Raw genomic sequence first — 264,941 nt, forward strand, 5'->3', positions numbered from 1 at the left:
CTAATTGTTCTGTCTGTATTATCTCATTGCATTCTAGTGCACTCTGCAAAAGCATAGAAAGAGAGCTACTATCATGGGGAAGCTAACTTCTATCCTTCCGGTGTGGATCTAATGGATTCAGATAAGCTTGTGGCTACCAGGAACTGAACTGGATGAGCCATATATATACTGTAGTTATCAGAGCAGGTCAAAGGCTAGGAATCCTGTGCCAAGTAACTCACCTCCTGACTCCCCAAAGCCTATCCACCATTTACAAGGCACAAGTCAGGAGTGAAATGGAGTACTCTCCACTTGCCTGGTTGAGTGCATCTCTAAAAAAACTCAAGAAGCTTGACACCATGGATGAGAAAGCAGACTGCTTGATTGCTCAACCTTCCACAAACATTCAATCCCTCCACCACCGAAGAACAGTGGCAGCTGTGTGTACCATCTACAAGATGCAGTGCAGGAAGTCACCAAGGTTCATTAGGCAGCACCTTCCGAACCCATGACCACTACCATCTAGAAGCACAAGAGCAGCACATACCTGGAAACACCACCACCAGGAAGTTCCCCTCCAAGTCACTCACCATCCTGACACTCACCAGATCGCCGTTCCTTCACTGTCACTGGGTCAAAATCTTGGAATTCTCTCCCTAACAGCACTGTGGGTGCACGTACACCTCAAGGACTGCAACGGTTCAAGAACGAAGCTCACCATCACCTTCTGAAGGGAAACTAGGGATGGGAAATAAATGCTGGCCGAGCCAATGATGCCCACATTCAATAAGTGAATGTAAAAAATGATGGTGACCCACAGAATATGGATAGGTGTTAATCTTTTATCAATGGCAGCACTCTCACTTTTGACTGAGAACATCGTAAGTTTAAACCCTGGTCCAGAACCTAGGCTAGTACTTCAGTGAGGTACATAAGAAAGACTGCACAGTTGGATGTTCTGCCTTTCAACTGGATTGAAGTCATCATTAATCATTGCCACCAGGCATTCTTTGATTTTATCACCCATTGAAGACAAAGTTCCTGTAAACTAGGTCTGGAAAGGTCAGCAGCTGATTGGAGGTGGCCATAGGGTAATTTGAATGAACCTGACTACATCATGTCCAGTGAACGTTTGTTGCCTCGAATGAAGCAGTGCATTGTTGGTCAATACCATAGACATTTGCTGTCTAATTCTAATTGATTGCATACCTGGGAAATATCTCACATTATTTAATGCTAGTGTTGTAGTTGCACTGAAATAGCACTACTATATCCTTCCCGAGTACACATTTCTTTATTAATTCATGGGCAGTGAGCATTGCTACTGCAAATCCCGAGTTGCCCTTGAAAAGGTAGTGGTGAGCTGTCTTCTGGAACTGCTGCAGTCATGTGGTATAGATACGCCCACAGTGCTGTTAGGGAGTTTCAGAATTCTGACCCAGTGACAGTGATTTAAAGTCAGGGTGTGACTGGGAGGAGACCTTGAAGATGGTGGTGTTACCATGCATCTGCCGCCTTTGTCCTTTTAGGTGGTAGAGCTTGCTGATTTGGAAGGTGCTGTTGAAGGAGCCGTGGGAAGTTGCTGCAAGTGCATCTTGTAAATGCTGCCACTGCACGTTGATGGAGGGATTGAACATTTAAGATGGTGCATGGGGTGCTGATCCAGCAGGCTGCATTTTCCTGGATGGTGAGATTCTTGTATGTTGTTGGAGCTGCACGCATGCAGGTAAATGTGGATAATACTATCGCACTCCTGTTTGTGTCTTGTGGATGGTGGACAGCTTTGGGGAATTGGGAGGCTCGTTACTCGCCACAGAATACCCAGCCTCTGACCTGCTCTTGCAGCCACAATATTTCTATTCTAACCAGAGCTGTATACAACATGTAGTCCTTTTAATTCCAGACCTCCTGAAATAAAGGCCCACATTCCATTAGCATTATGTATTTTATGAACTTGTTCATTGGCTTTTAGTGACTTCTGCACTGGCACCTACATAAAACTAGGTGCAGGAGTAGTCTTGAACCTGCTGTGCCATTCAGTAAGATGATGGCTGATCTTCTACCTTAACTCCACTTTCCTATCCTATCTTCATGTCATTTACTGTGGAGTGCATGAAATCTCATGACTTCAGAACAAGCAAGGCCAAAGAAACTTGATCACTATCTGGCAGAATCTCAGGAAGGGACTGAATGGAAGTATCCACTTGACATGTTGATTGTAGATGTTGTAAATACTTCAGCCTTACCCCTTGAATTCACATGCTAGAGTCTGTTCTAGCGGAGAATAAGAATGATCATGAAGCCCCTCTCATCAGTTTCCTGATTATCCATAACCAAAGCAATAGAGCTTTGTTTTCACCCCTTAGTTAAGGAACTGCTTATCTCTATTGATGGTATGCCACTTTTGATGTATATGGGTTGCCTTATATAGTAACTTGGTTAGATTAGCACTTTACTCTAAGATATGCCTGGTGATAATATATACATGCCCATTTATATTCCCTATTGGACTTGCAGGTTGATGTAAAGGAGGGGCGATAGATAATAATCTTTATTGTCACAAGTAGGCTTACATTGCAATGAATTTACTGTGAAAAGCCCCTAGTCGCCACATTCCAGCACCTGTTCAGGTACACAGAGGGAGAATTCAGAATATCCAAATTAACAAACAGCACATCTTACAGGACTAGTGGGAGGAAACTGGAGCAGCCAGAGGAAACCCACGTAGACACGGGGAAAACATGCAGACTGTGTAGAGTCATGAAGTTATAGATAGTGACGGTATACAATTTTGCTAACATGATGACTGCCGGGCTTCGTAGATAGATGCTCAGTTTTGGTTGCTTTTATGCTCAGTTTGTCTCATTTAGCATGCCCATCATTTCACACCACACAATTGAAGACATCCTCACATCAAAGTCAAGACCACTATGATGGTTACTCTTGTCAATGATACTGTGGATAGACATTTCTTGACAAGTAGATTAGTGAGTAATGATTTGTCAGCTGGGAGCAGCCTCGTTTGAACTGAAGTCGTGTGATTTTATGGCCTCTGCAGCTAGACTCCCGGGGCTAAATCTGTGGCACAACCTCCTAAACGGTCACCAAATTTGTTCAAGTCTGAGTTATAGGTTTTGATAGACAAGCAATGAAGGGTTATGGGGAACAGACAGGATAATGAAATTGAGACCACAGTAATGGAACGCTATTTATTGGCCACGTCCCACCGAAATGACCCCGCTAAACCCCACACCCCCCAAAAAAAACAGGACTCTTCTTTTCGTTAAATCATGCCTCAGAGCAGCCATGATTTTATTGAATGGTGGAGCAGGCTTGAAATGCTGAAAGGCCTATCCCTGCTCCTACACCGTATATTCCAGTGCTGAAATAATCTGGGATGCTCTGAAAGTAATTTACATATGACATTGTCAGTGTTTTTGTATATTTATGAAAGAGAATTGTGCAGAGACCATGCATTCCGCATGTTGACATCTTTAAGTGGTCACTTAAGTCGAAGTTAACATAATTTTCTTTGGTTCATTGTTTAATTCATTTCGAGATTTATATTTCTGGTGACTCTTTGTGCTGGGGATCTTTCCACATTTAGCTGTCTGATCTGGAAATGAAGCCCTCCCAAATCTGCGGGGGTGGGGGGAAGCTTCTTCGTTTGGCTCCAACCTGCTACTTTCTGGATACATTCACTGCGTTCACATGCGTTCCTTATAGGCGGCAAAGAGGAGACCTTGTGTCAGGCTCGATTGAAATCTGAATTCCACTCTCGAGCTTAATATTTTCACAACTTAGTCACTTCACTACATGCCGGTCATGGTTACAATCCATACACGGATTCCCACTGAGCACAGAGAAGACAGGAGGATGAAGTCCTTGAAGGAAATGTGAGCTGGCAAGTACAGTCCATTGTGGAAATTGTTTTGTGCTTAGAACAGTCAGTAAAATTGAAAGCCTTCACTGGGAGATAAAAGAGACAGTAGAAGCAAGGTACAAGATGACAGACAGACAGACAGAAATATTTGAAGTTCAGCAATTTGGTAACAATAACAATTAATACCTGGATTCCAGAGTGACAAAGGATAACTTACCAAATCTTACTTACCAGGAGCAATAAATTAAAGTTTTAAATTACTACTTTTCCTAAGTATTGATAGCGTGGTATAAAAAAAATTAAGAATATGTTTTCCAACATTTCCCCAAATCTAATTTGAATACTGTAAATGCTTTCAGTGAATTTTGCACTGCCTGAAAGAGTGGGGAAACATATTTAATAGTAACTGAATATATTTATAAAAAGGAGAATATTGGAGGGCTATGGTGAAAAGTCCAGGATAGCGGACAATTAGCACAGGAACAATGTGTCAAATGGCCTCTTGCCATGTTGTATGATTCCACAGTCTTTTAAAAACATATTAGATGCTAAAAATTTTAATACATGCCAAGGAAAAAGGATAATTGGGAAACAACGCATTCAATGATATTCATGTGATAAATGTTACTGGAATTTTGCAGTGAACCAATTGTCGTATTGTAAGGCATAATTTGACAGATGGAAGAAGAGGAAAAACAGTTTGGAATCATAATTTTGCTGCACAGAGAGAGGCCTGTTACATTATCTATTACACTTGTGGCAGCATTCTGAAGGAACTTTCCACGTAGTCCCATGTTCCCTACTGTTTCTCAATAACCTTCAAAATATTTCACATTTTCACTAACTTCTTTGTTAAAGGTTTCATGGAATCTTCATCCATTATTATCCTAACAACCCTTTGTGTAAAAAAAATCAATCTCTCAACCTCCCCTTTTGTTACAAATTCCAAATTTAAAGCCTCCTTACTGATTTACCAACCAGTGAAATTAAGTTATGCCTGCACCTTACCAAAGTGTTCAGAATTTTGAGCATCTCTATCAGATTTCTCGATCTTACCTATTCTGATGCAAACAAGGTGAGTAACATCTCATCCTCGATATTGTATCAATAAATCTCTTTTGATTGAGTTGACATCCTTTCCATAGCACAATGCCCAAAATGTAGCAATATTCTGACTGCAGCCTAACCAAGGATTTGAGTAGATTTAGCATTCACTCTTTGCCTTGAACTCTATGAAGTAGATTTTCCAAGTCCATGTCCCTGCCTAAACATGTCAGATAATTTCTATCAGGCAATATGTGCTGGTCGTGATGGAGGTACTTCACCATGCACACTCAAAACAATTACCCTCACACTCTTGTGCATAAAACCTAGATTCCAAGTGATAATTTAAAAATGCAAGTTTATTAACTTGTCCTCAGACTTTTTAATGTGGGCAAAATGTTAACTATAGGATAAAAGCAAAGTACTGTGGATGCTGTAAATCTGAAATGAAACCATAAAATGCTGGAAATACTTAGCAGGTCTGGCAGCATCAGTGAAGAGAAAAACAGAGTTCCATTTTGAGTCCATATAACCCTTCTTCAGTCTGATGCTGCCAGAGTTATCCCAGCTTTTTCTGTTTTTATTGCTAACATATAGATTTTACATTTATTTAGATTAGATGCGGGTTGGAGCTTTAAATTTTATTTCATGCTTCAAATTGATTTTTTTTTTTCAAATTGTGTGCAGTTGTACAGTAAATGATTGGCAGTCAGAGAGGATGTGGTGTTTCTAATTCAACTTGAACCAAATACCTTGACAAATAATATCAAAAACTGACTATATTTAATCATTGTAACAGACCTCACCAGATTACGGTTAGTTTAAGACATCAATTCCTTTCTCGGGCATCTTTAGTTAGGCATGGTAAGTGATGATTGCTGTTTCTCCTTTACAAAGTTTGCAATTCCTCAAAAATAAACCTATTGATTCATGCCACATAGTCAAACTACAGCACAGTTTGTACTGCACCAACATGAGCTGTCTGAACTAATACCAAGTATCAGGTTATAGAAAGTACATTTACACAAGTTACTGTAGGATTGTAATATCAATAAGTAGATTGGACCTCCACATTGTAGTAGTGATGTCCAGCTGATTAACTGCAATATTGTTTGAATGTGCAATTTCCTATGCTAAAATGGTTTTACAAATACAAGATGCTGCATAGCTGGACCATAAAAATGTTTCAAAAAGTACAAGGCAGTTCATGTCACCATTATGTAACCTCTTACAGGGCACTTTAATAACACAATGCTATTCATGCTGTTCCTCATGTGTAAAAGAACCAAACAACGTAACTCTGACATTAATAGCAGAATGTTGATACAATTAGCAACCTTTCACAAAATTCTGACAATGTTATCATCAGTGTTGCAATGACTAAAAACCTACAAATTCTTTAATTAGTAAAAAATTACATAATGTCTATTTTGCATCAATAGCCTAGTGTAGCCAAAAAAACAGGCATGGCACAATGGGGTAGATTATGACTATGGGCAGGTTTGGCCCATTGGCTGTCCAGTGGTCCTCACAAGAGGCTCAGTCCATTTTGAGGGTTGGGGTATCCCACTTGCTTTGAGCCACTGCGATGTTGGGGAGTCTGACTGGCCTTCTTCAATGCTGCAGGTACATCTCGGAAAGGAGCAGGGAGACATGTAAAGGAACCACGTGTGGCAGCAACCCAAGTCATTTTTGCTGAGCATAGATTCTCCAAGCTTCAAAAAGACAAATTTAAACTTATCTGCTGGATTCATCTTAAAATACTGGATGGAATTGATAAACCACACACTCCACCCAGTACTGTCCTAAAAAGACAATCTGGGTACAGAATGGGATTCTTGCATAGGAAAAAGATCTACTGCCAGATTCAGATGATCCATCTATTGGAAACCAGATTAGAAATAGTAATTGTAAGTGTTCCACTGCCATTTTAGGGTGTTACTGCGCTGTCTTCTGCTGGCAGAACCAGTGAAAAACTACCCCAGCATCTCTACAATCAAATTAATGTTACCTGTATGGTTATATTTCTGTAGAAGTAGATATAGGTTACTAAAAATGCCGATTTCTGCTCAATTCAGGTGTATCACACTAGGCATTAATTGCTCAATGGTTCTGTTATGCTAAAAACATTTGTCACAGGATTAAATGTAACCAACCTAGTCATAAAAAAAGCTTTAAAAATCTTAAGCATTATAACTTTGTACCAAACCAAAAGGTGTCTTTCTTTTGTAAACGTTACCTGCCCTGAAAAAGGTTGCAATTTGAATCTCCATCATCCCATAACTAAGCAATAAACCCAATGAAATATTTTCTTCTCCAAGAACAACAGTCAATAGTCCGACGCGCACACCGCTAAGCTGTTTTTGTCAAAATCAGACAGTTGTCTAGTACCAAGCTTTGCTCCTGCAGCATCCAGTCATTTCAGTCTTCATCTGACCGAGGAAGGAAGGGGGAGTTTTCAGTCGCCAGATTCAGCAATGCAATCCTAGTCAGGTGCTAACTGACGACACAGTTACCACTGCAGTTCTACTTCCAATTCAATCAACTATACCATTGTAAGATTTGTTATGCATTGTTGAAAGAAGTTCCACAGTATGAGTGGTTATGGGTTGCCTGTACAGTGGATTGGTTGCCTGAAAGGAAAAACAAAGTGAGGGTTAGCGCCGAGAGCTTCGTAAAGTTGAAATCTGTTCCACTTTTTTCACACCAAAGCCACTGCACACGTAAATAAGATGGCACCTGTGTGACTGTATTTAGTGTGGTTGACTTTCAGCTGCTAGGCATCCGATTATCAACCGACCAATCATTAATTCCAAGGCCAAGGAAGTGTTTTATTTTATGGGCCCAGTGGAGCTCCTCCCATGTTCACAAAAACACTCCGGCTTGTGACCAGCCCACTTGAGCTCCCCTCACCCTCTCTTGGCACTTCTAGATTACTGAAGTGCTTGCTGAATATGGCATGCTGCCTAATGGCGGATTTGTGCAGAAATCGACGATCAGGCCCATTTCTCTCTCATAAAACTCAACATTTGATTCAGTGGCAGATGAAATGTAATGCAGGTTGCATGGTATATTATACACAAGTATACTATGATTGATGTAGAAATAGCTAAATGTGATACAGAAAATAATTTGAGCATATTAGACTTGGCACTTAACTTATTAACTTGAGCCTCCTCCCATTCTCCTTCATCTAACCCTATCAATATACTCTTCTACACCCTTCTCCCACATGTGCTTATCTAGCTTCCCTTAAGCGCATCATTTGCCTCAACTACTTCTCGCGGTGGCACATTCCGTTTCCTTACCACTCTTTGGGAAAATAAGTTTCTTCTGAATTCCATATTGGATTTATTAGTGACTATCATATTTTTGGCTGTTAGTTTGGTGTCCCCCCCCTCACACGAATAAAAATATTGTTCAAATCTCTCTATTCATTTAAAGATCGCGATCAGATTACCCCTTTCCCAGAGAAAAAAAGCCCCACGTCTGTATTTTTATTGATCAGTCTGGTCACACCATTGTGAATCGATTTTGTACTGACTCTAATGACTCCATAACTTTTTTATATCTGTACTACATGTGTGATCAAACCAAGGTCCTATACACATTATCACAAAGCTATGCCCACTTATTTTTGAAAATATTGGGTGGGTTTCTCCGTATTTTTGGTGCGGCACGCCATCGGGGTTCTCCGTTTCGCCGGTTGGTCAATGGGGTTTCCCATTGTGGGGCAGTCCCTGGGCTGCTGGCAAAATAGAGAATCCCGACGGCAGAGAATTCAGCCCATGATTTTTCAACTTTCAATTGCTTGGAAATGTGAATTTGAACTGAGACAGAGCAAACTGCCTAAAAATGCAAAGCGACATTCCAAGGTGAAGATGAGAAACAAATAAATCACCCTCATGGGAGTGTGATGAGAGAGACATTTCCTATAATCCAGACTCCCATTGAAACTCATATTGGAGTGGGCTAAGTATATTTTTCTTTCAAAAGCAATTTAAAAACTGCAAAAGGTTTTCTTGGTCTGTAATTAAGAAGTGCTAAAAGGTCCACATTCAATGTTGATGCTTTCATAGAACAGCATGAGTTAACTGGCAAAAAAGTTAAGAATTGAAAGGTGCAGCTAGTCACTTCGGGTGGATTTCCACCCAAATCAAGAAAAACAGAAATTTTGAAATGGATGGTGAAACATCTAGAGGTGAAAATTGAGGACACTGAAATGGATAAGCTAGTGGTAGAAAAATCAAGACTAAAGAAGCAGATATTGGAACTGGAATTTAATGAAAAAGAGAGGGACAGGAATGGAAGGATGAGAGAAAATTCCAGGACAGAGAAAAGGAAAGAATTTAAAATTAAAACAGCTCAAGCTGAGAAGGAAGGAACCCATTGTGCCCATTGAAGACGTCCCTGGTGAGGGAAGCACCTCTAATTCAGATTTAGGGGCTGAGGTATTGAAGTTTGCCCATTTAATCCTGAAGTTTGATGAAAAAAGGGTGGATGCCTTCTCTAACTCCTTCAAAAGGATAGTACAGTATTTTAAGTGGCCAGCCCAATATTGGTCTCTGCCGTTGCAGAGCAATCTGACAGGAAATGCTCACAAGGTTTACTCCTGAGGAAAGTGTAGCAAGCTATGAGGCAGAAAAAAAGAGCTATTTTAAGTGTATAACAATTAGTGCCAGAGGCGCACCATCAGAAATTCCATACCTCCAACAAACAGTCGAACCAGACATGCCTGGAATTTGAACGGGTTCAGCAGCTTGCTTATGACAGGTGGACATGGTCATTTAAAATTGAGAGCAGCTACGAAAACCTTGTGAAATAATTCTCCTTGAGGAGTTCAAAACTTCCATACTGTCCCTGATAAGATGTCACATAGAGGCACAGAGTTACAGGGACCATACAGGCAGCAACCCTGGCAGGTGGTTATGAGCATGTCAACTAACACTCATTCCAAAGGAAACTTTTCCCTAGTCACTCCCAACCAACCGAGAAGGATAGAAGGTGGGAGACAGATAGGAAACACAGCACCCCAGGGAGAGAAGGGACAGCTGGAAACACAGTCCTTATTAACCTGGGATCTTACTTTATGTGATTTATATCTTGTATCCCGAGATTTTGCTCCTGTTACGATGCCGGACCAGACCCCTGTCATAACCTGCAATGGGGTGGGAATGATTGTCTTCCCGTATCCCTTGTGGAGTACAAACTCCCCTGTTAAGGGGGCAGGGGAAACTCAATCTTTGTTGTATATATAAGGTCGGCCAGTTCAGCACCGACCTGTTTAGACCCGGCTGGGAACTACCAGGATCTGTGTATTATAGCCTTGTAAATAAGCCTAAGTTTCTTTGATACAACTCGTGTGGACTCTCCATAACTTCATAAAACTAGAGACCCGGCAGCATGGTAGAGCAGTGGGTTAGCCCTACTGCCTCACGGCGCCGAGGTCCCAGGTTCGATCCCGGCTCTGGGTCACTGTCTGTGTGGAGTTTGCACATTCTTCCCATGTTTGCGTGGGTTTCGCCCCCACAACCCAAAAGATGTGCAGGCTAAGTGGATTGGCCATGCTAAATTACCCCTTAATTGGAAAAAATGAATTGGGTACTCTAAATTTATTTTAAAAAATAAAACGAGAGACGAGGTGTAAATGCTGCAACCCTGTCAGTTGAGCCACCTCCACCATTTGGTGGATCCAGGCTGGAACCTTTTTCTTTTGCCATGCATCAGTTCGGGCGGTTGGATGCATTTGACGTCGGAGTTGAGGACTGGAATTAATACGTGGAGTGGATGCGCTATTTTTTTCATGTAACTGACATCAAGGAGAATGATCACAAGATGGTGATTTTGCTTATTGCTTATGGCACCCATTCTTCGTGGTAATTTGGAGGCCTACGTACCCAGGAGCACCTGACACCCACATCTTCGAGCAGCTCGTGATGCTTGTGGGACAGCATTTCAACCCAACACCGTCCATTAACATTTAGTGGTGTCACTTTAATACGCCGGAAAGATCTCCGTGTGAGTTTGTCATCGGGTTTATGTCCCGACTGAGGAAAATTGTGAGTTCTGTGATTATGGGACTGCTTTGTCTGAGATGCTGCACAATCGTCTTGTTTGCGGCAGCAACAACATAGAGACACAGAAAAAGCTCTTGGCCAAGCCTTCCCTGAATCTGTAGCAGGTGCTACAGCTCTCCTTATCCCGTGAGAGTGCTGAGTGAGGGTACAGGAGATACAGGGAATAGAGGTGACCACCCTGGGGCGTGCTCCCTCCCACCGTGTACCCCCCCCACCCCCCACACAGTCCGGCTGCTGAAGAGATTCTGGCCTATGGTCGCAGGCCCGCCCGTCACGGTGGGAGATGCCGTGCCAAGGGTGGCATGGACACCGATCGCGGGCAGCGGGTCCGAACCCCGCGCACTCTTTGTTCCTCCGCCGCCCCGCTGGATCAGTCCACGGGGCAGCTGAGGGGCATAACGGCCCGCGCATGCGCTGGTTTCACGCATATGCGTGATGACGTCATCCGCGCAAATCCGCACATGCGCGGCTGACGTCATCGTTTGCGTCAGCCGCCGTTAACCTTGGCGCGCGGGCTTAGCGATAGTCGCTAAGCCTGCGATGCCGTGCTTCGCGGGGCACGCTGCTAGCCCCGACTGGGGAGCAGACTCGGGTCCCGGGAGGGGGCGCGGAGGCTGCCGTGAAACACGGCCAGTTTCACCACTCTCCGCATTTGCGGAGAATCGCGCCCTTGAACTTACTATCTACACCTGTCACTAATTCCAATTAAGCAATCCAACACAGCTCAAATCATAGAATCATAGCATCCCTACAGTGCAGGAGACCATTCAGCCCATCAGGACTGCACCGGCTCTCTAGAATAGCACCCTGCCTATGCCCAATCCCCCACCCTAACCGTTGGACACTTCGGGTCAATTTTAGCATGGCCAATCTACTCAATGCCTCTTATAAGTAAAGTTAACAGGGGTTTACTTGCGGTCTTCTATGTAGATTTTAGAGAGAGACCCTTTCAAGAGCAGATCCAGTACACTTCTGTCTTGTCAGACTCAAATCCTATGGCAAGCTGTTCAACTTAAAACAGTCCAACAAGCTGCAAAACTACAGATAGACCTGGCTCCTCCCATTAATCACCTCATCCCACTAAGTGCCATGATTTGCTCAGCTAGGACTAAACACCACTCCCCATTACACTCCAGGAAATCTCCAGCAATTAGAACATATTCCATTAGCCCTTTATCTGTAACCGCATAACTGTTAGAATCAATCATTACCTCACCTTTTAAGACTCTTTAATTACAGCTTCAGTAGACACACTGCATGCAAGTATTTTAAACCGGGGGTTTTAATAACATTACTGCAACAAAATATAAAATAGTATATAAACATTTCTACATTCATCACACTTCTCTACCTCAACCAAGCAGTACTTGGCTTTTTATTCTCGCTACCAAAATGCACCACCTCAACATCAATATGGAAACTCATTGGCCAAGATTAATAACATTGGGTAGAATTTTTTGTAGGAGGGATTTTCCACTCCCGCTGAAGTAAATGGACTTTAGAATGGCTCCTGCATTTTTCAGCCTCACCCTCTCCATGAGGCTGGAAGTTTCACCCCCAAGGTGTTTTTTCCTACAAATCTTGAAATTGTACTTTTGACTCCAGAGTTTACATGGTTCATGCAAATTGTGAACAACAGTGATCCCAGCACCAAACCCAGTGAAAAATGACTTCCCAACTTTTGTCTTTCCGAATAGCTGCCTTTACCCCCGTTTCCGTTTGAGAGCCAGAAGAACGATTGGAACCATGCAGGAGGCAAAGGGGAGAATTACAACATATCCCTAGTATCAAAAGATTGAAATGTAACAGATCCTGCAATAATGGGAGCAGCCAAGAGGGGATGTCGTAGAAGCACAGAGATTATTAAATGTCACAGATAAACTTAATCCACAGCATAATTTCCAGGTGGAACAAATAAATGTGATTCAGGGACAATGCCAATAAGAACTTTTTCATGGAAGAACACTTGAAAATCTTTTGGATTGAGGTTAGGAGAAAGACAACAGCGGATTGAGGTTAGGACCAGCGACAACAATCTATCCCTCAATGCCAGCAAAATTAAAGAGCTGGTTATTGATTTCAGGAAGCAAGGAACTGACAGCTTCAACGGGGCAGAGGTGGAGATGGTTAGCAGCTTCAAATTCCTAGGGGTACACATCTTCAAAAATCTGTCCTGGTCCACCCACGTTGACGCTACCACCAAGAAAGTACAACAGCGCCTATACTTCCTCAGGAAACTAAGAAAATTCGGCATGTCCACACTGACTCTTACCAACTTTTACAGATGCACTATAGAAAGCATCCTATCTGGCTGCATCACAGCCTGGTATGGCAACTGCTCAGCCCAAGACCACAAGAAACTTCAGAGAGTCATGAACACAGCCCAGTCCATCACACAAATCTACCTCCCATCCACTGACTCATCTACATCTCCCGCTGCCTGGGGAAAGCGGGCTGCATGATCAAAGACCCCTCCCACCCAGCTTATTCACTCTTCCAACTTCTTCCATTGGGCAGGAGATACAAAAGTCTGAGAACACGCACAAACAGACTCAAAAACAGCTTCTTCCCCGCTGCTACCAGACTCCTAAACGACCCTCTTTTGAACGGACCTCATTAACACTACACCCCTAGCTGCTCCATCGCTGCTTCAGAGAGCTGAAGGCTGAGATCCTGGAACCGTTTAAGGCCTCGCTGGACAAGCTCATGGCGACTCAGACGGCTCAGGGTGAGGAGATCCAAGAGCTACAGCAAAAGGCCTCAGAGAGCGAGGACAAACTCCTGGGCCTGGCAGTGAAGGTGGAGTCACACGAGGCGCTTCACAAGAAATGGTTGGCAAGGATGGAGGAGATGGAGAACCGCTCCCGTTGGAAGAGCCTGCAGATTCTGGGCTTCCAGGAGGGGCTGGAAGGTTCAGATTTGGGGGCCTACGTGGTTGTGATGCTGAACTCGTTAATGGGCGTGGGGTCGTTCCAAGGACCCTTGGAGCTGGAGGGGGCCCATCGAGTGCTGTTGAGGAAGCCCAGGCCAAACGAGCCGCCTAGGGCGGTGTTGGTCCGCTTTCACCGCTTCGTTGACCGTGAGTGTGTGCTGAGATGGGCGAAGAAGGAAAGGAGCAGCAGGTGGGAGAACGCAGAGATCAGGATCTATCAGGACTGGAGCGCGGAGGTGGTGAAGAGAAGGGCTGGTTTCAATCGGGTGAAGGGAGTGCTTCACAGGAAGGGGGTGAAGTTTGGCCGGCTCGCCTCTGGGTCATTTACAAGGACCGGCAGCTCTACTTTGATTCTCATGAGGAGGCCTGGGCCTTTGTCCAGGCAGAGAAGTTGGACTCGAACTGAGGACTGGGGGCTGGGGAATGATGTACATAGTCCAGAGGCTCTGTCCTCCTTGGTATCCTTTCGTTTTTATTGGCTGTGTTTGATGTTGCCTTTTTGCTGTTCTGCTTTTTCGCTTTTTGGGGCTGTTATTTATTTATTTGGATGCTTTTTCGTTTTTTCACTGGTGGAGGGTTGGGGAGCTGTTCGCGGTCCCGCTGGGTCATGTGCCCGTCTTTTTCCTGCGTGTTGGGTCGGGGGGGGGGGGGGGGGGGTTTGGGATAGAAGCGCGGGGTTGGCACTGGGAGGGGGGAATGGTGGTTGTGTTGCATCGGTGGGGGGGGGGTCGTCGGGATGGCGGGAGCAGCCGGGGTCAGCAGGAATCGGCTGACCTACGGAAGTACAATAGTAGGGGTTACGCAGTTAGGGGGGGCCCTGGCTTGGGGGGGGGGGGGGGGGTACCGGGTTGCTGCTGCAGGGGCCGTAGGGGAATGGCTGGTGAAGGGGGAGGTGGGGGGGGGAGGTCTGCCACCGTGCGGAACGGGCCTGGGGTGTTCTCCGGGCACGTGGTGAGCCGAGGGAGAGCTATGGCTGACTGGCGCAGAGGGAGGGGGAGGACCCCCCAGATCCGGCTGGTCACATGGAACGTGAGGGGGCTGAATGGGCCGGTGAAGCGGTCCCGGGTCTTGGCGCACCTGAAGGGGCTGGGAGCGGACGTGGCTATGCTCCAGGAGACGCACCTTAAGGTGGCGGATCAGGTGAGGCTGAGAAGAGGCTGGGTGGGGCAGGTGTTTCACTCGGGGCTTGATGCAAAGAATCGAGGGGTGGCGATCTTAGTTAGCAAGAGCTTGTCGTTTGTTGCGTCGAGTGTGGTGGCGGACAGTGCAGGTAGATCCGTAATGATAAGTGGTAGACTTCAGGGGGAGCGGGTGGTTCTGGTCAATGTGTACGGCCCCAACTGGGACGATGCGGGTTTCATGCGGCGAATGTTGAGCCGGATCCCGGACCTGGAGATGGGGGGTTTGATCTTGGGAGGGGACGTTAATACTTTGTTGGATCCGGCTCTGGATCGTTCGAAGTCCAGGACGGGTAAGAGGCCGGCGGCGGCCTCAATGCTGAGGGGGTTCATGGATCAGATGGGAGGGGTAGACCCTTGCAGGATTTTGAAGCCGGGGGGTAGGGAGTTCTCCTTTTTCTCCCGTGTCCACAAGGCTTATTCCTGGATTGACTTTTTTGTTATCTGCAGGGCGCTAATCCCGAGAGTGGTGGGGGCGGAGTATTCGGCGATAGCCATATCTGACCATGCTCCGCATTCGGTGGACCTGGAGCTGCGGGAGGGGAATGATCAGCGCCTGCTGTGGAGGTTAGATGTGGGGCTTTTGGCAGAGGAGGAAGTATGTGGGCGGGTCCGTCGGGGTATAGAGGGGTATTTGGAAGCCAACGATAACGGGGAGGTGCAAGTTGGGGTGGTTTGGGAAGCGCTGAAGGCAGTAGTTAGAGGGGAGCTGATATCCATTTGGGCGCACAGGGAGAGGGGGGAGAGGGAGAGGCTGGTGGAAGAAATGGTAAGGGTGGACAGGAGGTATGCGGATGTCCCGGAGGAGGGGCTTTTGAGGAACCGTCGCAGTCTTGAAGTGGAGTTTGATATACTGACCACCCGGAAGGCGGAGGCGCAGTGGAGGAGGGCGCAGGGGGCAGTATATGGGTATGGGGAGAAGGCAAGTCGGATGCTGGCCCACCAGCTCCGGAAGCGGGAGGCAGCGAGAGAGAGGGGCTGTTTAGCACAGAGCTAAATCGCTGGCTTTGAAAGCAGACCAAGCAAGCCAGCAGCACGGTTCGATTCCTGTAACAGCCTCCCCGAACAGGCACCGGAATGTGGCGACTAGGGGCTTTTCACAGTAACTTCATTGAAGCCTACTCGTGACAATAAACGATTTTCATTTTCATTTCAGATAGGGGGAGTCACAGATGCAGGAGGGAACTTGGTGCGGGGTGGCAAGGACATCAATTGGGTGTTCAGATCATTTTAAGAGGGGCTGTACCGGGCGGTGCCCCCTAGGGAGGTGGGAGGGATGGACCGCTTTCCGGATAGGCTGGAGTTCCCAAGAGTAGAGGATGAGCGGATGGAGGGTCTGGGGGCCCCAATCGAGTTGGAGGAGCTGATGGAGGCGCTGGGGAGCATGCAGACAGGGAAAGCACCGGGACCTGACGGGTTCCCGGTGGAGTTTTATAAGAAGTTTTCAGATCTGCTGAGCCCGCTGCTTGTGAGGACCCTGAATGAGGCGAGGGAAGGGGGGGCTCTGTCTCCGACGATGTCTAGAGCAATAATCTCACTGATCCTAAAGCGGGATAAGGACCCCCTCCAGTGTGGGTCTTACAGGCCAATTTTGCTCCTCAACGTGGATGCAAAGTTGTTGGCTAAGGTACTGTCCAGGAGGGTGCAAGATGTGGTCCCGATGGTTATCCATGAGGACCAAACGGGGTTTGTGAAGGGGAGGCAGCTGAATGTCAATATACGGCGGCTTGTCAATGTTATGATGATGGCGTCGGCGGCTGGGGAGGCGGAAATAGTAGCATCGATGGATGCGGAGAAAGCTTTTGACAGGGTGGAGTGGAGCTACCTGTGGGAAGTGCTGAGGAGGTTTGGGTTTGGTGAGGAATTCATCAGCTGGGTGAGGTTGCTGCACAGCTCCCCGGTAGCGGGTGTGTTGACGAATGGGAGGAGGTCAGAGGACTTTCGGCTTTCGCGGGGGACGAGGCAGGGGTGCCCCTTGTCTCCCCTGCTCTTCGCGTTAGCGATTGAGCCCTTGGCCATGGCGCTGAGGGATTCGAAGAACTGGAGGGGGATTGTGCGGGGGGAGGGGTGAGGAGGAGCAGCACCGGTTGTCGCTGTACGCAGATGATTTACTGTTGTACATCGCGGATCCGGCGGGGGGGATGCCAGAAGTGTTGAAGATACTTGGGGAGTTTGGGGATTTTTCGGGCTACAAGCTCAACGTGGGGAAGAGTGAGCTGTTTGTGCTGCGCCTGGGGGACCAGGAGAGGGAGATAGGAGAGCTCCCGTTGAAGAGGGCAGAGAGGAGCTTTAGATATCTTGGGGTCCAGAGAGCTAGGAGCTGGGCAGCCCTGCACAGGCTAAACTTTTCGAGGCTGGTGAATCAGATGGAGGAGGAGTTCAGGAGGTGGGACGTGCTGCCACTCTCTTTGGCAGGTAGGGTCCAGTCAGTTAAGGTAATGGTGCTCCCGAGGTTTTTGTTTCTTTTCCAGTGCCTCCCCATATTGATTCCGATGGCTTTTTAAAAGAGTGTTAATAAGAGTATCCTGGGGTTTGTGTGGGCGCCGAAGACCCCGAGAGTGAGGAGGGTATTCCTGGAGCGAGGAAGGGTGGTAGGCGGCTTGGCGTTGCCCAACTTGTGTCGGTATTACTGGGCTGCGAACGTGGCAATGATCCGCAGGTGGGTGCCGCATGGAAGGGGTTGGAGGTGGCGTCCAAGTCAGCATGGATTTAGTAAGGGGAGGTCGTGCCTGACAAACCTGTTAGAGTTCTTTGAAGAGATAACAAATAGGTTAGACCAAGGAGAGCCAATGGATGTTATCTATCTTGACTTCCAAAAGGCCTTTGACAAGGTGCCTCACGGGAGACTCCTGAGTACAATAAGGGCCCATGGTATTCGAGGCAAGGTACTAACATGGATTGACGATTGGCTGTCAGACAGAAGGCAGAGAGTTGGGATAAAAGGTTCTTTTTCGGAATGGCAACCGGTGACAAGTGGTGTCCCGCAGGGTTCAGTGTTGGGGCCACAGCTGTTCTCTTTATATATTAACGATCTAGATGACGGGACTGGGGGCATTCTGGCCAAGTTTGCCGATGATACAAAGATAGGTGGAGGGGCAGGTAGTATTGAGGAGGTGGGGAGGCTGCAGAAAGATTTAGACAGTTTAGGAGAATGGTCCAAGAAGTGGCTGATGAAATTCAACGTGGGCAAGTGCGAGGTCTTGCACTTTGGAAAAAAGAATAGAGGCATGGACTATTTTCTAAACGGTGACAAAATTCATAATGCTAAAGTGCAAAGGGACTTGGGAGTCCTAGTCCAGGATTCTCTAAAGGTAAACTTGCAGGTTGAGTCCGTAATTAAGAAAGCAAATGTAATGTTGTCATTTATCTCAAGAGGCTTGGAATATAAAAGCAGGGATGTACTTCTGAGGCTTTATAAAGCACTAGTTAGGCCCCATTTAGAATACTGTGAGCAATTTTGGGCCCCATACCTCAGGAAGGACATACTGGCACTGGAACGGGTCCAGCGGAGATTCACACGGATGATCCCAGGAATGGTAGGCCTAACATACGATGAACGTCTGAGGATCGTGGGATTATATTCATTGGAGTTTAGGAGGTTGAGGGGAGATCTAATAGAAACGTACAAGATAATGAATGGCTTGGATAGGATGGACGTAGGGAAGTTGTTTCCATTAGCAGGGGAGACTAGGACGCGGGGGCACAGCCTTAGAATAAAAGGGAGTCACTTTAGAACAGATATGAGGAGAAATTTCTTCAGCCAGAGAGTGGTAGGTCTGTGGAATTCATTGCCACAGAGGGCGGTGGAGGCCGGGACATTGAGTGTCTTTAAGACAGAAATTGATAAATTCTTTATTTCTCGAGGAATTAAGGGCTATGGTGAGAGAGCGGGTAAATGGAGTTGAAATCAACCATGATTGAATGGTGGAGTGGACTCGATGGGCCGAATGGCCTTACTTCCACTCCTATGTCTTATGGTCTTATGGTATGAGTTTGGAGGTATTGGTGACGGCTCCGCTCCCACTCCCCCCGGCAAGATACTCTACGAATCCGGTAGTGGTGGCGTCCCTCAAAATTTGGGGGCAGTGGAGGCGGCATAGGGGGGAAGTGAAGGCCCCGATACGGGGCAATCACCAGTTTGCACCAGGGAGAATAGATGGTGGATTTTTGAGTTGGCATAGGGCAGGCATCAGGCGGATGGGGGACCTTTTCCTCGATGGGAAATTTGCGACTTTGGAGGAGTTGGAGGGGAAGTGGGGCCTCCCTCCTGGGAATGCTTTCAGATTAGGGCATTTGTTAAGCGGCAGGTGGCGGAGTTCCTGCTGCTGTCGCCTAGGGGGGTGCAGGATAGGGTGCTCTCGGGGACGTGGGTCGGTGAGGGTAGGATCTCGGCAATTTATCAGATGATGCAGGAAGAGGAGAAGGTGTCGGTGGAAGAGCTGAAAGCGAAGTGGGAGGAGGAGTTCGGTGAAGAGATCGATGATGGGACGTGGGTGGATGCCCTGGGGAGGGTGAACTCGTGCTCTTCTTGCGCACGGCTCAGCTTAATTCAGCTGAAGGTGCTGCATAGGGCGCACATGACAGGGGCCAGGATGAGCCAGTTCTTTGGGGGAGAGGACAGGTGTGGGAGGTGTTCGGGAGGACTGGCGAACCACACCCACATGTTCTGGGCCTGTCCGGCGTTGGAGGGGTTTTGGAAGGGGGTGGCGGGGACTTTGTCCAAGTTGGTAGGGTCCAGGGTGGAGACGGGAGCGCAGGAGGCGAGAGAGGCCGGTACCCTGGCCTTTGCGTCTCTAATAGCCCGGCGTAGGATTCTCTTACAGTGGGGGGAAGCGAAGCCCCCGAGCCCGGAGGCCTGGATCAATGACATGGCCGGGTTCATCAGGCTTGGAGAAGGTTCAGTTTGCCCTGAGGGGGTCGGTACAAGGGTTCTTCCGGCGGTGGCAGCCCTTTCTCGATTTTCTGGCGGAGGGTTAGAGGGTGGTCAATCTCAGCTGCAAACCGGGGGGAGGGGGGGTGGGTTCGGGGTTTGTTTTTGCGCCGGTGTGTTTGCTATTTTCTTCTTTTTTGTATTAAGTTGTTAATTTATTGCCTTGTACTGGGGGGGAGAGATTTCTCTTTCTGTTTATTTCTACACCTTGTTTACTTTATTGTTGGGAGAAAAGTTGTTGAAAAATTTGAATAAAAATTATTTTTTAAAAAACACTACACCCCTGTATGCTTCACCCGATGCCGGTGTTTATGTAGTTACATTGTGTACCTTGTGTTGCCCTATTATGTATTTTCTTTTCTTTGCATGTACTTAATGATTTGTTGAGCTGCTCGCAGAAAAACACTTTTCACTGTACGTCGGTACACGTGACAATAAACAAAATCCAATCCAATATGTTGATAAGTATGTAAATGTTCTATCTAGATAAATTAGTTAAGATGGGACACTTGGTCACCTTCATCAGCATGTGTCTTGCGCCCAGCATCTTGTTTTACTGCAATTATCTTGGGGGCGATTCTCCGGTCCACCAGCCATGTGTTCCTCGGCAGCATGCCCTTGTTGGCAGCAGGATTCCGTTCTCACCACCTGCCAATGAGATTTCCCATTGTGGCCACCCTACGCCACCGGGAAACCTATGGCCGTGGGTGCACTCCCGGCACATCGGAGAATCCTGTTGGCGTAGAATCCAGCCACTGATATTTTAATCAGACATTATCGGCTGGATTCTCCATTGCTGAGATTAAGTTTGGTACTGGACAAGATTTGCGGACTTCCACGACAGCACCATTTAAGCGGCTAGCACCGGCGCCACGTGGAACACAATCGATTCCAATAGGAAATTGTGCGCCATTCTCCGGGTCCATGCTTGACACTCAGGATGTTGACAAGCTGCAGCTGCCAATGCACACTTCACTCCCCATACACACACCATCACAGCCAACAATTTGGCACTGATTACGCTAGAGTGCGCCCAATCCGCTGATGGGTCGGCTGGGGCCAGAGAGCACCTAGCAGGGTGGCCTGGGGGGACATCCATATGACCTGTGGCCCTATGTTCACAGTGGACAGTCAGGGGCTTACGCAACTGCATGGCTGCCTTGCAGGCTGCGGCAAAGGTGTTCAGTGACAGTTCACCAGGACCTCACAGCCCACTTCCTGGCCACCCCCTGCCACTCCCCCCGGCCCTGGCAGAGGACCTCCCCAGCCAGCGGCACCACTGTCAGCAAATTATGGCGATGTTGGACACATTCCATACCCCCTCTCTCTCCCTCAGCAGCCATGGTGCCTGTTTCACAATTTTTAAAAGCAGAAGTGAACCTCACCGTAGGGAATTCGCCCCAGTGGAGGCGGAGAAAACCGGGTCAAGCCCGCTAATGATATGCCAACGTCGTTTGCTGTACATGCGGAGTGCAGGACATTCACGTCGCTGTCGAGGCACTGGAGAATTGTGATTTGGCATGAACCCGGTTCCGGCCATGATTTTGGCATCAAAACCAATTCTCCGCCCAATCGCATTTCGCAATTCTGGCGTCGGTCGACGGAGAATCCCGCCCTATATATTTGTGGAAAACTTCCAATGTCTAATTTTCAATTAAGTGAAATCTCAGCTGAGAAAACTGAAACTGAACCTGATGCGATGGAACAGGAAAATGACAACAATGAATTTTATGATTACAAGTACGACAGAAGTATTGTAATGTTCAAACCTCTCTGTTTGAGTGTTTTTGGGTGCTTGCCAATTATTGGCTCAATTGTTTCTGGAGCAGTTCTACAGTAATTAAACATACTGAACAAAAATCTTACCATCTCATATCGGGCTCTGGACCTTTCATTCTGAAATCTGGCGAATTCCCGCCTGTCATGAATAGTGACAATCAGTTTCCAAATGGCAAGTAAGGCAATGCCCACTGCCAGAATACTACCAACCACTGCTATCAATACAGTTACTGGATCGGTTTCACTCGCACATTCTGTAAAATGAGAACAATTCAGTTAATAAAAGGATGAATCAATAGATCTAGCTCATTCTGCAAATGCAGAATTCAAACTAGTAGCATGCAATAACCACTCAATTTTATTTTTGGAACAATTACCTGCAAAGCATTATTGCTACTAACAAATATTTAGAAAAACTACAATTTGATCCTACTCAGCACCTTTAACATAGCTAAACCTCAAAAAGTGCTTCACAGAGTATAAGAGGTGTGGGTACTGATTCTTTGTGAAGTAGTTAAGAAAGGTGAGCTAGGGATTTCTTGAAGAAATGGGCTTCAAAAGTGGAAGTATTGGTGGAAGAAGTGGAAGATAATGGACAGTTATCGGCGCAGGCTGGGAGGGCCGAAGGGCCTGTTCCTGTGCTGTAATTTTCTTTGTTCTTTGTTATGGGGTTTGAACCTCTGTCCTGGATCAAATATCATGATGTACTGTCTCATTAGGCCTCAGCAGGAATCAAGGGAGAAGGATGCAGTCAGTGTCATAGAAAAGGGGCTGAATTCTCCGACTCTGAGGCTCTGTCCTCACGCCGGCGTGGGAACAGTGGCATTTTATGCACGACAATTCGGCGCAAAACAGCCACCGATCCTCTGTTTGGCTGGGGGCTAGCATGCTGGCAGCATAAAGCACCCGGCTCTAGCTGCCGGTACAGCCCAGAGAATTGCTGGGACTGCGGCTGCGCATGCGCACGGTGGCGGCCTGCAGCGGCCGCGCTGTGCAACATGGAGCCGGATGCGTGCGGACCCGGCCTGCAAAAATAGTGTCCCCACTTTGGCTGGCTCGTGAGCACCGGACCATCCTCCAGCAGTGCCCCCAGCCACATGACAAAGACCGCCTGCCCACGAATCGGCCCTCCCCCGACTGTGGACTGAGTCCGCAGCCGCCATGCTGAGTTCCCAACGATGATAGCACACGCAACTGATGCCGACGGGAACTTGGCCGGTCGGGGGCGGAGCATCGGTGGGTGGGCCTCAGGCCGTCCTGAGGCCGTCGGTAAACGGTGCTGCCCCCGATTTGGTCGGAACCAGGTAATCTCAGGCCAATCGCCGAACACATCGACAACCGGAGAATCCCACCCAAGATTTTGGCATGGACCTAAAGCCATGACTTCAGTCTTTCCATTATGCAATTGCATAAAATTCTGGCTCATCCACATCTTAATATCAGAGAGGATGTCTGACAGAACAGAGGTTGTTATGAGATCTGGGAAAGTAGTGAGAGTGTTTGAATTGGGTACTGTCAGCATTAATATGGAAGGGAGTCCATATGCCTAAAGGTGATGTAATTGCAGGGACAATATAAACAATGAAAGGGAGGAAGCCAAACAGGTTAGTGGCAGAATGCTCTGCCCAGCCCGCCAACGGGATGCTCCTTAACGCCGGGCGGCCAATGGGTTTTCCCATTGTGGGACAGCCCCACGCCGACGGGAAACCCTCAGGCTGCTGGCAAAATGGAACATCCCACCGGCAGAGAATCCCTCCCTAGATCTCCAAACTGATTTTGTGGAAATACAGCAGCAAGCCATTGTTGAACATACTCCTGCTGAATTTGCAAAATATGAGTGGGAATCTCATAACGGCAGTCCAATGGAAGGGAGACAGTGGAGGACAATAGTGTGAGACACCATGGAAATATCGAGGAAGATAAGGGAGGATAAGTAATCACAGAAAATGTCAATGATGAATTTGATCAGGGTGATCAACATGCTTTGAAAACTGGACTGGAAGAATTCAAACAACACTGAATGGGAGGCAAATACAGAATTAACATTGATGACAAAAGTACGAAAAGTCAGTCAACGAGATAGGGTAGCAACCTGAGAGGGTGGGCATTGGTGGAGGGTGATAACTGCAATTTCTAAAGACGACAGGCATATTGCCATTGCAAAGGGAGGATGGCCGAAGCCCCACCCTGCCGCACATGCTGCTACCCATACCGGCCCCCATGGTCTGGTGCCCTGACCACTGAGGCCACCAGCTACCCACCCCCGAGGCTACATGCGTTGGACTGTCTATCACTGTCGTTTTCTGTCCCTCCCCCCACCAGGAGAAGGCAGCTCATAACTGCCGGGAGCGGAAGAAGACAGGAGGGGCACCGCCAGACCTGCGGGCCCTCACCCTGGCTGAGCAGAGGACCCAGGGTGGGGTCGGCAGCCTGTAGGAACAGGAGGTCGCCGAGGTGGAGCTCGGCCGTGGGCGAGGAAGTGAGATCCCACTTAGTTGCGGTTCCCCCTGTCACATGTGCCAACCCCCCAACCACCCTCACCCCCATACCATCCTCACGCCAACTCCCTCACCCACATACCCACCCCCACCACCCCCGGCCCGCAGTCTAATCAAGCATCTTGCCTTGTGTCTTGCAGGACCTGCTGGAGGGGGGGGGGGGGGGGGGGGGCAACTGCCATCTTCCACCCCATTCCTCCCCCAACCAATGCTACAGCTGGACCCCCATGAGCACTGACGAGTAGAGCAGCTTGGACACCAGCCCTCCGCCTGAGACTCAGGACACCCTGGTGCAGCAGCTGGAGGTAGAAGCACCGAGGGGGCGGACTGTCGAAGGACAGGCTGATCCCAGGGACTAGCTGCCGTACAGACAGTTCTCGAGCTTCTGGAATAAGCAGTCCCATCCGTAGTGGAAATGCAGTCACAGAGCCAGGGACTACATGAGGGGTTGTCGGTGAGCATCCAGCACCTGCAGGTGCAGTTGGAGGTGTCCAACCGCTTGCAGAAGCAAGAGGTGGTGCCAAAGATGCATGACACCCTGACCAACACTGCACAGATGGCGGCCATGGTGGAAGCATTGGGGGCGATGGTTTTGGCTATGGATCAGCATATCCATGTCCTGGGCCATTCTGTGCAGGTGCTGGCCGAGGCCCAGGACAGGATTGCCGCCTACAGGCAACCATGTCCCAAAGCCACCTGAAAATTGTAGTGGCGCTCCTGAGCGTGGCCCAGTCACAGCGGGCCATGTCTGGGACCGGCGGTAGCATTGCCCAGGTGCTAGCCAATGTGGCGTAGACACAGAGGGAGATGGCGTAGCCATTGGCTGATGTGACACAAACCCAGAAGACACAGTCGCAGCATGATATGACGCAGTTCCAGACATAGATGGTCAGTGTGCTCAAGACCACGAGCATGCAGACTCAGGTCGAGAGCAGAGCGGGCCTCCAGGACTGGCAGTGTCAGGTGGCGGGGGAGCCTCAGGGATAGCTTCCCTCGGCTCTCTGTCCCATGGAGTAGCGCGGGCATTAGCTGCCTTGCAGACCGTGGCAATGACGGTCCGTGGGGGATCGGAATGGGAGGACATTTGGGAAGGGAATGGATGGCCCGAGCTCCCCATCCCCCTGACTGTCCCCACCTCCACCACCCCAGGGATTCAATGGGACCGTGTGATGGAATGGACAGCTCGCATGCAGGCATCACCTAGGTGGACGGTGGGAAGTGCTACCGTGGGCTGGAGTCAGATGTTCTCAAATGATGCAGAGCACCAGAATTCATTGGCAAGCAGGTGATCATCATCTTCTATGGACTAGACCCACTACCCGCTGATACTGCCAACCCAGGGCCCGTACTATGACAGGTATGGGAGGGAGGGAGGGAGTGTGGGGTTGGGGTGCGGTGTCTGGGCCCCTGACCAGACGCCCACTCCAGAGGGCCCCTCTGGAGTGGTCCAGGCACCTAAACCGCATATTCAGGAGGCCACAGCACCGCTCGATCACGCTCCTGGTAGCTGTATGGGCTTTGTTGTAGTGGGTCTCCGCGTGGGTCTGTGCCCTCCGGATGCGCTTCATCAGCCATGACCGCAGTGGATAACCCCTGTCACCGAGACCAACACCCCCAGCCAGAGGGGGGGGGGGGGGGGGGGCATCTCGGGCATGTCAGGAATTATTGATTGTGCCAGGATGAAGGTGTCGTGCACACTGCCCTGGTACCGGGCACAGACGTGCATGATGCGCACCTCATGGTTACTTATCAGCTGAACGTTCATCATGTGAAACCACTTTCTGTTTGCGTAGAGTAGCCTGTTATCCGCAGGTGCACGTAGGGGGACATGCATTCCGTCGATCACCCCCTGGACCTGGGGCATCCCATCGATGGCGGTGAACTGCGCTGCCCGTGCATACTGGTGACCTGGTCCACATTGAAATGGATATTGAGCCACCTGGGCATATAGAACATCCGTGACGGTGCTGATGCACCTACGCATTGAGGTCTGTGAGTTCATGGACAGGTCCCCACACAGCGCCGAGAAGGACCCCGTCACGTAAACGGTCAGGGCGACCGTCTCCTTGATGGCCACTGGGAGCGGGTGTCCTCCCCCAAACCCCCGCGGTGCTAGGTGATCCAATATCTGGCAGATATGTTGCACTGTCTCTCTGCTCAGCCGGAGTCTTCGATGGCATGCCTAGTCCTCGAATTACAGGCTCTGGCGGTACACGAGGACTCATGTGGCGCCTACTTGGCACCTCCTGCTCCTCGGCCGAATTGCCAGTCGACTCTCCCACTTGGGCGGCTGCCACCTGCCGCTCACTGCAGTTTTCTCCTCCTCGAGCAGCTCCACTTCGTTCAGCTATATGGCATCCCCCAGGGCTGCAGCGCCCAGCAGGAAGGCAACCATTGCTGTTGAATTCCAATACCCATTGTCTGCAGGGGGTGAAAGGCCGACATGTTAGCATGGCGTGTAACCCCGTGACCAACCAGGTCCACTGGGATACTTGGTGTCCCGGTTGGCACTGCGGGCTGCACCGCTTAATGTCCATTTCCACTCCCCCCATCCCCGCACCCCGTCGGTGGTCGGCACTGTGGGGGCCTCTGGCCCTGGCACCCATCTCTGGTGCCAGGGGTACTGTTGGCTGGCACTGCCCCCCCCCTAGGGATAGGCACTGCGGCCCCCTTAGGGGCTACTGTGGGTGTTGTCCTGGCTGGGTTGTCAGTGGGTGGCGGCCGGGTGTGGCACCCATATGGTCGGTGTTACTGCCAGGGTGTGTGGTTAGTGGGGTGCGCAGCAAGATGGCTGCCTTGCAGACCATGACAATGACTGTCCGTGTCTAGACGCCACCCCAGTCCTGTAGGGGGGTCACTGTGTTGCCCCCCCTTCCCCCGGCCTTGGCAGGGCCCCCCCGCAACCCAGTCAGTGTTTGGCCTAGCAGCCCACAGTTGCTCCTCTCTGTGTCCTACCTCCTCTCTCTCTCCTTCAGCAGCTGCGATGCCAGTTTCACGATTTTTAAAAGCACAAGTGAACTGCACTAGAACATAGAACAGTACAGCACAGAACAGGCCCTTCGGCCCTCAATGTTGTGCCGAGCCATGATCACCCCACTCAAACCCACGTATCCACCCTATACCCGTAACCCAACAACCCCCCCCTTAAGCTTACTTTTTTATTAGGACACTACGGGCAATTTAGCATGGCCAATCCACCTAACCCGCACATCTTTGGACTGTGGGAAAAACCGGAGCACCCGGAGGAAACCCACGCACACAGGGGGAGGACGTGCAGACTCCACACAGACAGTGACCCAGCCGGGAATCGAACCTGGGACCCTGGAGCTGTGAAGCATTGATGCTAACCACCATGCTACCCTGCTGCCCCCAATGCACTGTCGGGAGGAACTTGGCCCATCGGAGGCGCATAATCGCAGAGGCCCCAGTGGATACCGGGTCGAGCCCCCTCATGTTCTGCAAAAGGTATTTACTGTATGTGCATTCTGGCATGCATTGACGCCACTGTCGAGGTGATTGAGAATTGCGATTTGGCATCAAATAGGCTACCGCCACAATTTTGACGTCGGAACTGATTCTCCGCCCAATCGAGTTTCCCGATTTCCACATCAGCCAACGGTGAATCCCAGCCTTCATATTTGGTGTTTTAGGTGAAGATAGAGAAGGCAGGTAAAGGTTTTTCTGCCAGTGACTTATGCTGTGGAAAATGAACCAGCGATTTTTCTTACCTTCCAGAATGAACCTAGAGTGGTATGAATATTTGTACTATGAAGGCAGAGGTGCAATAATGGTTGATTTGATTGAGGTAGACAATGAGGTCAGTCATGCACTAAATGTGGTTAATTCTGCAATGCTGGAGCCCACCCACCAGAAAGTCAACTACCCCGTAACCACTTTATGCCGGGTGCAGTGTTAATTGGGTCAGGATGAGACTTCCATCTCCATCTCGGGAGGAAATCCCACCTTAGGGAGCTGCAGGCCAATTTAATTGGTGAGCAGCTCCCTGGTCCCAGCAGCGCCATGTTTGTGCAGTCACCACTACAGGAAATCCCCAGGCAAGAGAAGATTATGGAGCCAAACATCATTTATGGCCAGGGTATTGGTAAGGCCTAGCTGGCAAGCTCCAGCAGGGAGATAAGGGAGGGGAAAGCGTGGGTTTTAGAGGCCAGGGTGCAGGAGGATTAAAGTAGTGGTATGACCCTGAGGGCAGGGTGCACCTGATGAGCAGAAGGGACCCCCAGAGGAAATTCCACCCACCCCCATCGTCCAACAGCAGCCCACATAGAGACCCACCTACTGTGGGTCTCCTCCTGCCATGGATAAAATAGTGGCGGAGGTGTGTAAGCAGCCATTCATTGGCCACCTGAGGGCCTCGATAGGCCCGAGGGCAGGCAAGTCGGTTGATGTCGTCCCTGTTTCCCATAAAATGGAAGACAGTTCAGGGACAGTGGGAAGGCCATGTGCTGAATTTTATAAACCTCTCCACCCTCAAACATGACAGCGAGGGACATGAAATCCAGCCCAATGAGTAATTTGATACAGGTTAAAGCATTGAGGACAAAATGAGGAGTTGTTGAGGAGGTAAAAAAAAGCAGTGCTAGACTGTCAGGAAAGAGGGAGTTAGGAATATGGAAGTGAATTGTGAAGGAAATGGGGTGAAAGCATTTCCTCCAGCATTGGAGATTGAAGGATGAAGGTGGGCAGGGAGATATGCATGGTTAGTGACATCCTTATTGGTGATCAATGCTACATGAAATGGCAGGACCAAGCATTTGAACAGGAATGTGAAGGGAATATCTGATATAAATTCTAGTGAGGATAGAAGGGTAGAAAGGCTAGAAGATGAGAATTGGCAGTGAGAGCCACACCATCCCATCGCGGTTTTGGTGAGGCATGTGACGATGTGTGCAGCCAAGCTTGAAAAGTGCACTGAATAATTTTCATATTATATAACTTGTTCCTTCTTTCAGCAGTCATGAACACTGATGCCTGGCACAGCACCAAGCTATTTTCTGTCCTTAACTGACATCCACACACAGGCACTTTCCTGTTAGAGTCACTGTAGAGTGGAAGCCCTGGCTGTCTTTTCAACACAAAAATTTGTTCTTGTCATTTTTCAAGTACTTTTTTAATACACTGCATGATCTCATGTCCAGCATTTGAGACGAATAATCAAATGATGTACTTTTCTGTGGGTTCGACTGTGTCATGGGATTTTTAACATCCTCCCAAGAACAGCACTTCAATTTTGATCATCTGCTCGAGGCCTGATCCGTGACATTAAACAAACTGAGAGCTAATAATTATATATTTATTTATTTTTAATTTTGAAAGGTTTACAAATTAACCAATATGGAGTATCAAATAATTATCCTGTGAGCTGTAAAAAAATACATTTAAATCAATGCCACCTCTGGAAAAACTCAATCAATTTAATAAAGAGAATCTTGAAATGTCACTTTATAGTACTGATGTACTATGAATTTACACCTACCTTTACTTTTCACTTTTAAAAATTTGTTTACATACAATATATATTACATACAACAGACTTTTCTGCCCGTCTTGTTTCTGTATTTAGCAGTAAGCTCAATATAACAAAACAGCATGAGAGACACTGAGGCAGAAAGGATTGACCATGGCATGTGGGCTGTGTGTTGTGCAATGGAGTGAGGACATAAGTATGCATGAATGAGTGAGAGGAAATGAGATCGAGTCTGCATGAGAGAGAGAATTAACAAAAAAATAGAAAACACACTAACCTGGTTCCTTCAGCGCAGTAAGGACAGATTTCCCACTGACATGTTCTGAATATGTAAATCTCATGACACAGTCATTTTCAGTTTTGTATAAGCATAAAACTGCATCTTGATCATCTGTTTCTAGAGAAAGATGGGAACAATCTTTAAGCCAGTGGTCTGAGCCAGCTCCACTTCTACAACTCCAACAAAATGGGACAGGCTAAAAGCCCCATTATTTTCGGTGAAGCACAGAGCCAAAGGGCATCAACTATCAAATTATGAATAAGAATGTTTTTTTTACAAGTTTCTACATATTGGTGGTGCTATTTTAGTTTTTGTGCAAATTTGCAGTTTTGTCAAGTTTGCATGAAGCAGACTTTCTACGCAAACATCTGCAATTCATTAGGCTCTCAAGGTGCACTTTTAAATTTGTACGGAGTAGCAGGCATAAACAAAATCTGCCATCGAAGAAATACCATAATTCAGGAGATTTTTCCAAACAAATCACTCTAAATCTCAATCAAAAAAAAAGTGTTTTATTTAGAATACAGATTTGGTCCACTAAAGGCATTTGCAACTTCTAAATGCAAAACCTTGTGCTCTAATCATTTCTTATTGATTGTATGCACTTTAAAAAGTTCCTTTGAATTGTATTGGTATAGTCTAATTATTGATGCCTGAGACTTTGTGCAAAAAAGATTGGTTGATCATTATTGATTGATTTATTTATTGTCACATGTACCAAGGTACAGTGAAAAGTATTGTTCACTTACAGACCTAGCAGATCACTCTATACATAAATACATGGAACATAACTACAATAATTATTATAGACCATACTATCATAACATTTACAAATGATGTAGGAAGAGGATCTGCAGGGGAGAGCTTGCAGAGAGTCGCCACGCTCATCTTGAAAAAAAAATTTTAATTTTAAAATCCAGCTGCAGCCCTGTTTTTTTGAGCCCGATGTCAGCCAGGAAGAGGAAGAGCTGGTTTTGTGGAGTCTCAAATAATCCTTAGATGGAATTTGGAATAAATGACCAGGGAGATCAATTCTTGGTACTTGAACCAAGAAGTCTAATGGCCTAACAGGGTAGTCAAGTTCAGTGAATGCACATTCACATGACATCTCATATCCATAATTCCATCAGCCTCTCATTTTAAATTTTTTTTTAAGAGTACCCAATTATTTTTTTCCAATTAAGGGGCAATTTAGCGTGGCCAATCCACCTACCCTGCACATCTTTGGGTTGTGGGGGTGAAACCCACACAGACACGGGGAGACTGTGCAAACTCCACACACTGACCTGGGGCCGGTATCGAACCCGGGTCCTCAGCGCCGTAGGCAGCAGTGCTAACCACTGCCCCACTGTGCCGCCCCATTCAGCCTTCCATCTTGTTCAATACGTCACACTCCTATCAAGCACCCAGTATCACGTTCTGACATTCAGGGCTCATGCATAACATCCAGTTACTTCAATGGAGCAGCTCATGAGTTCCCTTCTCAGTACAGTCTGCCACACGGACCACTGAAAGTTGGCAGCACAATGCACTGACCCAGGAGGCCAGTCATTTTCCACAGCAAAGCTTCCAGCAGTGCCACACATCGAAATTCTGTCAGGCAAAGCTTCCGGCAGTGCCACACATCCAAATTCTGTCAGGCAGTATGACCACAGAAAGAACAATTTATCCTGGTCTACATCAGTCACAAAACAATTCAGTGCAAACCCGAAAATACAGGATCCTCAATTTTCTGATGTTGGCAAAATCTACAATTCATCCACCCATAGTTCAAATCTAATACGATAATAACTCTCTGTTGTCCAAGTGCAGGAGGACTGGCCAGCAGAATAGGCTTCAGGATAGAAAGTCAGTTGGGGTAACAGCTTGAAAGAACCTTTTGCTCCAGAAGCGAATCACTTTTCTGATAAGGAGAATGGAAAGGAAAATACACTCATTTAATTTTAGGACTGCTCCGTGGGATGTTCTGCTGCAATAAATGCAGCAAAGTGCAAACCTGCTTTGAGGATGGTGACAGACTGAATGTTTAACCTTTTATTACAATCATTCCAATATTGTAATTATTTTGATATATATTTTTATGATTTCTTTACAATGCTAAACCTGTCAGTAATTCTGAGTGACTTACTAGCATACAATGGCCATAAACCAAACTGTACTTCGCCCATCCGGGCCGGAGAATAGCGGGAGGCCGGTTTTGGCCGTTTCGGGCAATTTGACAGGGTTATTCGCAGGAAAGGCGGTCGGAAAAATTTGCGCGTTGGGGAGGACAGCGGGAGCGTGTCAGACTGGCGTCGCGGGAAAAACAGCGCGTCCCGCTATTCTCCGCACCGGCGTGGGGTCGGAGAATTCCGCCCCACGTCTTTCGGGATTTGTGGGAGGAAACCGGAGCACCCGGAGGAAACCCACGCAGACACGGGGAGAATGTGCAGACTCTGCACAGACAGTGACCCAGCCGAGAATCGAACCTGGGGCCCAGGAGCTGTGAAGCCACAGTGCTAACCACTGTGTTACTGTACTGTCAACACCTTAAACAATTAGAGTGCACTTCCCAACAAATCAGAACCGTTTTCCATGCAATAATGACATTTACCATTCTTGCATCTGTTCTGATGAGTGCAAGGTGAAAAGATCCAACAGCATGTCTTTTTTTTCAGCAATACTCTTCATAAGTAATTACAGTAATTACGTATTGCTTCTTTTAAAAAAGTTAGTTAAGTAAAAGATTCACTTACTGAGCACATCCACTGTCAGGATCTCATCCTTGCAGAGCTTTTGACACGTCTGATTGTCAGCCAGTCTTCCTGAGTTAAACAGTCTGCACTCTATACACTCCCTGTAACAAACAGTGACATACAATTAATCTTTCTGATTTTCACAACATAAAATATAAAGCAGGGCACAGTGTAGCCAGCTACAGCTTTATGAAGTACTGTATTCAATGCAAACATTCAACATGAAGAGAAGAACTTTGGTACATGTTAGAACGTAAGCCTAGACATCTTCTAATGGGCGAGAGTACAGATATCAAACAGATTAAAGATAACCAATATGTGGACATTAATAGAGTGGGTCACTGAGACCAGATTTCTGTACTTTGCAGCATACATATTTTCTCCTTGACAGCTTCCCTGCACAGAAGTCAGCCTGATTGGCAAGTACGGATTCCAATTGTGCAGGGAGAACTCTGGAGCAGAACGCAGGCTGCAGGCGGAGACTGCATGCTGGGCGGTTCAATCCTCAACCTGGAGGGTTCTGATCCTCAGCTGTGAGACTCTTGGAGCAGTAGGGCGGAGAGGCAGAAGGGGAATGGAGGTTTGAAGATTAAAGGGAAGTACTCCAGCTTCTTGTGGCCTGCAGTCCTGTAAAGGCACATACCTTTTCCTTGAAGTGAAGTGGCTTTACTTCCCCCAACACGGCTGTCCATACTAAAGGCTGCAGTAATCTGCTGCTCTGCGCTTTTATCAACAGGCCTGAGTCAAAAGGTCAGGAGAGAAATGTGTAGCTTCCGACCAAGATAAGTAAAAAGGAGTGGAATGGTAATCCAACTGTGATTCCACTCCTTGGAGGTTCTGGCCCATCACCGTTCTAAAGACCGTGGTGATGTGATTTGCTTTATGCACTGGCACACAATGATAACAGCGATCCAGCTTTCCATTCTTTTCCAATTTTCCTTTCTGTTAGAAAGCATTTCATATTTTTACAATTCTCTGCTAAGAAATATCCTTTTACTCCTCTTCCTTCTTGGCGACAATCTTTATCAACATCACTTTATCCCCATCAAACCCTTTAATCATGTCAGAAACCTTTGTATGAAATTGTGTCTCAAGTTTCTCTGCTGCAGCGAAAACCATCCGAAATCTAAAGTTTCTGCCCCTAAATGATAGTTTTCCATCTGCGGTATTATCAGGAATGAATGCACAGTCTTTGTGACTTTCTGTAATGGGACACTAATGGGACCCCTTTTGATTGAGCATACACCTGCATTCTTTTCTTCTTTCTCCGAAATTTACTCCCCCATGCTTGGACTCTAATGCTACCTGTAGCAGCAGGAAATTATATCTGCACCTGCTTAAGGTGCAGAAGGCTACAGGAAGAATGTTAAAACTGAAGACAAAATCTTCCAGCAACTGAGGCACTGTCACAGGTAAAACTGGCAAGATGGACATTTTCTGCCTTTCCTAGTTGACCTGAAAAGTTGTGTTGGTGTAAATGGGGTTCTGCTGAAGTTGTGAGGGACGATCAGGAGAACCTCAAAGGTCATTCACCCCATGCGGTAGAAGAGCACCTTTAAATAAGTGTTAAATTATAATGAGCAAAAACAGATGACCATGCTTCACTGGACGTGACTCGTACTGAAAATCAATTGGCATGGTATAACAATCTGGCTAATGCACAGTCAAAGTTGAAACATATGTTCATTTATTCTGAACTCTCTACACGAAAATTAAATCTGGCAAAGCACTGCCCACAACTCTTCCAATCACAGCTGTGAAATTAAGAAGCCATCGAAAAGGCTTTAACGGCAATCAATGCCAGCCTTGAGGCACCTTTCCCAAATCTATATTTCTAAATTTATCCTGCCAAAAGCAGTATAGAGATCATGTACAATGGTAGGATCAGATTGTAAATGCATAAGACGCAATAGTGCTGCTCTCTCTGCTAATTAAGACTTATTCAACGTCAACGTGAAGCAAGCCGGTGGAACAATCTGGTACCCAGGCCAAAGGGTGTTTTCAGGAGGTGAGTTCATCTATTTATTATTTTGCATGCAGCTCTTGATGAATGTTGTTGAATTTCCAGGTTGCTCCTTATTTTGAGGCAATTTCAGAAAGTTTATGATGAGTGGACTGTTTCACATTCCTCAGCATTGCTCCAGCAAAGATCTGTAGATTTGGAGTTTTGTGCCAGGAGGGATTACTTAACCCTTCCTTGGGGGAAGGTGGTGGCAACGTGGTTTGTCACTGGACTAGTAATCCAAAGACCCAGAATAATTCTCCAGAGACCTGAGTTCGAATCCCACCACAGCAGATAGTGAAATATGAATTGAATCAGTAAATATTTGGAATTAAAAGTCTAATGATGACATTGCCGATTGTTGTAAAAACCCATCCTTTAGAGAAGGAAATTTGCCATCTTTACCTGCCTTACAAGTGACTTCAGATCTACAGCAATATGGCTGACTCTTAAATGTCCTCTGCAATGGCTTAATAATCGGCAGGGGTTATGGGGAGAAGGCAGGAGAATGAGGATGAGAAAATATCAGCCATGATTGAATGGCGGAGCAGACTCGATGTGCAGAGGACACTGAAAGTCTGCAGAGGGATATAGATAGTTTAAGTAGAGTTCAATGTTGATCAATGCGAGGTCATCCGTTTTGGTAGGAATAACAGCAAAATGGACTATTATTTAAATTGTTAAAAATTGCAGCATGCTGCAATGCAGAGGGATCTGGGTGTCCTTGTGCATGAATATCAAAAAGTTGGTTTGCAGATGCAGCAAGTAATTAAGAAGGTAAATGGAATTTTTTCCTTCATTGATGGAGGAATGGAGTTTAAAAGCAGTGAGGCTGTGTTGCAGCTACAGAGGGTGCTGGTGAGGTCACACCTGGAGTACTGAGTACAGTTTTAGTCTCCTTACTTGAGAAAGGATGTACTGGCACTGGACGGTGTGCAGAGGAGATTCACTAGCTTGATTCCGGAGTTAAGAGGATTAGCTTATAAGGAGAGACTAAGTAGCCTGTGGCAATACTCATTGGAATTTAGATGGATGAAGAGGGATCTTACAGAAACATATAAAGTTATGAAGGGAATAGATAAGATAGAAGCAGGGAGGTTGTTTCCACTGGCGTGTGAAACTAGAAATAGGGGGCAAAGCTTCAATATAAGGGGGAGCAGATTTAGGACTGAGTTGAGAAGGAACTTCTTCAATGAAAGGATCGTGAATCTATGAAATTCCCTGCCCAGTGAAGCAGTTGAGGCTATCTCGTTAAATGTTTTTAAGACAAAGGGAGATAGATTTTTGAACAGTAAAGAAATAAAAGGTTACGGTGGGCAGGCGGGTAAGTGGAGCAGAGTCCACAAAAAGATCAACCATCATCTTATTGAATGGCGGAGTAGGCTCAAGGGGCCAGGTGGCCTACCCCTGCTCCTACTTCTTATTTTAGCTAGCTCACAAAGGTGTTTTAGCATATTTAGCGGCTCATCGAGGACAGCAAGTTAAACACAAACTTGACGAAAGTCAAATCTGCTGATCTGTATAGCTCAGTATTACATAATACCATGGGCAGGTTTTTCGGGTCCCACCAGGAAATTCCCACCCAAAGTCAACAGACTTTGGCCTCTCTCCAGATTTTCTGGTCCCACCTGTACCGATTCTGGCTGTATCTCATGTATCTTCCTACTATGTGATTCAAGGCTCAACAGCACAGTTTATTATTACTATTTAGATTTTCTTTTCATTGAGTTAAGCTGAAAAAAACTCTTTACATTAGCAAAATGTAACAGAAATTATGAAGCAAAAGCACAAGTAACATCTGCCCAACTTGGATCTGTCAGTATATAGTTGGGCATTTCGATTTGATTAAAGTGTTCAAATACAACATTGCTTCATAGCAAGCACAAAGAACTTGCACATACTAAACAGACTCAACAGGTTTGATGTGTACCTTTTCATGCCACAGGCATCAGGGCAGGTTGGACACTTCTCGCAGGTATCCCCAAATGCTCCAGGTTCAGTGCATGAGCATGAGCCACAGGCACAGCTTCCTCTACCACTGCAAATTTGACCATCATCTGAGAGACATGAGTCCATTTCTGTTGAACAGTTGCAGTTGTCCCCAATCCAGTTGGCATGACACTTGCATTCACCACAGAGGCACTCTCCATGCCCTGAGAAGAGAAGGCAGAATTAAATATTCTATGTAATAATAGCAGTAATACAAATCTAACAAAACATATTAGGATTAAATCTGCCCAGCCACAGGTAGAAATCTGCCTAGCGACAGCAGTAGCCAGTCTTCAAAAGGCTGGGTGAGATGGAACTTTCCCAGTTACGAGATTAGCAGGCATTGAAATTGAATCAGGTGTGAATTGCCAAATTAATAGACAGCAGTTGACCGAGACGATTGGGAAATCAGTGAGGCAAACATATGTTAATTTCTAGAGTCAAGGAATGTGAGAGAGGCAGAAAACCAAATACACAGAATGCAGAATCAAAGGGGAACAATGGTATAATTGCTAGCACCCTCAGAGAAGTAGGTAGGTCAGTTTACATCTAGCAGCCTGAAGGCTAGTTTTACATAATTATAAGCATTATTAGTGTCACAAGTAGGCTTACATTAACACTGCAATGAAGTTACTGTGAAAATCCCCGAGTCACCATACTCCGGCGCCTGCTCGGGTACACTGAGGGAGAATGCAGAATGTTAAATTCACCTAACAAGTACGTCTTTCAGGACTTGTGGGAGGAAACCAGAGCGCCAGGAAGAAACCCATGCAGACATGGGGAGAATGTGCAGACTCTGCAGACAGTGACCCAAGCTGGGACACTATTTTTGTGATCAAGTGCTTGAACCCAGAATCTTTTATTCAAAGTGCGCTTCCAACTGAGCCACTTCTGACAAGACTACCCCTTACTAAGCCTCATTTGAGTTCCTAATGTCGACATTGATTTGGAATATGTTTCTCTGTACTCAACATCTGCTAAATTGTACATACTAGAAATACAGGTGTGCCCCTCCAGAAAACAGTACCATGCCAAAGAGAGTGTAATTGATCTTGGGGTGATCAATCACACTCACACAATCTGAAATTTAAAACAATTTAGCTGAAACGTGATTTGGTTTGCATCTGCTCAGGGTTTTCATCCTCGAGCCAGGTAGCGGGAGTACAAAAAATTCCCAGATCAGCCCACCCACCACGGGAGAAAATGGCAAGAAAGACAGAATTTTCACTGTGGGAGGGTGAATGGGTGCAGTGAATGGGCCAGCTGACCAGGAAAGAGTTCTGGGTGAGTGTGTGTTCGAGGGATGAGAGGGAGGGGATAGGGAGAGTCTGGCTCACTCCTGGTCTCAGGGTTCTCATTCACCATCACACACTCTCATAGTGAGTGAGCACCCAATGCTGGAAGTGAGCTGGACACTCACACACTCTCACCCTTTCCCACTTTATTTTTATTACTCTTTTTTTTTATTGTTTTGACATTTCTTTGCTCAGCAAGTTGTTTCTTTTCATACATCAGTTTAAAAAAATGTGCTTAATGTTGGATATCCTTAAGTATCCAAAATTTGTTCATCAGCCCCTTGAGAAAGAAATTGAAATGAGGTGACCTACCCGCCATGCGAAGAGGTTGGACAAGCCTGAGCTACAATGTCAATGGAGTAAATTTATTCCTGTTTCTAAACTTTAATTATCATGTGACAGATGGTGATGTGTGTTCAACAGAAAGAAGGCGAATATGTATTGTTTAAAGTAAAACAACAGCATTTTGCTATTTGGAATTTAGTTGACCTGAATCGGCCTAAAAGGAAAGGTCGAAAGTACAGACTATTCTACTGAGCCTAATTTATGATTGGCAATTCATTTAAAAAACTGTACTGCTCTATCTCAAAAGCCTGAAACAAAAATCTTGTCAACCAAGTTAATGTACCTTTTCCTTTCTTGCTCAATGTTTCCTCACATCTTATCTGCAGTGTTTTAAACTATTCTTTATGTTGATGATGGTATTTCCTTTCGCCCAGTGCTCATGCTTCTTGTTCTTGCCACCAGTTCCATCCATTCCCTGGGTGGAATCGCAACTGAAATCTACTTGACCATAAACCAGGGCTGGTTTAGCTCAGGGGCTAGACGGCTGGTTTGTGATGCAGAACAAGGCCAGCAGCGCGGGTTCAATTCCCGTACTAGCTGAGAATTCTGATTTCTCCCTCTGTGTACCCAAACACGCACCGGAAAGAGGCGGCTAGGGACTCCTCACAGTAACTTCATTGCAGTGTTGATATAAGCCTACTTATGGCAGCACAGTGGCGCAGTGGATTAGCCCTGCAGCCTCACGGCGCCGAGGTCCCAGGTTCGATCCCAGCTCTGGGTCACTGTCCGTGTGGAGTTTGCACATTCTCCCCGTGTTTGCGTGGGTTTCGCCTCCACAACCCAGAGATCTCTAAAAAAATATAAAAATATAAGCCTACTTGTGACAATAAAGATTATGTATTTATTTCATTTTACAGAGGGCCGGCTTTTGCTAGCGAGGTAGAAAGCTGGAATCAGGACATTTCTTGACTTGGCAGTCCCGTCTTAAAGCACACAATTTTCGCTCTGGGGAAGAGAGGGCAGTATCGAGCTGGTCCTGGGAGCGGCGGCCACAGGCTAGAGAGTATCATGGTGGTTTGGTTGGAAAAACGTCCTTTGAGACTTTTCCCACAATTGTTTTAGAAACGGTTAAGGTCTCCAGCCCTCACTCCCCAACCCTCCATTATCCTCCACACAATGAACATGCCCCTACATGCCACTTCCATAACCACTCACTCAGCATCTACAATGGACAGATCTCAGCAGTCATGCGGAAAGAAATAAAACCTATGGCAATCTAATAGAGTTCACACTCATATACACTTGGTAGGGAAAACAAAACTTCCATTCGTGAAACCCAAAGATTTTAAATCCCTTAAGTGCCTGGGTATAAAAACGTTCTATTCAGTAATCACTTCAAAGACAGCCAAATCCTTTAATAGCATCCATAAACTGTCAATCAAACTGTGAACTCATTTTGAAACTCAGCCAAGCAGTCACAACGGCTGTCACTATAATAACAGCCTTTGGGAAATGTCAACAAAGAACTCTACTAAAACTGCAGAAACAGATGGTAACAAATGTTTTTAACCAATAATAGATGACCTGTCTGTCAAAGCAGTCCAGCAGAGGTTTTATATTTTTTAAATCTAACTGGCAGGTTCATCTTGTTTTTCCCCCCATTTTTAAAGGGTTGGGAGTTAAAAAAAACGTAAACAGAACTTATCAACCCATCACAAGTCTACTCCATGAATTTCTGACACCCAGGCTGTGGGTTAAGGTCCTTATGACAGCAAAAGTGGGGTCTGTTTGAACTCAGTACTCATGTCAAATGGCTCCTAAATTCTGAAACGGTTATGGGACTTCTGCATTCAGGTCCCACCAACCATTATTAAAGATCTCTGGAGTTGGCCTGGTTTTGCAAAATTCCAGCCCACGTTTCCAACCTTCTTCTTCATAAGGTCTTAGATCTCCATTACATCGCTCCAACCTCAGTCTATCTGCTACTGGGGCTCTTCATATTTTTGTCACCTCCGAACTCAATTATTTTAATACTCTCTTGGCTAGAAATCCTGCATCCTCCGTGAACTTTAGCAGGCCAAGGGGTTTCCTCATGCTATGAAGGCCCTTATAGCAAGGAGTGCAAAAACTCCAAATAGTGCAAGACGCCCTAGCTTTCCTCCGAGATATGAAGTAAATCACATGTATGCCTTAGGCTCCTTTCGTCAAAGTGGCAGGATAGCACTTTAATTGCTTTCTGCTGCCTCAAAAAAATGCTTGCCCATTGTGCCACTACAAGTGTGGGCACCAACTCCAATATCTAATGACTCTGTTCACAGAAATTAGGGTATGATTTGCCTCATATTACAGTGACCAGTGGACGTTATGCTCCCCTCTACTTGACCAGCACAAATTTAGAATTTCCAGTGCAATTCTTTTTGTTTATGTTCTTGGATAGGGAAGTCGTGTTTCCAGCTGGGTCCTTTTTTCTTTCATAAGCATTATTTTTGGCTTTGTACTTGTATTTCAAGATAGTTAAAATCTAAGAAAATCTACAAAAATTCACAACATCAACATAAAAACAGTGGACGCCAAAGGCCGTTCACGCTAGCCAGCGGAGTGGAAACCACTCCGGCGCGGGCCTAGCCCCTAAAGGTGCGGAGAATTCACGCCACTCAGGGACCCCCCGCCCCGCCGGGTAGGGGAGAATCCCAGCCAGCATCTTACATTTACATATAGTAAAACCGTTATTATCCAGCATTTGAGGTGACACTGTTTAATTCAAATGCTGATTAATGGAATATAGTACAATACTTCCAGCATGAACTAAAATGCAAGGACTCAGGAAGTAAAGAACAGTTTTCTTCTTACTTCTAATTTTCAACAGTATACTGAAACATAAATTATAATATAAAATCATTCAGTATACATGTACAAGCTCTGGATAACTTCATAATTGCTTCCGGTTGGTAAAGTGATGATTCATGCCGAGGGAACATCATAAATTCCAGTGAGTACAGAATTCTGGTTGGTAGAGTGCCAGAGAATACAAAGTTTACTGTAGTGCCTTTAATGTAATGAAATATGCCACACCGGTACACAGAAGCATTATAAAACAAAGTATGACACCAAATCACACTCAGAGTCAAAGTGGGGAAGTCTGCAGAAAGGCATGTGAGGAGCCTCCAATAAAATGCCCTGGAGCAAGGGTGTAAGGACAATTTTAGCACTCCTACCAGCGCCAGCTGAGATCAAACAGCTCAAAACAGGGATTGCGTTACAATCCTGTAGAGACAGAACTTTTGAAAAGAGATATGGATTGCCCAGGGACACTCATTTCATGTTTTAAAAATTTTACATAAACAAACTAAAATCAACATTGAAATGTGAAATCTAATTTTATATTATTTCACAGATTTGAGGACAAATTAATTATTACTTACATTCCCCTGTTTCACCTCCCCGAAGTTGCCTTTGCAGGTAGCAATGAGGTTGCTGCTGACAGCTGGAGCTCCCTCTCTCCCAGGTGGTCCTCCTCTTGAAAGGACCTAATTCTTGAGTGGACACTCCTGGTCTCAAGGGTCACTCTCCCGCTTGCTTCCTCCAACCAACTCACCACCTCTCAGTCTTCTTTTACTCCACCCAAGTGCTACCAGCCAATGACACTTTGAGGCATCACCCCAAAAGCCCTGGCACCTAAACTTTCAATTCTCATAACAATACGGTACGGTCATTCTTTTATAGCCTTCCCATGAAGGCACAACGCCCCATCAATTGTCTGCTAAATTCAGCACTGACCTGCTCTTTGCATCCAAATATACTCATCAGGCACTGATGACCCTGCATGGACCTCGTGCAGAACTGAAACAGACCAGTAAAATTCTGGCCAATTGGCACTTGAAATGCCTTAATCAATTTGCTTTTTGATCTGTGTGCCATTTTGAATCCACATGCCATCCGCTCCTCAAAATCCACAGTATTCCCAAGAGATTTTACATTTTCCCCCCACTACCCGAGGGCAAAGGGCCTGAAAATCCTGGCCCTTTTTTTCACATTCCATCAGCCCTAAATCTCTTTAGGATTATGTCAATCAGAGAACTTTTGTTTACAATATCAATACTCAAAGTTTTTAGTGCCTACAATTAAAATAGCAACTACTTTCCCCTTATTTAGTTGAACAAAAAACATAAAATCCCTACAAATGTCGTAAATGATAAGATAGCCAGCTGACCAAAGTTTGCATTCAAACGGATCATCTTGATAGTGTCATGGAAACCCATAATTCCTGCTTCTTCCGCAGATGTCTCAGTAATCTTGTGAACTCCAGAGCAATAGTACCACAATAGTTTAACAACAGCTGCCAAATCCCTAAATGGCAGCAACAGCTACTTTTCACTTTTCAAAGAAGAGGTTTTTGAACTTGGTCGAATCTTAAATAAATCAATATCTTCAGTACTGGATTGAGCATGTTATTGCAACACACCCTACCACTTCTCTTACATTTCCCACTGGGAGAGCTAAAGGGATCTAAAGAAAGTCGCAAGAAGATATGGTATTAAAAAATCTTGGAAGGGTTATCAAGGCTAACAGCAAGTACTTTTATAAATATATTAAGGGAAAGGAAGTGGGATTGTGAGTCCATTAAAAGTAGACACAAGCTGGGTAAATAATGGTTCAGAAAAGAACAACAGTCTCAGAAAACCTTGTATCAATGTTTACAGTCAGAAAATAGGAATGAATACCAATGGTCCAATGGACCCAAACTAAGTTAAAGAGAAGCATTTTAATGGGTTTAATGTAAGGAAACAAACGGTAATGGAGAAAATAGTGATACTTAGGATAGGCAAATCTATAGGACCAGATAATTCCCAGACGAGCATATTGAGAAAAATGGATGAAGACCGTACAGATGTATTAGTCATCATTTCCCCAAGCTTTCTAGGTTCAAGAATTGTGTCTTTGTTAGAAAATTGTAAATATTACTCCAGGAAGAGACCAGGTAATTAAGTCTTCTCAGCTTTACATTAATCATGGGGAAGTTACTGGAATCTATCGTCAGAGATAGAGAGAAAGAGCACTTGAACACATTTCAGCGAATCAAACAGAGCCAGCATGTATTTCTGAAGTGTGAGTCATGTCTAAATAATGTCGATGAAGTTTCTAAGAAGGTCACTAGAATGGTGGGTGGAGAAGTGCTGATGGAAGATGTCTGTATGGTTTTCCAAAAGTCATGTGATGAGGTTCACACAAGAGATTATTAGCAAAAATAACAGAAGACCTGTAAAGACTCAATTACCTGGAAAGACACGCATGCAAAGTATCATCTTGCATCATTGACTTTGTCTATATATATGGTTGTGGAGCCCACCTCTTCACTCACCTGATGAAGGAGCAGCGCTCCGAAAGATAGCGATTCGAAACAAACCTGTTGGACTTTAACCTGGTTTTGTAAGACTTACAAGAATTGGAGGTTAGCTTGTAATGAAGGGTTTGTAATTGGTTGGGGGTGTAAGAGACAAGGAATAGGGATAACATTTATATTTTCTAGTTTTCTTTTTTTAAATTTAGAGTTCCCAACTCATTTTTTCCAATTAAGGGGCTATTTAGTGTGGCCAATCCACCTAGCCTGCACATCTTTTGGGTTGTGGGGGCGAAACCCACGCAAACACGGGGAGAATGTGCAAACTCCACATGGACAGTGACCCAGAGCTGGGATCGAACCTGGGACCTCGGCGCCGTGAGGCTGCAGGGCTAACCCACTGCGCCACCGTGCTGCCCTTATATTTCCTAGTTGATGGTATTTGACAAGTGGTGTTCGCCAGGTAAGTCATACAGTACAACTTTATCAAAATGACACCAGAATTTGAAGGGCTAAATTACCAGAACATATTGCACAAATCTGGGTTGTATTCCTTTGTGTTTAGTAGTTTGAGGAGTGATCTAATCATGATAAAGAGATTTAATGCTTTTGATACCGAGGGCAGACTCTTCTAATATTTTGTCAGCATCATGTTGGGATTGCTGCATGTTGATAAAACTAACAACTCCAGGGCAGTGTAACTGGGGGTGCCAGAATGTTGCTCCCCCTCAAAGGTTTCCAGCTAAGGGTTGCACAGCAATTGTTGGGGGGATAGTCTATCAGGGGAAAACAACAACAGCAGTCAAAGCTCTGTTGTTCAGTAGGGAGGGCCAAAGCGCAGAAGAACAATAGTTATATGGGCTCTCTAGCCAGGGACACAAATAGGCGCTTTTGTTCACGCGAAAGAGACTCCAGGATGGTATGTGGCCTCCCTGGTGCCACGGTCAAGGATGTCTCTGAATGGGCACAGGGCATTCTTATGGGCGGCACGGTGGCACAGTGGTTAGCACTGCTGCGTCACAGCTCCAGGGTCCCAGGTTCAATACCGGCCTCAGGTGACTGTCTGTGGTGTTGCACTTCCTCCCCATGTCTGTGTGGGCTTCCTCAGGGTGCTCAGGTTTCCTCCCACAGTCCAAAGATGTGCAGGTTAGGTCGACTGGCTTCGGTAAATTGCCCCTTAGTGTCCAAAAGGTTTGGTGGGGTTACTGGGATAGGGTGGAGGCGTGGGCTTCAGTAGGGTGTTCTTTCCAAGGGCCGGTACAGACTCGTTGGACCAAATGGCTTCCTTCTTCACCATAAATTCTATGATTCTATGAAATTATAATAGTGCAGATGAATGCGTGGCTTAAGAGTTGGTGCAGGAGGGAGGGCTTTAGATTCCTGGACCACTGGGAAGTTTCTGGGGAAGGTGGGACCTGAACAAGCGGTCTACATCTGAACTAGAGCAGGACTAACATCCTTGCTGGCGGGTTTGCTAGCGCTGTTGGGAGGAGTATAAACTAATTTGGCAGCGGGAGGGAATGCAGATTATGAGCAGAAAAGGGAATCAGCATAACACAGAAAAGCAATCAAGACAGAGGGAATACAGCGGAGTAAGTTTCAAGGGAGTAAGGCGAGGCTGGATGGCCTCTACTTTAATGCTAGGATTATTACAGGTAAAATGGATGAGGATTGACACATGGTATTGTGATATAGCAGCCATCATGAGATATGGTTGAGGGAAGGGCAGGATTGGCAACTCAACATCCCGGGATTTAGAATCTTCAGGCTAGACAGAGGAGGGGTAAAAGAGGAGGAGGCATTGCATTATTAGTTCAAAAGTCAGTTATTTGCGATAAGGAGAGATGATATCTTGGAGGGGACATCAAATGAAGGTTTGTGGGTCAAGCTTAGAAAGAAAAATGGGACAGCCACATTGCAAGGTGTTAGGAAATTGAAGAACAAATATGTGCAAAATTCACAAAGGTGTGTAAATAACAAAATCTCTCCCTCACCCCCCAACCCTTCTGTCCATGGGAAGTCCCTCCCACAAGACCCAACTGCCAACATCTCCTCCTTTCCTGGATAAGCCCCACTGCACCCCCAGCCAGACCTGAAACCCTTCCCTCCCCCAGTCAGGCCAACAATCACATCCCGAACCGCCATCCAGGCCCCAACTTCCCTACCCATCCAGCCCCCAGACCCTGACTCTTCGCCCTCTCAGGCCTGATTCCCCTCTCCCCGATTCCCCCACACCAGCCAGGCCCGACTGCCCTCTCGCCGGCAGCCAGACCAGACACCGATCTGACGCTCTGTCAGAAGTAATGACCTTTCAATTTCATCAACTTAGATGAATTCAAACCTGGCACCTAGGGATGAAAGTACAATGGGTGGGATTCTGTGATCCTGAGGTTGAGTGTTGACGCCGTCGGAAACGCCGTCGGGTTAAGACGGCGTCAACGCGGCCTCAGGATCAGCAATTCTGGACCCTACAGGATTCACACCGCTCCAGCTGCTGATCCTGTCGTGGGCGCTGCGGGATCCGCACATGCGCAGTTGCACCGGCACCAATGCGCACATGTACAGTGGCGCTCTTCAACGCGCTTGCCCCGACGCAACATGACGTAGGGCTACAGGGGCCGGTACGGAAGAAAGGAGGCCCCCAGCAGAGAGGCCGGCCCGCCGATTGGTGGACCCCTATCAGGCCACATCAGAGGCACCCCGGGGTCAGACCAACCTCCCCCCCCCCCACACTGGTCACCCCCGGACCCTTCAACGCCACGGTCCCGCTGGCTGAGAGCAGGAGTGAACGGCGCCGGCAGGACTCGGGTTTTTTACGATGGCCACTCGGCCTATCCTGGGCTGAGAATCGGTGGGCGGTCCCCGTAGAGTGGCCCCCAACCGGTGCCGCACCAACCACGCCGGCGCCAATGGCGGTAAATCGTGTCCCGGCATCGTGGTGCGATCTGCGCCGGTTGCGGGAATTCTCCGCCCCGACCCCGGGCTAAGAGAATCCCGCCCAATGTGCTAATCCACTTACCACAGTTCCTCCTTTATTCTCCATTCTAAACTACTTACTTTCCATCTTCTTGCTTCCTCTGCAAAGGCCCACATAAATTACTGTGTGATAAATACATTTTAATGTTGTTGGAAATTAGGCTGCTTGCACTCACAACAGTAGGTATCAGCCCAACTCTTCACATTTTAGCCAGAGTGAGGTGGTGTCATGGTAATTTGACCATATTAGTAGTCTAGAGTCACAGGCCACACACACCCAGGACCAGGTTTGAGTTCCACCATGGTAGCTGGTGAAATTTAAATCCTATCAATAAAAATCTGGAATTATAAGATAGAATGAGTAATCGTGACCACTAAGGCATTGCCAATTGTCGTAAAAACTCATCTTTTAAAAATTAATTTACAGTATGTGGGCATCGCTGCTTAGGCCAGCATTTATTGCCCATCCCTAGTTGCGTTTCAGACCGTGGTGGTGAGTTGCCTTCTAGAACCGCTGCAGTCCTTGAGCTGTAGGAACACTCACTGTGCTGTTAGGGAGAATGTTCCAGGATGTTGCCCCAGCGACAGTGAAGGAGCGGCGATATATTTCCAAGTCAGGATGGTGAGTGATTTATAATAATAATAATCTTTATTATTGTCACAGGTAAGCTTGCATTAACAAAGCAATAAAGATATTGCGAAAATCCCCTGGTCGCCACATTCCGGCGTCCTTCAGGTACACGGAGGGAGAATTCAGAATGTCCAAATTACCTAACAGCACGTCTTTCGGGACTTGTGGGAGGAAACCGGAGCACCCGGAGGAAACCCACGCAGACATGGGGAGAACATGCAGACTCCGCACAGACAGTGACCCAAACCGGGAATCGAACCTGGGACCCTGGCGCTGTGAAGCAACAGTGAAAACCACTGCGGGGAACATCCAGTGAGTTACTGCAGTGCCAAACAACACAAGCAGCGAGTGATAGACAGAGCCAAGCGATTACACAACTAACTGATGAGATCTAAGTTCTGCAACCCTGCCGCATCCAGTCGTGAATGGTGGTGGATAATTAGGTAACAGGGGAAGGAGGCTCCACAGTGATCAGTGAAAAAGATAAGGCTGAAGCATCTGGAACAATCTTCAACCGGAAGTAAGAAGTGGTAGATTCATCTAGGCCTCCTTCAAAGGACCCCAGCATCATAGCTGTCAGTCTTCAACAATTTCACTTCACCTCACATGATATCAAGAAACAGCTAATAGCACTGGATACCACAAAGGTGACAGGCATGGCAACATTCCAGCAACAGTGCTCCAGAACTACCTGCACCCCTAACCAAGATAATAAGAATCACTTATTGTCACAAGTAGGCTTCAGTGAAGTTACTGTGAAAAACTCCTAGTCACACATACCGGAGTCTGTTCGGGAAGGCTGGTATGGGAATTGAACCCGCGCTGCTGGCGTTGTTCTGCATTACAAGCTAGCTATTTATCCCACTGTGCTAAACCAGCCCCAGATGTTTCAGTACCACTACAACACTGGCATCTACCTGACAATGTGGAAAATTTCTCAGGTACGTTCTATCCAAATCCAACCCAGCCAATTACTGCTCCATCAGTCTGCTCTTGATCATCAGCAAAGTAATGGAAGGGATCATTGACAGTACTATCAATGTGGCAGTTAGATCAACAACCTATTCATTGATACTCAGCTTGCATTCCACCAAGGTCAATCCGCATCTAACCTTTGTCCAAAAACTGGCAAAAGAGCTGACCTCCAGAAGTGAGGTGAGAATCACTGTCCTTGATATCAATGAAGCATCTGACCAAGTATGGCATCAAGGATCTCAACACAACTGGAGTCAATTGGAATTAGGGAGAAAAATATACACTGGTTGGACTCGTGCCTGGCACAAAGGAAGATGGATGTGCTTGTTGGAGGTCAATCATCTCAGTTCCACGACATCATTACAGGAGTTCTAGGCCCAACCATCTTCAGATGCTTCATCAATGACTTTCCCTTCATCATAATGCCAAAAATGGGGTGGGAGAATAGCGGGAGGGCCTTCCCGACATTTTTGCCGCCCTCCCGCTATTCTCCCCCCTCCCCGCCGAAGTCCCGACCCGAATCGCTGCCGCCGTTTTTTTACGGCCGGCAGCGATTCTCAGCTGTTAGATGGGCCGAAGTCCCAGCCCTTTCCGCCGTTTTTACGAACGGCAAACACACCTGGTCTTGCCGTTCGTAAAAACGGCGTCACAAACTCGCTATTAATAACCATGGCACCGATTGGCACGGCCGTACCTCCGTCTTGCCGGAGCCTACGGCGTCGGGCTGCTAGCCCCGACCGGGGACCAGAATCGGTCCCCGGTCGGGAAGGGGCGCGCTGCCGTAAAACCCGCCCGGGTTTTACGCCAGCTTTACGATTTCTCCCGTTTTGGGAGAATCTCGCCCGGGATGTTTGCTAATGATTTCACAATTTTCAGCAATATTCGTAACTCCTCAGATACTGAAGCAGTTCAAGCCTCTGAGCAGCAAGACTACACAACATTCAGGGTTGAGCTGATAACTGCCAAGTAACATTTACACCACAGAAATGCCAGCCAATAATTCTCCAGCAGGAAAGGGTCCAAGCATTACCCTTGACAGTCAATGGTATTAGTCTCTGAATTCACCACTCACAACATCCTGGCTGAAACTGACCAGAAACTGAGCAGGTCCAGCCATATAAATCTTGTGGCTACAAGAGCAGGTCAGAGGTTGGGAATTCTCCATTGAGGAACTCACCTCCTGACTCACCAAAGCCTGTCACAAGTCAGGAGTGTGACAGAATACTCTTCATTTGCCTGCTTGAGTGCAGCTTAAACTACACTCAAGAAGAGACGGTAGCACAGGGGCGGCACGGTAGCACACTAATTAGCACTGTTGCTTCACAGCTCCAGGGTCCCAGGTTCGATTCCCGGCTTGGGCCACTGTCTGTGCATGTTCTACCTCTGTCTGTGTGGGTTTCCTCCGGGTTTCCTGTCGCAGTCCAAAGATGTGCAGGTTAGGTGGATTGGCCATGCTAAATTGCCCTTAGTGTCCAATAGGGTTAGGTGGGTTTGCTGGGTTGCAGTGGAGGTGTGGGCTTGAGTGGGTGCTCTTTGCTAGGGTTAATGCAGACCCAATGGGCCGAATGGCCTCTTCTGCACTGTAAATTCTAGGAAGAAGCTTGATGCTACATAGACTGGGCAGCGTACCAACACTTTCTCAAGAGAAATTAGGATGGGTAATAAATGCTGGCCTAGCCAGTAATGTTCACATCCCATGAATGATCAAAAAAAAGACCCATTCAGGACAAAGCATCCCCCGCTTGATTGGCACCCCATTCATCACCTTCAACATTAATTTCCTCCACCACTAACTTAGAGAGGCAGGAGTGCATACCATCTAGAGGTGCACTGCAGCAACTAGCCAAAGCTCCTTCAATGGCACTTTCCAAACCTATGACCATTGCCATTCTGAAAGACAAAGGCAGCAGATCCACGGGAGCACCACCACCTGCAAACTCCCCTCCAAGCCACTAAGCCACTTGACTTGGAACTATATTGCTCTTGCTTCACTCTGGTTGGTCCAAATCCTGAAACTCTCTACCTACTACAGCACTATGGATGTACCTACAGCATAGGGACAGTAGTGGTTCAAGAATGCAGCTCACCACCCCTTCTCAAGAGCAATTAGGAATGGATCATAAATGGTGGCCTAACCAGCGACACAAAATCCTGTGAAAGAATAAAAGAAAACAAATACAGCCTTTAGTAGCTAAATTATAAAATGGCCGGACTGTCAAAAAATCCAAAGTTGATGCTCAGTAACGGATATTAGTGGAATAAAAATAGTTAACACGCTGCCAGAGGATGTGGTGGAAGCAGGCCCATTAGCAACATTTAAGAAGCATCTGGGTGGATACATGAATTAGGAGGAAATAGAGGGATATGGACCGAGTAAGGACAGAAGGTTTTTTTAAGTTAGGGCATCATGATCGGCACAGGCTTGGAGGGCTGAAGGGCCTGTTCCTGGGCTGTACATTTCTTTGTTCTTTGACATCGGAAGATCACATACTAGAAAATATATATTGGATATTGAGAACTGAACAGTTTTCTCAATTTCTGTTGATAAAGTTTCCTCCATCCAAAGAGAGCAGTGGATGGGAGGTGGGGTAGGGTCGATATGAGGATTTGCAAATTCACAGCTTCCGACTTGTGACGCTTATGCTCCACTGTGGTTTGGCTAAGACATAGCCTGCTTTCATGTCATTAAACTCTTTTTTTTCCCCCTATGGTGATATGCAGGATCCAATCGGAAAGCTAAGGGACAGGAATTCACTGCACACAGATGGTAAGCAGATTGGATTGGCAAAGTGGAAACTTGGCACTGAGAGTCTTATTGCTATTGGTATGAAAAATGAATATTCAGAACATGAATGGCTGATTTGGCCATTTTTACTATGTGACGTGCGAGCAATTTTTCACATTTTCAGTACAATGCCAGGAATTTATATACTTTTTTACTTCTTTACAGAATTCACTTTCCATCCTTGCAATTTGTATTATTAGTTGGTTTTGGAAGTTTACTTGTTCAAGTATCTATTTAGGTTTCTTAATATGGATTGCCAAACCGGCAATATAACTGGCAACAAAGCATTAGTTACAGCAAAATCACAGCAATAAAAACTTGTATTACTCCACCTATACTTAAAACAATCTAATCTTTACAGTGCTGGTCTGTTAGTGTGTTTCTCTTTCAATTGTGTCAAAGTTACCTTAACAATTGCTCAATGTTTATACTTTTCAGCTCCTACAATATTTCAGAAAAGCATGGTGCAAAACACAAAGGCCCACATTTTGTCCTATGAAATTAACAATGAGACACCACCGCATTATTGATATTAATGGGGGCCGTTTAGCTCAGTTGCCTGGACAGCTGGCTCATGATGCAGAGTGAGGCCAACAGCGCGTGTTCAATTCCCGTACCAGCTAAGGTTATTCATGAAGGCTCAACCTTGTCCCTCGCCTGGATATGGTGACCTTCAGGTTAAATTACTACCATTCAGCTCTCCCCCCTGAAAGGGGAAAGCAGCCTGTAGTCATCTGGGACTATGGTTACTTTACTGATATTAAACAGTAAATTGGGCAGCAACTTCCAATGGCCGCACATGTGCAGTCAAACATGAAAATAAAGAAAGTACTGTCTAGGTTGCCCTGCTCCTGCAGACTCTTTGTGAGGGATCTACCATTGGTGCATAGTTGCAATACTTACATGATAGATACACACTAAACAAAGCAGAAAAAGTTAGGGCCTGTTCATTTAGGTGTAAGCGAATGTTTAGCAGTATGTTAAATCGTACTTACTGCTAAACAGCATCTCTGGCATTGGAAATTGGTATTTACAAATAAATCTAATTTCTTCAGAGTTTAATTATTGTTGGAGACCTAAGAACACTAAAATGTATTTTATTAGCTCTTTCTTTCTGTCTCTTATTTCTCTATTAGTCTATATTTTCTTCCCTCACTTTATTTTGCTTCTTGTACATGATTTGACAATAAACTCCCATTTCCTAGGGTAGATTCTGCAGGTGGAATCTAATACACTTAGGATCATTGGAGCATTAGGGTCATATACAGGGTGAGCAATGCGAGCCTGTGAGAAGTGGCCTTTCCGTAGGCATTTTCCAGGGACCAGCCAATTAAAGCACACAACTGAGTCAAGCATCCAATTAGTAGAAGCAGGCCGAAGGATCCGGCAGAAGCCTGATTGAGGGGACAGTAATTACAAGAACACCAGCAGCACACACAGATAGACAATAAGAACATAAGAACTTGGAGCAGGAGTAGGTCATCTGGCCCCTCAAGCCTGCTCCGCCATTCAATGAGATCATGGCTGATCTTTTGTGGACTCAGCTCCACTTTCCGGCCCAAACACCATAACCCCTAATCCCTTTATTCTTCAAAAACTATCTTTATCTTAAAAACATTTAATGAAGGAGCCTGTACTGCTTCACCGGGCAAGGAATTCCATAGATTCACAACTCTTTGGGTGACGAAGTTCCTCCTAAATTCAGTCCTAAATCTACTTCCCCTTATTTTGAGGCTATGCCCCCTAGTTCTGCTTTCACCCACCAGTGGAAACAACCTGCCCGCATCTATCCTATCTATTCCCTTCATAATTTTATATGTTTCTATACGATCCCCCCTCATCCTTCTAAATTCCAACGAGTGCAGTCTCAGTCTACTCAACCTCTCCTTGTAATCCAACCCCTTCAGCTCTGGGATTAACCTAGTGAATCTCCTCTGCACACCCTCTAGTGCCAGTACGTCCTTTCTCAGGTAAGGAGACCAAAACTGAACACAATACTCCAGTTGTGGCCTCACTAACACCTTATACAATTGCAGCATAACCTCCCTAGTCTTAAACTCCATCCCTCTAGCAATGGAGGACAAAATTCCATTTGCCTTCTTAATCACCTGTTGTATCTGTAAACCAACATTTTGCGACTCATGCACTAGCACACCCAGGTCTCTCTGCACAGCAGCATGTTTTAATATTTTATCATTTAAATAATAATCCCGTTTGCTGTTATTCCGACCAAAATGGATAACCTCACATTTGTCAACATTGTATTCCATCTGCCAGACCCTAGCCCATTCACTTAAACTATCCAAATCCCTCTGCAGAAGTGTGTGTCTGGAAAGAAAAGTTGCAGAACCTGATATCAGAAGGGCAAGGACAAACCCAGGATTGACAGATATGGGGCGGGGTTCTCTCAGGCCGGGGCCAGGCCGGAGAATACCCGCGATTTGCGCGAATCACACCACGCCACACCGATGCCAGCGCACGATTCTCGCCATTGGCGTCGGCGTGGTTGGCACGCTCTACGCGGCCCCTCCCTGCCGTTTCTCGGCCTGGGATGGGCCGAGCAGCCATCGTGAAAAACCCGAGTGCCGACGCCACCGTCCAAACCTGCTCTCACCGGCAGGAACTAGGCGTGGAAGGGACGGGCAGCAGCCTCTTTGGGAGGGGGGAGGGCAGCGGATGTGGCCTGACTCGCGATCAGGGCCCACGGATTGGCGGGCCAGCTTCTCTGGCTGGGGGCCTCCTTTCTTCCACGCCAGCCTCTGTAGCCCTGCACCATGTTGCGTCGGGACTGGTGCTTGAAGGAAGCCACTGCGCATGCGCACGTTGGCAGCAGTGCCACTGTGCATGCGCAGATCCCGCGGCGCCCAATTGACGCCAGGATCAGCAGCTGGAGCGGCGTGAACTACTCCAGTGTCGTGCTGGCCCCCCTGTAGGGGCCAAAAGTGCTGGTCCTGAGGCCGTGTTGACGCTATCGAGAAATGCGACGGCGTTTCCAACAGCGTCAACACTTAGCCTCAGGATCACAGAATCCCGCCCATGGTACTCGAGATGGAAGCTGTAAGGACACAAAGGTACATTCTTTCCAGAGGATGCCAGCCAGCTCACCAAGCAAGCAGGAGAGGAACATTGAAAGTCAATAGCTTTCCAATTTTTCCTGCCCCTCCTACGGTAATGCCCACCAACTTTGGTGTCAGAAAGTACTGCCCTAAATCTCCATAAAGAGCTATGATAGTCTCCATCAGTTTGTTTACTTAGCACTCCTCATCACTAGGTGAGACCCAAAATGCTGTGCTTATGGTCTAAGCAAAGATTGACCTATTAACAGTCCTCTATTTCTTGTCTCACTGTAGAAGAAGAGGACATATAAACCTAGCGAAGAAGGAGAATATGGGTGGAGTGGAGATGCCAAAGGAGGAAGATCCAAAGGAAGTTTGCAGGGTGCAATTGTGCATGCTGTCACCAACTGAGATTTGGGGTGCTGCAGCGAGTGGGTGAAAGCATTACATATGACACTTGCAAATAGCTTGACGCATCACTCATATAAAGTACTGTTCACCACTGTGGCAAATATAATCATCAGCAAAATGCAAGGTCTTCATCTCTCGATGAGCTGCGTATCGCAATAGTTGGCATTTTAAAAGTCTCTCACAGGGACATTGCCAGAGGTGCAGGGAGAAATGTGGGATGAGGCAGTACTGTCCTCGGAGGAGGAACATTATGAAAATGCACAGTCACATGACTCATTCGCACCCTCCACCCACTGAGATACACTCACCTCAGAGAGTCCAATGTCAGAGGTAGAAAGTGGTTATGGAGAAAGCCTCTGACTATGGTGAGCCAGACACAGGTCCTCAGCCTCAAAGCCTATGGTATGCAAATCCTTATTGAGCAGCAAAGGGGATTATGTAATCACCTTTCTGAATTTCCAAAGTAGTGCACTTCCTGTGCTCAAGGTGGACAGGTCCATCTCTGTCATCAGTGCCATTTTGTCTCTGCCATATGAGCAAATGACGACCACCATTCCAAAGAGTGGAGAGTCAGATGTGGCAGACCAACAAGTGCATGGAGGTACACAACAATGGCCTTCACATGATGGGGGATACCATGAAAACCTATCCTGAAGATGGCGCCGCAACGAGGCTACTCTCTGCGAGCTCTCCTCAACAGATCCACTTTTTACTTAACTTATACTTGTTCTCCCTATTATGCATTTTCTTTTATTCCCTTTTCTTCCCGTGTACTTAATGATCTGTTGAGCTGCTCGCAGAAAAATATTTTTCACTGTACCTCGGTACATGTGACAATCATCCAATCCAAAACTTTTGAGTGAATATTTGCCATGATGGTTGAACACTACATCCAAATGTATCCAAACGTATATCCACACTTGGTTAGCAGGGAAGTAAAGTTCAGGGAGGAGTCAGCAACAATTCCATTAGTGGTTCTCCTCAAGGTGCCCCCTGCAGCCTAGAGGTCCTTCCCAGCAGCCCCTATAACAGATGGGTTAACTGCCCTCTGTTGAAGCTTTCTGGATAAAGGTGCCATAGGCTTTCCGGTCATTCAGGTCAAAGCCAGGACGCGTCATAGGTGCTTCCGAATGTTCATTCCCCACTGGCGTATCCTTTTCATTCTCCTCCTTCTTCAAGGAAGCCTTTCAATCTCCAACATCCTCTGGTGCAAGCTCCACTCCTCTTCAAGCAGTCAGTCTGTGTAGGATGGAGCACACCACCATGCTGAAATCCTTGTCAGCCCATATTAAAGGATGCCCTCAGAGCAAACCAATGGCCTTAGTTGACGGAAGGCACCTACTGAACCTCTCATGTGCCTCTATTGATGACATACAGCATTGCTGGAAACAGCCAGATTTTCAGGTGTTACCCCTTATCACTCTGGAGCCATCCGCTGAAGATATATGAGGATCTGAAAAACTGAAGCAGCTGAGAGTGCTGGAGGATAACGATGTTATGACAGCTCCCCATCAACAGGATCCTCCTGCGATGGTTACATATCAGCTGCACCCTGAATGAATGGAGACCTTTATGATTAACAAACACACTAGCTTATCCTTAGGTGTCTTGATCGCCACATGGATGCAGTCAGTCAATGAAGCCTTGGGCCTGAGAAAAGTTGCCATCAAGGCAAAGCCTAGCCCTCTGGGCTTCACTGGCTTCATTCCTTTCAAACTTAAAGTACTGGGCTACTCGCCAAAGCAAGGCACCTGTCACCTGGCTAATACTTTGTGGGCTGCTGATTGTGAAACTCAATAGATGTCTGCACTGAGCTGTGAAATGAGCCAGATGGACAGAAATCCACATATAAGGACACAGCTTTAAACAGTGATGCTGCCCTCTATCTCTCCAACTGACCTCAGTGCAATGACACCAAGTCCCTCTTACTGCTAACTATCCAAAGTATTTGCTTCAGGCAGTTGCTCATGTGAGCATTGCATGATAGTTGACCCATTTACTGCCAATTTCCTCCTTTGTACTGCTGCAATAATGGTGGCTAGAAGTGTCAATACCTTCCCACAGTGTGCTCTCCTTCCTCCTCTTCGATGGCTTGTTGACTGGGCAAGCAATCCGTATGCAATAGGGAAAGACACAATGCACGATAAAATGATTCTATATTGGATCCTCAAATGGTATAATTGAATGCGTTTTGGGGGTTCCTGACCGCACTGCCAACCAGCTCCTGGGAAAACCAGAAGGAGGTGGAGTTAAATCAGTTCCTGGCCTGATACCTGTTCCTGCTATTTTCCCAACCTGGCTGACAATGATCCAGCCTCCAACAGCCCAGTAAAATTCTACCCTGTTTCCGAATAATTAATCAGTCAGAAAAGTTAACACAGGTCCCAAATTCTCTGTAGAGAAATGCTGAAAAAGTTTTCTGATGACCACACTTCCACAGTAAAATTCCACAGAAAGTCTATGGGAAAGTGCAGAACAAATGAATGGGGAGCACCATTCATTGTCTCTAAATTTCAAGCTATATATACTGCACATTCTTTAAGAGCCTATTGTCAAAATTATTGTTGAATTGTAGGGCTTTTTTCAGTTTGCTCAGTTAATATCAGTATTGAAAGATGAGGCTGGTCAAGGTTCTTTATTCAAATTGGCTGGAGGGCATTTAGAAAGAATCTCAACCATTGAAGCACAGCAATTTAGAGAGTGAAACCGTTCTTTTGTCAAGCAGCTTTTCCAAGGCTGAAGTAAAACCTCAGACTTTACTACTTATCTGTTGTCTGCGTGACAGCTTGCATTAATATCACGCAATGGAAATATTTTCCAGTTGTGGCTGAACAAAAGTGGAAATCCTGATCATGAAACGAAAGGGACAATGCTGGAAAATCTCAGCAAGTCTGGCAGCATCTGTAGGGAGAGAAAAGAGCTAACGTTTCGAGTCCGATGACTCTTTGTCAAAGCTAACAGAAAGAGAGAGTGGGAAATATTTATACTGTGGAGTGAGAATGAAGATGAGTCATAGCCACAGAGACCCAGGGAAACTGGGTGCTAATGACCACAGAAACCAAGGGGAAAGAGTGCTAATGGCAGTCCCCAGAGAAGACAAAAGATGTGAAAGGTCAAACAGCAGGGAAACTAACATCAGAGGATGAACTGTAGATGTAGGGGGAGGGGCATTGTCCCTTTCCAGCATTGTCCCTTTCGTTTCAGATTCCAGCATCCGCAGTAATTTGCTTTTAATCCTGATCATGAATCGTTTTTCAACGGTCTCCAAGAACACTTGCTTTCAAAAATATGGGCGCGATCTACCGGCTGTTCACGTCGACGGGATAGTCTGGTCCCATGCAGGTGCACGGGCTTCCCAGGAAATCCCATTGACAACGGTGGGGTTGGTAAATCCCGCTGGGCGGGCCGCCTTTGCTGCTGAAAAACACGCGGCGGGTTGGTTGGTAAATCCCGCCCCTCTTTTGCAAACATTCAAGATTTGGCTCCATAAACAAAAATTAAACAGTTCTAAAATTCCTCATAGTGGCCTTCACTTTGTGTTAGCAAATTCATTTCAAAGACTAATGCTATGTGTGAACAGCTGAAGTTGATCTCAGACTGGTAACCGCAGGGTTGGTTGCAGCCAACAAGAACCCTGCTTACATTGCCTGACTGGAATTGTGATTCTGTTCACAACATATTGGTATGCAGAATTCCTCACCCAGCTGTGAAATTATAAATGTTTGCAATTGTTGGCATTGCAATCGTCTTAACAATTCAATTAATTGCAAAGTAGCTTTAAATTGTGCCTAGTTGGCTAAGTTTTCAATTTTGACACCCCATAGAAGCTAAACAACTTGCGGTGTCACATTCTGGCAGTGTGAGTTCACCTCATACATCGCTGCTCTCCGTTCATGTAAGGAACCCATTCTCTAATCCAGGGACGACCCTGCATCTGCTTTAATGCTGCCACCGTCCATACCAGAGTTTACTTGTTGGGCGATTGATTAGGGAAAATTGAAGAAACTGATTAGTTTCCCACAAGGATGTGTGCGGGGAGTTGAACTATTCATTATATTAAATATTGACTTAGATCAGAGCTTCCCAAACTTTGCCAGCTGCAGAACCCCTCGTAACCTCCCAAGAGCATCAAGGAACCCCAAACGTTCTTATCATGTCAACATGTTTTGGCCCCCTCCCATGAACCCTCTCCCTCAGCTCCCCTCACATCAGCATCTCCAATGGCACCCCCAAACACCCCCCCATATGAATTCCTCTCCCAAAGAACTCCTCACATGAATCTCCTGCATCCCAGGATTCCCCTATCAAAGCTGCCAAAGCCCCCTCCCCCTTGAATCTCCCCCAAAATCCACCCTATGAATCACCCCAAAAATCCCCCACATTTATACCTTGCTAAAATCCCAATGAATCCCTTATAAGCCCCTCCCCCACGAATCTCTCCTGAATGTCCCCCACATGAACCCCCTGCTAAAGTCTCCCATGAGTTCCCTGCCCCCCACCCATGAACCTTCTCCCAAACCTCCACTCCAGGAATCTCTTCTGAAAGCACCTCCCAAGAATCTCTTCCCAAAGCACCCCTCCCATGATCCCCCTCACATAGCATTTAGTTTACTTGCCAGGACCTTTTTTAAAAATAAGTTCTGAGGATGTGATTGACACTGCCAAGGAAACAATTACTGTTACTTAGTAAGAGTACTTACCGATGCCGCAGCCACCATTCCTTCACCACAGAAGCCACTACTCTGCTCGCTCATCCGCTTTTATGGCCAGTGCTTCTTCTTAAATTTGAAAAAAAAAACCTGCCCCTTCACGCACTTTCATTGGTGTGAAACACGATATGGGAGTTCCCATGACATTTTTACTCTTGTCGCTGAACCCGCCTGACGAAAACGGGAGTGGAAAATCCTAGCCACAGTGTTTGGACGTGGATTGTTTCTATTGTTTTATAAATGTTTAATTTAATAAAATTTCTTAATCTAGTCCCTGTGGAATGAATTAGATAGAAAAGAAGTAACTTTGCAAGATTACATGGCAGCTATTGGGGGCAGTGGGATCCACAACTTCCTCATCATTTTATTATTTCTTTGATGTGGTTGATGTTTGTAAACATTGTGATTACAGCATTAGAATTACTTATCCATGAAGGGAGATGATGAAGCAAAGCCAACATCTGTGATTGTGGAGGCTGTCAATCACAGCCCACTAAGAGGAATGAATGAATGGCTTGCAGCTAAAGGATGTGAGGGGTTTAAACACAGGTCAATGCTTTCTCTTTCCAGGAAATGACGTGGTGCTTCCTCTCTCTCAGCCAGCAGATGTATGCTAAGGTGAGTTTACAACAGTGACTTTTATCACTGCCCCTGACTGAACAGGTGTTTCTTCTGGGGTGTTCCGTTAGATAGAGGGTGTCTGTGGAGGTGGGGGGGCCTTTGGTCAGGGAGTCTCTTGGAAAGTTCCTTTAGTTAGGCAGTCTCTGTAGGGGTCTCCGTATCTAAGGCTTCCCGGGGGGGTCACCCTATCTAAGAGGTCTCTAGGACTGTCTCCCGTATTGGGGGTGTTGTGGGATCTAGTAGTGGAGGGGTAGGAAGGTTGTGCATTGTGGGGGGCCCTCAGGTGGACTTTGGGGGCATCTCCCATAAGGTACCCCCTTGGCACGTGGCGAGGTCCACCACGTGAGGGCCATGCTGGTAAAATACCAGTCGTGATTCACTTCCATGTGATTCCCGACCCAGAGGACCAAAGAACGGTGAGGGCCGGGAGGCTCTGGTGTCCGGCCTGCTAATTGGATGCAAATGGGTGATTAAGACCAATTAGCACTCTCCTCCTGCTGGTGCGAACTTCAATCCCACGGCCAGCGGGAGAGGCTGCAGCATAGCAGTTGGTTTGGTGCCCCATGCAAGCCTCAATTTTGGCCGGACGCCCAATTCTCCCAATCGTAGCCTGTGTTGCCAGTGTCGCAGGGCAAAGAATCTAGCCCTCTATCGCTGCAAAAGGGAGTAAGGGAGAAGCTGCGAGGACATATATGTGTTACATTGTGGAGCCAGTGAGAGAGACACACACACACTTCACATCTCACCATGTCAGAGAGTCAGGGTGGAGTCTGAAAACCGAGTCTTCAGTAAGGAGAACAGGCCACATAAAAAATGACTTCAGCGAGTGGACCCAGGCTGTAAATGGCAAGGCTTCATCAAGGAGTGGTGGATATAGAAAGTAACACACCGTAGGGAGGTCATGATGGTGCTGTATAGAACTTTGGTGAGGTCACAGCTGGAGTACTGTGTGTAATTCTGGTGGCCACATTATGGAAGGTTGTGATTGCACTGGAGGGGGTGCAGAGGCGATTTATCAGGATGTTGAAGTATATTTCACATTCAGTAAATCAGACTATAAACACGAACACCAGGAAATTTCCGCATTTAATTGGCCCCAGTGACATCAGAACATTGCTGCCTTTGTGACCAAATATTTCCACAATGAGTAATTTTGTAATAAAGGTAATGCTGCGAATCCAAAGATGAATATTAATCCCCACATGCGTGAAATTGAATCCAGCATTCAAACAACAACAAAAAATCTTGCAAGCTTCTATTCAACTATATCCAAACATAGCTTTCTTCCCAATCTGTGCTACACCAATTCAACTAAAATGACAAGTTTTAAATATCAAAATGATGCTCCAGGTTAAGAAAAAGTCAAATAATATCTTAGTTGTATCCGCAATGGGGTCTGTTCACAAGACAAAATGCGGCAGGCATGTGGGATTAATTCAGAGAATAGGATGGTTGCTGCTTCAATGTAACTAGTCACCGTGGGGAGTAGTAATATTTAACTGGTCGCCGAGGGGCAACGATACCGGACAGTTGAATACAGCAGGACAGAAACCAGAGCAACTTCCTTTTTGGAAGAGCGGAGAATCAATCAACTCAGAAGCTGGTCTAGTAGATGATTAGCTCGGAACTTCCTTTCAGCAATCGTAGAGTGGCTACAATATACCAGCACTCCACAAAACATTTAATGATAAAAAACATTCCATGTGTTTCTCCCAGGTTGAGAAGAACAAAATTAACATTTCCTTATGCCCTGCCCTGGGGAAACGTCAAAAATTGTATTATTACTTGAGCATTACTTGTTCCAACACTCATGATCAAACCGGCAGGCATGGTAGGACAGTGGTTAGCACTGCTATTCACAGCTCCAGGATCCCAGGTTTGATTCCCGGCTTGGGTCACTGTCTGCGGAGTCTACACGTTCTCCCTGTGTCTGCATGGGTTTCCTCCGGATGCTCCAGTTTCCTCCCACTATCCAAAGATGTGCAGGTTAGGAGGATTGGCCATATTAAATTGCTCATAGTGTCCAAAATGGTTACGTGGGGATTACTGGGTTACGGGGATAGGGTGGAGCTATGGCCTTAACTAGGGTGCACTTTCCAAGGGCCGGTGCAGACTCGATGGGCCAAATGGCCTCCTTCTGCACTGTAAATTCTATGATTCTATGATCCACCTTTACACACTGCTTCCAGATTATGCATAGACACCAGCGAGGGGCGTAGAGAATCAAAGAGTGAAACCTAATGAGAGGAGCGGGCGAATGAATGGAGAAGTAAACTGGAAGAGCGGGATATGAAGAGTGGGAGGTCAGTGAGGAGAGAGCGGCAGTAAAGAGAGAGACTACTGGAATGAGAGTGGGAAATCAGAGAGCAAAGTGGGTCTGTATAGCAGATTTCAGCAAGGAGAGCGAGTCTGTGCAGCAGATTTCAGAAAGAAAAGTAGATCTGAACAGCAGATTTCAGAGAGGAGAGTGAGACTGTGCAGCAGATTTCAGAGAGGAGAGGGAGACTGTGCAGCAGATTTCAGAGAGGAGAGGGAGACTGTGCAGCAGATTTCAGAGAGGAGAGGGAGACTGTGCAGCAGATTTCAGAGAGGAGAGTGAGACTGTGCAGCAGATTTCAGAGAGGAGAGGGAGACTGTGCAGCAGATTTCAGAGAGGAGAGTGAGACTGTGCAGCAGATTTCAGAGAGGAGAGGGAGACTGTGCAGCAGATTTCAGAGAGGAGAGGGAGACTGTGCAGCAGATTTCAGAGAGGAGAGTGAGACTGTGCAGCAGATTTCAGAGAGGAGAGTGAGACTGTGCAGCAGATTTCAGAGAGGAGAGGGAGACTGTGCAGCAGATTTCAGAGAGGAGAGTGAGACTGTGCAGCAGATTTCAGAGAGGAGAGGGAGACTGTGCAGCAGATTTCAGAGAGGAGAGGGAGACTGTGCAGCAGATTTCAGAGAGGAGAGGGAGACTGTGCAGCAGATTTCAGAGAGGAGAGTGAGACTGTGCAGCAGATTTCAGAGAGGAGAGCGAGACTGTGCAGCAGATTTCAGAAAGGAGAGTAGATCCGAACAGCAGATTTCAGAGAGGAGAGTGAGACTGTGCAGCAGATTTCAGAGAGGAGAGGGAGACTGCAGCAGATTTCAGAGAGGAGAGCGGGTCTGTGCAGCAGATTTGAGAGAGGAGAGGGAGACTGCAGCAGATTTCAGAGAGGAGAGGGAGACTGTGCAGCAGATTTCAGAGAGGAGAGTGAGACTGTGCAGCAGATTTCAGAGAGGAGAGTGAGACTGTGCAGCAGATTTCAGAGAGGAGAGGGAGACTGTGCAGCAGATTTCAGCAGGGAGAGTGGGTCTGTATAGCAGATCTCTGAGAGGAGAGTGAGCTTGTTCAGTAGATTTCAGAGAGGAGAGCGGGTCTGTACAGCAGATTTCGGACAGGAGGACGAGTGCAGTATATTTCACTGGGGAGACTGGGTCTGGGCAGCAGATTTCAGACAGGAGAGTGGGTCTGTAAAGCGGATTTCAGACAGGAGAGTGGGTCTGTACAGCAGATTTCAGAGAGGAGAGGGAGACTGTGCAGCAGATTTCAGAGAGGAGAGCGGGTCTGTGTAGCAGATTTCAGCAGGGAGAGTGGGTCTGTAGAACATATTTCAGCAAGGCAGTTGAGGTTAAGTGCGACACTTCAGCGAGAAGAACCGGCTGTAAATAGCAGGACTTTAGCAAGGGGAGTGGGGCTTTAAAGAGAGCATGTCCATTAGAGTCTCAGTGGGTGCGCCGTGGAATTGTTTATCTCACTTAAGTGTGTTGGACAACGTGATCAACTTTAAATGATACACAATTGAATAAATCAAGCGTAGGGCCACATAAGACCGTTTTCACATGCTGACCCATCAGCTTTCAGGTAAATCGGTTTTCTTCTGCATTCAACAAATCTGAAATGCAATTTGTGCAAGGGTGAAATTATTTGCAAAATCATTTAAAGCCTGATTCTATTTTCTGCATGATGCCTGAAGTACATGTTGTGTATAGGGACACATTAGTGCAAAACAAATACAGCAGCTGTCTCCATCCCCAGATCATGAAAATCAATTATTTCAAAAAAGATTTTTTTCTCCTGTGAAATTTGTCGGTTGGAATATTTTTGCTGATATTTTGGTACACCTCCCTAGTTGTGTACATATGTTGTTGCATTATAAAAATAATCTTTTACAATGATTTTACAAAACTTCCTTGAATGATCTCCCCACTGCGACTAAAATTCAAAAGTATAGGAAACTATACAAGAAATAATAGAAAACATTAAGTCAAATATTTTACCATTAAAATAGATAATAGGATGAGCAATTAATTCAAAAATTCCCAGACTGCAAGGACTTATATTTAGTTAGCACCTTTCACGACCTCAAGAGCGTCACAATCTATGAAGTACTACTATGAAGTGTAATTATGTTTGTAGCATACACACTGACAGTTTTTTAAATGACTTTTGAGTCATAAAGTCATGGAAATATTTGCAAATAGTACATAACACACAGTAAACACAAAGTAAAATAAGTGAGTCTGGATATTATTTTTAATGCTTCTCAGGATTTAGCTCATGTATTAGACATGAGACAGTTGTCATGACAATACTATAAATCATGAATATGGGCTGTAAGCGAAAATGGACTCTGGTTGAAATCTAAACAGAAGTCGTTGTCTGTAAATTATCAAACACTTCGACCAGTTTATTAGTAAAACGTTTTACACAGGTGCCCTTATTTGCGAGTTGAACAAAGGACAAACACAGGTTCACGATTCAACTCAAATTAATTCCCATACATAATAAAACAGTTATCCTCCCCAAATTATACCAACTAGAATGTGACGAAGATTCTAATATTACACGTGCTGATGAACTGGATCGATCTGCAGGTCCAATCCTCTGAGCCTCAGTTGTCTCAGGGTCCTAGTCTGCGAAGGTGAGTCTTGCACACTGCTTCCTTCCATCCTCTGGTCTGCTGTTGAGTCTTCTCGGTTGCATCTGCAACAAATCTTCACTGGGGAGGGTCGCTGGGTGTCTCTTCTTATCCACCTCTTTGCACCCTTCCAGAAGTTTCTGAGGCCCTCAGCCAATGAGGTCGCTGGGCAGAGATTGCAACACCCAATTGAGTCACCTATTGCAACTCAGCAGGACACCAGGAACTCCCCCCCCCCCTCCCCCCCACCGCCCACACCCCCCAGTCTATCTTTAGCTGCATTGTCTGCACGTAACCTTATCCCATGTAAGGTAAATACGAGAAATCTAGGTACCAGAAAGTCTGGTTTCATCTGGGCAATTCACAACAATCGATCCATTTGAATGGGGCCGATTATCTTCCGATGTCCTGTTTACAGGACAGGCCCAGACTTGCACCGGCTCTTTGTCACTGTCCTGTGTACTCGAGTTTGGCTGTTTGACTTTTCATCAGGCCTGTCTATTGTGCCTAAGATTCCTGCCGATGGCCATTTTAACACAGAGTCATATGTTCACATTCTCGTTCATCTCAGAAGGAGACAAAAGAATGTATTCTCAAAAATGAAAGACATTTAGAATTCAGTGAGTGCTCAGTAAATATAAATAGACACCATTGACTTGCTTTTCCCGTCACATTGGCCTAAATTGTTGGGATGGATGGCTGTGATTTCCCGCTGTCTTCTCCACTGACTCGAAGTGCCTCGCAGCCATTTCATGCTCGAATGAGCATTAAGCAACTGTAGATGGAACTTCAGTCTCTCACCGGGAGGAAGCCCTAGTCCAGAGAGATGCTGGCCAATCTGATTGGCCGGACGCTCAACAGTCCCTTCAGCAACAGTGCTGCAATGGACAGAAGAAATGCAGGAGGACGCTTAAGACAAAATCGAGGCACCAGAGGCCCAGGTAAGTTCAAGGAGTATCAAGGTAGGGAAGATCTAAGGGGGTGGGGGTTCTGGAGGACCTTAAAGGGCCTGTGTCCAACTTCCTACAGAATCATCACAACTGATGAGACATCTCTGCAGTGTCAGTCAATGAAACAACGTGACTATGAAACAACAGGTCTGCATTGACAGAGATGAGTTTCATTCCATTTTTATAAATGTTATTTGTATCTTTATCTGCACCTAGTTTTGGTGTGTGCAGGAGACTGTGAGTGAGACAGTGAGTGAGATGTAGTTTCTTTAGTAACCTCCAGATATGGAAAGAAGCTGTGGAAACAAACATATCTTTTACTTTTTAAATATTGAAGGGTCGCTGCTGGGTTATCTCAAATTGACTCACTCACTTCAAGGGTAACACCGTCAAAAACAAATTTAAATGATCACAGGCAATAAAAGGTTAACAACTTAAAATTGTACATGACACAGTCCATTCAAAAATTTATAGTCTTCTGGACAGTTTTGGTACAGTGTAATCTGTAGCCACTGGCTGTGAGTCAGAGATGTCTACTTCTCATGAAAGGTCATTGAGTGCATTAACTGTTATTCCATGCACACAGGACACACTAAATTATAAACAACTCAACATAAATAGACCAATCTCAAGTTTAGATTTTTAAGACCACTGAACTCAAATATATATTTTAAACACAAACATCCCTTTAGAAGTCAATGGTTCAAGCAAAAATATGAATCACCCCCCAACATTTTTAATTGCTTCTTGTTCAGTTTCTTTGCCATGTGTCAATACAGTACAAGGACAATAATAATATGTTAGTATACTGAACCAGGTCCTAACATTTGGTAGGGTATCCCAAACAATTGTTTTAAATCGGTAAACTGTGAGGAAAGGATATTTCACCCCAGGAGTGATGACTGACTATTAGGTCTCTTTTATGTTGAAACAGTTAAACAGTTCTTAAACACAAAGAAAAACTTGAGCTTACTATCTATACCTGCTACTAACTCCAAATAAGAAACCAAACACAATTCAAATGCCACTTACAAATAAAGTTAACAAACAGATTACTTGCTTAGCTGTGTTGAGACCTTTGGAGAGAGAGACCCTTTCAAGAGCAGAACCAGTGCACTTCTGCTCAAGCTGGCAGCATTTGGAAAAAATGTTGTTCAACTTGAAATCCTATTTCCAACTACAAAACTATCAACAGCCCTGGCTCCTCTCATCAATTACAAAATCTGTATCCCACTAGGTTCCATGACCTGCTTAGCCAAAACTAAACACCAATCCCCCATAAATTATCTATACTCCAGGGCATCTCCAGCAATCATGACCATATTCCATCAGACATTTATCTGTAATCAGATAAGTGGCTGGAATGAATCATGACCTCACCTTTTACAACTCTTTAATTACATATTTAATTGTATCTTAATACATGTATCTTTATACATGTAATACATGTATATATAATACATGTAAATACAGGTAATAAATGTATCTTTAATACATCTTGAACAGACACACATTCTGGATACCTTAACCTAGGTTTTTAAAATAATATTACTGCAACAAATATCTACCTTAACCCAGGCTTTTAAAAAGCTTACTGTAACAGATGTAAATTTAATATATCTCAATTTCAACATTCATCATAAATCTGAATGATTATTTCCTCAAGGGGCACAAATATCAATTTTCTGAAAAATAAGTACCAGCTATAATTCAAACAGTTGGTATCATAGATTATCATAGAATTTACAGTGCAGAAGGAGGCCACTCGGCCCATTGAGTCTGCACCAGCTCTTGGAAAGAGCACCCTACTCGAGGTCAACACCTCCACCCTATCCCCATAACCCAGTAGCCCCACACAACACTAAGGGCAATTTATCATGGCCAATCCACCTAACCTGCACATCTTTGGACTGTGGGAGGAAACTGGAGCACCCGGAGGAAACCCATGCAGACACGGGGAGGATGTGCAGACTCCGCACAGTGACCCAAGCCGGAATCTAACCTGGGATCCTGGAGCTGTGAAGCAATTGTGCTATCCACAATGCTACCGTGATGCCCAAATCAATTAGTTTGAAGCCTGAGATGAACTAAAAGATCTTTAAACAAATAATGTTTTGGGCTAATGATACTTATACCAGGCGGCTGACATTGATTCATAGAATTTACAAAACAGAAGGAGGCCATTCAACCCATCGAGTGTGTACAAGCTCTTGGAAAGAGCTCCCTAATTAAGCCCACATCTCCACCCGATCCCCGTAACCCAACCAACCTTTTGGACACTAAGGGGCAATTTAGCATGGCCAATCCACCTGACTTGCACACCTTTGGACTGAGGGAGGAAACCGGAGCGCCCAGAGGAAACCCACGCAGACATGGTGAGAAAGTGCAAACTCCACACAGACAATCACCTGAGGCCGGAATTGAACACAGGACCCTTGAGCTGTGAAGCAGCAGTACTAACCACAGTGCCCCCCACAGATTAGTAAGGTACTGACATCATTATTAGGGATCAATGCACCATGGGAGATATCAGTGGATGAAAAAATGCTAATATAGTCACCACATTCAGAAATTGTGGCTAAACAGAAACAGGCAACAACAAACCCATTAGAGAAAACGCTGGAAATTCTTTGACAAAGAGTCATCGGACTCGAAACGTTAGCTCTTTTCTCTCCCTACAGATGCTACCAGACCTGCTGAGATTTTCCAGCATTTTCTCTTTCGTTTCCGATTACAGCATCCGCAGTAATTTGCTTTTAACAAACCCATTAGATTTATTTCCATTCCACAAAAGAATAATGGAGTCAATTACCAGGAGTGATTAATTGAGGATTATCTGCATGGCAACCATCATCTAGTAAGGAGCAGTTACCATGGTTTTAGAAGGAAAAAATCCTGGGTGGGATTCTCCGTTGGCTGAAAGCAAAACTGGGAAACGCAATGGGCGGAGAATCGTTTCTGGCACCAAAATTGCAGCGGGCACCGATTTGATGCCAAATCACAATTCTCTGTCACTTCGACAGCGACATCAATGCGGTCCAGATCGCACATATAATAAACACCATTTGCATATCATTGGCAGGCCTGATCCAGAATTCTCCAGGGCCTCTATGATTCTCCGCCTCCGATGGGCCAAGTTCCGAACGGCGTAGCTCACTTGTGCTTTTGAAAATCGTGAAACTGCCGTTGTGGCTGCTGAAGGAGAGAGAGGGGGTGCGGAAAGTGTTCAGCATCGCCATAGTTTGTTGACAGTTGTGCTGCAGGCCGGGGGCTTCTGCTATGGCGGGGGCGGGAGGAGTGTGTGGCCAGTAGGTGGGCTGTGGGGTGGGGATGGACAGGCACAGAACACCAATGCAACAGCCGGAAAGGCAGACATGCAGCTGCGCACACCGCTGACAGCCCACTGTGAACTTAGAGCCATGGGTTGCATAGTTGCCCACCCAGGCCATTCCCCTTAGGTGCCCTCTAGCCTCAGCTGACCCATCAGCTCTATGGTCGTGCTCCAGCACAACCAGTGCCACCTTGTTGGCCAGGGTGAGAGTGTGTGGGTATTGTAAGGTGTATATACGGCTGCAACATGTCAGCCTCCCGAGTGTCAATCACAGACCATTTTTCATTTGAAGCGACTGTGTTCCACCTGGGGCCGGTTGGCAAGGCTCTCCACAGTCGCTGAATCGGTCTAGGTTCTGCACCAGTTTTGCTGTCGTGAAAGTGCGTGAATCCTGCCCCAGCATCAATCCTTATTCTCAGGAATGGTGAATCCAGCCCCTTGCCTACCAAAACTTTGATTTATTTGTGGAATTGACAATCAAGTCAACTGTGGTAAAGCCTATGACAGTGTATGCTGAAGATTTTGCAAAAGGAAGCTCACAAAGGTTCACATGCAAAATGACTAATTAAGTTAAATGCTCTGGAGATTAGTAACGAAACCTACATGTGGATATGATATTTGCTGATGGGCAGAAAGCAATGGGAAGTGGCCAGAGCGGTAAAGTGTTACTGGGGGGGGGGGGGGGGGGGGGGGGGGGGGGGGGAAGTGGCCAGAGCGGTAAAGTGTTACTGGGGGGGGGGGCAGTTGAAGTATTGAGTAGGTTGCCCATGAATTCCGTATTGAGGCCACTAATTATTTGCATTCTTAAACTCAATGAAAACTCTTAACATTTTCAGAGCATACCCAACTAGGAGAGATAGAAGAATCGATAGAAGCACTCTGGAAACTACAGGATTTGCCAAAATAAATATGTGACTATGTTGAATGCACACAGGGTGAAAACATAGGCAACACATCTACTTCATTATTTCAGATTTCCAGCATCCACAATATTTTGCGATTCGTGAATGATGCTGAAATCAACGGTTGAAACTGAAAAAGACGAAGCAGCTTAATGAATGCAAGGTTTAGTATGTCCAGGCAAGGCAGAGCTGCAATCTGCAAAATCACCAAGAATGTTTTCATGCAGACACCAAAACCTGGAATGAACTTCCAGAGGTAAGAAACAACTAGAGGTACCAATGGAAGAGCAGTTTGTTCTCGATCAAAGAATTAAGATGGTCTAAAGTATTTACTGATCTTCGGGTAAATAACGATGGAAAGTGATAGAAATAATTGTTTCCCAATATATAAGGTTCCATGCCAGACACCTCATTCACAATACAATAGGTTTACTTGGTGATACATGACTCAATTTCACAAGACCCTTTAAGAGTAAGAAAAATGTAAGTATGTACTGACATTGCATTTATTTTAAATTTTGCATCAAGAGTGAAAATTAATGGAAATAATTTAGCTGATCCCTTTGGGAATGCACCAAGTGAAGAAAATGTATTTACAAGGGCCTCCTAGTAACTGGTTCAAGGCTACTGATATATGTCTGGGAACAGTTATGGGACATAGCAACAATAAAAGTAAGAAAACTATGGCACTTACCGACCCCATGGAAATTGGAGGTGGGTTGGGGGCATGGTGGTGGGCTGTAGAATCAGGAAAGAAGGCGAGGGCGGAGTGTCCATTACCTTCCTGATTTCTTCCAAATTAAGTCAGAAATGGGGCAGGCCAAGGACAGCCTTCTCACTTGGAGACCAATTGAGGTACCGAAGTGGACAATTAATGGCCACCGCACCTGGTGGCACTGCTGGGATCGAAGAGCTGCCAGCCGTCCAAATGCATCAGATGGACTACAGCGGCTCAAGTAGGCAGCTCACCACCACCTTCTCAAGGGTAATTGGGGATGGGCACCAAAGGTTGGCCTTGCCAGTGATGAAAGAATAAATAAATGGACCCCAGAGGATTGCCCACGGCTTTCTGGCTGTTGGACAGGGCCATTGCTGTGGCCATTTAAATTCAGACCCAAATGTAAAATTCAAACTTGTAATGTCTGCTCTCACTCTTCTGGAAAACTGAGAGACTTGTGCTGGATTCTTTGGTCAGACGGCCACATGTTTTTCGGTGGCGAGGCATTCGCTGGCGGTGGGATTCGATCTTCCTGCCGTTTGTCAATGTGTTTTACCATTGAAACCCACCCACACCGCTGGGAAACCAGTGGGCAGGGTGTGCTGCCGGTGAGTAAAAGTGAAACACAACAATCGGAGAATCCCGCCCTGTCTGTGTCTAGCCAACAGAAACATTTTTGTATCATTCCATTAACCAGCAGCTGTTGGGCAAAGTGACAGAAAGGATAATATCTTTATGGGGAAAAAAAGGTCATAATTTCAGGAATCTGGGCAGACACATTTACTGGTTGTGTTATCAACCCTCCCCAAGTTGAAAGGTAATGAACCTGGTGAAGTAACTACATAACCTTTCTTCTTTCGCCGCTTCTGTGGTCAATGAAAATAACTATATTTAGCTGTACTGTGCACAGATTTGTAGGAATGCCAAAACCATGCCCTGGGGTTATAGCAAACAGACACAGACTAGACAGAAAACAACACTGGCCCAATCTCAGCAAGGCAGTAACCTATCTGACTACTAGTAAATGAACCTAATTGTACTGGGACAGTTACTCCCATTTACAACAGAAATATATATGTCAGTTAGCAAAGCAAGGCTACAGAAAAACCATATTAAAATTAAAACAGCATAGAGCACGAGGCTTTTTGGTACATAACCTTTTTGTGTGTTTGTCAAGGCAAGGAACGGGTGTACTAAGGAACAAAAGATGCTGCTGGTGAACTGGATAGCAACCCCATATCACCTTTGGAATGGGAGAGAAAATACCAACTCAAATTTTAATGAATGACTCCTGTCATGTAATTTTTGGGCAGCATCAACGGCTTTGAAGAGTTTAACACCTACAACAAAAATTGGGCATAACTTGGGACAAGCTGACAATCTCACTGAAAATTTGATACGAACACTAAACAGAAATAGATAAATTCTTGCTAACACATATACTCTTCTGTCATGCGTGTTAAAATATGTTTGTGGTGGTATACCTGTCAATAATATTGTACAGTTAGCAATACGACCTCCAACCAGCTGGTGGCGAGACATTGGTCACGTGACGTGAGACACCGCCAGTTGGTAGTAAGGCGTACAACAGGACAGTCACACATAGGGTAGTTCCAGGAGAGTTCATGGAACTCACATAATAACCTAGTCTGTTTAGTGTTATGGGGCGGGATTCTCCGACCCCCCTGCCGGCTGTACCGGTCCGTCATGGCCGGTGCGGAGACAAAGCCCTCTGCACATACTCTGGGATGACGCCAGCACTCGCTGGCACTCCCGCACATGTGCCAACTCACGCCGGCCTGCAGAGGCCCTTCGGCGCCGGTTGGTGTGGTACCAAGCCCCTTCCCCGCCGTCCAGCGCAAACCACTCCAGCACCAGCCTAGCCCCTGAGGGTGCGGAGGATTCCGCACCTTTGAGGCGGCCTGATGCCGGAGTGGTTCACGACACTTCTCGGTGCCAGGGCCCCTGCGCCCCGCCGGGTAGGGGAGAATCCCGCCCATGTTTATTATCTTTCCACGTGTCCATTAATAAATTCAAAATTCGATTCGACTTCTGGTCGGCGAGCAGAGCGGTCGCACGGAGAGGGGCTCCCGCAGGGTAACGAAGTCGGGGCCTTTCTCTCCGCAGCGGCAAGAGCAGGGAAGGGGACCCCCTCCCCCCAACAAATCTGTCGGCGGAGGATCCTCGGCGGCGGAGCGGTTCGGCGGCGGCAGCAGCGGTGGCAGGTCCACCTCCCCCCCCCCGCCCCCCCCAACGCAGGCCAGGAGCGGTGCGGCAGCGGTCAGGACCGAAACGGGGCCCAGCCGGCGGCAGTGACCAGCGACCTAACCACCCCCACCAGGAGGGCGCGGGGTGCGAAGTCCCCGGAGCAGCGGGGACTGACCCAACCCCCCCCACCGGCAGAGACCACCACGAGGCAAGGACAAAGAGACTCTGGACAAAAGCCTCTCTCTCTATCCTGGGTGAGTGAGGGGAAAGAAAGAAAAATAGGAATTTTATAAAAACAAACCCAAAAGAAAACTGTTAAAGAGAGGGGGCAGGGGTAAATATATTATTTTCTCTCTTTTTACACTCTCTCCCATCCAAAATAAGCCCACCTGAGAGGAGTTGCATAAAAGAGGGGGGGGGGGGGGTAAATTAAGTGGTAAAGGAAAGAAGGGAAGAGTGAAGAAAAAGGGAAGAGACAAAAAATAAAAATAGGGTGCGGAAAAGGGGGGTAAAGAAAAACAAGGGGAAAATAAAAGATGAAAGGGAAGGGGGAGGAAAAAATGCCAGAAGGGAGCCAAGGCAGAGGGAGAGGGGGCACCAGAAGCAGACGGGACAAGGGGCAAGCCAGCTCAGGCGAGCGAATCAGCGCACGAAGCGGCGGAACGCATGTATCGCCGGATCAAAAAGAGCTGGACAGACAGGTGCCCTCTCCCCTGAGGCCAGAGGGGGGCTGGAATTGGAAGGCAGCCTTTATGAGGTGCTGAGGGAGCAGCGGCAGGTAATCAAGGCAGAGGTGAAAGCAGAAATAGAGGCCGCAGTACAGACAGCAGTAGCCAGTTCCATTTAGAGGTGCAGCAGGCTCTGACCAGACTGGAGGAGAAATTGGATGCCCAAGGGGAGAAACTGGAAGCCCAGGAGGCAAACATTAAGGAGCTGGAGAAAGCAGCGACCGACATGAGCGACCGGGTCACGGCCCTGGAGAGGGAAGTGGCGAGACTGGGCGCAATACAGGGGAGCCTGAAGGGCAGGGTAGATGACCAGGAAAACCGCTCGAGAAGGCAAAATGTAAGGATAGTGGGCCTGCCAGAGGGGGCCGAGGGTAGAAACCCCACAGCATACGTAGCTGAGATGCTGGGCAACTTAGTGGGGAGGAAAACTTTCCCCAACCCACCGGAAATGGACAGAGCACATCGGTCGCTGCGCCCGAAGCCCAAGGCAGGGGAACAACCGAGAGCAGTCATAGCTAAACTGCACCGGTACCGGGATAGGGAGACAATCTTGCGCTGGGCCAAGGAAAATAGAGCTTGCAAATGGGAACGGCACGGCATCCGAATGGTTGAGGATCTTGGGGCAGATATAACTAGGAGACGGGCTGAGTTCAACAGAGTGAAAACAGCTCTCCACAGGAGCAGAGTGCGTTTTGGTATGCTGTACCCAGCGAAACTCTGGGTCACATACCAAAACAGGGAATATTTCTATACAGCCCCCGCTGAGGCGAATAGGTTCGTCGAGGAGCACGGGCTGGAAAACAACTGGGGGGGGGGGGGTAGGGACGAGGGGCCCCTGGCAAGGGGAAACGACACGCCGACGGGGGAGTGGAGAGGCAATGCCAGCACCCCCCCCCCCCCCCCCCCCCCCCCCCCCCCCCCGGGCAGGAACACCCAGAACAAAGAACAAACCACTGCCCGAGGGACCGCTCCAGGTGGGAGGCCAGGCCCCAGCACGAGTATTGGAGAAGGGAGAGTAGGCGAGAGGGGTGCAGGGTCGGGTGGGGGAAGAGCGGGCAGAAAACCGTAGAGGCCAGGCAGAGGAGAAGCGAGACAATAACCCCCGAGAGGGGAGCCACTGTACTAGCAGGAAAGCTAGCGCCGGGGGCACGCAACAAAGCAGGGCCGCAGCGCACCCCCAACAGGGAGGAAGGCGCCAGGCAGGGGAGGGAGGGGAACACCCGTCAAAGTCGGGAGAGCAAACGGGGACAGGAATAGGGGATAGAGGGGCACAGGAGGGGTATACGGGGGAGGGAAAAGGGAGAGACCGGGGGGGGGGGGGGGGGGGGGGCGCTACAAAATGCCACAACCAAGGGCTCGAAACAAGGAACCGCTGCAAGCACCCACCCAGTACGGTCTGTGGGCGAAGGGGGCCCCCAGAGTGCAGGGGACAACCCGCGTGGCGGACACACAGTGGACGAGCGCAGAGACCCGACCGCTTGGGGAGAGCAGTAACAGCGGCCATCCTGGACGGCCCCCTAACAAAGGGAAACCCCAGAGGGCAGGGGCGCGTCCACCAGATAAGTATGGTTAATACCACAGGAACGAGGGGGCAGAAGCCCCACACCAGGATAATCACCTGGAACGTAAGGGGACTTAACGGCCCAGTGAAGAGATCCAGAGTCCTCACCCACCTCAGAAATATGAGGGTCAACATAGTCTTCCTCCAAGAGACGCACCTGAAGGAGCAGGACCAACTGCGGGTAAGAAAGGGTTGGGTGGTACAAACCTACCACTCCTGCTATGGGACAAGGGCCAGGGGGGAGGCGATCCTGATCGGCAAGAGGACAATGCTAAGGGCGACAAAGATGGTTACAGACCCAGGGGGGCGGTATGTCATGGTCAGCGGGGCCCTGGATGGGGCACCGGTAGTTCTAGTCAACGTGTACGCGCCCAACTGGGACGACACGAGTTTCATCAAAAAGACCATGGCAGAAATCCCGGACATAGCGACGCATCGACTAATCATGGGGGGGGGGGACTTCAACTGTGTACAGGATCCAAAGACGGACAGATCAAACCTCAAAACTGCGAAAACCTCAAGCATGGCAAGGGAACTCAGTCACTTTATGGAGCAGATGGCAGCAGTGGACCCCTGGAGGTTCGCCCACCCGGGGGAGAAAGAATTCTCCTTCTTCTCCCCAGTACACAACGTGTACACCAGAATTGACTTCTTTGTGGTGGGGAAAACGGTGCTTCCAGGGATAGACAAAGTGGAATACTCCGCAATTGTGATACCAGACCACGCTCCACACTACATGGACGTGCGGCTAGAGATGGGAAGTACACAGCGCCCCACATGGAGGTTGGACGGTGCCTTACTAGCTGACAAGGCCTTCAGCGAAAGGATAGCGCGGGCCATAGCAGAGTACACGGAGAACAACCAAAACGGGGAGGTCTCACCCTCTACGTTCTGGGAAGCGCTTAAGGCCGTACTAAGAGGGGAAATCATTGCCTTCAAAGCGCAAAGAGATAGGGAGGAAAGGGTGGCTAGGCAGAAGCTGGTCGACTCCATACTGGAGGTAGACCATAAATACTCCGAGGCCCCGACCGTAGAGCTCCTGGCGGAGAGGAAAGAACTACAACCTGCTCTCCACCAAGAAAGCAGCGCACCAACTCCGCCAGGCGTGCGGGACCCTGTACGAACATGGAGACAAAGCCAGCCGCCTGTTGGCACACCAGCTGAGAAAGCAGGCAGCCACCAGAGAAATTGCACAAATCAGGGGTACCGGAGGCACGTTGGAAACAGAACCAGAGAGGATTAACAAAACCTTCAAGGCCTTCTACCAAGAGCTGTAACACCTCAGAGCCCCCAATGGAGAAGGCTGGGATGAACCGGTTCCTTGATGGACTGGACATACCAGTCGTAGGAGAGGGCAGAAAACGAGACCTGGAAGCACCACTGGGAGAGATCATGGACAGCATTAGCTCCATGCAGATGGGGAAGGCGCCGGGACCGGACGGATTCCCGGCGGACTTCTACAAAAAATTTGCGACAGCACTGGCACCGCACCTATGGGAGATGTTCACAGACTCGCGAGCTAGGGGCACACTGCCACCCACGTTAGCACAGGCCTCAATCTCGCTGATACCTAAGAAAGACAAAGACCCAACGGAATGTGGGTCATACAGACCCATCTCTCTGCTGAACGCAGACGCCAAAATACTGGCCAAAATCCTAGCCAAAAGGCTAGAAGACTGTGTACCTGAGGTGGTCACAGAGGACCAGACGGGCTTCGTCAAAGGTAGACAGCTTACCTCGAACATCAGGCGCCTGCTGAACGTGATAATGACCCCCTCCGGGGAGAGAACACAAGAGGTGATCGTCTCCCTGAAAGCAGAAAAGGCCTTCGACAGAGTCGAATGGAAATACCTCATAGAGGTACTGGAGCGGTTCGGGCTTGGAACAGGTTCACCGCTTGGGTAAAGCTCCTATACAACGCTCCCATGGCGAGCGTACGGACCAACAATACCAACTCCCAATACTTCCAGCTGCACAGGGGCACCAGACAAGGATGCCCACTGTCCCCGCTGCTGCTCGCACTAGCAATCGAACCGCTAGCAAACGCGCTCAGGGCAGCAAAAAATTGGAGGGGGATCCGAAGGGGAGGCAGAGAGCACAGAGTCTCACTCTATGCAGATGACCTGCTCCTCTACATCTCGGACCCACAGAGCAGCATGGGCGGAATCATTGCACTCCTGAAAGAGTTTGGAGCCTTCTCGGGCTACAAACTCAACATGAGCAAATTCCGCTACCTGGGGATCGAAATAGCCCATGACTGGAAAGGGATCCACAAATGGAGCCTCACCAGTCTGACGGAAGAAGTAAAAAAGGGCCTGCAAAGATGGAACACACTCCCACTCTCCCTCGCGGGGAGAGTCCAGACGCTCAAAATGAACGTACTGCCCAGGTTCCTCTTCCTGTTTAGATCCATTCCGATCTACATCCCCAAGGCCTTTTTCAAAGCGCTGGACAAACTAATCATGGCGTTCGTATGGGGGCGTAAAAATGCTAGGATCCCAAAGAACATAGAACATAGAACAGTAGAACATAGAACAGTACAGCACAGAACAGGCCCTTCGGCCCTCGATGTTGTGCCGAGCAACTATCATCCTACTCAAACCCACGTATCCACCCTATACCCGTAACCCAACAACCCCCCCCCCCTTAACCTTACTTATTAGGACACTACGGGCAATTTAGCATGGCCAATCCACCTAACCCACACATCTTTGGACTGTGGGAGGAAACCGGAGCACCCGGAGGAAACCCACGCACACACGGGGAGGACGTGCAGACTCCGCACAGACAGTGACCCAGCCGGGAATCGAACCTGGGACCCTGGAGCTGTGAAGCATTTATGCTAACCACCATGCTAGAAGGTCCTACAAAAAACAAAATCGGGGGGGAGGGGGGGCTAACCCTCCCAAACCTACAATTCTACCACTGGGCGGCAACAGCCGAGCGAGTAAGGGGATGGATCCAGGAGCCAGAGGCCGAATGGGTGCGTGCGGAGGAGGCCTCCTGCATGGGGATCTCCCTCCGGGCCCTCGCCACGGCAGCACTCCCATCCCCACCCAAAAAAATATTCCAGCAACCCAGTGGTGACAGCCACCCTCCAATCCCGGAACCAACTGCGGCAGCAATTTGGCCTGACCAAAATGTCAGACAAGGCTCCCATCTGCAACAACCATAGGTTCACACCAGCACTGACTGACGCCACCTTCAAAAGGTGGAGGCAGGACGGAGGGACACTGACAGTCAGGGACCTATACACGGACGGCAGGATCGCAACACTGGACGAACTGACAGAGAAATTTCGGCTAGCCAGGGGGAACGAGCAACGGTATCTGCAGCTCAAAAACATCTTACGAAAGGAGACAAGGACGTACCCACAACCACCACGGCAGACACTACTGGAAGACCTACTGGACGCAAGTATCCTAGATAAAGGGAACTGTAGCGACATGTATGACCAACTGGTAGAAAGGGCCGACACCGTACTGGACGCAACAAGAAAGAAATGGGAGGATGACCTGGGGATTGAGATAGGGTGGGGACTCTGGAGCGGAGCACTGCATAGGGTCAACTCCACCTCCACGTGCACAAGGCTCAGCCTGACGCAACTAAAAGTGGTACATAGAGCCCACTTAACAAGAAACCGTATGAGTAGGTTCTTCCCGGAGGTGGAGGACAGATGTGAATGGTGCCAAAGAGGCCCGGCCAACCACGCCCACATGTTCTGGTCTTGCCCCAGACTTGTGGAGTACTGGACAGCCTTCTTCGAGGCTATGTCCAAAGTGGTGGGGGTGAGGGTGGAGCCATGCCCGATAGTGGCGGTCTTCGGGGTTTCAGACCAGCCAGATCCATTCCTGGGGAGGAGGGCGGACACCCTTGCCTTTGCTTCCCTGATCGCCCACCGTAGAATCTTGTTTGGCTGGCGGTCAGCAGCACCGCCCAGAGCTGCAGACTGGCTGTCCGACCTCTCGGAATCTCTCCAAATGGAGAAAATCAAATTCGCCATCTGAGGGTCAGACGACGGCTTCCACAGAACGTGGGAGCCATTCATGCAATTGTTCCGGGACCTGTTTGTGGCCAACGAACAATAGGAAGAATAGCCGGGTGGCCAAGAATCAGGGGAAAATGGACGGGAATCGGGGGGGAGCCTACGGGTTCGTTATGGGGGTTTGTTCTCATGGTTTTATGCTTATTTCCTTTTACTGTAAACTTATTGTTTTTGTATTGGAGGGGAGGGGTTACTGTTTTTCTCTGTTGTGATAAAATTTGTTGTTGAAAACTTGAATAAAAGTTATTCCAAAAAAAAGGGGAAGGATAAAGCCGCAAGCGACAGTCTGATGGCAAGCTAAGGCCCAAAACCAAATTGTAAATAAATGCCTTTAAACATGTCTCTCGGCCATATTGGGGAATGTAAAATATGTATGCCGGTTAAAGGGGGTGGCCACAGTTGTTATTATGAAGATGCTTGCCTGTAAATATACATGTTAATTTTTGCGTGTTTTTTTCTAATAATTTGCAATTTGTTGGATATAAAATATGAAAACTCAATAAAAAACATTTCCAAAAAAAAAAAAATTCTAAATTCATTTCCTTTTCCTTTAATGGGGATATTTGTCAAATCTTTGGGGCATTAGGGCAATATCTCAGAGAATTTGAATACTTGCTCCAAATAAACTTGCATAATGTTCCAACAGCATGTGTATTCTGTAACTTTTACATTGTTATATAGTGCAAACTCTTGAAGCTCCTTCTGAAAAGAGAGACATGTTGCCAAAGCTTTTCATCTAACACTCATTAGATCAACTGCATGAATGCTAAATTTCAAACAATGACAACAATATATATCGTAGGAGCAAAGGGTGCTACTTGATTGGGATGTCAACTGATTGACCGGGATATTGCTATGGAGGCAGCTTGCCAACCAATCAGCACCCTTTTCTCCAGTAGTAAAAACTGTGAACATTTGAAATTTGATGTTCTTGCAGTTATCTGGATGAATGCAAAATGAAAAGCTTTGAAAACAGATCTCTCTTTTCAGTTTTGACCCCTGTTTGTAATGAGCATAAATGTCGTCAGCATAAATTCATAACAACTTATTTTGGAGGCTGGAAGTTAAAAAGTGGTTATTGGCGACTCATTCCAATGACTTATCAGGTGTTTCTGAATATCGAGAACAGTATATTATACTGGTTGTATAATATGGTTGATAGTAATATTTTAGAGCTAATTTTTAGTTCTGGGAAGTTTAATGTTTAACTGTAGGAAATGGGATAAATGCAACTCAAGTAGCTTGAAGTCTATTACATTTAAAAGGTTGGGGCCATATTAACCTGAGGGGCCAAGATCTAGAAAGGTAAAATCATTAAACAACAGGTTTACTTAGCTGGGGAATTGGAGATGAGTTGTCTGCACTGCTTGCAATGCAGCCAGAGAGGCATTCTTTTGGGAGTTAGGGCTACAATTAATTTAAAGCCATTCAGGTAGGCGGTGAAGGCTACCTCATCATGGAAATAGGTAGAGCTTAAGGAGGTTCTAGGCTTTCAATTTATATGTGTGCTTCCAGGGGGCATGAATGTTCTGCAACAGGGGAAAAGGCCAAGTCCAAAAGATGCTGCCGTTAGCAGGCTCCATGCAGCAAAAGTTGGCTGTTAGCTGGCTCTGTGCAGTAAGGGCTCAGGAGAAGTCCTGGAGAGCTGAGAAGGTGGCAGAAGGTCAATGGCTCCCTACCGGAAAGGGTTAAGGGTCAGACAAAGTCCTGGGAGCCATTTATACCTTGACAAGCTGAGGAGATTGGAGCTTCGTCAAATCCAGGGGCAATGCCAGCCAAGTGAAGCTAGCTGAGTATTAAAGAGCTGACATTGCACCAGTAGGTAGAGGATAGAGTGCATGCTCAGCAATCCCAGGGAACGGTGTCTTCAGAAACGTTACTGAAACCCTGGGAGAGGTGCAGTCGCTTAGGTAGACCAAGCTGAAGCTGCTGTGAGAGAATTCCGAGGCTTGATCTTCTAAAGTGTAAATTTTGGAATCCCTCCTAAGCAAGTTTCAATGAGATTGGTTGATTCACAGTGTTTACTGAATAGCGGGCGGGTTGCTGAAAAATCCATGGCATCAGTCCTGCTCATATTTGTTTATTATACAGTGTGCTTGATGACAGTTTTCCTATTAATTCACATGTACCTCATATTAATATATTTTTTAATTTTTAAAAATAAATTTAGAGTACCCAATTCATTTTTTCCAATTAAGGGGCAATTTAGCGTGGCCAATCCACCTAGCCTGCACGTCTTTGGGTTGTGGGGGCGAAACCTATGCAAACACGGGGAGAATGTGCAAACTCCACACAGACAGTGACCCAGAGACGGGATCGAACCTGAGACCTCAGTGTCGTGAGGCTGCAGTGCTAGCCCACTGTGCCACCGTGCTGCCCTATCTCATATTAATCTGAATGTTAGAGTATAAGATTGGGCGCAATTTAGCGGACCAAAGTTAACGTCCGGTTTTGGGCATGTTTGGCAAGGATTTTCGCAATGGCTTCGCTGGCAAGATTTCAGCCTTAATTCAGTGGCACTTAGTAGCAGCAATGAGCCCCCCGCCCCCCGGGAATCTTTACATTACTGGCTCCCTCGCCATCGATGATTTGCCCGACTCGAGCCTCAGCTGCTCGCTGCTTACAACGATCAGTGGATAGACTTCTGGGGCACAATCTGGTGAGCATCCCACAGCAGCTGATGCACATCAGGTGGAGGCAGGACCATCCAAGGGAGACAGCAGCCGGAGGTCTGCTGGATCCCGGGACACAAATGGGGCCCAGCCAGATGTCGGGTCTCTGGACACGTTTTCAGTGACTGTAAGGCCGACTGGAGTCCAAAGGCTTAATACGCAGGAGATGGTGTTTCCCTGCATGAAATATCATAAACTAAATTATCGATTCACTCTCGAGACTTCTTGTGTTGTTCTCTGCACAGTCCAAAGCTCTATTTTTGTAAAGTTCTGTTCACACCACATTGCTCTCCTGCACCATTCCACATTGGTTTGGAACTATAGGAACAATGGAACATTTTCCCTGGCTGTAGCTTAAAGGAAAAGATATTAGGATATTTGAAATGGTGTCTGGGAATACTGGCAGCATCTTAGTATTTGTATTTAAGAATGGAATTATGTGAGCATTAGAGATCAATAATGCTAACTTGCTTCATCAAATTAGTTTCTGCATTCAATGAACGAATAACAGATTTATAAAGATTAGTGATAATGCTGTAAGTTAGTCCTTAGCAAAGCTCGTGTAACCAGAAGAAAATTGTTCTGAAGTCAAACAGATACTTTTGCATGTCCCACATTATATATAATGCATCAAAAACCACACAGGAATGATCATCAACATGACACACTTGCACAACTAGAAAGAAAGGGTTCATTAAACTGATTTGATGAAACATTGGGGCTCCATGCTGATACAATAATTTTATTGCACCATGGGTGATTTAAGTATGTCAGTGAAGTGTCCCACATCTCTAACAAGAAACAATTGCATGACGCATTATCCTTCAATGGTAAAATGCAGCAGGCATGCATGTATGCATCAGGTTGGGATCACATTTTTTGGCTTTAAAGCATCTTGGCCTCCTCTCACCCATCATGGGGGAGGTTAACATTAAAACCAATGTTGTCAGTCTTCCTTGTGCAATTGTTCAACTGTACTAAGTAAAGATTGAGCTTATTCACCCAGAAGGTAAATCTGACGACCACAAGCTCAGAGCTGATCATAAGTGGGAGGTTTTTAGATGCATGGCAGTTGCACATCCAAAGTGCTGTCCAAACCAAAACTATAACAGTGATTAAATATAGCAGGCTGTGCCTGTCCTGTGAGTTGCAGAGGAAAGTCAATCTGCGATTTATTACAGCGTACCATCCTACTACTGCTTAATTAACTGCTCTGGGTCATGGATATTATTCAGTTATCATTAGGGTAACTAAGCAATCTCCTGAAGAAGCATATTCTCACAGTCATCCACTGGGTATCATCTGGAAAAAAGATATTCTTACATTGGGAATGATGAACATTGACAGCAGTATAAAAGGGCTGATGCAATGTCCTGACAGAAAAGTTTAAATTTAAAATTGAAACAGGGGTTAGTAGTCCTTTGTATCATGGTTCACATTTTAATAATTGAAAAGAACGGCATATTTTGTCAGCTGTTTTCAATCATTAAACCTTACATTGACGGTTGGAGGTCAGTGATCAACCTTCGAGTACAATGCATGAACTCCTGCCTTAATTTCATCGGAATTCAAACCAGAGGTTACAATAAAGCTCCAGCTTATAATCATTTTGAATACAATGATAATGCTGCATGGTGCGAGCAATGCAAATGTGGTATTAATATATTTTATCTATACTCCTGTCTATTTTCTTTTTCAGTCTTATATTTCTCTACTTCTGTTTTGTTCTTTCGTTCTCTTCAGATGTGACAGTTGCTATTGTTTTTGTTGAACTTTCCGTCTCTCTTCACTGAGGGGAAGGAGAAAAGCATTATGAAGGCAATGTCATCCACTATTCTTAGCGTTATTCAAAGGTCCTGATTAAATGTATAGTCCAAAAATATTGAAATATCTGATAAATCCTGGTATTTGTAGACAGATTACCAAACAGCAATATATATATAATCAAAACACACCATATCAAGTAACATACTGGCCGGGATTCTCCAGAACCCCGGCTAAGTGTTGACGCTGGCGTAAACACCGGAATGGTATGTGCCGGCCTCAACGTGCCTTCAGGCCCAGCAATTCTGCTTCTTTCAGCAGCCCTCGACTGGCGCCGCGGCGACTGCGCGGGTGTGATTGATGTCGATTCTCCAGTCGCCGAAGAATCGCGGCCCGGCGTCGGAGCGTCATGGCGGAAATTTTCCAGGCCCCCGGAGATTCTCCAACCTGGCGTGGGCTCGAAGAATCCTGCCCACTGGTTATGTTTTATGCTGCTCTTTCTTGCATTGTGCAATTTTTCTAGGCGAAGTTTCAAATATTGTTGCAACAGCTGGTTTTTAATTGCTTTTTTCATTCATTCAAGGGATGAGGGCTTCACTGGCTAGGCCAGCATCCACTGTCCAAAACCCACCACAAATGACACTTAGGGCGCGATCTACTGGCCACGTTGCTCTTGAGCGCAACACGGGCGGTTGATCCCGGGAGAGGCTTCCCCAGCCAACCCGGCAGCCTTTACGCCTCGTGAAAAAACCCAAGTCCCGCGAGTCATCAAAATGAGAATCCCACCCAAAGGGGGCGTGACCAAATGGCACAAGCTTAAGTTGGTTTTAAATCTACTTAGGCAAGTTTACCCGGGATCTACCTGCTTCACCAGCGAGGCCGCAGCCAAGCGCCATTCAGTACATAAACGTGGGCCAGCTGGAACGCTACCCAAAGGGGTTTACCGGGCCATTGGAGGCCCCTGGGTGGCCAGGGGCAGGGAAGCTTGGGTCCCTGGCCCTTCCCCTGAAACACGGGCATCTTGGCACTGCACAGTTGGCACTTTGCCACTGCCACCCTGGTACTGCCAGTGTCGAAATTCAACTGTGAAGCTGTCTGGTGCACTGCCAGGGTAGCAGGGCAAGGGTGCCCAAGTGCCAGGGTGGCACTACCAAGGGTCAGGGCCTGAGGGCAACCATGCTGGGAAGGAAGATTAGGAGGGTATGACCATTGGGGGGTTGTGCAGGGCAGGTAAGTAGGGGCCACTGGGAGGTTGGGGGGGTGCTGTAAGGGGGCGTGGAGAGGGGGCCTGAAGAGGGGGGGGCTCCCATGGACACCATAGCGGGGTGTCCTCACTTGAGGGGGTGTGGGGTAGAGCCCATGTGTGTGGTGGGTGACAATGCCCATGGGTGGGGGGTATGGGTGTCCACAAGCTCACTTATGAATCGGAGCACCCTTTCAAAATGGTGGCCTGATCTCCGAGTTCAGCTGCCAAGTGCTGAAAAAAATTCTAAATGTGGGATAAACGGGAGATAAACTCCCCAGGGCCCTAAAAGTGACTAAGTGGACCCCCATACCGGATTCTCCGGAAAGATTTCCAAGTGCGGTAGCGAGCAGGTCTGCCGCGAACTTCCCGGCACTCGGCCGGCAACATTATTCAATGTTAATTGGTGCACATATCGAGGTCCCACGGGCTATCGGCACAAATGAAGGCTCGCCTGGTGATTTGCTGGCACCGTTCTCACCAACCCGCAAACAAGGTAGAGCAACACTTGCTCAGCCAACCCCAGCCAGTTCACAACAATGGCGCCGAGGACACCAGCCCCAGGATTTGGGGATGCAGACCTTGGGAGGCTACTAGACATAGTGGAGGTCAGGACAGATATTCCAGAAAGTGAGCCACAGGGTAGCCTGTGCTGTGTGGGACGAGGTGGAGGTGGCTATAAGCTCAGGGAGTGTGACTAGAAGGACTGGCCTTCAGTGCAGAAAAAAGATCAACAATGTACACCGCCAATGTACACGAGTGAGTAGACACCAACCCCACCTGCTCCAAGATCTTTCCAACCCCACGCGAGCATCCACCCAAACTCTCCATGCGAGCCCCAACTCTCCCTTCAACTCCCTCCAATGATGCCCTCTCTGTATCTCCTCAGGAAAAGTTCTCCCCTAATCGCCGGGAGTGGGCCCAGAAAGGCGGCGGCGTGCCAGACTTAAGAATCCTCACCTCCTTCGAGAGGCAGGCCCTTGGAGGGGACTAAAGTGGCTAAGGACAGGGCGGTCACCCATATGGAGGTTTGCAGACGCCGCAGAGGTGAGGAACCACAGGCCCTACCCAGAGGACCTGTTATTGCCTTATTGACTGACTCATCCCTCTCACTGACTACATGTCAATTCTCCTGCAGGTTGATGGGAGCTGGTCCATCCCGGGTGGCCCCCTCTCCAGCCTCCCAGGAGAACACCTCGGAAATGAGCTCCGAGGAAGACATGATCAAGTCATCATCCCCACCCTCCACCAGCACAGATACACGTACCTCAGAGGTAAATGTTAGTGATCAGTCTTCTGGAGCACAATCTGGTGAGTACGACATTGCTGCTGATGTACATCAGTTGGAGCCAGAAATCCCCAGGCGAGAGAGCAGTCGGTGGGCTGCTGGATCCCAGGACCCAGTTGGGTTCCAACCTGATGCTGAGCCTCTGGAAGAGGTATTCCCGGAGCTGATGGAGATGATAGGGAGCGGTCAAGACATTCAGACGGAGATGTCAGCGACATTCCTGCAGATCCATAGCCGACTGAAGAAGTGTGCTCATTAGTGAATGGGTCCAAGGCATTGTACAATCAGTGACGACCATGGCTGAGGGTCTCACAGAATGTCCGCCTCTCGGAGGGATGCCACCCAGTACCAGGCATATCAAGATGAGGTTCTGTGGGGCATGTTCAGCTCTCAGATGGGAATGGCCGAGGCACTGCGCAGCTTGCTGCGGCCGCAGGTGGGCATTGCCGAGGCACTGCAGTGCGTGCCCCAGTACCCGAGGACCATCGTCGAGGACATTGACACAATGGTGCAGACCATGGTGAGCCGCCAGGGCTCGCAGCGCCTGATAATGCCGGGGCTCGACTCAGCTGCCCCTCCATTCCAAGGTAAACCCTGGGGTCCCATGGGCATTGACTGGGAGGAGCGGGCGTTGGGTGGCAACATGGACCAGTCCCATGGAGTGGCGACGGTGCCCACCAGCTTCCCTGAGTTTCTCCCCCACCCCCCGATGAGGACGAACCTTGCAGCCAGCACCTGGGAAAGGGCGACACGGCTCTGCATGTGCCGCTGACAAGTGCGCCAGGGTCCTCCAGCCCGAGAGGACGCACGCCGGGTGCATTGAAGGCCACGGGGCAAGGTAAGCATCTGGTTGCCTCCACCGGAGATGTGTATCCTGAGCACACACGTAGACGTAGCAGTAGAGCTAGGAAGGCAAAGCACATGGAGGATCACTGAGGGCACCGGGGGAGAGTGCGGGGGGAGGGGGGAAGGGGGGGGGGGGGGTTAGGTAGGGGTGAGGGGGAGAGGGTGCCACTATTGGAAGAGTGGGGAATTGTAAAACACAATAAACACCCTTGACCACAAACAGTATGAAGCCTTTGTCACTTTCTTCCTCAATGCAACCCAACCTCCGAACACTTGGCCCATCTCTCCAGGCGTCTCTCCCTCTCTATAGCATCATCCACCTTCTGACCATGGACATGTCCCCGGAACTGGGTCCCATTTCCTAGTTTGGACGTTGGCTGCTGCGTGTATGGCGCTGCCTCCTGCCGAGTTCAAGCGCAGTGTCCATTTATCAAGGTGTGATTGGGACGCTAGGCAATGATCCCCATATGCTACATGCCACGCCCAGCCAAGGAAATACACTTGGATTGTGTGAAGTGCTCACTTAACCACGATTGCCAATTCCCTATGAGCAATAGCCCTTAGCCGCACAGTCAGAGGCCTCGGCAGTTGGTGGTGGTTATGGTTGGTGAGTGGGGCAGACGGGCAGGGGCTAGGGTACACACAATCCAGGAGTTGGCATGCTGGTGCCATGAGCGGTTGCTCCCCAGCGCCCTCCCTTCCCATGGCGGCCGACCTCTCCGGATGGTGCCCCCACACCCAGTCGAGGGTCACCCACCCCAGCCGAGCACTATGGTGGCAAGGCCAGTTCTTCCGGGCTCTTTGTTTGTGAGCAAAGATGGGCCATGGGCTGAAGGGCCTGTACTGTCCTGTATGTTCTACTCACCTCCTCAACTCCCCACAGAAGCCCTTCCACCAGGTTCACGTTTTTCAAAAGGTGTACTAATCAGTGCCAGCGTAATCACTTGCTGGGGAGGTCGATGACTGACTGGAGGCCGTTGGATATGGGGTGGTTCCCATTAATTGTATGGAAACAGGTGATAAGTGGTGATAAATGGTTTCTCGCCATGCTACGGTGAGATCCTGATTTCACCTACGAGAGCAAACCGGTTGCATCGCAAACTGTTTGGCACCTGGTACGGTTCTCGTTTTTGGCCTCTCCCACGATTCCTCGGCCTGGTTTCGCTCGAGCGAGAGCTCAACGGGACCGGAGAATCACGCCCAGTGTCGTTTGATAGCGCTGGGGAATTCACCGGCAGAGTCATCGGGAAACTCCCTGCAAATTCGCCACAAATTAACTTAGAAAGTTTCCGGTTAAATTCCGCTCTAAGAAACCTTTGCGTTCGATTGCGCCCAAAGTAATCATGAATTAATAGTGAGTATTTTAGAGCAGGTTAAGTACAATAAATACTATTTTCTTTTTAATAACTTACAAGGAAATCTATCTGGGTCTTTTGCAGTCACAGCACATGAACAGTTAAATACTCACTGAATTTACAACCATATCCTTGTAAAAGAGGTCAAACGAGGAGTGGGATCCAGTAATTCTATCCCATCTCACCTGATTGTAATGATGCACAAGACTATTAATAGCTAGCGTGCATTTCTTGAATTACGATTTCAAACAGTTACATTGATAAATATGCAAAAGCCAACGTCCAAACATATTTGAAAGAAGTGCATTGTATATATGGAATGTTTAATGTCTTTCTCTCCTCAGAGAATTAATTATCCTGATAACAAAAGACCGCTATAAAAGGGATCAACAAGCACAGCTCTGAAGTGAAGCATGAACAATACAGCAGTATTTACAAGTAGTTGTATTCTGATAGTTTGAACGAATTAGATTTTTGCTGGTGGCAATGTAGGAGACAGAACACAAAACCACTTCTTTCATCCGCTCAGACTCCGTGTAACCCTGCTTCCTGTTAAGACCAGTTGAGTCTAGGGGTTAACTTGTGGATGCTTAGGGTCTTACCATATGAATCAAAAAGGAAAGAGATAAAACTTCAGACATGATTTGGGTGAACAATACCACAGATAAAACAACAACTGATCTGACACTTACATATCCACCATCAATATCCAATAAAAGCGAGTTCCGGTCAAAGTGCACCCAATTATTATTAACTTCGCTACATGCCATCTTGTTAATTGGAAGTCATTATCAGATTGAAATGTAGCAGTGCCCAATGTTTGTGTAACTGAATTATTATGTATTTTATAATATATGGAACAAAATATCTATTTATACAAGTAAACATAAACTACCTCCAGAAAAAAATCCGTCCTGCTATTACCCGAGTGATGGCTGTTCTATTTTGGTTACAGAGGTGAATCAGAGAGCACAGCAGAGTACTGGCTTTCAATCACTTGCTTACAGTTTTCTAATTTAATTAAAACAGAGAAGAATCCAGTCATGTGTTCCAAATGGATTCTTAGCATGAAAATGCAACTCATTCAATAGTGGGCAGTCAGTTTAGCTCAGCTGGCTGGTTTGTGATGCAGTGTGACACCAACAGTGTAGGTTCAATTCCTGTACCCGCTGAGGTTATTGATGAAAGCCCCACCTTCTCAACCTTGCCCGTCACCTGAGGTGTGGTGGTCCTCAGGTTAAATCACCACCAGTCGGTTGTCAAAGAGGAGAGGAACCTATGGTCGTTTGGGACTGTGGATACATTTGCGATTGAAGTAGATTTTACCTTTCACTGTTCACTGGGCAGCACGGTAGCATGGTGGTTAGCATTTAATGCTTCACAGCTCCAGGGTCCCAGGTTCAGTTCCCGGCTGGGTCACTGCCTGTGCGGAGTCTGCACGTCCTCCCCGTGTGTGTGTGGGTTTCCTCCGGGTGCTCCGGTTTCCTCCCACAGTCCAAAGATGTGCGGGGTAGGTGGATTGGCCATGCTAAATTGCCCGTAGTGTCCTAAAAAGTAAGGTTAAGGGGGGGGGTTGTTGGGTTACGGGTATAGGGTGGATACGTGGGTTTGAGTAGGGTGATCATTGCTCGGCACAACATCGAGGGCTGAAGGACCTGTTCTGTGCTGTACTGTTCTATCTATCTATGAATGGCAGACCAACAGAAAAGTATAACGCTTTCATGAATTCTGTCATGTTGAGCTTTTGTGCAGCTGAACATTTTAAATCGATAAAACAAATGCACAGGTCATTTTATTCCATGTTATTTTTGATAATTCTGAAGTAAATTGCATACTACTGTTCAATATATGTATCTTTTCTTTGTCAAGATCTACCTAGAGTCTGAGTTAGTATCAGAGCTGGACAAAGTTCAGCTGGTTCCAACTGGCAAACTGCATGGCTAACATTGTCAGATCTGAATGATACCAAACCTCAGTTGGGCCTCAGGCAAGCAAGACTATGCACAAAGTAATTACTCTGATTTAGAACATAGAAAATACATCACAGAACAGGCCCTTCAGCCCACGATGTTATGCCAAACTTTTGCCCTCGATTAAGAACAAATTAATCTACACCCCTTCATTCTACCGTAATCCATGTACCTATCCAATAGCCGCTTGAAGGTCCCTAATGTTTCCGACTCAACTACTTCCACAGGCAGTGCATTCCATGCCCCCACTACTCTCTGAGTAAAGAACCTACCTCTGACATCCCCCCTATATCTTCTACCATTCACCTTAAATTTATGTTCCCTTGTAATGGTTTGTTCTACCCAGGGAAAAAGTCTCTGACTGTCTACTCTATCTATTTCCCTGGTCATCTTATAAACCTCTATCAAGTCGTCCCTCATCCTTCTCTGTTCTAATGAGAATTGGCCTCGCACCCTCAACCTTTCCTCGTAAGACCGACTCTCCATTCCAGGCAACAGCCTGGTAAATCTCCTTTGCACCTTTTCCAAAGCGTCCACATCCTTCATAAAATGACACAGTGGCACCTACCCCGACGCAACGTGGCGCACGACTGCAGGGGCAGCGTGGAAAAAAGGAGGCCGCCAGCCAGAGAGGCCAGCCCGCCGAATAGTGGGCCCCGATCACGGGCCAGGCCACATTGCAGGCACCCCCCCCCCCCACCCCCCCCGGGTCGGACACCCCCCGCTCAGTCACAATATCTACACCAGCGCATTGTTCACAAGTGCAAAAGTAAAGCAAAGGGCCTCGGAAATATAGCAGGTGTTAAGAGCACTAAATTACAGAGGTATATGGAATCCCTCACTGGTTTATGTGAACCTGTAGCTGGACTCATCAACACAGGCTGCTAAAGAAACTGCAGAGTAGAAGACTGATTCATAATTCATCCCAACTGCAAACAAATGGAATATGTATATGAGTCTTGCACCTTTTTAGAATCACCCGGGAGCTTGGGGAGCCTATACTTCCCCATTGCTTTCTCCATGGTAATGCCTTGGCCAGAGTCAACTTGCCAACCAATCAGCATGCTTTTATCTAGTAGAAATTTAGCATTCTTGTATTTGTCCTGACAAGGGCAAGATGGAAAACTTCAGCAATATGTTTCTCTCCTTCCAGCAATATTCAAGTTCTGGACTGCCAAATGAAAAAATAATGGAGTATCATCTTACGGTAGCCAGAAACAACTGAAATCAGAAAACCATAAGAAAAGTCAAGGTCAAGAAATATCCTTTCAGTCCAACGATTTATCTTCAAGCTGCCTCGTCATCAAAATTATTTAAGTGTGCAGAACAGAATATATATTCAACCGGGGTTCAGCAGTGTGTGTGGCTACACACAGTGAGGCTGGGCACCTTAAAGATTGTCTCTCTCCCTTAAAGGGGAGCTGCATTCATACAACAGAAGCTGCTGCTGACTACAGAAGATCTGCCTGGAAGGTAAAGCACATCAACTTATGTTACTTTCATGGGAGAGGGCTTTCAGGTTCACTGATTTGATGCTGGAGGCATTAGTGATAGAGGCAGAAAGGAAGAAAGATGCCATGTTGCCCAATAGGGGCAGAACACATACTGAGAAAGGAATCGGAGCAGATGCCATGGAGATCAATTCAAAGAGTCTGGTCCTGAGGATCTGGCTACAGGGGCGGAAAATATTCAACAACTTCACACGGGTGGTCAGGATCAGTGAATATATCTGCAAAGGACATCTCCAAGAGCATTCAGAAGGACAGTATGTTCTTGTCTATGCCTCATCTCAAATCTCACAATGCAGTCATTCTGCTATCTGGTATGAGCTGCAAATTGCTTTCATATCCCCAAGAACTGTGGCCTGGCCAGCCAGCCAATGCAGCCTCAGCATGAAGCTACAGCAGATCTCTAATGAAGCACCACCATTTGATCTTATACGCACAGCCACCTGTTTAGATACGGAAACTGTGAAAACTTTAGGCGGGTGTATATAAGTCAAGATTGCATGTTGCTAGTTACGGGTTTAGGTTAGGTGCAGCCAGGGGCGGCACGGTGGCATAGTGGTAGCACTGCTGCTTCACGCGCCGAGACCTGTGAAAGATCCCGGGTGACTGTCCATATGGAGTTTGCACATTCTCCCAGTGTCTGCGTGGGTCTCACTCCCACAACCTAAAACGATGTACAGACTAGGGGAATTGGCCACGCTAAATTGCCCCTTAATTGGAAAAAAAAGAATTGGGTACTCTAAATCTTGAATTCTTTTTTCCCCAGAGAGTCGGAAGGAAAGGATCATTTGTGTTCCTGCTTGATGGAGCACAAATTTGGATGAGTGAGTTCTACTGCAGAGGGATCAGAGTGCTGAAGAATGTTTACAGGTTTACACAACCAGATGCAAAATGAATTGGTAAACCAGCCACACAGTCTTTTCACAGTCAATAAACATGGAAGAGTCCGGTTTCAATTTGGCATCGGATTTGTCACAGAGTTTAGAGTCCATCCTTTCCAATGTAGAAGTGAGGCCAACTCCAGAACAAAAATTGCCGTCCCACCCATGATGGAGTATATAGGTGGCATGGTAGCTCTGTTGCTTCACAGTTCCAGGGTCCCAGGTTCGATTCCCGGCTTGGATCACTATCTGAGCGAAGCCTGCACGTTCTCCCTGTGTCTGCATAGGTTTTCTCGGGGTGCTCCGGTTTCCTCTCTCAAGTCTGAAAGACGTACTGTTGGTTGAATTGGACATTCTGAAATCTCCATCTGTGTACCCAAACAGGCGCTGGAATGTGGCGACTAGGGACTTTTCCCAGTAACTTCCTTGCAGTGTTAATGTAAGCCTACTTGTGACAATAAAGATTATCATTATAATGTACGCCTACTTGTGACAATAATGAAGATTATTATGTCTAATGTCTCAGTTTCCAGTGCAGCACAGATAGAAGCCACACAATGTATCAGTGCGATAATTTAAGCTCAGACTGAAGTCACAAGAGCCATGCTTGATGACATGCAAGCTCAGATTGCTTCTATCATGGACACCGGTACTAGTGTTCAAAGGGTTCTGCAGATTTTAACAGCTGTCCAGCACCATATTTCAACATATTACTGGGACTGCTGAAGCACTACACCAGGTTACATGGAGCACAAATCTATGCTCTCAGGGTGACGGTATTCATTCTTCCACCATTACCACTCCGCCAATGACCACGCTGTTACAGTTTAAGGTGATCCTACATTTACAATCTTCTCTACTGTAAGTCAGTAGCTTTACACCAGCTCTGCTGCAGCCACTAGGGTAGCACCGCATAGGAGCATGAGGCCAGGCAATTAGTTTTAGACAGGTTTTGATTGTCACCCAGCAGCCAGAATCTGGTTCTTCATTGTGGGCCATATGTGTTATGCCAGATTGATGCTGGATGAAGTGCTCCCAAAGAAAAAAGGTAATTACAGTCTTCCATTAAGAACCCTCCTCCCTCCTGCACACACCATCCCATCTCTGCTGCTTCTGCTCCATTTCTAAATCATGCTGTAACCAAAAAGTCCTCAACTGTAGCCCTGCTAATGAATCGGAAATTTTCCCAATATGCTACCAACTCCTCTGACCTCTTTATCACGATTTAGCCTCTTTCTCTTGAAAGTCTAAAACACAACCTAAAACCCTTCCAACAACACAAATACAGCAATTTCAGTAATTCAGCACCAGTAAAAGTAACTTAAAAGCACTTCTCTTGTTGGATGGTTAATCTTTTAAGCAACACTACTGTGGGGGAGTCCCTCATGCAGTAAAATGAGTGTGTTTAAGAGACAGCATTAACTGGACTAGCAGTGTCCAAACTGGTAATTATTCATCAAATCAGCATTAGAGGCTTTGGCATTATAATCTGCCTATGCTGCAAGCTTTTGGTGGTACACACAGCAAGTCCATGCCAGCGTCCTGCAAGCCAGGACCTGTCGCGTAGACTGTGCCAGATTGGCCCAAAGTATTCTGGACATCTTTTTTTGAATTTGGGCTTTCCATAGCGCCAGCAGTAGTGGCATTATGGAGCTCAATTTCACAAACCTAGTACTTATTTAGTATCTTGTCACATTTCTAAAAAAGGCTTCAGTGCCTCATTCGTAGTTAAATGATGGCAGTCATTCTGTCAGAAGCAAGATCTCACAGTTAAACAGTGATCAGTTAATCCACTGCTCTATTTTCCAACTTAATTGCACTGATGCAGCATCCCTCTATATTTTGAACATTTCTAATAATTTTGCCCTTTTTACACTAGCTAGCAGATTGTTCCAAACATTTATGACTCTTCCTAATGCTGTGTATTTTTCAAGCTTAATTCCCACTCACATTTAAATTCTCTAATTCAACTTGTATTGAAGAATAGAAATTGATGTCAGTCTGATCCCAGTTTCCTGTTGGCTCCTTTAAGCCTTTAATATATATTTGTGTGCAACTACCTAATTCCCTGTTAAAAGGTATTAACTCTGCATTAAATACACTCAATTGCATGCACTGAATGGTACATCGGAATGCTGAACATGCAGTTCTGAAGCCTGAGCCACTCTGGTGGGGCCCTGCAATACACCCCCCAGAGCGCTTTGTGGTGGTCTGCTGTACCCTCCACAATCTGGCACAGCAATGGGACAACATGAGGAGGAGGAGGAGGAGGAGGGACATGCAGCCACGTCTGAGGAGGTGGACTAAGAGGGGCTGGAGAATGAGCCTGAGGAGAAGCCAGTGGATAGAGAGGGGCAGCAAGGGGCTGACATTGCCCGCTTCCCCCAATCCATCCCTCTGCCCCATTTCCCTCCTTACCCCCTAATCCCCCGCATTTCCCACCTTCCCCTCCCCCCTCCATTCCCCCAATTCCATACCCCCAGCACACCGCCCCAACCCTCAAAGGGTCTGTGTAACATCACTCCAGGGTGATGGTCTGTGTTGGCACTGTCAGGGAGTCAATATACAAGACAGGCAAAGACAGGAGAGTGAGGACAACTCACTGAGGAAAGCTCTGGTGCTCCTTTCTGCAAAAGTATTTTGCAGACTTCCTGCAAAAGTCTGACTATTGTCTTTCTGCTGACAGCGCACTCACAGCCATCCTCTGAACAGGGTATGCATTGGCGGCTTTTGATCATAGACTACTGTGTCCAGGAGGTGGGGGTAGCAGAGGCCAACAGGGGTGGGAGTGCAGGCAGGCCCACCGTGAAGATTAAAGTAACAGTAGATTCATATGTAACAGGTGTTACATGTTTTAATAGTGAACATTTTACATTTCTATTCCCCCTCACTATGGTTGGTGAACCCCACAGTGCCCACTCAGTGCTCTTGACTCTTCGTGATCTCGCGTGGTCTAGTGCTATGTGTAGATGTGTCCCCAGGATGCAGAAGTGAAGGCAGCCTTCTGCTTTCCACACCCTGTGGCCTCTGATATCCTTGGCAGACGTCCTCTGGAGGGTCTGGAGCTGAAGGGCCCTGGATGACTTACCGGTGTCAGATGTTGTCGTGCCACCCTGTTCTGCCCACTGCCCTTGAAATGCGCCGATGTCAAGAGGGGAGGGTTCGGAAGAACTGGAGACCACTGTCGTCTCCTTGATGGCAGATCCCAGGTTGACTTCCAGCGCTTCCTCCTCCCTGACAGTGCCCAGGTCCCTGGAGGATTCCATGGGACAAATTAGAGTAAGTTCCTGAGGTCTCTTTGTTATCTCGTGCAGCCAGTCCTGGAAGCTCCCAATTGTCTGCACCATGATGACGACACCCTCCGTGATGCCCCTCAGTGAGTGGGTCATGCTCTGCAGTAATGTCCACTTGCGTCTGAAACACGTACCTCGTTGACTCGAACATGATGTCGAGGCCATCAGCCATGGTTGTCACAGACTGAGCCACACCTTGTGCATCACCACTCAAGATGCAGATGTCATGCTCCAGGTTTTCAACTGCGGTCGCCACCCTAGCAGTGTTGGCCTGGGTGCCACTCATTGCCAGACCATCTCCTGTGCCTGAAGCCTTTGGGACTCCTCCAATCAGCTCTCCAGTTGCTGGAATGCCACTGACACCCCCTTCTGAATGACACAACTCTGGCCTATCACCTGCATCGGTTCTGAGGGGGGTGGGGGCAGTGGAGCCTCACCTTTATGGTGCAGGCCAACCTCGCTGTCAGTGATTGCTCTCTCCTCGGACAACCCCGTGATTTCCAGGGCCTGATTCTCACACGGGGTGATTTATGTGGATGTGGATTGACAGCATGGTCCTGAAAGAGTAGACTTTGTGATGGGCCAAAGGGGAAGTACTTAAGGTAGTTGTCCCCAAAGTCCATCGAAGGGCCCACTCTCCCCTCAATGCAAATCCTCCTCACCCCCCTGCCTCTCCCATCAGAAACCTCAGAAAGGGAACCCCCCCCCACATGAGAGATTTCCCCCTCCACCCCAATTCAATCACCCCTGCCTGGAAGCTAAAGAGGTCCAGGCAGAAAGAGCAAGAAAATCACAGCTTTTTCACTCCCCTGTGCCTTACACCTGCTGCTTCGGGCAGGTGTCTGGAGAGCAGCAGCTGTAACTTATTAGAAAGCAAAAATGACAGCACAAGGCTTTAAACCCCCTCAGATCCTTTGATCTGCAAGGCTTCTATTGACTTAAAAGAGAAATAGCTTTTAGTAGCCCGTAATTGACAGCATCCAGATGTCTGGGTAGTTTAATTTTGTTTCCCTTTACACTTGAATGGATCTCAAGTAGCCTGCTGTGAAACTAGCCACAATGTTTCTAAACATCTAGGAGTTAAGTGCTTTCACATCCTTTTTTCTCAGCAGAAAGCACAAAACTGCTTTTGATGTGGTCATGAGCTGTCAATCATAGCGAGATGTTTCTTTAAATTAGTCACCAATTAATTTTATTTTCCAATTAAGGGACAATTTAGCGTGGCCAATCCACCTAACCAGCACATCTTTGCGTTGTGGGGGTGAAACCCACGCAGACATGAGGAGAATGTGCAAACTCCACATGGACAGTGACCCAGGGCTGGGATTCAAACCCAGATCCTGAGCACCGCAGTCCCAGTGCTAACCACTGCGCCACATGCCGCCCATAGCTAGATGTTTCTAAGCATTGCAGTTAGTTTCACAGTGCGGCATTGGGCAATGGAGAATCCACCATAACGTCTACTAACCCTTTTTTTAAGTACATCTCTCATTGATCAGTTGTAAACGTTATCATAGAATCATAGAATTTTTACAGTGCAGGAGGCCATTTAGCCCATTGAATCTGCACTGGCCCTTGGAAAGAGCACCCTACTAAAGCCCACACCTCCACCCTCTCCCATAACCCAGTCACCCCACCTAACCATTTTTTTGGTCACTTTAGCATGGCCAATCCACCTAACCTACACATCTTTGGACTGTGGGAGAAACCAGAGCACATGGAGGAAACCCCTGCAGTTACGTGGAGAACATGCAGACAGTGACCCAGGCTGGGAATCGAACCTCAAATCCTGGAGCTGTGAAGCAACTGCGCTAACCACTGTGCTACCATGCTGCCATTTATTTGTCATAACTTTCAATAAGTTTGAGGAGTATAGCTTCTTTGTCACAAGCTCAAAGATGTCAGATGGTGAGTGGCTAGAAAGGAAATCTTGATGGCCAGTAGGGTAGCCCAGGCAGCTCAAGCAGTTGAATATTTCACTCCCATTTGAATGGCCGGAGCTTAAGTCATGGCAATACAGCCATTTTATTTTCACTGGATTTTTTTCATCAGCTGTCATAATCCTGTTTGATACGGGAACCCTCTCTCTCCCTTCAGGTACCATGCCCCAAGAAGATGTTTATGAGTATGGACTTTCAAGTGTTAGTCTATGCTTATGCTTAGCACGGTACTGCTGTGGTTTACCAATGCTTTCTAAAGGTTCTGGTTGACCAGATGACCTGTGCTTAGCACCTACCACAGGTGTTTTGGAAGGATTTGCAGATTGATAATTAACCTGTTTGTCAAAATTTTGAAATTATGCACCTCTTATGGCCATCAGGGGGAATCAAAACCGGCATTTCTGAATTCAGAGGTAGGAATGCTACCACTGTAAACAAAAACTCTGGAACCGTTGCAAGAGGTGGGATCCCAGAATCTGACATTGCAAAGCTTTGGGGATTTATGTCTGAGGCTGTGGAAAGCATGGAGGCTGACAGCTGTAGAAGAAATCCTGTACTGTTGAAACCATGCTAATAGTACATATCATTCAAATTGGTTGGTACCATATGCAACCCAAGACTAATTAGTATTGTCTGCTGATAGAAAAATAATATGATTTAGGAAAGACAAGTAAAGCTTGCATTATCCATCTTGGCTGAGATTTTATGGGGTGGCGATCTACCGATTGGAAAGTCAAGGGCAACCTGACCTCCGTTGGTCTTGTAAGTCGCAACTTGATTTTACAGTCCCCAGATAATTTACTGCCTATAATCGAGGCCTTTTCTCCTTTAAAGGTTACCACTACGCTCTCCCCCAACTCCCACAGCTGCCAGCCAAACGAATGGCCGGCAGATCTTCAGTTCCAGCAGCACCACCGTGAATGGTATCAACAGTGTATTCTGATGGGCTCCTTATGTAGCGAAGTGCCCTTCTGCTGCTTGAAAATACTTGTGGTGGCAGGAAGTAGTCCTTACGCAGCCCTTAAATGCCTTCCTTTGGCCTAAAGGTGGGAAGGCCATATCCCACCTTTCCATTGCTGGTAAAATGCCAGCGTAAGCTTCCCCCACCCCAGCAGTTTTTATGCCCACCCCTCCTCCTTCCAGCACACTCCCTCAGGTCCTGTAAAACCCTAGCCCTTGTTAATGTTAGTTTGGAATGTCTCATGTTACTTTGTAATTCCTGATGGGACCTCAGCGGGCCTCATGTTCCCACATATTGCAGAGAAAATCCTATTTACATATATAAACAGAAACACATTTGTCAATCCCACTAAAACATGATTTTTCACTTTTACACACAGCTTCAAGGTGGTCACCCAGAAAATATGCAATTCAGGCATTCGAAAAACTCAAATGTGGCCACTCTTAATACAAGGAATTCATGAAGAAGTTAGAGAAGTTCCTATTGTGTGCCTCCAATACATTAGTGGAGATGAACCTTGTCAGTCGCAGACAGAGGCACACAGTTCAAAGAAAGAACAGGAGCTGGATTCTCCAAGCATCCGCGTCGATATCGCATTCGTCGCAGGGGCGGAGAATGGTCGTCAACCTGGAAATCGGGACCGGCGTCACGCCCGCGATTCTCCGGTCCCTGGAGAATCACTCGGGAGTCTCTTGCGCACGAACTACGCGGCCCGGGTAGGGGGTCATTGACAGAGCCCCCCCCCCCCCCCACTCGCCCCGCGATTCTCCATGCAAGACTTGCTGAGTTCCCAATGGTTTGGTTCTAACCACCTATCAGCCGACAGGAACGTCAGGTGGAGGGCAGCACGGTGGCACAGTTAGCATTGCTGCCTCACGGCGCCAAGCTCCCTGGTTCGATCCCGGCTCTGGGTCACTGTGTGTTGAGTTTGTACATCCTCCCTGTGTTTGTGTGGGTTTTGCACCCACAACCCAAAGGTGTGCAGGGTAGGTCAATTGGCCACGCTAAATTGCTCCTTATTTGGAGAAAATTAATTGGGTACTCTAAATTTTTTTAAAAAGGAACACGGGTCCGCAGCCACTTTGGTGGGGGGGGCTGGGAGATCCAACACTGGGGTGGGGTGGAAAGCTCATGGAGGACCAGGGAAGCGATCAGGCGTCACAGACCCGTGGGCGCGCGCAATCACGGCAGGGCCAACATTTACTCTGCGCTCCAAGTCCGCCATATCCCATGGGCGGCCATTGCAGGCTGCCGCCGTGTGCATGCACGGACTCCTGATCAGAAGTGCGGGGCCCCGCATCCGTGGCCAGAGCTGCGAGAAACAGTCCAGGGCCCTGCCAGTCCCCTGCAGGTAGAAGAATCGCTGAGGACGTTCTTAAGGAAAGTCCCGACTGAAACGCCAGAGTTTTTACGCTGGAGTGGGAACATAGCCCCATTATTGGATAATCCAGCCCAAGGTATCTGGCAAACTATATTCTATCAGCCTTTTTATATGTTTTAATTTCAGATTTCAAACTCCCAAGTTCACACAAGTGTACATTTCTGTCTTTGCACTCCCAGTGAAAACTTACAGCAATATGTACCACATTAGGTGTGCGTTGCACATTATCTTTCGACCATTTAATTTTTATATCCTGCACACTGCACATCTAAACGTGTAGTATGTGCTTTGGGAAGGAAAGGTTTCCTGCTAGAAGCACAAACCATTCTTGGAGAGGTTTTGAAATTAGGTTTGGAAAGTCTGCCATTCAATTTGCTGAATATTATCTGACCAAGTTTATCTCTAAAGCGATCCTAACATTAATGTGAAGTTTAGCTGAGTTCATCTTCCATTACCTGTCCTGCCAAGGTCAATAAAGTGCTTTCTGGACTGTCAGATTGCAAAGCGATAAGTTGGTACTGAGTGTGCAGCCCGACATATTCCTTGCCCTATCCTGTGGAAATCTGTTGTTGCAGCCTCGAGTGCCTCATGTCAAAACAGGTTGATCTCTGTCTCACTGCTTACAACAACTGATAACAATGTAAGAACATTCTGTGCTGCTGCAAACCTGAAATATTTTTATTTTTGTTTCAGCAAAACAATTACAATAGCTTTCCCCTTCAATTTACAAGCCATTATACATTATTCAACTATAAGTTGGGATAAACAACACCTTCTCCATGATAGTCCTCAATACCGGGACCCCGCAAGGCTGCATACTTAGTCCCCTACTATACTCCCTATACACACACGACTGTGTGGCAAAATTTGGCTCCAATTCCATCTGCAGGTATGCTGAAGACACAACTGTAGTAGGTCGGATTTCAAACAAGGATGAGTCAGAGTACAGGAGGGAGATAGAGAACCTAGTGGCATGGTGCAATGACAACAATCTCCCCCTCAATATCAGCAAAACTAAGGAGCTGGCTATCAACTTCAGGAAGGGAAGTGTCGTACACACTTCATCTGCATCAATGGTGCTGAGGTGAAGATGGTCGACAGTTTCAAATTCCTAGATGAGCACATCACCAACAATCTGTCCTGGTCCACCCACATCGATGGTACGACCCAGAAAGCACAACAGCGCCTATACTTCACCAGGAAACTAAGGAAATTCAGCAAAGCCCACATTGACTCTTACCAATTTTTACAGATGCACCACAGAAAGCATCCCAGCCTGGCATAGCAACTGCTCAGCCCAAGATTGTGAGAAACTACAGAGCCCAGTCCATCACGCAAACCTGCTTCCCATCCATTGACTCTTGTCTATATCTTCCGCTGCCTTGGGAAAGCGGGCAGCATAATCAAAGACCCTTCCTATCCGGGTCATTCTCTGTTCCAACCTCTGCCGTCGGGCAGGAGATCCAAAGGTCTGAGAACATGCACTAACAGGTTCAAAAACAGCTCTTTACCCACTGCTACCAGATTCTGGAATGACCCTCTTAAGGACTGAACTGATCTCTCCACGCAACTTCTCTACTGAGTAGTACTACACTCCGTATGCTTCACCCGATATCTGTGTCTATGTATTTATGTATTTACATTCTGTATCTATCGTATGTCCTTTGTTTTTCATGTATGGAACGATCTGTCTGGACTGTGCGCAGAACAATATTTGTCCCTGTACCTCGGTAGACATGACATAAACTCAAATCAATCCTGAATTACATTCCACTTTACTTCCTGGCAGATTTACACCCAATTGGAAGACATTAGTTTTTGACTCTGCAGTCACAATGAAAAAAGATGCAAGGCATTTCACTATAAATATTTCATGCTAAGGATAAGCTTTGGCAATGCCAGCCTTCCAGGATCAAAAGCCCCGAGGGTGGAAGTCCCACCTGTCAACAGTTGCCGGGTCAGTAGGGGGGGGGGATTACTTTTCTCAATGGATCATTCTTTGCCACAGGATCACCTTCTTGATCCCAGGTCCCTCAATCAGGTTGGGTTGACAGGCTCCCTGCACAATGAACCCCCTGCCCCGTCCCACCTGCCATTGGAATAATATCAGCAGCGGTGGGATGAGGCTCCTAAATGGGCATTAATTTCCCATTTGAGGGCCTCAATTGGCAGCAGGACGCAGGAGGCCATCCACAGATCTTCCTGCCGCGAGGCAACTGCCACCAGTCTTGCCACAGAGTCAACCATTAAATTCTGTCCTAAAAAAGAAAACTTGATGCTGAGGCACAGAAAGAAATATTAAGGCAGGTGTGAAAAAGTCAAGGATTAGTTTTTACAGAGCGTCTTCAAAGAGGAAAGGGAAGAAAAGAGGTGGAGACATGTAGGGGAGGAATTTCAGAGCATCGGAACGTGGCAAATTGTGAAGTGATGAAATGTGAAATGTTCAAGAGGTTTGAAGGTGTGCACGCACCTCAGACAGTTGTAGGGCTGGAGGGGATCACAGATGTAGAGAGGGGTGAGGCCACAGAGAGAGAATTTAAAGCTGAGGCATTGCATGACTGGGAGCCATTTAGATCAGCGTTATGGCCTGGGTAGCAGAGTTTTGGATGAATCCTAGTTTACCGAGGTTAGAGTGTGGGAAGCCATCTACAAGTGTACTGTGGCAGTCAAGTCTACAGATAAAAAAAATACAAATGCAGAATTCAGCAGCAGATGAGTCAAGGCAGCTGCCGTGTTGACAGATATAACAGATGTCAAATTAGCTTGCCTTTGCGACCATCCACAAGATACACCCGACAAGGCCGTTTGCACTGAATTTCCACAGGGATCCATTTCCCTACCCTTACAAAGAAAACACTATCAGACCTGGGAACAGTCCAGCAGATTTCTAAAGAGTGTACTCTTACAGAGTGGGTAGGGGGGAGTGGATAGCTATTGTGAAGGCTTTTTTTTAAAAAATAATTTTTATTAAGATTTTCACAAAATATAAACAACAAAACAATATTAACAAAACAACCATGGTAAAAACCCAAGAACAACACCCACCCAACTACAAAAGCAACTGCAAACAAAGAAAAAAAAAAGCAAACAACAAAAGGGAAAGAGATAACACCCGCCACATCCCACAAACCCATGTACACAGTTCTCCCTCCCACCGAACCAAACCCCCCCCCCCACCCCACGGTTGCTGCTGCTGCCGGCCTATTTCCCTACCGTTCCGCCAGGAAGTCCAGGAAAGGCTGCCACCGCCTAAAGGACCCTTGTACTGATCCCCTCAGGGCAAATTTCACCTTCTCCAATTTGATGAACCCCACCATATCATTGATCCAGGCCTCCACGCTTGGGGGCCTCGCATCCTTCCACTGAAGAAGAATTCTCCGCCGGGCTACTAGGGACGCAAAGGCCAGGACACCGGCCTCTTTCGCCTCCTGCACTCCCGGCTGCACTGCAACCCCAAAAATTGCGAGTCCCTAGCCTGGCTTGACCCTGGATCCCACCACCCTCGACACCATCCTTGCTACCCCCTTCCAAAACTCCCCCAGCGCTGGGCATGTCCAAAACATATGGGCGTGGTTCGCTGGGCTCCCCGAGCACCTAGCACACCTGTCTTCTCCCCCGAAAAACCTACTCATCCTCGTCCCAGTCATGTGGGCCCTATGCAGCACCTTGAACTGTATGAGGCTAAGCCTCGCACAGGAAGAGGAGGAATTCACTCTCTCCAGGGCATCTGCCCACGTCCCCTCCTCAATTTCCTCACCCCGCTCCTCTTCCCATTTCCCCTTCAGTTCCTCCACCGAGGCCTCGTCTACCTCCTGCGTTACCTGGTATATGTCTGAAATCCTCCCTCCTCCAACCCACACCCCCAAGAGCACCCTGTCCCGCACCCCACGTGGGGGCAACAAGGGGAACCTCTCCACCTACCGCCTGGCAAACGCCCTAACCTGCATATACCGAAACATGTTCCCCCACACTCGCGAACTGCCCCTCCACAAACAGGTCCCTCAACCTCCTAATCCCTATCCTGTGCCAGCCCAGAAATCCGCCATCAATGCTCCCTGGAACAAACCGATGATTGCCCCGTATCGGGGCCTCCATCGAGCCCCCCACTTCTCCCCTATGCCGTCTCCACTGCCCCCAAATTTTGAGGGTAGCCACCACCACCTGGCTCGTGGTATACCTCATTGTGGGGAGCGGCAACGGCACCATTACCAGTGCCTCCAGGCTCGTGCCTACAGAGGACGCTACCTCCATCCTCTTCCATGCTGCCCCTTCCCCGTCCATTACCCACTTACGCACTATCGCTGCATAGCAGCCCAATAGTACCCACGTAGGTTGGGCAGCGCCAGCCCCCCCCCCCCTATCCCTGTCCTGTTCCAAGAACACTCTTCTCACCCTCGGAGTCCCATGCGCTCACACAAATCCCGTAATACTCCTGTTGACCCTCCTAAAAATGGCCTTCGGGATAAGGATGGGGAGGCACTGTAACAGTAACAAAAACCTCGGGAGCACCGTCATCTTAACGGACTGCACCCTCCCCGCCAGTGACAGTGGTAACATATCCCACCTTTTGAACTCCTCCTCCATCTGCTCCACCAACCTTGTGAGGTTGAGCTAATGCAGGGCCCCCCAACTCCCAGCCACCTGGACTGCTAGGTACCTGAAGCTCTTCCCTGCCTGCTTCAGTGGGAGCCTACCAATCCCCTCCTCCTGATCCCCGGGTGCACCATGAACAACTCACTCTTGCCCAGGTTCAGTTTATACCCAGAGAAGCCCACAAATTCACTAAGAAGCCTCATCACCTCCGGCATCCCCCCCCCACCGGGTCCGCCACATACAGCAACAGGTCGTCCGCATAAAGCGACACTCGATGCTCCTCCCCACCCCGCACCAGGCCCCTCCAGTTCCCTGACTCCCTCAACGCCATGGCCAGGGGCTCAATTGCCAATGCAAAGAGCAAGGGCGATAGGGGACACCCCTGTCTCGTCCCCCGGTACAGCCGAAAGTACTCCAACCTCCTCCTATTCGTGGCTACACTCGCCATTGGGGCCTCATACAGCAACCTCACCCAACGGACAAACCCCTCCCCAAACCCAAACCTCTCCAACACCTCCCACAGATACTTCCACTCAACCCTATCAAAGGCCTTCTCCGCATCTAATGCCACCACTATCTCCGCCTCCCCTTCCACAGCCGGCATCATGATAAAGTTGAGGAGCCTTCGTACGTTTGTATTCAACTGCCTCTCCTTCACAAACCCCGTCTCATGAATGCCCCCGGCACACAATCCTCTATTCTAGTGGCCAGGATCTTTGCCAGCAGCTTGGTGTCTACATTTAGCAGCGAGATCGGCCTAAATGACCCACATTGCAGAGGGTCCTTGTCCCGCTTCAGGATCAAGGAAAACAGCGCCCGTGACATAGTTGGGGGCGAAGCCCCCCCCCCCTTCCCTTGCCTCGTTAAAGGTCCGGACCAACAGGGGACCCAACAGGTCCGCATACCTTTTATAAAATTCGTCCGGAAACCCATCCGGCCCCGGCGCCTTCCCCGACTGCATGCTCCCTATCCCATTAACCAGCTCCTCCGGCTCAATCGGCGCCCCCAGTCCCTCCACCTGCCCCTCCTCCACCCTCGGAAATCGCAGCTTGTCCAAGAAGCGCCCCATTCCACCCCCCTCCACCGGGGGTTCAGACCGGTACAGTTCCCTATAAAAGTCCCTGAAGACCCCATTAACATCTATCCCCCTCCGCACCACCTTCCCAGCTCTATCCGTCACTCCCCCAATCTCCCTGGCCGCGTCCCGCTTTCAGAGCTGGTATGCCAGCATCCTGCTCGCCTTCTCCCCATATTCATACACCGCCCCCTGTGCTTTCCTCCACTGAGCTTCCGCCTTTCTGGTAGTCAATAGGTCGAACCTGGCCTGAAGGCTACGCCTCTGCCCCGGCAATCCCTCCTCCGGAGCCTCCGCATATCTATCCACCCTCACCATCTCCCCTATCAGTTTCTCCCTCTCCCTCTGCTCCCCCCTCTCCCTATGGGTTCGGATGGAAATCAACTCCCCTCTAATCACCGCCTTCAATGCCTCCCAGACCATCCCCACTCGGACCTCCCCGTTATCGTTGGCCTCAAGGTACCTCTCAATACACCCCCGAACCCTCCCGGCCACCTCCTCATCTGCCAGCAGCCCCACCTCCAAGCGCCAGAGCAGACGTTGGTCCCTCTCCTCCCCCAGCCCGAGGTCCACCCAGTGCGGGGCATGATCCAAAATGGCAATGGCAGAGTATTCAATATCCTCCACCCTCGACACCAACCCCCTGCTCAGGACAAAAAAAAGCAATCCTCGAATAGGCCTTATGCACGTGGGAGAAAAACGAGTACTCCCTGGCCCTTTGCCTCGCAAACCTCCAGGGATCCACCCCTCCCATCTGATCCATAAATCCCCTCAACACGCTGGCCTCCTACCCTTCCGGGACTTGGATCGATCCAATGGGGGATCCAGCACCGGGTTGAAGTCCCCCCCATGATCAGGCTCCCCCCACCTCCAGGTCCGGAATACGGCCCAACACACGCCGCATAAACCCCGCATCGTCCCAATTTGGGGCGTAAACATTCACCAACAACACCCGCTCCCCTGCAGCTTACCACTCACCATCACATACCTCCTGCCACTGTCAGCCACCACATTTAACGCCTCAAACAACACCCTCTTTCCCACCAGGATCGCCACACCCCGATTCTTCTCATCCAGCCCTGAATGAAATACTTGGCCCACCCATCCCTTCCTCAGCCGAACCTGGTCCGCCACTTTCAGGTGCGTCTCTTGGAGCATGGCCACATCCGCCTTCAGCCCCTTCAAGTGCGCAAACACCCGGGCCCGTTTGACCGGCCCATTCAGCCCCCTCACATTCCAGGTTATCAGCCGGATCAGAGGGCTCCCTGCCCCCCTCCCATGCCGATTAGCCATAACCCATCCACTGCCCACCACTGGCCAGCGTCCCCCGCTCGGCCAGTTCCCCACGGCGGCAGCTCCCCCCCCCCAGCACCCCTTGCATCCTCCAGCTCCTTCCTAACCATTTCAGTAGCAACCCGGTAACCCCCCCCCAGGCTAGGACCCCTCCTAGCTGCGCCCCTCCCTTCATAGCTCTCCCGTGAGCCAGCTAACTTCTGCTGACCCCGGCGACTCCCGCACTACCTCCGACTCCTCCCCACGTGGGACTACTCCTCCTCCTTCGTGCCCATCAGCAGGCCCTCCTCATCCCCCCCCCCCCACACCCCCGCCGCTCTTGCGCGGGAAAATAACAGCCAGCAACGGCCCGCGCTTCTCCGCCCCCATCATCCCACAACGCGGGAAACCAGAGAAAAGCCCGCGCTTTCGCCCTGACCAACCCCGCCTCCTCTAGGGCAACTCCCATTGTCAGCAGAAGTTAGCTGGCTCACGGGAGTGCTATGAAGGGAGGGGCGCAGCTAGGAGGGGTCCTAGCCTGGGGGGGGGTTACCGGGTTGCTGCTGAAATGGTTAGGCAGGAGCTGGAGTATGCAAGGGGTGCTGGGGGGGGGGGGGGAGCTGCCGCCGTGGGGAACTGGCCAAGCGGGGGACGCTGGCCAGTGGTGGGCAGGGGATGGGTTATGGCTAATCGGCAGGGGAGGGGGGCAGGGAGCCCTCTGATCCGGCTGATAACCTGGAATGTGAGGGGGCTGAATGGGCCGGTCAAACTGGCCCGGGTGTTTGTGCACCTGAAGGGGCTGAAGGCGGATGTGGCCATGCTCCAAGAGGCACACCTGAAAGTGGCGGACCAGGTTCGGCTGAGGAAGGGATGGGTGGGCCAAGTATTTCATTGCCAGCCCCCCCCCACCAGCTCCCCGCACTCCCAGTTTACCTCCCTGCCCGAACCCGTCCACCAGACCCATACAAAAAGATATAACGACATCGCCCCACCCACCCTAAAGCCAACCCACATCTTGCATTAAACAGAGCAAACACAATTACATTATCATACAAAATCCCCCATCTTAGATCCTCAGTTTGAGTCCAGTTTCGCGGCCTGCACAAAGGCCCACGCCTCCTCCGGGGACTCAAAATAATGGTGCCGGTCCTTGTAGGTGACCCACAGACGCGCCGGCTGCAACATGCCAAACTTCACGCTCCGCCTGTGGAGCACCGCCTTCGTCCGGTTGAACCCGCCCCTCCGCTTAGCCACCTCCGCACTCCAGTCCTGGAAGATCCGCACTTCCGTGTTCTCCCACTTGCTGCTCCGCTCCTTCTTGGCCCACCGGAGCACGCAGTCACAATCCACGATCCGGTGAAACCGCACCAACACCGCCCGCGGCGGCTCGTTCTGCTTGGGCCTCCTAGCCAGAATTCTGTGGGCCCCCTCCAACTCCAGGGGCTCCTGGAAGGACCCAGCTCCCATCAGCGAATTCAGCACAACAACCACATAGGCTGCCAGGTCCGACCCCTCCAGCCCCTCCGTGAGGCCCAGGACCCGCAAATCCTTCCGCCTCGACAGGTTGTCCAGCTCCTCGAACCGCTCCTGCCACCTTTTATGGAGCGCCTCGTGCATCTCCACCTTCCCCCCGACAGCCACGGCCTCATCCTCCCTTACGGAGGCCTGCTGCTGCAGCTCCCGGATCGCGGCCCCCTGGGCTGTCTGAGTCTCCATCAGCTCTCTGGTGGTAGCCTTCAGCGACTCCAGCAGCTCCACCTTAAGCTCCTGGAAGCAGCGCAGCAGAGTCTCCTGCTGCTCCTGCCCCCACTGCCTCAGCTCCTCGAGGGCTCCGCCGGCCGCCATTCTGTTTCTCTTCCCCCGCCTTTCCAGGGGTGCTTCCACCGTTTTTCTTCTTACCCCACTCCTAGTACGGACCATAGGATCTTAGGGATCTACTCCAGACCCCTTCCCACGTCGGGATTCGTCGACGAAGTTCCGTTGGGGGCCCTGAAAAGAGCCCCAAAGTCCGTTATTAGCGGGAGCTGCCGATCGTGGAACTTAGCTCTGCATTGCCACGACCGGAAGTCGACCCACAGATTTTCAAGGATCAGCAAAGAGAAATACAGAATGGGCTTCCAATCAGTACATATCCTTGTTCACATGCCATGCAAGTTACCACAGAAAATTAGAAACAAGGTGACAATGCTCCCTTTCAAAAAAGTATCTCAAAACTTAATCTTCTCTCCTCATGCAGTTTGAATCTTCACAGGAAGAAAAAACTCTCAGCCAGTCGGGCCTTGGTATTGGAGCTCATAGTAAATACAACGGCAAGGAATCAATGAATCAGAAACACTAGGCATGTGGCCAATGGAAACTAAAAGTGCCATGTTGGGAACAGTTGAAACTTTCATGTGTGGCTGTAATTTGCTTGTCACACTTAACTTTCCACCAAATAAATAGTGATGATTTGCAGCCATGGAATGAATGTGGTCTGAAACTAGAGCTGTCTAAAAACTAGAGCTGGTTTAGCTCAGTGGGCTAGATAACTGGTTTGTGATGCAGAACAAGGCCAGCAGCGCAAGTTCAATTCCCGTACCAGCTTACCCAAACAGGCGGCGGAATGTGGCGACTAGGAGCTTTTCACAGTAACTTCATTGAAGGCTACTTGTGACAATAAGTGATTATTATTATCAGGAATCAAGCCCACTGAGGTTTCATGGTAATATTTCCTAGTTTTGGAAAATATACGGTCTATAAGGGTGTAAATTATGAAATTTACTCTCCTGCAAAATGGTGTCAGATTAATCCTTTATTTGTCACTCAGAAAACCCCCACAGATATTGACAGCTATGTTTGCTCCCATAACAAAACATTTCTCGTTAAGGGCAAAGGGTTAAAGCAAATACACACCAGTTTATGCTATAATTAAACATGTTAAATTTGAACTTACCTGAACAGAGTTTGCCCTTGTGCCGAGCACACGAGAAGTCATCACATTCACAGAATGTCCCATAAATCCTTCCAAACTCGCTCTCATAGCAGGCACACTGATTGCAGCTGCACTCCCCTCTACCGCTACAGATCGGCTTTCCCTGTGCTTCACGGCAGAATGTTTGGAATACATTACTTTGTTCTCCATCCTGGCATTCACAATTGGCTCCCAGAAAGCCCGGATCACACTTACAGATCCCGCACTCGTAGGTTCCATTACCACTGCACTTGGAGCTGTTGGCTTTCATCTCTGATGTACAGTCACATTTGCAAACATAACCAACGGTTATACTCAATGAATCTTTGAAGCCAACTGGCTTAATGGTGAAGCTATTTATGATCTGGTCCTCTGGGCAGCTCCTGGCTTCCACAGTGACATCAAAAGACACCTGAATAGAAAGAACATTATTAATGACAGCAATACTATACGGAGGTCAAAGACACAACAATTCAACATGTTTGCATTATACTGATCTCCCTTATTTTTAAAGTAATGTTTTTGGACAGTGCATCTTGAGGACTAGACAGCATCAGCGAACAACAATGATGCTTGGTCCTAAATTAATTGTGGCAGATTATTTACAGAAAACCGTGTAACTCAAAAATATATCTTCTCAAAACCAAATTGTTTTGCTTAAAAACCAATAGAAGATTTTAACTGTATCTGTCTGTATTTTGTTTAACTTAAAAAAAATAGTAATTTCCACTAGACAGACAAGCAGTCAAAATGTTCACCTTTCAGCCAACTAGATCCTGTTGAATACAAGTTTTGTTGAGGCCTCTGGATGGGGAGCTAAGCCATCCAAAAAGTTGTGGCACTGTCCTTAAACATGTAGGTCAGGATCTGATGTTTTTGGACCCTGGCTACAACTTTAACTTCAGCCTGAATAGGCAAGTATCCAAAGAGTTAAACTTACTGTGGTGGCTGGAGCTAACTAAAACAGCAGCTGCCATCAGCATTGAAACAGCTGGACTTCCAACGTTATCTTTTTACATTTCAGTGTACATTGTGCCAGCCAGCAATTCTACCCTTGTATTATATTGGCAATTCTGTCTAATCCCTAATCCTTATTGGTAAAACACATTTATTCAGGCATCATGATTTCTTTCTAACTGATAAGACTCTGGACTTTCACAACTTTTTTTCAATGTGTATTTTAACATCATCACTGCTGTCTTTACCTAATATGATTCACTCTAAAATTGGGGAATTGAATACTAGCATTATTTTAATCTGAATCGTGTTCATTTGGATTGTAACAAATCAAAATAATATTCCACAGGAAACGGCCTTTAGCATCATTACACTAAATCTGTTCTGACATTAATGCAGAATTTGCAGCCAACCATGAAAGAATTTTGATGTGCAGTAACACAACAAGCCACGGCTGCATGCTTGTTATTCAATGCCTTTTTTATTTTACTGAATAGCTGTAGGAGGAATTGAGAAAGGTCAGAAGTACTAATGTTTACCAACTATATTTTAGGGATGATCAGGCTTGGAATTTATATTTCTGACACTGTAGGCAACCTCTGAGCAATCCCTCTGCATGTGCAAGCTACCTCTCCGTTTCCAATATTGCATTCGCTCTCAACCCCCTTGAGCATGTTGTCTCTCAAATCCATATTCAATCTGGTTTCTTTCCCTGCCGCAACACCAAAATAGTCAGAATAATCGTCAGATTCAAAGTTACAAATGAATCCTTTGTGACTATGACAATGAAGCACTATCTTTCCTCTGCCTTCCAAATCCTCTGCAGTCTTTGACATGGTTGAATCACACCATCCTCCACCAATGACCTTTCTCCATTGCTGCATTCCTCTACCAAACACAAAAAGAATTGTTCCCTTTAAGATTCACTCATGCACAACCATGTAGCAATCTTAATGGGACCGTGCAGTGCATAGTGGAAATTATAGAGACTTTGCTCCATTGTCCAGCTCAGTAGAATTGCTCTCATTTGGTTTAGCTCTTACTTATCCAAATTGTAGCCAGAACCAACCCAAGCAATGGCCTCTCTTTCAACCCCTGCTTATGCTGCCTCTTCTTTGTTGTTAACATGTGGCTCCCTGTCAGGCCAAATGATCGGATCCTCCCACCCCATTCACACATAGTCTAATGGCTTCCATGGCTCCCTGCAATCTTCCCTCACCACCCCAGATTTCTCCAGCCCCCTGTATCCTGTGCCCTTCATTCTACAATCCCGCAGGCCCATTACACTAGCTGCCCTCTTCCCCCAATCACTTCAGCCCTCATAATCTACTTTCCACCCTCTTTATCCAATGTCTGCTATCCCTCCACCCCCTACCCCCAAACTTCTCCCCCACTTGTCCAGTGACTCTAGTGTGGTCATTTTAAAATCATACTGCAATCAAACCTCAGGAAGTCTGTTGTTCCTAGCCCAGATCGAGCCAGACTTTCCATCACCGAGAGTATCTACCTTGGATGGGATTCTCCTGCAATTGGCGGGATGGCCCGACGGCGGCACAAAGAACGGCACGAACCACTCTGGCGTCGGGACAACTGGAAGTTGCGGAATCCTCTGCACATCCGGGGGCTACGCCGACGCTATTGGCGCATGCAGAGAGCCACTGGCGTGGTCTGCGCATGCGCTGACTGGCCAGTGTGTTTCCTGCGCATGCGCAGGGTTTTTTTTCTCTGCGCCGGACATGGCATAGCCCTATAGGAGCCAGTGCGGAAGGAATGAGTGTCCCCACGGCACAGGCCCACCCACAGATCGGCGGGCCCCGATCACGGGCCAGGCCAACGTGCCCCCCCCCCCCCACCCCGCCCCCCCCCCCCCCACCCCCCCCCCCCCCCCCCCCCCCCCCCCCCCCCCCCCCCCCCCCCCCCCCCCCCCCCCCCCGAGGACTCACCAAGCCAGCCTACAAGCCAGGTCCCGCCGTGATGGACCATGTCCATTTCACGCAGGCAGGACTGGCCAGAAACTGATGGCCGCTTGGCCTATCGGGGCACAGAGAATTGCCGGGGGGGCTTCCAACGGCCCCTGACCGGCGCGGCATAAACCTCGCCCCCCCCCCCCCCCCAAAAACCGGCAGCGGAGAATACGGCAGCCAGCGCCGGGGGATCGGAGAATCCCGCCCCTAATATGGGAACAGTAAGAAGCCTTACAACACCAGGTTAAAGTCCAACATGTTTGTTTCAAATCACTAGCTTTCGGAGCACAGATTCTTCCTCAGGTGAATGAAGAGGTGGGTTCCAGGAACATATATATAGACAAAGTCATGATGCAAGACGATAATTTGAATGCGAGTATTTGCAAGTAATTAAGTCTTTACAGGTCCAGAAGGAGCGACTGGAGAGAGGCACAATCACAGGTTAAAGAGGTGTGAATTGTCTCAAGTCAGGACAGTTGGTAGGATTTTACACGCCCAGGCCAGATGATAGGGGGTGAATACAATGTGACATGAATCCAAGGTCCCGGTCGAGGCCGTACTCATGCGTGCGAAACTTGGCTATCGGTTTCTGCATGCCGATTCTGCATTGTCCCGTGTCCTGACGGCTGCCTTGGAGAACGTTTACCCGAAGATCAGAGGCTGAATGCCCTTGACTGCTGCCTGGACGGGAACATTCCTGCTTGATGATTGTCACGTTATGGCTGTTCAGCCGTTGTCACAGCGTCTGCATGGTCTCACCAATCTACCGCGCTTCGGGACACCCTTTCCTGCAGCATATTAGGTAGACAACGTTGGCCGAGTCACACGAGAATGCATCATGCACTTGGTGGGTGGTGTTCTCACATGTAATGGTGACCCATGTCGATGATTATGGGAACAGGTAATGTGCAGCCCACACCACCAGAGATGGGACATCTGGGGCGGGCTCAGATGGCCTGTCAAATGGTCATCAACCGGACATTGGCTGCTGGGATCCCCTCCCATGACCGCATTTGCCGGAAGCCAGAGAAGTTTCTGGAAAGGCAGGGAAGGGATAAAAGTAGGCATCTCAGAGACACCAGAAGCAGAAGACTAGCAGAAAAGACTTGAAGCAAAGACTAGCAGAAAAGACTAGAAGCAAAGACTTAAAGCAAAGACTTCATGCAAAGACTTCATGCAAAGACTTGAAGCAAAGACTTGAAGCAAAGACCTGAAGCAAAGACTTAAAGCAAAGACCTGAAGCAAAGACCTGAAGCAAAGACTTGAAGCAAAGACTTGAAGCAAAGACTTGAAGCAAAGACTCAGTGTGTGAGGTGACCTTGCGCAGACCAGAAGGAAGCAAGCAAGAAACAGCCAGAAACAGCCAGCATGAATCACTTGTACAAAGAGGAATAAGACAGTCTCAGGGATCAGATCTACAACTTACCAAAACACCTTTGCGGGTAGTATAGTGGAATCCTGGGTGTTTCTTGTATGAATAGTGGGTAATTTACAGTTTAACTATATTTAATAAACTGTATTGCATTATATCCGTGTCCGTACTTTGTTCTACTTATAAATACAGACATCTGGGTAAAAATTAATTAAGGAGCTGGTTGAAGTATCTGAATTGGACAGATACAACACTAGTCATAATGCTGAGTTTATTATATTGTTAAACTAAGTACTATGAACACCTATAAATCGTGGAGAATATTTTAACTATTAAGTTTCCTATTGCTGTTAGGAGACAACTGGAACACTGGTGTGTGGGAGGAGAGCTGTGAAACTGTACAAAGGCAATAAACCCCCTCTATCAAATAAAGTTTGTTTCTTGATTTCTGCTTCATCTTGCAGCTTGGATCCTATTAACATTTAGCTCTGCCTGCGAACTTCTCCCCTCCCCCGTACCCATAAAACCAAAAGACATAAGAGCAGAATTAGGCCACTCTGCCCATCGAGTCTGCTCCGCCATTCACTCATGGCTGATATTTTCTCATCCCCATTCTCCTGCCTTCTCCCCATAAACCCTGATCCCCTTATTAATCAAGAACCTATCTATCTCTGTCTTAAAGACACTCGGTGAATTGGCCTCCACAGCCTTCTGCGGCAAAGAGTTCCACAGATTCACTACCCTCTGGCTGAAGAAATTCCTCCTCATCTCTGTTTTAAAGGATTGTCCCTATAGTCTGACATGGTGTCCTCTGGTTCTAGTTTTTCTTACAAGTGGAAACATCCTCTCCACGTCCACTCTATCCAGGCCTCGCAGTATCTTGTAAGTTTCAATAAGACCTCAAGTCTCCCTGAGTCTCCACAGCAATGTATAAATCATCAACCCCCATCAACCTATCCTATCCCCAGCCGATGTCCTCACCCTGGGTTTCCTCACAGCAAAATTGACTGTTATTGTTGATAAAACAAATTACTGCGGATGTTGGAATCCAAACCAAAAATAGAAAGTACCGGACAATCTCAGCAAGGCTACAATTGACCAACTAAGAGTGTCATCTGGGTATCAAATGTGTGACCCTTCTATTTCATCTACAGATCAGTGCCATTATTTTTACACTGAATTTAAATCATAACAAAGATTTCTAAACTCAACTGGATCCTTGCTTTTTCTTGCCTTAAGCTCTACTGCTTGGGGTTAATTAGAGAAACACACCATTTGGCCTAAATTAATTCACATCTTCAACAAGTGAGTTTAAAAAAAACATTGTGTAACGTTCTGTATGTTGACTTACAGAGCACACCCAGCATTTCTCAAGCTCTCATCTTCTGAATCAACAAGAGGAAGAAATACCTGCTCATGCAATAAAATGGAAACAAGAGTTGAAAGTGCCACCTATTGTTTTAGATTTATGAGGTGGTTTTTAAGATCAATGAGCTTCACAGGCTTACTGGAAGTTGTTTCTAGTACTTTGCAGTACCTCGAGATGTATTTACCCAGTCTGCTAAAGCAAACAAAGGATTAGTTCTTTTAAATCTGAGATAGATAGATTTTTGTTAAGCAAAGTTATTAAGGGATATGGGCTATCAGCAGGTATTTAGAGTTTGGTCACAGATCAGCATTGACCTCACTGAACGTCGGCACAGGCTTGAGGGGCTGAATGGTTTGCTCCTGTTCCTAGTCACATCATTAACAGTGAGGACCTAACATGAACAGCACTTAAATTTTTAATTCCATTTGAAACTACTCTTCATTTTGTTGTTTAATTTGAATGATCTGTTCATTTGAATTGAAGTTATGAAAAAGCACTTCCCATGTTTTTTTAAAAATTAAAATTGTTCAATATGATCAGCTAAATAATGTACTTTTTGAGGAAAATGTTCTGTACATTGAGGTTGCAATGGTTCTCTAGACCAGAATTCTTCAAAGTGTGGGTTGCGACATATAGATGGGCCATGGGCAGGTGTCAGTCGGGAGGTTGCAAAGCAATCGGTCGCAGCGTTCCCACGGTGGACCCGATCACAGGAGAAGTGCCCATAGGACACTACTTACCTTTTTGTTGAGAATGGTAGCAACTGACACCTTTTAAATAAGAAAGAAATTATACCATGCGCAGTATTCCGACCACAAGTGGCAGCAATGTGCAGGTCACTTGCCCTGTATGTGCACTTGATGGAGTATGTGCAACTCCATCTACAGGTTTGCTGACGATACGACCATAGTGGGCCGGATCTCGAATAACGACGAGTCCGAATACAGGAGGGAGATAGAGAACCTAGTGGAGTGGTGCAGCGACAACAATCTCTCCCTTAATGCCAGCAAAACTAAAGAGCTGGTCATCGACTTCAGGAAGCAAAGTACTGTGCACACCCCTGTCAGCATCAACGGAGCCGAGGTAGAGATGGTGAGCAGTTTCAAATTCCTAGGGGTGCACATCACCAAAATCTATCCTGGTCCACTCATGTCGACGCTATCACCAAGAAAGCACAACAGCGCCTTTACTTCCTCAGGAAACTAAGGAAATTCGGCATGTCCACATTAACCCTTACCAACTTTTACAGATGCACTATAGAGAGCATCCTATCGGGCTGCATCACAGCATGGTATGGCAACTGCTCGGCCCAGGACCGCAAGGAACTTCAGAGAGTCGTGAATACCGCCCAGTCCATCACACGAACCTGCCTCCCATCCATTGATTCCATCTACACCTCCCGCTGCCGGGGGAAAGCAGGCAGCATAATCAAGGATCCCTCCCACTCGGCTTACTCACTTTTCCAACTTCTTCCATCGGGCAGGAGATTCAGAAGTCTGAGAACACGGACGAACAGACTCAAAAACAGCTTCTTCCCCACTGTCACCAGACTCCTAAATGACCCTCTTATGGACTGACCTCATTAACACTACACCCGTGTCTGCTTCATCCGATGCCAATGCTTATGTAGTACATTGTATATATTGTGGTGCCCTATTATGTATTCTCATGTATTTTCTTGAATTCTGTTTAATTCCCTTTTCTTCCCATGTACTGAATGATCTGTTGAGCTGCTTGCAGAAAAATACTTTTCACTGTACCTCGGTACACGTGACAATAAACAAATCCAATCCAATCCAATCCAAGTGCCAAAGCATGCAGGAGAGCTTCTTCCATTTTCTAACTGTTGGCAAGTAAGGCAAGAGGGAAAGGGCAGGACGGTGGCGCAGTAGTTAGCTCTGCTGCCTCATGGCGCCGAGGCCCCATGGTTCAATCCCGGCTCTGGGTTATTGGCATTGTGGAGTTTGCACATTCTCCCCGTGTTTGCGTGGGTTTTGCCCCGCAACCCAAAGATGTGCAGGTTGGTGGATTGGTCACACTAAATTGCCCCTTAATTGGAAAAAATTAATTGGGTACTCTAAATTTATTTTTAAAAAGGCAAGAGGATTGTGAAGATGGATCATTTCTTCCAAGCAAGAGACTATCAGAGACACAAGTAGGCAGTGTACCTATTGGTGAGGATCTCACAGCTGAATCTGCTGGAGAGAGCTGATCAGGAGAATCCACAGCAGGTCAGAGCAGTGTTTGTGTTATCTCTGTATAGAGTTCAGGGCCTCTGGTTAACAGTGTACAAGGCTGTCAGCATTCTGGTGCAGCATCTCCCAGGAGTATCCAATGCTGATTAAAACACGCATTTTGTTGCTATTGTCCTTCACAACGACCTACATGGACGAGGTTGGATTTTCTGTTGTCACAAAGATGAAGATGTGCACAAAAGAACAAAAGTTGAAGTCTGCAGCTGTTGTGCGTATTTCCTTCTCCTCCTGGGAATGTGATTGGAGTGAGAGCGTGAGAACGAAGCAGGCTCCCCTTCCGTATTGGAAGGTAAGTGAACATGGCTTGCACCACGAAGTTTGGTCGGCGTGGGTGGCTAAGATCAACTGGCGTGGGTCTGGGAGGTCAGCTGGTTGGCAAAAGTGAGTCCCGGGAAAAATAGTTTGAATAACACTACTCGAGACTACACCCACTCCACTTTACAACACTAACACATAGAGGTGGTTGAAGGAACCACCCTTTATATGCAAAAAAGTATTTTTTTCGAGGCAGACAATGTTGACATCACATTTTTAAATCAGTCCTTAATTAAAAAAAGTTAGAGGCTGTGTAAAATTACTATGTACTTTTAAATGACTTAAAAACAGAACAAAATATATCACTCTTATCTATCATACTGCGAGTAATAATTGACTACTTACAGTGTCTCCAATTTTAAGGTCACCGCATTTCCTAACTTCAGGGCGTGAAACACCATCTTGACATGTGGCTGTCAAGGAAAGATTGATGTCTTCCGGCTGGTTCCCTACTGTCAGTTCGACCTTAGACCGAATGCTCTAGATTCAGACAAATACATATTCTTTAAAACAATTAAACAAAAATTATTCTTTGTTATGAATACACTAATCCAAGTTTATTCAGCATGATGGCAACTAATTAACATGTAATAAAACTTCCTTATCTCAATCAAGCATCTAAAATTAGGGGCAATGTTTGGGTTGTTCTCATTTGCTGTGCAGGTGCAACTATGCTGGACGCAGAGGAAGCGACAGCCTTGATGAAAATTGTGGAACTAGCTCCAGCACCCACCATCCACTGTAATCTGGAAATAAGAAGTAAACCCAGAAATTGATAATACTTTCAGAAAATTAAAGAAACTGAGGAAATATGGAAAGGTAACAGCTTCTCAATATTCTTTCACAATCTAACAAAAAGCTGGACTGATTACCAGTTGATGGCGCATGTGGAACTTGTGCAAACAACATAGCCCTCAGCACTGAACCGTATTAATGGAACTCTTCCTTCTTAAAGAAACTGATGTTGGCTGGTAACAGAATCCAAGATGGCGCCGGAGCAAGGCGACTTCTTGCAAGCTGTGTCCAGCATAACCTCTAGTTCTATGCTTCTCAAACTTCATTCTAACTCTTTTAAACTCTCTAACAATGCTAAGTTGATCTTTCCTCTATACCTTGCCATAACTGTAACATTAATTCTGCAGTCTCTCCTTCCTTCCCTATGTACGGTATGCATTGTTTGTACAGTATGCAAGAAACAATACTTTTCACTGTATACTAATACATGTGCCCATCATAAATCAAATCAAAAAATCAAAAAACAGCTGTCCTTTGACCCATGTTAGCCCCTGCAATGAACAGGATGCATCTGGTACCTATATCCTGACACATTCTCAATCATAAACCCCACACCCTGTAGCCAATCCCACTGGCCAGCAGCTCTGTAGTCCCACAAGCACCAGCAGGAAGAGCTGGCACCTGTTGAGACTACAGGCAGACCCACGATGCCAAAGAGTCCATATAAGTCCAGGGTTAGGAGTGTCAACAAAAGCGGCAGCACGGTGGAGCAGTGGGTTAGCCCTGTTGCCTTACGGCGCCGAGACCCCAGGTTCGATCCCGGCTTTGGGTCACTGTCCGTGTGGAGTTTGCACATTCTCCCCGTGTTTGCATGGGTTTCGCCCCCACAACCAAAGATGTGCAGGCTCGGTGGATTGGCCACGCTAAAGTGCCCCTTAATTGGAAAAAATGAATTGCGCACTCAAAAGTTTTTTTTAAAACGAAGTGTCAGCAAATGAGGGAGGTTAGAGTACTATGTTCAAGAAGCCAGGAGAGTTAAAATGAAGTAATTGATTACCTTTCGGGGGAGGCATCTCCAATGGCCTCAGAGGGCCAGAAAAGGAGGTTCCTTCCCATTGCCCAATAGCCCATGCAGCTAAAGCTGACAGGCGTTCGCATGGCCTAAGGCACCCATCCCTTGTAAAATTTCACACAGGTCGGGGAAAAAGTCACCCACTGGATTTTATGTGCCACTCGCCTTAACCCCAGCAGCAGGGTGTTTTGCTATGGCTGCAATGCCGAGAATGAGAACGCTATTCAACGGCACTTTAGCTGATTTTTTGGGCCTTGGGGAGTTTCTCCCTGTCAATGCCACAGTTTGAAAATTTTCCATCACTGGGAGCTGAACTCGTCAGCAGGGCCGGCTCCTCACAGATCGAGGCGCCATTTTAAAGGCTGCACAGCTCTCTTTCAGGGACCCCCTCCCCTAGCCTTTTTGCAGCAGCCTTAAACCAGCCCGCCCACACCCCCTTTCATGGACATTTTCAACCTGGCCGGGTCATCTTGGCACTGCCAGCCTGGCACCCTGGCAGTGTCCTTGGCACCCTGGCAGTGCCAGGTTGCCTGGGTGGCACTAATAGGATGCCTGGGTGCCAGGGGGAGTGCCATGGTACTACCCTGCTCTTTCCCTCCCACCCAGGGGTTCTAATGGCCTCGGAGCACCCCCAAGGTCCCTAATGGCTCATTTAAATATCATTATGTGCATCACGCCCAGTGAGGGTATGACCCAGATAATGCCTAGTTTAACGAGACGGGTGAAAAGCGACCAGCCTGACACGAATACCGATTTGGAGCTCGCCCGACCGTCACCCATCGTGCCCGGCACAGTTCAAAATGTTTTCAAGTTGTAACCAAAGGCCATGGCCGCGATTCTCCGCTCCCCACGCCGGGGGGGAGACTCGCGGGAGGGCCGGGCAAATCACGCCACGCCGCGCTGGCACCCCCCGCGATTCTCCCACCCCCCCCCCCCCCCCCCCCCCCCCCCCCCAAAATGGCATGTCGCATTTTGCGACACACCGTTCGGAGATTCGCTGCTCGCCATTTTTCACGGCGACCGGCGATTCTCCGGCCCGGATGGGCCGAGCGGCCTGACGACCCCGACCAGTTCACGCCGGCAGCAAGCACACCTGGTCGCTGCCGGCGTGAACATCGCGCGACAGGTAAGTGTGGGGCCTGTGGGGGGCGGAGAGAGGATCGAGCACCACGGGCGTGCTCGTGAGGGGACTGGCCCGCGATCGGTGCACACCGATCGTTGGGCCGGCGTCTCTAAGAGACTCACTCTTTTCCCTCCGCCGCCCCGCAAGATCAAGCCGCCATGTCTTGCGGGGCAGCGGAGGGGAAGACGGCAACCGCGCATGCGCGGGTTGAAGCCGGCCAACCTGCGGGTTTCACTCCGGCGTCAGCACTCAGTCTCCCGTTGGGAGAATCGTGCCTTAACTGGTGTTATATATATAAATATAGCATGTAATTCAGAAGGTAAAGGATTTAGAGATAAAAATGGTGCTTATGAAATGTTTCACCTCATTCAAAGATTAATTACAACATTAATTACAACAACAAAAAAATTGTATGATTAGTACATCCTGTACAAAATAAATTCAATCTAGACATAATTGAAAGTCAAAATATCTCATTAGCCTAAGAAATGTAGACTACAGACAGATTAATGAAGCATCAGTGTCAGAGACAATTCTTACAAATTAAATGTATACTATTACTACAAACTAAATGTATTCTCAATACCATGAACTACATGACTCCAGAACAAATTAATAATTTACACATCCTAAATCCAAAATATAAAAGTTATTTGAGTCAGTCAATGTCCTGAAATATGTTTCTAAGTGGCCTCATATGTTTACATTAATTCCCCTGGTTTTACAGGGTTTAATTGCACAAGTAATCTGGATGAGCTCTTTTTGGCCAAGAGTTTTCATGGGTCGATTGCTCAACATACTCAACAAAATCAAATTAAATCTAAAGTTGAGAAATTCCATCCCCTTGGAGATGATATTTTAGCAGATTTATGGATGTAGCAGTGACATTTGGCCAAAATCAATCGGCACAGTCAAAACCTGTTGAAAGCAAGCATAGATTCGGTCCTTGGCCTAATGAACGGCTCAGCAATGACCAGTACAAAGTTGGTCAGCATTCTATGCTGAGCCTTCACATCTGTATTAAAGTAAAAAATGAAAGTAAAGCTGTATTTTTTTTAGGAAAGAAGATTATTTTCACTGTGCACCACTGCAAAAGAAAACTTGCACTTGCCTCTTCTCAGCACAAAAAGCTGTTTACAATGGATTCCACAAGACATGGCACTGCAGTGTCCTGCGGCTACCGGTGAACAATTCTTTCACTTTTTATAAATGCCATTGTCAAAATATAAACAGAGTATTGGGAGACGATGGGTTAAAAATTTGTCAATACTAATCTTGTCAATACTCATACTATGCTTTAGCGAGGCGAATACTTCCTTCACCCATGAAAATTACAATATCTTTAAGTGAATCCTGAGCTTTATGCAGGATGGAACTGCTTACCTCTCCTCCTTACTTACTAAGGCTGGATTTTATTTGTCTCTCAGTTCCCATTTAAATGAATCGACTGAAATTCATCAGACTTTCTGATGTGTTTCACTTGGACAAGATACTTCATCCAAGATGACCAACCATCCCATATTATATGGGATTGTGTGGTAATGGAGGCGACAGGCCTGGATTATATGTTGCCGGAGCAGCGTTTATCATGTTTTTCAGCCGTTTAAATTCTATACATGCACAGTATGCATCAGTGTGCTCAAGCTACTCCTGTTCACCTAATCGGACTTGTCCACCAGGCCTATCATGGCTTCAGCAGCTAGCCCACCCCTCCTCCCCACCCCCTGCCCTCACAGGCTCACCAGTTACACCACCTTCCCAGCTCGCCAGCAACCCTTGCCCATTTGTATAGCCTCCCACACCAAAGTGTTGATTAATTTTATTCCCCGAGAGTTGGTCACCCTGACTTAACTTCACATGTTGACGAACAAAATCTACCTTAAAATTACTAGCCTAGTGCAATAAGCAAAATACTGTTAACTACTGTCAATTTCTGCTGTCAATAGGGGATGTTTAGCTCACTGGGCTAAATCGCTGGCTTTGAAAGCAGACCAAGCAGGCCAGCAGCACGGTTCGATTCCCGTAACAGCCTCCCCGAACAGGCGCCGGAATGTGGCAACTAGGGGCTTTTCACAGTAACTTCATTGAAGCCTACTCGTGACAATAAGTGATTTTCATTTCATTTCCAGCTCAGCATTTCAAAATCACTAAAACGTGAAGGGGGTGATTAGAATATGCTTAACTCTCTTTGAAGTTATTGATGTTTGTGAACATTGTGGTTACAGCACTGCAGAGCTACTCATCCATGAAGAGAGATGAATGAAGCAAGACTCACAGCTGTGTTTGTGGAAGCTGTCAATCGCAGCTCACTAAGGGAAATGAATGAATGGCTTGCAGCTAAATAATCTGAGGGGTTTAAACACAGGTCAATGCTTTTCTCTTTCCAGGAATGGACACGTGGTGCTTCATTTGTCTGAGTCAGCAGGTGTATGCCCAGGTGAGAGTTACAACCGTCATTTTTATGACTGCCCCTGTCTGGACTTCTCTCTAACTTCCAGACAGGGATCTCTTTTCTGGGGGGGGGGGGGGGGAATCTGTGGGGCGGTTCCTAAAGTTAAGGGGTCTCTGGGGGACTCCCCCTATTCTTAGTGCCAGCCCACTAAGTGGGTGCAAATGGGTAATTAGAATCCATTTGAACCCCGTTCTGCTGCCAGCAGGGTGCTGGCACGTCGCAAATGGATCGGCGCTCACCGGCGAACCCATTTTCCTCTGGACACCTAGGGGCTGTTTAGCATAGGGGCTGTTTCACACACTGGGCTAAATCGCTGGCTTTGAAAGCAGACCAAGGCAGGCCAGCAGCACGGTTCAATTCCCGTAACAGCCTCCCCGAACAGGCGCCGGAATGTGGCGACTAGGGGCTTTTCACAGTAACTTCATTTGAAGCCTACTTGTGACAATAAGCGATTTTCATTTTATTTTCATTGTCCGCCGCATCAGGGACCCCGCTGCCGGAGTCGCAAGGCGGACAATCCAGGCCGTTGTAAACACTCTGCATGTCAGACAGCATCTTTGGAGAGAAAGAGTTAACATTTCAGGTCAATCTATTTCATTTCTTCGGCAGTCCCGCGGGACCGAAGATAACTTTCTTCCACTCTGGGGTTGTGGGTCCTAAGGTGAATAAATAATCCAATGCTGGATGCACATACTCCGCCACAAATAGGACAATAGTATTTGAGAAGGCAAGTGGATGCCTTGCTTGGATTGTGGTACGCTTTTGCCGCTGTTGACATTTTACCTCCACCCAGTCCTGTCAAGAGACATTCAAAATGATTGGTACCTTTGTGGGTGCTTCCTCTCCAGTTTAATCAGTCTCGGGCAAGATTCCCACATATTGGTGGGGATGTTGCATTTATTCAGGGAGGTTTGAGGACATCCGTGAAACGTTTCCTCCCTCCTGAGAACTGGCTTGTTATAACAGAGCTCTGAGATCAGAGCTTGTTTTGGGAGTCTTGAGTCAGGCATGTGGACGATAAGGCTTGCCCAATGTAGCAATTAGCCATATCCAATGCCTCAATACTGGGAACATTGGCCTGAGAGAGAACGGATATGGAGTGCCTATCCTGCACTTGAATTTGAAAGATTTTGTGCAGGCATCGCTGGTGATATTTCTCGGACTGGTCGGGAGGGGAGGGGTGAAGGGGAATTCCGGTGTTGGGTCGGGTTGGTAGGGGATGGTTGGGGGGGGGGGGGGGGGGGGGGGGGGGGGGGGTGTGCCCTGGAAGGGGGTGGGGGGAGGTGTCAAGGTGCAGTCGCTGGGGAATTGTGGGTGTGCGGGATGTCCCATGCAGGGCTCAGTCTGGATGTTTAAAATAGATACACTGGAGTTAGAAGAGCTTTTCTTCCCTATAACTCTTTCAGAGTAACTGTCAGGGTAACACTTGCAGAACCATCCCAAGTTAATGATTTAAATCGCTTTGTCGATGGTTCTCAGTCTAGCGAATTTGTCCAGGTGAAGTTAGCCCTGGTCACTTGTCAGGCAAATCTTTACGTGGGACTTCCTGGAGGGAATCCCCAGTGCATCTTTGAAGTTACCCTCACATGTGACGCTAGGGAAACCAGGAAGTTATGAGCCAATTAATTGTGGAAAACTTCAAAATGCCTAATCAATAGATAAGATGCTGATTGTTGAGCATACGTTGAGCTTCACAGATACACTAAAGTAGGCCAAGGACAGAGAGGTGAGCATGAGAAAAAGTGAAGCATTAAAATACTAGAAGATCATAAAATACCTACAGTGCAGAAGGAAGCCACTTGACCCATCGAGTCTGCACTGACCCTCCTCCGAAAGAGCACCCCACCTAGGCCCACTCCCCGCACAATTTCTGTAACCCCACCTAACCTGTGGACACTAAGGGGCAATTTAGCATGGCAAATCAACCTATCCTGCACATCTTTGGAATGTGGGAGGAAAGCAGAGTACCCGGAGGAAACCCATGCAGACATGGGGAGAACGTGCAAACTCCACACAGTCACCCAAGGTTGGAACTGAACCCCATCCCTGGTGCTGTGAGGCAGCAGTGCTAATCGCTGTGCCACCTTGCCGTCCATGGGGTCAAGCTTGTTGACTGAATGCAGGCATTCCACGTATCAGTCATCCAATCTGTGCTTGGTATCTCCAATGTGGAGCAGACCACATTGTTGATAGTGAATTCATAATATGCATTCAGTTATGTACTCAATTTTAAGAAATTAATATAAATCACTGTTTCACCCGGAAGAAGTGTCTGGAGCCTTGGATGGTGGGGAGACAGGTGGTAAAAGGTCTGGTATTGCATGTCTTCCATTTGAATGTAAGGGGACAGAATGGGAAGGGATGATTGAGGAGTGGAGGTAAGGTCCCTTTGGAATTCTGAAATGGGAGCAGAAATGTGTTTGGTGGTGGCATCACGTTAAAGGTGGCGATAATGGCGGAGGATAATCCATTGAATAGGGAAGCTAGTGGTGTGGAGCATGAGGACATGGGCAAAACATATCATAACTCTGGGAGGGAGAAGAGGGGATTGGACAGTGTTGGCGATGTTAGGGAAGGGGGAGATGGAGTTCTCAGCTGAGGATCAAGGAAGACGTGACAACAGCGCTGGTGTAGTAAGCTGCATCATCAGAACATATGTAACGGAGAAACTGGGACACAGGAATGGAGACCTTAAAGGATGTAGGATGGGAAGAAGTATAATCATGGTAGCTTTGGGAGTCAGTGGGCTTGTAATGAATATTTGCTGAATATCTTTATTTCTAGGGATGGGTTGAGCAGTTGAGGGAGGGTGTCCGAAGTGGATCATGCGCAAGAGAAGGGTAGACATTGGAAACAAATCTGATTAAGCTTTCCAGTTCAGGGTGAGAGCAGGAAATGGCACAGATGATTACATCATCAATGAAATAATAATTATTATTATAATTGTTTATTGTCACAACTAGGCTTCAATGAAGTTACTATGAAAAGCCCCTAGTTGCCACATTCCGGCGCAAGTTCGGGAAGTCGCGTACGGGAATTGAACCCGCTCTGCTGGCCTTGTTTAGCCCACTGTTCTGAACCAGCCCTGGTACAGCCTGTACAGCCACTGTATAGGAAAGAATTGGGTATCAGTAAGAAAGAAAAAGGGATATTCCACATATCCCATAAAAAGACAGGCACAGATAGGCCAATCATAGAATTTACAATGCAGAAGGAGGCCATTCAGCCCATTGAGTCTGCACCAGCCCTTGGAAAGAGCACTCTACTCAAGCCCACCCTCCACCCGATCCCCCTAACCCCACCTAACCTTCTTGTACACTAAGGGAAATTTAGCATGGCCAATCCACCTAAACGGCACATCTTTGGGCTGTGGGAGGAAACCCGAGCACCCGGAGGAAACCCAGTCACACACGGGGAGAACGCGCAGACTCCGCACAGACAATGACCCAAGCCGGGAATCGATCCTGGGACGCTAGAGCTGTGAAGCAACTCTGCTAACCACTGTGCTACTGTGCTGCCCTTAAATGGCCTCCTTCTGCACTCGAGGAATTCGATGATTAGTTGTGTATGTCTTTGCCACAGTGAAGGTAAATGACCACTGTATAATGTATCATCGAATTTACAGTACGGACGCTGGCCATTCGGCCCATTGCGTCTGCACTGGTCCTCGGAAAGAGCACCCTTCCTGAACCCACATCTCCACCTTATCCCCGTAACCCAGTAACCTCTTCTAAACTTTTTTTTTTCGACACTAAGGGATAATTTATCATGGCCAATCCATCCAACCTGCTCAGCTTTGGATTGTGGAAGGAAACCGGAGCACCCGGAGGAAACCCCACGCAGACACGGGGAGAATGTGCAGACTCCGCACAGACAGTGACCCAGCAGGGAATCGAACCTGGGACCCTGGCGCTGTGAAGCCACAGTGCTATCCACTTTTGCTACCGTGCTGCCCTGTAGGAATGGAGAGATCCTGGGCTGGATTCTGCAGAACCCGACGCCAAAATCGTGGCCGGCACGGGGACGGAGAATCCATCTTCCCGCATGGAATCGGGACCGGCGCGGGTTCCTCGATTCTGCAGGCCCCGAAAAGCAGCATACTCGGAGAGTACAGCGCGCTGCCTAGGACCTACCTGGGGCCACTGCTGGAGGCCTGCTCAGCATTCTCCGCCCTCGACCAACCAAAGTTCGACGGCGCGGATCTAATGTGGTGCAGCCAGTCGCGAAACTAGCATGGCAGCTGCGGACTCAGTCCGCGTCTGCCCTGGTCGGGTGCAGGCCGATCGGAGGCCAGGGGCCTTATACGCTGCCGGGAAATGTTTGTGCGGGTGGACAAGGTCGGGCGCGCAGCCGATCGGGGGGTCTTAGGGTCCAGCTCCGTGGTCCGAGTCCGCGATGGAGCACGGCGTGGCTACTGGAGGCCACCGCCATGCACATGCTCAGATTCCAACCCAAAAGTGCAGGGGCCATATCTGCAGCAAAAGCTGCTCGATCTACGCCGGTCCCTGCTAGCCCCCTGCAGGGCTAGGAATTTGTGGCCCTGTCACGCCAGTTTTTCTGGCATGAAACTCCACAGTTTTGATGCCGGTATGGGGACATAGTTCCAATAACGGAGAATCCAGCCCCACATGTCCACAAGATCTCTGAAAAAAACAGGATGGGTAGGTAAAGTGTTTAAGAATTTTTATATAGTACTCTCCTTTAATAACTGAGGAACAGAATATGCTAGAACTGCATAAAATAATAGGCCACAGTAGGATGTCGCATACATTTCTTGTCACCACATTACACGAAGGGTGTGATCAGACTAGAGAGAATACAATGGAGTTTCAGGTGGATGTTGCTAGGAACAATGTTCCCTCCAAGATATGGGAGTACGAGGAATACCGAATACAAATGGTTACAGCAAAGCATATCAGATAATAGGATTTGGGAGTGTGTCAGTGGGCGTCATTATGTTCACACACTGAAGGCATGTGAGAATGTGAGAAGTTACAAACTCTCTGGATTAACATTGTTTTCTGTGTAATGCCTGTCGGTAATCACCATCAGTCTTGTCCACACAAATAAAACCTTTTCTTTGCCAAAAGTGGAGATGGTTGGGACTTAAGAGCTAACAGGTTTTATCTATTTTCTTGTATGAATAGTATTATGTTACAAAACAACACTTTAAAATTTCAGTTATCCATATAGTTAACAGAGAATTGTAAGAAGTGGTGGTTCTTGTCGACATCTGAACCTTTTTACTTTTCACTGAATCGGGAGCCGGTTGACTGAACACCACACACAAGTTCAAATTCTGTTAAAACATTTAAATTCAATCCCAAATTGGTGAATTCATGAAACTGGTTCAAAGATGTGAATTCAAAGGTGATGCTTCAGCCACAGTTTGTTTAGGTGAGATGACCATTATGATTATATTGGACGCGATTAAACCAAAATATTTCTATGTCCTGTTTGGGCGCGTTTAGCGGGGTGTTTATCAGCGCCGGGAAGGACCTCACTATCCAACAGCACTTTGTCATTATTTTTGGCCTGGATGAGGAACTCATTGCACTTACATCAATTCCTACACTGATGAGTTCAGCTCGCCAGGGTAAGCTGACCAGTGCAGGAAGACTACTCACGGATTGGGACGCCATTTTTAAAGGCAGCCCCGACCTTTCAACCTCAGCAACTCCATCACAGCCTTCGGACCCCCCACTTCACCCAACCTACGTCCTCCGGGGTCCTCAAGCCCCCCTCACCCCACCTCTTATGGACAATGCACACCCAGGTCCGGCCCTTGTCACGAGCAACCTGGCACCTGGGCACTGCCAGCCTGGCAATGCCAGTGTGACACTGCTAGGATGCCCAGGTGGCAGTGTGAAAGTGCCAAGTTGGCAGTGTCATGGTGCCCAGGTGCCAGTGGTAGTGCCCGTGTACCACCCAGCCCAATGCCCGACTACCCAGGGGTCTCCAATGGCCTGGAAGACGCCCCCCCCCCCTTCCAGGTGCCGTTACGACTGGTCCACGTTTATGTTGAAGTCTTCCAGGCAAGACCAGTGAATCCCGACCTCTGTGAGAACTCGGCGGACGTATATTTAAATGAGCTGAATGGCTGATTTAAATGTGCATATCTGTATCGCACCCAGCGAGAGAGAGATCCAGATCATGACATCTCGTGAGCATTGGATTCGAGCTTCAAGCCTCAAGAGAGGTCTTTCGCGAGATTCATCTGCGTCGTCCCAACACAAGTCAGGCACGACGAGATTTTACAAACCAAGTGTTTTACATTTCATTAGTGCAGAACCAAATACTACCATGATCTTGGAACTTCCAAAGCAAAACAATGTTGCTTGGAAATCGGATGATTTTGCAGCTTTCCAAAGCATAACGTTTCAGACTTGTGGTAAAAAATGTGCATGTCTAAGCAGTATTCAAATGGCAGAAAATATTGTTTACATTTCAGAGACATTTCAGCATAACAATCTGCATGGTTGAAGCAACATTTGACTTTGATAATGAACTGAAGTCAACTTACACTGTAAGCATTGACAATCAGCTGAATTATATTCTTTGAATCCTTGTCAAGAATTTCGACAGTTGTTCCAGGGATCAGAGCAGTAAAGTTCTTCAAAAATAAAAAAAAACAAATATTGGATTATTCACAAAGTATTTCAACAAAAAACAAACTATGGATTGTAAAGAATATGAATCGAAATGCATACAATACCTTGTAAAGTATATAATGGGACTGAGTAACAGCAAATATCAAATTAATGTTGTTCTCTGTCAACTTTTCTCCAAGAAGTGCCAGTGATGGATAATCCTGGGGCCAAAATAAGAAGAAGTCGTATTTAAATACAAGTTCCATCTCTCGCCAGTACATTGCTCCACAGTCCCAAACAGCATTGGATATGGTTATTCACCAGCATCTGATACGACATTATAGGCTTATTCAGAGCTATTCTTTATCCCTGGAGAAGCTTATTTTGCAAAAATACTGGATAATCTTCAGAAACTATTTACATCTGTGTTTCCTCTGTTTAGATTGACATTGCATTATATCACAAGTGTGAGTTTTAAATCACCTTTAATGAACTTCTGCTCCTTCACGGTGAATAAAGCAGCCACTTCCCAATTCCTTGACTGCAGTCTGATACTCTGTTCTTTTCACCTGTCCTGTGCTACATTCTTTCTCTCTTCTTCCTTTGCACGTCGTGGTCTATCCTCAGTTTTACCATTCTCGCAACTATGCATTTCCTTGCTCTCTCTTTCAACTTCCTTACACAGAACTCTCCAAAAAAATGAACAACTGGTCCTATAAATGATACTCAGCTTCCCACTACAATGAACTAACATGAACAAAATTCCAAAGATATCATATCATTAACCAACCAGCCCACCCTGGGTAATATGGACCTACCATAATATGAAAAAAACTTTTTACAAGATCACTAGGTATAAAACTAATAGAAAGTAGCATGAACAAATCCACATTTTAGAAAGTGAATGATTTGTAATGCAGTCAATATAGCTCATCTGATTGTGACATTCATGACTTGTAGGTCCTCATGCCAATTGATCACTTGTTAAAAGGCGTTCTGTATGCACTTTGTATATATTTCAAAAAATGCCAATACACAATGATTCTTAGATGTAGCTGGTAGTTTATCAGGAGCGATATACAAACGTAGACAGTACAAACAGAAGTAAACATCAGATATTACTGTATCAGGGAATTATAAAATACATTAAGTAAGGTTTTGCAAATAGCTGCAACAGGTTGAACATAATTCATTCATAAGTGGAATGAATGCTGTGGAACCGTAAATAACTCCTTGGAAAGCTGACTTCACATGTTTTTATCATTAGTTTGGCATTTTATTTTAAAAGGAAACATATTGGATTGAATTTTAATCAACGTTAACTCAAACACAACCACATGCATTATACCGGTTAGAATATTCACTTGATATCTTGCATACAATTTAGTTATTATTAACCCAACATAATTATGTTCGTGTGCTGGTCAGGAAATAATGCAGAAAGGTTAAGGAGACCATTTCCACAACAATTGTATATCAGGAGAAAATTTAAAGGTCAGGCAAAGTTTAGGTGGCCTGAATTTTTGCTGGCTCGACAAACTCAAACCGGGAGAAAGTGCCCCATAAATTCAGATTTACATTATGTCAGTGTGGGTGAAAATGAGAGTCATTCCCGCTGCCCCCAGAAAGAATTCATGAGCTGCCAGGTGGGAAGGAGGGATGGGTAAAAGGCCAGCCTCAGTGCTCCAGCACTTTGCTGAAGTTAGGAAAAAAAGGAATAAAACAAAACACAACCCTACTGCCCTTATCCCTTACCCCCATGTACTTCCCATGCTCCATCATGCCAACTTATGTCCCTCTACTTATCCCCATGGTCCTTCATACTCTCCATGCATACCTATTCATCTTTAGCCATCTCCCACCACGCCCCCTCATATGCCCTTTGTCATCCTGTGCTGCCTATTCAACCCATAGCCGTTTGTGGCCCTGATGCTCCAGCTCATGCCAACCTATGTCTCCACCCACTACTCATTGCCCTTACACCTTCTCGCCAACTCAATCAGTATCCACTACGGGCAGTCCTCACTACCCATGCTGAGATTAAACAAAGTTCTTAAGTTTCAGAATACACTCTTTGATCAAACATTCACATTGATAAAACCCCTTTCACTCATTTAACTTCCTTGAATCTCTCAAAAATGTTTGTATTCATACTTCCACATCAAAACTATAAGTACCTGAAGTTGTCAATGAAACTGTAGACAGGCACACCAATGTGAAAATGATGGGTTGTGAAATCAGTCATGCAGCAGTAAACCCACAATGGTAACCCTCAGATTTACATCAACAGAGTGAAATATAGTTTTTGTTTCAAATATATAAAGGGCAGGAGATTTAAATAATTTGACAGGGTGATAGCACTTTTTGACACCTCCCCTTCATGGGAGTTCTCTTTACAGCTCTCAACAGTTCTAATGATCTTAACAGTTCCAATGAATTTATGCAATATTAAGCTCATTCATGTCTACTTTTAACAATCCCAAAGGGCATATGACTTCTCCCAAAGGGCATATTACCTCTCCCTAAGGTGTCCCAGAACCATATTCAAAAGGGCACCTGACCTCTCCAAATGCATATGAAATGAAAATCGCTTATTGTCACGAGTAGGCTTCAATGAAGTTACTGTGAAAAGCCCCTAGTCGCCACATTCTGGCGCCTGTCCAGGGAGGCTGGTACGGGAATATCCTACCTCTCCAAAGAACTCTGGCAAGGTCAGACCTTCTCTTACCTGGTCTAAAGTGAACAAGTCGTGTTTTGGACACCCCACTATGGAAAATCAAATTTGACTGATGCAGTTGCACTTCAACATAGGTAGATGCCTCTGTGAACCAAGGATGTGCTATTTAGTACCAGTCCCCACTGCCCAATGAGAAAATGGCAGGGGTTGGGTTCAGGGCAGGACTTCTTCCTTCCACAGCCATTTTCGATAAGACAGAGAGCCCATCTGTGTGGAAACTCAGGCAGTGTTTTATTCTGCACTATTCTACATAGAAAATTAACATGGACAAAATAAAAATGATGTGAATTTATTACCCCAAGAATGGGAGAAAACTTTAAAGAGATACTGAATTAAATTTGTCTTCTCCATTAACTTTAAACACCTTAAACATTCACTCACTCCACTATGACCACAACGTGACTGCAGTATATAATTACAAGATCCACTGCTGCAACTCACTGTATCTTCAAACAGTACCTCCCAAACCCATGACGTCTGGAAGGACAAGGACAGTAAGGTGCCTGGAAACACCGTCATCTCCAAGTTCTCCTCCAAGTCACAAATAACCCTGACTTTGAAATACCTGGGGCGGGATTCTCCTTCGGCATGATCCTCTGCTTCGCCGGCAGCCCACTCACGCTGCAGATTTCCCAATGGTGTGGGTGTGGCCACAATGGGAAACCCCATTGGCCGGCTGGCGGGAAGGAGAATCCTGCTGCCGGCAGGGGCGCACCGCACCAGAAAATAGGTCTGGTGGGACGGAGAACCCGCCCCTCATCCTTCCATCATCACTATCAGGTTAAAATGGAATTAGTGTCTAACATTGGAACTCTCTACCTAGCAGCACTGTGAAGGTACCTTCATCATATTGACTCCAGCATTTAAGAATACAGCTTCCTATCTCCTTCTCAAGGACAACCAGGCAATACATGGTGGTGTCACTAGTAATGCCCTTATCCCACGAATGAATAAATAAAAAGAAAGAAACTGAACACCACCATAATTACCATTGCAGTCTAGGAAGAGTACAGCACAAGCTTTTACTTTATTATCTTTGAATTTGTAGGATATATATCAAAGTGGAAACCATCTGACACAGTATGCAAGTAGCTTGCATGACATAGGGTAAGAAGCCTTTGATCAAGATTGAATCTATACATTTTTGTATCATGTTCCAAAGAAGTGACAGGTTAGCCTCACCATTTGTGTAGAGGAACTATACTCGTTGTTTTCATCGAGATGGCACTGTCCATCATTGGGTCGTACCAGGCCACCAAGTTTGCCATCCAATGCAATATGTGGCACATCATCTGTTGTAAACACCAGCAAGTGGGAAGCCTCTTTCCGCCAGCCTATTTTTTCCTTCGGAGGCAAATAAGGTCACAATTACCAGTGTTATTTTGAAAGCCTGGCTTCCTGTAAACATAAATAGCTTAGGATAGCATAGCTGTAATTAAGAGATCCTGGCGAACCATCAGCAAAGTCCACACACATTTAAGTGAGTGGTCAGAGTATGTAAGTGCCAGTCTCCACAAATCTTTTCACAATCAATATAAAGGAATTTGATAAAACAGAGAATCATCTATTGTGGTAATTCTTACGATTGGGCTCTACAGAAAACAACTATCCAATAGTATTATTTATCAAACACAGAAACAGTAAATTTGAGGAAGTATTAAAAGCAAAATAGGAACTTTTCATGTCTTCGACCTCACTGAGTACTGGCAAGAAAATCAGTCAAATACAAACAGTTTAGATTATATTACTTACATCCTGAATCAACTGAAATTGTATAAATTTGCAGAACAATTCGGTTGTCACATGCTTTTCGTTGTAAGTTCATAGCCTTAAATTTGTTGGCATAAGCCTGTATGTCATCGACTAACCACAGACATTCCACAAGTTCCAATCATGAACATTTTTTGGTCCAGCACAAGTACTTAATGAAATCAGGGCATGGAAAAAGATTCCTTTTTGTAAAAATCTTTGTGAAACATAGAACGGTTTCTCTACGCCAACATAAACGGGCACCCAAACAAGATCCACCCATAGGAAAGAACAGTAAATGCAAGTGTTTTTCATATGCTAAACTTTGTGACCCAACTCAGAGGAAATAACTAAAACATCTAATAGGTGTAATTTTTCAACACACTACCTACTTAAGATCCCCAGCTTATATTCAGTTCTAATACCAAGGGTAAGAAACTCATTGACTTCTCCACCTGTAAAGATGAAACAATGCTAAAAATGAAGCATTTACCTCCAATATAGGTTAAATGATTCTTCATTGCATCATAGCCGAAAGGATACTTTTTCCTGGATGTTTCTGTAAGCTGTAGGGCGCATACATTACAGTATTGCTAATATTAGTCAAGTCAAGGGGCAGCACAGTGGTGCAGTGAGTAGCACTGCTGCCTCATGGCGCTGAGGTCCCAGGTTCGATCCCGGCTCTGGGTCACTGTCCGTGTGGAGTTTGCACATTCTCCCCGTGTTTGCGTGGGTTTCGCCCCCACAACCCAAATATGTGCAGGGTAGGTGGATTGGCCATGCTAAATTGTCCCTTAATTGGAAAAAATTAATTGGGTACTCTAAATTTATTTTAAAAAATATTAGTCAAGTCAGTGAAGTTGATAATTTAGAAAGTCAATGGTATAGCTCTGGTAGTGTACATTCTAACTGCTGCCAGAGACTCCCAGAGATTTATTTCTGGTACCTCTCCTTTACTTAATTTGTGTGCTACCCTGGTGACATTAGCCACAGGCACATATTCAACTACCCTCCGTATATTGATGACAGCAAAGTGTTCCTTCCCATTAATTCCCTTAGCTCCACAACCGCCTTTGTGCTTACAGATTACAGATCTAATATTGAGTCATGGGTGAATTCCATCTCTGTCAACTAAATATCAGGGAGACTAAAGTCACTGTTTTCAACCTCTTCTATAAACCCCAGCTACTTTCTACGGGATGAGGACAGCGCTGGCTGGCATTTATTGTCCTTCTCCAATGGCCCTTGAGAAGGTGGTTTTGACCTACTTTTGTAGCCACGGAATTATATGGTTGGCCATTCAGTTTCTGGTCAATGGGAATCTCAAGAATGTTTATAGTGAGGAATTCAGTGATAGTAATGACATTGAATGTCAAAAGGAGATGTTTGGATTCTCTTTAATTGGAGCTGGTGACTACCTGGCACTTAACAGCCCATGGCTGAATATTGTCCAGATCTTGTTGCATTTGGACACTGACTGCTTCAGTAACAATTTTTTTTTTTCTAAATTTAGATTACCCAATTATTTTTTCCAATTAAGGGGCAATTTAGCGTGGCCAATCCACCTACTCTGCACATTTTTGGGTTGTGGGGGCGAAACCCACGCAGACACGGGGAGAATGGACTGCTTCAGTAACTGAGGAATCACGAATGGTGTTGAACATTGTGCAAACATCAGCGAACGTCCTCACTTCTGACCTTATGATGGACAGAAAGTCATTGATGAAGCAGCTGAAGATGGTTGGGCCCAGGAAACTACCATGAGGAACTCATGCAGTGGTGTCCTGGAGCTGAGATGATTGACCTCCAACAACCACACCCATCTTATTTTGTACGACGTCGGACTCTAACCATTGCAGAGACTTTCCCATGATTTCCACTGGCTTCATTTGTGGCATACAAATAGTCCTGGGTTGTAGCTTCACCAGGTTGATACCTTGGTGATAAGACACTGAAATCCACCATCCAGAGTACGTTCTGGTAATCTCCACCCTCAGTCTTTCTTCAAATTAGTGTCTAACATTGAGGACTACTGATTCATCAGCTGCGGATGGCAGTATGTGGTAATCAGTAGGAGCTCTCCCTATCCCACGTTGATCTAATGTCATGAGACTTCATTGGGTCCAGAGTCAACATTGAGGAGGCCCTGGGCAACTCCCTCCCAACTGTATACCACTGTGCCGCCCTCCACCTCTGAGAGTCTGTCTTGTCGGTGGGACAGAACATACCCAGCGATGGTGAAGGCGGTATCTGAGACATTGTCTGTAAGGTATGATTCAGTGAGAATGACCATGTTAGACTGTTACTTGACCAATCTGTGGGACAATTCTCCCAATTTTGGTATATACCACTGATGCGAGTAAGAAGGGCTTTGCAGGGTCAACATGGTTAGGTGTGGTGTTGTCATTTTCAGTGCCAAGGCTGATGCAGGGTGGGACGTTCAGTTTCATTCCTTTCTGATTCTGTAGCGATTTCATACAACTGAACATAATTGGCCATTTCCGAGCACATTTGATAATTAACCACTTTGCTGTGGGTCTTTCTCTGGAAAAGGAAAGAATAAGGGGAGGTCGGATAGAGATCTTTATTACAATGATGGGGTTTGACAGGATGAAGATGGAGAAGCTGTTTCCACTGACAAATTCAGAACAAGGGCACATAAATATAAATTAGGCACTAACAGATCACATGAAGAATTTAGGAGCAATTCTTTACAAAAACATGTTGAGAATATGGAACTCGTTGCCACATGGAGTGGTTGAAGCCAATAACATTGACACTTTTAAGAGAAGGTTTGGTACACAAACTTATAAAAAGAAAAGAGCAATATGGGGCAGGGTGGGAGGAAGCTTTTAAGAACATAAGAACTAGGAGCAGGAGTAGGCCATCTGGCCCCTCGAGCCTGCTCCGCCATTCAATGAGATCATGGCTGATCTTTTGTGGACTCAGCTCCACTTTCCGGCCCGGACACCATAACCCTTAATCCCTTTATTCTTCAAAAAACTATCTATCTTTACCTTAAAAACATATAATGAAGGAGCCTCAACTGCTTCACTGGGCAAGGAATTCCATAGATTCACAACCCTTTGGGTGAAGAAGTTCCTCCTAAACTCAGTCCTAAATCTACTTCCCCTTATTTTGAGGCTATGTCCCCTAGTTCTGCTTTCACCCGCCAGTGGAAACAGCCTGCCCACATCTATCCTATCTATTCCCTTCATAATTTTAAATGTTTCTATAAGATCCCCCCTCATCCTTCTAAATTCCAATGAGTACAGTCCCAGTCTACTCAACCTCTCCTCATAATCCAACCCCTTCAGCTCTGGGATTAACCTAGTGAATCTCCTGTGGAGAATAAACATCAGCATAGACCATTTGCCAAATGACCGGTTTCTGAACCATAGAATCTATGTCATGACATTCTAAAAGGTACTTTTTCATCAGATTTTCTGTCAACATTTAAACAGTCGTGAGGACTGGATGATGTAAATAATTAAACTTGGGCCTATTTTTGAATCTAGTGTGGACACAGGAGATGAAAGTCTCCTCTTTCTGCTGGCTGGAGAGATTCAGAAATTAATTTGAGCTGTCTCAATTCCACCCCTCAGGGGTAAGTTGCATTATTTGGTAAAATTTAGGATTAAATTAGTCATTTCCCTCAAAAAGGACATAAGATTGACTGAAAGAGAAAGAAAAGCTCATCACCGTACTTAGAGGGGAGGTTAAGAAATTAAGTAACTTTGCTCTAAATCTGGCAGGCACATCAAATTAATTTGGGAGTTCTTCATACTGAAAAGCATTTAATTTCCTGGCATTAAACTCTCCGATCCTGATGAGTCAAAGGGCTAAAAATTAATTTGGGTCCCATCATTTCAGAGTAATGCCACACCGACTACCCCAATTTCCCTGGGGCAGACAGTGCTGCTGGTCATTACCTGGTTTGCTTGCATGGGTTTCCCCATGGACAGTACCATAAAAATCCTTGTGAGCTGTAAAGCCAATGGCTAACAGGTCTGAATGCCACTGGGGAATCAATGTAGTTCACCTAGCATGTATTTTGTGAATGAATCTTAGATCCAAATCTTTTTCTTAAACTGTTTTAAGCAGAAGAAAAAAAGCTGTACAGCTGATTATCTGTCTGTGATACAATTATTTATTACTGTTAACTGTTTTTGATTTTAACTGACTGATGATATTATGGGAAATCATTGGCAGGAACTACTCATAACTGATCATGGGATACAGTGTGATTTCCCGTTGTCTGGAACCCCCCACCCACATCGCTTCACTTCTAGTAGCACCAAACAGACTATAATAATATACAAGCAAATTACCACGGATGCTGGAATCTGAAACAAAAACAGAAAATACTGGACTATCATAGCAAGTCTGACAGCATCTGTGGAGAGAGAAGGGAGCTAATGTTTCGAGTCTGGATGACTGTCAAAGATGATCGAACTGGTAATAGTGTCAGGTTTAGACTGTTGTGGGGGGCATGGCGCGGTGGGGCTGGAACCAAACTGACTATGTTCATTCCCCTAGGGCAGTCAATGCGATGGGGCCACTATCTTAATGGGCCTTGTGGCTTTCTTGAATTACATCAGTGAAGAACCTGTAAGTCTGAATGGTGCCACTTCAAGCTCCGTGGACAGATTATTTCCTTCTTGACTTCTAGAGAGAATGAACAACAATGAACAGGATATATCAAGATGATAGGATCAGATAAACTGGCCATATCTGCGTCAGGCCGATGTGAGCGGTGCCACCCTTATGCTTGCAGTGATAAAATAAGACTGCCTGCAGAGCACACTTTCTCACCTCGCAAACTGCTGCCTGCAAGATTGCATCAAAACCGCCCTCCGGTGCATCTCGATTCCGAGATACCATTTGCTTCTGAACTTCTGCATTAAACTTGTCAGACTTCTCGGTCAAAGACAGCAGGTGTCGGAATCCAAAGGATGGAACACAATGTGGAAACATCTTGTATCTACATGAAAAAAAATGACAGTAATAAGTATAAGAAATATCATCCAGTGCTGTTGCATTCTTACCTGCAGATGACAGAATGGGAGTTTATGTTGTAAATTTTATAATGTTTTGAAATGGGCCATAAACCCAAAGTTACTTAACATTTATTTAATTGGTAAACTCATACTGTTGATTTAAAAGTATTCTGGGTAAACACCTTTAACAACAGAAACACATCAGGTTAAAGGCATTACTATTATGAGTTTAAATCACCCAAATGATTCAGAGATAGTCTTTCCTGGTAGAGATCACAGCAAATCCAGCTCACTGCAAACACAGACACACCCAAGCTCTTTTCCTCAAAACTGGCTTTCTCCTTTGAAACAGCTCACAGCAAAACAGCCAGGCACTTTTCAGCTGCTCTCTCTCAAACTGAAACTAAAACTTCCAAAAAGCCGACGTGAGCTCAACTCAGCTACCCCCCACCCTCGGACATCACTTCAGTAATATGAGCTGCTCCATTTCTTAAAGATACATCGCTTAAACATCCATTTCTTAAAGGTACTCTGACATGACACATCATTATTCCCTTCATTCCTTTCCATTTAAACTTTGGTCTTCAGAGAGGTTATGTAAGATGAGCATGGGAGCGGCTGCGTTTTTATGAGCTCTGACTCTACTTGTCTTTTAATCCTTTATTTTTCCTAATGGACATCCCATAGTCACTTACTTTCGGGATATATGTCTTCTACTCTGTCCCTGGAAGATCCTGGCTAGATTTTAGTGGTGAGGAGCCATGTTAAATCAAAAAATCCACATTTGATTGAGGTGGTCAGAGATAGCTGGGCTGGGGCCCAGCTCGCGCTGGCGAATCTGCTGGTGAGCGGGCCTGCACCTCGGTGATGCTGTCGGCATCAAGATGATGACTGTCATTACAAATGATGTTCTGGATGGTGATCTTAGCTCTGTGGTGCAGGTTTTTGGTGCTCAATTTGATATATTACAAAATATCCTGGAGAGACTAGTGGAAGCAGAGAAGAGAATCCTGCTATTTGCTGGAGTAATTTCCCTGGAGAGGGCTCGCCTTTGGTCCTTGGAAATCCTGTTGCATGGCATGTCGTCTATCCTAACCGACTTGAGGGGCAGGGGCTGGACGGGGAATTTTCCGGCACTTGGTCTTTTGCCAGGAGTGGTGGTGGAGGGTGGGGGGGGGACCGATTTTGAGAGTTGCCTGCTATGCTTTTGCGATTCCGATTTGACAGCTGGGCATTTCAGATTCAACGGAGCACACTGTATCTGGTCCTCGAGGCCTGAGGTCAGTAGGTGGCCCCAACCATTGATCGTATGTTGTCCTGTTCTTAATGCTCGTCGTGCGGGATTGGAGGCAGCTAAATGTGTCGAGTCACCCCTCCTTCCGAGCCCAGGTTCCTTGCTACCTGGGCGTCAGGCCGACAGCGTGGCAGAGGTGAAGGCGCTTAGTTCGATGGTTACTCAATGATCCCGTCATGGCTCTGGCCTTTCCAAGCACAATGGATGGTGTTATTATCCCGCAGATCATCAATGATCCTGGACTTTATTCTCTTGTGATTCTGCTGTTGATTTCATGTTATTGTCTTTTTACCTGACAAGGGTGCAATTTATGAGCACAAAGGCGAGGTTCGCCTGTTATCCTGTTTTGGCAAAATCCATACTGAGTCAGTAATGTGACATATGGTTTGTGCGTAGTCTTGCCCTCTCTTTTATATGCTGTAATCCTTGCTTTTATGAAGAGGGGGTGCATTTTAGACACTCCTCACCTCGTTCTAAGAAGTAGAGCCATGGCAGGGTGATGGATGGATGGTTAGATGTGGTGGTGGTGGGTGGTAGGGTTAGACATGTCCTCACTTGAGGAAAGACTCCAGTTAGAGCTATCTGTGTCGGGTTTTATTTTGTATTTCTTGAGAATCGGTGTTCATAGTATCATAGAATGTCTACAGTACAGATGGAGGCCATTCAGCCCATCGAGTCTGCACCAACTCTCTGAAGGAACACATTGCCCAGGCCCACCACCCAGCCCTAAGCCTTGTAACCTTACCTAACCTGTACATCCCTGGACACAAAGGGGTAATTTAGAGTGGTCAATCCACCTGCCTGCACATCTTTGGACTGTGGGAGGAAACTGGAGTATCCGAAGGAAACCCACGCAGGCAAAGGTAGAACATACAAACTCCACAGAGTCACTCAAGGCTGGAATTGAACTGGGTCCCTTGCCTGTGAGGCAGAAGTGCTAACCACTGTGCCACCAACAAAAGTCCGAACAATCACGTACCCTAGAGATCACTGGGTTCCTTGTGATTCTTCTTTGTGGTTGGCATCTCTGGAGTTGTTGGACTAGGGGAAAACATGTGGTGGCACATGCCTGGATGTGGTCAGTTAATCCTTGCTCGATTTGTTGGGAGTGAGAGCCTGTATCCTGTGGATCTGCGTTGTTGGAGTCCTTCTTCAGTTTGAAGGCAGGCTAGATGAAGGAAATTAGTGCCTTACTGCAAGTGGTGGCTTCTCGAGTGCCCTGCTCATTGTAATCAAGTCTTATATGGGGAGGCATTGTTTTTGTCTCTGTTGAGGCAGTGGTGTGTATCCTTTTTGTAATGGCTTACAGTGCTGGTCTGTGTCTATGTTCTTTGGTAATTCCTGGCATTCCTCCCTAGTGGGGGTTTCTTCTCCTTATCTGGGCAGGCAGCCTGCTCTTGCAGGTCCTGATTTTGTCTATTTGCTTAAGGGGTGTTTCGCTTATTGTTTCCCGGGGGGGGGGGGGGGGGGCAGAATTGGTCCCCCTCATAAAGTGACCAATCGATGCGTGTGTTGATGATTCTTCTTCTCAGTTGTGGCATTTCCTTGGCGAGGGCTACATGATTCTTCTCGTGTCGGAGGAGCTGGTGCGCTGCCTTGGGTGCAGTTAATGACAAGTGAGGCCGGTTTGGTGGTGAGTCTTGGCATGTGCTGGGTATCCTGGGAGTAATGACTCCTATGTGCAAAAGTGTGCAGAACTGGGCCAGGTCTTGTACTATGACGGGTATCCTGTTGCCCCCTTACGCTTGGGATATTTCCTTTTAGTCAGGATGTCCTGAGAGGCTAAGTCTTAGATATGTTCAAAGTAAACTTGGTTTACTGACTCCTAAGTGCACAAGGATGAAGAACTGGGCCAGGTCCTGTACTGTGGTTGGTATCCTGTTGCCACCTTATGTTTAAGACATTCCTTCTTAGCCGGGATGTTCTGAGAAGCTGAGTGAGGTTTGAATGAGCAGCTATTTCTCTTCTTTGTCTTATGATGAAGGGCATGCACCAGAGGATCATGGCCTTATGGCTGTGTTCTGATCCTTTTTATCCTGTGACCCTCTACTCCTGGTAGTTTTCCTTTTTTACCCCGTCTCGATTGGTCCGTTGGGAGGCACTGACAACACTGACTATAATCCAAACCTATTCTGTGAATATTTGCAGGTCCTCTCTATATAAATATGTGGAATTATGATCATTTGATACTGTGCTGGAGTTTGTTTTTTTTTCTGACAAGTGGTATCTGTAAAATATCCTTTTAGAATTGGTGTCCTCACAATATTTTTTTAAATTTAAAGTACCCAATCCATTTTTTTTTCTAATTAAGGGACAATTTAGCATGGCCAATCCACCTATCTTGCACATCTTTGGGTTGTGGGGGTGAGACCCACGCAGACACGGGGAGAATGAGAATGACACGGGCCCGGAATCGAACTTGGGTGCTCTGCGCCATGATGCAGCAGTGCAAACCACTGTGCCACTGTGCTGCCCTCCTCACAAACCTTTTCTGTATTTTTTTATCTCTGCTATTGTGGGGTTAAAGATCCGCGATTGGCTTCTGGAAGGGTACAGGCAGGTTTGATATCCAAGAGAATGGCATTACAGTATGTTATTGGTGCCTCTGGTGTGGCTGGAGTTGAGGGAGATATGTTTTGGTGAACACCCAAACATGGCGCCAAGGTCTTGTCCTGAATTTTCGTAATCATTGCGAGCAATTGCAGCACAGGAAAGTACACCATTTTACCATGTTTTCGGGGCCTTATCCTCTCCTTTATTCTCTGGTAGTGCATATAGAGACACCAAGTTGAGTTCAGTAGTTGTACTGGGAAGCTGTATTGTTGTTTTTCTGTCCTCCTCTGTATCTATGCTCGTTGATACATTTTTGCTGTGCTGTACCATTCCTGTGGTTTTGTTGCGTTATTTGTTAAAATGGAAAAACATCCATAAAAATGGTTTAAAAAAAAATTTGGTCTTCACCAAGCAAAACTGCTCTTGAAATAACTATGAGAAGGACTAGGATTAGACGTCTGTTATTCAATGCAGTCCTCAATAATACTTCAATACTGATGCATATTCTACCCTTCCTGAGAACTGCAGGAAAAATCTGCTTTCAATTATTATAACTGGCGATAATAAATATGAGGAGAATTTTGGCAAAGTTACATTCTCATGTGAATTCGACAAATACTTGATTTGTTGTTAAAATGAATCAAACTAATATGGGAAAAAACAATGGAAAAAAGGGAAAAATTCACATGCAAATCGCAAATAATATAAGAACATTTTTTTAATTTAAATAAACAATGACTGTTAATTAAAACCAAAATGTTCAGAATTCTAGTCAGAAGAACTAAACAGTTGATCGTTTAAGTTTCCTTTAAGTATAAGCACTTTATCCCTAAAGTCGCTGGAGTGAAGGTGGCTGAAGTAATCATTGACATTCTAAGATATTAATGTTGATATTAAAAATATTTGAGCCCCTTTCAAAATGTTACTATTCTTTTATCAATGAACTGATTACAAATAATACCACTGAGTGCATTTGAAATGACAGGCTGTGAGGTAATTTGGACATTCTGAATTCTCCCTCCGTGTACCCAACAGGCGCCAGAATGTGGTGACTCAGGGATTTTCACAGTAACTTCACTGCAGTGTTAAAGTAAGTTTACTTGTGACAATAAATATTATTATTATTAATAATAATTTACGACTATAAACTAACAGCAAGGATTTGACAAACCAGGAATATATTTTTTGTTATTTTGGAAGAATCGCATATCACGTTCATTTTAACTATTGTTGCCCAATTTAAAAAGTAAATTGAGTTTGAATCACAGCAAAATGGCAGATTTAAACTGAAAATAATATTGGAGTTAAGACATTTTATTGAGGATATTGGAATTAATGAGCACAGTAGCTTTGTGCTACCAAACATTTCAAATGGAGCAACTGCAATCCGTTCGTGCATATGAATACTGAAATGTATATTTGACTTGTGTAGTTTACATATAACATGTAAAATAGACACAAAAATGCTGGACAAACACAGCAGGTCTGACCGCATTTGTGGAGAGAGAAGGGAGCTAACTTTGAGTCTGGATGACTCTTTGTCAAAGCAGACTTGAAACGTTAGCTTCCTTCTCTCTCCACAGATGCTGTCAGACCTGCATTTTCTGTTTTTGTTTCAGATTCCAGCATCCGCAGTCATTTGTTTTTATATTTATGTAAAATAGGTGCCTGGAATCAAACTGAAGCATTATTCAAGAGCTATTCACTGGCAACAGACAAATTTACAGACAAGCATAAAGTCGTGTTTCTTGGTTTATATTATCAACTTCATAAAATTTACTAGTTTTACCATTTAGAGTATTGTGGCATAATAGCATGATTTGACTGTATTGTTTGCAATGGAGATACTGTACCTGCATTTTAACGACAGTATAACTTTTGGTACACATTAGGACTGGGAAAAAAGTTAGCACACAGTACAGAATTCATGAATTGTTCACGGACTGAGAACTGCACATCACCAAAGTGATTTTATCTTTCATAAAATGTCTCATCATTTTGGAATGTTCTGATTGGTCAACAGATCTTAAGCCGATGACTTTTGCTATAATTTAGTGAAATATATGCAGTCACTTCCATATAGATTTCAAAATTCATTAATTACTTAGCTATACAATTTCATTCAGTCACAACCTCACACCTTTAAAGTGCTGCTAAATTTGGAAGATTCAGAATATATCAAATTTCATAAGCGTCCACCCAGAAAGGCAGTTGACCAAACAGATGGCAATGCCACCTATTTCAAAACGAATTATGTCTAATAGAGTCCCTGATATTTTGGTAGACATTTTAATATTGTACAGCTGAGGAGAAGTGGGAGTAACTAACTGATCCTGGGGGAACTAGTTGGTCTGCAGCTAGATTATTGCATACAGTCTGGACAGCACATTACAGGAAGGATGTGAACATACAAGAGGGGATACAGAGGAGATTTATGTAAATATTGCCAGGAATGACGAACTTTAGCTGTGAGGAAAGATTTGATAGGCTGGGATAGTTATCTTTAGAACACAGGAAGCTGAGGGGACATTTAACTGAGATGTATAAAATTCTGAGGGGTTCAGACAGAGTGGATAGGAAATACCTATTTAAATTAGCAAACAGGTTCATAACCCAGGGTTTAGATGTAAAGAAACTTAATTAAATGTTATCTGGACAGACTCACGTGCAACATGAAAGCCAGTAGCAGGGCTAGAAATTGTTCTCTCAGCGGGATTTACTGTGGTTCTTTAACACAGTCATAGGATTAGAATCTTTCTTCTGGGTCTATCGACCAAGCACGGAATATGGGAATGATGATGACCAGCACCTTGTGAATGAAGCTTTCTATTTAAAAGGACCATGGCAAAGGTTAAAATGTTTGTGGTAAAACTTGGTGTGGCAAGGACATGGAAGGTAGGCGTGGAAAGCCTTCTTTCCCTGTTTTCTGACACTTCCCTTGAGGTTATGCTGGAAGAGATCATGACCAGAAGGGAATTGCAGTTTCTTATAAATTTACCCAAAGGAAATAAGCATGGCTGGAAGTTGTGGAGGTTGCCAGCGCTGATATGGTTCCTTACAGGAGTCATCAGCCAGGTCTTCAGATGGTAGCCCTCGTCTCCAAGAAGTCAAGTGCTGACAAACACCTGCAGGAGATGTGATGACACAATGAATGAAGCATGGCACCTCCTTGGATAACTAGTGCAGACATGCTCAATCATAAACTGAATCGTGAAGGAGTATAATCTGTTGTGATTAAAGAAGACTCTGGACAGGTTGGAGGATGCCAAATGTGTGCTGTTGATTTCTTCGTGTTCCTCTTGGAAATCCAGTCACTACATTGAACCTGACAGCCTCCTGTGTCTGGCTGGCCTCATCCGCGTCAAAGTGGGCAACATGGCTTTGACAAATAATACGTGGGTAACCTGGAAAATAACATACGGGCAGCACATTGAGAGATGCCATCACCATTTCACTGGAAGTAGGTGAAAGGCAAAGATATTCAGGGCTGTGATGACCTTGATAATGACCAACCATGATCAGATCATCCTCTTGAAAGAATTTATTGCAGACGATAGCCACGGGCTTTTGTGAAAGCCTGAATCGCCTGAAGATATGCTGCTCCCTGCTTTATACCCTGTGTTCGGTTAATCCCTCCTTCGACCCGAAGCTCTGTGTTCATTCCTCTTCTCCTGTGAAGCAGCACATGATTGATGGTGCAGCAAACTGCTGGTGCTTGCTGTTGTTGCTGTTCCTAGTGCTGCTGGTGCTGCAGCTGTTGGTCTGGCTCGTGGATGAAACTTTGCTGCTGTTGAAACTTCTGCTATTCCTCAATGGAAGTCCATACCACTGCTGCAGAAGCTGCTCCTATGGTGTAGTGAATGCTGACAGCAGGGAAATTGAGATGAAGTTGAGTACGTCTGATTTAAAAATGTGTTAAAGGGTTATGGGAAACAGGTAGGGAGGTGGATTGAGACCAGGAAGAGATCAGCCATGATCTGATTGAATGGTGGAGCAGGCTCGAGAGCTGAATTGCTTACTTCTGCTACTAATTCCTATGTCCCTAAATTGCAGGGTAGTTAAAAGCTGTTGTCCTCAAGTCCTCAACAGATCAGGCGGAAGAACACCAAGACGAGAACGACCACACCATCCAAGACTTTGTCAACAAGAAGAGCTCTCCATGCCTGTTAAACAACATAACCAGCAAGCCAAAAGGAGAGCTCATCAATTAGCCAAGACAGAGGTACAAAGAAGAATTAGGGAAATCAAGAACCAATGGTGGACTGAGAAAGTTAAGGAGCTAAAGCTCCTCGCTGACAAGCATAAAACCCGGAGCTTCTTCAATGCTACCAAGGCAATATAGGGACCCAACACCCTAGGCCTTAAACCGGTGCAGAGGAAGGACAAAACTCTCTTGACAGACAAAGAAAACATTGGCCTTCGATTGAGAGAAGACTTCAAAGAACTCCTAAACCCTGATACAACCATAGATGAGGATGCGTTTGAGTAAATCCTCCAACTCCCCATCAAAGATGATCTTGGACTCCCACCAAACGTGGACAAAGTCGAAGCCACCATTAAACACGTGACGAATGGAAAAGCTGCAGGAGTGGATGGGATCCCAGAAGAAATTTTCAAGTTTGGAGGAGATGAGATCACCCGTCATCTCCACATGCTGTTGATGAAGATGAGAGAAAGAGGAAATTCCTGCCGTGCTCAGGGATGTCGTCATTGACACCATCTTCAAGAAAGGAGACAAAACAGACTGTGGGAATTACCGAGGAATCTCCCTATTCTCCATCGTCGAGAAGATCATCGCCCGAATCCTCGCTAGCCTCCGTCTCCCTGTCTCTGAAGAAATGTTTCCGTAAAGCCATTGTGGCTTTCGCCCAAACCATGGAACAGTAGACATAGTTTTCACTGCTCGGCAACTTCAGGAGAAATGCAACATCAACCACTCCACATGACCTTCATCGATGTGACAAAGATTTTTGACTCAGTCAAACCAGAAGTCATAGAGTCATACAGCGCAGAAAAGGCCCTTCAGCTCATCGAGTCTGTATCGACAATAACTACCCATAATCTCGTGCTAATCCCACTTGTCTCAACACTTGTCCCGTATGCTTGAATGTGATGGTGTTTCAATTGCTCATCCAAGTGCTTTTTAAAGGTTGTGAGGTTTCCATCCTCCACTACATTCCCAGGCTGTGCATTCCAGATTCTCACCACCTGAGTGAAGATTGTTTTTCTCAAATCCCCAGGGAATCTCCTGCCCCTCACCGTAAAACTATGCCCCTTGTGATTGACCCCTTCAGCAAGGGGAACAGCTGCTTCTTATTTATCCTGTCCAAACCCCTTATAATCTTATTTACCTCAATGATAACCCCCTCAGCCTTCTCTGCTCTAAAGAAAACTATCCAAACCTATCCAGTTTCTCCTTATAGCCAAGATGCTCCATTCCAGGCAACAGCCTGGTGAATTTCCTTTGTACTCCCTCCAGTGGAATCATCTCCTCCCTATAGTGAGATGACCACAACTGGACACAGTACTCCAGCTGTGGCCTCACCAATGTACTGTGCAGCTCCAAAATAACCTCCTTGCTCTTATTCTATGCCACAGCTGATGCCCACCTGACCAACCCACCTATATCTTCCTGTAACTTATGACCCTCTTCTACACTGTTAACCACCCTACCAATCTTGGTGTCATCTGTAAACTTGCTTATCATTCCCCCTGCGTTCTTGTCTACATGATGTGTGTGTATATATGCATGGTAGCATGGTGGTTAGCATAAATGCTTCACAGCTCCAGGGTCCCAGGTTCGATTCCCGGCTGGGTCACTGTCTGTGTGGAGTCTGCACGTCCTCCCCGTGTGTGCGTGGGTTTCCTCCGGGTGCTCCGGTTTCCTCCCACAGTCCAAAGATGTGCGAGTTAGGTGGATTGGCCATACTAAATTGCCCGTAGTGTCCTAAAAAGTAAGGTTAAGGGGGGGTTTTGGGTTACGGGTATAGGGTGGATACGTGGGTTTGAGTAGGGTGATCATTGCTCGGCACAACATCGAGGGTCGAAGGGCCTGTTCTGTGCTGTACTGTTCTATGTTCTATATTATATATATAAAAACCAAACAACAAAGGGACACAGCAAGGATCCCTGGACACCGGCCTCCAGTTACTCAAAACAGCCTTTTACCACCACCCGAATACATTTCTAGACATTCGCCCCTCTAAACCATTTACAATAGGACTATTCCAATGTATGTTGGAAAGTGCTATCAAAGACCCTGTCAAAGGCTGGCTGTCCTGAGAAATTCATCAACATCCTCCGACTCCTCCATGACAAGATGTCGGGGACAGTCCTCGCCGACAAAAATAAGACCGAGACCATCTAAGTCAAGACTGGAGTCAAGCAGGGATGCGTCATCGCCCCACCCTTTTCTCCATCTCCATTGTCACCATACTTCACCTTGTCAAGAGCAAGCTTCCCAGTGAAGTGAACATCGTCTACAGAATGGACAGGAAACATTTCACCCTCAACCCGTTAAAATCCAAGAAGAAACCGACACTGACATCACTCATGGAGTTTCAGTGTGTGGCTAACAACGCCATCTCCACTGTCTCAGAATAGAATCTCCATGCCTCACTTGACACCTTTGCAGAGCCATACCAATGAATGAACCTCAACCTCAAGAGGATTCAAGCCCTGTACCAATCCACCCCGCAAGATCTTGTCTCTCCCTCCATCAAGACAAACAGAGAAACCCTACCAAACGTGGAAAATTTGCCATACCTGGGAGCCACCTCTCCTCTAAGGCAGACATCGATGCGGAGATCCAACATTGTATCCAATCCACGATCACCTCCTTCGGATGCCTAGGGACAAGAATCTTTGATGACCGCGACATCAATGCTGACACCAAGATCCTTGTGTGCATCACGTAGACAATGTTCACTTCACTGGGAAACTTGCTCTTGACAAGGTGCAGGATGGTGACAATGAAGATGTACACTGCGGTCGCCCTCTCAATTCTTCTCTATGGCTCAGAAACATGGACTACGTACAGATGTCACCTCAAGGCCTTGGAGAGGTACCCTCAACGGATTCTCCTCATCATGTGGGAAGACAGGTGTACTACCCTCAGAGCCCTTGAGTGGGCCAAGAGAACCAGCATCGATGCCATGATCATCCGAAAACAACTCTTCTGAGCCAGCTATTTGCTTAGGATGTGAGAGTCTGAACTGCCAAAGCACTCCACGTTCCCACCCCCACCACGACACTTAGTCCCAAAATGGGGAAATTCTGCCCAATATTCTTTTGTTGCCTTTAACAGCACCCACCCTGAACCAACCTACTCTGCCCTGACCCAATCCTGCCTTCCTTGGAAGCTGAAATTCTGCCCATAGGCGCAGAAAAAAAATCTGAGCAAGGGAATGAACATAAGCAATAACGGGTGAAACAAAGTGAGAATTAGGATACTACAATTAGTTGAGAATATTTCTTTTCTTTAATTTAGAGTACCCAATTCATTTTTTTTCCAATTAAGGGGCAATTTAGCGTTGCCAATCCACCTAGCCTGCACATCTTTGGGTTGTGGGGGCGACACTCCACACGGACAGTGACCCAGAACCGGGGTCGAACCTGGGACCTCAGCGCCGTGAGGCAGCAGGACTAACCCACTCCGCCACCGTGCTGCCCTAGTTGAGAACAATTCCAACTAATTTGGCTCAACAGTGTAATTCACGTCTTTTAACTATGTAACTAGTTATTCAGAAAGGTAGAGAACAATAGGGTGTATTTATGTTACTTATTAACTGGGACTGCCCAGATGGTAAACACTGTTCTGCACCATAATTTCAAATAGCGAGGCAGCGTGCATCAGTAATAGCTACTTATTAACTGGCTTTGAAAATAAGTTTCAACAAAATAATGGTACACTCTAAAAATCTTGAGAATGTGCCTATTTAGCACGCATTCCCTCAGGGACTACCTGAAACAGTGGATTTAAAGAGGAAGGGCAAGTTAAAACACAATTCCACCTTAGCAGTTAAATATCACAAACATGCTGCCAAACCTAAATGTGAGCAATACAACAGATTAACTTGATTTGATTTTGATTTATTGTCACAAGTACCGAAGTACAGTGAAAAGTATTTTTCTGCGGCCAAGCATGTACATAGTATGTACATAGTAGACAAAAAAGAACAATCAACAGAGTACATTGTACATCGACAAAGTGATGGGTTAGTTCGGAAAAAGGGGCCAAAGAAAGCAAATACATGAGCAAGAGCAGCATAGGGGGTCATGAATAGTGTTCTTACAGGGACAGATCAGTCCTAGGGGGAGTTGTTGAGGAGTCTTGTAGCTGTGGGGAAGAAGCTATTTCAGATTTCTGTACCTTCTGCCTGATGGAAGGGTCTGGAAGAAGGCAATGCCTGGGTAGGAGGAGTCTCTGATAATGCTGTCTGCCTTCCTCTTGCAGCGGGGAGGTGTATACAGAATCAATGTGAGGGTGACAAGCTTGTGTGATGCGTTGGGCTGAGTTCACCACACGCTGCAGTTTCTTGCGATCTTGAACCAGGCAGGAGATCGAGGAGAAAAAGTAGGAAGAACTTGCTTTTACACAGCACTGTATTTGCGTCGCCCGGGATACTGCAAAGCATTTCACACAGTGAAATAATGGTCAAGATTTAACAGGTAATGGCCTTTTTCACACTGCAACCCAAAGAGTCGGGATATTGGGTCCCTCAGCCAGGAGTGATGGCCACTGCTGGGATTACAAGCAGCTCCCAGTGTTTGAAGTTCTTGAATCAGGATGGAGGTAAGTGCCAGGGAGTGTCAGGAGAGGAAACCTGAGAGGGGAACTGAGTGTTCTTGATGGAGAGGCTTAGAGAGGGGCCAGTGAGGGAGAAACCCAGCTGTTGTAACCCGCACGGGTCTTATGGGGCGGGAATGATTAACACCCCATGGACTTTGCAGAATATAAGCTCCCCCAATAAGGGAACAGGGAGCCTCTGGCTATGTATAAATAAGAGTTGGCCAGCAAGGCACTGACAAGTGAAGACCCAGTAGAGAGGTACTGGAACTGTATATAATAGTAGTTGTTGGGGGAGGCATGTGGTGCAGTGGTTAGCACTAGGGCTGCGGCGCTGAGGACCCGGTTCGAATCCCAGCCCTGGGTCACTGTCCGTGTGGAGTTTGCACATTCCCCCCATGTGTGCGTGGGTTTCACCCCCCAAAGATGTGCAGTTTAGGTGGTTTGGCCATGCTAAATTGCCCCTTAATTGGAAAAGAAAATAATTGTGTACTCTAAATGTTTTTTTTAAAGAAATAATACAGTAGTAGTAAAATGAAGTAAGTTTTTGTTTCTATAAACCTGGTACAGACTCTTCGCAGCCTTATAAAACCTGCCTTCTCGCCACAGCCTGACAAGGGTAACTTGTGAGGCTTCACCCTCACCCTTGAACTTCTTAACTCATTCATTGAGGACAGTCAGTGGGGGGGCAGGAGAGCAGGGGGAAGGCCAAAAAACTGGTTGAAGTCCATTGAATTCTGCCCAGCGGCTATTTCTGAATGTCTTCTGAATATTTAAAAAAAGAACACAAATCATTTGCGGAAAGATATTTTACTTGCACAAGCTTTGATCGACTCCTGATTGTCAGGTTTGTGGATTTCCAGGCTCACTACGAAATGGATCTGTCTGGTAACGCACAAGTTGCTAAAGAGGGAAAACAAACCTAGACCCAAAAAGATCTCTATGAAAGAGTTTCCCCAGATACGCTTCAAGCTATAACTAAGGATCATACATTTTAAATTCATTACATAAACTTATTTCTTGTAATGACGGTTGCTGTGCAAGTAAAACAGAGAGGATGCACAAAGAAAGAATTAAGTCGTCAATGACATTGCATAAGCACCATTGATGTAAGGGAAAATTATTTGAAGGAATATTCACCTGCCATATTTATTGGAATAAGAATTTTACTCTTGTGAAACTAAATCTGAAATTCTATCTCCAAACATAAAGATGTTCATACAGATATCATGCAGTCACAAGAAACAAGAGTAGGTGTAGGGTCATACAAGCCTGTATATCACAGAAGTGGCACACTTTATTCTGCTACCCTAAAGTAATCTGTTTCTGAGTGGCATGCCGCACTGTGGCAACTGGAGGTCAACACCATGTAACTGAAGGTCATAAATTTTCCTACTGCATACTCTTGTAATGCCTCTACTGGAATCAACTAAAGTCAAAACCCTCAGGGAAGGAGGCAAGAGGAACAAAACACTGACAAAAATTGTTCAGTAGTGTTCACTGGTCATCTTCATAGCACATAGTCGCGACTGTTCATCGAGGAAAATACCTGAGCACTTCACAAAAAGCACTTTCTTTATCCCAAACAATGTTGTAATATAATCGGACAGATCATTTTCATGGTAGCTCTTCCCCTGGTGTCCTGTCTTTGGGTGGGATTATCTAGCCCTTCCCGCCGCTGGGATTGTCCACCCTCGCAGAAAGACAATCGTCTTTTGGCTAGGCCGCTGAATCTCTTACAGTCAGGCCTGCCAAGATAGGGACAGAAAATTCCAGCCTTTGTCACAACAATTATACAGAGAGTAATTAGGGGGGAGGACATTCCATAATACCAATTTTAATAAAATGAAAAAGGAAGGTTATAAAGAGCCCAATGATTAAACTCTGTGCTCTTAAAGCATCATATAAAGTTATACACAGCTGCACCTGAGTAGTCAAATAATAACTAATTGCTACACGGTGCAATGCTCTTATTATAAACATTATAAATATGACTACAACAAAATCAGAGGGATGAGTTAATCTTGGTTGGGAGTGCAAAACAGGCACTAAATATTGGCAGCCGACCTTACACTCAGCATTGAAGTTGACAAAAAGCGCACAAAACAGAGTGCTGATTTTCTATTGCCATTTTATGCTATCGTGCAGAAATTTACCCCCAGAAATGTTCAAACAGCAAAGAAAATGAAGTTGGATCTCAATTTTTTTTTTAAATTATTCTGTTTTAATGGCTACGTTATGAAAAACAGATATTAACGGCCGAACGATTTATTTCATGATGATGCCTAAGTTGCTGAGTCCTTGTAAATGTTGTGTCAAGACATACAGTCCCAAATCTTCCAGTATCTGAACTATTAAATTGGGAGAAGGCTGACAGGACCTCGTGGACATCTTGATGCACCCACACATTGTGAAATTAGCTTAAACTTCCAATGTACTGATTTCCACTGCCCGGAACCCTTGACAAATATCTCCGATACTGTGCTCAGTGACAAAGACTCAGTGACATGTGGGACTTATCTGCACTTACCCATGTAATGCTATGCTGCTTAATACCTGGTCTAACTCAGTGATTAGTCAGTGTAAGCGCCACAACCGATTCCACCCACCCAAACGCTGCAACTAACTACTCCCGGCCCTACCCACACAACAACTGCAACCATTCAAACATCCAATGTTCACTCACTCACACCCATGCACCCAGCACTCACTGACACATTCACCCATTGAAAGACTTGGAACCTTCAAAAACTTACCCAAGTATGGCAGCTAGTGTTGTTAAAAAAAAGGAGAATGCCTTCTTTTCGCCCGGCTTCTCCTTTGCTCATTGATCTTCTACGGAAATGGGTGGACTGACCCATCATTGCTGCAGCCAGGATCAGAAGTCCTCGCTAAAGCTGTGCAAGAATACATGTCGCAGAAATCTTCACTGGCAGTGGCAATGCTTGCAGCATCCAAACTGACTGGAAGATCTGGGCCACAGTTCGCAAGGATAATTAACACAAGGTAAAAGTTTAATAGATATTGAGGAATTCTGCATGATTTACCATCAAAGAGCTTGCAGAAACCTCCAGAATCTTTTCTCAAGAGGTGAAGTAGCTGGGTAAAGATCCGAACAGAATGGTATATTTTTGGATCTTTTTATTCAGGATACATTTTAGGTTTCGGTGTTTCAGATACTTTTACAGTGAGCCCTCACCCTCTACATTATTAACAGTTTACATGTTCCATTATAGCTAGATAATTCTGTTTGCAAACTAAGGATAACAAACGGAAAACATTTTTTAGACAATCTGGGTTAGTAGTTCTAGCCATGTCACCACTGGATCCTCCTCACAACTTTGAGAAGCTATGGAATGACATAACAAACCTTGGATTTAAACTTTAACTGGCAACCTAATTTATTGAAAAGCAAATTAATAACCGAGTGACAGTAATACTTACCAAACAAAAATGTTCATATTCTCAAAACAAACCAAATATTAAAATGACCCATTTTATATATTTCTCTTTATAATCAGTGGGTACACTCCAGAGGGGGAGCTAATTAAAGTGGGACCTAAATGAACTGTGCATTCTCAAATGAGGAGAGAGGCACAGCTGAGACATGTTAGGAACCTTTTGATGACAGTGCAGGGAATCAGAAAAGTGAAACAATGATGCCCATTCATTTGAGACTAATCCCGCAGAGTGGCAGAAATCGATCACTTGGGTTTAACCCCTTGTTCAGTGTGGAAATTCCCCAGTCATAATGGACGCCAGAGCAACTGGGCAAATGGACAAGCTCCAAAAGCCTGTTAGAAATTTGGCAATCGAAAATTCAGTGAAGAAAATCTTCAGGCAGCCCTCAAATAATCCAATATCCTGAATGAACATGTGCCCTCAGGTCTTAACTTGGACCACGTACAGATGACAGCTCAAAGCCCTGGAGAGGTACCAGCAACGCTATTTGAGACAGATTTACTGCATCTGTTGGGAGAACGGGTGCACGAACAGAGCTTCCTTGTAAGAGCCAACAGCACCATAATCGAGGCCATTGTAATATCCTGCATGGCACCGACGGGGTGGGAATACTTATCTTCCCCGTGCTCCCGAGTACATATCATTTGTGTAAATAAAACTTTTGTTTCTTATTTTACTCTGTGTGGACTCTCCATATCCTTATTAAAGCCACAATCATCCAAAACCAACTCCTCTGGGCAAGCCACGTGCTTAGGATGCCAGAATCCTGGCTGCCAAAGCAAATCAGCTTTGTGCAGCTAAAGAAAGGTTCCCAAACAATCGGTGGGCAAAGGAAGCACTTTAAAGACTCCCTGAAGGCTTACCTCAAGAAAAACAATATAGACACCAATGCCTGGGAGACCCTTGCTCAGAAGAGACATACTTGCAGGATCCTCCTGATTGAAGCTACATAATTCTTTGAGAATACCCGACGGCCAGAGGAGGTCCAGAAAAGGAACCCGAGAAAGGAATACCAGTGATCTTGAGTCCAAGGAACAATTCCACCTCCCGGAAACACATTGTAAGTGTGCCATCGGAGATGCAGCTCTAGGATTGGGCTGATCAGCCGCGCAAGGACCTACAATACCCATGACAAGTGACACGGAGTATCGTAGGTGGACAATCATACTCGGTAGCGAGTGATCGCCGAAGAAAAAGAAGATTCCCAAGAATGTAGTATTAGAGTGCAGTGAATGAGCCTCCCAGTGTCTAGGCTGAATGGAGTTCCTCCACCCCTCAGTGGGGGAGCTCGTACTCCAAGATCTATTTACCTGTATCGGAACTCGAAAGGAGGCCACAGGGGGCACTGCCAAACAGTTTAACTGCATCTCAGCTTCATCCTCTGCCTCTCTGGGTCATCCAGATGCAAGGCCCGGCCCCGGAGCTGACGCCTACCTTGACCTGAGCACCTGGAGCACTAGCCCTTCTGCTGCCTGCAGCTACGCCGAGACCGGCGCCCACAGGTTGCATACGGGCTGGAACCTCCTTCAGATGAATCTGGAGACATCCCACGCTGAGCTGAATGGTCTCCTGCTGTAACATTTCTGTTGTTTCGTTAGTTCGAACCACGGGGAAGATAATTATTCCCACCCCCATAAGTCCCGTGTGGGATATGTCAGAGAATACCTGTGCTTCAATCAGACACAGCCAGGAATAAAGATGACATGACCCAGCAAAGTATGTGAACCAAGTTTGTTCCAAAAGCATAATTAACATTAAGGTCGATGCATCACTAATATGTTGAGGATGATGTGCAAAAGGGCCACAAACTGTTGATATGGAAGCACACTACATAGATAAAAGACCCATGATAGCAACATCTGCGATATGTGGGGAAGGGACTATGGTATCAAACTTAAATGACAGCAACACAGCTCATCAGAAAAAAGAGGCATACACAAGAGAAGAATTGAAATGGGTGTGATTCTATTTACATAGGTGTACATCATGTTTTGAACACCTGTGCCATCATTGGGCTCCTGGAGTTTTCTTGCTGCTATTTCTTGGTGCTTCCTGACATCCACAGCGCAGATGGAGGTATCCTGATGACTGATGCTTGTCCTGCTACCCTGGCGAAATCCTTCCTGGTTTAGGTGTCCTGCTCTGGAGCGGGTGCACCCTCCTCGGCCTGTGGAGCTGGGTGTGATGGGGTCAGAAGGAGGGATTTGGATCGGACAGAGTCCCAGGGCTGATCCTCCTTCCTAATGATGCCCGAGTGCCCCTGGCTGACTGCTTGAGAAGGTGTAGCTCGTGCGAGATCTAGATGCCCTGCCACCCACTCTTGCAAAGCCACTGGTGGATGGCACTTACGGCTACAGCGATGTAGTGCTGCTCCTACAGCAGTACAGGTTCAATATTATGCACCAACATCTCCCTGGCAGCTGTCATCCTGCCAGTGTTGAATTCAGTGTGATGGCCTGCCGGCGCTATGGCCTCAGATTGAAGGCAGACGGACTCCTCCACTGTCCATTGCAAACTGAATGCAGCCGTCATCCCTTCCTGATGTTCCCATGATCGTCGCTGCAGCTTGAAGCTGAACCAGATCGCATGATGGGAAATCTGGTCAAGCACTACAATAAAAAGTGCACAATGATAGAAACAACAGGTGTCCAGACACAAAACCTACCATAGTGAATCACATGAAAGGTTCGAAGCAAAATAAAGTGGGCTGGATTCTCTGCACCCTTGCGGCGTAAGCGCGGCCGGCGCGGGGGCGGAGAACCATGTTCCTGCAAGAAATCGAGACTGGCGCCGGTTCTCCAATTCTGCGGGCCCCGTAAAGCGGCATACTCTGGCAGTACGCCGCACCGCCTGGGACCATTGCCAGAGGCCTGCTCAGCCTTTAGAACATAGAACACTACAGCGCAGTACGGGCCCTTCGGCCCTCGATGTTGCGCCGACCTGTGAAACCATCTGAAGCCTATCTGACCTACACTATTCCATTTTCATCCATATGTCTATCCAGTGACCACTTAAATACCCTTAAAGTTGGCGAGTCTACTACTATTGCAGGCAGGGCGTTCCACACCCCTACTACTCTCTGAGTAAAGAAACTGCCTCTGACATCTGTCCTATATCTCTCACCCCTCAATTTAAAGCTATGTCCCCTCGTGTTGGTCATCACCATCCGAGGAAAAAGACTCTCACTGTCCACCCTATCTAACCCTCTGACTATCTTATATGTCTCTATTAAGTCACCTCTCAGCCTTCTCCTCTCTAACGAAAACAACCTCAATTCCCTGAGCCTTTCCTCGTAAGACCTTCCCTCCATACCAGGCAACATCCTAGTAAATCTCCTCTGAACCCTTTCCAAAGCTTCCACATCCTTCCTATAATGTGGTGACCAGAACTGCACGCAGTACTCCAGGTGTGGCCGCACCAGAGTTATGTACAGCTGCAGCATGACCTTGTGGTTCCGAAACTCAATCCCCCTGCTTATAAAGGCTAGCACACCATATGCCTTCTTAACAGCCCTATTAACCTGGGTGGCAACTTTCAGGGATTTATGTACCTGGATGCCGAGATCTCTCTGTTCATCTACACTACCAAGAATCTTGCCATTAGCCCAGTACTCTGCATTCCTGTTACTCCTTCCAAAGTGAACCACCTCACACTTTTCCGCATTAAACTCCATCTGCCACCTCTCAGCCCAGCTCTGCAGCTTATCTATGTCCCTCTGTATCCTATAACATCCTTCAGCACTATCCACAACTCCACCGACCTTCGTGTCATCTGGAAATTTACTAACCCATCCTTCTACACCCTCTTCCAGGTCATTTATAAAAATTACAAACAGCAGTGGCCCCAAAACAGATCCTTGCGGTACACCACTAGTAACTGAACTCCAGGATGAACATTTGCCATCAACCACCACCCTCTGTCTTCTTTCAGCTAGCCAATTACTGATCCAAACCGCTAAATCACCTTCAATTCCATACTTCCTTATTTTCTGCAATAGCCTACCGTGGGGAACCTTATCAAACGCCTTACTGAAATCCATATACACCACATCAACAGCTTGACCCTGATCCACCTGTTTGGTCACCTTCTCAAAAAACTCAATAAGGTTTGTACCCTTCACAAAACCGTGTTGAGTATCGCTAATCAACTTGTTCTTTTCAAGATGATTATAAACCCTATCTCTTATAACCTTTTCCAACATTTTACCCACAACCGAAGTAAGGCTCACAGGTCTATAATTACCAGGGTTGTCTCTACTCCCCTTCTTGAACAAGGGGACAACATTTGCTATCCTCCAGTCTTCCGGCACTATTCCTGTCGACAAAGACGACATAAAGATCAAGGACAAAGACTCAGCAATCTCCTCCCTGGCTTCCCAGAGAATCCTAGGATAAATCCCATCTGGCCCAGGGGACTTGTCTATTTTGACATTTTCTAAAATTGCTAACACCTCCTCCTTTTGAACCTCAATTCCATCTAGCCTGGTCGACTGAACCTGAGTGTTCTCCTCGACAACATTGTCTTTCTTCAGTGTAAACACTGACGAAAAATATCCATTTAATGCTTCCCCTATCTCCTCTGATTCCACACACAACTTTCCACTACTATCCTTGATTGGCCCTAATCTTACTCGAGTCATTCTTTTGTTCCTGATATACCTATTGAAAGCCTTAGGGTTTTCCTTGATCCTATCCGCCAACGACTTTTCGTGTCCTCTCCTCGCTCTTCTTAACTCTCCCTTTAGGTCCTTCCTGGCTAACTTGTAACTCTCAAGTGCCCTAACTGAGCCTTCATGTCTCATCCTAACATAAGCCTCCTTCTTCCTCTTGACAAGTGCTTCAACTTCCTTAGTAAACCACGGCTCCCTTGCTCGACAACTTCCTCCCTGCCTGACAGGTACATACTTATCAAGGACACGCAGTAGCTGTTCCTTGAAAAAGCTCCACATTTCGATTGTACCCATCCCCTGCAGTTTCCTTCCCCATCCTATACCTCCTAAATCTTGTCGAATAGCATCATAATTGCCTTTCCCCCAGCTATAATTCTTGCCTTGCGGTATATACCTATCCCTGACCATTGCTAAAGTAAACATAACCGAGTTGTGATCACTATCACCAAAGTGCTCACCTACATCTAAATCTAACACCTGGCCGGGTTCATTACCCAGTACCAAATCCAATGTGGCCTCGCCCCTTGTTGGCCTGTCTACATACTGCGTCAGAAAACCCTCCTGCACACACTGCACAAAAACTGACCCATCTATAGTACTCGAACTATAGTATTTCCAGTCAATATTTGGAAAGTTAAAGTCCCCCATAACAACTACCCTGTTACTCTCGCTCCTGTCAAGAATCATCTTTGCAATCCTTTCCTCTACATCTCTGGGACTATTCGGAGGTCTATAGACAACTCCCAACAGGGTGACCTCTCCTCTACTGTTCCTAACCTCGGCCCATACTGCCTCAGTAGACGAGTCCTCAAGCGTCCTTTCTACCGCCGTAATACTTTCCTTGATTAACAATGCCACACCCCCCCCCTCTTTTACCATCTTCTCTGTTCTTACAGAAACATCTAAATCCTGGAACCTGCAACAACCATTCCTGTCCCTGCTCTACCCATGTCTCCGAAATCGCCACAACATCGAGATCCCAGGTACCAACCCATGCTGCAAGCTCACCCACCTTATTCCGGATGCTCCTGGCGTTGAAGTAGACACACTTCAAACCAGCGTCCTGCTTGCCGGTGCCCTCTTTCGAACTTTTAACCCTATCCCTGACCTCACTACTCTCAACATCCTGTACACTGGGTCTACAATTTAGGTTCCCATCCCCCTGCTGAATTAGTTTAAACCCCCCCGAAGAGCACTAGCAAATCTCCCTCCCAGGATATTGGTACCCCTCTGGTTCAGGTGAAGACCATCCTGTTTGTAGAGGTCCCACCTACCCCAGAATGAGCCCCAATTATCCAGGAAACCAAAACCCTCCCTCCTGCACCATCCCTGTAGCCACGTGTTCAACTCCTCTCTCTCCTTATTTCTTACTTCGCTAGCACGTGGCACGGGTAACAACCCAGAGATAACAACTCTGTTTGTTCTAGCTCTCAGCTTCCACCCTAGCTCCCTGAATTTCTGTCTCAAATCCCCATCTCTCTTCCTACCTATGTCGTTGGTACCTATGTGGACCACGACTTGGGGCTGCTCCCCCTCCCCCTTAAGGATCCCAAAAACACGATCAAAGACATCACGAACCCTGGCACCTGGGAGGCAACACACCAACCGTGAGTCTCTTTCGTTCCCACAGAACCTCCTGTCTGTTCCTCTAACTATGGAGTCCCCAATGACAAGTGCTCTGTTCCTCTTCTCCCTTCCCTTCTGAGCAACAGGGACAGACTCTGTGCCAGAGACCTGCGCCCTATTGCTTACCCCTGGTAAGTCGTCCCCCGCAACAGTATCCAAAACGGTATACTTGTTATAGAGGGGAACGACCACAGGGGATCCCTGCACTGCCTGCCGGTTCCCTCTGCCTCCCCTGACGGTAACCCATCTACTTTCTTCTTTTACCCGAGGTGTGACTACCTCCCTATAACTCCTCTCAATAACCTCCTCCGCCTCCCGAATGATCCGAAGTTCATCCAGCTCCAGCTCCAGGTCCCTAATGCGGCTCTTGAGGAGCTGGAGTTGGGTGCACTTCCCGCAGATGTAGTCAGAAGGGACACGAGAGGTGACCCTTTCCTCCCACATTCTGCAGGAGGAACATTCAACTGCCCTAGCCTCCATTCCCACTGAACTAACTTCCCAACTAATGAAAAATAAAAAAACAAAAAACTTGTTAGTTGAGCAATCCAACGGACAGAGCTTTTTTTTTTGGTTAGAGGAGGAGGATGGATGGGAGACACTACGTAAGTAGTGTTTCGGGTAAAGCTGTCACTCGAGAACAGCCCCTTCACAAACCACCTTCAACTTACGCTGACCGCACTGCACGTATGCAAATCTCCCCGGAACAGCCAATCAGAAGCTCTGCTCTGCTGCCCTCTGCTGGATGCTCACCTTCCGTCGAACTCCTCGGGTCACTGATGCAGGTGCACCTTCAACTTACACTGACCGCACTGCACGTATGCAAATCTCCCCGGAACAGCCAATCAGAAGCTCTGCTCTGCTGCCCTCTGCTCTAACCCTAACCCTAACCCTTTCTCTGTCCCTTCTGGCCGAAGTCCCGACAGCGTGGAACTTATGTGCTCCAGGCATTTGGGATACTCGCGTGGCGGCTGCGGGCTCGGTCTCTGGCCGCCGAGGTCAGGGGCGGACTGATCGGTGGCCGGGGGGTGGGGGGGTGGGGGGGGGGGGGGGGGGGGGGGGGGGGGGGGCCTTATAGGTGGCCGGGGAATGTTTGTGCGGGACTGAGGGTCGCACAAACCCTCAGAGAAGGAGTCTCTTTTCTGGGTCAAGCTCCGTGGTCCAAGTCCATCATGGAGCATAGCATGGCCGCTGGAGGCCGCCGCCGTGCGCATGCGCGACCTCCGACCCGGAAGTGCGGGGGCCCGTATCTGCAGCAAAATCTGAGTGATCTACTCCGAGTCCCTGATAGCCGTCTGCAGGGCTGGGAATTCGTGTCCCTTTGATGCCAGTTTTTCTGGCATAAAACTTGTCGCGAAAAGAAGCAAGGGACGTTGAAACCAGACAAACCGCAGACATTTGTGGACCCTGAGCAAGAGGGTCATCTGGCATTTGTGGTTTCAAAGGACTGTTAAGGTGGAAACTGTTTACCAGACATCAAGAAGATTCTCAGTGACATGAGCATCATTGCACATACACCATTGAAAAATCGAGAAAGCTGTAGAAATTGGCATAAAGGAACAAGAGATTGAAGCCTCCGGAGTGAAAACTCTGGGAACAACCATTGCAGAAGACGACCCTCAGTCAGTGGCTCAGATATCATTGAAGTACCCCTGGAAAAGAGCTTAGCCAGCTGTTTTGTTAGGGTGATACTCCAGTTTAATTCGTGAGTTGAGCAACGTTTATTAGTATATTGATTAAAGAGTCTGTATGATGAAACAGTCTGTGACATTTATCGTGTTTAAAGTCTGTGTGACATATTAATACAAATAAAGAGTCTTTAAGTGAATACTATGGCCGGGATTCTCCGGTATCCGGCAGGGCGAGCTGTGCCGGCGCCAAAGAGTGGCGTGAATCACTCTGGTGCGACCCGCCCGGAATGCGAGGAATACTCCGCACCTTTGGGGGCTAGGCCAGTTCTGGAGTGGTTGGCGCCACGCCAACCGGCGCCGAAGGGCCTCCACCAGCCAGCGCGAGTTGACACGTTCCCAGAACCGCTGGCATGATCCCTGCGCAGAGGGTTTCTTCTCCGCGCCGGCCGTGGCGGAGCTTTACACAGGGAAAGAGTGCCCCCACGGCACAGTCCCGACCGCAGATCAGTGGGCTCTGATCGCGGGCCAGGCCACCTTAGGGGCCCCCCGCGGGGACAGATCCCCCCACGCAACCCCCCTCCCCTGAGGACTCCACAGGCCGCCCTCAGAGCCAGGACCCGCCGGTACAGACCTGGTCTGATCAAAGCTGGCGGGACTGGCCAAAAACAGGCAGCCACTCAGCCCATCAGAGACCGGAGAATTGCAGGGGGGGGCACTGCAAATGGTGCCGCAGCCGCCGCCGGAGCGGGAGTCATGCTGCCACCCCCCCCCCCCCCCCCCCCCCCAGCGATTCTCCGACCCATGGGGGGGGGGTCAGAGAATCTCGCCCCTCAAGTTTTGTCCAGTTTTTGTGTAGGCTGTGAACCCCCAAGGTGTAGAGCGGGTAATCAGCTCCACCAACTGAGTTAGGATCGTGTCCATAGGCTTGTCATCTGACTTGGACTCAGATTTCTGGCCTCCAGCAGTCCTTGGAGAACTGGCGATCTCGGATGTCACTGCCTGCAGTGGACCAGATTGTGCGCTGTGCTCACCGGGTCATGATCCCAAGCCTGCTCTAGAACCTGGTCCCATTGAGGCATGTCTCTCTGAAGTGGTGGAGGGTGGGGGTGAATGCTGTTATGGATCTCCAATGGCACTTTCTTCAAGTTCCTCATCTGTTGTGTCCTCGGGACTGGGAATTAGGCTTGTAGATACCGTTGGGTGCTTTCCATAGGTGACTATGAGATAATTAGTGCATGGCAGGCAAATCTAAAACAGGACAACACACAGAGTGTATGGTTTTCTAAGGGATGAGCTGGTGGAGGATCCTCGCTTGCGAGTACGTTTCAACCTCACTGTTGGCGCGGTTGATGTCCTCTCTGGCCAGCTCGATGGCTAGATTCTCAAACTCTGTCAGGACTTTGGTGGCAGGCACTCCTCCCCCAGCACCAGCTTGTCCTGAATAAAGACAGACGGGTTGAGTGTGAAAAAGATGCATGCTAGGGCAGATAATAAGGCTGCCGGCTTGTGGGGTGGTAAGGGGAGCCATGGACGGCATGGGGACACAATCTCCAGAATAGGTGAGGCCAGCTGAAGATGTGAGGTGTGGGAGAGAGTAAGAGATGATTTCCCTTGAGCTGACAGTGAGTGAGATGTCATTGAATATTTGATAGGCTTGTGAGTGAGCCGAGATTGATCAGATGGTTGGCTTACCATGGTGGCACGGATGAGATCATTCATCCTCTTCCTGCATTGGATGGCTGTCCTCTTGTGGACTGCGTTGGCACTGTTCACTGATGCCACTGCCTCCCAAGCGGGTTTAATTCTTCCCTGGACGTCCTGTGTCCAGAGTGGGAGCTAGAAGACATTGTGGCGGGCCTTGACTGCGTCCAGGAGACGCTCCAGTGAGGCATTACTGAATCTGGGTGCATCCGCCTTCTTCAGTTTCGGGGCCATGTCATCAGCGGAACAGTCCTGCATACCTGTACTTTAAAGATGAAGCCCAGAGAGAGGAAGCAGCGAACTGACGGCGGAGCAGGCGAATCAAAGGCAGCCTGCCAGCATGCTTCACATGCATGCATACGTACATAATGAGCTGAGGAACGGGCAATATGGTGCGAAAACCTGCCACTGGGGCTGGTGGGTAGAATGCAGTTTTTCATGTCCGCTACCACACTTAGTGTTACTATCCTTCACTTAATTAGAGTGCAGCCAGACTCCCCATTATTTCAATAGGATACTTAGACAATCACAGCAAAAATACTTAAGCATGACTCACCCTACACATGGGTTGTTCTGGTATTTGGGTCCTGTGTATGAAAATGGTGATGTTGGTTTGTCAACAAATGTTCCAAAGCCCAGGCGAAAGTTGCTGGTGAGCTTTGCCATCTCTCGTGATAATGTTGTACCCAACACACGGATGTTGTCCAAGTCATCTTTCATGGAGAGGGAAAGGTCCATAAGATAGTACAAATCCACAGGATAATCCTCCACCTGCCGCACCTGCATTTGAAATGTGGTCTTTTCATCTATATAATGTGATAGAAACAATGTTCGTGAATTTACATTCTTTGTAGAATCCACAACATCATAAATTAAGGCTCACTGAATTTTTCTTTTCCCTTCATGTCACTTCTTGCAGCAGAGTAACAAACTCTTATCATACATTTCCATTGTTTGCAGGAGAAGTTAACTTCAGAAAGACTAAAAATATAAACCGCTATTCATAAACAACTGGTGCGCCAGGAAATTCAATAATTAGAAATAGAATTGCAGAGTTACATCATAGTAAGTTGAAAAATATTTGCACCCCATCCCAGTATTCTGTTTCCAAAGTGCAGGTTAAATGGATTGGCTATGCTAAACTCCCCCCCCCCCCCCCCCCCGAGTGTCCAAAGATGTGCCAGTTAGGTGGAGTTATGGGGTTAGGGCTAGGGCGGGAGAATGGTCTTAGGTAGGGTGCTGTTTCAGAGGGTCAGTGCAGACTCGATGAACCAAATGGCCTCCTTCTGCACTGTAGGAATTCTATTCATCTGAATATTATTAATATTAATGGGTGAGCCATTGCCACTTCAGCAGATGCATTCATTCAGAACTTTAAATAACATCAAAAGGTGACACAGTGCTCTCATTAAAATTGAAGCACAGCTGATGTCACCCACAACATATGGAAAGCTCTCAATTTTGACAGTGGTGAGTACAGTGGCCAGGTCACAGCACCACTTCTTCCTCCCACAACTCCCGAAAGAGGCGCTGTTAGGTAATTTGGACATGCTGAATTCTCCCTCTGTGTACCCGAACAGGTGCCGGAATGTGGCGACTAAGGGCTTTTCACAGTAACTTCATTGCAGTGTTAATATAAGCCTACTTGTGACAATAAAGATTATTATTATTAAGTCCTGGGAGAAATTTATCTGCCTGCTGTATCGGCTGTAGCAGTTCTGTAATATGGAGATCAATATGGGAAAATTAGGCGATAGCATACCTACAAAATGAAAAAGAGACATGGTGATTACAGAAAACATTTTTATGGATGAATAATTCACATTAAATTGTAACTTTATTGTATAAATGTAGTTAACTATCATTTCAAGGTTTTAAAATTAGACCAATGTGACAGAAATTGTTATATTTTTATTTACTGAATGAGATCTGGTCGGTACAAAATTGAATGGCGATATTGAAAAAATATAAATCCTTCAGGGTTTGTGGCGTGCACCCACTGGAGATGTTCACGTACATCCTTATGGACCCATTGCACTTCCACACATTTGATGTAATGACCAACACTGCAAGACCAGACCACGTTCCACACCCAGCTAAAAAAAATCCCACAATTGCCTCCACTCTGGGAACTGAATTAACATCAGGACAAGTGCACTCGTTCATAGGATGTGGGCATTGCTGGCAAGACTCCCACTTATTGCCAATCCCTAATTGCCCTTGAGAAAGTTGTGGCCAGCTACCTTCTTGGACTATCTAATTACACCCACAGTGTGGTTGGGAGAAAGCAAACAACAGTATTTGGCTAGTCTATTACAAGAGAGTCTCATCAATGTTTACTGAAAAGGTGATTCCCGCCCCTGGAGAATTCGGCAGCCGGCGTTGGGGCGGCAGGGCGGGATTCACGCCCCTCCCCCCCCCCCCCAGCGATTCTCCGGCCCGGCGGGGGGGTCGGAGAATCCTGCCCTGGATTTTTCAGTTGTGTTAAAAGCAAAAGGGGAAAGTTCTATCCCGCAGTTTAAAGTATGAATGATCTATTTATTACTATAAATAAATCACATTTTTAAAATCCCTGTCGCCCCTTTCAACTTTTTTTTGTGAATACGATATATGTTGCATTTGACCATAGAAATGCTGTGCTTCGTGTTTCAGTGTGGCAGGCATGAGCATTTTAAATATATGTGTGTTTAGCCAAAAGTGCCTTTAGTCCTTTTGGTACTGTAAAAAAGTTAAAACATGAAATCTTGTCATGCCATCCCTTTAGCTTTCAACTGGAACTTTGAATTTATTTTTCTCAAAAGGAGAATGTAACACTTTACCTGGTCTTAGCTTCAGAGAAATCTTTTGAGGTGTGAGTTGAATGACATTTGATTGTGATGATCCTGATCCCTTATTGCTCAATGGGAGGTTTCTTTGTATCAGTATACTGCTTTGAGGACTCTCTATAAACTGAATTTTGCATCCTCTTTTAATCAAGCTTTCCTTAAAGTCACATCTTGAAGAGATGCTTCCCTTGTTGCCAAATTCCTTAAAGATAAAAAGTGGTAAGAAAATAAGAAAACTAAATTAATTGCAATAGACACAGGGAGACAGATACAAATTACTCTGTAAAGAAAATATGAGTTAGAGGAGACAACTCAATCATTGTTTTTGCGAAGCCATCTTTGGACTAATAAAGCTTTTCTAACATTAGGTTTTCTTTTTGTTCAGTATATCCTTCATGTGCACTTCTCAAATTACTTATAACTCCTTAAAAGTCACTATCGTTATTCCAGTAGAATTTTTTGTTTCAAATTTTAAATGGCACAGAAATACAGTAATGAAAATTAATTGTCCTTTCACAGGTGCACTGAGATGCAAACTCATAGGCAATTATTGAAAGCCTTTTGTCAGTCTACTGAACTTTCCTGCATGTGTGAAGCAAAATGAGATAACAGAAAGTACTACTGTGCAGGGGTGGGATATAAAAACTGAGTTATAGCTGTACAAGAAGGTCTCAAGGACAGAGAGCCATAACAACTGGCACAGTGAATCTGAGTAGCGTGAAAAATGCATGATTACTAAAACAGCCATTGTTGCTGCAGTCTACTCTGCGGGAGTGAACACTTTTCAGATTAACTACTGTAATCAACTGGAGTGCTATACCCATGTTTAGGTGAAAGTTTGTCCTGCTTCAACTATAAACAAGAACACAGTAGATAAATAATATCACTCTGTAGTTCTAAAACAACTATTTTAAAAATGATGCCAATACAATACAAAGGGTGGTAGCCGCTATTTATTACTGTAGCACTAAAATAAATCACATTTTTAAAATCCCTGTCACCTCTATCGAATTTTTTTGTGAATACCATATGTGTTGCATTTGACGATAGAAATGCTGTGGTTAGTGTTTCAGTATGGCATGCCCACTGAGTATGCACCAACCCTTTAAAAGGGCACCCTACCTAAGCCCAATCCCCCACACTATCCCCGTAATGCCAGCTCACCTTTGGACACTAAGGGGCAATTTAGCATGGCCAATCCACCCAATGTGCTCATCTTTGGACTGCCAGCGATGAAACCGGAGCACCTGGAGAAAACCTACAGACACGTGTAGAACGTGCAAACTCCACACAGTCACCCGAGGTCGGAATTGGACCCGGATATTTAGTGCTGAGGCAGTGCTAAACCACTGTGGCACCGTGCTGCGCTCTAGAATGGTGCATAACTGTAAACATGCAAATCATTATTTTTTTAAAAATAGTAATTATAATGTTATCTATCGATGCAGAAAATCGGATTTCATAAATGGCACTCCTTCGCCTCATTCCAGGTCAAGCAGATGTGATACAAATTTGCTTGCCTCCTCATTTACCCAAGTTCGACTGACACAACTTCCATCCACACTTTCATCAACTAAAAGATGGATCTTTTCAGCATTCTACTTGTGGGCCTCCCAAATTCCACACAAACTCCTAATTGTTCAAACCTCCTCCCACCCTGTCTACTCCTGTTCATGACATCATCTACTGCGTGGCTATTTTCATCCTCATTACAAACCATTACAAACCTCATACAAACCAGTGGCTGGTTTAGCTCACCAGGCTAAATCGCTGGCTTTGAAAGCAGACCAAGCAGACCAGCAGCACGGTTCGATTCCCGTACCAGCCTTCCCGGACAGGCGCCGGAATGTGGCGACTAGGGGCTTTTCACAGTAACTTCATTGAAGCCTACTCGTGACAATAAGTGATTTTCATTTCATTTTCATTTTTCAAATTTTCATTTTCAATTCCTCCAGGATGTCATCCCACTCAACCAACCTCCTTAAGTTTTTTTAAATATTACCAAGTCCTCTGTTTTCTCAACTCCGTCCTCTTTTGCCCCCTTTATTCTTGTCATGAATAACAAATTCCTGTTTTGCATCCCACTGAGTTTACCCGTCATTGATTTTAGATGGAGTGGAAAATGGATATAATCTAACCCTGCCCATTCTTACCGAGGTTAGGTTAAAATTAGATGCTAATGTTCACCCATTTCTGAAGTAACTTGGGACGTTTTACAAATGTTAAAAGCACTTTAAAAATACAAGTTGTGGGTAAAATTCTAACGCCGATTTGAAAGTTTATGGTTGTGGTTTTCTGCTTCCTTATCTACCAGGCGTCAAATTTCTACTCGATCACTTTAATGGGCAGAAAACTGTCAGGCAATGAAGCAGGGACCCCAGCCCATTTGTAGCCCATTTGTACTGGGCAAAAAAATCTACTTTAAAGTCAATATAATTGGCAACTGAATAACTGAATAAAACCAATCACGAGATGAACAGGAAGGTGAATTTGAGTTTGAAGTATATTGTTGAAATAACATCAATATCTCCATTAGTAATTTAGAACACCGGAATACAAATCAGAATCAATCTTGGCATGGATAGATTTGATAGTACATCCAACTCTTCTAAAATCCGAGGTAACTGCTTGTCTAAATCCAACAGTGGAAAATGTAATTTACCCCCAAATCATATGAAACCTTTCAATATGTCAATAATGTACACAAAATATATGAACATATAAAAATGTATAACTAATTTATGCACAAATCAATACCAACAAAGTGCAAAAATCATGTTAACTATCCTTCCACTTATGTCGCATTTATAAATAAACATACAGACAATACAGTAATAAATAGCTGGCAGTGAGGCTAAGTTTCAAATTTAAAGCTCTCCTTTTGGTCAGAAAGCACCATCGTATTGCTTCTGTGGTTTTCAGCAGCCTCAAATCTTCTTTATTGAATTATACAACTCACTGCCAGCTATCGATAATCCCAGATTAACTCTGAAAAGTTTTAAATACTCATCTTGGCCTGCGCCCTGATTAGCCTTCAGCTAAAGAGTCCCTTCTATGAACTTGGCTTCTGTCAAAGAATTAAAAGGTCACGTCTATTCAAAACATCAAGTATAAACTAGTAAAAAAATCTTAGTTTTGACCTCATCTGTTTTCTTGGGGAGTACAAAACCACAGACAGACAAATATTTTAATTCTTTCAAAGTGGTGACTCAGACTTGTTTTCAATTCAATGAATAGCATATTATGAGGAGGCACATCCACCCCTCCACAGAAGCAAAGTTGGCATGGAGCCTACCAGTTCCACTCCAGCCTACCGGGCAGCCATTATGTGCTGTGGGCAGGTTGAGCTGAGGCAGTTTGGGACTTCTGCTCCTCACTAGGACAGAGGTCCCACCGTCAGGAGTTGGCAGCCAATCAGATTGGGGGCAGTCCTGGTAGCGCCAGGAGTGAAATACTGGACACCGTCTGTACTGCAACTAGGAACAAGAAGAGGGCTTGTTAATAAGTTCAATTGGGCCCTATTGATTTATTTAAACATGTTGAGCAGACAGCTGATTTTGGCACCTGCTGACTCCCAATAGGAGTGGAGAAAGGAAGGTGGTGGGGTGCGCATCCACCCTATTTTATGTGTCCCACTGCTGAAAACGTGCCCAGCATATCTCAACTGTAAGAGTATTGCATAATACCAAATGATTAAACTAATTAATTGAACATTATTGTTCCTTCTAAGTAACATCTGGAGATAGAGGTCCCTGAAGCTTTGTTAATAAGTGGTTACTACATCCATTACATTCCTGTTGAACATTGATGCAGACTCAGAAATTCATTTGTGGAAAAGTCTGTGTATCATTCATTACAAACCAAAAGTAGAAATTTAACTAAGGTAAACTTTGAAGGGATGAGAAATAAACTGATCACAGCAAACCTGGCTGAGCTGTAAACTGTAAGAAGTCTTACAACACCAGGTTAAAGTCCAACAGGTTTGTTTCAAACACGAGCTTTCGGAGCGCAGCTCCTTCTTCAGGTGACTGGAGAGGTACCTGAAGAAGGAGCTGTGCTCCGAAAGCTCGTGTTTGAAACAAACCTGTTGGACTTTAACCTGGTGTTGTAAGATTTCTTACTGTGCTCACCCCAGTCCAACGCCGGCATCTCCACATCAGAGCTGTAAACTGACAGGGGAACAGTAGAAAGTATTTAAAGAATCAAACAAAGTACATGGTCCTATAAAGCAAAGGCTCTTAATCCAGCAGAATCAAAGAGTTATAAAAATTAACAAAGGGATGCAAAGAAAGTAATAGGAGGACAAAAGTAAATATGAAATAATTTGCTAAGGGTTAAAGTTAATTGCACAAGGTTTTAAAAATATATTTTAAAATGGATGCAGGCAAGGCTATAATTTTTAATAAGAAAATAACAGACTTGCTAAGTGAACACTTTGTATTCACTTTCACAATAGAGGAACAGAACAAAATCAGCACAGTGGAGCCTAAAAATAGATCAAATGAAGGACATTACTGGATTGAGTACAAGTTTTAAAAATGGTAATGGAGAAAATAATGGATCTTATGAGAGAAATATCGGGAATCAAACGGTTTCTGTCCCAAGGTTTTAAAGGAAATAGGCAAAGGAAATTTACTTTCACATGACCCCACGAAAGGGACTATTAACAAAAATGACATTGCATGACACTGGAGATAATCTTATATGAATAGCAATTGGATGATAGGCAGAAGATCTTAAGAATAAAGAGAATGTTCTGTGATTCATGGGATATGGAATGGTGTTTCTCAAGGACCTGTACTGAGTTTTCAACTTTTCACCACAGATCAATCAACTGTAAACAACAATAACTTTTATTTTATAGCATCTCTAATATGATAAAATGTCCCAAGAACATTATCAAACAAATTTGACACAGTCACTTTGGGAGATACCAAGGCCAAAAGCTTGATCAAAAAGGGAATATCATTGGCAGTGTTTTAAAGGAGGAGAAAGAGGTAAAGCTGCAGACAGGTTCAGTTAAGGAATTCAGAGCTTAGGGACTAGACAGCCGATGGCATGGCCACCAATGGTGGAGTCATTAAAAACATGGTTGTAAAAGAGACCAAATTTGGAGGGCTGTACAGATCTTGAAGAGCTGGAGAATATTATATAGAAATGGAGGAGAAAGGCAATGTAGGGATTTAAAAACAAGGGTGACAATTTTGAAATGAAGGTTTTGCCATCCAGAGACCACGGTAGATCAGTGAGCACAGGGTTGTGGGTATTGGTACAATTTAGGATGCAGGCAACAGAGATTTGTCCTCAAACTTATATTGGGTTACAGATGGGATATGGGCCATGCAAGCATTAGAATAGTACGGTCTAAAAACATGGATGGTGGTTTCAGCAGAAAATGAGCTAATTGCCCTGGAGTCAAGCAATGATATGGAGGTGGAATTAGACCGTCATGGTGATGGAGCAGGCATATGGTTTGGAAGATAATTTGGGAGTCAGGTATGATCACAAAGTTGCAAACAGCCTGGTTCAACATCAGAAATTTGTTATGGAGAACAATGCTAGGGAACAGAGCTTGTGAGGAAATAAATGGTGGCACAATAGCACAGGGGTTAGCACTGTTGCCTCACAGCACCAGGTCCCAGGTTCAATTCCTGGCTTTGCTCACTGTCTGTGTAGAGTCTGCACGTTCTCCCCATGTCTGCGTGTTTCCTCCCTCAAGTCCCGAAAGACGTACTTGTTAGGTGAATTGGACATTCTGAATTCTCCCTGTGTACCCGGGCAGGCACCAGAATGTGGCGACTGGAGGCTTTACACAGTAACTTCATTGCAGTGTTAATGTAAGCCTACTTGTGACAATAATAAAGATTATTATTCTTATTAGTAATAGTAGTAGTATGAAGACAATGCCTACAGTTTTCCCACTATTTAACTGGAAGAAATTTGTGCGCATCCAGTACTAGATTTCAGGGAAGCAACCTGACAAACTCAGACAGTAGGGGAGTCAACAGAAGTGGTGGTGAAGAAGAGCTGGGTGTCATTAGCATACAAATGGAACCTAATGTCTTTTCAGATAGCAGAATGTAGATGAGAAATATGGGACAGCCACAGATTGCTTTGGGACACCAGAGGCAATGGAGTGGGAGTGGGAAGAGAAACCATTGCAGGTAACTGTCTGGCCACAGCTGGATGAATAAGAACCAGGGGAGGGCATTCTGACCCAGCTAGATGCAGGAGGAGAGGCACTGGAGGAGGATGATATGGTCAGCCTTGTAAAAGGCCGAGAAAAATTAGGAGGGAAAATTTACCATGATCAGCCTGACACAGGATGTAATTTCTAACTTTGATAAAGGTAATGTCAGTACTGTGGCAGGAACAGAAACTTGACTGGAGGGATTCAAAATGAAGTTGCAGAAAAGGTGGGCAGTGGGTTTAAGAAGCCTGTTTGTCGAGAAAGAAGAGGAGCTGTGAAGGAAGGAATAGAGTGATATGTACAGATTTGCAGGTGACACTAAGTTAGAAAAAACATTAAGCGAGTGGATGGGGAAGGGGGCGCCAGAGTGAACAAAGCTTTAACAGATTGAATTCAAAGCCGTGGATGTGTGAAATCACCCTCTTCAGATCCAAAGAATACAAATCAGAACATTTTCTAAAGGGAGAGAAATTAAATGCTTTAGAGGAACAAATGGATTTAGGTGCTAATATCCACAAATCATTAAAGGTTCGTCACAAGTACAAAAAGTAACCAATAAGGCCATTGGAATTTTAGCCTTAATCCCAAGGGGTTTAGAATTGAACAGTTAGAAAGTGATCGTTTAATTGGACAGAACTTTGATCAGACCCCAGTTAGAGCAGTAATACATCAGGGTTGGCTAGCAGAACAAAAGGACATTATCGTATCGATCGAGTTTAGCCATTCAAGAATGAAACAGGAAGCACTTTTTCAGAGCAATAGTAGGAGAGATCTGGAATTTATTCCCATGAAATGCTGAGAATGCTGGGTCAATCGAAATTTTCAAGACTGACACTAATAGATCTTTGTTGGCACTGGTTTCAAGGGACATGATACAAAGGTAGGCTTTGAAGTACACGGCATCCTTGACTTAAATGAACAGATCAGCCTCAAGATACTAAATTACCTCCTTCTCTCCCTATGTTCCTAAATGGTATAAACAGTAGACACCTACAGGTTTTGACTGAGCTCCTGAAAATATTTAGTTTGATTCAATTCAGAGGACACAACCCATTGAATCTCTACGGTGCAGGAGGCCATTCAGCCCATCGAGTCTGCAATGACCCTCTGAAAGAGCACCCTACCCCGACCCACTTCCCTGCTCTATTCCCATAACCCCACCTAACTGGCACATCTTAGGACGCTAAGGGGCGATTTAGCATGGCCAATCCACCTAATCAGCACATCTTTGGACTGTGGGAGAAAACCGAAGCACCCAGAAGAAACGTCCAAAAACACGGGAAGAACGTTCAAACTCCACACAACCACCCAAGGCCGAAATTGAAATGAAAATCGCTTATTGTCACGAGTAGGCTTCAAATGAAGTTACTGTGAAAAGCCCCTAGTCGCCACATTCCGGCGCCTGTTCGGGGAGGCTGTTACGGGAATCGAACCGTGCTGCTGGCTTGCTTTGGTCTGCTTTCAAAGCCAGCGATTAGTCCTGTGAGCTAAACAGCCCCAGAACCTGGGTCCTGGCACTATGAGACAACAGTGGTAACCACTGTGCCACCATGCCATCATAGAACTGCTCATTCTCAGACCTCACTGAATATCAGAAGCTTCACAAGGTACAACTCTAAAAATATAAAGACATCAACTGAATCACCAGCATTTCACACACAATGGTGACATGAGTAACTTAACACCAACAAATTCAGAAAGAACTCCTCTGTCACAAGGATGTGTGGACACAAGAGCTGATGTGTTCAGTGATCAGTTTCATAGCCAGCCATGATTTGAGAACCAAAACAGAAAATACTGGGCAATCTCAGTAGGTCTGATACCATTTGTGGAGAGAGTCATCCAGACTCAAAACATTAGCTCCCTTCTGTCTCCACAGATGCTGTCAGACCTGCTGAGGTTGCCCAGTATTTTCTGCTTTTGTTTCAGATTCCAGCATCCGCAATAACTTTCTTTTATAATTTATTATTTGAGAACTGGCTGTTTCTTGCAAGTCAATTCTAACACTTCGCTATTAATATCACACATTCTAAGCCCGGAGCTATTATTTCCACATCCTCACTTTATTAAACACACACATATTTGAAATTCCATCCGAGGCAGATGCTGCAAACAAATGTCATGGTCAGGACACAGGTGGCTGAAGTCGACAGTACAGACAAATGGGAGTCAATATGAAATGCAATACTTACATAAAATTGAGAGTATTTGGACTAGATTGTGAAGTTGTAATGATTTCCCATTTGAAAGTCATACATTCCCTCGTTATTATGTTTCAAATGTAAATACATTCTTAAATATGTATTTATAACGAGAACTCGTCTGCTGCAATTTCACCTTCCTGCCAGAGGCGATGCTGCAGTGCCTCCTCTGGGAAGAAGTGCATTGAACATTTTTCATTTGCGCTTCCATTATAACAGGAAAAGTTGACAGTAAATGCCTATACATGTATAATTGGTTTAGATTATATATGGTATTCCATTGTCAGGATGAATATGACTCGGTAACCGAAATTTGCTATCACCATTACTAATCATCAGTCCCCCTCCCACTATTATCCTGTACACATCAGAGCTCTGCAGGCTGTATTTTTTGTTGTTTGTATTTCCCCAAAGGTTGGGGGCCACTGTAAACCTGAATTAACAACGGCAAAGCCACACGAATCACTGGGATAACAACCTCCATTCTGTATTCAGCCGTATAAATGGAGGATACAAAGGAAAACCTCTCGTGAATTGATAAGTTTGTGAGTTTATAACAAATCTGAGCAGCCTACCTCTTTAACACACCAGCCACAGCCGGGATGAATAAGCAAACACTCTTCGCAGGAGGTAGCACGTCCACTTGTACACACATTGAGACCTTGGACACAAACAGAAAAAGTTGTCACTCTCCTGTCCGTAATCATCGAGCAAAGACGTCCCCTTTCCGCACCTTCAGGTCATATTCGTGCTGAGGCTCCAGAGAGTCAATGGTGCATGTCAAATCATTCCACAAATACGAAGCATCAGCAACAATGCACAATGCTGAGGTCAACCGGTATTTACTACCAAGCAGACCAAGCGAAATACTTCAAACGTCGCTTAAAGTAACTTACCGCCAACATGTTGTTGCATCAATAGATAAAACACTGGATAAGATAAAAACAAATAATTTAAGCTCCTTTTCTTGAACATGGCTTTTTGCAACTCTGTTGATTGTGTTGATTCAAAACATGTCTTTTATTTTTGGTGTCTCCCCCCCCTCCCGCCGATCCGATCAGCGCCGCAGTCAGCAACCAAAAAACACACTCGCAAGTTTGGCTGCGACGATCACAAAGTCAGATTTTCGGCGCAGACATTTCGAGGCGGCGCTTCTCCCAAACTTTTCTGTGTGGTCCCGGGTCTGGGAAACTCATGCTGACATGGGGCCCGTGCCGGAGGGTGCGGGGGGGGGGGGGGGGATGCCCGATGTCAACAACTCCCAGCACAAGCGTCCCACTGCAAATCACCAACTTCGCATCGGCTCCTGCTTTTCTTTTCTTTCCCTCTCTCTGTCTGTCTCCTTCCTCGCTCACAGATTTCAGTCGGGGTAATGCTTCATCCACCTAGTCTCCTCACCCTCACCCTTGGCGCGCAGCCAGCCGCCTCTGCCGTCTCCTCCTGACCCACAGCGCCGGCAGCAACACTTTTGTTGCCGTTCAGTCCGCGCGAGCTCCGGGCCCGCCTCCCCCGCCGCTCCGTCCAATCACCTCCCGGCTGCCGCACTCCCCCCTTAACCCTTTCAGCTCCGCAGCTCCTTCCATTTGAAAAGCCGCCCGCTTCCACTCGCCCACTTTGTGCCCCCCGCCCGCTTTGTGCCTCCCACTTTATGCCACCCGCTTCCCCACGCCCACTTTGTGCCGCCCGCTTTGTGCCACCCGCTTCCCCACGCCCACTTTGTGCCGCCTGCTTTCCCTCGCCAGCTTTGTGCCGCCCGCTTCCCCTCATCCACTTTGTGCCGACCGCTTCCTCTCACCCACTTTGTGCCACCCGCTTCCCCTCGCCCACTTTGTGCCACCCGCTTCCCCTCGCCCACTTTGTGCCACCTGCTTCCCCTCGCCCACTTTGTGCTGCCCGCTTCCCCTCGCCCACTTTGTGCCACCTGCTTCCCCTCGCCCACTTTGTGCTGCCCGCTTCCCCTCGCCCACTTTGTGCCACCCGCTTTGTGCCGCCCACTTCCCCTCACCCACTTTGTGCCACCCTCTTCCCCTCACCCACTTTGTGCCACCCTCTTCCCCTCACCTGCTTTGTGCCACCCGTTTCCCCTCGCCCAATTTGTGCCACCTGCTTCCCCTCGCCCACTTTGTGCCGCCCGCTTCCCCTCACCCACTTTGTGCTGCCCGCTTTGTGCTGCCCGCTTCCCCTCGCCCGCTTTGTGCTGCCCGCTTCCCCTCGCCCACTTTGTGTCACACGCTTTGTGCCGCCCGCTTTCCCTCGCCAGCTTTGTGCCCCCAGCCTTTTGCCACCCACTTCCCCTCGCCCGCTTTGTGCTGCCCGGTTCCCCTCACCCACTTTGTGCTGACCGCTTCCTCTCACCCACTTTGTGCCACCTGCTTCCCCTGCCCACTTTGTGCTGCCCGCTTCCCCTCGCCCACTTTGTGCCACCCCCTTTGTGCCACCCACTTCCCCTCACCCACTTTGTGCCACCCTATTTCCCTTGCCCACTTTGTGCCACCCGCTTTGTGCCACCCATTTCCCCTCGCCCACTTTGTGCCGACCGCTTCCTCTCACCCACTTTGTGCCGCCCACTTCCCCTTGCCCGCTTTGTGCTGCCCACTTCCCCTTGCCCACTTTGTGCTGCCAGCTTCCCCTCACCCACTTTGTGCTGCCAGCTTCCCCTCGCCAACTTTGTGCTGCCCACTTCCCCTCGCCCGCTTTGTGCTGCCCACTTCCCCTCGCCCACTTTGTGCTGCCAGCTTCCCCTCACCCACTTTGTGCCGCCCACTTCCCCTCGCCGCTTTGTGCTGCCCACTTCCCCTCGCCCACTTTGTGTTGCCAGCTTCCCCTCACCCACTTTGTGCTGCCAGCTTCCCCTCGCCAACTTTGTGCCGCCCACTTCCCCTTGCCCGCTTTGTGCCGCCCGCTCCCCCTCACTCACTTTGTGCCGTCCACTTCTCCTCGCCCGCTATAGAGCTATGTCCCCACCGTTTCACTCCCGAGTTTCCTGCCAAAATTAAAGAGCTATTCACTTACCTTAAAGGGGTTGGCAGGTGTTGCTCTGTTTTGGTCCCAACAGCGTCGCCAATACTGTGGGTATCTTTATTTATCTCGGTGAACCACAAGTCTTTCCCTTATATCGATCAAGTGACCACACAACCAGTTAGTTAGTTCAAAAGATGGTTTATTTACATACTAATTGTGGTAGGCTATATTTGGGGTATCGCGGTATCCAGGTGGGGTGTACCTTATACTGTAGTATGAGTGGTAGAACCTGCCTGCTGGTTCCGCCCAGCAGGCGGAGCATAAGAGTCTGTGTTTCACCCACAGCAGTCATTCTGTATCGGAGCTATTGGGGTAACTACTTGTTCATTAAAGCCTTTAATTGGACGACAATCTCGCTTCAGTAGTGATTGATCGTGCATCACTGATGTACCGTCAATTACCACGAGACGAGAATGGTGGAACAATCGAGGCTTTATTGAATAAGATGTTGTGCCTCCTGTAGCTGGAACCAGAATGGCTGCAGCGCAGGAGAGCACACCATTTTATATGCCGCCTGCTGCGCGGAGCCAGCAAGCAGGGATTTACCGTTGTGCCTGTAATATACAGCCAGTGCCGTAATACATACAATATACTATAAGTGGTGTTTACCACATTCACCCCCTGTTAAAAAGAGTCCAGCGGGGGTGACAGAAACATTACAAATTAAGTCTGCCGGGGCTTTGACCCTCCGCTGTGATCGCCTCAGTCCTGGTGGTGATGTGGGCGCCGACCTGGTCACCTGCGACCCCAGAAGCGTGCTGGCCTCGTCTTCGTCACCCCTGAGTGGATCCAGTGGGAGGACGGATCCTGCTGGGATGGGGGCTGCGGTGAGGTTCGCTGGAGGGAGGGTGAGTGGTGCAGGGGTGAATGAGGCAACCGGGGGGGGGGGGGAAAGGAGCAGTGTCAGGTCGTGGGTCGTGCGTGGGGACTCAGTGGGTGCCAGGTCCCGGAGGGAGACTGTGTCTTGGCGGCCGTCGGGGTGTGCCACATAGGCGTACTGCGGGTTTGCATGTAGGGGGCGGACTTTCTCGACCAGAGGGTCCGATTTATGGCTCCGCACATGCTTCCTGAGGAGGATGGATCCAGGAACTGTCCGCCATGTTCGTCCAGTGACTCACCGGGGATCTGTTGTCTTGTGGCTAGTAAGTGCCGATCGTAGACTTGATTAACCGGCCGTATGAAGTGTCCTTTAAGTAGGTCCATAGCCACGTCGTAGTCTGTTGTGTCCTCAATGAGCGTGTATGTGGCGGTGCCGACGCACGAGTGGAGAGTGTGCTGTTTCTGCTCCTTCGTCGGGATGTTTTCCGCCGTGCTAAGGTAACTGTTGAAGCAAGCCAGCCAGTGCTTAAAGGTTGCTGCTGCGTTAGCTGCGTGGGGGCTGAGTCGCCGACACTCCGGCTTGATGTGGAGCTCCATCCTTTAAAATCTTGCTGAGTAAATTGACGCACGATCAATGGACATGAAACGTGGGTGTAGTCCTAAACGAAAGGCTTTAATCAGCAAGAAGTGTGCCCAGCAGCAGGAGTACAGAAATGGCCTGGCTGCTGGGGAACACGGGTTCTTATACCCCGCCTCATAGGCGGAGCTACCTTCCTCTCGACCAATGAGAATACAGAGGACACGATACTTGGGCCAATGGGCAGTGAGCCCTCTGCACCAATGGCAGCTCACACTCCCAGGTACCGTAATACCCCTAGTCATACTACCACACTAGTGAAAGGCGAAAACCAAATGCATTTTATACATTTCCAGACTTTACCTAAATCTTTCTTTTTTTTAAAATTTAAAGCACCCAATTCATTTCTTATTCCAATTAAGAGGCAATTCAGCATGGCCAATTCAGCTATTCTGCACATCTTTGGGGTTGTGGGAGTGAGACCCACGCAGACACGGGAGAATGTGCAAACTCCACAGAGACAGCGACCCGGAGTCGGGATCGAACACAGGTCCTGAGCACCAAGAGATAACAGTGCTAACCACTGCACCATCATGCCGCCCCCTTAAACCTTTCTTAAAGGTGTGCTGACTCGATTATCTCAAAGTTGGCAGATTTTCTGAAAAACAACTTTACTTTTGCAAATCTTCCCACACCTACGGAAACCTTTGATATGAGATGAATTAAGTTTGACCTTCAATAATGTAAAGTACCATAAGAAGGTAGTTGAATAAACTGAAGGCCACTTTCATTTTGTCAACCCCTTTCTAGAGTGTCATATTGATATGTCTTAAACAGTTGTAGTTGTCTTTTGTGGGAAGTCTAGCAAGGAGGATATGGTATGCAATGACAGAGTTCCAAAAACTACCTTTGAAGGATACATCTCAGTAATGTGTGATGGTGTGGACAAGGTTAGATTTCTCAAACAAGAACCATGTGCACACAAAGTCAAGATACAGCTGTTCGAGGTGCTTATTGCAGCTATGCCGAACCATTTAACTAGATACAACCAAAAGGTTGTACATATGTATTCTGGAAACTTTCCCAATTGTGGAAAAAATATTCATGCATCTATACAGGAAACCTCCTCACAAGGGACACTGCGCTGATTTGCTCAGATTACCTTGTCCCACATGTGCCCGCTTTCAGACTTGTGAGGTCTCATAATGTATTGTGAGGTTAATGTTTTTGACATACATGTGGACTGTGCATGGTTTTGTGCCATAAGAACATAAAAAGTAGAAGCAGGAGTACATTGTACTTCCCCTCAAGGCTCTTCCACAGTTCAATGTGATTGTAGCTGATTTTCTGCCTGAACTCCCTGTATCCCTTGACTCCCTAAGAGACCAAAAATCTGTCTAGTTCAGTCTTGAGTATAACCATGATAGAGCATCCACAACTCTCTGTGGTTAACAACTTGAAAGATTCACAACCCTCTTAACCTCAATCCAACATGCTGGCCAGGATTTTTCACTCCCATTCAAAGTGGCCGTAAATGGCGACGGGAGTGCAAAATATCGCGAGAGGCTCAAATCTCATTTTAGGCAGGTGGCATTTCCCAGCGTGATTGTCCCAGCACCCCATAAATAAGATAGTGGGAATCCTGACGCTTGATGTCAGATGCTCATTACAATAAATTTACATATAATTATCAGGCCACACACCTGTTAACCCCCCCCCCTCCACATTAAATTATCTATTCATGTGAGGGCAGACTATCGTGAATTATGACAGGTTCTCACAGTGTGCACTTGACAAGCAGAACCCACCAGAGAAGTTCAGGGAGTACAGCACTCTGGGGGAGAGGGTCATGCCTGGGCACTGATCCCTGGCATGGCATGGGCACTGCTCTTGGCACTGCCCTTCTGGATGAGGGCTTTCTGTTGGGTGGAGGGGGCTGCTGCATGGAGGATGGGAGGTGTCCCGCAGAGGGGGATGTTCTGTGGGGGGGGGGGGGGGGGGGGAGGGGGAGTGGCATTCTGGGGGAGTGTTTGGGTGAGGGTGCTATTTGTAACTTTTTGCGTCAGGGCACCTGTTTTTGGCGGGGCAGGATCAGTCAGAGGCCACCCCACCAGCTTTACATCATGGAACCCGCCTCTTCATTTAATTTTCTTTCAGCTATGACCTGAACAATACAGCAGAGCAAGTCGCCATTGGAGCTGGCAGCTTCCACGCCTTTTTTCCCGCCTGCCGTACCACTCTGCTAAACAATTGGAAAATTTTACCTATTATGTTTAATTGTGTCCACATGTTCCAGATTCCCCAGCCAGGGAAAACTACTTCCCAGGTCTGGATATTTGCTCCCAAGGCAAGTGCACAGAGTCAAGAACCTTCCTGCTCACTGAACCCGATTCCAAAGAAACAGCCCCAAATGGCTAGATTTCTTTCTGACGGGAAGAATATTGGACTTAGCTGTGCTGCCACTGGACACAGTTCAGAGGCTTCTACAGCAGCTGCCAAATGCTGAGGTGGCCTGTTTAAAAGGCCCATCTTGATGCCCTGGGATTTTGTTTCAGTTGTAATAAAAGTTGTTTGGTCCTCAAAGCCTCACCTCTCACATTACTCCAACCCCCTCTCATCTCCCATACTAATTCATGCCCCTAGCCAGCACCTGTGGCCCCTTAGATCCTTGTGGCAACCTAACCCCATCTACCTATCCCCATGGTACCTTATAGCCCATATAAGAACTTAATTCCAACTTATACCACCCACCCTCCACCACCCTTTGCCCTTACGTCCTCCATGCCAACTCACCCAGTATCCACCATGGAAACATCTCAGGAGCCATTCAACTCAGAGACCAAGCAGGCTGTTTTTCCTCAAATTTGAGCAGATTTAAATATCTTGACAGTTGCACAAATTCGTTTCAGCTTTTACACATATTCATGTTTAAACTCAAAAAATTTAATCACACTACATCAAAAAACACCTGTCTGAACTCAGCATTCTGTGTTTGGGTTTGCCCCATGTGTGATTCACATCCTGTCCCTTAATTCCTGGAAATATTAGGATCTGGCAGAAATGTTGGTGGGAATTCCTGATCTTGGGTCTCAGCCCCATTTTGGCTGAGGCACGGAGTCTGCAGGATGCCACATAAATCCAGATCCCGAGCAGCCAGGAATGGTCACCATTTATTGACATTGAGAAGGTGGTGGTGAGCCTCCTTCTTCAACCGTTGTAGTCCATGTTGTGTAGGTCCATCTACTCTGCTGTTAGGGAGAAATCCAGGCTTTTGACCTAAGGATAATGAACAATATAGTTCCAAATCAAGATGATGTGTGATTTGGAGATTATCTTGTAGGTGGTGGTGTTTCAAAGAGATCACGTCTCATTCTTCTAAAATCCAGGGAGTATCGACTCAATTTACTGAGGGTCTGATCATAGAGCAACTTCCTCATCCGAGGAAACCAATCTATTGAACCTTTGGTGTACCATCGCCAAAGCAGGTATATCTTTGCTTAGATATGGAGACCAGAACTGTACATAACACTCCAGGTATAGTCTCACTAAAGCCCGGTGTTGGAACCAACAATTCTACGGACACGTGCTTGTAGGATTAGAATAGCGGTTTTAATATACTTACAACAGAGCCAGCCTGTTAGCCGTTGAACTTTCGGTGAACTGGCCGGCTGACCCTGTGGCACTGATCTTTATACAGCAGTTCCCGGGGGAGGAGTCCTGGGCGGAGCCAAGGGAGGAGCCCCGTACAACTCTCAAGCATTCCCAGAGCTACTCCCCCTGGAGGTCAGATAGTGCAACTGCACTTACAATATACTTACAATGTAGACACATGTATATACAGGTTATAATCCGTTGTGAATCATATTCACCACACCCGGTACAATTGTCGCAGGAGTGGCATATACTTCAGCACTCTTGCAATAAAGGTTAACATGCAATTTCCCTTCCTAATTGCGTGCTGTGCCTGCCTACCAACTTTTGGTGCTCCTTGTATCTTGTGGTAATATGACTAGAGGTATTACGGTACCTAGCAATGCCGAGACACTATTGGTGGAGAAGGCTGGCTGCTCATTGGCCCGATGGTATGTAACACTAGTCACCCATTAGTTAGAGTTGTAAGGTAGCTCCACCCAGTAAGACGGGGTATAAGGGCCCGTGTATTCCCCACAGCTGCCTTTCTGTACCTGAGCTGCTGGGGAAACACCTTGTCTATTAAAGCCTTCAGTTCGGACTACAACCTCGCTTCTGTGGTCAAGTGATAGTGCATCATATCTGCATAGCCAAGTCTCTCTTTTAAAACATTTTTAAAAAACAAATTTAGAGTATCCAATTCATTTTTTCCAATTAAGGGACAATTTAGTGCGGCCAATCCACCTATCCTGCACATCTTTAGGTTGTGGGGAGAAACCCACGCAAACACGGGGAGAATGTGCAAACTCCACAAGAACAGAAACCCAGAGCCGGGATTGAACCTGGGACCTCGGCACCGTAAGGCAGCAGGGCTAACCCACTGCGCCACCGTTCTGCCCTCAACCGAGTCTCTCTGATTGTCAATATTTCTAGTATTAAATGTATTTTGCCTTTCTTTTCTTACTACCGTAGTGAATAAATTCATACTTCCCCACCTTACAATCCATCTGTCACCTGCTGCCCACTTGACCTGCCGATAACTCTCTGAAGCTTCTTTGTGTCATTAGAAGGTATGAAATAGGAGCAGAATTAGGCCATTTGGCCCCTCGAGCCTGCTCCGCCATTTGATAAGATCATGGCTAAGCTGTTTGTGTTTAAAACTACACACTCCTATCCATCCTCCGATAACCTTTGATTCCCTTGGCTAACAAGAATCTATCTATCTCCACCTTAAGAATATTCAAGACCCTGGGCTGGATTCTCCGGCCTCCCGACAGGTCGGAGAATCGCCGGGGGGGCGGCATGAATCCCGCCCCCGCCGTCTCCCGAAGTCTCCGGCACCAGAGATTCGGCGGGGGCGGGAATCGCGCTGCGCCGGTAGCCGCCCCCCTCCCCCCGGCGATTCTTCAGCCCGCGAGGAGCCGAAGTCCCGCTGCTGTCATGCCGGTCCCGTCGGCGGGAATCAATACACCTCCCTTACTGGCGGGACTGGCGGCGCGTGCAGGCTCCGGGTCCTGGAGGGGGGGGGGAGGGGGGGGTGGTGCGGGGCAATCTGGCCCTGGGGGTGCCCCCACGGTGGCCTGACCCTCGATCGGGGCCCACCGATCGGCGGGTGGGCCTGTGCCGTGGGGGCACTCTTTTCCTTCTGCGTTGGCCATAGCCTTCACGATGGCAGACACGGAAGTGGCCCCCTCCCCTGCGCATGCGCGTGGATGACGTCAACTGCCGTTGATGCTCCGGCGCATACGCGGACTTCCGCCGGCCGGCCAAGTCCATTTGGCCCCGGCTGGCGTGGTGCCAAAGGTCTTTCCCGCAAGCCGGCGGGGTGCCAACCACTCCAGCGCGGGCCCGGCCCCTCAAGGTTAGGGCTTGGCCCCGAAAGGTGCGGAGAAATCTGCACCTTTGGGGCAGCCTGACGCTGGAGTGGTTCATGCCACTCCATCCCGCCGGGAACCCCCATCCCACCGGGTAGGGGAGAATCCCGGCCCCTGACTCCACCGGCTTCTGAGTCCGAGAGAGTTCAAAGTCTCATAATGCTCTGAGAGAGAAAAAAATCCTCATCTATCCCAAAAGAACATCCCATAATTCAATTTTGGTGGCTGAATTTGCTGATTTAGTCTGATTGGGTGGGGGGGGGGGGGGGGGGGGTCACTCGAATATTTCACTTTTTCCTGAAGCTAGCAAATGAAAAAGAAAATCAGAGGCTGACTTGCCTTGTTGCCCAACTATAGATGTGTAAGTGTGGAAATTGAGCCAGGGCGACTCTGATCCATATGAAGCCTTTGCAGTGAAATACTGTAGCTTGCCACCTGTTGTCTCAGATCATACATGAATTAGAATCTGCAAAACTGGACAGCAGTATAAATACTAACCGCAGGGGACAAGGAGTAAGGGTAGAATTTGACAAGGGAAAGAAAATTGAAAAATAAATAATTAAGATGGGATAGTCTGAATTTTTTTTTAAAAGGCCGATAATTTTGATTTACCCAACACCAATTTGCTTGTCAAATGTGTTTTATAACTCAATTCTATTTTCTGGACCATTTAGAAAATATTTGTTGAATAAATCCGTTTCAATTTTTAATTTGCATAATTTAAAAAAATATTCTTTATTGTCACAAGTAGGCTTACATTAACACTGCAATGAAGTTACTGTGAAAAGCCCTTAGTCACCACACTCCGGGGCCTGTTCGGGTACACAGAGGGAGAATTCAGAATGGCCAAATTATCTAATAGCATAGGTGGGATTCTCCCGAATCCGCGCGAAGGCCCGCGCTGGCGTAAAAAACGGCGCGAACCACTCCAGCGTCGGGCTGACCGGAAGTTGCGGAGTTCTCATACTTCCAGGGGCTAGGCCAGCGGCGGAGGGGTGGCACGCGCCAGCTGGCGCCAAAGGGACTGTGTGAGTTAGCGCATGTGCAGAACCCGGCGGGAGTCGGAGAATCCCGCCCCATGCCTTTCGGGACTTGTGGGAGGAAACCAGAGCACCCGGAGGAAACCCACGCAGACACGGGGAGAACGTGCAGACTCCGCACAGACAGTGCCCCAAGCCGGGAATCGAACCTGGGACCCTGGCGTTGTGAAGCAACAGTGCTAACCACTGTGCTATTGTGTCCCCTTAGGAAAGACATAGTGTGTCCCAGCTTATTTGGGTGTTGGGTTCTGAAAGGGTAAACCCTGGAATTTCCATACACCCTCTCACAGCCAGCACAGAGACGGCCTTCAGAGGTTGACCAAAAGGTCAGTTAAACTTCCTCTCAAGCTTGAAAGTGGTGCGTACTGTTCAAAAGAACTGCAGGAAGATACAAAATCATTTATCTGTAAATCACTTCAGGCAATTTAATGTGTCTGATACAATTGATAAAAATTGTTTCCTCACGTTCCCCGATTATAAACTCCAATCCATGTCTGAAACGATTTCAGCCAATCCAGCATCCCATGCATCTGCTGGGGATTCTATGTTTCATCTTAGCAATTCTAACCAGGTCCATGACTTTTAAAACTATAAAGATAGGATTGGATATAAATGCTGGAGGCTGATTGAATATAAAACAGGAGGCTACACCAGCACACTGTGTGCTTTCAAGCTGCAACTGAATCCAACAACATAAAGCACTGCTCCATGCAGCTGAATAAATAATAATGTTAAGTCCCATTTTTATTAAAGTTTGTCTCGAAAGGGAGTTTTGCAATTATGTGCACTGGTCACACGTGTGTGTAACCGATGTGGGGAGGCTTTAGAAATTCCCAAGAACAATTTTTGAGTCTATTCGGAACCAAATAGGTTTCAGTCGATGGAACTGTGTTGGCTCCAGTTAAAGTTCTGGATGACATTGCAAAGCAACTCTTTTAGGCTCATGACATGTTGTAAGTGAATATGGGGCTACTCCGTATCTTATTTTGTGTGATTTGTTCTAGCGATTCCATACCATCCCTCAGGGCAAGTTCAAAATAGGCACATTCGAACCTTACTTCCATGGAGATTTCCCTGTAGATTTTCATGTACTGTTGAGTAATGTAGGGCGTAGCCTGTTTTCTTGGTGGTTTGGATTGCTTCTGTTGAACTTAGAAAAAAAAAGAAATGACACGAATGAAGCACTTCTTACAACCTCAAGATGTCCCAGAGCACTTCATAGCCAATAAATTGTATTAAATTGTGGAAATTGCACACGGGGAAGGGAGTTCCATGGTGGTAATGTCACTGGATTAGTAATCCAGAGTTCCAAATAACACTCTCTTTCAGAGGGTCAGTGCAGACTTGAAGGGCCAAATGGTCCTATGATTCTGTGATACTTCTCCATGTTGAAAACCAGTTGGAAGCAACACTGAGGGTGGCAAGGACACAGAATGCACTATGGATGGGAAGTGTTCAATGTCTAATGCCAACAGTGGCTTGGCAGCACCACTGCTGAAGGACATAGCTGCTAACAGGGCTTGTCCTCACCAATCTAACTTTTGCAGATGCATTTGGTCCATGACAGTATTGGTTTGAGCGACCACCACACAGTCCTTGCAGAGTCTTGTGCTCCAGAACTTGCCATGTCCCTAACTAAGCCATTCCAGTCCAGCTACACCACTAGCATCTGCCTGACAATATGGAAAATTGCCAGCTCCTATTCACAAAACGCTGGACCAATCCATCCAGTCAATCAATCTACTCTCAATCTGCAAAGTGATAGAAGGTGTCATCAACAATCCCATCAAGTGCACTTATTCAGTAATAATCTGCTCATTGATGCACAGTTTGGTTTCTGCCGGGGCTACTCGACCCCTGACCTCATTACAGCCTTGGTCTAAATATGGAACTGAATAAAGAGCTGAACTCAAGAGGTGAGATGAGAGTGACTGCGCTTAACATCCAAAAGTCCTACAAAACTTAAATCAATGAGAATCAATGGGTTGGAGTCATACCTGGCACAAAGAAAGATGGTTGTGGTTGTTGTAGGTCAACTACCTCAGCCCAAAGGATATCACTGCAGGAGCTCCTCAGGGTAGTGTCCTAGGCCCTACCATCTTCAACTGCTTCAAAAATGATCTTCCCTCCAGCTCAGATGTGGTGGTATTAGCTATGATTGCACAATGTTCAGCACCTTTCATGACTCCTCAGATACTGAAGCAGTCCGTGTCCATATGCAACTAGAGCTGGACAACATTCAACCTTAGGATAAGTGGAAAATAACATCCTTCCACCCAAGTGCCGGGCAATGACCATCTCCAATGGAGAGAATTGAACCATCTCCTCTTGACATTCGATGGCATTACCATCATTGAATGCCCCACTATCAACATCCTGGGGGTTACATTGATCAAAAACTGAACTCGATTTCTCATATAAACACTGTGGTTACAAGAGTAGGTCTGAGGCTGAGGAATTCTGTGGAGAGTAACTCATCTTCTGACTCCCCAAAGCTTGTCCACCACCTGCAAGGCGCAAGTCAGGAGTGTAATGGAATACTTTCCACTTGCTTGGGCGAGTGCAGCTCCAACGACACTCACAAAGCTTGATACCACCCAGGACAAAGCAGCCAATTCACCAGCTTAAAGTACATTCACTCCCTTCTTAACTGATGCACACTGGCAGCAGTATGTACCATCTACAAGATGCATCACAGCTACTCACCAAGGCTCTGTTGACAGCACCTTCCAAACCTACAAACTCTACCATCTAGAAGGGGCAGGGCAGCAGATTAATGGGAACACCACCATCAGCAAGTCCTTCCCCAAGTCACACACCGCACGGATTTGGAACTATATTGCTGTTTCTTCACTGTCATCTGGTCAAACTCCTGGAACCTCTTCCCTAACAGCACTTGTGGGTGTACCTACTGATGTGCCATCAATTGTACGCGAGGCGAGTGATTTACCAAAGTCTGGCTTTAATTGACTAGAACACAGCTCTGCGATCGTCTACAATGGAAAGGGACGATCGTCAGGCATCTGACCATTTATACCTCGTTAATAGAGGCGTGGTTAACTCAGCCTCTCGGCCAATCGGTCGAGAGGCACATGACCGACCAGGGCCAATGGTAAGCCGACGTTCTGGCCCAATGGCAGACAAGTATGCAGATCATATCACCACATTCACCCCTTGCGGAGAAGGAAGGCGGGGGGTGTGTGAACGAGACCCAGGGTGGGGTGGGGGAGGGGGGGGGGAGAACTGGTGATATGAGTAGCCGTCGGGAGAATAAATTTTCTCTCCTTACCCTTATCGAATTTGGGGGCGTCCCACTGGCCCAGACATAACGATATTTACAAAAAAAAGTCCATGGGGCTGTAGAACTCTAGAAGGATTCGATCAGTCTTTTGGTGGTCCTTGACGTCCTGGACGAGCACCGCAGTGGAGGAGTTGACGTCGGATCGGCCGATGGTCCTGCTGATGTCCTGGAGTCCGGGAGCGATAGACTTCGAGTAGTCTCCATCACCTGAGCTGGCCGCGGAGACGCCATGGATGAGGGATGGGGAAGCTGAGTGGGGTGCTGGGGTGAAAAAGGGGAGGGGGGGTCTGTGGTGGGGGGGGGGCCGCACGCCGGCGGGTGCCAGGTCCCGGAGGGAGACCGTGTCCTGCCGACCGTCGGGGTACTCCACATACGTGTACTGCGGGTTAGCGTGGAGTAACTGGACATGCTCCATCAACGGGTCGGACTTGTGCACCCGCACATGCTTCCGGAGCAAGATGGGCCCGGGGGTGACCAGCCAAGTCGGGAGAGGGGATCCGGAGGATGACTTCTTGGGGAAAACAAGAAGACGTTCATGAGGTGTCTGATTAGTTGCAGTACAGAGGAGTGAGCGGATAGAGTGTAGGGCATCGGGGATCACCTCTTGCCATTGGGAAATAGGGAGATTTCTGGACCGGAGGCCCGGTAGTATGGTCTTCCAGATGGTACCATTCTCCCGCTCGACCTGTCCGTTACCCCGAGGGTTATAGCTGGTCGTCCTGCTAGAGGCGATGCCCCTGTCGAGCAGGAATTGACGCAGCTCGTCGCTCATAAATGAGGACCCCCGATCGCTGTGTATGTACGCGGGGTAGCCGAACAGTGAGAAGATGGAGAGTAGGGCCTTAATGATGGTCGATGTGGTCATGTCGGGACAGGGAATGGCGAAGGGGAAGCGGGAGTGTTCGTCGATAACCGCCAGGAAGTAAATGTTGCGGTTGTTAGAGGGAAGGGGCCCCTTGAAGTCAATGCTAAGACGTTCGAAGGGGCGGGATGCTTTGATCAGGTGTGCTCGCTCGGGGCGGTAGAAGTGCGGTTTGCACTCGGCGCAGGTGTGGCAGTCACGGGTTACTGACCTGACTTCCTCGATGGAGTAGGGCAGTTTGCGGGCCTTAATGAAATGGTGTAGGCGGGTCACCCCTGGATGGCAGAGGTCTGCGTGGAGGGGGCGGAGGCGGTCTGTCTGCGCGCTGGCGCAGGTACCACGGGACAGGGCATCAGGAGGCTCATTGAGCTTCCCAGGACGATACAAGATATCATAGTTGTATGTGGACAACTCGATCCGCCACCGTAAAATCTTGTCATTTTTGATCTTGCCCCTTTGTGCATTATCAAACATGAAGGACACTGACCGTTGGACTGTGAGGAGGGTAAACTTCCTGCCGGCCAAATAGTGCCTCCAATGTCGCACGGCTTCGACTATGGCCTGGGCTTCCTTTTCCACAGAGGGGTGGCGGAGTTCGGAAGCCTGGAGAGTTCTGGAGAAGAAGGCCACGGGTCTGCCCGCTTGGTTCAGGGTGGCCGCCAGAGCTACTTCTGATGCGTCGCTCTCGACCTGGAAGGGGAGGGCCTCGTCGATGGCGCGCATCGTGGCCTTTGCGATGTCCGCTTTGATGCGGCTAAAGGCCTGGCAGGCCTCCGTCGACGGCGGAAAGGTCGTGGTTTGCATGAGGGGACAGGCCCTGTCAGCGTAATTGGGAACCCATTGGGCGTAGTATGCGAAGAACCCCAGGCAGCGTTTGAGGGATTTGGGGGTATTGGGGAGAGGGAGTTCCATCAGGGGGCGCATGCATTCGGGGTCGGGGCCTATCACTCCGTTACGCACTACGTAGCCGAGGATGGCTTAGCGGTCGGTGCTAAACACGCATTTATCCTTATTGTACGTGAGGTTAAGGAGTTTTGCGATTTGGAGGAATTTCTGGAGGTTGGCGTCATGGTCCTGCTGGTCGTGGCCGCAGATGGTGACATTATCAAGATACGGGTAGGTAGCCCGTAATCCGTACTTGTCGACCATTCGGTCCATCTCCCGTTGGAAGACCGAGACCCCATTTGTGACACCAAACGGAACCCTAAGGAAGTGGGAGAGGCGCCCATCAGCCTTGAACGCGGTGTACAGTCGGTCACTCGCGCGGATGGGGAGCTGGTGGTAAGCGGACTTAAGGTCCACAGTGGAGAAGACCTTGTATGTCGCGATCTCGTTTACCATGGTAGAAATACGGGGGAGAGGATACGCGTCCAGTTGCGTAAACCGATTGATGGTTTGGCTATAATCGATGACCATCCGGTTTTTCCTCCCCCGTCCGGACCACCAGCACTTGGGCTTGCCAGGGACTGTTGCTGGCCTCGATGACCCCTTCCGTCAGCAACCTCTGGACCTCGGACCTGATGAAGGATCGGTCCTGGGCGCTGTACCGTCTGCTCCGTGTGGCGACGGGTTTGCAATCGGGGGTGAGGTTAGCAAACAGGGAGGGGGGGGGTCCACTTTGAGGGACGCGAGGCTGCAGACAGTGAGGGGGGGTATAGGGCCGCCGAATTGAAAGGTCAAGCTCTGCAGGTTGCATTGGAAGTCCAGTCCTAGGAGTGCCGGTGCGCAAAGGTCAGGGGAGACAAGGAATTTATCATTTTTAAAAACCTTCCCTTGGACCATGAGGTCCGCGATGCAGCACCCGGTGATGTGGACGGAGTGCGAACCTGAGGCTAAACCGATTTTGCGTGTTACGGGATGGACAGGGAGCGCGCAGCATCTTACCGTGTCAGGGTGAACGAAGCTTTCCGTGCTCCCGGAGTCCAGCAGGCAGTCCATCTCGTGGCCGTTGAGGTGGATCAGCGTTGTCGTTTTGGCGAGCGTGCGTGGACGAGACTGGTCGAGTTGAACGGCCGCGAGCCGTGGAGAAAATCCGTCGTCGCCGTCCGAGTCGATGCTGGAGGGACCTTGCGTGGCAGACCCGGAAGTCGGTGGCCAGGATCCATATGTGAGGTCTGCGCCCCAAGATGGCGGCGCCCAGGATCCGCACGTGGGGTCGGGGCCCCAAGATGGCGGCGCCCAGGACTCGCACCTGGGGTCGGGGCCCCAAGATGGCGGCGCCCAGGACCCGCACGTGGGGTTGGCGCCCCAAGATGGCGGTGCCCAGGAAGCCCTCGTGGCCGCTGGTGGCGGAGCTAGCGTTGCCGGCGCTGCGAGCGGATGAGGTGAGGCGCGCAACAGGCCGGGTGCAGGAGGCGAGCCGGGTGCATCAGCTGCGAGAGGAGGTAAGGCGCGCAGGCCGGGTGGGGGAGGCCGGGGGGAGCAGATTCGCGCGGCGGGCAGGCAGGGACCGGGAGGGCCCGGAGAGGCGAGCCGGTCGGGCGCCGGGGCCCGGGGGCGGGGGGGGGGGGGGGGGGGGGGGGGGGGGGGGGAGAAACGTGCACGGCGGGCAGGCAGAGACCTGGAGGGGCCGGGGGGGTGCGCTTGTCGGCCGGCGGGGCGCGCGTCGGGAGCGGCTGGGGGGGCCCTGGGGGAGAGAGAGAGGCACACAGGCCGTTCGCAGAGGCCTGGGGGCGGGGGGGGGAGAGTGCTGTGCAGCTTCCAGAAGCGCTGCAGCCAGCAATTTGGCCTGGCAGACCGTGGAGTAGTGGCCCTTCTTCCCGCAGCTCTTACAGAGGGCGGAGCGGGCTGGGCAGCGCAAGCGAGGGTGATTAGCGTACCCGCAAAAGTAGCAGCGGGACCCCGCGGCTTTATCGGGGCATCCCGCGGCACAAGTCTGAGGGAGGTCGGGAGCGGCGGGTGGTGGGTGGGAAGCGTGCCAGGAGGCCTGGCCAGGGTCATAGGTGCGAGCGCTTAGATCTGCGACCTCCAGGGAGGCGGAGAGAGTCAGCGTCTCAGTTAAACTGAGTTCGTCTTTTTCCAGCATCCGCTGGCGGATCACGGGAGACAGCATCCCAGCCACGTAAGCATCTCTGATCAGTAGCTCCATGTGCTCTGTAGCCGACACCGCTACACAGGAGCAACTTCTCCCCGGGGCATAGAGGGCCCGGGCGTATTGGCTTATAGACTCACCGGGGACCTGCTTTCTGGTGGCCAGCAGATGTCGAGCGAATACCCTGTTGACCGGTTTGATGAATTGTCCTTTTAGCTTTTGTATAGCGTCATCATAATCCGTTTCCTCTTTGATTATTGCGTAAGCGTCGATACCCACGCTGGAGTGGAGGACGTGCAGCTTCTGTGCCCCGGTGGGGGGGGTGGTTGTAGATGCTGGGAACCCTTCGAGGCAAGTCAGCCAGAGTTAGAAAAGTTCTGCAGAGTTTGGAGTTTGCGGGCTGATGCGGAGGCATTCGGGCTTGATGCGGAACTCCATCTTCAAAGTCGTAGTCAATTAAATTGGTGTGCCATCAATTGTACGCGAGGCGAGTGATTTACCAAAGTCTGGCTTTAATTGACTAGAACACAGCTCTGCGATCATCTACAATGGAAAGGGATGATCGTCAGGCGTCTGACCATTTATACCTCGTTAATAGAGGCGTGGTTAACTCAGCCTCTCGGCCAATCGGTCGAAAGGCACATGACCGATCAGGGCCAATGGTAAGCCGATGTTCTGGCCCAATGGCAGACAAGTATGCAGATCATATCATCACACCTACACCACATGGACTGCAGCAGTTCAAGAATGTGGCTGACCACCACCTTCTCATGGTAATTAGTGCTAAATAATGTCCACATGTGATGTCCACATCCTGCGAAAGGAAATACAAACACACCTCTTCTTTAAGAAGTGTAGTTTGCAAATAGGAGGAACAATATTCCCTTTCCATTGTGTGCGACACTAATCACTCGCACTAGCAATGCTGGCAGTCTACATATTTAATAACAATAAGGACCACTGATCAAACTTGATTGAGGTTTCACCCACAGGGTTGGATGCTCTTGCCTGCACAACTTTGTTACTATACCAACTATATTTTTCCTCTTTGAATGCAGCAACTCCCGTATTCAGTCCTAACATTCAAACATGGATCAATACTGCAGCATGTTTGAAGCGGAATGGTTCCATTGGAACTCAAAATAGGTACGAGTGAAGTATCAGGTCTTTGATGATATTGTAATAATAATCTTTATTATTGTCACAAGTAGGCTTACAGTAACACAGTAATTACGTTACTGTGAAAATCCCCTAGACACCACACTGTGGCGCCTGTTCGGGTACATAGAGGGAGAATTCAGAATGTCCAATTCACCTAGCAAGCATGTCTTTCGGGACTTGTGGGAGGAAACCGGAGCACCCGGGGGAAACCCACGCAGACACGGGGAGAAAGTACAGAGACCAGAGAGACAGTGGACCAAATGGGAATCAAACCCGGGTCCCTGGCGCTGTGAAGTAACAATGCTAACCACTGGGCTACCTGTGCAACTAGAGTAATGCGAGACCGGTGATGGCAGGATCTCTTTGCTGAAGGACATCAGTGAAACAATTGGGCTTTACTACAATTGGACAGCTTGGATTGTTTTTTTTTTGTGTGCTCAGCCAAAACATACCAAATCTATTGGATGCAATGTCACAAGTTTCAATTTGAGTGATTTGGGGCGCAATTGTCAGGCCTCATTGTGCCTTCGCTCGAGTGATACAAGGCCAGTGAATAGTGGGAGAGGCCGAAAACGAGAACTGCGGCAGGTGCCAAACTGTTTGTGATGCAACCGACGTGCTGAGTTAGGCGAAATCAGGATCTTGCTGCAGCGTGGCCAGGCACTAGTTATCACCAATTAAACCCGATTTCAAAACAATTAACGGGAGACCCCATATCCAACGGCCTCTCGTGATTCAGCGGCCTCCCCAGCAAGTGGTCACACTGGCGCTGATTAGTATTCCTTTTGAAAAACGTGAACCTGGCGGAAGGGCTTCTGTGGGGAGTCAAGGAGGTGACTCGCCATCTTTGTTCACAGGCAAATAACCTGGGCGTGCTGGGCTTGCCACCCCAGTGCTCGGCGGATGGTGGGGGACACTCGACTGGGGGGCGGGCACACTCCGCAGGGGTGGGTAGGGGAAAGGAAGAGGCACTGAGGGTGGGGCAACTGCAAGCGGCACCAACTTACCAACCCCTAGATCATGTGTACCCATTCCAGAGGCAACCCTAACCCCTGCCCATCTGCCCCACCAACTACCCATAGCCCCCACTGACTGCCGAGGCCTCTGGCCATGTGGCTCATTGGGAATTAGCTATTGTGGTTAGGTGAGCACTTCAAACAACCCAAGTTGATTCCCATGGCTTGTGGGTCATGCAGCATGTGGGAGCCATTGCCTAGCATTCCAATCACACCTTGATGCATGGACACTGTGCCTGAACACTGCGGGAGGCAACACCACACAAGCAGGAACCAACATCAAAATACCCAGGCAATGGGACATAGGTCTGGGGACATGTTGACGGGCGGAGGGTGGGTGAGTGCCACGGGATGGGGGGAGATGCCTGGAGAAATGGGCCAAGGGTTCAGAGGTTGGGTAGCATTGCGGAAGAAAGCGACAGAAGCATCATACGGATTGTGCTGAAGGATTTTAAATGTGTCACAGGCGTTATACAATTCCCCACTCCCGATGGTGCCGCCCCACTCTCCCTCGCAACTCTCTCACCCCCTCCTCACCCCCTACCTACTCCCCACCCTCTCCCCTCCCCTGATGTCCTCAGTGACCCACAACGTGCTTAACCTTCCTAGATCTACCGCTACATCAAGGTGTCTCCCCAGGATGCACATCTGAGATGGAGGCATCCAGCTGCATTCAATGCCCCTGCCGTGCGTGCTCTGAGGGCTCTGGGGCCGGAGGGTCTGGCACACATGTCAACGGCACATGCACAGCCGTGCCATCTTGTCCTGTGTGTTGACCTAGATACGCGGCCTCATCAGAGCGGTGGAACGCGGGGGAGCTGGTGGTCACCATCTGCAATCCATGGGACGGGTCCGGGTTGGCAACCAGCACCCCTCCTCCCGCTCGGTGTCCATAGGGTTCATCTCGGGAAAGTGGGCAGCTGGATTGAGCCCCGGTTGCACCATGCACCATCTGGCTCTGCCAGCCCTGACGTCTCCCCAATGTCTGCACCGTGTGGCGTCTCCCTCAGCGATGCTCCTTAGAGATTGGCCCACGCTCTGCAGCGCCTCGGCAATGCACACCTGTGACTGGGACAAGCTCGGCCATTCCCATCTGAGAGCGGAACATGTCCCGTTGCACCTCGTCGAGGTCGGCCTTGTACTGGGTCACATCCCCCAATGAATCTGACATTCTGCCGAGACTCTCAGTCATGGCTGTCACCGTCTGCGTGACGCCTTGGACACCTTCACTCATGCTGCCAATGTCATGCACCAGGTTCTCCATTGCAGTCGCCACAGTGTTCGCCTCGGTGCCATGCATTGACAGCGACATCTCCTGCGACTCCTCCAATCGGCTACGGACCTGCTGGAGTATCGCTGTCATCTCCCTCTGAATCGCACGGCCACTCCCTAATGTCTCCATCAGAACTGGGTAAACCTGTACCAGAGGCTCAGCATCTGACTCGGACCTAGCTGGGTCCTGGGATCCAGCAGACCTCCAACTGCTGTCTCGCCTGGGAGTTCCTGCTTCCACCTGATGTGCATCAGCAGCTGTGTGATGCTCACCAGATTGTGTCCCAGAAGCCTGACCACTAACGTTTCCCACCGGGGTGCGTGTCTCTGCGCTGATGGAGGGTGGGGATGATAGCTGTGATGCATCAATCATGTCTTCCTGGGAGCTCCCTTCCGAGGTGTTCTTCTGGGAGGTAGAAGGGGCCACCCAGGATGGGCGAGCACCATCGGCTAGAGGACCTAATGGAGAATGGATATGGGTCAATGGGAGGGATGTGACCCATCCCTCCCAGTATGGCAATAACAACTCACGTGTGACAGGTCCTCTGGGTGGGTCCTGGTAGATCCTCACCTCTGCGGCTTCCACCAACCTCCATGTTGGTGACCGTCCTGTCCTTAGCCACCTCGTCAGCTCCAGGGTCCGTTCCTTGAACGAGGTGAGGATCCGTATGTCCGGCACGCCCCCGCGAGTCTGGACCCTCTCCTGACGATTGTGGGAGAGCTTCTCCTGTGGAGACACAGAGAGGACATCATTAGTGAAATGCATGGTTCACAGTGGTGGGAGGGAGGGGTGAAGGGAGGGTTGGGGAGTGGATGCTCGCGTGGGACAGAATGGTCTCGGGGGGGAGGGGGCATTGGTGTCAATTCAACTGTGCTGAGGGCAGTATGGTGATGCAGTGGTTAGCACTGCTGCCTCATGCGCCGACGTCCCAGGTTTGATCCCGGCTCTGGGTAAATGTCCATGTGGATTTTGCGCATTCTCCCCATGTTTGCGTGGATTTCATCCTCAAAACCCAAAGATGTGCAGAGTAGGTGGATTGGCCACAGTAAATTGCCCCTTAATTGGAAAAAATGAATTGGGTACTCTAAATTTATTATTTTTTAAAATTCACCTGTGTTGCCTGGTGTAGGTCGTTGATCTTCTTACAACACTGGCGGCCAGTCTTCCTGGTCACACTTCCCAATCTTATGGCCGCTGCCACCTTCTTCCAGGTGGCACTGGCTGCCCTGTGGCTCACCCTCTGGGACTCCCAGGGAAACAGGACATCCCTCCTGGCCTCCACCATGTCTAGGAGCCTCCCCAGGTCTCCATGCCTGAATCTTGGGGCTGGTCGTCTCGGCGCCGTGGTTGTGAGCTGTGCGGGGTTGGCTGTACAAGAGCTGCTTTACCTTGATAGCGAACGGATGACGAGCGCGGTCCCGGTGAATCAGCTGGCGAGCCTTCATTTGCGGTGAGAAGCCCGTGAGGCCAATTAACGCTGAATAGTGTTGCTGGCATCACTGGGCCGAGCGCTGGGAAGCTCGCGGCAGTTCCCGGCTCACTACCACACTTCAAAATCTTTCCAGAGAATCGCGCCCCATGAACTTCCAACTTTGGTGGTCTGATACCATTTCCACTACACAGCCAATCCACACTTTCCAGTAAGGAGCTTATCTGGAGTATTGATCATGACAGGCCTCCTTGTGGCCTACTTGCTGAAGCTCTAGCTCCATGAAGCCCGGGAATCTTCCCTGGCACTGCTACTGCTGCATTCATTCACAATGCTCCTCGAATGTAGAATTTCTGACAGACAAAAATTTATCTTCTGTTTAAATGTCTGCTGCAACCACTGTTGAAGGTGCAACAAACACACGCCTCCACTTAACAAACTGACAGCTGTCTGGCAGCTGGTCAAGACTATTAAACCAGGTCAATTCAACAAGTTCCAGCGGGTTCAGCTGGACACAGGCATCCTGGTTTCAAAAAATCTGGAATTGAAAAATACATCCTAATTTTTAAGAAGTGGACTTTAGTCTCAGTCCACCAAAATGATGGAATAGCTCCCTCTGCTGGGAATATTGAAAAGTCTAAATTCATACATTTTCACGTGCGGCAGTTATTGAGTCAGTGTGCCGATAAATTCTATGGATGTCTGATCAATGTTCGTAATTGTGCCTCATTTATGTTGAAAAGGTGAATTGTAGACATTGATCATACACCTTTTGGCGGCACTGGCACAGCGGTTAGCACTGCTGCCTCATAGCACTAGGGACCTGGGTTCAATTCCGGCCTTGGGTGACTGTGTCGAGTTTGCACATTCTCCCCATGTCTGCATGGGTTTCCTCCGGGTGCTCCGGTTTCCTCCCACAGTCCAAACATATGCACGTTAAATGGATCGGCCATGCTAAAATTGCTCTTTAGTTTCCAAAGATGTTAAGTGGGGTTACAGGATAGGGCAGGGGAGGGGGTAGGAGTAGTCCAAGGGATGATGCTCTTTCAGAGTGTCGGTGCAGGCTCGATGGGCTAAATGGCCTCCTTCTGCACTGTAGGGATTAGATGCAGCCCACCAATTTAGCAGCTGGCAGGCAATCTTGACAGCACACCATGCATTTATATGGCACCTAAACATATCAAGGAATTTTACCAAACATTTTGACACCAAGCTATGTAAGAAATTATTAGGTCAGATGACCAAAAGGTTAGGCTGAAAGCATCAGCAGTGAAATAGGACAGTAATCATGAGCAGCTGAGGAATTTTTTTACGCACCAAGGAGATGAACTATTATAAACCCATGAGACTCAAAACACTTAAGCAATTGTAACAAGGATGATGGCCAGATCTACACTGAGTTTTCCTTGACTGTACTTAAAAATTAGTTTAGTTACAACTGAATATAGCCACGTCCTGACTTGTGCCATTCATGGTTTGTGAGCAGGAGAAAGAAATAGGAGCAACGCAGGGAGAGGTAAAAATGGAGTTGAGGGTCCTGTTGTCATTTGACTCTGATTGCCCATATCCGTCTCTAGCAGGGAGCTCTGGCCACCTAAACTGAGACACACCTGAAAACGATATGAGGTCTTTCAGTGATAAATTGGTCATTGTTATTTGTGCAATATTGATCCCAATACAAGCCTATTTCCTACAACGGCTGCAAGACAAAATCCAGAACTGTTTAATCAATGCATTTTAATCTGAAGTGATTTGTGATTTGCATTTGCATATGAGCGAGGATTATTCATTATCAGTTCTATCTTCGGAGAGAGAACAGAGATGAAATGCTTCGAGTCTGGATGACTCTTCATCAGAGCTGATGAAGAGTCACCCAGACTCGAAACGTTAGCTCTATTCTCTCTCCACGGATACTGCCAGGCCCATTGAGATTTTCCAGCTCTGCATGGTGGCACAGTGGTTAGCACTGCTGCTTCACAGCCACAGGGACCCGGGTTCAATTCCGGCCTCGCGTGACTGTGTGTGTGGAGTTTGCACATGCTCCCCGCATCTGCGTGGGTTTCCTCCGGGTGCTCCGGTTTCCTCCCACAGACCAAAGAAGTGTAGGTTAGGTGGATTGACCATGTTAAATAACTCTTAGTGTCCAAAAATGTGCAGATTAGTTGGGGTTATGGGGATAGGGTGATTGAGTGGGCCTAGGTAGGGTGCTCTTTCAGAAGGTTGGTGCTGACCCTATGGGCCGAATGACCTCCTTCTGCACTGAGGAATTCTATGATTATCTATTTTTGTTTCAGATTCCAGCATCTGCAACAATTTGCTTTTATAACTGATGTTGGCCCAAAACAGTTATCAGTATTCGATTAAACTTTTCAAATGGCATTTTGAGGTAGTGAATCACATGTCCTGGCTTATAGTCTCTTTTGATGTAAGTTACTCCGCGAAAGTACTGCTCCATGAAAATAGATTTACAGGTTGTTTCACACTCATTTATTGTTTCTCACATTGATAATGCTGACTCTATTCAGTTAAAACTTTATGAACAAAGGCAATGATCGGAATGTTCCCACTTTTTGGCAGGTGGGAAAAGCAGAGTGTAGGTCGTGGGTGTCGTTGGTGGTTTTCCCGTCCTATTTCTAGGCACTTAAAAAAAAAATCATGGGTTTCTCCATGTTGGGTGGACTCTGGTTCCTTCGCCCCCATCATCATCTGGGTGTCTCAATCAGTAGGGCGCACCATTTAAAAGGCCACCCAGCACTCCCCAGCACTTCTTCTAAGTCCAACCTGCAGAATGGCTGCGAAGAGGTCTGCTCCAAGGTTCTTGGAGGGCTCCCTCACCAGAATGCTGATGCCATTGAGGAGAGGCAGCACATCTTGCAGCTGCAGATGGGGAAGAAACCCTTGAGGAATGTCACCAACCCCACATTAGAGTTCCTGCAGTCGCCTGAGCTTGCTACCTCAGGAAGCCATGTTTGACGATTGAGTCTACCATCACACAGCTGTAGTAAACCAATATCATTCTTTGGGCGATACACGACACAGTGCTCAGTAAAAGCCCACCACTTTGACAAATTCATCATCCAAACAATCCATCCAAATCAGGCAAATATTAGACGTAAATTCTCCATTAATACCATTACACTTCTCTTAGACATTCCAGCAGATTTGGTGGGAATCAGAAATTAAATTTTATTTTCTACTTATTGAAATTTGTATTTGTACTTTTTTCCCCCAAGATATTCATATTGGGAGATATGTTTTTGCTGATACTTTACCAGTCCATATCTTGTTTTGCACAACAGATCTGAAGGTGATTAGAGTTTTTTTCTCAGATTGGACAAGTATTGTTACTTGTACAGTCCATGGGCGGAATTCTCCGCTCCCGCGTGGCATCTGGAAGGCCGTCGTGAACTCGGCCGTGTTTCACGACGGCTCTACACGGCCCGGTTCACGAACGATTCTGGCCCCGGAAACGGGCTAGGAGCGGGGCTGCGGGAAACACGTGGGGAATGACGGCAAAATCCCGCGACCCCCAAATGACGCCAGAATGGCGCCCGAATGACGCCGCACCGCATCATAATCGGGCACGAGTGACCAAAACAAGTGAGGGCCTGACAATGACGGAGCCACGGAGGGCCACCCTGAGGTTTGGGGAGACTGACCTAGAGACCCTCCTCGATGAGGTGGAGCAACGGAGGGGCATCATCTGCCCGAGAAGAGGGCATCACCACCCTGCCAGTGTTGTGTGACGGGCCTGGCGAGAGGTGGGCACGGCAGTGAGTGCAGTGGGGCAAACCCCTCGGTCTGGGGAGCAGTGCCGGAAGAAGCTCCACGACCTCACCAGGGCTGCCAGGGTAAGTGCCAAGAGGGTGCCCCCGGGTCACAAAAATCCCCCCCACCCCGATGTCCCTCATCACCCACCTCCCCCCCAGGTACGAGGGGGAGGGGGAGGGGGGGCCAGAGTGAGTGGAGGGTGGTTAACAAAGTTGTCACAGACGCACATGAGCGCTGCGACCCCCGGAGAGATGCCATGGTGTAGCTGCAACTTTCCCCTCAACCTGTGCCAATATCTGAACGCCCTGATGTTCCCTGCCGAATTGTGATGATCTATCCATGGCCCCCCCCCCCCCCCCCCCCCCCCCCCCCCCCCCCCCCCCCCAACAGGACAAGCCGATCTCACAACAATCGGGAGCGGAACAGGACTGGAGGGGGTTCATCCATTATGCACCCCCTGACAGTCTTTGGGCACTGGACCTTGCTGGGGGACCTGGCACCCGGGAGGTCGCGCAATGCGAGGTTGGAGGTGCAGAACCAAATGAGACAACCCTGCATGGCAACCCCCCACCCCAGCCCATCCTCTGTTCCCTCACACTCTACCCACTGGACCCCCCATCCTCTGTCCCCTCACACTCTACCCACTGGACCCCCCATCCTCTCATCCTCTGTCCCCTCACACTCTACCCACTGGACCCCCCATCCTCTGTCCCCTCAGACTCTACCCACTGGACCCCCCATCCTCTGTCCCCTCACACTCTACCCGCTGGACCCCCCATCCTCTCATCCTCTGTCCCCTCAGACTCTACCCACTGGACCCCCCATCCTCTGTCCCCTCAGACTCTACCCACTGGACCCTCTATCCTCTGTCCCCTCACACTCTACCCACTGGACCCCCCATCCTCTCATCCTCTGTCCCCTCACACTCTACCCACTGGACCCCCCATCCTCTGTCCCCTCAGACTCTACCCTCTGGACCCCCCATCCTCTGTCCCCTCACACTCTACCCACTGGACCATCCTACGCCCGGCCGAGTGTGTCTAACTAACCCCGTATTATTCTGTTCCCTAGGGCATGCTGACGAACGTCCAGGGCCGTCTGCTGCCACACACAGGGGCCCATCTGCCATGACCATTGCACCCAGGGCTGCCGTCAGAGGGTGGCAGGAGGTCAGTCAGGAGTGCCATCCTCCCAACCCCGGACCCCCGAGCAGGACGCACAAAGAACAGCGACACACTCAACAGAGTCACCTGAGGGAGAACCAGACTTGGGCCGCATGCAGCCTGCCCTCGAATATGACTGGGACGACGACTCTGCTGGTTTTATGACGGACGATGACCTAGAGCTTGCGGCACTGCTGTCTCCCACACCATCCACCATCCTAGAGACACTCACCTCAGTTGGGCAATTAAGTGATGAGACTCCTGGGTCACGGTCTGGTGTGCACCACACAGCTGAGCCAGTACAGCAGGTGGAGGTCGGAGCAGGGGCTGGACGGTTGGAGGGCAGCCCAGGCCCAGCATTCAGCTGGCTCCCAGACGTTTCCTGGGTTCCTGGATTTACTCGACCCACCTGGACAGCCAATGCATTTTGAAACCCAGGGACACAATGACGGCATGAGGGCCGTCTTCCAGCAGCTGAAGACGCAGTTAGAGGAGTCAAACCGCGTCCAGGAGCGGGATGTGGTGCCGCTCATGGCAGCCACCCAGGCCGACACCGCACGGGTGGCGTCCGCGGTCGAGGCAATGGGGGAAACGGTTTCGGCCATGGGCCAGGTTCTGCAAGGCGTTGGGCTTAATTTGTACGCATCATCCTCAGCCCTGGACAGGGTTGCCCTCTCACAGGCAGCAATGCGCCAGAGCCAAAACGACATTGCCGGCGCTCTATTGGCCCTGTCCGAGTCTCACCAGGTCATAGCTCAGTCCCAGCACGCCATGGCACAGTCCCAGCAGGTCATGGCCCAGTCCCAGCACGCCATGGCACAATCCCAGCAGTCAGTCGCGGAGAGCATCGACCGCCTGACGCACATGCTGGATGGCGTCGCGCACTCACAGGTTGAGGTCGCACAGTCCCTGGCGGGAATGTCTCACTCCCTGGACTCCGTCTCTGCGAACGTTCGGACCCTGGTCGATACCGTTGCAGGCCTCCAGGATTGGCAGTGCCAAGTGTCGGTGGGGCGACGGGGCACCTCACCGCTCGCACCTCCGTCAAACAGTGAGGCCCGGGGGCCACCGGGCTCCCCCAGGAGGAGGATGTTCTGGGGCCCGTCCCATTAACTCCATCACGGGACGTCCCGGAACGCTCGGCCTCCCCCTGTCCCATCCCTGGTGGATCAGGTGGGCAATGGGCAGAGCAGGGTGGCACCACGTCATCCGAAACGCCCGCGGAGCAGCCTGCCCCATCAAGGTCGTGTCGCCCCAGGAAACGAGTGCCGACGGGGAGACATGTCGCAGGGGGTGATTCTCAGCAGTCCGCCTCCACTCCTGCTGTATCATCTGGGGATTCACTTAGACGTAGTGGTAGGATCCGTAAGGCAATGAAGAGGGACTGTTTTTGTAAATACACCACTCTGTCTTAGAATTCCCCCTATACCAAAAAGGGCCGATATTCCAAATGGTGAACAGGGATTCTCACTCCCTGACTCCGATGCAGGCTTCGGTGGGTGCTATTCAGGTCAAACTATATTTCCAAGTTATTCCCCGGTATAACCCATACCTTCACCGAAGAATTTTACCTACTTACCCCTTAGTAGCATCGATGTCCTGGGTCCTGCATTGCTAAGGAAGTGAAGTAAGCTAATAACCACTTTTTCAGGTTAAGTTATTTTATTATTATACTTTTTTTTCCTTTAAGTTGCAAACACTTTCTTTACAGAAAGGAAAAACGATTAGTGATTCTGGATGCTGCTGGTTTGTTGTAGGGACCTTCAGACTCTCTCTCTCTCTCTCTTGTAGTTCTCCTCCTCTTCTCTCCTGTTGCTGTTTCTCTGTTTTCTCTGTTCTCTGTGTTCTGTCCTCCCCATTGCTGCTGGTTTGTTGTAGGGACCTTCAGACTCTCTCTCTCTTGTAGTTCTCCTCCCCTTCTCTCCTGTTGCTGTGTCTCTCTCTCTCACTCTTTTAATTCTCCTCCCCTTCTCTCCTGTTGCTGTTTCTCTCTCTCTCTCTCTCTTAATTCTCCTCCCCTTCTCTCCTGTTGCTGTTTCTCTCTCTCTCTCTTTTAGTTCTCCTCCCCTTCTCTCCTGTTGCTGTTTCTCTCTGTCTCTCTTTTAGTTCTCCTCCCCTTCTCTCTTGTTGCTGTTTCTCTCTCTCTCTCTTTTAGTTCTCCTCCCCTTCTCTCCTGTTGCTGTTTCTCTCTCTCTCTTTTAGTTCTACTCCTCATTCTTGCTGGCGTTGATCTTCGAGCCTTCCACCTCCTTGGGGGGAGCGGAGCTCCCCCGGGCCGTGCCCCGGCCACCAGCTGTTGCTGCTTTGCATTCTGCTGCTCTCTGTTTCTGCCTCGCGCGTGGGGGGAGGGGCGAGGGGAGCCCGCGCTTAGTGCTTTTTGGCGGGAGAGATCGGGACCTCCGATAGGGGATGGACTACGGGGCTTAAAGGGGCATGGTGGGACACAACCAGGCCAATGGGTCCCCCTCTATTCAGTACATCACAGTGCTTCAACACAGCACAAAGAAATCTATGCAAACTCTCTTTTTCTTTTTCCCGTTCTCCTGCTGGAGGTTGTAATAACAATTCTGACAGACTGAAATTGACTGCATTTTTGACAGAAGAGATGGCCACAGTTTCTGCTCTTTTCAGCTGCCACCAACCTCTTGTGGGATCTTTCCCTGCACTCTCCCAGACCAGATATTGGCAGACTTCTATGTTTCAAATGACACATTCTGTATTTTCCAGAACACCCCGTCTTGACATTTGAAACATTACTATAGAACATAGAACATAGAACAGTACAGCACAGAACAGGCCCTTCGGCCCTCGATGTTGTGCCGAGCCATGATCACCCTACTTAAACCCACGTAACCCGTATACCCGTAACCTAACAATCCCCCCATTAACCTTACACTACGGGCAATTTAGCATGGCCAATCCACCTAACCCGCACATCTTTGGACTGTGGGAGGAAACCGGAGCACCCGGAGGAAACCCACGCACACACAGGGAGGACGTGCAGACTCCACACAGACAGTGACCCAGCCGGGAATTGAGCCTGGGACCCTGGAGCTGTGAAGCATTGATGCTAACCACCATGCTACCGTGAGGCCCCCCTGGGCAGCAGGGTAGCATGGTGGTTAGCATAAATGCTTCACAGCTCCAGGGTCCCAGGTTCGATTCCCGGCTGTGTCACTGTCTGTGTGGAGTCTGCACGTCCTCCCCCTGTGTGCGTGGGTTTCCTCCGGGTACTCCGGTTTCCTCCCACAGTCCAAAGATGTGTGGGTTAGGTGGATTGGCCATGCTAAATTGCCCGTAGTGTCCTAATAAATGTAAGGTTAAGGGGGGGGTTGTTGGGTTACGGGTATAGGGTGGATATGTGGGTTTGAGTAGGGTGATCAAGGCTCGGCACAACATTGAGGGCCGAAGGGCCTGTTCTGTGCTGTACTGTTCTATGTTCTATTACTATAATTTGGTTTATTTTCCCCCCATCCAATTGTACTAACATACATCCCCGATCTTTGTCATTTGTATGCATATCACAGACCAGTGTCAATAAGAGTCTTGTTTTCCGTTCCAGTCCAATTACCGTGAACCATAGCCATAGCTGCTCAGGAAGGTAACACAATAGCTTTCTGTGTGTTCCACTACCTCCAAAGCATTTTACTTCCTTGGGATAGCAGCACTGTAGAAGCTTCCTCGTGTCCCTTAGAACCAGCACACAACTCAGTTCATCAGTAACCAAAAGATCTTTTGTCTATCACTGGCTGTTACGTGTCCCATTTTTCCATCGTCCAAATTGTTCTCCATTTCTGATTGGAATGTGGTCATTATAATATCATGTAACGCCCACTGATCCCCTTGTTTTATTAATTTAAAATGTTCAATTGATCCTGCTTGTATTCCTAACTTCCCCATTAATGTCTAACATTGTCGTGAATCATGTAAGTCTGCCAACCTCTGGTTTACATGAGAGAATATATTTCTGACAAAGTGTATATTTTCCATTACAGCATTTGCAAAACCACATTGAACCGTCTTTTTTTTTTCAAACAAATTCTCCCTATTGTTAAATACATAGTAAAAATTTTAAGTCTTGTCAACACATTACTCATTACCTAACCACACAAATAGACTGTGTGTTACAACTTTACATATTTTCAACTGTTATCACAATTTAATATCAATATCGAAACATTCCTTCTTGGCTTTGGGAACAATAATTATTACATACTAAATATGGCATATAAACAACATCAATATTATTTGTAATGTACTATATAGTTAAATCAAGAAAACACACTAAACTACCCCTCTATTAAAACATTAACACTGTTTAGAAATGCGGATCAAGTTCTTTAACGACACACATACCCCCCTTATCATATATATATATAACAGTCCCTATCAATCTACATGAATTTTTTTTTTTTTAAATAACGATTACAGCTCTTCAATGCAATATTGTTTTGCTGCATTGGTAACAATTTTCCCGCCGTGGTATCAAGCTACAAAAATTCTTAAACTATTGTCATTTATCATATTGGGGTTCCTCGTCAGTCGCTGCTATTTGCCGAGACCCTTAATAATTCCACCGCGTAGTACATACTCCATGGAGACCACAGATCACCCATCAGCTAATGTCCAGTTAGAGATGTCTGACCGGAGGTTTCACTGTCCAGTTATAATTTGATATTTTGATTTGTTTCTAACCCGTAAAGTTTTCCTCCGGGTTCTGTCATTTAATTCCCTCAAATATGTAGCCAATTGTATCATTAGTTCCCCCCCCACCCCCCCCCCCCCCCCCAATCCTGTCTAAAAGATTCCTCTCTGGAGTGTAGTTCTCTTCCTTCATGTGAACTGGTTCGTTATTTATTTTTTCCATCTGAAAATCAAATGAACAGATCAAGGGTGGAGAGGGCCCTATTCTTTAATTTGTACCTTCTATTTTCATTTGGTTAACCCAGAAATGCCCTCTCCAGGACTTCCGGATTTCTTTTGCCACCATTTCTTTTTGAACTGGTTTATTTTCCATATCCTTGATGTACATCATACAATTAAGGCCTGTTAAGCCTCCTCCTTCTGTCATTGCACCCGAGTGAGAAATTGTGATACAATTTCTTTTGCTCCAGATACCATGCTTCTCTAATTCAACTGTATGTGTACCCAGAATCTGAACAATCTTGTCTTTACATTTTACAGCTTCACAGATTATTTTCCCTGCAGTCTCAGTGGGTAGCTTCACCCAAATTTCCTCTGTATTATCAATTGGTTTTAATATCTTTATTTTCTAAAGCTCCTTCTTCAAGGTATTTAGCATTCTAAACATCATTATTTCTGCATATCTTTGTGTGATCGCCAGGCACTAGGACCCTGCGGAGCCATGCAGTTTCAATTTCAACGCAGCAATTTCAAAGTCTGCAAAGCAGCTGACTGCTGCCCAGCACAAACTCTTTATCTGTTTATTCTGAGACCAATTTAGTTCTGAACATACCGATTCACTATCCCATAATACTGATCACATTTCTACCTATTTATAACTTCCAATTTATGTGAAAATCGGCTTTACAAAATACAACATTTTTTTAAAAAATACAAACATTAAAGGAAATTCACAATTCCTTATTAGACAAACACACACACATTCATCCACTCAGATCTTGGATCTCTACTCTGTAGGATTTCACAAATCCTTATTAAACACACACATACACATTTATCCACTGAGATCTTGGACCTCTATTCTGTAGGGTTTTAGTTATTCTTAACAAAATTTTGAGACCCCTCCATGCAGTTAAGTTTCACTTCTGCAGGAGTTTTTTTTGCCTCTGTTAAGCTTTTCTACTCTTGTTTCATTGTTTCAAGTCTCTTGACCATGTTTCCGAGCAAGAGGATTATTCTCATTGCCATTTTTCGGAATTCAAGTTCTGTTCCTGGTTGTCCCTTTCAGTTGCAATCTGAAATTAAGGATAAGTACCCTTTCTGGGCCCTATCCAAGGCTGACTAAGGCACTATCTTCCTGTTTTAGTTAAGGGTCGATTGGTTATTGGTCTCTGAATTCTAGGCATCCCCATTTTCCAGAAAATTTTCCGCACAATCTGCCTTACTCTAAGGATGATTTATTTTTTGGCCTCCTTTTACCAGTAATGGGTGCAAGATTTTTAGTGCTGTCACCAAGATGTCTTGCAGACTTTCACTCAGGGTCAGCATCTTCTAGTCTGCTGATTCACTCCCAACCTGAGTTTCAGTCCCCTCGATCCACAGAATATCCTTTCCAGACTAAACTCGGCAGGTAAAGTCTGACTCACACATAGACCAGAAACTTCCAATATTCTAGCCTTTGTGCCGGTTAGAAACTTCTAATATTCCAACCGTTTCTTGGGAACTAGAAACTTCTAATATTCTAGCCCCTACTCTAGCCCCCATTCTGCACAGCTAGAAACTTCTAATATTCCAGCCTCGCTTTACCTAGAAACTTCTAATATTCTAGGCCTCCACGCTGGATGCCATGGAGAAAGCAAAAACAAGCTGGGCGTAATTATGGGCTTCTGCCCCACGTTGGGTGCCATGTTTTTGTAAATACACCACTCTGTCTTAGAATTCCCCCTATACCAAAAAGGGCCGATATTCCAAATGGTGAACAGGGATTCTCACTCCCTGACTCCGATGCAGGCTTTGGTGGGTGCTATTCAGGTCAAACTATATTTCCAAGTTATTCCCCGGTATAACCCATACCTTCACCGAAGAATTTTACCTACTTACCCCTTAGTAGCATCGATGTCCTGGGTCCTGCATTGCTAAGGAAGTGAAGTAAGCTAATAACCACTTTTTCAGGTTAAGTTATTTTATTATTATACTTTTTTTCCCTTTAAGTTGCAAACACTTTCTTTACAGAAAGGAAAAACGATTAGTAATTCTGGATGCTGCTGGTTTGTTGTAGGGACCTTCAGACTCTCTCTCTCTCTCTTGTAGTTCTCCTCCTCTTCTCTCCTGTTGCTGTTTCTCTGTTTTCTCTGTTCTCTGTGTTCTGTCCTCCCCATTGCTGCTGGTTTGTTGTAGGGACCTTCAGACTCTCTCTCTCTTGTAGTTCTTCTCCCCTTCTCTCCTGTTGCTGTTTCTCTCTCTCTCTCTCTTTTAATTCTCCTCCCCTTCTCTCCTGTTGCTGTTTCTCTCTCTCTCTCTCTCTTAATTCTCCTCCCCTTCTCTCCTGTTGCTGTTTCTCTCTCTCTCTCTTTTAGTTCTCCTCCCCTTCTCTCCTGTTGCTGTTTCTCTCTCTCTTTTAGTTCTCCTCCCCTTCTCTCTTGTTGCTGTTTCTCTCTCTCTCTCTTTTAGTTCTCCTCCCCTTCTCTCCTGTTGCTGTTTCTCTCTCTCTCTCTTTTAGTTCTCCTCCTCATTCTTGCTGGCGTTGATCTTCGAGCCTTCCACCTCCTTGGGGGGAGTGGAGCTCCCCCGGGCCGTGCCCCGGCCGCCAGCTGTTGCTGCTTCGCGTTCTGCTGCTCTCTGTTTCTGCCTCGCGCGTGGGGGGAGCGGCGAGGGGAGCCCGCGCTTAGTGCTTTTTGGCGGGAGAGATCGGGACCTCCGATAGGGGATGGACTACGGGGCTTAAAGGGGCATGGTGGGACACAACCAGGCCAATGGGTCCCCCTCTATTCAGTACATCACAGTGCTTCAACACAGCACAAAGAAATCTATGCAAACTCTCTTTTTCTTTTTCCCTTTCTCCTGCTGCAGGTTGTAATAACAATTCTGACAGACTGAAATTGACTGCATTTTTGACAGAAGAGCTGGCCACAGTTTCTGCTCTTTTCAGCTGCCACCAACCTCTTGTGGGATCTTTCCCTGCACTCTCCCAGACCAGATATTGGCAGACTTCTATGTTTCAAATGACACATTCTGTATTTTCCAGAACAGGACACAGAGTAAGTTGGCACGGGTGAAGGGCACAGTTTAGTTGTTGGGGCTAGGGCATCTGTACATAATATTCACCATTAAACTCACTGTTGCACCTAACTTGTAAGTGTGATTTTTCCGTTGACACGGGGATCGTGATGGTGACCGAGTGTCACTGGGGTTGACGAGCGATGAAACTTTGGTGCCGGGTGTGCCGTCCCTTCCCCCTCACCCCCTCCCACAGCTTCCCCACGCAGGCACATGATGGAGTGTCCCTGACAAACTCAGCGACCACCGAGATGGATGGTTCAGCTATTGCCATGAGTCAGACTTTTTCTAACAATTCTGAGCTCACAGCTCATCACAGATCGGGCTGTCATCATTCAACATGGCACCGATCACACCCGCTGACACAGCCATCAATGTCGTGCCATACCGTTTTACCGCAGTGGTAAGGGCGATTTAGAACTGGAGCAGTGTACGCACAGCGGGGGTGCGGGGGGAGGGGGGGGGGGGGGGGGGGGGGGGGGGGGGTTTGTGGTGGGAGTTGTGTGCTGACCGTCTGCGTGACTGCCGATGCAGGTGGTAGTGGTAGTGTTCAGCGGTGCCGTCGTACGCGACGCGTGAATCTTGCTGCCACCAAGGTGCCGTGTGCCCGCTGTCCTCGCCGTGCCGTTGTGCAGCCTCCTGGACATTACCAGCACCCAGGTCCTGTCTGTGTGCTGCGCCCGACGCACCACCAACCTCCTCCACGCCCTCCTCCTCCTCCACCTTCTCCTCCTCCGTCTCCGTGTTGGCACCACTGCCAGTGGCTTCTCCCTCCGACTCCTCCACCAGGGTATCTTCCCTCTGCATCGCGATGTTGTGCAGCGCACAGCGGACCACTACAATGCAAGCGACCCTGTCGGGCTGGTACTGCAGGGCCCCTCCGGAGTGGTCCAGGCACCTGAATCGCATTTTCAGCAGACCAAAGCAGCGCTCCACCACACCCCTGGTCGCTGTATGGACCTCATTGTAAAGGGTCTCCGCGTTGGTCTGAGGCCTCCGTATAGGCGTCATCAGCCAAGACCTCAGTGGATAACCCCTATTGCCCAGCAACCAGCCCCTCAGCCTGGGGTGCCGTCCCTCAAACATAGCAGGGATGAATGACTGCGCAAGAATGTACGCATCATGCACACTCCCAGGGAACCTTGCACACACGTGCATGATCTTCATGTGGGGTCGCATACCACCTGGATATTCATGGAGTATGTCCCCCTCCTGTTTGTGAACACTTCCCTGTTGCCTGCAGGCGGGCGCATGGGGACGTGAACACAATCAATGACCCCCTGGACCATCGGTATCCCGGCCACATTGGCAAATGCACGGGCTCGTGCTTCTTGACTTGCTCGGTCCTCGGGAAAGGTGATGTAGCGGTCGGCGATGGCATAGAGGGCGTCGGTCACATCCCGGATGCACCTGTGCACCGATGACTGCGATATCCCGGATAGGTCCCCACTCGGAGACTGGAAGGAGCCGGTCGCATAAACGTTAAGTGCCACCGTCACCTCGACGGCAACCGGGATCGCGTGTCCTCCTCCCGTTCCACGTGGGGAGAGGTGCGCCACGAGGTGGCAGATATGTGTCACCGTCTTTCTGCTCAACCAGAGTCTCCTCCTGCAGGTGATGTCCGGCATTGTCTCGAAAGAGGTCCGGGCACAGTACACCCTAGGCCTCGCTCATCGCCTCTGGCGCCTTGGATCCACCATCAATGCCTCCTCCTCCTCCTCCCCCCCCCCCCGATGCTGCTCGACGATGGGCCACTCTGCAGCCATTCCCTCTGCTGCTGCAGCTGCCCTGGTCACCTACAGACATGGTCACCTACAGAAGGGTGGTGGGGGGCAGAGAAACGACATGTTAGACGGAGTTTACTCGACACCTCGGCAGCCGCCTGCCACGGGATACCTGTGTGCCCCGCTGGCCTGGTCACACTGCTGACACGCGGCCAGCCTAACCCTGGTCACTTTCTGCATCCAACGGGCAGTTAACAACACGTCCTCCTCACCGGTGCGTCAGTGGCCTGTGTCCGTAAGCCACAGGGCAACCAGCGGCCGTGTCCTCGTCACCATCCTGCCATGGCAGGGCGGCTGACATGTTGCATCTGGGGGTGGACGACCCACTCCACTCAACTCCCTCTCCCCCACCCCCACCTCCACTCACTCACCCCCCCCCCTCCTCCCCCCATGACTCGCTCTCCGCCACCCCTCCCACCTCTCCCTCTCCCCCCCACTTCTCCCTCTCCCCCCCCACTTCTCTCTCCCTTCTCCCCATCCCACTTCTCCCTCTCCCCCCACTTCTCCCTCTCCCCCACTTCTCCCTCTCCCCCCCTCCCACTTCTCCCTCTCCCCCACCACTTCTCCCACTCCCCCCCACTTCTCCCTCTCCCCCTCCCACTTCTCCCTCTCCCCCCCCACTTCTCCCTCTCCCCCCTCCCACTTCTCCCTCTCCCCCACCACTTCTCCCACTCCCCCCCACTTCTCCCTCTCCCCCCCCCACTTCTCCCTCTCCCCTCCCCCCCCTCCTACTGGCCGCTGCATTCTCGGGATGCCTTCCCCAGTTTGCCGAGACTCCGGGACGGTCCGCTCACCTCCTCACTCCTCGTCAGCCAGCACGACTGGCTGGCAATTTTAAAAAGCAGGTGTGAACGGCGACGTTGTGACCTTGTGTCACGACGTCGGGACTTCGGCCCATCCGGCCCGGAGAATAGTGGGGGTGCCGGAGAATCGACTTTTTGGCTGCGTCGGGCGATTCGCCGTGTTTTTGAGCGCGAAACACGATTACAAAAATTTGGCCGGTTGGGAGAATAGCGGGAGTGCGTCGGACCGGCGTTGCGGGAAAAAACGGCGTGGCCCGCTATTCTCCCAACCGGCGTGACATCGGAGAATCGTAAAGGCTGCCGTGGGACAGTCTGTGACCCAAGGCAGCCTTCATGCCCACTTCCAGGGCAGATTCTCCCCCCCGGGTGGGGCTAGGAGCGCGGCTCCATGCGTCACGGCGGCGCGGCCTTGATGATGGTAGTCAAGCGTAACGCCGGCTGACGCGGCCGATGACGTCAGCCGCGCATGCGCAGGTTGGACAACGCCAACCCGCGCATGCGCAGTTGCCGTCTTTTCCTTCAGCCGCCCCGCAAGACGTGGCGGCTTGATCTTGTTCCATGTATAGTCCAGACAGATCATTCCATACATGAAAAACATAGGACATACGAAAAATAGAAGCTAGCACTTTTCCAGGAGACACATCCGGAGTGAGACTCATCCAGATTGGGGATTGAAACTTGGTAATTTGGTGCAGTGAGGTAATTTGGTGCAGAGTGTGAGGAGGTGCTTTTTAACCCTGGTAAGTGACTGGTAAGTAGTCTCTCTTTTTCTTTTCATTGTCTAATTTATTTATTTTTATTTTGAATTTCTAGTTCTTTAAGTTTACCAAGGGTTTAAGACATGGCAGGAGATCCCAGACCCGTGTCATGCTCCTCGTGTGCGATGTGGGAGCTCAGGGACACGTCCACTGTCCCTGGCTCCTTCACGTGCAAGAAGGGTGTTCAGTTGCAGCTCTTGTTAGACTGCTTGACGGCTCTGGAGCTGCGGATGGACTCACTTTGGAGCATCCGCGATGCTGAGGAGGTCGTGGATAGCACGTTTAGCGAGTTGGTCACTCCGCAGGTGAAGGTTACTGAGGGAGATAGAAAATGGGTGACAAAAAGAAAGAGCAAGAGTAGGAAGGAAGTGCAGGTGTCCCCTGCGGTCATCTCCCTGCAACACAGATATACCACTTTGGATACTGTTGAGGGAGATGGCTCACCAGGGGAAGGCAGCAGCAGCCAGGTTCATGGCACCGTGGCTGGCTCTGCTGCCCAGCAGGGCAGGAAGAAAAATGACAGGGCTATAGTGATAGGGGACTCGATCGTAAGGGGAATAGACAGGCGGTCCTGTGGACGCAATCGAGACTCCAGGATGGTATGTTTCCTCCCTGGTGCAAGGGTCAAGGATGTCTCGGAGCGGCTGCAGGACATTCTGGGGGGGGAGGGTGAACAGCCAGCTGTCATGGTGCACATAGGCACCAACGATATAGGTAAAAAATGGGATGAGGTCCTTCAAGCGGAATTCAGGGAGTTAGGAGTTAAACTAAAAAGTAGGACATCAAAGGTAGTAATCTCAGGATTGCTACCAGTGCCACGAGTCAGAGTAGGAATGTCAGGATAGATAGGATGAATGTGTGGCTCGAGAGATGGTGCAAGAGGGAGGGATTCAAATTCCTGGGGCATTGGGACCGGTTCTGGGGGAGGTGGGACCAGTACAAACCGGACGGTCTGCACTTGGGCAGGACTGGAACCGATGTCCTAGGGGGTGTTTTCTAGAGCTGTTGGGGAGGGTTTAAACTAATGTGGCAGGGGGATGGGAACCGATGCAGGAAGTTGGAAGGTAGTAAAACAGGGACAGAAGCAAAAGGAAGTAAGGGGAAAAGTGCAAGGCAGAGAAGACATAGTCAAAAATCTAAAAGGGCGACAGTACAAGGTACAGTGACTGCGGGGAGCTCAGTGAATAGGCCCAGTAATAACAAAAGGAATAACATTGGAGATGTTAAGATTCAAAACAGAGGTAAAAAAACGAACATAAGTGTACTTTACCTGAATGCTCGTAGTATTCGGACTAAAGTAAATGAGTTGATGGCACAAATCATCGTAAATGACTATGATTTAGTGGCCATTACTGAAACATGGTTAAAGGATGGTCACGACTGGGCGTTAAATATCCGAGGGTATCAAACTATTCGGAAGGACAGAGTGGATGGTAAGGGAGGTGGTGTTGCTCTGTTATTTAAGGATGACATCCAGGCAATAGTAAGGGATGACATCGGTGCTATGGAGGATAAGGTTGAATCCATTTGGGTGGAAATCAGGAATAGTAAAGCGAAAAAGTCACTGATAGGTGTAGTCTATCGGCCACCAAATAGTAACGATATGGTGGGGCAGGCAATAAACAATGTAAAAAATTGATGCTTGTAGAAATGGTACAGCAGTTATCATGGGGGGTTTTAATCTACATGTCGATTGGATTAACCAGGTCGGTCAAGGCAACCTTGAGGAGGAGTTTATAGAATGTATCCGCGATAGTTTCCTAGAACAGTATGTAATGGAACCTACGAGGGAACAAGCGGTCCTAGATCTTGTCCTGTGTAATGAGACAGGATTGATTCATGATCTCATAGTTAGGGATCCTCTCGGAAGGAGCGATCACAATATGGTGGAATTTAAAATACAGATGGAGGGTGAGAAAGTAAAATCAAATACTAGTGTTTTGTGTTTAAACAAAGGAGATTACAAGGGGATGAGAGAAGAACTAGCTAAGGTAGACTGGGAGCTAAGACTTTATGGTGGAACAGTTGAGGAACAGTGGAGAACCTTCCAAGCGATTTTTCACAGTGCTCAGCAAAGGTTTATACCAACAAAAAGGAAGGACAGAAGAAAGAGGGAAAATCGACCGTGGATATCTAAGGAAATAAGGGAGAGTATCAAATTGAAGGAAAAAGCATATAAAGTGGCAAAGATTGCTGGGAGATTAGAGGACTGGGAAATCTTTAGGGGGCAACAGAAAGCTACTAAAAAAGCTATAAAGAAGAGTAAGATAGAGTATGAGAGTAAACTTGCTCAGAATATAAAAACAGACAGTAAAAGTTTTTACAAATATATAAGACAAAAAAGAGTGGCTAAGGTAAATATTGGTCCTTTAGAGAATGAGAAGGGAGTTTTAATAATGGGAAATGAGGAAATGGCTGAGGAACTGAACAGGTGTTTTGGGTCGGTGTTCACAGTGGAAGACACAAATAACATGCCAGCGACTGATAGAAATGAGGCTATGACAGGTGAGGACCTTGAGAGGATTGTTATCACTAAGGAGGGAGTGATGGGCAAGCTAATGGGGCTAAAGGTAGACACGTCTCCTGGCCCTGATGGAATGTATCCCAGAGTGCTAAAAGAGATGGCTAGGGAAATTGCAGATGCACTAGTGATAATTTACCGAAATTCACTAGACTCTGGGGTGGTCCTGGTGGATTGGAAATTAGCAAATGTGACGCCACTGTTTAAAAAAGGAGGCAGGCAGAAAGCAGGAAATTATAGGCCAGTGAGCTTAACTTCGGTAGTAGGGAAGATGCTGGAATCTATCATCAAGGAAGAAATTGCGAGGCACCTGGATAGAAATTGTCCCATTGGGCAGACGCAGCATGGGTTCGTAAAGGGCAGGTCATGCCTAACTAATTTAGTGGAATTTTTTGAGGACATTACCAGTGCAGTAGATAACGGGGAGCCGATGGATGTGGTATATCTGGATTTCCAGAAAGCCTTTGACAAGGTGCCACACAAAAGGTTGCTGCATAAGATAAAGATGCATGGCATTAAGGGTAAAGTAGTAGCATGGATAGAGGATTGGTTAATTAATAGAAAGCAAAGAGTTGGGATAAATGGGTGTTTCTCTGGTTGGCAATCAGTAGCTAGTGGTGTCCCTCAGGGATCCGTGTTGGGCCCACAATTGTTCACAATTTACATTGATGATTTGGAGTTGGGGACCAAGGGCAATGTGTCCAAGTTTGCAGATGACACTAAGATGAGTGGTAAAGTGAAAAGTGCAGAGGATACTGGAAGTCTGCAGAGGGATTTGGATAGGTTAAGTGAATGGGCTAGGGTCTGGCAGATGGAAAACAATGTTGACAAATGTGAGGTTATTCATTTTGGTAGGAATAACAGCAAACGGGATTATTATTTAAACGATAAAATATTAAAGCATGCCGCTGTTCAGAGAGACTTGGGTGTGCTAGTGCATGAGTCACAGAAGGTTGGTTTACAAGTGCAACAGGTGATTAAGAAGGCAAATGGAATTTTGTCCTTCATTGCTAGAGGGATGGAGTTTAAGACTAGGGAGGTTATGTTGCAATTGTATAAGGTGTTAGTGCGGCCACACCTGGAATATTGTGTTCAGTTTTGGTCTCCTTACTTGAGAAAGGACGTACTGGCGCTGGAGGGTGTGTAGAGGAGATTCACTAGGTTAATCCCAGAGCTGAAGGGGTTGGATTATGAGGAGAGGTTGAGTAGACTGGGACTGTACTCGTTGGAATTTAGAAGGATGAGGGGGGATCTTATAGAAACATTTAAAATTATGAAGGGAATAGATAGGATAGATGCGGGCAGGTTGTTTCCACTGGCGGGTGACAGCAGAACTAGGGGACATAGCCTCAAAATAAGGGGAAGTAGATTTAGGACTGAGTTTAGGAGGAACTTCTTCACCCAAAGGGTTGTGAATCTATGGAATTCCTTGCCCAGTGAAGCAGTTGAGGCTCCTTCATTACATGTTTTTAAGGTAAAGATAGATAGTTTTTTGAAGAATAAAGGGATTAAGGGTTATGGTGTTCGGGCCGGAAAGTGGAGCTGAGTCCACAAAAGATCAGCCATGATCTAATTGAATGGCGGAGCAGGCTCGAGGGGCCAGATGGCCTACTCCTGCTCCTAGTTCTTATGTTCTTATGTAAATACACAATGTAAATACATAGACATAGACATCAGGTGAAGCATACGGTGTGTAGTGCTACACAGTAGAGAAGATGCATGGACAGATCAGTTCAGTCCATGAGAGGGTCATTCAGGAGTCTGGTAACAGCGGGAAGAAGCTGTTTTTGAATCTGCTAGTGTGTATTCTCAGACTGTCCGACGGAAGAGGTTAGAACAGAGAATAACCTGGGTGGGAGGGGTCTTTGATTATGCTGCCCGATTTCCCAAGGCAGAAGGAGGTATAGACCAGGCATTGTCAAACGACCTGCGGGTGGGTCGCGGGTGGGTGTCGGGAGATTCGCGGAGCTGTCCGTCGCGGCGCTCCTGATCATGCAAATACGGGCGCAACAGCCGCAGCAGCCAGCTTTTAATAATGCCGGCTGCGAGTGGCTTTCAAAATGGCCAGGAACAGATTAAAAAATCTGGCCGCACTGCGCATGCATGCCAGATTATCGATGCACATGTGCAAAACTATGCGCATGCACACCGATGATTTGTGCGCATGCGCAATGCGGCCACATTTTTTTTATATGGTCGCAGCCTTCTTTTTCAAGTTCGGGGGGCCAAAGGGACCAAAGGGACAAGGGACCCAAAACCATTTTCTCCGTTTTTGTCAGCAACAAAAAAGGTAAGAGAAAATGGAGGGTCGTGCAGGTCGGCTAGCGTGGGCCGCGAAGGTCGGCCGGTGTGGGTCGTGAAGGTCGGCCGGCGTGGATCGTGATGGTCAGCCGGGTTGGGTCCCGAAGGTTGGCCGGTTGGTAAAAATGGATCCCTGGAAAAAAAGTTTGAATAACACTGGTGTAGACAGTGTCAATGGATGGGAGGCAGGTTTGTGTGATGGATTAGGCTGTGATCATGACTCTCTGTAGTTTCTTACGGTCTTGGGTCAAGCAGTTGCCATACCAGGCTGTGATGCAGCCAGATCGGATGCTTTCTATGGTGCAACTGTAAAAACTGGTAAAAGTTAATGTGGACATATTGAATTCCCTTAGTTTCCTGATGAAATATTGGCGCTGTTATGCTTTCTTGGTCATAGCGTTGACATGAATGGACCAGGACAGATTGTTGGTGATGTGTACACCTAAGAATTAAAAGTTGTCAACATCATCACCATTGATGCAGAGAGGGGTGTGTACTACACTTCGCTTCCTGAAGTCAATAATAACAATAATAATCAGGCTTACATTAACACTGCAAAGAAGTTAATGTGAAAAGCCCCTAGTCACCACATTCTGGCGCCTGTTCGGGTAAGCTGAGGGAGAATTCAGAATGTCCAATTTACCCATCATCATGTCTTTTGGGATTTGTGGGGGGAAACCGGAGCACCAGGAAGAAACCTACGTCGACACAGGGAGAACGTGCAAACTCTGCACAGATAGTGACCCAAGCTGGGAATCGAACCTAGTACCCTGGCACTGTGAAGCAACAGTGCTAACCACAGTGCTACTGTTCCGCCCAGCGCTTTGGTTTTGCTGACATTGAGGGAGAGATTGTTGTCGTTGCACCACGCCACAAGGCTCTCTATCTCGCTCTTGTACTCTGACTCATCGTTGTTTGAGATCCAACCCACTACGGTCATGTCATCAGCGAACTTGTAGATGGAGTTGGAGCCGAATTTTATGTGTGTATATAAGGAGTATAATAGGCAGGCAAAGTGCGCAGCCTTGCGGAGTCTTGGTATTGAGGACTATTGTGGAGGAGGTGTTGTTGTTTATCTTTACTGATTTTGGCCTATGAGTCAGGAAGCCGAGGAACCAGTTGCAGAGTGAGAAGCCAAGTCCTAGGTTTTGGAGTTTTGATATGAGCTTGGATGGGTTTATGGTGTTGAAGGCAGAGCTGTAGTTAATGAATAGGAGTCTAACATGGGAGTCCTTGCTGTTGAGATGCTCCAGGGAGGAATGTAGGGCCAGGGAGATAGCATTTGCTGTGGACCGGTTGTGGGGATATAGTGGAATCGTGCATTAATATAAATGATGACTCTCGCAGAGTTAATGTTGTTTCTGACCCAGCAGTGGAAGCAGCATTCACATCAGTCCAGTAACAATATTATTCTGATGAAAGGATATTTCTCACTGCTTGTCTTTCTGCATTTAGATCTGACGTGAGCAAAGACAGTAATTTTTTGGGTTACTCCCACTTCCTTGTAATTTAAAAATATATTTCTTTCCTTCCTCTACTCCTTACGTTTGTTGCCCTTACATCCCGGGATCACCGACGACAATGATTAAAATATGATAGCTGGAGACCACATGGGATTTTAAGAATGAGTTGAAAAATTAGTCTACATGGAGGTCAAAACCTCTCAAAAGAAATTTCTTCAAATTAGTAGTTTTAATTCATGGTCTATTCCTCAATTAGATAGGAGAGAGTCTAAAGGAAACATCTCATACTGCTGTGAAACATTTTGCGAAACAAAGGGGATCATTATATATAGGCCCGAATCTTCCACGGAATGGAAACCACTGTCAGATTGCCACTCCACTGTTACTAGGACTGGTTTAGCACAGTGGGTGAAACAGCTGGCTTGTAATACAGAACAATGCCAGCAGCGTGGGTTCAATTCCCATACCAGCCTCCCCAAACAGGTGCTGGAATGTGGCGACTAGGGGCTTTTCACAGTAACTTCATTGAAGCCTACTTGTGACAATAAGCAATTATTATTATTACCTTTCTGTGTGTTAGTGTCCGAGTGAATGGGTGAATGTGTAGGTAGGTATGGGGGTAGGATGGGTCAGCTAATTGAGTAAGGGGTAGGGTAGTAATGAGGTAGGGTGGTGAAGCTGGGTCAGGTAGGTCGGGGATCTCAAGTGGGTTCACGGGGAGTCAGGTGGTGGGGTGTGTCAAGGGGAGTTGAGGGGTGTCAAGGGAAATCTGGTGGTGGTGGGTAGTTGGGAAAGAGTCGGGGTGATCAGAGGGGAATCAGGTGATCATAGAATCATAGAATCCCTACAGTGCAGAAGGAAGCCATTTGGCCCATTGAGTATGCACCGGCCCTTGGAAAGAGCACCTTACTTAAGCTCAAACCACCCTATCCCCATAACCCAGTAATCCCACCTAACCTTTTTGACACTAAGGGGCAATGTAGTATGGCCAATCCACCTAACCAGCACATCTTTGAACTATGGGAGGAAACTGGAGCATCCGAAGGAAACCCGCACAGGCATGGGGAGAACGTGTAAATTCCACACGGACAGTCACCCAAGGCTGGAATTGCACCCAGGACCCTGGAGCTGTGAGGCAGAGTGCTAACCACTGTGCCACCTTGCCGCCCAATAGGTCTGGTGGGGGGAGTAATCAAGGGGTCAGGGCAGGAGTTAGGGTATGTCAATTACATAGTTACCTAGAAGGTAGACGAGATTTAAAACCAAAGAAAAAATGCTGGAAAATCTCAGCAGGTCTGGCAGCATCTGTCGGGAGAGAAAAGAGCTCACGTTTTGAGACCATATGACAATGTTGGTCCAACATTTCCAGGGTAACTATCTGGGTAAGTAAGTCTCAACCATCCGAAGACTCCGATTCTAATTCAGAGACATGTGATGAATGGAGGATTTGAGGAATATTGTATTCTAAATATTGAGGCAATTTAGGGTTAAAAGCTTGGGGTTATGGTGTGTTGGACTGCATTGATCATGTTTTTAAAAAGGGGTTTGTTTGCAGGGCCTGAGAGCTTTAGGGAGCCAGAAGGTGGATTTAACCAGAGGAATGTGTATTTTAGTCTGGGCTCATGCACGTTTGACTGGGGAAAATCCCTGGGGCAGTAATTTGTTTTTCAGCTTGGGGAGATGATGTAATTGTTTGGTGGAGCTAAATGATTCACAGAGAGATGTTTTGAGAAAGCTTCGAAGAAGAGTTGAAGTCTGATCTGGGAACCCTTGTTTTGACCACATGTAAAGGCATGTTCCTTCATAACAGGATAGGTTAAAAAAAAGAATAATAATATTTAAAGCAGGGCAGTCTTGTCTGAGGACAAGGAAGAAGCTGAAACATGCCAGGTGAACCAACTTTTTGATGATATTCAGCCAGAGTCTGAAGAGGTTCCAAAATGAGCCTAATGTGTTCCGTGAAGCAAGTATTACTCTATGCCATGCTGATTTTAAGATGGGTTGAGAGCTGTATGTTTCTTTTCTTGTTGTTTAATGGGAATTGGGTAGTAGTGTTTTAGGAGTAATTGTAAACTATTCTTTTTGGGTGTGAACTTTTTAAAGAGAAGTTTAAAGTACCCAATTCTTTTCCTCCAATTAAGAGGCATTTTAGCATGGCCAATTCACCTACCCTGCACATCTTTTTTGTTTGGTTTGTGGGGTGAAACCCACGCAGACCCGTGGAGAATGTGCAAACTCCACATGGACAATGCCCCGTGGCCGGGATCGAACCCATGTCCTCTGCACCGCAAAACAGCAGTGCTAAACACTGCACCGCCATGCTGCCCCTTGGGTGTGAAGTTAAAGAGTTTAATATTGTATCCATTTTATTGGTAAAATGCCAAATCCATATCACTCTTGGAGAGAATCGTTCTTTACGCACTATCTTACAATGAAACTAAAATATTGGGGTTTTGGTCTAATTTCCTAGCCATTGTTGGGGTCTGGTCTGGGACAATAATAAAATTGGTGACTCGGCCAGGATCTTAAGTATATTTCCTTGTTTAGCTTGGGGTCATTGAACTTAAAGATCATGTGTGGGTGTGGAACGATTGCATTCCTTCAGGTTCTGAAATTTAAATAGGGAGTAACTGGAAATAGTTATTTCAATTGCCGAAATGTTGCTCGGTTTGTCAAAGAAGTTGCAGTTAACCTTATCTAAAGGGGTGAGAAAGGTAGAGATCATACAAGTCATAGCTCAATGTTTAAATTTGCGAGAGACACAGTCTGAATCATTAGAATTAGCTAGAATTCAATTACAAATAGAAGTGAAGAAATTGGAAATAGAAGCAAAGGAAAAGGCGAGATTGGCACTGGGAGAAGCAAAGGAAATAGAAAAATTGGCAATGGCAGAAGCAAAGGAAAAAAAGAGATTGGCAATGGCAGAAGAAAAGGGAAGAGGGATGGCTTTTCAAAAGGAAATGGAAAGGAAGAAGCTTGAGATATCAATGGAACCATTAACAAAGGAACAAAGGGATAAGGAAAGAGAGAGAGAATTTGATCTTTGGAAACTGGCACTGTAAGAACATAAGAACATAAGAACTAGGAGCAGGAGTAGGCCATCTGGCCCCTCGAGCCTGCTCCGCCATTCAATTAGATCATGGCTGATCTTTTGTGGACTCAGCTCCACTTTCCGGCCCGAACACCATAACCCTTAATCCCTTTATTCTTCAAAAAACTATCTATCTTTACCTTAAAAACATGTAATGAAGGAGCCTCAACTGCTTCACTGGGCAAGGAATTCCATAGATTCACAACCCTTTGGGTGAAGAAGTTCCTCCTAAACTCAGTTCTAAATCTACTTCCCCTTATTTTGAGGCTATGCCCCCTAGTTCTGCTGTCACCCGCCAGTGGAAACAACCTGCCCGCATCTATCCTATCTATTCCCTTCATAATTTTAAATGTTTCTATAAGATCCCCCCTCATCCTTCTAAATTCCAACGAGTACAGTCCCAGTCTACTCAACCTCTCCTCATAATCCAACCCCTTCAGCTCTGGGATTAACCTAGTGAATCTCCTCTGCACACCCTCCAGCACCAGTACGTCCTTTCTCAAGTAAGGAGACCAAAACTGAACACAATACTCCAGGTGTGGCTGCACTAACACCTTATACAATTGCAACATAACCTCCCTAGTATTAAACTCCATCCCTCTAGCAATGAAGAACAAAATTCCATTTGCCTTCTTAATCACCTGTTGCACTTGTAAACCAACCTTCTGTGACTCATGCACTAGCACACCCAAGTCTCTCTGAACAGCGGCATGCTTTAATATTTTATCGTTTAAATAATAATCCCGTTTGCTGTTATTCCTACCAAAATGGATAACCTCACATTTGTCAACATTGTATTCCATCTGCCAGCCCCGAGCCCATTCACTTAACCTATCCAAATCCCTCTGCAGACTTCCAGTATCCTCTGCACTTTTCGCTTTACCACTCATCTTAGTGTCATCTGCAAACTTGGACACATTGCCCTTGGTCCCCAACTCCAAATCATCAATGTAAATTGTGAACAATTGTGGGCCCAACACGGATCCCTGAGGGACACCACTAGCCACTGACTGCCAACCAGAGAAACACCCATTTATCCCAACTCTTTGCTTTCTATTAATTAACCAATCTTCTATCCATGCTACTACTTTACCCTTAATGCCATGCATCTTTATCTTATGCAGCAACCTTTTGTGTGGCACCTTGTCAAAGGCTTTCTGGAAATCCAGATATACCACATCCATCGGCTCCCCGTTATCTACTGCACTGGTAATGTCCTCAAAAAATTCCACTAAATTAGTTAGGCATGACCTGCCTTTTACGAACCCATGCTGCGTCTGCCCAATAGGACAATTTCTATCCAGATGCCTCGCAATTTCTTCCTTGATGATAGATTCCAGCATCTTCCCTATTACCGAAGTTAAACGCACTGGCCTATAATTTCCTGCTTTCTGCCTACCTCCTTTTTTAAACAGTGGCGTCACGTTTGCTAATTTCCAATCCACCGGGACCACCCCAGAGTCTAGTGAATTTCGGTAAATTATCACTAGTGCATCTGCAATTTCCCTAGCCATCTCTTTTAGCACTCTGGGATGCATTCCATCAGGGCCAGGAGACTTGTCTACCTTTAGCCCCATTAGCTTTCCCATCACTCCCTCCTTAGTGATAACAATCCTCTCAAGGTCCTCACCTGTCATAGCCTCATTTCTATCAGTCGCTGGCATGTTATTTGTGTCTTCCACTGTGAACACCGACCCAAAACACCTGTTCAGTTCCTCAGCCATTTCCTCATTTCCCATTATTAAAACTTCCTTCTCATCCTCTAACGGACCGATATTTACCTTAGCCACTCTTTTTTGTCTTATATATTTGTAAAAACTTTTACTGTCTATTTTTATATTCTGAGCAAGTTTACTCTCATACTCTATCTTACTCTTCTTTATAGCTTTTTTAGTAGCTTTCTGTTGCCCCCTAAAGATTTCCCAGTCCTCTAATCTCCCAGCAATCTTTGCCACTTTATATGCTTTTTCCTTCAATTTGATACTCTCCCTTATTTCCTTAGATATCCACGGTCGATTTTCCCTCTTTCTTCCGTCCTTCCTTTTTGTTGGTATAAACCTTTGCTGAGCACTGTGAAAAATCGCTTGGAAGGTTCTCCACTGTTCCTCAACTGTTCCACCATAAAGTCTTAGCTCCCAGTCTACCTTAGCTAGTTCTTCTCTCATCCCCTTGTAATCTCCTTTGTTTAAACACAAAACACTAGTATTTGATTTTACTTTCTCACCCTCCATCTGTATTTTAAATTCCACCATATTGTGATCGCTCCTTCCGAGAGGATCCCTAACTATGAGATCATGAATCAATCCTGTCTCATTACACAGGACAAGATCTAGGACCGCTTGTTCCCTCGTAGGTTCCATTACATACTGTTCTAGGAAACTATCGCGGATACATTCTATAAGCTCCTCCTCACGGTTGCCTTGACCGACCTGGTTAATCCAATCGACATGTAGATTAAAATCCCCCATGATAACTGCTGTACCATTTCTACATGCATCAGTTATTTCTTTGTTTATTGCCTGCCCCACCATCTCGTTACTATTTGGTGGCCGATAGACTACTCCTATCAGTGACTTTTTCGCCTTACTATTCCTGATTTCCACCCAAATGGATTCAACCTTATCCTCCATAGCACCGATGTCATTCCTTACTATTGCCCGGATGTCATCCTTAAATAACAGAGGAACACCACCTCCCTTACCATCCACTCTGTCCTTCCGAATAGTTTGATACCCTCGGATATTTAACTCCCAGTCGTGACCATCCTTTAACCATGTTTCAGTAATGGCCACTAAATCATAGTCATTTACGATGATTTGTGCCACCAACTCATTTACTTTATTCCGAATACTACGAGCATTCAGGTAAAGTACACTTATGTTGGTTTTTTTACCTCTGTTTTGAATCTTAACATCTCCAGTTTTATTCCTTTTGTTATTACTGGGCCTATTCACTGAGCTCCCCTCAGTCACTGTACCTTGTACTGTCGCCCTTATGGATTTCTGACTATGTCTTCTCTGCCTTGCACTTTTCCCCTTACTTCCTTTTGTTTCTGTCCCTGTTTTACTACCTTCCAACTTCCAGCATTGGTTCCCATCCCCCTGCCACATTAGTTTAAACCCTCCCCAACAGCTCTAGAAAACACCCCCCCTAGGACATCGGTTCCAGTCCTGCCCAAGTGCAGACCGTCCGGTTTGTACTGGTCCGACCTCCCCAGAACCGGTCCCAATGCCCCAGGAATTTGAATCCCTCCCTCTTGCACCATCTCTCAAGCCACACATTCATCCTATCTATCCTGAAATTCCTACTCTGACTAGCTCGTGTCACTCGTAGCAATCCTGTGATTACTACCTTTGAGGTCCTACTTTTTAGTTTAACTCCTAACTCCCTGAATTCCGCTTGTAGGACCTCATCCCGTTTTTTACCTATATCGTTGGTGCCTATGTGCACCACGACAGCTGGCTGTTCACCCTCCCCCCCCAGAATGTCCTGCAGCCGCTCCGAGACATCCTTGACCCTTGCACCAGTGAGGCAACATACCATCCTGGAGTCTCGATTGCATCCACAGAACCGCCTGTCTATTCCCCTTATGATCGAGTCCCCTATCACTATAGCCCTGCCATTTTTCTTCCTGCCCTGCTGTGCAGCAGAGCCAGCCACGGTGCCATGAACCTGGCTGCTGCTGCCTTCCCCTGGTGAGCCATCTTCCTCAACAGTATCCAAAGCGGTATATCTGTTTTGCAGGGAGATGACCGCAGGGGACACCTGCACTGCCTTCCTACTCTTGCTCTTTCTTTTGGTCACCCATTTTCTATCTCCCTCAGTAACCTTCACCTGCGGTGTGACCAACTCGCTAAACGTGCTATCCACGACCTCCTCAGCATCGCGGATGCTCCAAAGTGAGTCCATCCGCAGCTCCAGAGCCGTCAAGCGGTCTAACAGGAGCTGCAACTGAACACCCTTCTTGCACGTGAAGGAGCCAGGGACAGTGGACGTGTCCCTGAGCTCCCACATCGCACACGAGGAGCATGACACGGGTCTGAGATCTCCTGCCATGTCTTAAACCCTTGGTAAACTTAAACAACTAGAATTTCAAAATAAAAATAAATAAATTAGACAATGAAAAGAAAAAGAGAGACTACTTACCAGTCACTTACCAGGGTTAAAAAGCACCTCCTCACACTCTGCACCGAATTACCTCACTGCACCAAATTACCAAGTTTCAATCCCCACTCTGTACGAGTGTCACTCCGGATGTGTCTCCTGGAAAAGTGCTCGCTTAAAAGGTTGGAGTTAACGGCAGAATCTGAGGAAGGTCTCGATGAAGGAAAATACTTACTAGTCAATAGCTTAGTAGGGATATGTTTAAATATATTCAAGCATTGCCAAGATTTGATGAGAAAGATGTGGAAGCCCTTGCCACCACATTTGAGAAAGTGGCTAAAACATTGAATTGGCCGTGTTGGGCAGTGTTGGTTCAAAGTTAGTAGTTAGAGCTAGTCAAGTGTTTGCATCACAGAGGGGATATCTAGGGATTATGATGAAGCAAGAAAAATCATATTAAGTGCATATGCACTAGTGCCAGAAGCCTACAAACACATGTCTAAAAGTCAAAGGAAAATCCAGGTCAGACATATACATAGGATTCAAAAGAATTAAACAAAATATTTTTGATAGGTGGATAAGAGCATTAGAAATAGACCAAATGTATGATGCTCTTCAGGAAACAATTATTTTGGAGGAACTTAAAGATTCACTTCCTGCAGTAGTCAGAAGTTATGTGGAAGAGCAACAAGTTAAAACTGCTGGACAGGCAGTGGAAATGGCAGATGATTTTGAATTGGGTCACAAAGCAGGGTTTGGTTTCTTACATTAATTCCAATCTTTGAAGTATAGAAACTGGGGAAATTAGAAACTCACAGATGGTCATCGCAAAGGAGATTTAGTTGGTGATGTTAAAGAGAGTGTGCCTAAAAGTAAAATGTAAACATATGATAGTGGTCGAGAGATTTAAAAAAGAACCACAAGTATTTTCATTGTAATAAATTGGACATGTGAAGTTGCAGTGTTGGTGGCTTAAGAGAAGAACTGGAAGGCCAACTCGGTAAAACAGGATAAGCCAATGGAATTTTTAAAGTGGGAAGAAAAGCCATTGTCCCAGTGGAAGAGGTGCAACAGAGTGTACAGACTAATCTGAGGTTCGTGGAGAAGCAGGTACGAGAACATTTTATGAATTTTACTTGTGACAGTAACGTTAACTCGTGTGTACAAGGTAGAGTAGGTAAGGAGCTTACGTTCGTAAGGGATACAGGAGCAAGTCAATCTTTAATGGTGAGAGATAAGGAGATATCTAATTTGGAAAGAATATGGGCAGAAAAGGTGGTAACATGTGGAATCAGTGGTGCAAGCAGCTTTGTGCGACCATGTAAGGTAATGTTAGAGAGTCCAGTGAAAAGTGGTGAAGTGGTAGTAGAAGTATTAGAAAAATTACCCTTTTCAGCAGTACAATTTATCCTAGGCAATGATGTAGCTGGATCACAGGTGGGAGTGCAGCCTATTGTGGTTGAAAGTCTGGTTGAAAGCCCAACAGCTGAGATGTCGCAAGAAGTATATCTGGAAGTGTTTCCTGATTGTATGGTAACAAGATCACAAAGCCACAGGTTGAGGCAGGAAGAGAACTTGAGGAGTGCTGATAGGGAGGTTGAGGTTCAGCTGTTATAAACCATATTTGATCAGATGGTTGGTAAAGAACAAGACCAAGTGGTGGATGAAGCGTATAGCTTTAGTTCAAGCAAGTTGGTTGAATTACAACAGAAATTTCAGGGGAAAAGCAGTTGTATCATAAAAAATATACGGAATCTGAGTGTATACCAGAATGCTATTATATAGAAATGGTAAATTAATGAGAAAATGGAGACCTTTACATATACAAGCAGATGAGAAATGGGCAGAGGTTTATCAAGTACTATTCTTGTGGGTTATAGAAAGGACATTTTGTGGATGGTGCTTGGTGTTCCATCGCGAGCCATTTAGGAATAAGGAAACCTCAAGTAAAAATACAAAAATAGTTTTATTGGCCTGGATGTGCATGATGGGATAGTTGAATTTTGCCGTACAATTCACCCATGTCTAGTAATAGGGAAACCTCAGGCGGTAATCAAATCAGCATCTTTAAGGCACATTCCAGCATTTGCGAAACCTTTACTAGGGTCTGAGTTGATTGCATGAGATCACTGCCTAAAATCAAAAGTGGGAATCAGTATCTGTTCACCATAATGGATAAGTCTACTAGAGTTCTGGAGGCAATTCCATTAAGAAACATCACATCTAAGAGGGTTTTAGAGGAGTTAACCAGATGTTTTAATAGATATGAACTATCAAAAGAAATTAAATCTCATCAGGAATCCAGTTTTATGTCGAAGTTGTTTAAGGAAGTTATGGATAGCTTAGGAATAAAGCAATTTAACTCAACGGCATATCATCCAGAATCACAAGGGGCATTAGAAAGATTGCATCAAACTTTAAAGATTATGTTAAGGACCTATAGTCAGGATTATCCAAAGGATTGGGATAAAGGAATTCCATTTGTACTATTTGCAATTAGGGATGCACCAAATTAGTCAACTGAATTCAATCCTTTTGAATTGATTTTTGGTCATGAGGCGAGAGGACCACTTAAATTGATCAAAGAGAAATTGTTGAGTCAGCAGTCATAGACTACGTTGTTAGACTATGTGTCAAACTTTAGGGAGAGATTAACTAGGGATGGTGAGTTGGCTCGGAAACATTTATAATTGTTGCAACATGTGATGAAAAATCATAAGAAATCAAAATTCACATTTTTTGGAGGGGGAGAAAGTACTAGTATTGTTCCCAATAGTAGGTGAACCATTAAAAGCAAGATCTAGTGGGCCTTATCAAATTTAAAGGAATGTGAAGGAGATACATTGTTTGATAAGAATGCCAGATAGAAGTAAAACTCGCTGTGTGTCTTGTTAATATGCTCAAAAGTTATTTTGACAGGTAAGGAAAGAAGGCGGAAGTGTTAGTCGTTGTAACTCAGGAAGAGATAAATCCAGACGATTCTGGATTTGACATTCCTCAAATTAAATTGAATAACGAGGAAGTATTAAACATTGGGATAAATTATTGAGTTACCTTCCGGGGCAAATTAAAATAGCCTAAAAGAGTTATTACAGTGAAGGGAACCAGCTATTTCTGATAGGTAAAAGGGTAATTGATTTAGCCATTTTAATGTAATTACTAAAGCCCAGTTTAAAATCCATTTTAAAATGGATTTCACCATAAAACTTCAAGCATAATTTAGATTACAAAAACACACAGCTTGCATTAAGAAAGCACAGAATTTGAAACATCTAAACGCTAGCCAGAACTTATGCAATATTTTTATTGAAAGGTTAAATTGACATTATAAACTATCCATTGTTCTAATGAACAGAATTGCAGAAGTTATTCAACTATACCACAATCTGATCAAGGTCAAAATAAGCACCATAACTACATGAATCCACCATTGTTCAGAATATAGATAATATTTCAGTCAGCAGTAAAACCAGTAGAAGCTTGAATTGATTAAAAGTGTAAGTCGCATTCCAACACATAGAAAGTACCCAAAGATGCAACATATCCGCATATATATTGCACATTGATGATTGACAACTCACCATCCAACCAAATGCATTTGAGACCCATCCAAGCCAAACTGCACATTGCAGGGGGAGGGACAGATGGAGTCAGACTGATAACATTCTCCTTAAACATAGAGGTCTGGGCAGACATTTTCCATTCCAGAATCGCTCTGTACCTTTTTACCGAGCTATTCACTATCCTTATCTCGTATTTTCATATTTCCACTCTAACTCTTGAAGTCTGCGCAGGCTGTTTTGCTTTGAGCAAGAAACCATTACTGTATTTTGAAAATTAAATCTGTTTGTAAACCATTAAGCTGATTATATCTCTTTAAGTCTTCTGCTGGCAGGGTTTATTGAGAACATTTGATTTGTAACCACAAGAAGATTTCAGTCTCTCAATTATAATCAATAGACACAATTAAATATTTTTATTTCGCATCCGAGAAGTGTAACTTAAATTTCTACTGAGTTTAAAGTGTATACGAGACTATACTTAAACCGCATGATAGATTTCTACATACAGTCACACAGAGCTCTATGTGGGAATAAGTTGGGAAGTACAAATGTAATTATGCATGATGTAGATATAGGAAATGCTATTCCCATTAACCAACATCCATACAGGCTCAATCCACTAAAGTTATAACATGCACAAATGGAGATGGCTGATTTATGTAAAGGTCAAACAGAACCCCTTGACAGTTAATGAAGAGTTGAAGGCTAGGGAGCAGCTGGCGTTGGACTCTCATAAAGCAGAAGGTATCATTGATGGTGACACAGAAGAGAAAGCTAGCTTGGAAAGGCAGATCTGGGAGAAAACTGAGATTCAGCATCAAATTGCGTAGGAACTCCAGCATACCAGCAGTCATCTGGGGAATTAATCACAAGACAACGGGTTGCAATGAGATAAAATGCAGGAATTGTGGAGCTCCAAGAGCAGTCAAATTCCTATCGTGGCAGTGACACAGAAGGTGATGATACGTGTATCTAGTCAGCAGGGACAGATGAAGGACTGGTGCTCTTTCACCGTTTCACAGAGAGCATTTTCAGTGGTGGAATACTGGATCCGGAGGCTGAAGAACTGGAAGCTATCACAGAAACCACCTATCAGCTTGATCATGCCAGGATTACTCACACAGAGCTTATGCGAGAGTCTGTCAGAGATTTGTGATTGCTGACGCTTTATCACAAATATAACGTGTAAGAAGACTCAAATGGACTATTCTCATGTTTATTTTGCCTGTTTCAAAATGTAAAATGATATATCGTATAGCATAGAAGCTGCATGTAATTATAAGAAATGTTTAAAGTGAAAAAGTTTCAGAAGAATACAGCCATCTGTGTATATTGCTGGCTCATTTTATTTAAGGGGGAGACTCCGAAGACTGTCACTCTAATACCATTACAATTCTCTCAGACATTCTAACAGATTTGGTTGGAATTATAAATTACATTTTATTTTCTACTTGTTGAAATTTGTATTTGTACTTTTTTCCCCCAAAGGTATTCATATTGGGAGATACGTTTTTGCTGATGGTTTGCCAGTTCATACCATGTTTTGCAGAACAGATGTTAGAGTTTTTTTCACAGATTAGACAAGTATTATTTATTGCTTGTATAGTCCATGTTTTTTGATTCATCGTCTTTTCCTCTAGTGTTTTTCTAAGCCACTGACTAACAATTCAGGCCATCTAGACAGGAGCTGGTTGCTCTTAGAAAGACGGATTAGTTGAATATTTACTGCATATGAAGAAAATTTACTCGATCAATCACAAATTTGAATGTAAATATTGCCATTTAATAAATCCTAATTGATGAGGATTTTCAAGTTATAAGATGCTTGTCATAAAGTGGAATAGCGCATTAAAATAAATGATGACTCTCGCAGATTTCATGTTGTCTCTGACCCAGCTGTGGAAGCAGCATTCAGATCAGCCCAGTAACAATATTATTCTGATGAAAGGATATTTCTCACTGCTTGTCTTTCTGCATTTAGATCTGACGTGAGCAAAGATAATCTTTTTGGGTTACTCCCACTTCCTTGTAATTAAAACACATATTTCTTTCCTTCCTCTACTCCTTAAGTTAGTTGCCCTTACATCCCGGGATCACCGACGACAATGATTAAAATATGATAGCTGGAGACCACATGGGATTTTAAGAATGAGTTGGAAAATTAGTCTATAAATTTCTTCAAAATAGTAGGGGGAGATTCTCCGCACTCCCGACGGTGCGGAGAATAGCGTGGCTCGTAAAATTTTACGCCCACGCTGTTCCGACGCCCACCCGCTATTCTCCGCCCCCCCCCCACGCCCAACTCCCGACACGAATCGCTGCCGCCGTTTTTTTACGGCCGGCAGCGATTCACAGCTGATGGATGGGCCGAGTTCCCAGCCCTTTACGGCTGTTTTTACGAACGGCAAACACACCTGTTCTGGCCGTTCGTAAAAACGGCCGTAAACTCTCGCTTTTTATAACCATGGCACCGATTGGCACGGCAGTACCACGGCCGTGCCAAGGGTGCCATGGGCCCGCGATCGGTGGGCACCGATCGCGGGCAGCGGGCCCAATGCCCGCGCACTATTTGTCCTTCCGCCGCCCCGCAGTATCCATTCGCGGGGCGGCTGAGGGGCATCCCGGCCCGCGCATGCGCGGGTTTCGAGCAAATACGCGATGACGTCATCCGCGTATGCGCGGGTTGGAGTCTTCCAATCCGCGCATGCACGGCTGACATCATATGACACGTCAGCCGGCGCTAACTCTGGCAAGCGGGATTAACGAATTTCGTTAAGCCCGTGATGCCGGAGTTTACGGCGTCGGGCTGCTAGCCCCGACCGGGGACCAGAATCGGTTCCCGGTCGGGAAGGGGGGGGGGGGCTGGCGTCAAACCCGCCCGGATTTGACGCCAGCCTTACGATTTCTCCCGGTTTGGGAGAATCGCGCCCGTAGTTTTTATCCATGGTCTATTCTTCAATTAGACAGCGGATACTCTAAAAGAGAAATCTGATGTTGCTATAAAACATTTAGCGAAACAAAGGGAATCATTAAATGTAAGCCCGAATCTTCCAAGGAATGGCAATCACTGTCAGATTGTCACTCCACTATTACTTTTCTGTGTGGTAGTGTCTGAGTGAATGTGTGAATGTGTAGGTAGGTATGAGGGTAGGGATGGGTGAGGTAAGTGGGTAAGGGGTAAGGTAGTAACTAAGTAAGATGGTGCGGTTGGGTCAGGGGAGGTCAGGTAGGTTGGGGTGTCAGGTGGTGAGGGTGTATCAAGGGGGAGTTAAGAGGTGTCAAGGAGAGTCTGGTGATGGTTTTTAGTTGGGAGAGAGTTGGGGTGGTCAGGGGGCATCAGGTGATGGAGTGAGTCAGGTGGGTGGGGTGGGTAGGGTGTGATAATTATATAGTTACCAGGAGTTAGGATTTCTTTGTCCAACACTTCCAGGGCAACTCTCCAGGTAAGTAAATCAGAATCATCCGAAGACTCCGACTCGAATTCAGAGTCAGAGACTTGTGACGAATGGAGGATTTGAGGAAGATTGGATTCTATTGGGGCAATTTAAAGGTTTAATGCCTGGGGTTACAGTGTATTAGACTGCAGTGGTCATGCTTTTAAAAAGGGGTTTGTTTGCAGAGCTTGGGAGCTTTTAGGAGCCAGAAGGTGAAATTAGCTAGAGGAGTGTGTACTTTAGCCTGGGCTAATGCACTGTGGTTTGACTGGGTAATGTCCCTGGTGAGTTAATGTGCTTTTAGCCTGGAGGGACAATTTGTTTTTCAGCTCACAGAGATGAAGTCATTGCTGGGTGGAGCTAAAAGGTTCAGAAAGAAACATTTTGAGAAAGCTTTGGAGATGAGTTGAAGCCTGATCTGGTTTAGACCACAAGTAAATGCAATTTTCTCTCACAGCGGGTTAGTTAAAAAAAGAGTAATAATATTGGGCAGCAGGGTAGCAGGGTAGCAGGGTAGCATGGTGGTTAGCATAAATGCTTCACAGCTCCAGGGTCCCAGGTTCGATTCCCGGATGGGTCACTGTCTGTGTGGAGTCTGCACGTCCTCCCCCTGTGTGCGTGGGGTTCCTCCGGGTGCTCCGGTTTCCTCCCACAGTCCAAAGATGTGCGGGTTAGGTGGATTGGCCATGCTAAATTGCCCGTAGAGTCCTAATAAAAGTAAGGTTAAGGGGGATGTTGTTGGGTTACGGGTATAGGGTGGATACGTGGGTTTGAGTAGGGTGATCATGGCTCGGTACAACATTGAGAGCTGAAGGGCCTGTTCTGTGCTGTACTGTTCTATGTTCTATGTTCTATTTAAAGTAGAGCAGTCTTGTCTGAGGGCAAGGAAGAAGTTGAAACATGCCAGGTGAACCAATGTTTTGAAGATATTCAGCCAGAATCTGATGGGGTTCTAAAAGGAGTCAAATGTGTTCTATAATGCAATTATTACTCTCTGCCATGCTGATTTTAACATGGATTAAGAGTTGTATGTTTCTTTTCTTGTTGTTTAATGGGGAATTGAGTAGTAGTGTTTAAGCGGTAATTGTAACTATTCTTTTCAGGTGTGAAGTTAAAGAGTTTAATATTGTTTTCATAATAAAGTTTTGTTTTAAAGAATGCCAAATCCCTATTTCTTCATACAATAATTCCTGGAGCAAATCATTATTTCTGTACAGGCTTACAAAATACTACAATTTGGGGGTTTCTGTCCAGTATCCTAGTCACTGTTGGGGTCTGGTCTGGGATCGTAATGGACATTCGTGGAAGCCGCACTTTACCTGGATAGGGTTGGATTCTGAAATCTGAAAAGATGGAGCCAAAGAAATTGATCAGACTCCTGTTTACCTGGCACTTCCCATTGTTGAAGGTGAGTCCCTGAAGGCGAGCTATTGCCATCAGTGAGCAAAGATTTTCTTTGCTCTTTCCCACAACTGAGATATCATTGGTGCTGCATGTGCACGCAGACATGCTTCCTGTGACTCTGTCTCCATGATACTGGAGCAGATCTCGACTGACAGATAAGTTGAAGGAATCCTCTAAAAGCAATATCTTCCAAATGGTTCTCTGAAGGTGGTAACTTTCTGAGATTCCTTAGCTCATTGGACTGACAAATACCAATGTTTGCATCCAGCTTGGAGAATAATTTACATAGGAAATATAGACAGAGAAAAGAGAAGAAGGAGGAGGCCATTCAGCCCGTCGAACCTGCTCCACCATTCATTATGATCGTTCATTATGATCATGGCTGATCATTCAACTCAATAGCCCGATCCCGCCTTCTCCCATGTCTATTGACTCCCTTCGCCCCCCAAGTGCCATATCTAACTGCTTCTTGGGCTGAGAATGGCACTTAAAGTGGAAATCGTGGCCGGGGCCGGGCGGCCAACAGAATGCCATACTCCGGTGCCTCGACAGCGGTGTTAATGCGTGCTACTCTGCAAGTACGGTAAACGCCACCTGCATATCATTAGCGGGCCTGACCCGGTATTCTCTGGGGCCTCTGTCATGCCCAACTCTGCCGGAAGGAATTATCGGTGGCATGTTTCACTTGGAAAACAGGCGGCATGGCATCTGTCAGATCATGGGGCACCTGGTACCGTGGGGGTATGCGGGAGGACACCTGCTCCCAGTGGCTGTCAAGTAACAGTCGTCCTCAAAGTATAAACCACGGGGTCCTTCCAGGCGCCGAGTGGAGATCTGTCTGGGATAGAAACATAGAAAATAGAAGCAGGAGGAAGCCATTTGGCCCTTCGAGCCTGCTCTGCCATTCATTGTGATCCTGGCTGTTCAAGTTCAATACCCTGATCCAGCCTTCCCCCCATACCCCTTGATTGCTTTAGCCTCAAGAGCTATATCTAATTCCTTCTTAAAATATGGAGGGGTCTCTTCAAATAGGGGGTCTCTGTTGGAGATCTCTTTATTAAGGTGTTATCTGGGGGTCTCTTTCTTTAGAGGTTTCTGCGGTGAATCTCTTTATTAGCCCCAAGAGCTATATCAAATTCCTTGTTGAAATTACACAACATTTTGGCCTCAACTGCTTTCTGTGGCAGCGAATTCCAGAGACTCACCGCTCTCTGGCTGAAGAAATGTCTCCTCACCTCAGTCCTAAATGATTTACACCTTATCCTCAAACTATGATTCCTAGTTCTGGATTCTCTCACCATTGGGAACATTCTTTCTGAATCTATCCTGTCTAATCCTGTTAGAATTTTATAAGTTTCTATGAGATTCCCTCTCACTCTTCTAAACTGTAATCCTTACCGATTTAGTCTCACCTCATACGTCAGTCCTGCCATCCCATGAATCAGTCTGGTAAACTTTTACTGCACTCTCCATAGCAAGAATATCCTTCCTCAGATAAGGATACCAAAACTGCACACAATACAATACTCCAGGGATGGCTTCACCAAAGTCCTATACAATTGCAATAAAACATCTCTATTCCTGTACTCAAATCTTCTCGCTATGAAGGCCAACATACCATTTGCCTTCTTTACTGCCTGCTGTACCTGTGCCCTTACTTTCAGTGACTGATGCACGAGGACACCAAGATCTCCCTCAGTATCTGCCTCTCTCAATTTACACCCATTCAAATAATAATCTGCCTTCCTATTTTTGCTACCGAAGCAGATAACCTGACACTTATCCACATAATACTGACCTCTTCGAGGTGCACCCTTGGCTGAGGGGTTGGCTCCTGGGCGACCGGGGTTATCTGCTGCAGTCATAGCTGATGATGCCTATCCGGAAGCCACATTGGTGCGGAGACCCGCTCCAATGATGCCAATGCCGCGACCAGGGACGTGAATGAGTGGTGCTTCGGCACTCTGACGATGCGGTTCAGGTGTCGTGACCTCTCTGGAGGTGACCTCCAATACAGCGCTAGCACTGTTGCTTCACAGCGTCAGGTCCAGGGTTCAATTCCCGCTTGGGTCACTGTCTGTGCGGAGTCTGCACGTTCTCCCCGTGCCTACATGGGTTTTCTCTGGGTGCTCTGGTTTCCTCCCACAGTCCTGAAAGACATGGTGGCCTGCTGTGTCCTCCACAACATCGTGCAAGCTCTAATCGCCTTCAGGTTCACCCACTAGGGAGCCTGGCCAGTAGCATGGACATCCCATCCCACCCCCACATCCCCCAGCCCGGTCTACTGCCCCCTTCCATGAATATCTCACTGCACGCCCCCTCCCCCCCCCTCCCCACCCCCTCTTACAACCCCCTCTGTGATTCCTACCTGTCTCACTATGGGCTGAGGGCCCTGGGTTGGCAGTAACAGCGATTCTGGTCCATGGGTTGGAGGATGACAGCCCGCCGTGCGATGAGCTCTGGTGCCATGCACCATTTGGCAACGTCTGACTCCTGCCCTCGGTGGCACTTTCCATTGTCCACCTGGGTGATCCATGCATGCTAGCTGGCCATTCCATCACACGGTCCCACCAAACTGTTGAGGTGGTGGAGAGGGATGGCGGGGGGAAGGCTGCGGGTTGTGGGGTGGAGAGGGATGGGGTGCGGCACCGTGGCAGTGAGTGTTGGCTGATCCCAAGGCCCTGGCCCAAGCCCACTCTCGACATCTGCCCATCTGCCTCCCCACCCCCAGTGTCCCCTCTACAGCCAGCACAACCCTGCCCAGTCCATCCTTCACATCTTCTGACAGAGCACCGAGGCCAGGTGAAACATTGTGAACAGGTGTTTATTGTTAAACGTTGAACATATGTGTACTGGTTTGTGCCCTAGGCCCTATTGTTATACTGTGTGCTGCAGCTGTGCCAACCTAACTGGTGTCCACCTTTCTGGCCTTACAGGCCCTAACGCTACATCTAGATGGATCCCCAGGAGGTACATCAGGAGTGGAGGCAGCCTATTGCAGTACCTGCCCTGTGACCTGGGTCCCTTTTTGTTGCCGTCTTCTGGAGTGACCGGGCCTGGATGGGCCCGGCTGCTGCTCAGGTGTCCCAGGTTGCATGGTGCCATTCTGTTCTGCCCACTGCCCACCAGATGCGCTAGGGACAGGAAGGGGGGAGTCCAAGTCAATGTGGTGTTCCTGGCACCACCCTTGCGGGTTCACTGGCACAGGTCCCATCTCCTCGTCCTCCCTTGGAGTGCCCGATGCCCCGGGCAACTCTTTGGGATGGGGATGCAAGCAGAGCTAGCCTCTGAGGCTCACCCTGCAAGACCAGTACTGGAGGCCCACACCCATTGCGACCATGGTCTCATTGCTCACGGTCATGGAGCACAGGAATTGGACCACCTCCTTCTTGGACTGTGCCCCGTCATCCAGTGACTATGTCACCACCTCTGGGTCTGTGCCACATCAGCTATGACTGCGCCACCTCCTTCTGGGTTTGTGCCACATCAGCCAGTGACTGTGCCACCTCCCTCTGTGACTGGCTCAGGTTAGCCAGTGTCCAGGCAATTCCACCTACGCCCTCAACTATGACCCGCTGTGACTGGGCCACACTCTGGAGCGCTGCTGCAATGTCCAGGTGGCGCAGGTATATGGCTACCTGTGACAGAGCAACCCTGTCCTGAGCCTCAGCCATCGCCTGCACAGAGTGCTCCAGGCCTTGGACATCTTGACCCATGGCCGATACCTTTGCTCCCAAATCCTCCATCGCAGATGCCACCTTCTATACACCTCTAAGGCTTCTGCTGTTTTGAGCCCTCAATATCTGCCATAAGACTCCCTTTTTCTCCTTATCCACTGCTGTATATCACTCAATATCCAGGGTTCATTGGATTTGTTGGTCCCAACCTTTTTCTTGATTGGAACATGATGGCCTTGTACTCTCCCTATTTCCTTCTTGAATGCATCACACTGTTCTGTCACAGATTCACGCTTAAAGTTATTGGTTATTTTGCAGACAAATCAGTGAAATATGCAAATATTACTAAGAAAGAGAGGATGTGGTGTATCAGTGTTGTAAAAGTGCAATTTTGCACTTGTTCAATTGAAGGTACCATGCAGAAATGAACCAGCAGGGGGGGGTATGGAATCAGAAGCAGAGAGTGTGAAGAAGTTTGAGTGAAAGAAGCCATGTTGCTCATGCACTTTTCACTCTGGTCTGTCTCTGGTTGTTTCTAGTTCCACGAATCTCACAGTATCTGCATTCAAAGGTTGGTAGTAGATTGCCATTCTGTTCCACAAAAGTCAAATAATGCTAGGTTAATTGTTACTTTTAAATCTGCGATTGCTAATTATTTATTAACCAATAAAAATAATCTTTATTGTCACAAGTAGGCTCACATTAACATTGCAATGAAGTTACTGTGAAAATCCCCTAGCCGCCACACTCCGGCACCTGTTCGGGTACACAGAGGGAGAATTCAGAATGTCCAAATCACCTAACAGCACATCTTTCAGGACTTATTGGTGGAAACCGGAGCACCCGGAGGAAACCCACGCAGACACAGGGAGAAGGCGTGGACTCCACAAAGACAGTGACCCAAACTGGGAATCGAACGTAGGATCCTGGAGCTGTGAAGCAACAATGCTACCCACTGTGCTACCGTGCCGCCCATAGGCACTTGGAGTTATATGGGAAAGGTGGAACTAAGAAGTTCAGTCACTGATCTGGGCCAAACTCTCTGGCTGTTGGGATTTTCTTTTCCTGCCAGCAGCACACGTCCACCATTAAGAATTGCATTTTCTTGGTGTTGGTTACCATTCCAGCATCATTAAAACAAAGATAAACTGATCATTCAGCTCATTAGACTGCATTAAAAAATAATCCACTGATTAAGGACTTTGATACATCCTGCAAATATCATAGGACATGGCATAAAGTTCTCCCTTTCCTCAATGGTAATTTAAGGCAGCATGGTAGCACGATAGCATGGTGGTTAGCACAGTTGCTTCACAGCTCCAGGGTCCCAGGTTCGATTCCCGGCTGGGTCACTGTCTGTGTGGACTCTGCACGTTCTCCCCGTGTCTGCATGGGTTTCCTCCGGGTGCTCCGGTTTCCTCCCACAGTCCAAAGATGCGCGGGTTAGGTAGATTGGCCATGCTAAATTTCTCTTAGTGTCCAAAAAGGTTAAGTGGGGGTTACTGGGTTACGGGGATAGGGTAGATACGTGGGCTTGAGTAGGGTGGTCTTTGTAGGGACCGGTGCAGACTCGATGGGCCGAATAGCCTCCTTCTGCACTGTAAATTATATGATTCTATGAAGGAAATTACATGGTATGTTTATGATTAAAATAAAATACCAATTGGTACTTTCCATGCTACTGCCATTTTCTCTGGTTTGCTACCATTCTCGATGACCATTAGCTTCCCTAATGTTGTGATTGGAAAGACAGTTTGTGCTTGGTGCTTTGTGCATTGGGTTAGTGTTCAACGAATCTTCTTTTTATATTCCTTATATTCATTTCAGAATTACTTTGTTTCCCAAACCTACCGATAAGTGGTTAGAACCACGCCTCCGGGAACTCGGCCAGTTTCACACGGAAAATCGGGGGATGGGGGTCCTCTGTCAATGGCCCCCTATCCGTGCCGCATAGTTCGCGCGTGAGAGACACCCGAATAATTCTGCGGAACCGCAGAATTGCGGGAGCAACGCTGGTCAAAATTTCGGGTTCGACGACTATTCTCCGTCCCTGCGCTGAACACGATTTCAGCGCAGAAACGCAGAGAATCCAGCCCCATGCATTCATCAGGGAACATCTCCAAATCCTACGTTATGATGAAGGGAAATTCATTGTTGTAGCAGCTAAAGAAGTTGAATCAAAGATACTGCCTTGAAGAACTCCTGCATTGATGTTTCAGGGCCATTATGATCAGCCCCCAACAACCAAACTCTTTGAGCTAGGTATGACTCCAGGCAGTGGAAAATTTCCCACAATTCCCAGTAACTTCAATTTTTCTAGGGCTCCTTGATACCACTACTTGGTCATGCTGCCTTATATTAAGAACAAATTACTCTTACCTTACCTGTAGAATTCAGCTCTTATATCTATGTTTACCAAGGTTATAATGAAATCCACTGCCCCACTATGGTTCCAATGAATCTGAAGTCCTACCTCCTGCACTAGTCCTTCAGCCTCAAGCTACTCTGTCTTATTACTTCTACATTTCCTAACATTATCCAGAGAGTAATCCAGAAATTACTTTCTTTAAGGTCTTATCTCTTTAACTTCCTACCTATCCCCTGAAACATTGTCTGTAGGACCACAACCTTTTCTGATGTGTCATTGGCTCCAACATGGGTTATGACTTCTGCCTTGTCTCGTTTCCCCCAAAAACATTTCTGCACCTATGCAGTGATGTCTTTACCCTGGCATCAGAGAAGTATGACTGACTCATGTCAGTGGCTGCAGAAAGGCAGAAAAGCTTATCCTCCTGACTACCAAATCTCCTATTAGCACTGCATTCCTGCACTTAGAGATACCCCATTCTGCAGACATTTGTCTCACAGTGCTCCTCCCCAAGGCTTCAGCACTCTCACTAATATTCAACATTGAGAAACAGTTTGAGAGTATCGCACTTCTGGAAGATTCCTGCACCTCCAGCTTCTTCCTACCTTTACAGCTGATCATCCAATCACTATCCTAGACTCTCTATAGCGGCCGACTGATCACCTCCTGGAACCTGCCCTCCAGGAAACTCTCAGCCTCTTGTGTGCCCTCCACTGATTCCAATCACTCCTCAAACATAGAAACCCAGAGCCTCAGATTAAGCAACTGGAGGCACTTCTTACCCACGTGCCTATTCAGCACACATGAACTGTCCTGGAGTTCTGATATGGCACAGTAATCAAAAGCAATGGGTCCCAGCTTTGCTATTATTTTGTTTAAGTACTATCTACTCATGTTTTATAAATACAATTAATTTTTAGTTTCACATAATCTTAGTCTTCCTTATTATTTAAATATTTGCATCGATCGATTTTTGTTTAATGCGGATTGGACTCCTTTCAGGATAATATCATCAGTTTTTTTTTAAATTTTACCCTCTTAGATCCAATTATCATACTGATTATCCTTCTTTTTGCTCTTTCTCCTTGCCCCTGCACTGAATTTCCATTGCTGCTCTGCTACCAAGGCATTTAGCAGATCCGCACCCATTTCTGTGCTCACTATGGTGCAATAGTGCACAGTATATTGACACAGTTAACATATTCATAGTTGCATGACAATTGAGGTCATCAATCAAAGGCTGACCCAAGCATCGTTTACTAAAAGCAAAATGGTAACAAATTCCTCAGTGTGTAATCTCCAAAATCTTTACTACACCTTAATCCACAGCAATAAAAATGAAGCAATGACGCAGGAATTTATAGATCTCACCCCTTTCCCACACCATGTCATTGTTTCCTATATGAACTATGTCTTTTTTCCTTCTTTCAACAAAATGATCAGTGTTCGATTACGCCCTTAACCCTGACACGAGAGTCACGCAAATGTAAGATTCGAATAAATCTCTGAACAAAGAAGTCATATGTCTAAAAACTTTTAAATACTTAAATGAGAAGGGGAGCTACCCAGAAAGTTTGAAGTGTTGAGCCTGCTCTGAATGTGACTCATAACTACAGGCTACCATGTAATCCCTCAAAATTTGCATTGTGGTTGAAGTTAGTTGTACATTGTGAAATCCCTCCAGTGCAGAATAAGGCAATTCGGCCTATTGAATCCGCACTGACCCTCTGACAGAGTTCCCAGCCAGGCCCTCTCCCCAACCCGATACCTTCACCTAAACTGCACCTCCCTGAACACAAAGGAGCAAGTTTAGCTTGGCCAATCTCCCTAATCGACACATTTGTGAACTGCGGGAGAAAAACCAAAGCACCCGAAGGAAACCAATGCAGACAAGGGGATGGCATGCAAGCTCCACACAGTCACCCAAAGCTGTAATCAAACCTGGGTCCCTGGTACTATGAGGCAGCAGTGCTAACCTCTGTGCCAAAGTGCCAGCTCACAGTTAGGGAAATTGCTGTTTTCATTCAGCCACTGATGTACTAATATTTACCAGCCTTGCATCTCTCTTTGTCTCTCTCCTATATCCCCTCCAAAAAGCTGACACCTCAAGAAGATATATAGGTCGTGATTCTTCTGATTGGAGACTGTAGGGTGCGATTCTCCAGCCTCGATGCACTCTCGCTTGAGTGCAACGAGGCCAGTGAATAGCAAGAGAGACAGAAAATGAGAACCGTGACAGGTGGCAAACAATTCACAATGCAACCGGCCCACTCGTGTAGGCGAAATCGAGATCTCGCCGTAGTGTGGCGAGGAACTAATTATCCCTATTTCCATACAATTAACGGGAGCCATCCCTTATCCAACAGTCTCTCATCAATCATCAGCCTCTCCATCAAGTGGTCACGCTGGACACTGATTAGTACTTCTTTTTACAAACGTGAACTTGATGGAAGTGCTTCCGTGGGGAGCCAAGGAGGTGAGTAGCCATCTTTGCTCACAGGTAAAGAGTCCAGGGGCACTGAGCTTGCCACTCCAGTGCTCCACAGGGCGTGGGGGACCTCGGCTGGGGGGAGGGGGATCCTCCTCAGGGGTGGGCCACCATGGGAGGGGGAGGCAACTTGTGGGGCAACCGCTCGTGGCACCAATTCCAGGGCAACCCTTGTCCCTACTCATCTGCCCCACTGACCATCCATAATCCCCATCGACTGCTGAGGCCTCTGGCCGTGCACCGAAGGCTATTGCTAATAGGGAATTGACAATCATGATTAAGTGAGCACTTTACACAACCCAAGTGGATTCCCGTAGGCGGGCAGACCATGTAGCATGTGGGAATCATTGGCTAGCATTCCAATCTGACTTTGATGCCCGGACATTGTGCCTGAACACTACGGGAGCCAACACCACACATGCAGCAGCCAACATCCGAGCAGCCAGGGGATTGGGCACAGCTCTGGGAACATGTCCGCAGCCGGAAGGTGAGTGAATGCCATTAGGTGGGGACCACCGCGCTGGTCCAGGTGACATTATGAGCCGGTGTCGGGGTACAGGGTCTGAGGTCTGGTGAGGGGGGCCCATTGCGGCCGGGTTTGCGTGGGCAGGGCATTTTGGGTGGGGGGCAGAATCAATGGGGGAATAGAGGGTCCCGTTGTGGGAGCCTCCACTGTTTGCCAGTCCAACACCCTCTCCGAATGCCTTACAGATATTGAACGCTATGGCAGGGATTTTGGACCTGTACCTTGCCCTAGTGGTCCTCCTGATAGCCTGGGCGGCCAGACGCCAGCGTCAGCAGATGCTCGAGGCAGTGGCTCATGTACCAGACTCCGCCCCACATCCTGAGGACCCTGCCACCCATCAGGCCAGGCAGAGACCCAAATGGTTACGGCCCAGGGTGTACAGGTATCCCTCAGACACACGCAGCACCGACCGGCGACTCTGAGCCGGTGTGTCACGAGGGGCTTTGCAGCTTGACCACCACGATCATGTAACCCACTGGGCATTCGAACATATGACAGACAGCGCTTGCCGCAGGAGGCTCCGCCTCAACAAGGAGACGGTGTGGCACCTGTGCCATGTCCTCGTGGACTTGGCTCCACATGGAAGAGGAGGTCATTCGCTCCTAATGGCCATCAAGGTCACCACAGCCCTGAACGTTTACGCCTCAGGATCATTTCAGGGTTTGAGCAGGGATCTGTGTGGCATCTCACAGGACACAGCTCTAGGTGCATCCAACAGGTCAGATGCCCTGTATGCCTTGGCGGAAATGTACATAATCGTTGACATGGACCAAACCCAGCAAGATGCCCGGGCTGCAGGTTTCTCTGCCATCGCCGGGATGCTGCATGCTGTATTGCACTCACCAAGCTATCTGGGAGTGGTCCATGTTAACAAATAGGCCTTCCAATCCCTTAGCATACAGCTCGTCTGCGACCACAGATACAGATAATGCACATGTGTGCATGCTTCCCGGCACAACAGCTACATCCTGGGGCAGTTCCCGGCCTCTTCGAGGACCACCCCAGGATGGGCGGCTAGTGGGGAATAAGGGGTATCCGCTGAGGACCTGGCTAATAATGCCAGTACAGAGGCCAGAGACCAAAGCAGAGACAACGGTACAACGAGGCCCATGTGGCCACCCAGGCTGTCATTGAGCAGTGCATCGGACTGCTCCGGAGGTGCATTCCCAGAGGGTTGCCCGCTTTGTGGAAGCCTGCTGTGTCTTCCACAACCTCGCACACCAGCAGAGCGAAGGGCTGGAAGTCGGTGATGAGGAACATGTGGCCACCTCTGAGGAGGAGGAGGACGAGGAAGGATGAGGTGGCACTGGACCAGCATGGGCTGGAGGACAAGGCCAGGGGAAACTGGAGGACGAGCCGGAGGCTACAGGGTGAGCAGCAGCGGCAATGGTACAGCAAGCCCAGAGGGCCAGGGAGGCCCTAGTACTCAACTGATTCACTTAGGATGTGGCCTGGTCCGTCACCCCCCACTCCTATTTCCCACCCTCCTAGGGTATTGTCACATCACTCCAGGGTGCTGGGATTGTGTCGACACTGCCAGTAGGTCACTGTTGAGGGCAGGGGGGGTGGTGATAACCCGCAGAGAGCTGAGGGCCAGTGCTCCTCAATCTATGCTATAGTCCGACCCCTGCCTGTCTGCTTGCTCACAACTGCTACCTGTACGTATCGTGCCGGGGCGGGGGGTGGGTGGGTGTAGGGGTGGGGGGGGGGGGGGGGGGGGGGGGGTTGGAGTGATAGGCCAAGGGTTCAGCAGTCAGCCCACATTGTGGAAGAAAGTGACAGAGGTGTCATACTGGTTGTGCTCAAGGTGTTTATTGTGTTTTACAATTCCCTACTTGCCCAATAGTGCCGCTTCCACATGCCTCAGTGACTGGGATGTGTTCTGCAGTACCTCAGCAATACCCACCTGTAGCTGGGACAAGTTCCACGTTGCCTCGGCCATTCCCAGATGAGTGCAGAACCTCATCAAGGTCGGCTTGGTACTGGGTCACATCCTCCAACAAGTCAGACATTCATAGAACGATACAGCGCAGTACAGGCCCTTCGGCCCTCGATGTTGCACCGACATGGAAAAAAAATCTAAAGGCCATCTAACCTACACTATGCCCTTATCATCCATATGCTTATCCAATAAATTTTTAAATGCCCTCAATGTTGGCGAGTTCACTACTGTTGCAGGTAGGGCATTCCACGGCCTCACCACTCTTTGCGTAAAAAACCCACCTCTGACCTCTGTCCTATATCTATTACCCCTCAATTTAAGGCTATGTCCCCTCGTGCTAGCCACCTCCATCCGCGGGAGAAGGCTCTCGCTGTCCACCCTATCTAACCCTCTGATCATTTTGTATGCCTCTATTAAGTCACCTCTTAACCTTCTTCTCTCTAACGAAAACAACCTCAAGTCCATCAGCCTTTCCTCATAAGATTTTCCCTCCATACCAGGCAACATCCTGGTAAATCTCCTCTGCACCCGTTCCAAAGCTTCCACGTCCTTCCTATAATGAGGCGACCAGAACTGTACGCAATACTCCAAATGCGGCCGTACTAGAGTTTTGTACAACTGCAACATGACCTCATGGCTCCGGAACTCAATCCCTCTACCAATAAAAGCCAACACACCATAGGCCTTCTTCACAACCCTATCAACCTGGGTGGCAACTTTCAGGGATCTATGTACATGGACACCGAGATCCCTCTGCTCATCCACACTGCCAAGAATTTTACCATTAGCCAAATATTCCACATTTCTGTTATTCTTTCCAAAGTGAATCACCTCACACTTCTCCGCATTAAACTCCATTTGCCACCTCTCAGCCCAGCTCTGCAGCTTATCTATGTCCCTCTGTAACCTGCAACATCCTTCCGCACTGTCTACAACTCCACCGACTTTAGTGTCGTCTGCAAATTTACTCACCCATCCTTCTGCGCCCTCCTCTAGGTCATTTATAAAAATGACAAACAGCAACGGCCCCAGAACAGATCCTTGTGGTACGCCACTCGTAACTGAACTCCATTCTGAACATTTCCCATCAACTACCACTCTCTGTCTTCTTTCAACTAGCCAATTTCTGATCCACATCTCTAAATCACCCTCAATCCCCAGCCTTCGTATTTTTTGCAATAGCCGACCGTGGGGAACCTTATCAAACGCTTTACTGAAATCCATATACACCACATCAACTGCTCTACCCTCGTCTACCTGTTCAGTCACCTTCTCAAAGAACTCGATAAGGTTTGTGAGGCATGACCTACCCTTCACAAAACCATGCTGACTGTCCCTAATCATATTATTCCTATCTAGATGATTATAAATCGTATCTTTTATAATCCTCTCCAAGACTTTACCCACCACAGACGTTAGGCTCACCGGCCTATAGTTACCGGGGTTATCTCTACTCCCCTTCTTGAACAAAGGGACCACATTTGCTATCCTCCAGTCCTCTGGCACTATTCCTGTAGCCAATGATGACCTAAAAATCAAAGCCAAAGGCTCAGCAATCTCTTCCCTGGCTTCCCAGAGAATCCTAGGATAAATCCCATCCGGCCCCGGGGACTTATCTATTTTCACCTTGTCCAGAATTGCCAACACTTCTTCCCTACGCACCTCAATGCCATCTATTCTAATAGCCTGGGTCTCAGCATTCTCCTCCACAATATTATCTTTTTCTTGAGTGAATACTGACGAAAAGTATTCATTTAGTATCTCGCTTATCTCCTCAGCCTCCACACACAACTTCCCACCACTGTCCTTGACTGGCCCTACTCTTACCCTAGTCATTCTTTTATTCCTGACATACCTATAGAAAGCTTTTGGGTTTTCCTTGATCCTACCTGCCAAAGACTTCTCATGTCCCCTCCTTGCTCGTCTCAGCTCTCTCTTTAGATCCTTCCTCGCTTCCTTGTCACTATCAAGCGCCCCAACTGAAACTTCATGCCTCATCTTCACATAGGCCTCCTTCTTCCTCTTAACAAGAGATTCCACTTCTTTGGTAAACCACGGTTCCCTCGCTCGACCCCTTCCTCCCTGCCTGACTGGTACGTACTTATCAAGAACATGCAATAGCTGTTCCTTGAACAAGCTCCACATATCCAGTGTGCCCAACCCTTGCAGCCTACTTCTCCAACCAACACATCCTAAGTCATGTCTAATGGCATCATAATTGCCCTTCCCCCAGCTATAACTCTTGCCCTGCGGGGTATACTTATCCCTTTCCATCACTAACGTAAAGGTCACCGAATTGTGGTCACTGTTTCCAAAGTGCTCACCTACCTCCAGATCTAACACCTGGCCTGGTTCATTACCCAAAACCAAATCCAATGTGGCCTCGCCTCTTGTTGGCCTGTCAACATATTGTGTCAGAAAACCCTCCTGCACACATTGTACAAAGAATGACCCATCTAATGTACTCGAACTATATCTTTTCCAGTCAATATTTGGAAAGTTAAAGTCTCCCATAACAACTACCCTGTTACTTTCGCTCTTTTCCAGAATCATCTTCGCCATCCTTTCCTCTACATCCCTAGAACTATTAGGTGGCCTATAGAAAACTCCCAACAGGGTGACCTCTCCTTTCCTGTTTCTAACCTCAGCCCATACTACCTCGGAAGAAGAGTCCCCATCTAGCATCCTTTCCGCCACCGTAATACTGTCCTTGACTAGCAGCGCCACACCTCCCCCTCTTTTGCCCCCTTCTCTGAGCTTACTAAAACACCTAAACCCCGGAACCTGCAACAACCATTCCTGTCCCTGCTCTATCCATGTCTCTGAAATGGCCACAACATCGAAGTCCCAGGTACCAATCCATGCTGCCAGTTCCCCAACCTTATTTCGTATACTCCTGGCATTGAAGTAGACACACTTCAAACCACCTACCTGAACACTGGCACCCTCCTGCGAAGTCAAATCTGTGCTCCTGACCTCTATACTCTCAATCTCCCGTACCCCAAAACCAGGTTCCCATGCCCCTGCTGAATTAGTTTAAACACCCCCAAAGAGCACTAACAAATCTCCCCCCCAGGATATTGGTGCCCCTCAGGTTCAGATGTAGACCATCCTGTCTATAGAGGTCCCGCCTTCCCCAGAAAGAGCCCCAGTTATCCAGAAATCTGAATCCCTCCCGCCTGCACCATCCCTGTAGCCACGTGTTTAATTGCTCTCTCTCCCTATTCCTCATCTCACTATCACGTGGCACGGGCAACAACCCAGAGATAACAACTCTGTTTGTTCTAGCTCTGAGCTTCCATCCTAGCTCCCTAAAGGCCTGCCTGACATCCTTGTCCCCTTTCCTACCTATGTCGTTAGTGCCAATGTGGACTACGACTTGGGGCTGCTCCCCCTCCCCCTTAAGGACCCGGAAAACACGATCCGAGACATCACGTACCCTTGCACCTGGGAGGCAACATACCAAACGTGAGTCTCTCTCGCTCCCACAAAATCTCCTATCTGTGCCCCTGACTATTGAGTCCCCAATTACTAATGTTCTACTCCTTTCCCCCCTTCCCTTCTGAGCAACAGGGACAGACTCCGTGCCAGAGGCCCGTACCCCATGGCTTACCCCTGGTAAGTCGTCCCCCCCACAAGTATCCAAAACGGTATACTTGTTACTCAGGGGAACGACCGCAGGGGGTCCCTGCACTGACTGCTTCTTCCCATTCTTCCCATTCCCATTCTTCCCATTCCCTCTTACAGTTACCCACCTATCTCCAGTCTTTGGTGTAACTACTTCCCTGAAGCTCCTATCTATGACCCCCTCTGCCTCCCGAATGATCCGAAGTTCATCCAGCTCAAGCTCCAGGTCCCTAACACGGTTTTTGAGGAGCTGGAGTTGGGTGCACTTCCCACAGATGAAATCAGCAGGGACACTGACGGCGTCCCTCACCTCAAACATTCTGCAGGAGGAGCATTGTACTGCCTTCCCTGACATCACCTCTAGATTTAAAAAAAAAAACAAGAAAAAGAAAAAGAAAGAAGAGCTTACCTGATATTACCTCAAACCCTGCTCCCGCTGAAAGGTAAGCAAATTTAAAGGCACTCACTCACCTTCACGACAGGCCCCTGCTCCCGCTTCCCAACCACCGTGGGGTGGGGGGGTTGGTTAGAGGAGGAGGTAGGGTGGGAAACACTCACGAAGTGTTTCGGGTTTAACTGTCACTTGCCAACAGCCTCTCCACAAACCACCTTCAACTTAGGCTGACCGCACTGCACGTCTGCAAATTCCCCCAGAACAGCTGATCAGTAGCTCTGCTCTGCTGCCCTCTGCTGGATGATTGCCTTCACTCAAACTCCTCGGGTCTACTTCGCAGATTCACCTTCAACTTAGGCTGACCGCACTGCACGTCTGCAAATTCCCCCAGAACAGCTGATCAGTAGCTCTGCTCTGCTGCCCTCTGCTGGATGATTGCCTTCACTCAAACTCCTCGGGTCTACTTCGCAGATTCACCTTCAACTTAGGCTGACCGCACTGCACGTATGCAAATTCCCCCAGAACAGCTGATCAGTAGCTCTGCTCTGCTGCCCTCTGCTGGATGATTGCCTTCACTCAAACTCCTCGGGTCTACTTCGCAGATTCACCTTCAACTTAGGCTGACCGCACTGCACGTCTGCAAATTCCCCCAGAACAGCTGATCAGTAGCTCTGCTCTGCTGCCCTCTGCTGGATGATTGCCTTCACTCAAACTCCTCGGGTCTACTTCGCAGATTCACCTTCAACTTAGGCTGACCGCACTGCACGTATGCAAATTCCCCCAGAACAGCTGATCAGTAGCTCTGCTCTGCTGCCCTCTGCTCGGTTGAGACCCTCAGCCACGGCCGTCACCGATTGTGCAACTCCTTAAACACCTTCACTCATGGTGCCGACGTCATGCACCAGTCTCTCCATTGCGGTCGTTAGCAGTGACTAGCAGTGTTGGTCTCAGTGCCACATATTGCCGGCGACATCTCCAGGGCTGTAGCCTCTGGGACTCCTCCAATTGGTTATGGATCTGCTGGAGTGCCACTGACATCTCCCTCTGAATGTCCCAGTCGCTCTCTAGTGTCTCCATCAGCTTCAAGATGACGTCTTCCACAAGCTCAGCATCAGGCTGGGACTCAGCTGCATCCTGGGATCCAGCAGACCTCCGACCTTCCTGCCCGCACCTGATGTACATCAGCAGCTGTATGGTGCTCTCCAGATTGTGCCCCAGAATCCTGACCACTAACATTTCCCACTGAGGTGTGTGTATCTGCGCTGGAGGTGGGGGTGACAGTTGTGACACCTCGATCATGACTTCCTTTGAGTTTCCCTCCAAGGCGGTCTCCTGGGAGGCTGAAGAGCGGGCCACGGGGATGGGCTTTCAACGTCGGCTGGAGGACTTGTGGGAAAATGGACATGTAGTCAGTGGGAGGGATAGATCAGTCAGTAAGGCATTAACAACTCACGTGTGGCAGATCCGTCGGGTGGGGCCCAGTGGTTCCTCACCTCTGCGGCGTCCGCCAGTCTCCACCTTGGTGACCGCTGTGTCCTCAGCCACTCCAGTCACCTCCAGTCACCTGGTCCTTGAAGGTGGTGAGGATTCTTATGTCTGGCACACCACTGCCATTCTGGGCCCTCTCCCGATGGTTGTAGGCGAGCTCTTCTTGAGGAGGGAAAGCGAGGGCATCATTAGCTAGACGCATGGTTCACCAAGGTGGGAGGGGGTATGTGAAGGAAGGGTTAGCGGGGTTGAAATGAGAGGGGGAGTGGAGAGAGGTTGCTGTCACATGGAGAGTTAGGGGGTGAATGCTCGCGTGGAGGAGGAAAGGTCTTGGCGGGGGCCAGGCATTGGTGTCCACTCACTCATGCTGCATGGTGTAGGTTGTTGACCTTTTTAAGGCACTTTCTCCAGTCCTTCTGGTCTGGACCCTCGGGGGAACAGGACATCCCTCCTGGCCTTCACTGCGTCTCGGAGCCGCCCCAGCTCTGAGTCCCCGAATCTTGGGGCCTGTCTCATTGGCACCATGGCTGAGAGCTGGATGTGGTTGGTTGAGCAAGTGCTGCTTAAGTGCTGCACGACCTTGTTAGCGGGGGCCTGGCGAACGTGGTACTGGTGAATCAGCTGGCGAGCCTTTAATTGCAGCTAGAAGCACGCGGGGCCTCGTTAAGTGGACCAATTAACGTTGAATAATGTTGTCGTTCACGCTGGGCTAAGCGCCGAGAAGCACGTAGTAGTTCCCGCTCACTGCCGCACCTAGAAATCTTTCTGGAGAATCGCGCCCTAAGTGCTCTCACAAGCGGGTAAGCCAGAACGATTCTTGCTGGTACTAATAGTGCCATGCAATGGCACTTAGAAATACCTTTACCCTAAATCGGGTTTTCGGTGCCTTTCAATGTACACTGGGGTTCTCAATGGAACTGAGCGGGGCAGAACCTAATCTCGCTGAGAGTTCCGCTCCTCAGAGATAAATGGTGCTCCGATCTCAGAATGTTGCTGCTGTCCCACCAGATAGCAGGCAAGGCCCCCCCACCCTAATCACTGACCAAGGCTCCCTCTCACTAACCCCCTTCAAACCCCATCCTGGTTCCCCCCCTTCAAACCCCCCTCCTGTCCCCCTTCACCCCCCATTCCATCCCCACACCCCACCCATTCCCCCCCTTTAGCTCCCCTTTATTTCCCCTCCCAGTCCCCTAGTCCCCGTATTAGCACCCCCCTCCCGTCATTCCACCCTTCAGCCTCCCCCATCATTTCCATTTTTCAGGTTCCACCCTTTGGCAGTGGCAGCCTGGCGGCTTGCAGTCTGAGGGGTGGCAAGAGGGTGAGTACTCGCCCTACAAATGCTGAGGGGGTCCTTCAGTGGAGGTGGAGGCAAGGGTGGCTTGTGCTGGGATGAAGTGGCTTAGGTTGGGGGTCTCTACTGCGATGGATGTCGGTTGGCTGCTCTTCCCATCTGCAGTAATAAACCCTTTCCACAGTCGGTCAGTATCTCAAAAATATAGTTCTCATGCCTCACGGCGCCGAGGTCCCAGGTTCAATCCTGGCTCTGGGTCACTGTCCGTGTGGAGTTTGCACATTCCCCCCCGTGTTTGCGTGGGTTTCACCTACACAATCCAAAGATGTGCATGGTAGGTGGATTGGCCATGCTAAACTGCCCCTTAATTGGAAAAAATGAATTGGGTACTTTAAAAATGTAAAAGAAAAAAAAAACAGTTCTCTCATAATAAAGTGAAAATGTTCCCATCTGTACCCTGTAACACTTTAAACAGTCTGTCAATGTGCCATGTTCAAATATCTGTGAGGTGAAGGTAAAATAATCCCTTTAATGTGGTGGAAAACTTTGAAGTGGTTTTCTCACAGTTGCCCTTGAAAGTATTAAAGCCTGTTTGTATGACGAAAGGCTGAAAGCATCAAGCTGTTTTGTTTGCACTCAATTTCAGACCTCGTAAAAGTATTTTGATTGACAGGCCAAGGCAATTTCAAAGGGGGATTCAGATTGTTTATATTGCATTGCTGGGATCCATGAACTCAGGGAAACAGCTGATTTTCTAACCACAGTTTTCCAGAGATGGGTATCTCAGCACCCATGGGTTCGCCATGCCAAACCTGGACCATGTGGCCCCATTCAGGGGCAACCCCAGCCTCAGCCCCAGCACTTCATACCTCCTAAGTGGATCCCCGTGGATAAGCATGTCATGTAGCATGTGAAAGTTATTGCCTAGCATTCCAATCAAATATGATGCCTGGACACTGTGCCTGAACACTGCGGCAGACAATGCCACAGACACAGCGGGCAACATCCGAGAACCCAAAGGCTGGGCTGCAGCGCCAGGGACATATCAGTGACCAGAAGGTATGCATGTGCACAGGGGAGGAGCCTGGCACCCAATCCAGGTAACGTTATGTGCAGGTGTCTTGGGTACAGGGTGTGCGGTCCGGTGAGCAATGGGGGTGGGGGGGGGGGGGGGGGGGGGGGGGGGGGCGGTGATGGGGGACATGGAAGCTCATGGAAAGGAAGACACCGTTGGCTGTCAGTCTCACATCCTCTCTCAATTCCTTTATAGAGATTTCACGCAATGGATGATATTTTCGACCCCGCGGACGCTGCTCTTGTGGTGCTGCTGGCAAGACAGGCCGCCAGGCGCATTAAACCGTGGCAGCAGCAGCGTTGACAGATTTGAGGAGATGACTCATGTGTAGGGCCCCACCCCACAGCCAGAGCCCGGCCACCGAACAAGCCAGAGAGGGACCCAGAGGGGAAGGCTGGCGATGGGCCAAGGTGTACTGGGGTCACTGTTATTTTGAACAGATGACGGACAGGGTGTGCTGCAGGAGGCTCTGTCTCAACAAGGAGAAGGTAAGGCATCCGTGCCATGTCCTTGTCGACCTGGCACCATGTGGAGGAGGGGGATACCTGCTCCCGGTGGCTGTCAAGGTCACCACAGCCCTGAATGTCTACGCCTCAGGGTCATTCCACAGTCCGCAACTTCATCCGTGAAGTTGTGGATGCCCTGTTTGCCTGAGCAGTTAACTATATACACTTTAGATCATAGAACATAGAACAGTACAGCACAGAACAGGCCCTTCGGCCCTCGATGTTGTGCCGAGCAATGATCACCCTACTCAAACCCACGTATCCACCCTATACCAGTAACCCAACAGCCCCTCCCCCACCCCTCCCCTCTTAACCTTACTTTTTAGGACACTACGGGCAATTTAGCATGGCCAATCCACCTAACCCGCACATCTTTGGACTGTGGGAGGAAACTGGAGCACCCGGACGAAACCCACGCACACACGGGGAGGACGTGCAGACTCCGCACAGACAGTGACCCAGCCGAGAACTGAACCTGGGACCCTGGAGCTGTGAAGCATTTATGCTAACCACCATGCTACCGTGCTGCCCCCACGGGGCATGGACATGACATGGACCAGGCCCAACAAGATGTCCGGGCAGCAGGATACTGCCCCATTGATGCGATGCCCCAGGTCCAAGGGGTAACAGATGGCATGCATGTCACCTTGCTTGCACCTGCTTGTCTGGGTGTGCCCTACATCAACAGAAAGGGGTTCCACTCTCTGAACTTCCAGCTCATGTGCAACCACCAGATGAATATCATGCACAAGTGTGCATGCTTTCCAGGGAGTGTGCATGACAGCTACATCCTGGGGCAGTCGGACATCCCCGGCCTCTTTGAAGACCTCCTCAGGATGGCCAGTTAGCTCTTGGGGCATAAGGGGTACCATCTGAGGACCTGGCTAATGAAGGCAGTACAGAGGCCGGTGACCAATGCAAAGACCCAATACAATGAGGCCCATGCGGCCAGCCGGGCTGTCATTGAGCGGTGGATTGGACTCCTGAAGATGCGGTTCCGATGCCTCAACCACACTGCAGTACACCCCCGGAGGGTCACCACTTTGTGCTAGTCTGCTGTGTCCTCCACAACCTGGCACCGCAGTAGGGTAACGTGCCGGAAGTGGAGGGGGAGGAACATGTAGCCAACTTCGCGGAGGACGAGGAGGCACCAGACCAGGAGGGATGGAGGACAAGCGACAGCAGCAAAGGCCCAGCGAGCCCGGAGGATCTCGGAGACCTACATACTCGCCTGCTTCACATAAAGTATATAGACAAAGTCAAAGATGCAATACGATACTTACTCACATTCAAAGTATTGTATTGCATCTTTGACTTTATCTGTACATATGTTTCTGGAACCCACCTCTTCATTCACCTGAGGAAGGAGCAGGTCTCCGAAAGCTAGTGATTCGAAACAAACCTGTTGGACTTTAACCTGGTGTTGTAAGACTTCTTACTGTGCTTAAATGAGCCAAAGCACAATGTGTGTGCTAGTCACCTCCATAGCCCGAGAGAAAGCATTGCAGGTGGTTGTACGTCCTCATGCAAGAGCTAGTATAGCTTCACTTGACTCTTTGTTGAAGCATGCTATCATATGAACCTGATCACTGAGATCCTCACATGACCTGTGCTTTTGTTGTGGGGTGCTGGGGCCAAATCTGAGGGCAGTGGTTCATCTATCCTAATTTGTATGACACCTTTATTCCATTCTGAACTGATACTCCTTCTCCTCCATCATAATGGCGTACAAGGGTATGTTCATCGGGATTGCCAATCCTGAAACGCCTGTTGCTCCAACATTGTGAGAAACAGATGATCTATGAATTGCACATACGGAAAATGGCTTCTTATCAAATGGACTTTGCTTCACCACACACACAGGGCAAATATTTGGCCAATGTTTATAACTCTGTTTATATAAGTACAAGTGATAACCACACACAGGTTGGGAATTGAGTCACATGTAGATTTCCTTCCTTAAAGAACATTGGTGAACCAGATGGGTTTTTACGAAAATCGACTATGGTTTCACGGTCATCATTAGACTTTTAATTCCAAATATTTTATTGAGTTTTAAATTCCATCATTTGCCGTAGTGGTGGGATTCGAACCCGGGTCCCCAAATCATTATCCTGGGTTTCTGAATTACTAGTCCAGTGACAATGCCACTATGCCACCGCATAGTATTGTTTATGTCGTTCAGATAAATTTGTTTTCCACTATCATAGTATCGTAGCAATTTAGCAACATAGCAAAAAGCTTGCTAACTATATTTGAATGTAACAAGATGCAGAGGTAAAGCAGTGAGTTTTACTGATGTGTACAACAGCAGTGGACAAATAACGGCCTTTGTTTTGCGGTCAACAGCGAACAAGCATTTGCTATTCATTGTACTTACACTTTCCCACAGACTTTCTGTGGGCTTTCACACTGCAATTTGTGGCTGTGCCCTCAAGATGGCGAGGTTCTGCAGGATACAGCAGACCACAACAAACACTGACACAGGCTCTCGTGAGTACTGCAAGACTCTTCCAGAGTGGTCCAGCCTGTAGAAGTGTTGTGTAAGCACCCCAATGGTCTGCTTGGTGTCATTTCATATGGTAGCATGGATCTAGTAAGCTGTATGCCATCCACATGTGCTTGGGAAGTGCCACAGTGTCATGAGCCTGTGGTTTGCAGATAGCACTTATTGCCAAGATTCATCCTTGGTTTGATATGGTGGCTTAAATACAGATGGAGCAGTGGACTGGTGCAGAATAAAGGCATCATGCCTCATGGCAGTACACCAGCTTTTACCCTGCATGTTGTGCTGAGCATTTTCACACACCAACTGAATATTCAGTGAGTGGAACCCTTTGCGGCTTCAGTACACATCTGCATTTAAATGTGGCACAAACTAATGTGCAGTTGGTAGCATCCCACAATACTGTAAGCCTTTTTCTTGGCAAAGTCACGTACATACACCACCTACTTCTCGCTGGAAAGAGAGAATGTAGTGCATTCCCTGTCCTGACAAACAGAATGTCAACAACCTCCATATACAGCAATAAATGGTGAACTTTGAGATATTAAAGATGTCGCCTGCTCCAGTTTGGAAGAAGCCTGATGTAAAAAAAGCAAGAGAGTGCATTGGGTGGCACGTTATCACAGTGGTTAGCACTGTTGCTTCACAGCTCCAAGGTCCCAGGTTCGATTCCCAGCTTGGGTAACTGTCTGTCTGGAGTCTGCACGTTCTCCCCGTCTCTGCATGGGTTTCCTCCGGGTGCTCCGGTTTCCTCCCACACTCCAAAGATGTGCACGTCAGGTGGATTGGCCATGCTAAATTGCTCTTGGTTTCCAAAAAGCTGAAGTGGAGTTACTGGCTTATGGGGATAGGGTGGAGGTGTGGGCTTAAGTGGGGTGCTCTTTCCAAGGGCTGGTGCAGACTTGATGGGCCAAATGGCCTCCTTCTGCACTGTAAATTCTATTGTAGGAATTTTTCAATGAATTATGAGGCCACAAAATTGGGCTGAAAATTGCACACACCATTCTCTGTCTTCAGGGTTTTCTGTGGCACTGGTACTTCTGATATGGGCCACATGCTGAAGTTGAAAAGAGTGCTGGTGTGAACATGTCCTGCATGTAAGGAGTGGTCAGAATGGGACGCCAATTGTTCATGCTGACTGATTTGCCATATATTTTTGAAACTTGGACTGTGCAAGTGTCGTGAGCACTGGTGCTAATCGCTCACTCAACATGAAAGAAAAATAAAGAATTGTATTTGTTTAGTGTTTTTCACAATCACCAGATATCCCCAAGCATTTTGCAACAATGAATTACTTTTGAAGTGTAGTTGCCGTTATAATGCAAGAAACACAGTGGCCAATTTTACAGACAGCAATGTGAAAACAACCAAATCTGTTTTTGTGATGTATGATTGAGGGATAAACATTGGCCAGGACACGAAACATAACTCCCCCCGCTGTTTTTCAAAATGGTACCATCCATCAGAACAGTCAAATGCAGCCTCGGCTTAACATCTCATTGGAAAGACAGCAATTCTTACTGTGCAAGGGTACTGGCAGAGCGGCAGTGGGGGTAGCAGAAATACTGTCAACCTTAGAAATGACATCAAGTTCATGCTCCACGGAGCCACTGCCACTTCCCCAGAAGTACATCAGCAATCTGTGTAATTGTTGGAGGACACATTGCTGGACTGCCATGAGAGGCTGCAAGCCTCTTTGAACACTGAAATCTGCAGCCATAATGATAGCACTCTGTGCCTGTGAGGCAGAAACCATGGATCACACGACCTCCATCTCACCTTACACCGCAACACTGAGATCTTAGGTAGCTCTCCCCCATGCCGTAGTTGGATCTGAGACGTCAGCCACCAGCCACTGCACATGATATACAAGTGCTGTCATGGAGTTGGCCACCACCTTCACAGTGGCAAGGATGGGCTTGCTTTGTGTGGCACCCTGTACCACTCTGGAGTTAGACTCCTTCATGCTGTTTGGATATTCATCAGCATCTCCTGTTTCCATCCCATGAAAATCCTCATCTCGGTCCCTGTCACAAAGATATGTGACCTCACAGTCGAGGAAGTTGGCACATGAGCTGTCCTTTCCCCAGCATGACTACAGCCCATCCATGCCTGGAGAACCCTACATGCAGAGCCCAAATCTATACTATTCTCCAGTATGTGAACTGATGACTGTGATTGTCAACATTAAGTGATTGTGCTTTTTCATCAGTATATGGCTTCTTCATGAGATTGCTATGGCTAATCAGGTGAGTGTCTGAAAGCAGAGCATCTGAACCAGAAGGTTGGTGTGAGGGAAAAGGGGTGGGCTGGTTCACAGGAGGCCCATAATCACACCATTCAAATAAATTAATTCATGGAATGTGGGCATCGCTGGCTGGGCCAGCAATTATTGCCCACTCATAATTGCCCTTGAACGGAGTGGTTTGTTCAGCCATTTCAGAGAGCATTTAAGAGACAATCGCTTTGCTATGGATATGGAGTCACATATAGGCCAGACCATATGAAAATAGTAGATTTCCTTCCCTAAAGGAGATGAGCGAACCACACCAATTGACAATGGTTTCATGATCATCGAAAAAACATTTAAATTCAGGATTTGTTTGTATTGAATTCAAATTTCACCTGCCAGGATGAGATTCGAACCCTGGTCCCTCGAGCATTACCCTGGGTCTCTTGATTACTAGTTCAGTGACAATACCACCACACCACAGCCTCCCCCAGCAGCATGCACATCATGCCACGTAGATGAGGTTAAGGTGGTATTTGAGCAGGTGTATAAAGCAGGGACATAGTTAACATCCTCAAGGATCTAGGACCGTGTGGGTACTGTGTCTGGCTAAGGTGTCTGTCATACTTGAATTTCTGGAGGCATGTGGAGGCAGCAAGAGGAGGATGTGTGACTGGCATCATTGGTATGTGTGTGAAAGTGAGGTGGAGGATCTAATGTAAGGCCTGAGTCATGGCTGCTAGGGTTTGCTGACAGGTGAGTATTGGGGGTATGGTACATTGAGCAGCATGAGAAGTTGGTGCGGTGTCCTTTGAGAATGCATTCACTGACCTGGACATTGAACGTTTTACTTACTACATTGCTGCCAGACCTTTGGGCCAGACTCTGGAAGCTGATCTTCCTGGCCACCTACTCTGATTCCCTGTGAAGAGTTTTCCTTGAGGGCCTTCTGACCCCCCACGGAATAAACTATCTCCTCCTGTCGTTCTCCATAACTAAGGCCTCCGACACCACATCTGTGAATCTGAGAACCCTTTCCCTTCCCTGGGGTTAGTTTTATTTCTACCTGCAGCCAATTCCACCAAAGGCAGTCAGCAGCTTCCGCCTAAGTAGTGCAGCTCCCCTTTAACAGGGACAGGTTGCCTTTAAGAGCATGATGCTGGCTGGAATACATCTTCAAATGTTGCGGTATCTTCTCTGTAGCGTTCAGTAAGTGGGCAGCGTGGTTGACACTTGATAGAGCACTACAATCATTGAAATGGGAGACAGCGAGAGGTTTGCATGCCATCTGCCTCAAGAGGACCAGGAGCAGGAGAAGGGCCAAAAACAGGAGAAGCTAAATTTTTAGCCCTGAGATTGTAAGTAACTGTTGATTATATGCAATTAAATTTAACTCAGATTAGATTTTTAAAAGAACGTTGGAGACAATCGAGCACATCAAAGATTGAGTCAATTCATTAGACAAGATATGAAGAAATATATTATTTTTTATTTCTTACATTATTTGCATGTGCAGTCTACACAATTCACAAGCACATTTTGTAACAGCAGATGGATTTAAAAAAAAAAACCAGCATACTTACTTCCCTTCATTCATTCCAGATTGTAAACTTATCATTTACAAGTACATTTTGTTTTCATCAATCAAAAGGACACATCAATCAAAAAGCCTGGCAAACATCATTCTCATTCTGAAGAACAAAGATGATTGTCATGCACAGGAATCTAAACTAATATTTTTCCAATCAAAGTTATTTTTGTAAATACTCTGAAAATGTTATTGATTAGCAAAATGTACAAATCAGTTGAATCAGTTAAAAGTTACCTTTTCATAGAATTTAAAGCAAAGGAAGAGGCTACTTGACTCTATGTCCAAAGGTGTGCTGGTTAGGTGGATTGGCCAAGCTAAATTACCATTTAGTGTCCAAAGGTGTGCAGGTTAGGTGGATTGCTGTGTTTTGAACTCCCACGCATCTCAGCCTGTATTCCCTGCTTAGTCCCCTGCGCACCGTTATAAGGTATTGGTAAATAAAGCATGCATTTATAGGATGGAAGTTAAGGTTGACTACTAATACAAGTATAGTGTGTCATGGCTGAGGGGGCAGGGGATGTCAATTTGTAAACCATGTATGTGCAAAAACATGGGCCGGGATTTTCCACTCTGAGCCTAAGTGCCATGGTGGTCAGAGGGACTCCTGCTGCAGAACCTAGCAGGTAAACCTGTCAAATCATGTGATGTTAGGCTCATTAATTATTCAGCCAGGAGTTTGGGCAAATTGCATGGCAGGGTAGACAGCAAGTCATGCATCCCCCTGTCGTATCTGGGCACCATATTTAAAAGTCACCTGGTCAGTTACTTATTCATTGCCCCATGAGTTTGGGTCGGGTCATGGCTGCTAGGCAATAGCAAGGACATGCCCCAAAGGTTCAATAAAGCCTCTTTGGACACTACTGAAAACATTGGAGGACAGGAGGGATTGGTGGAAAAGGCCCAACTGTCCCGCCACACCTTCATGGGAGGACGTTTGCCAGGGTGGTCAATGCCAAGTAAATTCAGTGGAGGACCATCCTGAAGCGTAAGAAAAGAATGAATGACCTAATCCAAACCACCAGGGTAAATGAACGCTATTCCCCATTCTCACCTCAGTGAATGGCAACTGGGAAATTGGCATCAATGGAAAGTCCACCATCTGTGTTTCCCACATAAAAACCCCTTACTAGGTGCTGGGATGCTGCCTCATAGCCCCTCGTGTGGTCTGCAGCAAGGAAGCAGCCATGGGCTCTGACCCAACAACATGGAAGGCATTAATCTTGTTGGGGCGGCAGGTTGGCATT

General features: G+C 47.3%; 1 protein-coding gene across 1 annotated transcript; it reads right to left on the reverse strand.

The window, feature by feature from the left end:
• Positions 1–5,670: 5,670 nt before the first annotated feature.
• On the reverse strand, positions 5,671–178,371 carry itgb5 (integrin, beta 5). The gene is made up of 15 exons (XM_038789778.1): positions 177,771–178,371; positions 177,450–177,535; positions 168,478–168,685; positions 166,215–166,464; positions 139,753–139,921; positions 134,371–134,532; positions 130,577–130,672; positions 130,385–130,474; positions 118,825–118,959; positions 110,230–110,659; positions 36,733–36,955; positions 32,801–32,901; positions 30,063–30,182; positions 21,890–22,056; positions 5,671–7,539 (listed from the first exon to the last, which is right to left on the reverse strand). The coding sequence occupies exons 1-15, from the start codon at positions 177,847–177,849 to the stop codon at positions 7,444–7,446; spliced, it is 2,412 nt and encodes an 803-aa protein (XP_038645706.1). The 5' UTR covers positions 177,850–178,371; the 3' UTR covers positions 5,671–7,443.
• Positions 178,372–264,941: the final 86,570 nt, after the last annotated feature.

Source organism: Scyliorhinus canicula, chromosome 2 (genome assembly GCF_902713615.1).
Source record: "Scyliorhinus canicula chromosome 2, sScyCan1.1, whole genome shotgun sequence".
In the NCBI taxonomy this organism is placed as follows: Eukaryota; Metazoa; Chordata; class Chondrichthyes; order Carcharhiniformes; family Scyliorhinidae; genus Scyliorhinus; species Scyliorhinus canicula.

Coding starts and splice junctions, on each gene's coding strand:
- itgb5 (XM_038789778.1), bottom strand. CDS start 177,849: ATGTTCAAGAAAAGGAGCTTAAATTATTTGTTTTTATCTTATCCAGTG. Junction 130,475..130,576: donor CCCATTATATACTTTACAAG/GTATTGTATGCA, acceptor TTATTTTTGAAG/AACTTTACTGCTCTGATCCC. Junction 30,183..32,800: donor CCTGACAGTGGATGTGCTCA/GTAAGTGAATCT, acceptor ATCTTTCTCTAG/AAACAGATGATCAAGATGCA.